The sequence below is a fragment of the Saccopteryx bilineata genome, chromosome 12 (genome assembly GCF_036850765.1).
Source record: "Saccopteryx bilineata isolate mSacBil1 chromosome 12, mSacBil1_pri_phased_curated, whole genome shotgun sequence".
NCBI lineage: Eukaryota > Metazoa > Chordata > Mammalia > Chiroptera > Emballonuridae > Saccopteryx > Saccopteryx bilineata.
The window spans coordinates 32,271,760-32,560,117 of NC_089501.1; the positions used below are offsets into that span (position 1 = coordinate 32,271,760).

Genomic DNA, 288,358 nt, shown 5'->3' on the forward strand with positions numbered 1-288,358 from the left:
CCCAGCAGGTTAGGCTCTGGTTAAGAGATTTCCCCTGAGGGCAGGCCTTGGTAAGAAGAACAGAGTACTCAGACAATCATATTTTTCAAAACGTCCCCTTGATATTTCTAGTACTTACATGGCACCATACCGAGTTGTTACAATATTATTGACTAAAATGTAATTGAAAAAATTTAAGAAAAAATGTGGCATTAGGAAGCACAGGGAGATTTTTATGATATTTACCATCAGAACTTGGTTAGCCTTCTGCAGGTAAGTCTCCCAGTGTTGTGAGGTGCCCCCTTGACTGGTCCGGCTGGACTCGTCCACACTGAGCCTCCAGCAATTGGTCAGTTAGAGTTCAGGCTTTCCTGCCCAGGCTCTGGCTACGCAGTGCTTTCCTCTAATGCAGGGGTCCCCAAACATTTTACACAGGGGGCAAGTTCACTGTCCCTCAGACCGTTGGAGGGCCGGACTATAAAAAAAAAAACTATGAATAAATCCCTATGCACACTGCACATATCTTATTTTAAAGTTAAAAAAAAAAAAAAAAAAAGACGGGAACAAATACAATATTTAAAATAAAAAACAAGTAAATTTAAATCATCAAACTGACCAGTGTTTCAATGGGAACTATGAGCCTGCTTTTGGCTAATGAGATGGTCAATGTCCGGTTCCATATTTGTCACTGCTAGCCGTAACAAGTGATATGACGCGCTTCCGGAGCCATGACGCGTGCGTCCTGCGTCACCGGAAGTAGTACTGTACGTGAGCGATGCCCTGCTTTGCAGTGCCGCCACATACAGTACTCCAGGAGCTCCTCTCACTGACCACCAATGAAATAGGTGCCCCTTCTGAAAGTGTGGCAAGGGCCGGATAAATGGCCTCAGGGGGCCGCATGCGGCCCGCGGGCCGTAGTTTGGGAACCCCTGCTCTAATGGGTCTCTGCTCTGGGAACTCAAGCCTCCCTGTATTCACCTGTCTATCTCTGTAATCCAGGGGCAGAGGTTTGCCATGTGTCCCCCTCTCAGACTGTTCAGCTTTTTATCTGGTGTTAGGACAGATTCATGACTTCAAATCTCCTTACATGCAGAATGGGAAACTGGAAGTTTGGACTTAAAAAAAACTTTTTATTAAAAAAAAAAAGTAAGCTTACAGGAAGGTTGCAAAAATTAGTTAGAAGTAGTCCTATACACCCTTCATACAGATTCCCGAATATGAACGTTTTATCACATTTGCTTTATGTGGGAATATGCTAAGAAAATATGTAGTGTTCAGATGACAATTAGAGATAGCGCGGTGCCCTACGGTGAAAACCCTGAGCAGAGGAGAGTCCAGGGGCCTCTCTGACCTGTACTGGAAACAGTGCATGCTGGAAACAGCAAAACCACAGGATAAGATTCAGTAACGGGAATGTTTAGGCTCTCAGAACGGAGATTAGGAGTTAGCATGTTCCTTGTCTTTTACTTTGTCCCCTGAAAACTTCTGCTCTCTGCTTCTTTGCGTTATTTGTACTGGCTAATAAATATCTGAGTAAAGCTGGGAACGGGGCTTCAGTCCTTTGGTCTACTGACAAAGGCTGTCTGTTGTCTTCCCTGGACCCCTTGGAAATTGTCATCTGGTCTCTGAGTAGTTCATTGTCGCCATGACAACTTCATCCATCTATGTATTTGCCTGATTTTTAAGTGCTCGAGATATAAGTATATATTTTCTAAAAACAAAAACATTGTCTTAGATAAACATAATACAATCATCAAAATCAGAAATTTAGTATAGCTACAAAGCTATTAACTATTCTATAGATGTTTTTTAACTTCTGACAATTGTCCCTAATGTCTTTTACAGCAAAATAAAAAGGTCTTTTTGGCCCAGGATCTAATTCAGGATCACATGTTACATTAGTTGCAATGTCTCTTTAAGTGTGTTTTAATGGGCAACAATTCTTCAGTTTATCTGTCTTTCATTACTTTGGCATTTTTGAAGATTACAGGCCAGTTATTTTGTAAAATGAGCTCAATTTGGGTTTGTCTGATTTTCCTTCATTATCTGAATTCCTCAGGTTATGTAGTTTGGGCAGAAGCATCACAGAAGGAAGGGAAGCTGTACTCTCCCCAATGCATCATATCAGAAGCACATGAGGTTGACTTGTGCCATTCCTCATGTTTGATCACTTGCTGAAAGTTGTGTTTGCCAGGTTTCATTGTTGTAAAGTTACTAATTTTCTATTTGTAACTAATAAGACTATTGTGGAGAGACTCTTTGAGACTATATTACTATTATGTTTGTCTTGATTCATACTGCCACTAATTTTAACATCCATTGATGATTCTTGCTTAAAACCTTTATTACTATAGTAACTGACAAATGATTATCTTATAATTTCACCCTTGCTTCTACCTTCATTAACATAAACTCTACTATATGGACAATTTTTTCTCTTATTATTTGTTTTTATCAGCATGGTCTCTTAGATTCTTATTTAATTCAGTAGGTTATGATTTATACTTATCAACATCTTAATTGGTCCAGATGTCTCCAGGAAGACCCCCTCCAGCAGCTGCCTGTGTCCTTTCCACAATCCGTCTAGTTTTTTGTGTGCACTTACTTACTGGCACAGTAAGGTATTCCAGGCTCTGCCATTATGGGTAAATAAATGAAATAAAAATGCTCCTTAAGCTTATGAGTATTTACTTAATTCTAAACTAGTGTTGAAGGTTTCATTGTTCTTTTTATTTATTTATTTATTTATTTTTCTGAAGCTGGAAATGGGGAGGCAGTCAGATAGACTCCCGCATGTGCCCGACCGGGATCCACCGGGCACGCCCACCAGGGGGCGATGCTCTGCCCATCCGGGGCGTCGCTTTGCCGCGACCAGAGCCACTCTAGCGCCTGGGGCAGAGGCCAAGGAGCCATCCCCAGCACCCGGGCCATCTTTTGCTCCAATGGAGCCTCGGCTGCGGGAAGGGAAGAGAGAGACAGAGAGGAAGGAAAGGGGGAGGGGTGGAGAAGCAGATGGGTGCCTCTCCTGTGTGCCCTGGCCGGGAATCGAACCCGGGACTTCCGCATGCCAGGCCGACGCCCTACCACTGAGCCAACCGGCCAGGGCCTCATTGTTCTTAAAACACTAAATAAAATAGTCACACTTGTTGCATCCTCCCCAAGTATCTTCATCTGTAGTGGCTACTTGTAGAAAAAAAGTTTGGGGACTGGTATATGTTTACTTTTCATTTGTAGGTGGAGACACTCATGGCCAGCTAGTTGTTGGCTCTTTGGTCTCTATTACTGTACGTTTAAAGAACATTAGGGCTCCCACTCTGTGTTTATTTGATTAGGTTAATGTAGTTGAAGTGGGAATTTAAGTTATCTGTGACTAAAAAACAAGAGGGACTGCAGCCTTTATGTTGATACCCCATTAAAGTTAATTGTCTAAATAAAATAAAACAACAACAACAAAAAAAGAAAATAAAGAAATGCTCTACTTCTGAAATATTTGGATCTGTGCTAGCAAATTCTTGTTATAATAGTAATAGTTGTCATATGTTTTGCATGCCTACTATGGGCCAAGTCCTGTAATAGACACATTATCTTATTTTTGATACTCTTAACTTTTCTGTCTTTTTCCCAAAATAGAACCCACTCTCAATCTGTCCATCCAAATATGTATCAAAAGGTAACAAGCAAATTCTCCCAAGTTGAGCTGAATTCTTGAACAGCTTAATTAATTAAACTTTCTAAATATGCATCAAAGGGTAATGTGCAAATTCTCTCAACTTGAGCTGTATTCTTGAACAGATTAATAGGATCTATCTTGTGTCTTCCCCCAATCTCTCTCTAATGCCTCTTCCTCTACCAAGTCTTGCATCTAGTGTTTCCCCAAAGGTTCTGTCTTCGGCCCTTTTTTCTTTTCATACTACTCTCTTCCTTAATGAGGGCAATCTTTTCCACAGCTTGCATATTTTTATTTAATCTTTTTTTTTTTTTTAAGTGAGAGGCAGGGAGGTAGAGAGACAGATTCCCACATGTACCCTAACTGGGATCCACCCAGCAAGCCCCCTATGGAGGGGTGCTCTGCCTATCTGGGGCTGTTGCTCTGTTGCTCAGCAACCAAGCTATTTTAGTGCCTGAGGCAAGGCCACGATGCCATCCTTAGCACCCAAGATCAACTTGCTCGAATGAGCCATGGCTGTAGGAAAGGAAGAGAGAGAGAGAGAGAGAGAGAGAGAGAGAGAGAGGAGGGTTGGGGGATGGGTGGAGAAGCAGATGGTCGCTTCTACTGTGTGCCCTGACTGGGAATTGAACCAGGGACTTCTACATGCTGGGCTGATACTCTACCTCTGAGCCAACTGGTCAGGGCTGCATATATTTTTATTTTTTCCTTTTTTGTACTTTTCTGAAGCTGGAAACAGGGAGAGACAGTCAGACAGACTCCCGCATGCGCCGAACCGGGATCCACCCGGCACGCCCACCAGGGGTGACGCTCTGCCCACCAGGGGGCGATGCTCTGCCCCTCCGAGGCGTCGCTCTGCCGGGACCAGAGCCACTCTAGCGCCTGGGGCAGAGGCCAAGGAGCCATCCCCAGCGCCCGGGCCATCTTTGCTCCAATGGAGCCTTGGCTGCGGGAGGGGAAGAGAGAGACAGAGAGGAAGGAGGGGGTGGGGGTGGAGAAGCAAATGGGCGCTTCTCCTATGTGCCCTGGCCGGGAATCGAACCCGGGTCCCCGCACGCCAGGCTGACGCTCTACCGCTGAGCCAACCGGCCAGGGCCTATTTTTAAACATGTAAATAAGAACGCCCCTAGCTCCTGACTGGTATGTTCAAAATAAAATTCACATTCAACATGTTAATACTGGAGCTCATTTTCTTCCCAGACTGACTCCTCCTTCTATAGTTCTAATTTTATTGATCAGTCACTACATCTATCCAGGCACATAAGTCAGAAATCTGGGAGTCATTTTGACTCCTCCTTGTTCCTAACATATCAGATATTATGAGTTATTGCCTTAAAATCTCATCTGGCTCTTACTTTCCATTCCTATTACCATAATCTTTGTTCAAAATCTTATCTTTTGTTTGAACTACTGCTAAAGTCTTTTAACCACCCTCCCATTTCTAATCACTGCCCTCCAGATTAGTGTTGCCCAGATCTTTTAGAATGAAAACTCAGTAATTTAATTTCTCACGTTAGAAAACTCCAATGGTTCCATATTGTTTTAGTTAGAGTAGAAATCCAATCCCCTTGGTACCACAAACAAAGTCTTCATGATCCAGCCCCCAATACAGCACTCTGATCCCTCCACCCAATTCTCATCACCATCCCCCTTCCATTTAGGATTTTTCTTCTGGTGAAAAATCAGAGGAAATTTCTGGTGAAACCAGAAAAAAATTCCGTTGTTTGTGCTGCCTCTCACCATTCAGCTAAATAAGAAAAGATAAGGATTGCCTGACCAGGTGGTGGTGCAGTGGATAGAGCATCGGACTGGGACGCGGAGGACCCGGGTTTGAAACCCCCAAGGTCGCCAGCTTGAGTGCAGGCTCATCCGGTTTGAGCAAGGCTCACCAGCTTGAACCCAAGGTCGCTGGCTCGAGCAAGGGGTCACTCGGTCTGCTGTAGCCCCCTGGTCAAGGCACATATGAGAAATCAATCAATGGACAACTAAGGAACTGCAACGAAGAATTGATGTTTCTCATCTCTCTCCCTTCCTGTCTGTCTCTTCCTATCTGTCCCTCTCTCTGACTTTCTCTGTCTCTGCCACAAAAGGAAAGAAAAGATAAGAATTGAATATTTATGGGTGCTTTATTCAGATGGCTGGTGATCTGAGAAGGTGGGGGTTCTGTACCCAAAACCCATCCTAACACCTCATCTTAGCTAACCTTCTTTATAAGGAGAAGAAAGGGATAGGTAAGGGGTTTGGAATTCAGGGAAAAGTTAATTAACTGCTCACAAAAATTAGGGGATATTTTGTAGCTTCATATTCATTTTTGAAAAATCCCCTAATGTTTGTGAGCTGTATAGATAAAAGTTGCAGTACAAGGAGTCTTCTAGCATTTCTTCATCTACTGACCAGGTAATTGTTTATCTGCATCCTTGTCATCAGGCATTCTGTCCATGGAGCACAGGGGCTTAGATACCATCTTGCTTGTGGATATCCTGGGCCTGGGGCACAAAGGTAGATTACATGCAACCTTATCAAGTCACATAGTCCCATTCATCTATCCAACTTATGGAATAAAGCTTTTTACTTGCATTAAACATTAAGCCTATTGATTATAAATAAAAGCAACTACAATATTACTAAAGCTAAATTTCTAACTCTTGAGTTCCCCTATCACTGGCAGCCACAAACATGCTATTTTAGGTTTCTTGGGTTGTTCATGTTATTCCTGCTCCTGCAATGACTTCCATCTCCTTGTCTAGTTAAAGAAAACATCATCATCACTTACCGCAAGTATTACCTTCTTTCAGGCGCTTTCCCTCCCATCCCCCATCCTCCAGCACTGACAAGTTCCTTTTTTAAAATACCCTGTATATATTTCTCCTAGCACCTACATTATTTTGATTACACTTCCCTAATGACATGTCTACTAGACTAATCTCTTGAGGCCATAGAGTATATATTATTGCTTTCGGATCCGAAGAGCCCAGCATTGTACTTGGTGTATAATTAAGGTGACCATATAACTAGGTGTGAGCCTGTTCACCTGGCTTATTTACTAACTGCACCCTTTTTCACTCTCAAAAGTGTCTTGTTTGGCAGATAAATTATATATGGTCACCCTCCACGTAGTGTATGGTTAGTAAATGTTTGAACAAGGGAATGAATGAATAAGTCTTTGTTTTTCTTAATTAGCCCGGTATCTGAGCACTTGTGTAGTGGGACTTTTTTTTTAAGTTAGTTGCTTATTATATAGTTTTCCTTAGCTTCATTCCTGCCTGACTTCATGTTGTTTCAAGTTATCTTGGGCAACACAGCACTCAATCGCCTTCTGGACTCGCCGCATGATTTGAGTTTGCTGCAGTTTTGTAATCATTAGATATAGTTCCTGATGCCAGTCTTTCAAAAGTTCAATGAATTAATATAATATGCAAAAATAAAAGTTGTCAGAATTCCCACCTAACCCACACTGCCCTGTTATATAGCTACATAGTTCATTATGTGTGGCCCAAACCAGTTTGTTTTGCCCAAAACAAAAATGAACTCCGCTGGAGTCAATGCCCTTTCATTTGCGGACCAATAGAAAGCCAGAATTCAGGGCACCGGGTGTCCTTTCTTCCGCCTCGTCTTCTGGGTCTCTAACTTCTCCGGGCTAGTCCGCACCGACTCCCAGCGGGTCGGGCCCGGGGGCGGCGAGGTGCGGAGGCGGCAGGCGGGATGAGCGCGGCGCAGGGCGGCTCGGTACGGACGCTGCGGGTGCCGGGCCGCCACGGCTACGCCGCCGAGTTCTCCCCGTACCTGCCCGGCCGCCTGGCCTGCGCCGCCGCGCAGCACTACGGAATCGCGGGTGAGGCCGGGCCGGGCCGCGCCGTCGGGTCGGGGGCGGGTTCCAGCCAAGTTCAAGGCCGGCTTCCCCCGGGGGGGGGGGGGGGGGGGGGGCGGAAAGCGCTTCCGACAGTAGACAGCGCCGCAGCTGAACGCCAGGGGGAGCAGAGGAACCGATCGGTCCCGCTCCCTCCTTTGTCCAGCGTGGGGACTTGGTCTGCAGACAGTGTCAGTTTCTTTCTGCGTTTCACCGTATGCAGAAGTAGCATGTGGAAGACGCCTAGGGGCCCGTGTCCTTAAGAGCGTACCGATTCCACTGCCCTCTGACCCCCTACCCCCTTCCTTTTGTCCCCCCAAAGTAAACACCGCCCTAGAGAGAGTTTAACCTGTTTGGCCCCTCCGACCGGTCCGACACGTCCACAGCACTTGTAAGACCTTCCTCAGGTCACACCGGAACCTGTTAGCTCGTTCACGTTCCCCACAGTCAGCATTTGGGCTGTCAGTGGAAATCGAGTGCCCCTGAACTGACGCTTGGAGTCTCCTCGCAATCGCCATAATGAGATGTATCGAGTTCTGCCCTCACTGTGTTGTCCTAGGAGAAATACATATAGTATAACTGCAAGCACTTGTTTGGGGTTTAAGATCATTGTTTGTCCTGGACTAGGTTGAGAAGGAAGGTTCCATTCTAATCTTTCTTCTTTTCATTCATATCCTAACTATTATTTACACACTGAAGATCTCTGAAACAAGTCACTACATAATGCCAGCTTTCAGTAGTAGTTTTTGTTTGGTCCTACAGCTGGAAAAATAACGTGATTTCTAAAACTCAGAGGGAGAGAAATATTTGCTTTTTTATATTTTCATCATTACTTCGTGTTGCTGTCACATTGAGATATACAATAATTGCCCACCAGTTATGTTGAAGACCCATGAGTTTGTGATATTTTGAATTAAAACCTCTACAAAAACTTTAAAGGAGTTGGTATTAAAAAACAAACAAACAAACACATGTTGATTATAAAAGAGCTCCCCCACCCCCAATTCCTGTAGCAAATATAAATTAAAATATGCTGATTCCTTAGTAAAATAATTCATCTTTGATAGATAACTGATACATTGTGTTCAACACTTTACCACCAAGTATGTGGTAAATTTGACCAAGAATTTTGTTTTTAAATCCCATGTTGAACTCATTTTAGATTTCTTGGCAAGGCAATGTGATGTAGTAGGAGCAGAGTCCCAGGGGTCTGTAACCTTGAGGTTTGTAACCTGTAAATGAGGATGATAACAGCTATCTGGGAAGTTTGTGTGCCTGGCACCTGCCTGGCCACAGAATATGAACTTAAATATCTTCTCTGTTCGGGCTGTCTGGATTTCACGTAGAGGAGAGATGGTAAGTTCAGTGTTGAATGATTGAAACACAATATGGGAAGAGATGGAGAACACAATCTGATCATTTTGTATACATGGCCTCAACAAATATAGGGAGAAATTCGTGGTAGTAAAATTAGGTACTCAGGGCTTGATCCCTCGTCCTTGACCTTAGATGGTCCCCTGACAGGTTCAACAGCATGACCTCAATTTTTTTTTCTCCTTAGGCTGTGGAACCCTGCTAATATTGGATCAAAATGAGTCTGGGCTTAGGCTTTTTAGAAGGTAAAGTGGTTCTCTAGGTATTAACTTATATGTATTCTCTTTTGCTATAGAAGCCTTAATAGAATTAGATTTTGAATCTTTTTTAGGTATAGTTTTTTACTTTTTAAATTTGCCATAATTCAGCATTTGCATAGTACAGAACTTATTTTTGCAATTAAATTTGATTGTGATTTTTTTTCTAAAGCTCTGGTTTCTTAGTTTCCATTTAGAAATTATAAAACTTAAACATAAAAAAGATAAACTCGGTATTGTGCTGTGTGGCATTTTTATCTTTGTTGTTTTCGTACCGTAGTTTAGCTTTACTCGTTCAGGAGCTAATTTCCATTTCGTCGATTAGCTAGTGCCTCTTTCGCTTGCTCTCCATGCATGTCTTGTCTGGATGACTGACTCAACACCTCCATCCGAGCAGTCAAAGGTAGACAAGGGAAAGGAAGTGCTGTCAGAAAATAGCTACCTGCTCATAGCTCCGGTGAAAGATTTATGGGAAAAGTTGAAATGATTGCTCTAAATTAGTATTTTAAAATGCTTGCTGGGCCCACCCCTGAACCACAAAAAACAGCGAGCACCCAAGAATGGCAGCATGCCCTCTTGTAAATAGTGCTGGATTTCTAGTGGGGAGGCCTATTTTAATCCAGCTTTGCAGTCTTCTAGCTGTGTGAGTTGGGCTATTCTTTTAACTTCTCTGAACCTGCTTCTGCATATGACAAGCGCCTGTTCTACTTATTTCTCATAGTTATGAAAACCAGGTGAGATACTATGTGTTAAAATGTGATTATCTTAAAAAAAAACTAACGTTATTCTTTTATGTCCAACTGCCTATGTAACTAGATTTTTTTTCTTTAATTTTTCCTGGTGTAGTTTTGACTGGAACGATGGTTTGTTTGACGTGACCTGGAGCGAGAACAATGAGCATATCCTGGTCACCTGTAGTGGGGACGGCTCGCTGCAGCTCTGGGACACCGCCAAAGCCGCGGGGCCACTGCAGGTCTACAAGGAACACACTCAGGAGGTACTCTTTCTGGGATTGTGGGTTTTCTATGGATGAAACGCACTTGGATGCAAACATGGGGAAATGCCCTCAGGGAACAGGAAGTTTAAGCCTTAGTGTTTGTTGTACATGGGAGACGGCATTTTTTGTTTGATTATTCAAACATACACTACCTCTTAGCCTGAAGTGCTGGAAAAGAAGAAAAGGTCAGGCTTCTCATTAGTCAGTAAAAGTGCCGCCAGGAGTAGCACATGTGGGTGCACCACTCCCTCTGGTGAGGCCATAGCTCTCCTTGTGCTGTAGGAATAGGGCGGCCATACTCTGTCTCCAGGTTGAGGTAGGGGGAGTTTTCAGAGACATCATGGCATTGCTGTTAGGTCTTCGGTAGGATTCCTAGGGATTTTCACTTAGACCACCCTTTCAGACGTTAAGTAGGAATAAACTATAACTTAGGTATTTGAAATGAACAAGAGTCAACAAATGATTGCCTTAACTGAGTGGTTCCCAAACTGTGTTATATATTAGAATCACCTAATGAGCTTCTAAAAATCTTCATGCCCAGGTCATAGTGTCTGGAGTTGGAGCCAGTCATTAGTATGATATTATATAAAGAATTCCAGATGATTCCAGTGTGCAATAGTGGCATTCAATTCTAATGACCTTGATATGTGTATTGTCTAGTATTTTGGGGGTTGTAGATTGAAAAGGTAGATTTTAAAAAATATTTAATAAAAGGAGTGATTTGATTTACCTTGCAGAGTGGTAACTCACAGTCCCTTTAACCTCAAAGCTTTAAAGCTTTTTTTGTAAAGAAGAGAAAACAATAGTTTTAAATAGATGGAAACTGTAATGGAATATGTTCGAGTAGAGAATGACTTTCATGCATGACAACTGCTACTGTATTTGTGGTCTTTTGTCATATGGTCAGTGCAGCTCTCACTGTCTCAAAAGACACTTGCTCTACGCCTGTCTCTAAAGCAAGTTGATGAGTTAATCATACCTAGGAATCAGAACCCTAGATCCCCTATTTTAGAATCTATTAGGAAACATATGTAGGAGAATTATGTAATCTTATTTCATAATTTTCAATCATATGAAACTAGAAATACTTTTTAGTTTAAGTACAAGCTGATATCCTATGAAGGAATTACTGGCATAGCTAATTAAATATATATGGAATTTACATTTTATTTAAGACCAGGAAGAATATAAGCATATGTATTTAAATATATTTATAGAATACATGTTATAAGTGTATACTTTATATATTTAACAAAAAATAAGCAATGGAAAGACAGTTTGAAAGCTAATAACAATGATTACCTTTGAAAGGGGTTGGGGAAGGAGGCAGGGGAGAGGGAACTAGGATGGAAACAAGATTTCTCCCAATGCAGCTTGCATTATAGTTTTGACATCGGAGCAATTGAAATATGTAAATAAAAAGAAAGAAGTTATTGCTAAAATTTGCAAACAAACAAATGAATCTAGTAATATATCAAATTGGAGCCATAACTGAGGTTGATATAATTATTTCAAGTGAATTTAAAAGCATACTATTTAATTGTACATACCTAATAGGATATTTCTGATAAACAGAAAGAATTACAAAAAAGTTTCTAACTGAATTCAGAAAAATTAGTATTGTCATTTTGAAACTCTCACACATATATTATAGGATAAAGCACAACAATAATTAGGTCATTAGAAAAAAGTTTCAATGTAAGAGAAAAGTGATATGAGAATAAAAAGTTGAATAAGACATTTAATCTTAAAATTGAATAGGAAATAACCATATAGACTCATTTATTTTTCTCTGCCTAAAAATGTATACATTTCTTAGTTCTTTAGACACTAAAGACCTATATGCAGTGACAACTAGTGCCAGTGAATATTCTTAGTGCCCAAATTATGGCCTCTAAATACTCTTTCCCACTAAAAGGAAAAGGGATCTTTGGAGAAATAATTGATTCCAGGACGAGAGGGGAAGCATACAAGATGAATCTAAGACATCTTGTGTCAGAAAGTTGTGGAAGGCCCCTGGGATCATGTCAAAAGTTTAGAAGAGACCATCTGAAGGAGCTCTCGCTGACCAGTGTTGGGACAATGGAAACATCAGAAGAAATGACAGCGATGGATTGAAACACTATACACAGAGAGACACCCTTGTGTGTGTATTTTCACTCCTTGTTAAAATAACCCCAACTGGTCACCATTGAAGATTAATAGGATAACTAACTTATTCTGAATATTGATGAATCAAGGAAAAGAATCAAAGCATTTACCCTGCCTTTCCTGTATGAATTTTATTGTGGAGTAATTAAACAGCTGATGTGGAAAATTTCTTATAACAGAATTCTAGCTAATAAATGCAGTAGGAATAACAGTTAGAAAAGTCACCATTTAGTAGCCTTTAATGAAATAAGGACTCTAGGTAAGGTTATACATGGATACTAAAACCATTAATTTAAGACAGATATATCTTCTGAACAATTTTAGTATCACTAAAAGTAGATCATCCAGAAATTATACCACTTCCAATGTAATAGGAAGCTAAAAAAATAAAAAGATTGAACTGAATCTAATCAAGCCTCTAGATCTAACTTCAATTTAAAGGAATTAAGAAGTATAAAAGAAAAAGTTAAACACCACCATGTGGAAACAATTAGCCAAATCCAGAATGTAGAATATTCTACAAGACCATTCACTTTGTTTCTTCAAGAAAGAAATGTCTTTACTGTATTTGTATATTGTCCCTAATAAATAGTTTTTTTGGTGGAGTCTTTGAAGTTTTCTACATACAGAATCATGTCATCTGCAAAAAGTGATAGTATTACAAATCCTTCTTTCCCAATATGGGTGCCTTTTATTTCTTTCTCTTACTTGATTGCTCTGGCTAGGACTTTCACAACTGTTGAATAAAAGTGGTGAAAGTGGGCATCCTTGTCATAGACATAGTATGGTGGTTACTAGAGGGAAGAGGCTGAGGGGGGGGGGTAAAGGAAGGTAAAGGGGGCCAATACATGGTGACGGAAGATGGTTTGACTTTGGGTGATGGGCACACAATGCAGTACACTGATCATGTACCGTAGAGATACCCTGAAACCCATACAATCCTATTAACCAATGTTACCCCATTGAATTTAGTAATAAAAAATAATTTAATAAATGTCATGGGGAGAGGGGGACAGGAGAAGCAAGGTGGGGCGGGAGGGCTTTCCTAGATTAGAAGAGACTTCAGAGACATAACACCTAAGTGTAAAATATGGATTTTATTTGGATCCTGGTTCAAATTAACTTTAAAAAGACATTTTTGGGACATTTGGGGAAATATGAATATGGACTTAGTATTAGATGATATGGAACTTTTCTTCATTGTGATAGGTGGAAAAATGGCCCTGTGCTTATGTAGAAAAGAAAACCCTTCTTATCTACTGAAGTATTTATGAGTGAAATTGTCTACTGTTCAAATACTCCAGCAATTAGTCAGTAATGGGATAAAACAAGACAGGCAAGGGCCTGGCCAGTTGGCTCAGTGGTAGAGCATCGGCCCGGTGTGTGGATGTCCTGGGTTGGAATCCTGGTCAAGGCACGAGAAGTGACCATCTGCTTCTTTACCCCTCTCTCTCTGCCTTCTTTCTGTCTCTGTCTCTCTCTCTTTTCCTCTCCTGCAGCCTGGCTCGATTGATTTGAGCACGTCGGCCCTGGGGCATTGAGGATGGCTCTCTGCAGCCTCTACCTCAGGTGCTAAAAATAGCTCAATTGTGAGCATGGCCCCAGATGGGCAGAGCATTGTTCTCAGATTGGGGTTGTTGGGTGGATGCTTTTTGGGGCTCACGTGGGAGTCTGTTTCTCTATCTCCCCTCTTCTCACTTGGATAAGAAGAAGAAGAAAAAAACCAACAAGACAGATATATGATGGATACCTAGGGATTTATTATGCTGCTTTCTGTACTTTTATGACATTAAAGTTTTTCTGTCGTGAAAAATTAAAAAATTCATTTTGCGTTAAAAGAAATATGTAGCTTTTTCTAATCGCTCAATAATTAAAAGTCAGTGTTTCTTTCCTTTGTACTGATACAGAAAAGTATGAACAGTTCAGACATAGTTTTTCTTTGATGATTTTTAATTAAATAGGCCAACTTAAAAAGGGCAATACTGTACAGTAGATTAAAAATGAGCTCTTTGGGAATTGGTTTCAGCAATAAAACTTGTCCTCTCAAACTGTGGTTTTGATGAGGTTTCGATTTCATAAAGCAGCATAAAATATTTGTCCAGTGGGTTTTTTTTTTCTTTTTGCAGTTTTTCAGTTAATTTTCTTCAACACTGCCAAGAGTAATTTCATAAGATAAGCCTTTTGAGAACTGGGCTTTTAAAGCATAACTATGTATTTTTCTTCTTTTTTATAGTTAATTTGTCCATTTGCCATGTCCACTGTTGGAGTGGTGCAGGAGGGGAAATTGGGAACAGGGGAGACATGGGAGAGTGGACCAGTGCGAGCTGTACTTTCCATTCAGATTTGTTTCTCTGCTCCTTCATTCATTCCAAAAACTTGGATTGACTCTACTGTCTACAGAGGACTCTACGAGGCCTTGGTGGGGAGGATTAACAAGTCAGGTGGGGTCCTTGCCCTTCTAGAGTCCTTGTCCCTCTGGAGTCCTTGCCCCTCTGTGGGAGAGAGGGTTAGGCTGCTGTTGTTTAGTTATAATATGCTCAGTGCAGTGAATGTACAGAGTGCTACGAGAAGGACGGATCGTGTCTGGGGAAGGGACCCGAAGGGCATGCTTGAGTCTGACAGGAGAGGAGGAATCGATTATTTAGGTGCAGAGGTCAGAGAACAGCGTTAGGGGCAAAGGAAAGTGCGTGCTCACAGGGGAAGTATTAAGCCTGTGTGCTCAGAGCAGTTAACCATAAAATTCAATAAAAAAAAAGAGCCAATGCCATCCTCAAAAAAGAAATTAAATAAAAAAAAAAGAAATGACCAGTGAGTGGAAAGACATTGACAAGTTAAAATAATTTACTGTGAAATATTTCATGCATATAAAAATACATATAAGCCTGACCAGGCGGTGGCGCAGTGGATAGAGCATCGGACTGGGAAGTGGAGGTCCCGGGTTCGAGACCCCGACGTTGCCAGCTTGAGCGCAGGCTCATCGGGTTTAAAAGCAAGACTCACCAGCTTGAGCCCAAGGTCGCTGGCTTGAGCAAGGGGTCACTCTGCCTGCTGTAGCCCCCCCAGTCAAGGCACATATGAGAAAGCAGTCAATGAACAACTAAGGAGCCCCAACAAAGAATTGATGTTTCTCTTCTCTTTCCCTTCCTGTCTGTCCCTCTTTCTGACTCTCTCTGTCTCTGTCACAACCTCCCCCCCCCAAAAAAAACCATATGAAATGTAAAAAAATATAATGAACACATATATTAATCATCTAGCTGAAAAAATAAAACCTCATTGATACCATGGAGCCCCTTGTTACTGACTCTGTCCTTCTATTTCCTGATTTCTGGTCCTGTTTTTTTCCTCCTTCCTTCTTCCTTGGGGCAACCGCTATTCTGAATTTTCGACTTACATATGTATTTCCTTTTAGTTTTACTACGTATGTACGCATCCCTAAGTCATGCGTAGTTTTACATGATTTTGATCTTTGGGTAGTAAGCAACAGCATGGATGACTCTCAGTGTCCAGTAAGGACTGTAAATTGCAGGGGCCACATAGTATGAAGCGACCTAATGGCTTTCTGCAGGGAGCAACATTCATTTGTGTCTCAAAGGTTGTTTCTTATACAGTGTAGATAATGGATGGGAGGTGATCAAGAATGGATGGGGAGAGCAGTTAGAAGGGTGCTAGTCTAGCTGGTAGTTTATGGCTGATGGTTTTAGTCTCTTAAGAGAAATTACATCTAAACTGATAACTGTGGCTCTTTGAGATCTTGTCCTTCCTGTTTGACACACTTGTTTCCTGCTTCCAGGTCTTCTGTTCTTCTAAGGAAAGCTGCTCTTCTCAAATCTGCAGAGTTCTTTTACTTCATAGACTTCTTTGTTCAGAGAGGTCTTTTCTGACCACTATTGAGTGAGAAGTGACCTCCTGCTCTTGTCATTGTGCTCTAGTGTCCTTATTTGCTGTATTTTGCTTTGTAATTTTTAGAAATCACAACCTGAAATTATATACTTATTTATTTACTGCCTGTTTTTCTCTGCTAAAATATAAGATGCATGAGGGCTGGGACTTTGTCTTGTCTGTGCCTTGTATATAGTAGATGTTTGATAAATTTTAAATAGATTAGTGAATTAACTTAAGGTTGGGGTAATGGAATCCTACCATCCCTTTTTGGCTGTCTCTCAAACATCCTTAAAGTTATAAACTTTTCCAGAGCTCGAGTTTAATGCAGAAACCCCATTCTTATTAGACATTTCCCCTTGACCATCTTGCTGTCCCCTCAAACCCAGCGTATCTAAAGTTAAACCTTATCTTCCTTCCTCCGTCTTCCAGTTTGTTAGCGCCCCATTGCTGACGGTGCCCAGGCACAGAACCTTGGTGTTATCGCACAGCGTTCACTAGTCCTAATCTCTTGGTGCTTTCCGTGCCCACATGTGTCTTTGGTGGAGTTTCTGGTCAGCGTGTGCACCTCTGCTTCCTGCTGTTAACATTGCAGCCGGCCCCAAAGCCCTGCTTGAAGCCTGCTCTCTGGGCAGCAAGCTGAAGCTTCCACCCCATCGCCCCTTTTGTACGTATGTCTAGAGTTTGTTTTCTTTTTTTAAACACAATATTCTGATTTGTACTGTTAGTTATTTCCTGTGTCCTAATATTTTAAACATAGTAAGACAAATAAAGTATTTGTTGATTGAGTCATCTTTGCTTCCTTCTTTCTTATTCCATTTTTCGCCTCATCATGTGTGTCCTAGCCTCAGTTTTGTCCTAGAGCCCTAATGCTTGCCATGCTATTGAGTGTCACATAGGACAGCTGGCAGGACACTACGGTCAGCATAGTTTTCCTACCTCCTGTCTTTTGTCCTCATTAGGGCTGGGTCTCGCTGAGCCTGTGGAGGCTCCTGTACTTTTAAGAGGCGAGGAGTCATGAGGTTTCAGGTCCTGCATCACACTGGAAATGTGTGGAGGGAGTGGAACGTGAGCTCATGATGTCAGCTTTTAGTTTTATTCGGTTACCTGTTACAATGAAAGCAATAGCTCTTTGTAACTAGCAGAGTTACGGGTTGTGGAAGAAAAATTTAGCTGATTTAATTTTTTTAATTCACATTGAGTCATACTGCAGTGAGCATAGATGTACAAGATGGAATCATATGATTTTGCTTGGGGGGAGTCTTCCATCGAACAGGCATGGCAGTTATTTAACATCAATATTAGTAAAATGTGGTAGATGCTGAGTCCAAAGTAGGTACAAGATGCTGTTGGAATGCATAGAAGGAAGCGTCTAAGTCACTGAGGACCTTGTCCAGGGAGACTGACTTCATGAGGGACTTACTGGGGCTAAGACTTGACATGTGAGCAGGAGTTCACCAGGTGGACTGGGACTTTAAGTTCTTGGATATGTATAATTCATGAAAACAAAATGAAATAAGTATGGGCCCAAATGTAGCTGCAATGAAGGGTGATACCAACAAGGGCAGCACTTTATGCAGCTCCGGGTCACCAAAAAGTTCCAGTTCAGCAGTGCTCTTGAGCAGTGTGCTGTAGGGACCGCCTGGCGAGGGGCCCGAGGCTGGGCTGTGCAATGTGCTGTAGGGACCGCCCGTCGAGGGGTCTGAGGGTGGGCTGTGCAGTTGGGCCCTGAGCAGTGTGCTGTAGGGACCGCCCGGCGAGGGGACTGAGGCTGGGCTGTGCAGTTGGGCCTTGTGCAGTGTGCTGTAGGGACCGCCCGGCGAGGGGTCTGAGGGTGGGCTGTGCAGTTGGGCCCTGAGCAGTGTGCTGTAGGGACCGCCCGGCGAGGGGTCTGAGGGTGGGCTGTGCAGTTGGGCCCTGAGCAGTGTGCTGTAGGGACCGCCCGGCGAGGGGTCTGAGGGTGGGCTGTGCAGTTGGGCCCTGAGCAGTGTGCTGTAGGGACCGCCCGGCGAGGGGACTGAGGGTGGGCTGTGCAGTTGGGCTGTGCAGTGTGCTGTAGGGACCGCCCGGCGAGGGGTCTGAGGTTGGGCTGTGCAGTTGGGCCCTGAGCAGTGTGCTGTAGGGACCGCCCGGCGAGGGGTCTGAGGGTGGGCTGTGCAGTTGGGCCCTGAGCAGTGTGCTGTAGGGACCGCCCGGCGAGGGGTCTGAGACTGGGCTGTGCAGTTGGGCCCTGAGCAGTGTACTGTAGGGACCGCCCGGCGAGGGGTCTGAGGGTGGGCTGTGCAGTTGGGCCCTGAGCAGTGTGCTGTAGGGACCGCCCGGTGAGAGGTCTGAGGCTGGGCTGTGCAGTTGGGCCCTGAGCAGTGTGCTGTAGGGACCGCCCGGCGAGGGGTCTGAGGGTGGGCTGTGCAGTTGGGCCCTGAGCAGTGTGCTGTAGGGACCGCCCGGCGAGGGGTCTGAGGGTGGGCTGTGCAGTTGGGCCCTGAGCAGTGTGCTGTAGGGACCGCCCGGCGAGGGGTCTGAGGGTGGGCTGTGCAGTTGGGCTGTGAGCAGTGTGCTGTAGGGACCGCCCGGCGAGGGGTCTGAGGGTGGGCTGTGCAGTTGGGCTGTGAGCAGTGTGCTGTAGGGACCGCCCGGCGAGGGGTCTGAGGGTGGGCTGTGCAGTTGGGCTGTGAGCAGTGTGCTGTAGGGACCGCCCGGCGAGGGGACTCAGGCTGGGCTGTGCAGTTGGGCCCTGAGCAGTGTGCTGTAGGGACCGCCCGGCGAGGGGTCTGAGGGTGGGCTGTGCAGTTGGGCCCTGAGCAGTGTGCTGTAGGGACCGCCCGGCGAGGGGACTGAGGGTGGGCTGTGCAGTTGGGCCCTGAGCAGGGTGCTGTAGGGACCGCCCGGCGAGGGGTCTGAGGGTGGGCTGTGCAGTTGGGCCGTGAGCAGTGTGCTGTAGGGACCGCCCGGCGAGGGGTCTGAGGGTGGGTTGTGCAGTTGGGCCGTGAGCAGTGTGCTGTAGGGACCGCCCGGCGAGGGGACTGAGGCTGGGCTGTGCAGTTGGGCCCTGAGCAGTGTGCTGTAGGGACCGCCCGGCGAGGGGTCTGAGGCTGGGCTGTGCAGTTGGGCCCTGAGCAGTGTGCTGTAGGGACCGCCCGGCGAGGGGACTGAGGGTGGGCTGTGCAGTTGGGCCCTGAGCAGTGTGCTGTAGGGACCGCCCTGTGAGGGGTCTGAGGGTGGGCTGTGCAGTTGGGCCCTGAGCAGTGTGCTGTAGGGACCGCCCGGAGAGAGGTCTGAGGGTGGGCTGTGCAGTTGGGCCCTGAGCAGTGTGCTGTAGGGACCGCCCGGCGAGGGGTCTGAGGGTGGGCTGTGCAGTTGGGCTGTGAGCAGTGTGCTGTAGGGACCGCCCGGCGAGGGGTCTGAGGGTGGGCTGTGCAGTTGGGCCGTGAGCAGTGTGCTGTAGGGACCGCCCGGCGAGGGGACTCAGGCTGGGCTGTGCAGTTGGGCCCTGAGCAGTGTGCTGTAGGGACCGCCCGGCGAGGGGACTGAGGGTGGGCTGTGCAGTTGGGCCCTGAGCAGTGTGCTGTAGGGACCGCCCGGCGAGGGGACAGAGGGTGGGCTGTGCAGTTGGGCCCTGAGCAGTGTGCTGTAGGGACCGCCCGGCGAGGGGTCTGAGGGTGGGCTGTGCAGTTGGGCCGTGAGCAGTGTGCTGTAGGGACCGCCCGGCGAGGGGTCTGAGGGTGGGCTGTGCAGTTCGGCTGTGAGCAGTGTGCTGTAGGGACCGCCCGGTGAGGGGTCTGAGGGTGGGTTGTGCAGTTGGGCCGTGAGCAGTGTGCTGTAGGGACCGCCCGGCGAGGGGACTTAGGCTGGGCTGTGCAGTTGGGCCCTGAGCAGTGTGCTGTAGGGACCGCCCGGCGAGGGGTCTGAGGGTGGGCTGTGCAGTTGGGCCCTGAGCAGTGTGCTGTAGGGACCGCCCGGTGAGAGGTCTGAGGCTGGGCTGTGCAGTTGGGCCCTGAGCAGTGTGCTGTAGGGACTGCCCGGTAAGGGGTCTGAGGGTGGTCTGTGCACTTGGGCTGTGAGCAGTGTGCTGTAGGGACCGCCCGGCGAGGGGACTGAGGGTGGGTTGTGCAGTTGGGCCCTGAGCAGTGTGCTGTAGGGACCGCCCGGCGAGGGGTCTGAGGGTGGGCTGTGCAGTTGGGCCGTGAGCAGTGTGCTGTAGGGACCGCCTGGCGAGGGGTCTGAGGCTGGGCTGTGCAGTTAGGCCCTGAGCAGTGTGCTGTAGGGACCGCCCGGCGAGGGGTCTGAGGGTGGGCTGTGCAGTTGGGCCGTGAGCAGTGTGCTGTAGGGACCGCCCGGCGAGGGGTCTGAGGGTGGGCTGTGCAGTTGGGCCCTGAGCAGTGTGCTGTAGGGACCGCCCGGCGAGGGGTCTGAGACTGGGCTGTGCAGTTGGGCCCTGAGCAGTGTGCTGTAGGGACCGCCCGGCGAGGGGTCTGAGGGTGGGCTGTGCAGTTGGGCCCTGAGCAGTGTGCTGTAGGGACCGCCCGGTGAGAGGTCTGAGGCTGGGCTGTGCAGTTGGGCCCTGAGCAGTGTGCTGTAGGGACTGCCCAGTGAGGGGTCTGAGGGTGGGCTGTGCAGTTGGGCTGTGAGCAGTGTGCTGTAGGGACCGCCCGGCGAGGGGTCTGAGGCCGGGCTGTGCAGTTGGGCCCTGAGCAGTGTGCTGTAGGGACTGCCCAGTGAGGGGTCTGAGGGTGGGCTGTGCAGTTGGGCTGTGAGCAGTGTGCTGTAGGGACTGCCCAGTGAGGGGTCTGAGGGTGGGCTGTGCAGTTGGGCTGTGAGCAGTGTGCTGTAGGGATCGCCCGGCGAGGGGACTGAGGGTGGGCTGTGCAGTTGGGCCCTGAGCAGTGTGCTGTAGGGACCGCCCGGCGAGGGGTCTGAGGGTGGGCTGTGCAGTTGGGCCGTGAGCAGTGTGCTGTAGGGACCGCCCGGCGAGGGGTCTAAGGGTGGGCTGTGCAGTTGGGCTCTGAGCAGTGTGCTGTAGGGACCGCCCGGCGAGGGGTCTGAGGTTGGGCTGTGCAGTTGGGCCCTGAGCAGTGTGCTGTAGGGACCGCCCGGCGAGGGGTCTGAGGGTGGGCTGTGCAGTTGGGCCGTGAGCAGTGTGCTGTAGGGACCGCCCGGCGAGGGGTCTGAGGCTGGGCTGTGCAGTTGGGCCCTGAGCAGTGTGCTGTAGGGACCGCCCGGCGAGGGGTCTGAGGGTGGGCTGTGCAGTTGGGCTGTGAGCAGTGTGCTGTAGGGACCGCCCAGTGAGGGGTCTGAGGGTGGGCTGTGCAGTTGGGCTGTGAGCAGTGTGCTGTAGGGACTGCCCAGTGAGGGGTCTGAGGGTGGGCTGTGCAGTTGGGCCGTGAGCAGTGTGCTGTAGGGACCGCCCGGCGAGGGGACTGAGGCTGGGCTGGGCAGTTGGGCCCTGAGCAGTGTGCTGTAGGGACCGCCCGGCGAGGGGTCTGAGGCTGGGCTGGGCAGTTGGGCCCTGAGCAGTGTGCTGTAGGGACCGTCCGGCGAGGGGTCTGAGGCTGGGCTGTGCAGTTGGGCCCTGAGCAGTGTGCTGTAGGGACCGCCCGGCGAGGGGACTGAGGGTGGGCTGTGCAGTTGGGCCCTGAGCAGTGTCCTGTAGGGACCGCCCGGTGAGGGGTCTGAGGGTGGGCTGTGCAGTTGGGCCCTGAGCAGTGTGCTGTAGGGACCGCCCGGAGAGAGGTCTGAGGGTGGGCTGTGCAGTTGGGCCCTGAGCAGTGTGCTGTAGGGACCGCCCGGCGAGGGGTCTGAGGGTGGGCTGTGCAGTTGGGCTGTGAGCAGTGTGCTGTAGGGACCGCCCGGCGAGGGGTCTGAGGGTGGGCTGTGCAGTTGGGCTGTGAGCAGTGTGCTGTAGGGACCGCCCGGCGAGGGGTCTGAGGGTGGGCTGTGCAGTTGGGCTGTGAGCAGTGTGCTGTAGGGACCGCCTGGCGAGGGGACTCAGGCTGGGCTGTGCAGTTGGGCCCTGAGCAGTGTGCTGTAGGGACCGCCCGGCGAGGGGTCTGAGGGTGGGCTGTGCAGTTGGGCCCTGAGCAGTGTGCTGTAGGGACCGCCCGGCGAGGGGACTGAGGGTGGGCTGTGCAGTTGGGCCCTGAGCAGTGTGCTGTAGGGACCGCCCGGCGAGGGGTCTGAGGGTGGGCTGTGCAGTTGGGCCGTGAGCAGTGTGCTGTAGGGACCGCCCGGCGAGGGGTCTGAGGGTGGGCTGTGCAGTTCGGCTGTGAGCAGTGTGCTGTAGGGACCACCCGGTGAGGGGTCTGAGGGTGGGTTGTGCAGTTGGGGCCGTGAGCAGTGTGCTGTAGGGACCGCCCGGCGAGGGGACTTAGGCTGGGCTGTGCAGTTGGGCCCTGAGCAGTGTGCTGTAGGGACCGCCCGGCGAGGGGTCTGAGACTGGGCTGTGCAGTTGGGCCCTGAGAAGTGTGCTGTAGGGACCGCCCGGCGAGGGGTCTGAGGGTGGGCTGTGCAGTTGGGCCCTGAGCAGTGTGCTGTAGGGACCGCCCGGTGAGAGGTCTGAGGCTGGGCTGTGCAGTTGGGCCCTGAGTAGTGTGCTGTAGGGACTGCCCGGTGAGGGGTCTGAGGGTGGGCTGTGCAGTTGGGCCGTGAGCAGTGTGCTGTAGGGACCGCCCGGCAAGGGGTCTGAGGCTGGGCTGTGCAGTTGGGCCCTGTGCAGTGTGCTGTAGGGACGGCCCGGCGAGGGGTCTGAGGGTGGGCTGTGCAGTTGGGCTGTGAGCAGTGTGCTGTAGGGACCGCCCGGCGAGGGGACTGAGGGTGGGCTGTGCAGTTGGGCCCTGAGCAGTGTGCTGTAGGGACCGCCCGGCGAGGGGTCTGAGGGTGGGCTGTGCAGTTGGGCCGTGAGCAGTGTGCTGTAGGGACCGCCCGGCGAGGGGTCTGAGGCTGGGCTGTGCAGTTGGGCCCTGAGCAGTGTGCTGTAGGGACCGCCCGGCGAGGGGTCTGAGGGTGGGCTGTGCAGTTGGGCCGTGAGCAGTGTGCTGTAGGGACCGCCCGGCGAGGGGTCTGAGGGTGGGCTGTGCAGTTGGGCCCTGAGCAGTGTGCTGTATGGACCGCCCGGCGAGGGGTCTGAGACTGGGCTGTGCAGTTGGGCCCTGAGCAGTGTACTGTAGGGACCGCCCGGCGAGGGGTCTGAGGGTGGGCTGTGCAGTTGGGCCCTGAGCAGTGTGCTGTAGGGACCGCCCGGTGAGAGGTCTGAGGCTGGGCTGTGCAGTTGGGCCCTGAGCAGTGTGCTGTAGGGACTGCCCAGTGAGGGGTCTGAGGGTGGGCTGTGCAGTTGGGCTGTGAGCAGTGTGCTGTAGGGACTGCCCAGTGAGGGGTCTGAGGGTGGGCTGTGCAGTTGGGCTGTGAGCAGTGTGCTGTAGGGACCGCCCGGCGAGGGGACTGAGGGTGGGCTGTGCAGTTGGGCCCTGAGCAGTGTGCTGTAGGGACCGCCCGGCGAGGGGTCTGAGGGTGGGCTGTGCAGTTGGGCCGTGAGCAGTGTGCTGTAGGGACCGCCCGGCGAGGGGTCTGAGGGTGGGCTGTGCAGTTGGGCTCTGAGCAGTGTGCTGTAGGGACCGCCCGGCGAGGGGTCTGAGGGTGGGCTGTGCAGTTGGGCCCTGAGCAGTGTGCTGTAGGGACCGCCCGGCGAGGGGTCTGAGGGTGGGCTGTGCAGTTGGGCCGTGAGCAGTGTGCTGTAGGGACCGCCCGGCGAGGGGTCTGAGACTGGGCTGTGCAGTTGGGCCCTGAGCAGTGTGCTGTAGGGACAGCCCGGCGAGGGGTCTGAGGGTGGGCTGTGCAGTTGGGCGCTGAGCAGTGTGCTGTAGGGACCGCCCGGTGAGAGGTCTGAGGCTGGGCTGTGCAGTTGGGCCCTGAGCAGTGTGCTGTAGGGACTGCCCAGTGAGGGGTCTGAGGGTGGGCTGTGCAGTTGGGCTGTGAGCAGTGTGCTGTAGGGACCGCCCGGCGAGGGGTCTGAGGCCGGGCTGTGCAGTTGGGCCCTGAGCAGTGTGCTGTAGGGACTGCCCAGTGAGGGGTCTGAGGGTGGGCTGTGCAGTTGGGCTGTGAGCAGTGTGCTGTAGGGACTGCCCAGTGAGGGGTCTGAGGGTGGGCTGTGCAGTTGGGCTGTGAGCAGTGTGCTGTAGGGACCGCCCGGCGAGGGGACTGAGGGTGGGCTGTGCAGTTGGGCCCTGAGCAGTGTGCTGTAGGGACCGCCCGGCGAGGGGTCTGAGGGTGGGCTGTGCAGTTCGGCTGTGAGCAGTGTGCTGTAGGGACCACCCGGTGAGGGGTCTGAGGGTGGGTTGTGCAGTTGGGCCGTGAGCAGTGTGCTGTAGGGACCGCCCGGCGAGGGGACTTAGGCTGGGCTGTGCAGTTGGGCCCTGAGCAGTGTGCTGTAGGGACCGCCCGGCGAGGGGTCTGAGACTGGGCTGTGCAGTTGGGCCCTGAGAAGTGTACTGTAGGGACCGCCCGGCGAGGGGTCTGAGGGTGGGCTGTGCAGTTGGGCCCTGAGCAGTGTGCTGTAGGGACCGCCCGGTGAGAGGTCTGAGGCTGGGCTGTGCAGTTGGGCCCTGAGCAGTGTGCTGTAGGGACTGCCCGGTGAGGGGTCTGAGGGTGGGCTGTGCAGTTGGGCCGTGAGCAGTGTGCTGTAGGGACCGCCCGGCGAGGGGTCTGAGGCTGGGCTGTGCAGTTGGGCCCTGTGCAGTGTGCTGTAGGGACTGCCCGGCGAGGGGTCTGAGGGTGGGCTGTGCAGTTGGGCTGTGAGCAGTGTGCTGTAGGGACTGCCCAGTGAGGGGTCTGAGGGTGGTCTGTGCAGTTGGGCTGTGAGCAGTGTGCTGTAGGGACCGCCCGGCGAGGGGACTGAGGGTGGGCTGTGCAGTTGGGCCCTGAGCAGTGTGCTGTAGGGACCGCCCGGCGAGGGGTCTGAGGGTGGGCTGTGCAGTTGGGCCGTGAGCAGTGTGCTGTAGGGACCGCCCGGCGAGGGGTCTGAGGCTGGGCTGTGCAGTTGGGCCCTGAGCAGTGTGCTGTAGGGACCGCCCGGCGAGGGGTCTGAGGGTGGGCTGTGCAGTTGGGCCCTGAGCAGTGTGCTGTAGGGACCGCCCGGTGAGAGGTCTGAGGCTGGGCTGTGCAGTTGGGCCCTGAGCAGTGTGCTGTAGGGACAGCCCAGTGAGGGGTCTGAGGGTGGGCTGTGCAGTTGGGCTGTGAGCAGTGTGCTGTAGGGACTGCCCAGTGAGGGGTCTGAGGGTGGGCTGTGCAGTTGGGCTGTGAGCAGTGTGCTGTAGGGACCGCCCGGCGAGGGGACTGAGGGTGGGCTGTGCAGTTGGGCCCTGAGCAGTGTGCTGTAGGGACCGCCCGGCGAGGGGTCTGAGGGTGGGCTGTGCAGTTGGGCCGTGAGCAGTGTGCTGTAGGGACCGCCCGGCGAGGGGTCTAAGGGTGGGCTGTGCAGTTGGGCTCTGAGCAGTGTGCTGTAGGGACCGCCCGGCGAGGGGTCTGAGGGTGGGCTGTGCAGTTGGGCCGTGAGCAGTGTGCTGTAGGGACCGCCCGGCGAGGGGTCTGAGGGTGGGCTGTGCAGTTGGGCCGTGAGCAGTGTGCTGTAGGGACCGCCCGGCGAGGGGTCTGAGACTGGGCTGTGCAGTTGGGCCCTGAGCAGTGTGCTGTAGGGACCGCCCGGCGAGGGGTCTGAGGGTGGGCTGTGCAGTTGGGCCCTGAGCAGTGTGCTGTAGGGACCGCCCGGTGAGAGGTCTGAGGCTGGGCTGTGCAGTTGGGCCCTGAGCAGTGTGCTGTAGGGACTGCCCAGTGAGGGGTCTGAGGGTGGGCTGTGCAGTTGGGCTGTGAGCAGTGTGCTGTAGGGACCGCCCGGCGAGGGGTCTGAGGCCGGGCTGTGCAGTTGGGCCCTGAGCAGTGTGCTGTAGGGACTGCCCAGTGAGGGGTCTGAGGGTGGGCTGTGCAGTTGGGCTGTGAGCAGTGTGCTGTAGGGACTGCCCAGTGAGGGGTCTGAGGGTGGGCTGTGCAGTTGGGCCGTGAGCAGTGTGCTGTAGGGACCGCCCGGCGAGGGGACTGAGGGTGGGCTGTGCAGTTGGGCCCTGAGCAGTGTGCTGTAGGGACCGCCCGGCGAGGGGTCTGAGGGTGGGCTGTGCAGTTGGGCCGTGAGCAGTGTGCTGTAGGGACCGCCCGGCGAGGGGTCTAAGGGTGGGCTGTGCAGTTGGGCTCTGAGCAGTGTGCTGTAGGGACCGCCCGGCGAGGGGTCTGAGGGTGGGCTGTGCAGTTGGGCCCTGAGCAGTGTGCTGTAGGGACCGCCCGGCGAGGGGTCTGAGGGTGGGCTGTGCAGTTGGGCCCTGAGCAGTGTGCTGTAGGGACCGCCCGGCGAGGGGTCTGAGGCTGGGCTGTGCAGTTGGGCCCTGAGCAGTGTGCTGTAGGGACCGCCCGGCGAGGGGTCTGAGGGTGGGCTGTGCAGTTGGGCCCTGAGCAGTGTGCTGTAGGGACCGCCCGGTGAGAGGTCTGAGGCTGGGCTGTGCAGTTGGGCCCTGAGCAGTGTGCTGTAGGGACTGCCCAGTGAGGGGTCTGAGGGTGGGCTGTGCAGTTGGGCTGTGAGCAGTGTGCTGTAGGGACCCGCCCGGCGAGGGGTCTGAGGCCGGGCTGTGCAGTTGGGCCCTGAGCAGTGTGCTGTAGGGACTGCCCAGTGAGGGGTCTGAGGGTGGGCTGTGCAGTTGGGCTGTGAGCAGTGTGCTGTAGGGACTGCCCAGTGAGGGGTCTGAGGGTGGGCTGTGCAGTTGGGCTGTGAGCAGTGTGCTGTAGGGACCGCCCGGCGAGGGGTCTGAGGGTGGGCTGTGCAGTTGGGCCCTGAGCAGTGTGCTGTAGGGACCGCCCGGCGAGGGGTCTGAGGGTGGGCTGTGCAGTTCGGCTGTGAGCAGTGTGCTGTAGGGACCACCCGGTGAGGGGTCTGAGGGTGGGTTGTGCAGTTGGGCCGTGAGCAGTGTGCTGTAGGGACCGCCCGGCGAGGGGACTTAGGCTGGGCTGTGCAGTTGGGCCCTGAGCAGTGTGCTGTAGGGACCGCCCGGCGAGGGGTCTGAGACTGGGCTGTGCAGTTGGGCCCTGAGAAGTGTACTGTAGGGACCGCCCGGCGAGGGGTCTGAGGGTGGGCTGTGCAGTTGGGCCCTGAGCAGTGTGCTGTAGGGACCGCCCGGTGAGAGGTCTGAGGCTGGGCTGTGCAGTTGGGCCCTGAGTAGTGTGCTGTAGGGACTGCCCGGTGAGGGGTCTGAGGGTGGGCTGTGCAGTTGGGCCGTGAGCAGTGTGCTGTAGGGACCGCCCGGCAAGGGGTCTGAGGCTGGGCTGTGCAGTTGGGCCCTGTGCAGTGTGCTGTAGGGACTGCCCGGCGAGGGGTCTGAGGGTGGGCTGTGCAGTTGGGCTGTGAGCAGTGTGCTGTAGGGACTGCCCAGTGAGGGGTCTGAGGGTGGTCTGTGCAGTTGGGCGGTGAGCAGTGTGCTGTAGGGACCGCCCGGCGAGGGGACTGAGGGTGGGCTGTGCAGTTGGGCCCTGAGCAGTGTGCTGTAGGGACCGCCCGGCGAGGGGTCTGAGGGTGGGCTGTGCAGTTGGGCCCTGAGCAGTGTGCTGTAGGGACCGCCCGGCGAGGGGTCTGAGGCTGGGCTGTGCAGTTGGGCCCTGAGCAGTGTGCTGTAGGGACCGCCCGGCGAGGGGTCTGAGGGTGGGCTGTGCAGTTGGGCCGTGAGCAGTGTGCTGTAGGGACCGCCCGGCGAGGGGTCTGAGGGTGGGCTGTGCAGTTGGGCCCTGAGCAGTGTGCTGTAGGGACCGCCCGGCGAGGGGTCTGAGACTGGGCTGTGCAGTTGGGCCCTGAGCAGTGTACTGTAGGGACCGCCCGGCGAGGGGTCTGAGGGTGGGCTGTGCAGTTGGGCCCTGAGCAGTGTGCTGTAGGGACCGCCCGGTGAGAGGTCTGAGGCTGGGCTGTGCAGTTGGGCCCTGAGCAGTGTGCTGTAGGGACTGCCCAGTGAGGGGTCTGAGGGTGGGCTGTGCAGTTGGGCTGTGAGCAGTGTGCTGTAGGGACTGCCCAGTGAGGGGTCTGAGGGTGGGCTGTGCAGTTGGGCTGTGAGCAGTGTGCTGTAGGGACCGCCCGGCGAGGGGTCTGAGGGTGGGCTGTGCAGTTGGGCCCTGAGCAGTGTGCTGTAGGGACCGCCCGGCGAGGGGTCTGAGGGTGGGCTGTGCAGTTGGGCCGTGAGCAGTGTGCTGTAGGGACCGCCCGGCGAGGGGTCTGAGGGTGGGCTGTGCAGTTGGGCTCTGAGCAGTGTGCTGTAGGGACCGCCCGGCGAGGGGTCTGAGGGTGGGCTGTGCAGTTGGGCCCTGAGCAGTGTGCTGTAGGGACCGCCCGGCGAGGGGTCTGAGGGTGGGCTGTGCAGTTGGGCCGTGAGCAGTGTGCTGTAGGGACCGCCCGGCGAGGGGTCTGAGACTGGGCTGTGCAGTTGGGCCCTGAGCAGTGTGCTGTAGGGACCGCCCGGCGAGGGGTCTGAGGGTGGGCTGTGCAGTTGGGCCCTGAGCAGTGTGCTGTAGGGACCGCCCGGCGAGAGGTCTGAGGCTGGGCTGTGCAGTTGGGCCCTGAGCAGTGTGCTGTAGGGACTGCCCAGTGAGGGGTCTGAGGGTGGGCTGTGCAGTTGGGCTGTGAGCAGTGTGCTGTAGGGACCGCCCGGCGAGGGGTCTGAGGCCGGGCTGTGCAGTTGGGCCCTGAGCAGTGTGCTGTAGGGACTGCCCAGTGAGGGGTCTGAGGGTGGGCTGTGCAGTTGGGCTGTGAGCAGTGTGCTGTAGGGACTGCCCAGTGAGGGGTCTGAGGGTGGGCTGTGCAGTTGGGCTGTGAGCAGTGTGCTGTAGGGACCGCCCGGCGAGGGGACTGAGGCTGGGCTGTGCAGTTGGGCCCTGAGCAGTGTGCTGTAGGGACCGCCCGGCGAGGGGTCTGAGGGTGGGCTGTGCAGTTGGGCCGTGAGCAGTGTGCTGTAGGGACCGCCCGGCGAGGGGTCTAAGGGTGGGCTGTGCAGTTGGGCTCTGAGCAGTGTGCTGTAGGGACCGCCCGGCGAGGGGTCTGAGGGTGGGCTGTGCAGTTGGGCCCTGAGCAGTGTGCTGTAGGGACCGCCCGGCGAGGGGTCTGAGGGTGGGCTGTGCAGTTGGGCCGTGAGCAGTGTGCTGTAGGGACCGCCCGGCGAGGGGTCTGAGGCTGGGCTGTGCAGTTGGGCCCTGAGCAGTGTGCTGTAGGGACCGCCCGGCGAGGGGTCTGAGGGTGGGCTGTGCAGTTGGGCCGTGAGCAGTGTGCTGTAGGGACTGCCCAGTGAGGGGTCTGAGGGTGGGCTGTGCAGTTGGGCCGTGAGCAGTGTGCTGTAGGGACCGCCCGGCGAGGGGTCTGAGGGTGGGCTGTGCAGTTGGGCCGTGAGCAGTGTGCTGTAGGGACCGCCCGGCGAGGGGACTGAGGCTGGGCTGTGCAGTTGGGCCCTGAGCAGTGTGCTGTAGGGACCACCCGGCGAGGGGTCTGAGGCTGGGCTGTGCAGTTGGGCCCTGAGCAGTGTGCTGTAGGGACCGCCCGGCGAGGGGACTGAGGGTGGGCTGTGCAGTTGGGCCCTGAGCAGTGTCCTGTAGGGACCGCCCGGTGAGGGGTCTGAGGGTGGGCTGTGCAGTTGGGCCCTGAGCAGTGTGCTGTAGGGACCGCCCGGAGAGGGGTCTGAGGGTGGGCTGTGCAGTTGGGCCCTGAGCAGTGTGCTGTAGGGACCGCCCGGCGAGGGGTCTGAGGGTGGGCTGTGCAGTTGGGCTGTGAGCAGTGTGCTGTAGGGACCGCCCGGCGAGGGGTCTGAGGGTGGGCTGTGCAGTTGGGCTGTGAGCAGTGTGCTGTAGGGACCGCCCGGCGAGGGGTCTGAAGGTGGGCTGTGCAGTTGGGCCCTGAGCAGTGTGCTGTAGGGACCGCCCGGCGAGGGGACTCAGGCTGGGCTGTGCAGTTGGGCCCTGAGCAGTGTGCTGTAGGGACCGCCCGGCGAGGGGACTGAGGGTGGGCTGTGCAGTTGGGCCCTGAGCAGTGTGCTGTAGGGACCGCCCGGCGAGGGGACTGAGGGTGGGCTGTGCAGTTGGGCCCTGAGCAGTGTGCTGTAGGGACCGCCCGGCGAGGGGTCTGAGGGTGGGCTGTGCAGTTGGGCCGTGAGCAGTGTGCTGTAGGGACCGCCCGGCGAGGGGTCTGAGGGTGGGCTGTGCAGTTCGGCTGTGAGCAGTGTGCTGTAGGGACCGCCCGGTGAGGGGTCTGAGGGTGGGTTGTGCAGTTGGGCCGTGAGCAGTGTGCTGTAGGGACCGCCCGGCGAGGGGACTTAGGCTGGGCTGTGCAGTTGGGCCCTGAGCAGTGTGCTGTAGGGACCGCCCGGCGAGGGGTCTGAGACTGGGCTGTGCAGTTGGGCCCTGAGAAGTGTACTGTAGGGACCGCCCGGCGAGGGGTCTGAGGGTGGGCTGTGCATTTGGGCCCTGAGCAGTGTGCTGTAGGGACCGCCCGGTGAGAGGTCTGAGGCTGGGCTGTGCAGTTGGGCCCTGAGTAGTGTGCTGTAGGGACTGCCCGGTGAGGGGTCTGAGGGTGGGCTGTGCAGTTGGGCCGTGAGCAGTGTGCTGTAGGGACCGCCCGGCAAGGGGTCTGAGGCTGGGCTGTGCAGTTGGGCCCTGTGCAGTGTGCTGTAGGGACTGCCCGGCGAGGGGTCTGAGGGTGGGCTGTGCAGTTGGGCTGTGAGCAGTGTGCTGTAGGGACTGCCCAGTGAGGGGTCTGAGGGTGGTCTGTGCAGTTGGGCTGTGAGCAGTGTGCTGTAGGGACCGCCCGGCGAGGGGACTGAGGGTGGGCTGTGCAGTTGGGCCCTGAGCAGTGTGCTGTAGGGACCGCCCGGCGAGGGGTCTGAGGGTGGGCTGTGCAGTTGGGCCGTGAGCAGTGTGCTGTAGGGACCGCCCGGCGAGGGGTCTGAGGCTGGGCTGTGCAGTTGGGCCCTGAGCAGTGTGCTGTAGGGACCGCCCGGCGAGGGGTCTGAGGGTGGGCTGTGCAGTTGGGCCGTGAGCAGTGTGCTGTAGGGACCGCCCGGCGAGGGGTCTGAGGGTGGGCTGTGCAGTTGGGCCCTGAGCAGTGTGCTGTAGGGACCGCCCGGCGAGGGGTCTGAGACTGGGCTGTGCAGTTGGGCCCTGAGCAGTGTACTGTAGGGACCGCCCGGCGAGGGGTCTGAGGGTGGGCTGTGCAGTTGGGCCCTGAGCAGTGTGCTGTAGGGACCGCCCGGTGAGAGGTCTGAGGCTGGGCTGTGCAGTTGGGCCCTGAGCAGTGTGCTGTAGGGACTGCCCAGTGAGGGGTCTGAGGGTGGGCTGTGCAGTTGGGCTGTGAGCAGTGTGCTGGAGGGACTGCCCAGTGAGGGGTCTGAGGGTGGGCTGTGCAGTTGGGCTGTGAGCAGTGTGCTGTAGGGACCGCCCGGCGAGGGGACTGAGGGTGGGCTGTGCAGTTGGGCCCTGAGCAGTGTGCTGTAGAGACCGCCCGGCGAGGGGTCTGAGGGTGGGCTGTGCAGTTGGGCCGTGAGCAGTGTGCTGTAGGGACCGCCCGGCGAGGGGTCTAAGGGTGGGCTGTGCAGTTGGGCTCTGAGCAGTGTGCTGTAGGGACCGCCCGGCGAGGGGTCTGAGGGTGGGCTGTGCAGTTGGGCCCTGAGCAGTGTGCTGTAGGGACCGCCCGGCGAGGGGTCTGAGGGTGGGCTGTGCAGTTGGGCCGTGAGCAGTGTGCTGTAGGGACCGCCCGGCGAGGGGTCTGAGGCTGGGCTGTGCAGTTGGGCCCTGAGCAGTGTGCTGTAGGGACCGCCCGGCGAGGGGTCTGAGGGTGGGCTGTGCAGTTGGGCTGTGAGCAGTGTGCTGTAGGGACTGCCCAGTGAGGGGTCTGAGGGTGGGCTGTGCAGTTGGGCTGTGAGCAGTGTGCTGTAGGGACCGCCCGGCGAGGGGACTGAGGGTGGGCTGTGCAGTTGGGCCCTGAGCAGTGTGCTGTAGGGACCGCCCGTCGAGGGGTCTGAGGGTGGGCTGTGCAGTTGGGCCGTGAGCAGTGTGCTGTAGGGACCGCCCGGCGAGGGGTCTGAGGCTGGGCTGTGCAGTTGGGCCCTGAGCAGTGTGCTGTAGGGACTGCCCGGTGAGGGGTCTGAGGGTGGGCTGTGCAGTTCGGCTGTGAGCAGTGTGCTGTAGGGACCGCCCGGCGAGGGGTCTGAGGGTGGGTTGTGCAGTTGTGCCGTGAGCAGTGTGCTGTAGGGACCGCCCGGCGAGGGGACTGAGGCTGGGCTGTGCAGTTGGGCCCTGAGCAGTGTGCTGTAGGGACCGCCCGGCGAGGGGTCTGAGACTGGGCTGTGCAGTTGGGCCCTGAGCAGTGTGCTGTAGGGACCGCCCGGCGAGGGGTCTGAGGCTGGGCTGTGCAGTTGGGCCCTGAGCAGTGTGCTGTAGGGACCGCCCGGCGAGGGGACTGAGGGTGGGCTGTGCAGTTGGGCCCTGAGCAGTGTGCTGTAGGGATCGCCCGGCGAGAGGTCTGAGGGTGGGCTGTGCAGTTGGGCCCTGAGCATTGTGCTGTAGGGACCGCCCGGCGAGGGGTCTGAGGGTGGGCTGTGCAGTTGGGCCCTGAGCAGTGTGCTGTAGGGACCGCCCGGCGAGGGGTCTGAGGGTGGGCTGTGCAGTTGGGCCCTGAGCAGTGTGCTGTAGGGACCGCCCGGCGAGGGGTCTGAGGGTGGGCTGTGCAGTTGGGCCGTGAGCAGTGTGCTGTAGGGACCGCCCGGCGAGGGGTCTGAGGGTGGGCTGTGCAGTTGGGCTGTGAGCAGTGTGCTGTAGGGACCGCCCGGCGAGGGGTCTGAGGGTGGGCTGTGCAGTTGGGCTGTGAGCAGTGTGCTGTAGGGACCGCCCGGCGAGGGGACTCAGGCTGGGCTGTGCAGTTGGGCCCTGAGCAGTGTGCTGTAGGGACCGCCCGGCGAGGGGTCTGAGGGTGGGCTGTGCAGTTGGGCCCTGAGCAGTGTGCTGTAGGGACCGCCCGGCGAGGGGACTGAGGGTGGGCTGTGCAGTTGGGCCCTGAGCAGTGTGCTGTAGGGACCGCCCGGCGAGGGGTCTGAGGGTGGGCTGTCCAGTTGGGCCGTGAGCAGTGTGCTGTAGGGACCGCCCGGCGAGGGGTCTGAGGGTGGGTTGTGCAGTTGGGCTGTGAGCAGTGTGCTGTAGGGACCGCCCGGCGAGGGGACTGAGGCTGGGCTGTGCAGTTGGGCCCTGAGCAGTGTGCTGTAGGGACCGCCCGGCGAGGGGTCTGAGGCTGGGCTGTGCAGTTGGGCCCTGAGCAGTGTGCTGTAGGGACCGCCCGGCGAGGGGACTGAGGGTGGGCTGTGCAGTTGGGCCCTGAGCAGTGTGCTGTAGGGACCGCCCGGTGAGGGGTCTGAGGGTGGGCTGTGCAGTTGGGCCCTGAGCAGTGTGCTGTAGGGACCGCCCGGAGAGAGGTCTGAGGGTGGGCTGTGCAGTTGGGCCCTGAGCAGTGTGCTGTAGGGACCGCCCGGCGAGGGGTCTGAGGGTGGGCTGTGCAGTTGGGCTGTGAGCAGTGTGCTGTAGGGACCGCCCGGCGAGGGGTCTGAGGGTGGGCTGTGCAGTTGGGCTGTGAGCCGTGTGCTGTAGGGACCGCCCGGCGAGGGGTCTGAGGGTGGGCTGTGCAGTTGGGTTGTGAGCAGTGTGCTGTAGGGACCGCCCGGCGAGGGGACTCAGGCTGGGCTGTGCAGTTGGGCCCTGAGCAGTGTGCTGTAGGGACCGCCCGGCGAGGGGACTGAGGGTGGGCTGTGCAGTTGGGCCCTGAGCAGTGTGCTGTAGGGACCGCCCGGCGAGGGGACTGAGGGTGGGCTGTGCAGTTGGGCCGTGAGCAGTGTGCTGTAGGGACCGCCCGGTGAGGGGTCTGAGGGTGGGCTGTGCAGTTGGGCCGTGAGCAGTGTGCTGTAGGGACCCGCCCGGCGAGGGGTCTGAGGGTGGGCTGTGCAGTTCGGCTGTGAGCAGTGTGCTGTAGGGACCGCCCGGTGAGGGGTCTGAGGGTGGGTTGTGCAGTTAGGCCGTGAGCAGTGTGCTGTAGGGACCGCCCGGCGAGGGGACTTAGGCTGGGCTGTGCTGTTGGGCCCTGAGCAGTGTGCTGTAGGGACCGCCCGGCGAGGGGTCTGAGACTGGGCTGTGCAGTTGGGCCCTGAGCAGTGTACTGTAGGGACCGCCCGGTGAGAGGTCTGAGGCTGGGCTGTGCAGTTGGGCCCTGAGCAGTGTGCTGTAGGGACTGCCCGGTGAGGGGTCTGAGGGTGGGCTGTGCAGTTGGGCCCTGAGCAGTGTGCTGTAGGGACCGCCCGGTGAGAGGTCTGAGGCTGGGCTGTGCAGTTGGGCCCTGAGCAGTGTGCTGTAGGGACTGCCCGGTGAGGGGTCTGAGGGTGGGCTGTGCAGTTGGGCCGTGAGCAGTGTGCTGTAGGGACCGACCGGCAAGGGGTCTGAGGCTGGGCTGTGCAGTTGGGCCCTGAGCAGTGTGCTGTAGGGACTGCCCGGCGAGGGGTCTGAGGGTGGGCTGTGCAGTTGGGCTGTGAGCAGTGTGCTGTAGGGACCGCCCGGCGAGGGGACTGAGGGTGGGCTGTGCAGTTGGGCCCTGAGCAGTGTGCTGTAGGGACCGCCCGGCGAGGGGTCTGAGGGTGGGCTGTGCAGTTGGGCCGTGAGCAGTGTGCTGTAGGGACCGCCCGGCGAGGGGTCTTAGGGTGGGCTGTGCAGTTGGGCTCTGAGCAGTGTGCTGTAGGGACCGCCCGGCGAGGGGTCTGAGGGTGGGCTGTGCAGTTGGGCCCTGAGCAGTGTGCTGTAGGGACCGCCCGGCGAGGGGACTGAGGGTGGGCTGTGCAGTTGGGCCCTGAGCAGTGTGCTGTAGGGACCGCCCGGCGAGGGGTCTGAGGCTGGGCTGTGCAGTTGGGCCCTGAGCAGTGTGCTGTAGGGACCGCCCGGCGAGGCGTCTGAGGGTGGGCTGTGCAGTTGGGCCCTGAGCAGTGTGCTGTAGGGACCGCCCGGCGAGGGGTCTGAGGGTGGGCTGTGCAGTTGGGCCCTGAGCAGTGTGCTGTAGGGACCGCCCGGCGAGGGGTCTGAGGGTGGGCTGTGCAGTTGGGCCCTGAGCAGTGTGCTGTAGGGACCGCCCGGCGAGGGGTCTGAGGGTGGGCTGTGCAGTTGGGCCGTGAGCATTGTGCTGTAGGGACCGCCCGGCGAGGGGTCTGAGGCTGGGCTGTGCAGTTGGGCCCTGAGCAGTGTGCTGTAGGGACCGCCCGGCGAGGGGTCTGAGGGTGGGCTGTGCAGTTGGGCCGTGAGCAGTGTGCTGTAGGGACCGCCCGGCGAGGGGTCTGAGGGTGGGCTGTGCAGTTCGGCCGTGAGCAGTGTGGTGTAGGGACCGCCCGGCGAGGGGTCTGAGGGTGGGTTGTGCAGTTGGGCCGTGAGCAGTGTGCTGTAGGGACCGCCAGGCGAGGGGTCTGAGGGTGGGCTGTGCAGTTGGGCCGTGAGCAGTGTGCTGTAGGGACCGCCCGGCGAGGGGTCTGAGACTGGGCTGTGCAGTTGGGCCCTGAGCAGTGTGCTGTAGGGACCGCCCGGCGAGGGGTCTGAGGCTGGGCTGTGCAGTTGGGCCCTTAGCAGTGTGCTGTAGGGACCGCCCGGCGAGGGGACTGAGGGTGGGCTGTGCAGTTGGGCCCTGAGCAGTGTGCTGTAGGGACCGCCCGGCGAGGGGTCTGAGACTGGGCTGTGCAGTTGGGCCCTGAGCAGTGTGCTGTAGGGACCGCCCGGCGAGGAGTCTGAGGGTGGGCTGTGCAGTTGGGCTGTGAGCAGTGTGCTGTAGGGACCGCCCGGCGAGGGGTCTGAGGGTGGGCTGTGCAGTTGGGCTGTGAGCAGTGTGCTGTAGGGACCGCCCGGCGAGGGGTCTGAGGGTGGGCTGTGCAGTTGGGCCCTGAGCAGTGTGCTGTAGGGACCGCCCGGCGAGGGGTCTGAGGGTGGGCTGTGCAGTTGAGCCCTGAGCAGTGTGCTGTAGGGACCGCCCGGCGAGGGGTCTGAGGGTGGGCTGTGCAGTTGGGCCCTGAGCAGTGTGCTGTAGGGACCGCCCGGCGAGGGGTCTGAGGGTGGGCTGTGCAGTTGGGCCCTGAGCAGTGTGCTGTAGGGACCGCCCGGCGAGGGGTCTGAGGGTGGGCTGTGCAGTTGGGCCCTGAGCAGTGTGCTGTAGGGACCGCCCGGCGAGGGGTCTGAGGATGGGCTGTGTAGTTGGGCCCTGAGCAGTGTGCTGTAGGGACCGCCCGGCGAGGGGTCTGAGGGTGGGCTGTGCAGTTCGGCTGTGAGCAGTGTGGTGTAGGGACCGCCCGGCGAGGGGTCTGAGGGTGGGCTGTGCAGTTGGGCTGTGAGCAGTGTGCTGCTGTAGGGACCGCCCGGCGAGGGGTCTGAGGGTGGGCTGTGCAGTTGGGCTGTGAGCAGTGTGCTGTAGGGACCGCCCGGCGAGGGGACTCAGGCTGGGCTGTGCAGTTGGGCCCTGAGCAGTGTGCTGTAGGGACCGCCCGGCGAGGGGTCTGAGGGTGGGCTGTGCAGTTGGGCCCTGAGCAGTGTGCTGTAGGGACCGCCCGGCGAGGGGACTGAGGGTGGGCTGTGCAGTTGGGCCCTGAGCAGTGTGCTGTAGGGACCGCCCGGCGAGGGGACTGAGGGTGGGCTGTGCAGTTGGGCCCTGAGCAGTGTGCTGTAGGGACCGCCCGGCGAGGGGTCTGAGGGTGGGCTGTGTAGTTGGGCCCTGAGCAGTGTGCTGTAGGGACCGCCCGGCCAGGGGACTGAGGGTGGGCTGTGAGCAGTGTGCTGTAGGGACTACCCAGTGAGGGGTCTGAGACTGGGCTGTGCAGTTGGGCCCTGAGCAGTGTGCTGTAGGGACCGCCCGGCGAGGGGACTGAGGCTGGCCTGTGCAGTTGGGCCCTGAGCAGTGTGCTGTAGGGACCGCCTGGTGAGGGGTCTGAGGGTGGGCTGTGCAGTTGGGCCCTGAGCAGTGTGCTGTAGGGACTGCCCAGTGAGGGGTCTGAGACTGGGGTGTGCAGTTGGGCCCTGAGCAGTGTGCTGTAGGGACCGCCTGGTGAGGGGTCTGAGGGTGGGCTGTGTAGTTGGGCCCTGAGCAGTGTGCTGTAGGGACCGCCCGGCCAGGGGACTGAGGGTGTGCTGTGAGCAGTGTGCTGTAAGGACTGCCCAGTGAGGGGTCTGAGACTGGGCTGTGCAGTTGGGCCCTGAGCAGTGTGCTGTAGGGACTGCCCAGTGAGGGGTCTGAGACTGGGCTGTGCAGTTGGGCCCTGAGCAGTGTGCTGTAGGGACCGCCTGGCGAGGGGTCTGAGGGTGGGCTGTGCAGTTGGGCCCTGAGCAGTGTGCTGTAGGGACTGCCAGGCGAGGGGACTGAGGCTGGGCTGTGCAGTTGGGCCCTGAGCAGTGTGCTGTAGGGACCGCCCGGCGAGGGGTCTGAGGGTGGGCTGTGCAGTTGGGCCCTGAGCAGTGTGCTGTAGGGACTGCCCGGCGAGGGGTCTGAGACTGGGCTGTGCAGTTGGGCCCTGAGCAGTGTGCTGTAGGGACCGCCCGGCGAGGGGTCTGAGACTGGGCTGTGCAGTTGGGCCCTGAGCAGTGTGCTGTAGGGACTGCCCAGTGAGGGGTCTGAGACTGGGCTGTGCAGTTGGGCCCTGAGCAGTGTGCTGTAGGGACCGCCCGGCGAGGGGTCTGAGACTGGGCTGTGCAGTTGGGCCCTGAGCAGTGTGCTGTAGGGACTGCCCGGCGAGGGGTCTGAGACTGGGCTGTGCAGTTGGGCCGTCCATACTGAGATTTCAGCTCTGCTACTTACCAGCTTTGGGAATTTGAACCTCTCTGGGCCGTGGCATAGTATCTACTTCATAGAAGTAAAGATTAAATGAAATAAAATACACAAAGTGTTTATGACAACATCCTGCATGCAGTAGGTGCTCAATAAAGGTTTGCTTCTGTGGTTATTCTGAATGGACACAGCCCAGAGCAAGGATTGGCAACCTACTATGCCCGGGCCAAGGCCAAACCCAACCCTGTCTGGTTTGATGTAGAGTTTTATTGGAACACATCCAGGTCCATTCATTAAGTATCATCTATGGCTACTCTTGTGCTCTACATGACTGAGTTTAGTAGTTGCGACAGAGATCAAATGGTCCAGAAAGCATAAAATATTTATTTGGCCCTTGACAGGAGAAACTTGCTGAGCCCTGGCCTAGAGGGTAAAATCAAACTCCTCAGCTCTCAACATCTTCAGTGATTGCTGCCAAACCTGTCTTTTCCACCCATACTAGCAGATGGCTATAGAGTCTTCAGCTTTTGCCCCCCCTTTTGTTTACTGTGTGAGCTGCTCTCTGTTACCGGATTGCTGTGTCTGTAGTATTCCGACTGCTCTTCCCTCTTTCGCATGGATGTGGGCAGCTGCGGGGCCAGGACTAGGGCAGCTCGGTGAGGCACTCACCTTGAGTACGTGATTGAAGGGAGCACCCCAAAAACTTGGAAGTCAAAAGAAATAATCTCTTAAGGCAGTAAGAAAAATCAAAATTAATGCAAAAATCTGGTTAACATAGTGTTAGTTTTAGGAAAAGACAGCAATACTTTACTGATTTTTTTGTTTTTAATCAGGCTCCAACGTGACTCAGCTTAGCAGTAGGCGGCTGAGAACAGATAACCCAGACTTAAACCTCTACAAGCCCCAGACACTCGTGCTTCTTACACAGATGTGGTAGTTCGAGTTTTTAGATTCACAGTAACCTGCTGATCACATTTTGTGATGTAGACTCAGATCCATGTCAGGACTGCTTTCATTAAGTATCATTGTGCACATATTTTGTTGAACTTAGCTTATAGTAGTGATCTGTATATAATCTGTTGTATAAAATGACAGAATGAAAAATATTTCCCTAAGTTTCCGAATAGTTCATTTGAAATGGTTCACCAAGAACCAAGAGCCAGCGGCAACGCACAGATTAGAGCAGCAGCACTGGGTCTCTAAGGCTGTTTACCCAGAGGTCTGAAAGGATCACCTTGTTCCTATGCGCTTTCCTAAGAAAGGCCAGATAGTGAGGAGTGGAATTTTAATGCTTTCTGATAAATGTTTGACCCAGCAAGCTTTTTTAGATGACTCTTTAATCTGCTCTGACATTTCTTCAGGGTGTTGCAAACAATGATTTTTTTGGTAGGTTTAAAAATATGTCTGATTTATTTTAGTGAAGAAGATTTGGAAATATTCTGCAGAATCTGTTAAAGTAGGATCGGTAAGGAATAAGGATGGAGAAGTGGACGCAGTGACGTACCACTTAGCAGACACATGTTAAGATTTGTAGCACTTCATGTTTCCACAAAGTAAATTAGTTCTAATTGGCTATTTCTGTTATAAGAAGATGCAGTATAATATTGAACTTGGTGCTTTCTAAATGACCTTTTTAAATGTTCTTAGGTATACAGTGTTGATTGGAGCCAAACCAGAGGCGAACAACTTATGGTGTCTGGTTCATGGGATAAGACTGTCAAACTGGTATGTCAGTGTCACGGTATTTAAAAACAAACATTCCCATAACCAAAGCTTCCACTGACTTTTTCATTTTCTAGAATATTTTCTGCAGCTTTTAAATTGTATAGCTAATTTTATTTCCAAAAAATATATTAAAGCATGTAATAGAATTTAAAGTTTTCTAATCTTTAAGCTGTACACCAATGATTGGCTCAGCATTGATTATTTTGGTCCCTTAAATGCCATCTTGCTTTATGCAAAAATAGACATTAAAAAAATTTCTTGAGAAATGTATGTATATCATATGTGTATATATAAATATATACCTATGTTTTTATATATTGTACATATAGAAGCATACCTTTGAATTTTCTTCTGTTAATAACTATCTTTTCATTTATTTGTAGTGGGACCCAACTGTTGGAAAGTCTTTGTGCACCTTTAGAGGCCATGAGAGTTTCATTTATAGCACAATCTGGTCTCCCCATATCCCTGGTTGCTTTGCTTCAGCCTCAGGTAAATAATTTGGTATTTACCAAAAGTCTCACTTGTAGTGAATGGTAGTCTTACTTTCCCCAGTAGGTGGCGCTGTGTACCATCTATTCTGAGAAAAACAAAACAACCCCAGAACAGAATTCTTTGCGCTCTGTAGACTGTTTCATTCTATACCAAGCTCTAGACATGAATTAGGCCTGAATTACTTTTTAATGATTCTAACCATTTGCTATAACATACTCCTTTTTGGTGAGGTAAGAGGTGCAGGACAAAGAGCAAGTGAGGGCTTTGGCATCAGTCTCTCCTTTTGTGGATGTTTACCTTCCTTTTAGGGATAGCCTCTGTAAGTCATTGCTGTTTAGCCATAGCAGGGATGTGTTCTGGTATAATGTTTCTGATGTTACTTCTGATTTATGTCAGCAGTTCTATGGTAAAGTAGATACTTTTGTCTCTATTTGAGAAAAATCATTTTATCAAATCTAATAATTACACTTTGTACTGTTTGCATAAAGATTTACAAATTTGTTTTGTAGGCTAATTCCTAAAGCATATAAAACCTGGACAGTCTAACTTATATGTCAGTTGCAGAGACACACTGACTGCTGGGCCACTCTGCAGTGCCATGTAAAGTGGCATTCTCACCTCCAGGTGGCTGTTGCTATTGGTCCTCAGTCGTTTCTAGCTGCCCAGGGCTCCTTTTCCCTGGCCAAGAGCCTTATTCTTCCCACACGCCTTCACCTCTGCCCTCACAGCTCTTGTACGTTCATCCTTTACCTTGTTTTCCCTCCAGTCTAGCCTGTCTCTCTTCTGCTGTCTTGATTTTACCTGCGCAAGTTCAGTGGCAGGGTCCTCCCAGACGGTGACCGAGGAAGAAGCTGCCACAGAGAGTGCAGTGCCCCCTCCACACATGGCCAAGAGGAGAGAGTTGTTCTCCACAGTGAGGGAGCCTCAGGGAAAGGCATTGAAGGAACCAGTCTAGCTGTTTCCTCTGAGCTGCTTTGCTTAAGTGCTTTCGTCTTTGGTTTGTTTATCAGAACAAAGGTTGCTAAGTCAGAGTAACACTTATAAGAATGTGTAGCAAATTAATCATAAATATATATATTTTTAATATATATATTTTTTAATTTTCAATTTTTTTTTATTTATTCATTTTAGAGAGGAGAGGGAGAGACAGAGAGAGAGAGGGAGGAGAGACAGAGAGAGAGAGAAGGGGGGAGGAGCTGGAAGCATCAACTCCCATATGTGCCTTGACCAGGCAAGTCCAGGGTTTCGAACCGGCAACCTCAGCATTTCTAGGTTGACGCTTTATCCACTGTGCCACCACAGGTCAGGCCAATCATAAATATTTTTAATTTTTATAACTTTCAAAAAATAAATTTATAAAGAAAAAACAAAAATGGTGTCCCAGATATAATCCTATTCTAATCATGAACATAGTAAGAAAATTCAGACAACACAGAAACATGCCAAATAAAAAGTAAAAGCCTCCCTCCCCCCATTGTTAACATTTTCTTGTATTCCTTCATAAAAATTCTTTTGCTTATCCTAGAATATTTGATACAATTTTTTAAAAATATAAATGGGGAATATTCTTGAGGAAGAATTCAGATACTTTCAAAGGCTAACTTTGCTTAATGATGATAGGTTTTATATGCTTATAACTATAAAATCTTTGTTGTTGTTGAAATTGTATAGGAAAATAATTTTGTAACTGTGAGTCAGGAAATCTCCTGTCCCAGATTCCCAAATTATTTTTCCCCATTGAAAACATTGTTTTAATAAAAACACTTTTTGATTGTGGAAATTACTTAGTAACCTTATTCCAATATTATATAGCAAATTGGGTAAATTACACCACCATTCAGAAAGAGTTAGACAATAGTTTTGAATAAACTTGATAGAAAAGAATATCCATCAAATATAAATTATGAATTATATATGCATTTATATTATATATTTAAATTTATTAAATTAAAAAATTTAAAAAGAAAAAGAGGTGCAACATATTTCTTTTGATCTACTACCAGTATACATTTGGCTAAAAAGGTTTTCTAAATATATTTCCTTCCTAAAAGCTCTGACACTTTAATATATATTGCTTTATTTTTCTTTTAGATAATTTGTGTCATGTATTGAGTGCCATTAAAGCTGTAAAAAAATGTAGAAATCAAACCAAAGTGAGCAGCACTTAGCATAGGCAAGGGTGGAGTCGCTCTTGTAGGCTGCCCCCTGAGCCTCTTTCCCGGCCTCATCAGATGCGTAACGGGATGGGTAAGCTCCTGTCTGCTCCTCGTATTCCAGTATGAAGAATTAGATGATTGTGGAGTTCAGTGTTATATTGTACACATAAATATCATTTGTATGACACTAATCATCTTTAAATGTGTTTATTTCAAAGCAGAAGATAAGCAGATGCACCTTCTCAATCTTTTAAATGTTTGTCAGTTTGATGCATGAAAAATATGTAATTGTGGTTTTGATTTGCATATTTGATTACTAAGGAAGTGAGGACCTTTCATATGTCAGTTAGTCGGGATGGTTGCGTGTTCATGTCTTTGGCTCATTTCTGCTGAGGGATGTTTGTTGTTTTTCTGTCTTGATGTATGAGCTCTGTAGATCCTCTGTTTTGTGGCCTATCTTTTAACCTATTTAGTTTATTTCTTATTGTAAAAACGCTTCATTTTTGTTAGTATTTGAAACTATCAACTTTTTGCTTTGTAGGTGTCTGGCTTTCATTAGGATGACTAGGAGCTGGCTCAGGGAAAAGCGGGAGGCCTTGCCTGGTACAGAGAGAACTCCGCAGGCGTGGAGAACAGGATGCTCAATTTGAATGACTGAGAGAAAGCCAGGCAGGCTCTTGCTCAAGGGGGAAGGGTAGTAAAAGTGAGGCCAGGATAGCAGACAGGGACCAGATCATGCCTTGTGGGCCGAGTTCAACATTTTGGATTTTGTCCTATGGACAGTGAGAAAGTATTGAAGAGGTGTAAGCAAGGGAGTGGTATGGTTAGGCTTGCACTAAAAACTCTCACTCTGGCTGTCACTTTGAAAATAGTTTGGAGGTGAGCAAGAGTCAGTGCAGGGAGAATAATTGGGAGAGACAGGAAAGCATGTGCAAGGACTATGGCAGAAGGGATGGAACAAAGCAGGCGATTTAAGTGGTATGTATTTAAGACGATTTTGTAAGGTGTGGAAGAGGTGAGAGAGAAGAGTAAATAATAAGTCTTAGATTCCTGGCAAGAACAAATTTGTGGATGGTAATGTCAATCGAGATAAGAAATGTGCTTGGCAGAGATCTTGAGTTTTGTATTAGAACACGTCGAGCCTGTGGGTCACACATGTGGGGCTGTCAGTGAGCAGATTCAGTTTGGAGTTGAGAAGTTTGGCCTTGTGAATAAAAATTGTGTCATTGGCTCATAAACAATGAAAGCCATTGCAGTAAATCAGAGCACATAGGAGAGACTAATTAAAAGAAAACTGAGTGGAGCACAGGCTGGCAAACAAGTATTTTCGATTTGCAATTGGGAATCCGCAAATGCAGAGGTTGACTGTGTGCATTGTTCTACGCCATTTTATATAAAGGACTTGAGCTTCCAAGGAGTTTGGTGTTCTGGGGAGTGGGGGTTCTGCAACGGACACCCCCCCCCCCCCCGCGGATACTGTAAGACAACTATGATTAGCTTTTCAGGAGAAGTTATAAGCTGTACATAGAGTATCAACTGCAGAATGGTGGGCACCTCTAATTCCTGAGTTTGTTGTTCAAGGGTCAGATGTACTGCACTCAGATTAAAATGACCCACTGACAGTTTTTAGTAAATAAAATTTTATTGGAACACAGCCATGCCCATTCACTCACATCATATTTTGGCTGCTTTCACACTGTAGTGGCAGAGTTGAGTAGTGATGACAACAAATAGTCCTGGAAGCCAAAAATACAGATGAGCCCTTCATAGGAAATGTTTGCTGGTATAGAGCCTTGCGGGAAGATAAAGAAATGGAAACTCTTAGGCCCTGGCCGGTTGGCTCAGTGGTAGAGCGTTGGCCTGGTGTGCAGGAGTCCCAGGTTCGATTCCCGGCCAGGGCACACAGGAGAAGCGCTCATCTGCTTCTCCACCCCTCCCCCTCTCCTTCCTCTCTGTCTCTTTCTTCCCCTCCCGCAGCCAGGGCTCCATTGGAGCAAAGTTGGCCCGGGCATTGAGGATGGCTCTGTAGCCTCTGCCTCAGGCGCTAGAATGGCTCTGGTTGCAACAGAGTGACGCCCCAGATGGGCAGAGCATCGCCCCCTGGTAGGCGTGCCGGGTGGATCCCGGTCGGGCGCATGCGGGAGTCTGTCTTGACTGCCTCCCTGTTTCCAACTTCAGAAAAATACACACACACACAAAAAGGAAACTCTTTTGGTTGTCTAAGGGAGGGCAGAAGACAATAGCTGCAGGAACAGGTAGAGTGCTTCTGGTATTGTCTCCTGGTTTAATTATCCAGCATCCAAAGATAGACAATTGGTAGGATAATTGTTCCTTTCTTGCTAATAAACTACATGTCAATGCCTTAAGTTGTCAAATTATGTTAAGTGGCTTTCATAAGAAATATAATGTCACAGAAATCCTTTTCATTTGTTTTAGTATTGAGATATAATTGACATATAATTTTATACAATGTGGGGCAAAAGAAGGTTTATGTTTGTTTGTATGGAAACTAATACAATAATTAATAAATAATATAAGAATAAACTCTGTGTTTCACATACTCACAACTGTAAACCTAGTTTTGCCCCACCCTGTATTAATTTCAGGTGTGCCACAATATTATTCAATATTTGGATATACATATTGAAATGATCACCATGCTAAATCTATAAATTTTTCTTCTTATGAAAATTTTAAGATCTACTTTCAGCAATTTTCAAATAAATAATACAGTATTAACCATAGTTACCACGCTATACATTATATTCACAGGATTTACTTGTTTTATAACAGGAACTTTGTACTTTGTGATCTCCTTCCCCCACAAAAGCCTACTTACCTCACCCCCACCTCTCACAGCCACCAATCTGTTCTTTGCATTTATATATTTTTATTAATTCCACATGTAAATGAGATCATACGGTATTTGTCTTTTGTTTATTAGTTTTAATTCTAAAAATTCAAAATGACTCAATGTCCCTGAATTCTATAAGCATTATTAGAATGAGGACACTCAGGAGTGAAAACCTTCTGGTAAATTGTGTACAGACAAGTATGTCCATTTAGATTAAGCAATTTTTTTGAATCTCAGGTAATAGTGAATAATAGTAACTTCTGTGTATAGAGGTGCAGTTAATTAAAAAATTTTTTTTGTTTGCTGATTAAAATGAATAGCATTGTTTTCTAGAATAAAGATGGTACACTCTGTCAACTTACAAAATTATCACTAGTATTTTTTTAGACTTATAAATTGTCATAGTTTTTATTTATAATCTGACATGAATCTTTTAAAAACTACCAAGGCTTTTGGGATGGGACGAATAATATATTTTTTCTTGTCACATTTTTTTTTTCTAAGCCTAAATTTCCTCTTTGATCTTTTACCTTTCTGTTATGCAGCTAACCATATGGCCAGGTGTATATTATATAAATGATAGCAATGTTGATGCATTTAATTTGAATTAACTCTTTAACCTGCATGTATAACTTGAGTTCATCATCTTTTATGCTTTCTAATTTGGTATAAATGCTAATGAGTTTCATGTTTATAGTGAATCACATCTGTAAGATGACCAAAGGTCAGTGTAATGGTTATAATTTTTAAAATTTTATTCTCAGTGAAAAGCCCTAACACGGAGAGTTTTAGTACAATTAAATTAAAATTCTCATGAAGATGTGACCAGGTTGACATTAGCCTCATTTTCTTCTAGTAGGCATGCCCGTTGGCCTTGCATCCTACGGTTTCAAAGGAGGCATTTCAAACCCTGGATGGAGTTAGGGGTATAGAATAGATTCACCTTCAGTGAACTGAAACATGCTTCCCTTCTGGTGCAACAGGGAAGCCATGTCCACGGGGACCTCTGGTTGGCATCATTCATAATAAACTGGAATTAATCGTGAGTTGTATCTTACATATTTGGAAAAGTATCAGTAAAACTCTTGGAACTACTGATAGATTTTTAAAAATTCCTTTACTTTATATTCATATATAATTTTATTCACTTATATTTTAAGTTCTAAAATTGTCTTAATTTGATTTTAATCAGTATTCTTATATGCCCACGACCAAATGTAAAAGCTGACATTGACAAAATCATGAACTGATACAGCTGCGTTTATTTAAGGATGAGGTAGAATTGTGTATACTAGCCTGTTATTTGGGCTGAGTCACACACACCTCGTCTTTCATTGGCCTTTTGTGTAGCATGGTATACATAATATTGACTCTGGATATCACACAGAGAGCGTTCAGTGTGAGACTGAAGAACAGAAAAGGATTAGTTGTGTGTAGAGAATTAGCAATATAATCATAAAGCTTAACTTTTAAAAATACTTGTTTGTTGTAAATAAATAGTATATAAAAACAGTCTTTTATCAACAGAGTGATCATTTGCTTTAATAGAAAAAGAGACCATCTGTTCAATGACATGACTTTCATGTATTATATTAGAAATGAAAATAAATAATGGTCATTTCAACCAGGACTTAGTTGAAATTGAAAGAAATTCTGACTCAAACCGCTTTAAGGGAGAAGATAATTTATTTGCTCCCATAGTTTAAAAGTACAGAATTAGAACTGGCTTTGTAGAGACGTGGCTAGTTATAGGGGCCAAAGGATGTTCTTGCCCTTGTGTTTTCTGTTGAATTGGTTTCAGTATCAGGTACCACGTGATAGCAAGATGGCAGTAGCTTTAACCCCTCAATCCTTTCTGGTTTTTGTGTGTAGGAAAAAGTGAGAAGTTCTTCAGACATTTAAGAAAGTTCCCTTTTCTTTCATTGGCTTTGAAGGGTCTTCTGTGGATGTTCCACAACTAAGCACCATGCCTGGAGAGGGGTGTGTGATGTGTTGGTTGGCTTGGGTCAGGCTTAGCTCCTGCAGTTGGGAATGGGAAATGGGAGAGTGGTACCCAAACTATGTACATCGAGAATGGAAAGAGTGACTCCTGGTTAGGTGGAGTAAATGGATACATGCTAGGGGGCCAGTATTCACTCAAATGGCTGCTCATTCAGGGATGAGTATAACTATGAGGGGCTTTGATGGAAATCAAACAGTGGACCTGTGTACTATACAGTAAGTTCATTTAAAAAGATTACTTCAAAAATTTGGTAACTTTCAAAGTGGTGTGGTATATGCAAATCTAGAACTAAATTTATCATTGGCTAAGTTATGACAGGCCAGAGAGGGGAGTTCTTAGAGAGTTAGATCTAGATTGATCCTCCATAGCAGTGTTCTCTAAGGACATTGCATTTTGTCTAATTCATAGTAGTTGTATTAGTACAGAATTCATATTTCTAAATTATATGAGCTAGAAGGGAGAAATATTTGAGCTCTTTACAGAAAGAGGATTAATGTGAAATAAACTTTCTTGTGAACCACGAAAACTAAGTTACTATTATTACAGACCCTGTATAATTACATAAATGATAGCCATGTGTGTATGTTTTGGGTCCAGTAGTTTAAAAAAAAACCTCATTCTACTCTAAGAAAAAGTCATATGACATCTGATAGGCATCTGGTATTTCAATGAAATTAAATTATTTGGGCCCAATAAGCATCCTTTTGCTACTCAGGTCACTTCACAGTTTCAGACTCATGGTTTACACTCATTCTTTTTACCCAGCTTCCTCTTACTTGCTACAACTTGAAATTAGAAATAGTAGCAGCCAGTACTTCCTATTCAGCATTGTGCATTTAAATTCATTGGTTCTGCTGCCAGTGGCAGGTCTGCAACTGATCAGGAAGCTGGTAATTCAGGTGAGTCTATAGCACTGTCACATGGCCCCGACGAACAATCAGGCTCACAGTGAAAGGCCAGATGTCTGGAAAATACGATTTAAAAAACCACAAATACAGATGTCCTGGTGGATCAAAGAGTTGAGAGAGTCATTGTGCCATTTGGCCAGAAGGTCCCTCTCCTACCTGGAAATCAGAATGATGAGGATGAAATGCCAAATGGGTGCATCAGGAGTGACTGTCAAGGAAGTGGACTTCTTAACTCCTGCCGAGCAATTCTCACTCTTTGTGCCCCTTGAATTAACTGAAAGAGGGGACAGGCCATGTTGCTTGAGCAAGGTAGCAACCAAAATATTGTTCCAGTGAAGTTTAGAATAACCAACCACCCAGCCTTGGTTGTAGTTTTGTTTGGTCTTTTATTGGAGTATAATGCCCATACATGCAGAACAGTGCATAATCTTCAGTGTGTAAGGCGTTGAAGTTTTACAGTGAACACATCTGTGTGCCAGCAACCAGATCAAGAAACAGAATGCTTCCAGAGGCCCTCCTCACATCCTTCCAGTCATTACCGCCCCCCATGCCCTGGGGTGACCCCTGTGCTGCCTTCTAATAGAATAGATTAATGTTGCCTGTTTTTATATTTTTGTGTCTGGTTTCTTTTGCTCAACATTATTTGTGGAAGTCATTCATATTGTTGCTAGAATAACATTACTACTTAATCTCCTACTCAATATTCTTTTTTTTTTTTTTTTTTTTTTAGAAAATTAACTTTTAACAAGGTGACATTGATCAGTAGTAGTACATAGGTTTCAGGTAAACATTTCTCTAGCATTTCAGCTGCTGATTATGTTGTATACCCATCACCTAGAGTCCAGTCAACAACTACCAAACGAGTGAGCTGGATTAGAACCATGCTCTGGAACTCCAGTTTCCTTCCATACTTGACCCCTACATTTCATTACCATCAGCAATTTAATGCTGTCTTTCTTAAGCAACATCGAAGGAAATCAGAAAAACATTATACAAAATAGCTAAATTACCTGATTTAGAATTTGAAATAGTCTGACCTGTGGTGGTGCAATGGATAAAACGTCGACCTGGAAAGCTGAGGTTTCTGGTTCGAAACTCTAGGCTTGCCTGGTCAAGGCACATACGGAAGTTGATGCTTCTTGCTCCTCCCCCCTTGTTTCTCTCTCTCTCTCACTCTCCCCCCACCCCACCTCTCTAGATTGAATAAATAAAATAAAATAAAAAGAATTTGAAATAAAGGGAAATATATGTAGGTAATTAAAGAATAATTATAAAATGTAGCACTTTTATTTACCATATGTTAAAACATCGACTTTGTGCTAGGAGGCATGATGCTAGGTGCTTTACAGAAACTTTATTACACTAATTTCTTGTACAACTCTGTATGTAGGCATTCTGTTTTCTTTTTAGCAGTGAGGAATTATTCTTAGATGTTATATAACTTGTGCGGCGTCACACAACCACTGATGACATTCAAGACCATGACTGCCACCATGCCATAGACCACATTCCAGTCATCAAAATGAACTAGCTTTTTCCCATGATCAGTAATTGTAATTTACTTTTGAGGTATATTTACTGGGTCTTATTCATCTGATCATTTTGCTGTTTCTTCATAGTTTACAAAAATTCAAGGCAAACAACATATAAGACATTTAATCAGGGGTGACTTTGTGCAGCTAAGCAATGTAAACCAATTTTGTAATAATACAAAGTATAATTCTTAAATTTTTTCAACTTGTTTCTTTCCAAGGAGGAAAAATATAATCTCTCTGACTGGCCAATGAAAATGCGCTAAACGTAAAAGTTAAGCTTAAAAATTTTTCTGTTTTGGCTTGGTAATCTTTGCCTCCATTTAATAGTAAAATTATTATTGTTTTGTTTCTTGTAGAATATACTAGTACAAGGGACTAACTATTAGAAGCGAGGATTTTCAGGGTCTTTAGTACCTAAAGAAAAACACACCAGATGTGGGTTTAGTCACCATGGTGCTTTTCTCAGTGTGAGAATCAGATTTTCCCCATTTGAGTTAGATCTAAAAAACATTGTCATGGTGTGCTATTTTTTGTAGTCCATCACTTTGAGAAGAGTTGAAAACAATGTGTATGTGTGTATGAGCTACAGATGGCAGTATCCTGTCAGTGAAGGCTGTGTGTTTCCTGTGTTTTATCATCATGGTACCTGTCACTGAGCACCTTGGTGCTGTGATAGAAAGTGATCAAGTCTTTCTCTTTCACCAGGTGATCAGACGCTGAGAATTTGGGACGTGAAGACAGCAGGAGTCAGAATTGTGGTTCCAGCACATCAGGCGGAAATTTTGAGTTGTGACTGGTGTAAATACAATGAGGTATTCTCTGTCCTGACCTGCCGCACCCTCCCCCATGTTGTAATGTTCTAGATTTTGTTTTGTCTTTGTTTGTGTGGACTTGGGTAGTGTTTATGGACCATTAAGTTGAATTCAGCCACTTTCATCTGTAATGGATGATTGTGAGTGACCTGCACCAGTGTTAATTGGGTTTAAGTGCACAAAACAGGCAGAATAAGAAACAGAAATTCTCCAAGTTCAACAGTGCAGTCTTACTTGTATGTTTGGGAAACTGCCTTGTAATTTATGTGATTTTTTTTCTTTGATGCTCTTAACCCTGCCAATTTGTGTCATTGTTTTTTTTTATTTTTTTTATTCTTGTTCACTTTGCTAATCAGGCTGAACTATTTGTAGATTTATTTTTAAAAAAATTTTTCTTTATTAATGAGAGAGAGAGAGAGGTGGGGGGAACAGACAGGGATAGACAGACAGGAAGGGAGAGAAATGAAAAGCATGAACTCATAGTTGTGGCATCTTAGTTGTTCACTGATTGCTTTCTCATGTGCCTTGACAGGGGGTGGGGAGTTACAGCAGAATGAGTGACCCCTTGCTCAAGCCAGCAACCTTGGGCTCAAGCCAGCATCCATGGGATCATGTCTACAATCCCAAGCTCAAGCCAGTGACCTCAGGGTTTCTAACGTGGGTCCTCGGCATCCTAGGCTGATGCTTTATAACACTGTGCCACTGCCTGGTCAGGCTAGATTTATTTTTGATTTAACAGTCTATCAGTTTTTAAAATCTTCTGTGTTAGCTTCCCTTATACGCCTAACCAAGCTTCATGCTTCTAGAAGGTAGCAGTAGCCCTAGCTGGTTGGCTCAGTGGTAGAGCGTCGACCTGGCATGCAGGAGTCCTGGGTTCGATTCCTGGCCAGGGTACACAGGAGAAGCGCCCATCTGCTTCTTCCCCCCTCCCCCCTCTCCTTCCTCTCTGTCTCTCTCTTCCCCTCCCGCAGCCAAGGCTCCATTGGAGCAAAGTTGGCCCTGGGCACTGAGGATGGCTCTGTGGCCTCTGCCTCAGGTGCTAGAATGGCTCTGGTTGCAACAGAGCAATGCTCCAGATGGGCAGAGCATCGCCCCCTGGTGGGCGTGCTGGGTGGATCCTGGTTGGGCGCATGCAGGAGTCTGACTGCCTCCCTGTTTCCAACTTCAGAAAAAGACAAAAAAAAAAAAAAAAAAAAAAAAAAGAAGGTAGCAGTGTCCATTTGTAACTTTTTGCAAAGCTTCAATTAACCACAGAAGCATATGAGTTAGAAATATCAATGAATCAAAAATATATTGATTGATATACTGTATATAGATATTTATGTATCTGAAATGGCCTATTGACTGTGACAAAGAAGTAAAATATATGCTTTATTTTTTCCCAGTTTTAAATTAATGAATGAAAATTAAAAGAACATTATATTAGTAAAGTATTTTAAGTAAAAAGAAATAAAATAGATTAAAAGAAAATATAGTACCTATTTAATAATCATACTTGATTGAAATAAAAATTTTAATGCTGATAGCTGTAGTTCATCTTCTCTCATCATAATGCATTTTCCATATAGGAAATATAATTGTGGACTATATATTTGGGAATTCTCAAAAAGATGCCAGTATATATTTAGAGTGATTTAAAACATTTTTTTAAATCACTGAAACTCATCTTTAACCGAGCCTGTACTGAAGCCCAACCAATTCTGCTGCTCTGGTTGGTGTGGAATGGGGCTGAGTGTGAACCCAGAACGTGGCCTATTCAGCCGGAAACCCTGGATACACTTGGGCTGTAGAGAACAGAGGCTGTAAACCTGACTGGATAAGGAGACTCACTGTTATTTGCATAGATTTTCAGTTATGATTAGATATTACATTAAAACATGGCCTTTGGGAGTTGGGAACAGTGACAGATTTATATTTAGAAAAATATATAACATAAAGATTTAATTTACCCATTGCTCTTTCAAATGTTCCTAAATTAACAGGCTTTTTGCTTTTTAATGCCTGGTAAAACCTCAGAGCATGCTTAAGAGAAAGGTTGCCTCATTTGTCAGATACAATTTTTAATCCATTCTTTATTTGTTAATATTACTAAAGGGCCTGACCTATGGTGGTGCAGTGGATAAAGCGTCAACCTGGAAACGCTGAGGTTGCTGGTTCAAAACCCTGGGCTTGCCTGGTCAAGGCACATATGGGAGTTGATGCTTCCTGCTCCTCCCCCCTGTCTCTCTCTCTCTCTCTCCTCTCTATAATGAATAAATAAAATCTTAAAAAAAATAAATATTACTAAAGGGGGATTGGGAAACCTACAGTGCTATTTGGGAGTATGCCTTTTTTCTGTGGTGTGTAGTATTCCATCGCATACATAAAGCATATGGAGTTCCTTTTCTCTCAAGTCATACTAATTTTTGCTTTTATGATGTATATTTTGATTCCTTTCTATACTTGTTATATAATTCTCAAGAATGACTCCTGGGTTCAGATTAAATAATTTTCAAGAAATAGGTATTTTTTCTAGTAAGAAAGCCTGGGCACTGCCTAATTGGAAAGATGTCACATTTTACTTTTCTCTGCATTGTTTTCAGAATTTGCTGGTGACGGGGGCAGTTGATTGTAGCTTGAGAGGCTGGGACCTGAGGAATGTTCGACAACCAGCGTTTGAACTTCTTGGTCATAGCTATGCTATCAGGAGAGTGAAAGTTAGTTTCATCTTTTTTTCTTAATACATAGAATAAAATATGAATATCATCAGTGAAATATATATATAAAAGATGCTTATAGATTGAGGTTATTGATTCCTTTTTATGCGTGTTTTTGTTATCCAGTTAATGAACATTAAAAGCTAAAATTGGGTAAAATATTTGAGTTATTGAATGAATTGGGACAATGTAGCTAATTTATTCTTACAGTTAAATAAAAATGTTTTATTTTCATTCTGTCATCCCCAGTCTACTATTTCTTTTAATGTTTTTTCTTAACTATAGTAATTACTTTTAGTATTATATTCTTCATAATTTTCCATTCGGAGGGAAGGACTCTTTACTTTGTTGAAACTCATTGGAGAAATGGTTCATTTTTTATTTTCCCTAACATGAAAATATATATGAATGTTCACAAACATTTGGGGTATAGAAAATTTTCCATTCTGTAAACAGCAGAGGATGAGATAACTTTTTTCTGCTGCTCCTAGGAAATCTGTCTGCTTATAAGAACTGTAATTTAGTTTTCCAGCTGTTATTTAGGTAGGTTTTGCTAAGTCACTGTGGAAAACATCTTATTAAGTCACATCTCTGAATTTCATTCTTTTTTGCTTTAAGGGTAAAAAGTACCTTATTGATCTTTTCAATAAGATACTTATGTTATTTCTATTTCAAAAAATTTTAATTTCAATTAAACTAGTATTTTAAATTTTATTGCTTGCAACTTAATGTATGAGACACAGTGCTCTTTTTTTTTATAGCACACAGGTTTAGTAGTTGAAAATATTTTCAATTTTTTTTTTCCACAATGCTTTTGAGAATGAAATAGGGTACTGTAGTGAAAGTGTTTTGCAAACTAAAAAGTTTGCAAATATAGTTATTATGTGTATATAACTATTAAAGTACTGGTAAGAAAAACACTAAAGAAATGTAATGTAATTGCAAAGGGCAGCTTATGAAAATATGTTGTATATTACTTATTTAAAAGATGCTGTCTTAAATTTTCAGGTTTTGTCCTTCATAACATTTCTCATTCGCTGTGATATTTAAGATATTTTACTTAACATTTAAATATTTATTCGACACTTGTGCTTGTAGCTATCATAGCATGTATTTATAAAATTGGCAAGATATAATACGTTTATGTTTGTACCATCACATACTTAAATCCCCTATATTTATTTTTAGGAGTAATTTTTGATAGCCAACATGAAATTGTATTTAATTTTTCCAAAATAGCCACACTTTGGGAATATTTTATTCTAAATAAGTTCTCAAACGCTTGATTTTCTTTGGAGAATGTAAAAAAAAGAAATCTAAAATATTTTTGCCTTGAATTAAAGCATGTAGGGTTCAGGAAAGCATAATTTTAAGCAACAACCTTGCCTATAATTTATTTAATGTTCACGGGAATGACCACGTTATAATTATAGCTAACTTCAAAAATTGTTTTTGTTTTGTTTTGTAGTTTTCACCGTTTCATTCTTCTGTACTGGCCTCTTGCTCCTATGACTTTACTGTAAGGTACAGTAGTTTTTGATAAGTTTCATTTTGAAATATCAAGTAGCATTTTCATTTTTGCTACTTTTAAGAAAAATAATATATTTGTCTACTAATATGAAAAAATGTGAGCTAGCACATTTGCAAGTTTGTCACTGGTTTGTGAGTTTTGAATGGTATTTATTTTAACTTCTATCGATTGCATATATAACCAGTGCATTTACTTGAGTTTCTTTTGTTCCTCTCCTCCGTCACATTTTGAGTTGTTTTATTTCTATTGTACTTTGTCAGAACATGCAGCATATAACATATAACACTGTCCTATGATAGAATAATAGAAATAAGTCTACTCTTATTCTACCTTTGTTTTGCTTTTAGATACATAACTAAACATGTTAAATGCTCATCATCAATATTTTTGCTGACATTTCCCCATCTTCTCTGGGTTTGGTGAAGTTTTTCTGCTAGTAGATTCGAGAAGGGCTGATGATTAGGAGCCCTTGCACGTTTAAAACTGTTTCTCTATAACCTTGATACTCAAAGGATAGCTTAACTGAATATAAACTCCTAAATATACATTTCTTTCCTGCAGTTTTTCAAAATGCTTCCTCGTTTTTGTTTCGTTTTATGTTGTTTTTGAGAATTCGGTAGCAGTTAGTGCTCTTGTTCTTGTAAATTATTTGATCATTTTTCCTGGCAACTCTGATTGTTACAGTTCCATTTGCCTGCTGCAGGTTAATACAGCCTGTTCTTTAAGTGATGTAGCCTCAGGTCTTCTTTTATTTCCAGAAAGACTTTTTGGATTATAATTTGAAATATTAGTTCTTATCCATTGCTTTATCTTTTTTTATTTTTGCGACAGAAACAGAGAGACAGAGAGAGGGACAGATAGGGACAGATAGACAGGAAGGAAGAGAGATGGGAAGTATCAAGTCTTTGTTGCAGCATCTTAGTTGTTCATTGATTGCTTTCTCATATGTGCCTTGACTAGGGGGCTACAGCAGAGTAAGTGACCCCTTGCTCAAGCTAGTGACCTTGGGCTGCAAGCCAGTGACCTTGGGCTCAAGTCAGTGACCATGGGGTTATGTCTATGATCCCATGCTCAAGTCAGCAACACCGTGCTCAAGCTCATGAGCCCATGCTAAGCTGGATGAGCCCACACTCAAGCCGGCAACCTTGGGGTTTCGAACTTGGGTACTTCGAGTCCCAGTCCAATGCTCTACCCACTACACCACCGTCTAGTCAGGCCATTGTTTTATCTTTTATAGGGGCTCTTACATAAACTGAATCTCTTTTACCTATCTTCTATATCAAATGCTTTCTCTCTGATACTTTTTACTTTTATTTTTAATTTCACTTTCAGTCTCTTGGTTGTTTTTCTGCTGTCTTCAGTGGCCTTATTATGCTTTCCTATAAAGGTATTTTTAGGCACCATATCATTTTGTCTTCATTTCTGGTATGATTTTGCCTTTTTTCTTTTATTTCTTTGTTGTGTTCATTCAGCTCTATCTCACTTCTTTTCTTTGTTTCTGAATTCCTGATTGTAAGGGGGAAACTATTTTTGTCCTCTACTGTCAATATTCTGAGACCAGATGTTTGTGGCGTTTTCCCACCAAACAGTCTTCCAGTTCTCTGTCGACACAACTGGGTATTTTGCAAATTTAACTCAGCCCTGATAACATCTATCTGGAGATGTTACATCTGTTACATCAGATCCTACAGGTTAAGGGCTCAGTTCCACAAGACTGCCCCACTGTAGATGCCAATCACAAGCTGTCACTTCTGACCTACCACCTATAGACTGTAGGTCCCCATGAACCCCTCCTCAAATGTGATCATTTTTAGGATGGCTTTTACATTTACCAGTTTACTTTGAAAGATGTTCTGAAGGATAAGGATAGACAGATAAAGCAGCACATAGGGAGAGGTCGGGAAAGGTCCCAAATGCGGAGCTGCTGTCCCATGGAACTGGGTGAGCCACCCTCCCAGCATGTGGCTGTGTTCACGAACCTTGAAGCTCATCTAATCTTATTATTCAAGAGCTTTAACAGAGCTTAATTTTCAGCTCCCCGCCCTTCTCTGGAGGGTAGAGGTTGGAATTGAAAGTTTCAGCCCTCTAAACCCTTGGTCTTTCTGGGGACCAGCCCCTCCTGCGAAATCTGTTCTTATACCACACTGATGAAGTGAAGGTGGTTTTTTTGTTTGTTTGTTTGTTTTTGTTTTTCTGTTTCCAAATGCTTGTTTAAAGGTATTCAAGTTGGTTTAGAATGTTACATTCTAGTTTTCTTCTACTTTGCTGTTTGTTTTCTGGAGGCAAATCTTTTGTCAGGTAAATTGTTTGAATTATCTTATCCAATTTAATTTTATAGTAGTGTTTTATTTTTTTAATAGGTGAAGAATTTATGTGTCTCTGTTCCTCTCTTCTCTGTTCAGTTGGGTTTTTCCTCAACTGCCCTCACTGATCAGAGAGTCTTGTTGCTGGGAGGTGGAAGATAGCTCATTGGTATTCCAGTTTTCTTTTCCTTTTTCCATGTAATTATAAGTTGGATGTGTTGAAGGCCTGAGTTTTGTATAATTTGAATTTTTTTTTTTTGTTGATCTCATTGCCTCAACTACTCAGAATTCCTCTCTTCTTTACTTCTGAGCCAGTATTTGATATGGGAGAAGCTATATAACCTTGTTTATGTAGACTGTATTTCTAATAGAATAAATTACAGTATCTTGAGAGAAATTACATGCCCTAATTTTTTTTTTTCTTTTTGTCTGATCTAATAGAAGCAGGGAGACAAACTGGAAACAATCATACTGAGGCTTCTAGGTCACAAATAAAACAATATCACAACAGGTTTTTTGTTTTTCTTTTAATAGTCTATATAAAATAGTAAAGAGTGGTCATAGAACTTTTAGCTTGGGAGTTAAACATTGCAGAAAAGTTATCAGTTGTTCACCATTCACCCCAAATGTTTCTACACTAAAACTGTGGACCTAGATTATTGGTTGGAGGTTAGGGCTCTACATGTGGACTTGAAGGTGAAAAGCCAGTAGCCAGGGCTGCCATCACAGCGGCCAGCTGGCCCATGCAGGTTCGCATTGGATTCGGACAGTTGGTAAAGAAACGACGGAACCAAGAACTGGTGGGCCATTAGCTTTAATTCTAGCTTGCACCCGGCGGGCAAGTAAAAACACACACTGGGCTCCAAAACCCACTCACATTCAGTGCTCACAAAGCCACTGACTTATCCGAGTTTTCTAGAATCAAAGGTTTCTAGCTCACCAGACTTATTCACCTCTGTTCCCCATCTCCTTCCTTCTCTCTGCACAAACTCTGCACTAACTGGCTTCTCGCTCAACACTCTGCCATCTTGGCTGCTTCTCCTGGCCTCTTCCACGTGGCCTTTCTCTGCTCTCTAATACTAATCTCAGGAACCAAGAGCGCAAGCTCCCATTCTGCCCCTATTTTATAGTGTAGAAATCCAAACCTTTAATCCAATATACAAAATAGGGAAGTCTCTAATACAAAGTCACTTATCTGGGACATGATGGGATTGTACCACCCCACATCAAAAAGGGTGGGAAAGGCTTAATCCCAAAACCAAGCCCCAGGCTACAAGGATTCTGCCTGCCCACAGCCAGCCCCCAACACACATTAATATCACCTGGGCAATGGCCTCCACGTGGGCAGCGTCATCTTTAACCAAGTGAGCATAATACATTTTATCTGCCCAACAGAAGGCCATTAAATTACTGATAATTCAGTCTGTAAGAGTAAATAAATCAAAGGTAGATAAGTTTAGTGAAAGAAGAGCAAAATGATAATATGTTCAGGAAAGAATGTTGAAAGGAAGACAATAGCCCAGCTAAAACAGGAGGAGACCCCAGCAGGGGTCGTCAAACTTTTTATAAAAACTGCCCACTTTTGCAGTGCTGGTCAACCTGGTCCCTACCGCCCACTAGTGGGCAGTCCAGCTTTCATGGTGGGCCAATCGCAGCGCTGTTTGGTTGCGTGTTAGGGACCAGGTTGACCAGCACTGCAAAAGTGGGCGGTTTTTATAAAAAGTTTGAAGACCCCTGCCCCAGAGTGTGCAGTATGTCACAGGAACTGGTGCAAAGGGATTAACCACGTGTAGATGGCCGTTAATAGTATCTGCTCCAGGTAGGCTGAGCAGGAGGGACAGGGACCTTTCGATATTCTCTCTTATAGAGCATCACTTGTGTGCTCCAAAGGGGTTTCTGGATATAGAATCTAGTGTTTGCATTTCAAGGACCTTCTGGTGATCAGCAGAGACTTGCCCAACTGAGATGGGCCATTGAGCTTTTCATGATCTCCTTTTTCATATCCTTGAACATTTTAATTGGGTCTTTCTGATTTTTGAAGCCCATTAATTAAGGGACATGTTAAACCATTTCGCTGTTCTGTTTCTGATTAAATGAGGAGACCTAGTGACTACTTATCCTTTCTTTGCAGGATTATCATTATTATCTTAATCCCACTGCCTACTCCCTGTTTTATTTATATATTTTAATATCCTTGAACTGAGTTAGGAAAAATGCCTTACTTTTCTTTTTACATTTTATTTATTTCTTTTAGAGAGGGGAGAGAAAGAGGGAGGGAGGGAGGGAGAGAGAGAGAGAGAGAGAGAGAGAGAGAGAGAGAGAGAGAAAGAAGGGGGAGGAGCAGGAAGCATCAACTCTCATATGTGCCTGGACAAGGCAAGCCTGGGGCCTCGAACCAGTGACCTCAGCATTCTAGGTGGATGCTTTCTTCCCTGCGCCACCATAGGTCAGGCAAAACAAACAAACAAAAAGAAAAAGCCTTTCTTTTTAAAATGTAGATTTGTCTCAGGAAAGTTTTTTAAGACTGGGCTTTGAATCTGGACTACCCTACTATAAAATCCTATAGGTCCCTAACCATGCTCGGATGATTTCAGTTTGTGGTTCATAGTCTTATTTTTCTCTCCACTTTTAAGTATTAGTCTTTGCTTCTTTCCTGACTCCTGAACAAGACGGCAGAATGGGGGTCGATGTTTATGCTTCTGTAGAGAGGAATGACTTAGGTCATGGATCTGTTACATGCTACAAGACCAAAGTGAATTTGCGAAGATTTGGAAAAATAAATTATAATGAAATAGTATGAAATATTCAACATATAGCTGAAAAAGACATTCTAATAAGCAATTTTCCTGTATAATTTAGAGTGCAGGGTTTTTTATATGTAAAATGGGATTAGTATATTTGTCCTCACAAGCTCATGAGGTAATTATAGGAATTATGTAAGAGGACATACTTGAAATACTGTGCTAATTCTTCACTGTTCCCAACCTTTGCTTCTCTTCTCAACCCTATTCCCTGCACTTTAAGTAAAAGGACCTTATTTTTCTCTTAAAAAAAAAAGTGCGGCTCAAGCTCAAATGATCTCAATTTCTGCTGCAGGCCTGCAAATTTATCTTTAATTTTTTTTTTATCATTTTAAGAGAAAAGAGAGAGAGAGAGAGAGAGAGAGAGAGAGAGAAATGGGGGGGGCAGGAAGCATCAACTCCTATATGTGCCTTGACTAGGCAAGCCCAGGGTTTCGAACCGGCAACCTCAGCATTCCAGGTTGATACTTTATCTATTGCGCCACCAAAGGTCAGTTTATCTAAATCTGTACATTTGTATCTGCATCCGTTTCTCCTTTGTTACCTTCGACATAAATGCTCTTCATCTCATGCATTCCTGTTTCCTCTTCTCAACAGAATTACCTCTTCTACCTTCTGTGCTGTCTCCGACTCTGTTGACTTCCAGCCTGTAACTTCTTCCTTCATCGTGTGTTTTCCTTTAACCACCCTGTTACCTATCTCTTTCCTTCCTGGCCTAGCTTGTAGTATCCCGTAATCTTCATTCTCCAGGGCCATTTTAGGGCCATTGCGGTCCTAGGGTGCTCACCCTGGGAGGTCGCATCCCATACCATTTGAATCTATAAAATGGACCCACAGTCCTGATTAAGTGGGGCTAATGATGTTGACAGGATTGTTATACTTTTGCTTTTGAAACGATCTGGCAATGAATGACTCACTCATCACTGATTATGTTTTCTTGGCAATCATTATGCTCACTTAGGAATTTTTGCAAAATTGAAATCTCTAACCTAGACTTTGTTTTCAGATGGAATGAAATACTTAATATGAACTTTGTCAATTAATACTGTTAATTCATATATATTTAATTAAAATTAATTTTTGTTTTCAGCTCTGCAGTGTTTTGTAGGTCCTAAAGACTTCCAGCCCTCAGTACTTAAGGCTCATGTCCATTTACCCCTAAACGCACAGCTGGCGCCAGGCTCCGTCTTTACTGAAACTGCTCTGGCAAAGCCACAGGGACTGCAGTGATAGCAGCTCCAGCCCACCATCAGCACTTGTGCTGGTCCTTGTCGCTGCTGTGTTTATACTGTAGGTCAGTCCTTCCTTCCTGAAATTCCCTTTCCCAGGGATTTCATCCTTGTCTTCTTCGTTTGTCTCATTCTCTCCTGACTTTATGCTTCACCATGGAAGCCCCCGCTCTTCCCCTTAAACCTGGTAGTTTTTGGCTTAGTGCTCTTTGACACACGTATTCCAAGTGATGATTCCCAACCTTCTTCTTCTGGCTCTGACCCGTCCTGAGAACTTCAGGCCTGCATATTCAGCTGTGTGCGGGCCGTAGGCACCGGAGTGTCTAACCAGGCTTCTCCCACTGAATTCCTTGACATCCCTTTCTTCCCACTGCTGGACTTGCCTATTTATCTGCATTATTTGTCTCATTAATTAGAATATTGTCCCTAGTCAAGCCTGAAACCTGGAATATTTTTTTCTGCAAAATTGGTAAACATTTTCCCAATATGAAGTGAAAAACTTAAATCAAATTGCTTCATGGGCAAAATAATTGTGTATTTCAATATAGGATGAAAAAGACTTTCTTATCAAAAATAAATGGAAAAGGAAAACAAAACTATTTAAAGTTTTTTAAATATGTATTTTTGAATATATGTATTATATGTATGCGTATTTCTAACTCTCAAAACATATTCAGAATGACTTGAATTGTTCTAATGTCTTGTGTGAGTTTAAGTCTCCCGTTATCTGTGTGTGGTGACCACTCATTGGAAAGGTCAGAAAAGGTGCGTTTTTGGCAGATTTTTAACCCATGTGATGTGGGTTAGATTAATCCTCTGAAGAAATTAAAATCTCATTGGACTGATGATAGTTTGAGTGCCAGCAAAGCCATTTTAACAAAAAGAAAAAGATTTAAAACATGAGACAGCAGTAAACTGTTTAATTTTTAGTATTGGTAATTATACAGCTATCACCTCTAGATTTTGGATGGCTAGTTTTTGTTATATAGCTCTTCAGATATATTTTCACTTACTTTCCCCATTTTTAATTTTGTTTAGTCTCTTAAGATCTTATAATTTGATTTTAATATACTTTATATGGTAGTAATTATTTAAACTGATGATATGATGGATATTTTAGTATTATGAAATGTCAGGTTCATATTTTTTATGTGGATATATATTCATATCTAATAGAGAAAAGGCTTTATGTTCTTAACCTGTATGTAGCTCATTATGTTTCATTGAATAATTAATCAGATCTTAAAAGTAATATGCAACATAACATTTGAAATTATTTAGAATGGTTTCAATTAAATAAAAACTTCACTCTTTATAAAATAAATATAGAACTCTTTACAGCTGATAGACAAAATATTTTATAAGACTACACATTGATTCTTTCTGAACTTTACTCAGAAAGACTAAATCTAAAATATTTCATAGTGAATTATTTCTATTCTTCTACAGATATTTCACCATAGATTTTAGCATATGCTCCTGATAAACTCCCCACTCAGTTTCTTCTTTTTCTGCTGAGGCACTTTTGCCCTGCCAACCATGCATAAGCATTATTTCAGTTCTCAGTGTGTGTTTTTGGTTTCCTACCAAGTAGATCATTTAATAAACACAGCCAGAAATCAGAAAACCAGGTAGGTATGACAGCCAAAAGAAAGTATTATAAAAGCTGCTGTAATTATGTTTTTTCATTAGGAAGAGCAACATTTGGTCTCTTCCACATTGTAGCAAATACTTCTCAGATATCTGAAGCTCTAATTTTCATAAATTGATAAAGATAAAATGGTTGTGGGAGGGGAAAAGAGAGAGAGAGAAAGATAGGGGTGTGGGAGAATGGAGAAGCAGATGGGTGCTTCTCCTGTGTTCCCTGGCTGGGAATTGAACCTGGGACTTCCACACACTGGACTGACACTCTACCTCTGAGCCAACCGGCCAGAGCTGCAATTTATTTACAATAATTTTATTTTGTATGTGTATGTGTAGAGAGAGAAAGTTAAAGGAAATTGGCAAAGTTTTAACAATTGATAAAATCTAGATAAAGAGTATATGGGTGTTCATTATATTCTTTGAATTTTTTTGTGGGTTAGTAATTTTCAAAATAAAAACCGTAAGCTATATTTGCTCTATAAAATAAGACACTGAAAATATTTTTTACTAATACTTTCTAATAAGTTTGCTAATAATATATTGTTTAATTGTAAAACAAGAGAAATAGCTTTATTAAATTGCATAAGCAGGAAAATGGTTTTGAATTGGATTGTAGTCGACATGGAATCTTAACCAAGCAGCAGATACAGAAGTACCTCTTATCTTTGTCACATTTACTCTCGTGGGATTTGTCTTTATATAGTAAGTGTCTTAACTTAGGTATGGTTGATGGACTCGATCCTTATGTTTATTAACAGAGATTTCCATGAGCACATAGTTCTCTTTCTTCCCCTTCCCCATAAAAAAAGGTCAGGCAAAGTAAACAGAGAGTATAGCTGAATATGTACTCTGTCTCAACCCTTTCATTTCAACTCTACCTGCTTCCCCTTCCCCACAAAGAAAGGCCAGTCAAAGTAAATAGATAAGAAATGTGGCCGAAGGTGTGCTTATATGCAGCTTCAAATGATCATTTTACCTCACCTTTTAAGATAGTGTTTTTAATTCCCTTACATTTGTTCATGAAATCACAAGAAATTATGTGAGTAATGATATGATACTAACATTTGCAGGAACTATGAATTCTTAAAATGATCAAAGAGCAATTTAATATTCTGTGCCTTTCAGATATCTTAGATATATATGTGTTGGTAGCTCTTATCACATTTTTTGCTTTGTGGCCAAGGGTCACCAGACTTCACCACGGATATTAGGAAAGCATCTTTTTCTTTTATTATTATTATTATTATTATTATTATTATTTTCTCTTCTTCATTTTTCTGAAGCTGGAAACAGGGAGAGACAGTCAGACAGACTCCCGCATGCGCCCGACCGGGATCCACCCGGCACGCTCACCATGGGGTGACGCTCTGCCCACCAGGGGGCGATGCTCTGCCCATCCTGGGCGTCGCCATGTTGCGACCAGAGCCACTCTAGCGCCTGAGGCAGAGGCCACAGAGCCATCCCCAGCGCCCGGGCCATCTTTGCTCCAATGGAGCCTCGGCTGCGGGAGGGGAAGAGAGAGACAGAGAGGAAGAAGGGTGGGGGGTGGAGAAGCAAATGGGTGCTTCTCCTGTGTGCCCTGGCCGGGAATCGAACCCGGGTCCTCCGCACGCTAGGCCGACGCTCTACCGCTGAGCCAACCGGCCAGGGCCAGGAAAGCATCTTAATGTAGTTGTCTTTAGTTTTCTTTTAAGAATGAGAATATTTGCATTCACATATTAATTTAATTTTTATAAGAATATTTTATTACTGAATGTTTTGTGTTAATAAAACACATTGCCTGATTACATGGTAGGATTTGTCTGTCTCATTGTTTTGTCCCTAGCATCTGGGACATGGATATACTAAACATACTTGTTTATAAGTGTAAGTGAATTTAAATTATATGAAAAATTATGATACCCTTTGGTCACTGACTATAAAAGCTTCCAAACAGTTATATTTTAATATGGCTTTCACTTTAATTGTGTTTAAAGTAGTCATTAATAAAACTAAATTTGAAGTGGAAAGTTCTGTTGGGGTAAGAAACTGGTATTTTTCAAGAAGAAAACTTGCTGTTTGATTATTGAAGTCAGTACTGCCTAGATTGCAACATTTTCCTATTTAACACATTTGGAACCATTGTATCAATATCCTGATTAAGTAAAGTTATAGATAGATATTCTTTTATTTCTACAACTAATTATAACATGTGATTTACTGATAAATCTCTATGAGCTTCATATACCTAATTTTCAAGATATTTGTATGTATGAAGTAGCAATTCCTGACTTTGTTGATATGCTGGATTTTTTTCATATGTTCCAAAAGAGTTTTTCCATTTGACTTGTTTAAATTAGAAAATTCTTGTGATAATTATTGTCATACTGGAAAGATCTTTTGATGAAGTGAAGCATAATTTTGCAAGTTAAATGCCAGGTGAAAATGAAAATAATTTCCTAGAAAATGAGACAACATACATTCATTATAAAGAAATCTATAAGACTTTTGATTTGAAGTATCTTGATTTATTATTGCAGAACATTTTCAGACTTATTCAGTACTAACAGTGTTCTTTAAGAATCAAACCAAATCTGTCTGATTCACAGCCTAAGGCAAGCACGTGAAGAAATAGATCTAAAAGGAGAGAGGAATGTTAAGCCTTAGGTTAATGCAGTTTAAGTCACTGCTTTGAACTTTGAATTGTGCTGATTAGTCCCAACAGAACATTTATGGAGTCTGTCAGTTTATTTGCATCATAATTTTTTAAAAAATTCTGTTGTACAGCTTTGGTAAGGCAACTGTGGATTTTGTTGTATATATTTTCTAATGCAGATATTGCTTTGACTCATCTTCCACAGTAGGAAGTAGAAGTTAATATCTGAAAATGAACATATGCAATGAGTTCTCTGAGTATATTATTTAGAAATATAGAGTCAAAAATCAGGAAAATGGCTAAAGCATTTAAAGTGATTGCCTCCAGGGTGAAGGACGGGTGTGGTGCGAAGCTGCGTCCTTGGTTACACGTCTTGTAGCAGTGGTGGACACAGACCTGTGCACTTGTAGTTCCTAAGAAGGTAATCGAGCAGAACCTCAGAGTTTCCCTCTCCTAGATATTTGCATGCATAGGGAGCCTAGATTTACAGGATACTACCTGGCAGTTGTTAGTAGTCTGCTCTGTCCCCTATGAACTCAGGGACAAATCATTCACCTTGGAGGTCTGTCCTGAAACTGCAGCCTAGGTAATGTGGCAACACTAAGTAAATATTGTAACACTGAATTCTTCAAGATTTGACCTAACGGAATGAACCATACAGAGAATAAAAACAATAATTATTCACCTATTTTATCTTAATAATATTCAGCAGGGTCCCTTATCTTTCTCCACTGTATCTTTTAGGAAGTGTGTGTGCATGCACGTGTATGTGCACATGTGTGCACACGCACATTTGAAACAAGCTGTCTTAAATGAGAAAGGGAAGATGTTTCTCGGGCTGTGGGCTCCCTACAAGTTCCAGGGCAGTCGTGCAGCAGGGCCCAGGAACGTACTGAAACCGCTTTACTGGAAGTTCCTGCTTCATCATTCCTCGTCTTTCTGCAGACTGACTGTCTTCTCCCCCTCCCCCCAGGCTTTCCCATCCAGTCCTCAGGAAAAAAGCGGCTTATTTAGTCTTCTCTCTGTCTCTTTTTCTCTCTCCACCTTTGTCAATGTCTGTCCTCTTCCCCCCTGCACCCCTACCACTGTGTCCATCCTCTGATGAGCAGAGTTGTTAATAAGAGGTCCTTGTCCAGTGTACCCACATTCCACACCCTGACATCCTGAGTGGGTGTATTCATAAATGCTCAGCTGCAGAGATGAGGACATTACGTATTTCATGGTGACATCGCTAATAAAGACCAAAGCATGGCAGGCGGCTGCTATAAGTGTAATGTTCTTCTACATTTAGGTGGCGAACGAGGTTCTACTGCAACCTCGTCTGATCCCATCACCGCCTGGACTTCTGTGGAATGATCTTTTGCTCTACGTAGCCACGTTTGGATGTCAGTTATAGCTCAGGTGTACATAGACTATTCTTATCCCTGAGATAATGATACAATTTTATGAGTCAAGTTCTTACCGTTTTGTTTTCTAATCATATATTTCTTGGGAACTGGATTGCAAAATCATTTCATTGTTCTTCATTTTGTGCCAGTGAGCAGCAAACCACACTATGGGTTTTTTTCTTTTTTCTTTTCTTTTTGTTGCGATGTGACATCCCTCAAAGTATGACATCCTGTGTCCCTGTGGGTCCCAGCCATCCATCCCCCCAGAACACGGATTGGCAAACTCATCAGTCAAGAGAGCCAAATATCAACAGTACAATGATTAAAATTTCTTTTGAGAGCCAAATTTTTTAAACTTAAATTATATAGGTAGGTACATTGTTATTAACTTAATTAGGGTACTCCTAAGCTGGCCTTTGAGCCACACTCAAGGGGACAAAGAGCCGCATGTGGCTCGCGAGCCACAGTTTGCTGACCACTGCCCCAGAATAAGCCTTCTATCAGCTAATGGTTTTCTTTAATTTGTCAGAGTCCTCTAGGCTTTGTGGAATGTGCTTCCCAGACTTAATGTTTATTGTGATGAATAGAGTCATCCCTTCTACAACACTGACTTAATTAACATTTTAATTGAAATATTATAAATAATTCATTTTGCTAGAGAAGCTTAAGTATAGAATTGTATCATAGTTAACCTTGAAAGTTTGTAAATATGGCATAGTTGTGGATATTTGTGGCCGAGTGTTCTAAAAGTCATCTTTGAAAGTTGTTCAATAATTCTTCAAAATTAATCCTGTATTCTTCATTTATCAGGCAGTTAGTGTTTATGTTTTAAATTGTGTTTGTTATTTCCAGTTCCAGAAACAAAAACCAAACAACTCTCTAACCCAATCATGCATATAAATGAGTCTTAGTTCTCAATAAATATTTTTGAGTTAATGAGTGAAAGTTTAGCTCTTTACAAAATTTTGCTTGTCTACAATGTTTATTTTTAGTCCCCTCCAAAAGCATACAGTTGATAAAGTAATAAGCCCATGATCTCATATGTTTTACTCAGAGAGGATTCACTTTTAAAGGGTGGGAATCTCTGAGGTTATAAAAAGAGCCTATCAGTTGAGCAGGACCTAAGTTAGAAGGAGATAAGAAAGTGGATGAGACAATGCAGTAAGTGCATATAAAAAATATATTAGAAGAGAGAAAGAATGATTTCTGAACTCCTTGCCACAGGAGTGCAGACTTATTCTATTCATAAGTTCCTTAGGGGATTGGTTTTGAATGTAAGTTAGCACACTAATGCAATGTTGGCATGGACTTTAGCTTATGGAATTTTCTATGTAGTTTGAGGAGTATGGGGGGGGAAGCCTGACTTGGTTCAGGTCCATTTGAACTTTCAAGTTGTTAATCAAAACTATCTGAAGAATCCCAGATCCTGCCTGTCCAGATTCCAGATTCCCTGGCTTGGCCCAGATCTAGAGAAAAGGTGAATGGCAGCATCTTTCAGTAGAAAAGGAACCGGACATGATGCCAGTGGAGTCTATGCTTTCGGGCTGCCATTTATTAGCTATGTCGCATGGGTTGTGTATTCATTCCATTGAGTATATTCTCCTCATTTCTGAAATGAGACAAATTACAGGACTCCCTTCCTTAACCATTGGGAATACATTCCAAGACCCCAGTGGATGCCTGAAACCACAGATAGTACTGAACCTTGTATATAACTATATTTTTTTCCTATGCATAGGTATCTTTTTACTTAAAGAAAGCACTTTATGGCTTCTTTTTTGGTATATCCAAATTGCCATCATTATACTCTTGCACTTTGGGGCTATTATTAAGTAAAATAAGGGTCACTTGAATACAAGCAACTATGATACAGCGACAGTCAGTCTGATAACCCAGAGGGCTACTAAATGACTAATGGGTGGCGAGGGTATTCTGTGTAGATACATTGGACAAAGGGATGGTTCACATCCCAAGTGGGGTAGAGTGGGGAAGGTGTGAGAATTCATCACTCAGAAGGGCACACAATTTAAAATGTATGGGTTGTTTATTTCTGGAATTTTCCATGTAATATTTTCTGACCACAGTTGACGGCGGGTAACTAAATCTGTTGAAAGTGAAGCTGAAGAGAAGTGTGGGATACTGTGTACCCTTTGTATCTACCTTGAAAGTTATTGTGCTGAGCAAAAGCAGTATAAGGCAACGGGAAAGACCATGCAAACTGTCAAAGTCTGTCTTGCCGAGGATGGATTGGGTACAGTGAACACCTCAGATTTGGCTCATTTTGTTCTTCATTATTGGGGAGCTGGAGCTAACACCAATATTGTCCTGTTGTTTGTTTAGCAGCCTTTTATCCTAGTCTGTTAAGTTCATCAAATTATATGAAATAATAGAGTTACTGTTCCTGTGAAAATATTTGCCTATCTCTTTTGCTTCTAATTTGGTCTTGTCCCAAAATTTGGCCTTCACTAGTGGTTAGAGCCACAGGGTAGTAATAAGTTCTTAACAGTAGCAACTGTCTGGTTCAGTGGTTCTGAAAGTGTGGCCCTAGGACTAGCAACATGAGCAGCCCCTGGGAACTTATTTCTAAAATAAGTTCTTGTGCCGTGTTCCAGATGTCTGTATTCATTTTTAGCAATCTCTTCAGGTGATTCTGATGCAAACAGAAGTTTGAAACTGCTGGTCTAGATCAGTGATGGGGAATGCCCTCCACCCAGATCAGAGGTTCTCAACCTTGGCTGCAGATTACGGTCACCGTAGAATGTTGGTACTTCCCAATACCCATGACATACTCCAGGCTGATTAGAATTTCTTAAGAGCACTCACACATCAGTATTTTTTATTTATTTATTTATTTATTTTTAATTTTTCTGAAGTGTGAAGCAGAGAGGCAGAGAGACAGGCTCCCACATGCACCCAACTGGGATCCACCCAGCAAGCTCACTAGGGGGCGATGCTCTGCCCATCTGGGGCGTTGCTCTGTTGCAACCAGAGCCATTCTAGCACTTGGGGCAGAAGACATGGAGCCATCCTCAGTGCCCAGGCTAACTTTGCTCCAATGGAGCCTTGGCTAAGGGAGGGAAAGAGAGAGATAGAGAGAAAGGAGAGAAGGAAGGGTGGAGAAGCAGATGGGAGCTTCTCCTGTGTGCCCTGGTGGGAATCGAACCCAGGACATCCACACGCTGGGCTGATGCTCTACTGTTGAGCCAGCTGGCCAGGGCCACATATCAGTATTTTTGAAAGTTTCTCAGTTGATTTCAGTGTAGTCAAGGTTGAGAGCCATTGCCCCTTTCCTTCCTCTCCCCTTCATGACATCACAATTGTTTCTAATGGGAATTCATCTAATCTGTATGTATGTTGATGTAAGGTTGAGAAGTACTATTTTAGATGGTATTCCCAAATCTAGATGGTTGAGCACCAACATTTCCTGAAAGGAGATTTCTGGATTCCATACTGATCTACTCAATCAGAACTTTTTTTTTTTTTTTTTTTTTTAAATTTTGTTTGTTTATTATTATTAAATATATTGGAGTGACACTGGTATACAATTCTAGAACACGTCATCTGTAATGACTCATACAGATTTTGCTGAAAAGACATATGTTTACAGATTTAGAGTGTAAACAAAAAAGGAAACTGAAACTGTAATGGGTTTAACAAAATTGTGTCAAATTAAGCACATGCCTGACAGAATAGTTACAGATGTCTTACAATTATTTCAGTGGTTTAACAAATAAATTTGTAATTTCAAAACCACTTCCATCAAGACTATCTTCTTAATGCAATTTAATATAAATTTATTGACCACTATTATAGATTGAAGCTGTGCTAGGCACAGAGAATGCTATAAAAGGGACATTTATTTGTTTGTTGAATAAATATTTATTGAGAACTTACCATGGGCTTGGCACTGTGTTTGGCGCTGAGGAAATAATGGTGAGTAAAATGAAAATGGTCCCTGATCTCCTGGAGCTTCTGGTCTAGTGACAGACACTGATTAAAAACAGACACACACAAATATATAGTTTGTTGATTGCAGGTTTATTCTAATGGCAAGCAGAGAAAGTAAATAGAGCAACTAAAATTGCATTAATAAATTAGGTTTTAACATCTCCGTTTAAGGTTGATTTGAGTGTTAAAAATGGTATGTGTGCAATCTCCACCTTGGGGTTAGGTGGATATATAAAGTATGGGAGCTTCTTTTAGATACTTATTAGTTGAACTCTTTTAAGAGTAAGATCAAATCAGTGTTAAAACAAATTTCTTGAGTGATCATTCCAGTGCCAAGTCACTGTGGACAGTCAAATTGTTAATCGACATGAACATTGATTTCCAGTATTGGTTTGTACTGAGGGTTTGTCTATGTATGAAATATCAGAAGACATTGTATTTTCCCATTAAATTGAAAACATTTGACAACTTGCTTTTTATTTCATTTCCAAATGCTTTTCAACCTTCACACTGAGAACCTGTGCTCATAACTCAGGATAGAACACGTTGCAAAATCCTGGCAAGACTTTCTCAGAGGAAAAGGTGTATTTAGTTACATATTGTAGAAAGAAAGAGTGAATATCACAGACTTTGGAAATGGAGAAAAATTTGAAAGAAGTGAGCATTTTGCAAAGAAAAATAAACAAGTTAGTTTATTCTGAGGTGTAAATGAAAAATATATATAATTTCTAAAATTAATTTTTTTCCTTAGAAACTGTTGAGATGGGCAACCTTTTTTCACTAAAACACATTTAAAATGTAAAATTTTTGTTTATGTTACATGATGTGGGTAAGACAAAAGAAACCATAAATGTCAAAAAAGTCCATGGCAGAATAGTATCAGAAAGAGGGGTTCATTAGGCGGCAAATATAGAATAGAAAAAGAAAACATTTTTTCTGATAATATATTTAGTTAATATCTCTGGCTAGAATGTAGTTCTTCTGCCACCTTATTGACCAGAGCTGTAGGATAACTTTTTGTAAGAAGCAAATTTCTTGCAGTACTAGAGGATAGTAAAAACAATAGCCCCAAACTAAACTCTTCTTCCCAAAATTATATAGGTAATAAAAATTTTGATGACATTTCACATGTTTTATAATTTATTTCACCATTGGCTATCTCACCTAGGCTGAAGGTTCAAGGATGAAGAAATGGATAGTTTTCTTTTTTTTTTTTTTTAATAAATTTTTATTAATGGTAATGGGATGACATTAATAAATCAGGGTACATATATTCAAAGAAAACATGTCTAGGTTATTTTGTCATCAAATTATGTTGCAAACCCCTCGCCCAAAGTCAGATTGTCCTCCGTCACCCTCCATCTAGTTCTCTGTGCCCCTCCCCCTCCCCCTAACTCTCTCCCTCCCTCCCTCCCATGTCCTCCCTCCCCCCCCACCCTTGGTAACCACCACACTCTTGTCCATGTCTCTTAGTCTCATTTTTATGTTCCACCAATGTATGGAATCATGTAGTTCTTGTTTTTTTCTGATTTACTTATTTCACTCCTTATAATGTTATCAAGATCCCACCATTTTGCTGTAAATGATCTGATGTCATCATTTCTTATGGCTGAGTAGTATTCCATAGTGTATATGTGCCACATCTTCTTTATCCAGTCTTCTATTGAAGGGCTTTTTGGTTGTTTCCATGTCTTGGCCACTGTGAACAGTGCTGCAATGAACATGGGGCTACATGTGTCTTCACGTATCAATGTTTCTGAGGTTTTGGGGTATATACCCAGTAGAGGGATTGCTGGGTCATAAGGTAGTTCTATTTGCAGTTTTTTGAGGAACCACCATACTTTCCTCCATAATGGTTGTACTACTTTACAGTCCCACCAACAGTGAATGAGGGTTCCTTTTTCTCCACAGCCTCTCCAACATTTACTATTACCCGTCTTGTTGATAATAGCTAATCTAACAGGAGTGAGGTGGTATCTCATTGTAGTTTTGATTTGCATTTCTCTAATAACTAATGAAGCTGAGCATCTTTTCATATATCTGTTGGCCATTTGTATCTCTTCCTGGGAGAAGTGTCTGTTCATGTCCTCTTCCCATTTTTTTATTGGATTGCTTGTTTGTTTGTTGTTGAGTTTTATGAGTTCTTTGTAAATTTTGGATATTAGGCCCTTATCTGAGCTGTCGTTTGAAAATATCAGTTCCCATATAGTTGGCTGTCTGTTTATTTTGATATCAGTTTCTCTTGCTGAGCAAAAACTTTTAATTCTGATGTAGTCCCATTCATTTATCTTTGCCTTCACTTCTCTTGCCATTGGAGTCAAGTTCATAAAATGTTCTTTAAAACCCAGGTCCATGATTTTAGTACCTATGTCTTCTTCTATGTACTTTATTGTTTCAGGTCTTATATTTAGGTCTTTGATCCATTTTGAATTAATTTTAGTACACGGGGACAGGCTGTAGTCGAGTTTCATTCTTTTGCATGTGGCTTTCCAGTTTTCCCAACACCATTTGTTGAAGAGGCTTTCTTTTCTCCATTGTGTGTTCTTGGCCCCTTTATCAAAGATTATTTGACCATATATATGTGGTTTTATTTCTAGGCTTTCTATTCTGTTCCATTGGTCTGAGTGTCTATTTTTTTTGCCAATACCATGCTGTTTTGATTATCGTGGCCCTATAATATAGTTTAAAGTCAGGTATTGTAATGCCCCCAGCTTCATTCTTTTTCCTTAGGATTGTTTTGGCTATTCGGGGTTTTTTATAGTTCCATATAAATCTGATGATTTTTTGTTCCATTTCTTTAAAATATCTCATAGGGATTTTGATGGGAATTGCATTAAATTTGTATATTGCTTTGGGTAATATGGCCATTTTGATTATATTTATTCTTCCTATCCAAGAACAAGGAATATTTTTCCATCTCATTGTATCTTTTTCGATTTCCCTTAACAATGCTTTGTAATTTTCATTATATAGGTCCTTTACGTTCTTTGTTATGTTTATTCCTAGGTATTTTATTTTTTTTGTTGCAATCGTGAAGGGGATTATTTTTTTGAGTTCGTTTTCTAATATTTCATTGTTGGCATATAGAAAGGCTATGGACTTTTGTATGTTAATTTTGTATCCTGCGACCTTACTGTATTGGTTTATTGTTTCTAATAATCTTTTTGTGGAGTCCTTCGGGTTTTCGATGTATAGGATCATATCATCAGCAAAAAGTGATAGCTTTACTTCTTCTTTTCCGATATGGATGCCTTTTATTTCTTTGTCTTGTCTGATTGCTCTGGCCAGAACTTCTAGCACCACGTTGAATAAGAGTGGAGAGAGTGGACAACCCTGTCTTGTTCCTGATTTAAGGTAGAAAGTCCTCAGTTTTATGCCATTTAATAGGATGTTGGCTGATGGTTTATCATATATGGCCTTTATCATGTTGAGATATTTTCCTTCTATACCCATTTTGTTGAGAGTCTTAAACATAAAATTGTGTTGTATTTTATCAAAAGCCTTTTCTGCATCTTCAATCAGAACTTTTTAGGAAAAAAATTTTAGCAAAGCTGAGGAATGTGTATTTTCTGAATATCTGATATAATAAGTCTTTGTCCATCATTTGGGAACCATATCTAAAGGTGATTAAAAGTGACCTTACTTGTGAGGTTGGCCTTTATTATTTATTTATCTTGTCCTTAATATACTTAACTTTTTTGATCACTCATTCATGGAACATTCTTGTAATGTTCATGTGTCAGATAGTTTTTTTAAATTTTTTTTTAATTTATTCATTTTAGAGAGGAGAGGAGAGACAGAGGGAGAGAGAGAGAGGAGAGACAGAGAGAGAGAGAAGGGGGGAGGAGCTGGAAGCATCAGCTCCCATATGTGCCTTGACTAGGCAAGCCCAGGGTTTCGAACTGGTGACTTCAGCATTTCCAGGTCGACGCTTTATCCACTGCGCCACCACAGGTCAGGCTATCTGTCAGATAGTTTTTTACATACAAGAAATACAAAGAAGAATAGAATACGGTCCCTGAATTTAAGGAACTTAGTGGCTTTTAGAGGAAAATAGATAAATGAATAAACAGTGAATAAAGAAATGCATGGATGTATTACAAGTACTATGATAGAAGCCAGGAACATGGGAATAATTCTTGGCATTTTCTCTTCCATTAATAATCTTGATTTTGTTTGTCCTCTTAAGTTTTCTGCCTAAATGTATCTCTAATCCATCACCCTGTCCTGATCACCACTGTTACTACCTTAAACCCACACTACTGTCATCCCTGTCAGACTACTGGGCTCACGCCCAGTGCTGAGTCTGCAAGTCCATTCTTCTCTCGGGGGCCAGAGATGTTGTAAAGGCAGAGCTGACCATACTACATGGGATCGTACTATAGGGGAATTCTCTATACTATCTTCACTGTTTTTCTACAAATTTGAAACTATTCTAAAATTTAAATATGTGTATTTAAAAATGTTTTTAAGGAGGCAAACTAAGTATATAAACCTCTTGCTTAAAACTCTATGTTGTGTGTATGTGTGTGTGTTCCCTCTTAAGAGAAAAATCCCAAATTCTTCACTCCTATAATACCTGTGTGATCAATCCTGTTGGCCTTGTGTAGTACTGTCCCCACCCCCTGCCCAAGTCTCACAGACCCTCTCAGTCACATGCCATTCAGGCTCCTTGCTGACAGGGGACACGACACACTGCTGGCAAGCTCCTTAACCTTCAGATTTCAACTCAGTGTCACTTCCTCAGGAAGGAATTCCTACATCATCCTGGGTTGTCTTTTGGTGCACTTGTCAATTGCAATTACACTTGTTTTTGTGGGTTAAAAATATTTTAATTGACTTTAGGGAGAGAGGAAGTAGAGGAGAGAGAGAGAGAGAGAGAGGGGGACAGGAACATGAATCTGTTCCTGTATGTGTCCTGACTGGGGATCGAACCGGCAACTTCTGTGCTTCTGGGCGAAGCTCCAACTAACCCAGCATCCAGCCAGGACTGTGGAGTATTTTTTTGTTTGTTTTTTGTTTTTTTAAATGTCTGTTTATTCCACTGAACTGGGAGCTGCAGGCGGGCTGGCCATGTGTCTCTTGCTTCTGGTGCCTTGCACAATACCTGGCATGCTTTAGGATTCATATTGTTGAGTGGATGAGTAATTAAATGAGATAATAAGCTGTCATGACATTTTTTGCTCATCACTAGAGAATGCTGCACCCCCGAACAATGCAAATAGAGGGAATTGTAATGTCGCAATTTGCTTAAAAATTTAAAAAAACAACTAAAATTAATGCACCTGTAAGCTATTGAAAAGTAGTCAGACTTTCCCCCCATCTCTTGTAGTTAGGAAAGCCTCATGAAGAATTACTGACTGTTCAGTTGAGAACAGGAGAGAAAAAGGGAGACCTTTGAGAAATATTTTAAACCTTACAGTGAATTCATCTGTTAGCTAAATTTTAAAAGTGTTAATGTAGAAATTTAAAATTACATTTTAGTAAAATAAAAAAGTAACCTTAACTTTGTTCTTGAAATAGTTTTGATGTTTTATCTGACACAGTGCTACACACCTGTTTTGCTAAAGGCATGTGGAGTCAGAATGCAAAAAGGGATTCAACTAAGACATTGCACTGTGATGAATTTTTTTCTCTCTCCCTCTCCAATTTACATGAAAAATGTTCCTACAGTCTATAATATTTTTAATCATGGAAAGTTTATTTACTTCCCATAATAGAGCTTAAATAGTCAGTGATTTCATCAGCAAAGAGACAAAAAGGCACCACATAGTATATATGCTGGACCAGAAAACCATCTCACTTAAAAATAATGTGCCTTATTTGTCTACATAATGATATATGTAGCCTGACTTCTCCCAATAAAAAGGCACTCATTTTACTTGTGTGATAAGCGCACAAAGGCCCTCAGGTATATAGACCTTACTGGACCCTTGAGTCCAGAAGAAGATTGCAAAGAGAGACCTTGCCAATTCCCTAATTGCAAACGGGAGAAAACCTCGTGAAACACCCACTTCCTTCCTGTTACTTCCTCCTTGTAGCTCAACCCTCCTGGTGGAACTGGAATGGTGATCCATAGAAAAATCTGGAACTAGATACATCACACTGTTAATAGCGGTTGCCATTAAGGAGTGCAAATGAAGAAATACATTTCTTTTGTTATTAAGAAACCATTAGCAATTTAAAAGTATAGTTTATAGACACGTTACTTAACTTTCGGTTTTCTCAGCTACTTAGCTTGTGCAATTTACTGTATTGAACTTGATATTTTTGATAAGCTATTTTAGTTCACAGAAAGGTGTTTTAAAGTTATTAATATTAATTTTTTCTTATTTTACTGGTTCCTGATCCCCTTGAGATTAAGAAAATTGAAGCTTAGATTCTCCTTCTTTTGCAAATCCTCCAGTGCAAAAGCCATCCTCCTTGACCCACGTACTGCCCTGGGTTCGAGGCATCGCTAGTTTTTACATGAGTGTTCCTCATGGATGCTTTTATGAAGTTTTGTGGCAGTTGTTTGTTTTTGTAGTTTATCTGGCAAGTTTAACTGTTTTCAGGAAGACTGTTGGTACCCAGTCAGCTATTGTGCTGCAAATTAACCTCATAATTTTTGCACCAGAATATATACTTTGTATATTGCATGTCCGAGCTGTGAAATGGAACAATAGCCAATAGTGCTTGTGTGCCAGTCACTGGATTACCCTTTCCTTCACCAAGTAGTATTTGTAGGATTTTAGCATATATTTTATTTGATAGATTCTTTGCAAAATCCAAATAAATATTCATAGTTTTTCCCAGGTTAAAATTATGACTGTGTGACTATGGTGTTGAACTGCATGGGGCCATGAGTGCCCAGTAATCATGTATCAGAGCAAATTCAAATTGACTTTTTGAATTTGCTCTCTGCTCTCCTGCATGTGTGACTTCCCTTATTACAATTTCCAGCTAAAATTGGATGGTTTCACATGTGCCCTTATTAAGCATCTTAATTCTCATAAGGCCTGCCTGTCTTGTCCTGAGTGCAACCTTATCCTTACCTGGCTCAAATAAGAAAATAACAACAAAAGGAGCATTCCAGGAACTGGACGGGAATGTGAACGAATCCTTGTTGCTTTTCATTGTCCTTAAACAGTGCTGAAGGAAACCGGTTTTTATGGTTTGTCTAAAGAGCATTTAGCCAATCCATTTTACCAAAAGAAAATCTAAATCCCAAGTGAAGTCAGAGAGCTGAATCCCTGGATTAAATTGACCTTCCCATAGAGTGAGTCTACCAGCCTGCACTTTGGGGTGATGCCCGTGGCTCATGGGTGATGCTCTTGAGACAGCATCTCTGTTTCCGTAAGAAACGTTCAGGATACTCTCCATATGGAAGCATTGGGCTTCTCCATGGCCTCCTGGGGTTGGATTTCCTTCCGAGAGTTCCAAGGGCAGTTTGATTGTAGACACTGAATTTAGGGCCCGACTGTGTCCCCTTTGCCCTTTGGCCACTGGAAAGCTTAGCATCTTGAGAGGTCCTCCCCTGTCAAGTGTATACAACTTTATAAGTATTTATAAGTATTGCCGGTTTGAATCGACTCTCCTACCTTTACTTTTCCTCTTACTTGTTTTTTCCCCATATTTCCATATGTTTTTAAAAACAGGTATTTTAAAAAACCATTTTGAATTTTTTTTTTTTGAATATAGTGGGCATATACAAAATCATTTGATTGTTGCTTCAGATATTTCAAATCATTGTATAACCATGTTTTAGAAATGAAATTATACAATTACATATTTACTTTTGCTTATATAAACATTATTAAGATCTAGAAAATTAGATTGCAGTAAAATTCACTGTCTCTAGACCCAAAGGCACAAACATGCAGAGACAGTGGAGACCACTGTTACGATTTCTGAGAAGGACCTGTTCCTTCACTTGTTTGAACAGGCACATTTTCAAAAGTCAAATTATCTCCCTTAAATATTTTAGAGATTTCAGTAATCTGATAAATGAGCTGTTTATTCATTATCTCTCTGGTACCACAAGGTAGATTATCCATAGCAACAGTCCTTTTCAAACTTAATAAGGCCAACTCGGTATTTATTAGGAAAATAATACCACCAGGTTAAACAAACTGTTGGTTTTGTGTATTTACTCTCTTTCAAAGAGATCTGCTAACCCTTCACTGTGTTCCATGATAAGCAGGTAAAGCTTTATAAATAAAGTACTATCGTATATTTTGTGGGTTGAAAATAAGGCTCAAGTCCCCAACAGTAGAAATCAGATATATAATGGTAAATATTACCATTCATTGTCTACAGAGGATAAATAGGATACTTAATATTGGCCCAGGAAAACACATTTCAGTTTTTCTTGACTCTAGAAATTACATTGAATGTATCAATATAAGAAAGACTGTGTCTCAAAAGCAAACAAAAAAAAGAAAGAAAAGAAAGGAAGTTTCAGAATTATAGAGATATTTTCTTAAGAGAACAGATTCTTTTTAAAGAATTTGAATTGCTATTGAAATGTAAATTAAACCCAAGGTCTTCTCACGTCAGTCATTGAAAAATGAAATAGTATTTAAAATCATAAAATATTAGAGTGCATTTATTCTAATATCCTCATGTTACAGCAACAAGTGCTTCTAGAAATAGCTACAAAAGCTTAGTGTCTCTCATCCAAATGTCTTTGTGTAATATAAAAAAAAATTCACTACAACTTGCTAAGTTTCACACTTGAAGGTATACTAATGGGAATATAATGATTGTTTACAAGAGTAGCTTGATTAATAATTTCATTTTTTAATGTAATAGAATAGAGTACATTTTTTCTAAGATTTAAAAAAATGTAGATCAGTAAGGAGGCCATGCATCTATGAATTGGTTAAACCTATTTTGATAAAAATCTTTGCTATGTTACATATCTGTTTTTCTTAGTTAAAATTTTTGGTAGTTTTAGCACTTAAATTACTTTTTTAAAATTTATATTCACAGATTCTGGAACTTTTCGAGGCCTGACCCTCTTCTTGAAATAGTAGATCATCATACGGAGTTTACTTGTGGTTTAGATTTCAGTCTTCAGAGTCCTACTCAGGTATGGCTTGCGATCTCCTGATGTTTTTTCTTCCCATTCAGTTCACAGATGTCTCTGTGTGTGTCATGTGTTATTTTCATGAACAAAAGTGTTGCCTTTAGGGAAGAGCAAAGTACATTTACTTAATCATTCTTATCTCTTTTGCTGTATTTGAAATATTAAGATTGTCCGACCAGTGGTGGCGCAGTGGATAAAGCGTTGACCTGGAATGCTGAGGTCACCGGTTCAAAACCCTGGGCTTGCCTAGTCAAGGCACATAAAGGAGTTGATGCTTCCTGCTCCTCCCCCCTTCTCTCTCTCTCCCCACTTTATAAAATGAATAAATAAAAATCTAAAAAAAAAAAACCAATACTAAGATACTAAGGCATTAGAAATACTAGGGAAGGAAAGGTATCTAGAAACCTGACACACCTCTCTCCTCTTGGAAGACTGACTTCCCTGGGAGGAAAGAGTCATCCCCCAATGTACTGTGCCTTAAACGGTGAAGGCTCTGGGTAGACCCCTCCCAGTGGAAAGGGTGACAAGAGAAGAATGGAATGGGAAAGGGTTGTCCCCAGACTTTGGTGGGACTCCAGAGTGTGTGGTCCTTGATTCAGCTGTCCCACAAGGAGTGAGATGAAGGGCAAGTCATTTTCCCCTCAGGACTGTCCCCCTCATCTCCACATCCCATGTTGAAAGAGTGGCTTCAGAACAGGGACAAAGAAAAGGAGAATGGCTACTGTTTTAATTAATGAACTTTATATGTCCCACTTTTTGTTCTCTGAGGACTTGAGGGTTTAAATATTTAGGTTTCTTCTTTTTAACTATTTTGGTTTTGGAAACTCAGCTCCGAAATGCTAGAATATGTTGAATGATAAGGCACTTTATAACAGATTATGTGAAAACACTAACATATCAATGAAACAATGTAATATGTGGAAATTCTAGAGAGTGACTTAGAAATTATGCTTTTATGACAATTTCTTATGACAAATTTTAGAAGTCAGAAAAAAAAACAGATCCCATTTTTCATTACTGTGTTCTTAATTAAAAAAAATTTTTTTTGGCCCTGGCTGGATGGCTCAGTGGTAGAGCATTGGCCTGGCGTGCAGGAGTCTCGGGTTCGATTCCCGGCCAGGGCACACAGGAGAAGCGCCCATCTGCTTCTCCACCCCTCCCCCTCTCCTTCCTCTCTGTCTCTCTCTTCCCCTCCCGCAGCCAAGGCTCCATTGGAGCAAAGTTGGCCCAGGCGCTGAGGATGGCTCTATGGCCTCTGCCTCAGGTGCTAGAATGGCTCTGGTTGCAACAGAGCAACACCCCAGATGGGCAGAGCATCGCCCTTTGGTGGGCAGAGCATTGCCCCCTGATGGGCATGCCAGGTGGATCCTGGTTGGGCGAATGTGGGAGTCTGTCTGACTGCCTCCCCGTTTCCAACTTCAGAAAGTACAAAAAAAAAATTTTTTTTTAGCGAGAGAGAGAGACACACAGACAGAGGCATAAAGACCGGAAAGGAGAGAGATGAAAAATATTAACCCGTAGTTGCAGCACTTGTGTTGTTCATTGATTGCTTTCTCATGTGTCTTAACTGGGGGCTCCAGCCAAGCCAGTGACCTTGGGCTTAAGCCAGCAACCATGGGGTCATGTCTTTGATCCCACGGTCAAACTGGAGCTGGTGACCCTGTGTTCAAGCTGGTGAGCTTGTGCTCAAGCTGGTGACCTCGGGGTTTTTTGTTTGTTTGTTTGTTTTGTTTTTTGTGGCAGAGACAGACAGAGTCATAGAGAGGGACAGACAGACAGGAAGGGAGAGAGATGAGAAACATCATTTCTTTGTTGCAGCTCCTTAGTTGTTCATTGATTGATTTCTCATATGTGCCTTGACCAAGGGGTTACAGCAGACCAAGTGACCCCTTGCTCGAGCCAGCGACCTTGAGCTCAAGCTGGTGAGCCTTGCTCAAACCAGATGAGCCCACCTCAAGCTGGTGACCTCGGTATCTGGAACCTGGGTCCTCCACATCCCTGTCTGACACGCTATCCACTGTGCCACCTCCTGGCCAGGCACGACCTCAGAGTTTTGAACCTGCATCCTCAGCATTCCAGGTCCACTCTATCCACGGTGCCACCACCTGGTCAGACTCTGTTCTTAAATTTAAATGAAGACATAGTTTTTCTGTTTAATATTTTAGGAGTTAAGACAAAATTCTGAGTTTAAAATATTCTCATTAGACATTGAAATAGTCTCATTGACATTAAAATAATCGTTTAAAAATGACTAAATAGCAGCTGAGAAGAAACTGAAAGAGTGATGGGTGAAATGGCATTATTCTGAATGTAAATACAATGCAGTGTGCTTCAAATGAGCTAGTTTTTTCCCCTGACAAATCTATTATAGATGGTTTTAAATAAAATATTCATACCTGTTTGCTCTCCTAGTTAAAAGAAATTTTTTTAAGCTGTACCTATTGAAACATGGCAATACCAAACAAAGAACCCTAGGTAAACGTTTCACTCATATGTTCCTGTTAACCTGTATTCCACGAGCCCAGACTGTGGCCTGAGGCAGCACATGTGCCACCTTGCTGTCCTCACCCAGGTCTAAGAGGGGCCAAATGCTTTCTAAATCCTCTACACATACACCACCTTTTTAAAAACAACCTGTTTGCAGGGGATTAGTAATTAGATTTTATGCATCCTTAAATAATAAGGTAATTTATTACAAGGTCAAGAAGTTGTGTGTAGTCTGGTGATGGTCATCCATCTCTTTCAGTTCTACAACCAAATTCCATGTGTCCTAAGAAAATAGTTGCTATTGAGAGCGAATAGGAGTGGAGAAGCAGGGGTTTCAAGCTCTAAGTAAGCAGCAGGTTCAATGGCATAATGTACAGTTCAACTGTGCAGGAAGTCTCCACTGAGTTACTTCAGGTGGGACAGAATCTCGGGATTAGGAGGGACCTTAGAAATAGGATCACTCCCTCTCCTTCATTTATTCTTTCCACAGACATTATCATAGGCCATAACTTGTATTAGGCCCTGGGGATTCAGTGGAGAATGAAAATTACCATGGGCTCTACCTTCATAAAGTATTCAGTCTACTATTATATCAAATATACTGCTCATAAAAATTAGGGGATATTTTAAAATGAATATGAAGATATAAAATATCCCCTAATTTTTGTGAACAGTATAATTTCACGAATGAATATAAATGATGGTTGTGACAAGCCTCTGAGGGAGAAGTATGTTGTTCCTCAAGAGTTTGTAATCAGAATAGATAGTTGACCTATTAAGAAATTTGTAAGAAAGTGAGGATCGTCTGAGATCTGTAGGTGTTAACTGTATGAAGAGACAGAAGGAAGATAGAGCATAAACAGGTAAAAGTAACAGTATGTTATAGACCCTGTGATGGGAGGGTGCGTGGATAGTGCTTGAAAATGAAAGAAATTATTTCATCCTCATTTATGGTATATTATTCAACATTTGAATAAGAAAATATATTTGTTGTCATATTTTTAAAAATGGAGTGCTGAGACTATTGACTAAATTTTGTTTGTTTCAGTGTTAGTTTTCTATGTATAATTTTTTGCTATGTGGAGTAGGTCATACAAATGACATTTTGGAGAGTTATTATTATTTAGTGAATTTTTTACTATGAATGTATTTTTAAATCTTTTCAAAGTATTATTACATAGTTACTATTTTACTATTCTTGATACTCATTGATTCATTCATTCTGTTGTATTTATTGAATATATATTATAGCTGTGTGGGGCAAGATATTACAGTGTAGTGTGATAGATGTTAAAACAGAGGAAAGCAAATGATGCTTTGGGGAAATCTGGATTCACTCATTTATTTATGATGTGTATCATATTATTTATAAATACATATTTTTCAGGTGCCTACTAAGTGCTGGGCATTGTTTTAACTACTAAGAAAAATGCAGTGAGCAAAACAGACTATATTCTTTATCTCACAGAGCTTACTATTGTGGGAGAAATCAAATAATAAACAAGTAAAAAATAAGATGATTTCATAAAGTAGTAAATGCTGTTTGGAACTGGAGCAATTTTATAGAGAAGATGGGGGAAGGGGTGTTTCTGCTTGAATGGTCTGGGAAGGCTCTCTGAGGAAGGAAAATTTGAGATGCAAAACTGAATAGTGATAGGGAGCCAGCCATCTAAACATCTAAGGGAAGAATATTTTTCACAAGGGAAGCAACAAATGTCAGGTTTTTGAAATTGTAATGGGTTTGGTTTGATTAAGTGACAGAGAGAAGGCCAGTGTTCTTAGAGGCTGGTGAATGAGGGGAAGAGTGAGAGCAGGTAGGTAGGGGTCAGATGGTAGGGCCTTGTAGACCCTACTGTGTTTGATTTTCTTATAATTGCATTATGAAGCTATTGGAGATTTAAAAGCAGAATGACAGAAATAGATTTTTATTGTAGTATAATTGGCAAATTAGTTTCAGTTGTGCAAGATAATGGTTCAATATTTGTAATGTGAAATGATCACAGTAAGTCTAGTTAACATCCATCATTAGACATAGCTACAAAAAAGTTTTCTTTTTTCTTGTGAGGACTTTTAAGATACACTCTATTAGCAACTTTCAAAAAAGCAATACAGTATTATTAATTATAATCAGCATGCTATATATTACATCCTTATGACATGTATTTTATTAACTGGATGTTTATTTTATTAACTGAAAGTTTATTTTATTAGCTGGAAGTTTCTACCTTTGAACCCTCTCCACTCATTTTGCCTACCCCCAGCCCTCCATGTCTGGGAACCATCAATTCCTTCTCTGTTTCTGTGGGCTTGTTTTGTTCCTTTGTTTTTGATTCCACATGTAGGTGAGATCATATAGTATTTGTCTTTCTTTCTCTGACTTATTTTACTTAGTATAATGTCCTCAAGGTCCACCCATGTTATCACAAATGGCAATATTTTCTTCCTATATGGCTGAATAATGTTTTAATTTACACACACACACCACACACATATATCACATTTTCTTTATCCATTCATCCATTGAAGGACTCTTAGTTGTTACCATATCTTGGCTATTGTAAATAATGCTGCAGTGAACATGGGGTTAGACGTATATTTTCAAATTAGTATTTTTGGTTTCTTCAAATAAATACCCAAAAGTAGAACTGCTGGATCATATGGTAGTCTATTTTTAATTTTTTGAGGAAGCTCCATACTATTTTCCATAGTGGCTGTTACTTCTTTACATTCTCACCAACAGTACACAAGAGTTCCCTTTTCTCTACATCCTTGCCAACACTTGTTATTTCTTTGTTTTTGTTTTTTTTTTGCTGGTAGCCATTCTAACAGGTATTAGATGATATCTTATTGTGGTTTTGATTTGCATTTCCCTTATGATTAATGATATCAAGCATCTTTTCATGTACCTATTGACTATATGTGTGTATTCTTTGGAAATATGACTTCAGATCTTTTGCCTATTTTTTTTTAAAGATTTTATTTATTCATTATAGAGAGGGGAGGGGGGGGAGGAGCAGGAAGCATCAACTCCCATATGTGCCTTGACCAGGCAGGCCCAGGGTTTTGAACCGGCAACCTCAGCGTTTCCAGGTTGACGCTTTATCCACTGCACCACCACAGGTCAGGCTTGCCTATTTTTAATCGGATTTTGTTTGGTTTTTTGTTTTGGGGTGTTTGTTTATTTGCTGAGTTAGACTAGTTCTTTATAGATTTTGGATGTTATCCTCTCATCAGATATGTAACTTGCAAATATTTTCTCTCATTCACACTAATAGTAAAGGGCATGTAAAAAAAAACCCCACAGCTCAAATTATACTCAATGATGAAAGACTGAAAGATTTTTTTCTAAGATCAGGAATAAGACAAGGAAGTTTGCTTTCACCACTTCTATTCCACATAGTATTGGAAGTCCTGGCCAGAGCAATTAGTCAAGAAAAAGAAATAAAAGGTATTTTGGAAATGAAGAAGTAAAATTATCTCTATTCTCAGATGATATAATTTTATATGTGGAAACCTTTAAATTGAACCATTTCAACAATTATAGTAAATGTAAGTGGTCTAAACATCCAAATTAAAAGACAGTAAAATCATAAATATATGAGACTTTGACAAAGTCACCAAGTCAAGATTTTGTGACCTACAAAATCTCAAATACTCAAGATTGAGTATTTGAAAAAGAACATTTTTGGTATTTTTTCTTAAATCCTAGGATTTGGTTACTTTGTGTATAATATTTTCAGTGATGAGTTGATACTATGCTTCTCCCTGTAATTTGTCATTAAAAGTTTATTATTTTTCTTCTTTTTATTTATATTCTGTTTTGGACTTTATAAACTTTCCTTTCTAACTAAGATGATTAATTCAAACAATTGTTTTTCACATACCTAACATTAACATATTTTAACACAAACAGTTGTATTGTTTATATTAATAATTTATATTTTTACCAAGAAACATTAATCTTTTTTCTAAGGGAGATAAGAGTCAATTCTTGGTTCATCTTCCTAATTTTCTCTCACCTTACTTTATTTCAATTATCTATTGCTATACAATAAACTTCCCCACAAGTTAGTGACTTAACAATTTCTTTTACCCACAATTCTGTGGGTCAGTAATTTGAGCTGGGCTAAGCCGAGTAGTTCTTTTGTTCTCACCTGAGGTCACTCATGTGGCTCGAGTCACCTGGTGGCTTAACGAGTTGGATGTTCTAGGATGGCCTCACTCACATGTCTAGGGGATAGCGCTGGTTGTCTTCTGAACCAGGTGTCTTCAGGTGAGCCCAGGCTGCTTCACTTAGAGTTGTAGATTTCCAAGGGGGGGAGAGTAGAAGCTGCAAGGTGTCTTCAGGCCAAGCCTTGGAAGCCACACAATATCCCTTTTGTTACAAAGCAAGTCACAGGCCTGTCAGATTCAAAGAGTGAGAAAGAAACTCCACATCTTGATGGAGTAGCCACAAAGAATTTGTAGCCATTTAAAATTTTACCATATTAACTTTTTGTCGGTATAGTTAGTAGTTTAATTTATTTTTGACATATTTATCCTTTATTTTTACAGTTTGTGGCCAAGTTTACTGATTGCATGTTAATTTATTTCACCTTTTGTTCATAGTTTACTCCCTGAAAAGATATCTTTCTCTCATACCTTTTAGAAAGTAAGTATTGAATATCTTTCAATCTGGTTTCAAACTGTGTTGTCTCTTGTGCTGATATGAACAGCTGTACAACTTTAATGATGTTACTTTAGGGCTTCTTAATATATTATCTGTCTTATAAGGAAATTTATCTGAGTTCTTATATGTATAATTTTTTTCTTGTTAGCTTCTCCCTTCTTAGAGATCTGAAAGATGAGATCCAAAGGATTCTTCTATTATACCTCTTTTCTTCTTGACAGAATGTAAGATCTTGCCTTTAAAGGTTTAAACTTGATGAATAAGTGTCCGGGGTCGTTCTTTAAGAATAATTGCTGAGAAATTCTCTATGCCCTCTTGTTAACAAGGTGGAAGTTATCTTTCACTTCAAAAATGTTTTCTTTGATTTTTTCCCACCTTTGATCATGATTTGTACAGTCCTGGCATTTTCCCTTTTCTCTCTTATCCTTGTTATTTCTAAATTAGATACCGTTTTTCTGTTTTTTAGGTCTATGATTCTAGGCCTATAATATACCCAGTTTGTATAGTTGGGGTTTCCTGTGCTAATGTATTTTTAGAATTCTTGCCTTTGTGCTCTGCAGTGTCAAGCCTGCTCTCTCAACTGCTCACTGATATTAAGCCTAGTATTTGTGAGCTGGGTCTGGGTCTACATATTGTTACACATTCCTTTTGGGACGTAGTTACTTCTCTTTTAAAATAGAAATTATTAGTTCATTCCAAGATATTACTTCTCTATGTTTAATAAAATTTATCTTTTTTCCCATGACGAAATGGGTAATTACATATAAAAGAAAGAAAAAAGATTCCCAGCACTTCATAAAGAATCTCTGTTATACCATATTAGTATTTCTTTTCAGTCCCTCTTAAAGAGTCTTTTTAATTAACATGTAATACTCATATTGAAAAATGTACTACATGTTTTAAGTGTAGAGCTCAATGAATTATCAAGAAGTGCCCATGCCCATGTACCCACCACTCAGTTAAGATACAGACATACTGCCGGCATCCCAGGGGCCCTCTCATGCTTCCTCCCAAATCTTACTCCTCGCTTCTCCCTAAAGGTAACTACTCTGTTTGTGTGCCTGTTTTTCATAGTTGTAGTTACACTACACATAAGGATTTTTCTTCTGGGATTCCTCAAGTACTTGGTAAACATAATCTTTTATGAATGGTCCTAGTCTGTCCATCCTTAAAGGGAGTAGAAGAAATTTTGTATATTTTCATTTTGTTTGGTAGAAGTTGCATAGATTTGATTCTGCTTTAAACTAGTTCTTTAGATGTTTTTGTTTTTAGGGGGGACAGACAGACAGAAAGGGAGAGAGATGAGAAGCATCAACTCATAGTTGTGGCACCTTAATTGTTCATTGATTGCTTTCTCATATGTGTCTTGACCGGGGAGCTCCAGCCGAGCCAGTGACCCCTTGCTCAAATCAGTGACCTTGGGCTCGAGCCGGCGACCTTGGGCTTCAAGCCAGCAACCATGGGGTCATGTCTATGATCCCTGCACTGAAGCTGGTGACCTCAGAGTTTCGAACCTGGATTCTCAGCATCTCAGGCCAGTGTTTTATCTACTGCACCACCGCCTGGTCAGGCTTTAGAAATGTTTTTTAAAATATCTTTGGCTTGCCCTGGCCTGATAGCTCAGTTAGTTGGAGCATTGTCCTGAAGCACAGAGGTTGCCTATTTAATCCCCAGTCAGGGCACATACAGGAACAGATTGATGTTCCTGTCTCTCTCTTTCTCCCTTCTTCTATCTCTAAAATCAATAAAATAAACACGAGAAAGGGGTATCTTTAGCTTCGTTGGTGTTTTAGTAAAAATATTCATCATTTAAAATTCAGCTTATGTTTTGATTCAACTCCCTATTCTCACAATCTTAGATAACAGGTTAGAGGTTGACAATGGATAAAATACTTTCAATTTCTCAGTGTATGGTTGGAAAGTGAGATTTTAGAAGAGGACTAGCATTATTGGGGGGTCGTTTGGATATCTGTGTCCTGGGCACTTTTTACCTGACGTGGCATTTTCTGTACCCGTCACACAGGGCTGGAAAGAACACATGCCAGAAGCTTCCACTGTCCTCAGGCAGGAGTCTGTTGTTTCCTCTCTGATGCTCTCATAATTGTATAATATTTAGCTTAAAATTATATCACAAGTGCTTGTCTTCCCCGAGCCATGAGACGTTCCCCAGGCCCGGCCCTGCAGGGTCAGGGTGTGTCCTAGGATGGATGTGCGGAGCCCGTGTCTGCTGCCCTGGGCAGTGCCTGGACAGCCCTTGCAGTGAGAGCTTCCAGAGCGATCGGCCCCGAGCCTCTGGGGCCTTTAGCTCTGAGCTCGCATTCCCGAATCACCCACTGCTCCTCATTTCTCTTCTAGACTATGGAGAATTGCTTCTAAAACCCAAGCAAAACTGTTGACTTGGCACACTATGAACTACTTTTCAAAAAAAACAATATTTGGGCTCTTGATCCTACTCAACTCACCTTTAAAGTCTTTTTGATTTTCTAGTCCATTCTCCACAGTATTTTTTCTCAACCTTCTACAGTATCATTAACGCTCTGGACATTTGACTTTGCCTTGTGCTTTACTTTAAAAATAGCGGAGGATGACTGTCTTCCATTTCTGTTCCCTCAAAATATTTATGCTCTATCTCTGTTTCTCCCCCTTCCCAGTGGGTTCCTAATTTTATCACTGGCTTCCACATCCAGGTCTTTGTTTCCACAATTATTCACCGCTTTTCTGATCTTCAGTTAGTTCTTTCCTCTACTTTCAAAGCTCATTTGAAGCCACTACCAATTTCCTGGCCAGTAACTTCTGTTTCTCTTTTATTATTAGACATCTAGAACTTTCCTTGAGGTTCTTTTGTCTTCTATTATTAGATACTGCAACTTCCCCTTGAATCTGTCATTTGATAATGTGCTAACGATGCTTGACCCATTTATCAAATTGTCTTTACTGTGTGATCTGAATGGGTGTCTTGTTTTTCTTTCAATATTTCTAACTTGGTCAGTTAATTGTATACTTAGGTCTGATCAGAGACCTCCTGGGAAGTCATTTTAGTTTCTTTGTCTTTCTGCATCCCTGAAGTCACTGGACATTAAGTTGTTTATAAATTCTTTCTTACCAGTACCTCTGAAATCTAGACCTTATTCTTCTGGCTCTGAGACTTTAGATAAGCATTTATTTAGTACTTCTGCCAGGGATCACTGCACTGATCTCTAAGCTCTTTCCATCATTCCACTGATTTTCAACACTACTTCATGGGAGAGCTTTTCATAATGCACATCTAATTTTGTTAGTCATTGGCCCTGTTAAAGACATCAGGAACAAGAATTAATATTAGTACCACTGTTAATCAATATGGTTCTAAAAATTATAGACAATTAGTAATAGGAGAAAACAAAATAGAATATAAATATTTTAAATATAGGAAATTTTGGTTATTTATACTTATATGATTGTCAAATGTTTTAATTCAAAAATACCAACTTTAAACCTATTAAAAATAATAAAAGAGCTCAATATGATTAGTAAAAATAAATATACAAAAATGAATACTATGTAGATACCAGCAGTCATCATAAAATCAAATGGGAATAGTTACCTTTACATGGCAACAACCTTGTGTGGTGTTGTCTGTGTTTGTATGTGTGTGTGTGTAGGACACATAGAGGAATAAAAATTTTTTAAATGTGCAGGTACAAATAAAGAAATTATATGTTTACAAAGGAACCTTTAAAAAAGAGTAGAGTAAATTAACAGACATGTTCAGCTATAGAATACATATTTTTCTTCTCATTGCTACCATTTTTTAGGTCTTTCTCATCTAATACGAATATTACAAACTCATGGTCAGCCACTCTTATGATGCTCTTTACCAACTGTGACCATTAACCATACTAGTTACATAAAAGTTTTAATTTACAAATATATACAATCAAATTGTTGTTCTTGTGTCATCTCAGAAACCTTAAAGGGGCAGCCATTACCTTTAGGGTAGAGTCTGGACTCTTAATTTTGCTTTCCAGTTTCAGTATAATCTGCATTGTTTTCTAATTATATTTTGCACCATCCTATGCAATCCTATTACACACTAGTTATATTTTATTATTTGTCATCTCCATGTTTTTGCCACTGTTTTTCTTGCTCTCCCTCACTTCTGCCTATGATGTTTCCTTTTCCAGAATTTACATTTCTAGGACCATTATTGTTGAGGTTGTTAGACAATTCTTATCTGATCCACTAAAGATAAAGTTTTATTATAAACAACTTATTGATTGGATTTGTTTCTTTAATATCCTTGTGTCTACTGTAGGATCTAGTCTGATACTTTTGCACATAGGAAATGCTGAAATATTTGTTTAATACATTTGCTCTCAAGCATATCACATGTGACAATGTCATGATGTATATGCTGTAACTCTATTTAGAAATTGATAGACAGTTTTGATATATAATAAATTTTTATTCACTTTTTCAAGAATGCTTTATTATATAATTTAAAGAAATTGTCATATTAGGACAGTAGCAGAAAAATTAGTGTGCTTATTCTGAAACTTAGAAATATCTCTTTTGCTGTTAAAAGTGAAAATGAAATAACTAAAAATAGAACTTATATGAAATCTTACCCTATTAGTTTAATTTTCTCTACCCTAGAAGATAGAAGCTTTTAAAAATATAATGAAGATTAATTCTATCTTCAACTTTTAATTCAGTAAAGGAATACAACATGTGACAAAAAATTTTTCCTATAATGTCGATAATTTTGATTGAGTTTTAAAGAGAAGATTTTCATTTTGATCTCAGATTAAAGGAAATTTAAAAGGCATAAGGATGAAATGTGCTGCAGTGGGGGCTTGCAGGTTAAGAAAGAAAATCACTGGAAAATCCTTGGGCAGAAGAGGCAGAGCCCGGAGGCTCCCACTGCGGTGTCCCCGTGCACACTCAGGGTGAGGGAAGTGGGTCAAACATGACAGGGTTTGGCAGCCAGCCTTCAAGAAACCTGAGATGGGAGTCAGACAGGAGTTCGAAGAAGGCCTCTCTCAAAAGATGAAGAATTTTATCAGAGGAGGTATAATGCAATTTAGTTGCCTTAAAGATAGAAATTTTAGTTCTTCCTTTATCCTTATTTTTCACTGCCTAGAATACTTTCCTTCTCTCCATCATGCCCCCACCCCACTAACAGTAACAACAACAAACACCCTCTGGCTAAGGCATACTCCTCCTTTAAGCCACAGTTTAGGTAATAGTTTCTCTTAGAAGCATGCACTTTCCTCCGTGTTTGGTTATTCATTGGCTGGACCCCATGGTTCCCCAATCATTGTCCATATCACTCTACATGGTAGGTGTCTGTTATTTACCTATCTTTCTGCTGGCCTTCAGATCTGTGGGGACAGAAATCTGGGCCATCCTGTTTACTGTAGTATCCTCAGCATACTTCTGACAGAGAGGAGGTGCTCAATAAATATTTGTTGAATAAATGGATGAATATAAGTATGTATATATGTGAATTATGTTTTAGGTAGCTTTGCAATATAAAGAAATATTTGACTAACAGCTCCTGGGACATAAAAGAAAGCTACCTGTGAAACTTCTCCACATAATATTCATGACACTCAAAAATCTCCCAAATCCTATGAAACTTGTCTTTACCCAGATTTCTGACCTTACACCTGGCTAAGTTCTCTTTACCACCTGTGAGGCTCTACTCAACAAAAGCTTTGGAAGAGGGAAACCATTGCTTATATATGGGATCATTAATTTATTAATTCATTCAATAAGCATTTACTAAAAGTTTGCTATATACAAAACAACAAATACAGATTTGATCAAGATATATAATCACTGATTCTCAAAAAGGTCCTATTCAGGTTTTGTTGTACAAAAACATTTATATCCATTATGTGTGTGTTGGTAGAAAACAGAAACTGTATTACCAGCATGCTCTCCTTTTCTTCTTTGTTTTCATACAGCACAGAGCCTGATTTATTGGGCAAATGCTAGAATGTGCTCAGCTCTGATGCCTGAGAGCTTTTGCTCCATTTGGATCAGATTTTTTTTTCAAATCTGTATTTTCTTTGTTTGGCTCTCTGGATTAATCTATAGACCATTTCACCCCGTTTAAACCTCAACAAGGTTAAAATAAAAATATTGCTATTAACCGTAATTCAAGTGAATAACAGAAATTTTTCAGGTGTTTAATCAGAAATTCTGATATTGGCATATGAAGAATAGGATCAGGAAGCTGCATACATTTTTGCTTTAGGAATGTTTTAGGCAGAGCTAGTGTTTTTCTTTCAGTCCAGTCACATTTCTTCTTTTTTCTAATCCTCCTCCCAATTTGCTATCTTCCTACCACATTTTTTTTTTCTTTCTTTTTTTGTATTTTTCTGAAGCTGGAAACGGGGAGAGACAGACAGACTCCCGCATGTGCCCGACCGGTACTCACCCAGCACGCCCACCAGGGGCTACGCTTTGCCCACCAGGGGGCGATGCTCTGCCCCTCCGGGGCGTCGCTCTGCCGAGACCAGAGCCACTCCAGCGCCATCCCCAGCGCCCGGGCCATCCCCACTCCAATGGAGCCTCGGCTGCGGGAGGGGAAGAGAGAGACAGAGAGGAAGGAGGGGATGGGGGGTGGAGAAGCAAATGGGCGCTTCTCCCATGTGCCCTGGCCAGGAATCGCACGCCAGGCCGACGCTCTACCGCTGAGCCAACCGGCCAGGGCCTTCCTACCACATTTTAATAGTGGCAAATTAATCTTGTTTTTCTCCTCAGGAAAGGAAGAGAATCCTTCCTTCCTTAAGAAGAACACTTGAATCCTCTTAAATTTTGAATTTCTTTTTGGTCAACAACAAAAATTGTTACACATAACATACTCCCAAAGAACTCCAAGACAATGCACATGACAAAAGCCCAATTAAGAAAATTGATAAACACCAGAGGGTCTCAGTTCTGGCTGCATATTAGAATGTCCCCTAGGTGCTTATAATGCTCGGCAGAGAAAGCCCTGGATTAACTTTTTGGGTCAAGGATTGAGAATCCAAAGGAAATGATTGATTCTCTCCCCTCCTCCAACAATGATAAATACACACAAAATGTTGCATTCATGGACTTTCTGAAGCCCACCTGTGAACCCTGGTTTACAGACCCCAGGCTGTGATGTCCATGAAGCGGATCCGAGGACCCTGCTTTGAGAACAGTGGGGACCAGTCATCTGTGTCTTAAGCCCATCTGTGTCTAAAGGTGACTCTAATGCACGATAAAGCTTGAGAATCTCTGCCCTATAGAAGTGCCACCAGGGAGCTACGGTTTAATTCTATGCTTTTGGTTTATTTGAGGGTTGAGCTGTTTATTTCCAAATTAGTCATCTGATGAATGACTTCATTTCTCTTGTAAAACCATTCTTTTTGCATTGAATGATTTTCGTAATGGAGAAATACTATATATTTCTCTCATAGTCAAGTACTGGGAAAAACTTGATCTCTGCTGATGAAACGGCAGATTGATTATGACATCTACATATCTTATATCATTGTTTGTTTGCCTTTTTACCTGCTGCCCATAGGTGTAAAGCTCAATTTCATGTCAAATTTTAGCCATTATTCTTAGTCTCTTTCCAGTATAATTACTTGTCCCTTCCCCACATGTTATGTTTGTTCTTTTAGTGAAATGGCTTTTCTGTTACTGTGCTATCTCCTATGAGAAAGCAAGGGTTATTATGTTGCAGAAAAATAATTGTTACCCTGTCGAAGCAAATAAGCTATATTCCTGTATGTGGCCATGTTAAAGGATAATTTTCAAAATGGCAATCATGACTCATACAAATATAGCATGAACATGTGTCAAAAACTTTATGCAACTCATGAAAGATTTTACAACTAGCTCAAAGGAACCAAGAACAGGTAGTCACTGAGTGCTGAAATGAATTCAGTACTATGTACAAAACTGGTGAATATCCATGGGGCAATAAAATGTAATGTTCGGAATCATCTCTTGGGCAGCAAGGGAGACATCAGCTGCATCTTCATAGGACAACACTCATTTGCAACTTTAATGGATGAGAATCATTTGATTACTATCAGTTTTCTATAGCTTTCAGAGTTGTAAAATAATCCAGTCAAAGACAGTGAAAGGCATAGACCCCTAGAATCAGGTAACCCTGTGGGGCCCTAGGACAAAGCCCGCATTCCACTGAAAGAGCACCCCTGCAATTTTTTTTGCTGATTGCAATCTTTTACAGTTTTTCCTGACAGCAAGGTAATGGACAAAGAAGTGAGTCCTCCTGGAGGAGACTGAAACTGAGAAAGAGGATCTTCGGTAGATGAGAAGGGAGATATCCTATTATCGCTATCCCGAGTCTGGCCTTGAAGCAGTCTTCGTGGCCAGGAGTGTATTCCTGGGCATGGGAGGGAAAGATGGCTTTTGTCCTGAAGAAGCAGGGTGGGAGCTAAGCGAGGGTCCTTTCTGTATTTGACAAGCTAAGGAATGAGTGGGTCTCATCCTGTAAGGCAGATTGTTTTCATGTCATTCACTTTACATATATTTTTTCAGTGTGTGTGGTCTTTTTGTTAAGCCTTATTCTTTTTTTATATGTTTTTATTTATTTTTTATTTTTAAATTAAAATTTTTAAAAAAAATTTGTTGTCGTTAACCCTTATTTTTAACAAAGTCTTTTTCCCAGTGCCTTTTAGGCTGTTCTCAGGTGTGTAAAGGGGGACATGGAAAAAGAGCCCTGTGTTTGCTCTTAGTCACAGAATGAAGTAGGAAGCAGTGTCTCCAGACACCGCCGGGGTGACAGGGTGGCGATGGTCGTTGGTGAGAGTCCTGCCCCACCCCCAGGCCCCCTGGGGACCACGGTCATCTTTGCTTCCCAGGCCGTCTCCACGGTGCCTACCTTGGAGAAGCTGAGCCTCTTCATTAGTTTTAGTAAAGAGCTTTTTTCTTACTTTATTATTATTTTTATTGTAAACTTTTAAAAACTTTTAGAAGTAGATGGAGTTTAACTAATTAGTAAACAGAGAAATATTATTTGCATTCATTTGACTCTCCATTCACAGTTCTGTATCATTGCAGTTTTAGTTCTTTCTTGTATTACCAATTAAGTGTAGGTTTATGAACATTTACTCACTCAGTGTCCTTGACATTTGTTAGTTATCAGTTCTGATTAAATAAGAAGCTGGATTGAACAGTGCTGAATAAGGATCTGAAACATAATTTATGGATATTTTATATTAGAAACCTAAGTCTTCTCTGATTCTCTTCTCTATAACAGATGACAATGACAATATAGAAAGGCCCAGCCCTTGAAAAAATACACATATGAAACAGGGATAGCTTAATATAATGATCTTCGTGCCCCAAGGTAGAAAACCTTAGAACCTCAGGATATAATCCTAACTGCAGGATTAGACCAGTAACAGATGTTAGTTTGCTGTCTATGAGGCACTATTTCTAGAGGATAGAGCCAACAGATTTAGCTTCTGGTTCCAATGCTGCTACTCTAGTGTAAACATGAGAAAAAGTTAATCTCTGAGGTCTTCATCTATAAAATATGTTCTGTGAGCTAATCTATTGAGACAGTGTTATGTTATAGGAATACATAGTCCAGGCCCTCAAAGAGCTGAGACACACATGCCAGTAAATAAGTGCAGCTGAGCATTATGGGTACTGTGAATGACTTCTTGGAGGAAGGGAAGTTTAGGCTGATTCTTTAAAAGGAAGGCATCATCTCTAGGCAGGACAAGGACTAGAAGCAGAGGGAGAGGAGCTCAGAGGGAGCAGAGAGGTTATTCAGGGAGGGCCTCAGTAGAAGGATAAGAGTTCAGAGGCATGAATAGGGTGCCTGGATTTGAGTGTGAGCCTGATGCAGTGAGAAATAAAGACATAGATAGCAACCAACTATTGAAGCGTCTGGTTTTTAATGCTTAAATTACCAGAGAAGATGGGGCAGCAGGGGAGGGCAAAATACATAAAGGGGGTCAAGTATATGGTAATGAAAGGAAACTAGACTCTGGGTGGGGGGCACATGAAAGGATATGCATATGTTATACACTTGAAATTTATAAAATATTATTAACCAATGTAACCTCAATACATTTAATTAAAATTTTTTTGACTAAATGGTCTCTACTGTTTTATCTAGCTTAGATTCTGGTCTAAAATATTATTGATAGATCATAAGAGCTAATATATTCTGATTTATTCTTGTATTCACAGTCAGTGACAGGCAGATATTAGACTGACTGATATGACAGGTTTCCTTGTATAACTTTCGGCCTTTGTAACCATGAAGAGGTGGGAAATAGAGTGCAAATGACTTTGGCCAAAATTACTCTCTTGCTGCTTCATGTTACTGTTTACATTTTTCCTTCTTTTTTATGGTGGATTATTTGAAATGTGTTAAAGTAAGCATAATAGGGTTGCGGATGTCAATTATTCAGCTTCAATAATGACAACACTCTTGTTATATTTATTCCTCTACTTCCTTCCCACCCCTCGTTCAATTATTTTTATTGTCATTATTGTTCTTACTATTTTAAGGTAAAGTTTACAAACTTTGAAATGTACAAATCTTAGATAGATGTTTTGACAGATACACCTGTGTGATCTATATCCCATCGCAGTAGAAGACATTTGCGTCTCCCTCCAAAATTCCTTTTCTCTTTTCCGGTCCCTCCCCATTCCCACCTAACCTCCAGCTGGAAACACACACTCTCTCTCTCTCTCTCTCCTATTTTTTTTAACCCGAGATTAGTTTTGTCTGTTTTAGAACTTACATAATGGAATCTCTTGTATGTACTCTTGTTTTTGGCTTCTTGCACTTCAGCTCATCTGTATTGTTGAGCTTATCAGAAGTTCCCTTTGTTGTATTGCTGAGCAGCATTCTGTCATACGAATTTATTACAATTTGTTACCCATTTTGTCAAGGGACATTTTGGTTGTGTTTTGTGCCAGTCGCAGCCTCAGAGCAGCAATGTGATCAGTGTGATCGGCTAGAAACGCCTGGGGGCACCCACCTGGGCTTGTGGGAGCTTCCCACAGAGGTCTTCCCTTTCTAAACCAGTGTGTGACCTGACCGACCTAGTGGTTTTTAATTATGGTTGCAGTATGCGCTTCAGCAATAAGTGAAAGAGCTTATTACTTATAGGACCTAAAATAGACAAGGCACTTCAGGGGTTACACATATCTAGCTGTGTGGCTGGCAGTGTCTTTATTTGAGATAGCCTTTGTAGAAGCAGATCCCTCTTTGAAATGGAAGCTTTCTCATCAAAGCTTGTCAGGCACTTGACATTACCAGTAGAAAAGCCAGCTGTCAGGGCTTACACTATAGGTTGTTTCTAATTTTGTGCTATTGTGAATGAAGTTACTGTGAACTTTCTTGTATATACTGTTTCATAAACATGCTTTCATGTTTGTTGGGTCTAAGGATTGGTATATATTTAACCTTAAAAGAAATGGCCAGTTTTCCAAAGTGGTTGTACCAGCAGTGTATGAGCAATATAGCTGATCTCCCTGCTCGCATTTGACATTGTCTATCTTTAAGTTCAGCCATTCTCATGAGAATGTAGTAGTATCTCATTGTGGTTTTTATTTGCATTTCCCTGATGCCTGATGATGTTGAACATTTTTCATGTGCTTATTGGTCATTTGTGTATCTTGGTTTGTCTGGTAATAAAGTCTTTTGCCCATTTATAATTGTGTTGTCTTTTGATTATTGAATTATAGTAATTCTTCCTATAGTGTAGATACAAGTTCTTTGTCAGATGTATTTTTTGTAAATATTTTCTCCTAATCTGTGGTTTGCCTGTTCATCTTTTCAATAATGGATTTTGATGAGGAAGAGTTTTATTGATTTTAATTTACTGTGTTTACATAGATTCTAGTGTCACCCCGAATGCTTCCCCCCGTATTCCCCTCAACATCTCCCTTGCCCCCGTTCCCATAGCGCCCTCCCCCCTTCCCTTCAGGCTTATCCCATCCTATCATCATCCCCTTTCCCTCTGTCCTCTTTTCCTCTGGTCCCTTTGATCTCTCCTCTGTCTCAAATCCGTTCCTCAGTTCACCTTGTTCATTGGATTCCTCAAATGAGTGAGGTCATATGATATTTTTCTTTTTCTGCCTGGCTTATTTCACTTATCATAATAATTTCCATATCCATCCATGTTTTCGCAAAAGGTAAGATTTCCTTCTCTTTCATGGCCCCATAGAATTCCATTGTGTAATATATATGTACCACTGCTTTTTAATCCACTCATTCACTGACGGGCACTTGGGCTGTTCCCAGATCTTCGCTATTGTGAACAATGCTGCTATAAACATGGGGTGCATTTCTCCTTTTGAAACAGTGCTATGGTGTTCTTGGGGTATATTCCTCAAAGTGGGATAGCTGGATCAAAAGGCAGTTCCATTTTTAATTTTTTGAGGAATCTCCATACTGTTTTCCACAGTGGCTGCACCAGTCTGCATTCTCACCAGCAGTGCAGGAGGGTTCCCTTTTCTCCACATCATCGCCAGCACTTATTCTGTATTGTTTTGTTGATGAGCACCATTCTGACTGGTGTGAGGTGACATCTCACTGTGGTTTTAATTTGCATTTCTCTAATGATTAGTGATGTTGAGCATTTTTTCATATGCCTAATGGCCATATGTATGTCCTCTTTGGAGAAGTGTCTATTCATTTCTTTTGCCCATTTTTTGATTGGATTGTTTGTCTTCCTGGTGTTGAGTTTTACAAGTTCTTTATAAATTTTGGTTATTAACCCCTTATCAGACGTATTGTCGAATATGTTCTCCCATTGTGTGGGTTGCCTTTTTATTCTGTCCTTATTGTTTTTGCTGTGCAAAAGCTTTTTAGTTTGATATAGTCCCATTTGTTCATCCTGTCCTTTATTTCCCTTGAGCATGAAGATAAATCAGCAAATATATTGCTGTAAGAGATGGCGGAGAGCTTACTGCCTATGTTTTCTTCTAAGATGCTTATAAGAGTTTTATTTTTGATTGAATCTGAGTTATCATAATTTTTGGTTGTACCTTTCTGTGTCCTGTGTAAGAAAATTTTATATGCCTTCATATTGAGAATATATTCTCTTAAGTTTTCTTCTAAAAGCTTTGTACCTTTAGCTTATATATATATATTTAGGACTATGGCCCATCCACCTCAAATTAACTTTTGTTTAGGTGTGAAGTTGGAGTTGAGGTTCATTTTCTTCCATACAGATATCTAATTCTAGAACCTTTTTTCGAAAAGACTTTTTTTCCTTTTGACTTGTTTTGGTACATTTGTTGAAAAGCAGTTAAGTGTGGGGTTTATTCCTGAATTGCATTCTGTTCCTTTGATTTACTTGTGTGTCCTTATATCAATTTGCACTGTCTTGATTACTACAGTTAGTCTTGAGATGGGTAGTGTAGCTAGTATAATTTTCTTGTTATTGCCCAGGATTCTTCTGGCTATTTTAGGTCCTCTGCATTCTACATAAACTTTAAAATCACCCCCTTCATTTTTATTAAAAAGCCTACTATGATTATGCATTTTAAATGATCTGGGGGAGAATTAATTTCATAATATTGAAACCACAGATATATATATATTTCCCCATATTTATTCTTTAATTTCTATCCACAATGTTTTAGTTTTTAATGTGGACAATTTGCATATCTTTTGTTAAATGTATTTTACTAAGTATTTTGTTATTTGGTGCTATTGTACATGGATTTGAAAATTTATTAAAAACTTTTTTCCTGCTAGTGTATAGAAATATAATTAATTTTATTTATCAAACTTATACCCTGACACAATGCTATACCCACTAAGCTTTTAACATACAGTTCTGAGTACCATAGACTTTGTTTCCTCATGGGCTTTTTAACTTGAATGTCCTTGTCTCTGATGTCTGCCCCAAAGAGAGCCAGTAAGAATGCCATAGCATTTGTGAAGGCTTCTGACTTCACACTTGGATTTATATATTTCTCCCTAGAAAAGTCTCTATTAGAGCATTTTTCACTTTAAGTCTTGAATGGGCTACTCTTTGATGTCAGGAGCTGTACTTGATCTCTGTTTCGTCCTCACACTACCTCGCATGGTGCCTTTATTCACCAGGGAGTAGTACATCTTTCCAACAGTTATCTCAGAAGGCGCAGAGAATTAGGTAGCTCTGGAGTGGGGTAGAGCAGGGGAGGGGAAAATTCTTATAGGCAATGTTAGTCAATTGGAAACAAGCCCTGAAGTATGTCTTAGGGAAAATGGACCTTTATCAAAGACATCCTCTGTGTTCTTCCTATTTAAGGATAGGTTTACTAGCAATGGTCTGTTACACTCCAAGCGACTCAGACTTTGGTACTCAGATTTGAATTTCTATAAATTATGTTTTCTCTTTTTGTTTTCTAGGTGGCTGACTGTGCTTGGGACGAAACGATAAAGATCTATGATCCTGTTTGTCTTACTGTGCCTACTTGAGACATAACTCTGGTCAGAAGCAAAGAATATTGGCTAAAGAACTACTTAACAGGAAATAAATTAACTATTGATAACATAGTCATTATGCCTTTATATGCTATTTAGATTTCAAATTTTAACAATTTACCTTGAATCAGGTTTGAGACAGCTGATGAAGACTTTGGATCATCATTTAAGCCTGATACCTAAGCCATATTTTTTTAAATTTTAAGGAATATTGATATTATGGTGTATCTTATATTATCTATTAAAATGTAACCTCTGTATTATAAAATGGATGAAAATATGAGAGATCCATACATTATATAGATAGTGATATATTTCATTTTTGTAATTTTTGATGTAAAATATAATCACTGCTATTGATAAAAATCAAAATAAACTGCATCTCTTGATCACTTACTGTTTTATGACAACCCCAGCAGGATCGCGTTTTTCTAACGTAGTATGTGTATATATATATATATAAATACATACTATATATAATGCAGGTATATCTTTGATTTAGTAACAGGGCTCTAGTACAGATTAAATTTATTTAACAGTTATTTATTGTATGTCTACTATGTGCTTGGCACATAGACTGAATGGTTCTCTTGAGGACTGTCACCATGCTTGAAGCCATGCACTGCTACGAATTGAGCTTACTTTTTTTAAGAGTTATTCAAATATTTTTAGATATTGTATGCATGACCGACCCTATATTTTTCTCTTCCTACTTCCCTACTCTCAAATGTTAAACAACAACAACAACAGAAACAGAAACAAACAAACAAAACTGGTTACTGAGCAAAAAGTCTTAGGTCCTACTATGGTTTCAAGCAGTTATCCTTGAAATGAGCCCTAAATAATGCTATAAACCTTCCTCACTACCTCCCTAAGTCTCCTCAAAAAATTTCCAGGTGTTGATGAGCTGTAAAAATGTAGGTTAAAAGGGAAAAATTAATAAAGCAAACAACTTTGCATAACCTTTATATAACATTAAAATAAAATGTGTCATAACTGCCAAAAACTGTCATTAAATTTTGAACAAGTTTTTGAGAATTTTTACAGAGCAAAATATAGTATTCAAAACAAAAATACATAATTTAAAATACATGTATACTGTCTAATTTATATATTTCTTTGTTTACTTGTTCCAGGAAACAATTAAGACAGCTTATAAAATTAAAAAAACACACACACAAAGAAAACCAAAAAAACCCAAGATCACATAAAAGATAAAACAAAGACAAAAAGGCCCGGGAGTAGAACTTGAAGATCTATGTCTCAGAGTGCTAGACGGTTGCTCCTGGCAGCATGAATGGGAAGCCTGGTCAAGGTCGCAACTAACTATCGAAGGCCTGAGGGCAAGAACTCTGTCCCAGGCCTGGGCTTGGCCTTAGCATCATGCCTAGCACATAGAAGATGCTGGATAAATATTGGTTAAATGAATGACTGGAGTCAGGGAAAGTACAACTCTTTTTAGTGCTTAGACAAATCAATGCTAATTGTTTTCGAGAAGCCCCATAAAGAGGACACCGCTTATCATGAATATATTGTAAGGAAGAAGGAGCTCAAACATATCCTTAGAGCTGTCACGGCGATGAGATTCATAGAGCTGTTTCTTGTTGCTTCCCTCCACAAGAACTAATGGCATCACACCAAGTGCAGTTCAATAAAAGCAGGTTCACAGTGGGTGTTCTCTGTATCAGCAGAATTTATAATAGACCTGCAAAAATACCTAACCCAGATCATACTTATAATTAATTGAAATTACTTATTTTCCTTTTAGCATGCAAGAGATTTTATTAAAATAACCTACCATGTATCTTTTGAGACAAATATTTGTGATTTAGAAGCTGATGCCTTTTCTTGATTAATTTTTTCCCTCTATTTTGGGGATATAATAGATATTTAGAATACTGACTTCATCATACTTAACTCAGGTTCTTGGAGTCTCTTAGTATAAATGAGCATGGGAGAACATTTATCCAGTGGGTTCCTTAGAGATAAGATTGGAAAACTAGAAGAAAAGGAGCTAGATTCTCTCCAAAAAAGAGAATGGGCAAGGTTTTGGAGTTCTTGGCAGTTCACAAGCCGAGATGCCTCTGATTTTTAAGAGGGCAAGAGTTATTGCCTCCAAACTGGGAAAGTGCATTTGTCTCCTGGCCACTGAGCTCTTAGCTTTCACCCTGTCTGCCTCCCCGGGTTCCTTCTGCGCCTGCAGGGATAGCACAGCACTGAAGAGTCAGTGCAGGAAAAGGGGACACAGGTCACAGAGCATCTTTTGTGGCCTGTGTGCTTTGTGAGATGCCCTTTTACTCTTTATAACCTCCCTGCAAGGAAGCCCTCCCGGTTCTCCAGACAAGGAAGCGAAGGCTCTCAGGAGTCGTAATGCTCAGAAGTGTGGAGCTGGAATTTGAAATCTGCTATGACTGAATCCAAGCCCGTGGGCCTGCCACATGGCCTCAGGATAGCAGAAATGGGCCCACTGGGAAATACATAGTAAAGACATGGAACTCCCTGGTGGCTAGATCCTGATCATTTTTGAGAGAACTGACAAAATTGAGTTTCCTAGTCTGGAGTGACTCTCACGAAGTCTGTCACCTCCTTTGGCACTTTCTATCTGCACATCTTAGATATGATTTGGCTCCTCCAAAAAGGGACTCATTAGTTTCTTATTTAACGGGTCACTTCCTGTCTTCTCCACCTGGGTCTCCCACAAGCCTTTGCGCTCATGTTTTTCTAACCAAACTCATCTTACTCACTAAATGTGCTTTTGCACATGCTTTTTCTTTTATTGCCAATACTGTCCACCGGGGCCCTCAAGGTCTAAGAGCCATCTGTGTTCCTACCCCTTTTCGCACTTCTCCGAGGCACATCAGATGGGCCACTAAGTCCAGTCCTGTCCCTTTTGTTTCATTCTGCCTCCCACCCTCCGTCCCACCACCACTGCCCCAGTTCAAGCCGTCATTAGTTTTTCTCATTGCAGCTTCCTACGTGACACATCTGTTTCTCGTTCTGTCCCCTCTGAGCCATCCTCTTTAACACAGCTGCTGGAAACAGATCTAAAATGCAATCTGATTACGCCAATTTCAGTGTCAAACCTTTGTCTGCTTATAGGCTTGCCTATAAGAAAAAGTTGAAGCTCATTAAGCAGACGGCCAAGGTCCTTTGGGGTGAGCTCCTGCCCTTCTCTGCAGGATTGCTTCTGTCCACATTGTCCCACGCCAGTGTGCTCCCAAACTCCCCATGTCCATAATGCACGTTTCGTTTCTCTCTTTGCTCAAGCTGGTCCATGTGCCTAAAAATAGCATATTAAGAGACATATATGTACTGTAATTTTATTTTTATTTTTATTTATTTATTTTTTTGTATTTTTCTGAAGCTGGAAACGGGGAGAGACAGACAGACTCCCGCATGCGCCCAACCGGGATCCACCAGGCACGCCCACCAGGGGGCGATGCTCTGCCCCTCCGGGACGTCGCTCTGCCATGACCAGAGCCACTCCAGCGCCTGGGGCAGAGGCCAAGGAGCCATCCCCAGCACCCAGGCCATCCCTGCTCCAATGGAGCCTCGGCTGCGGGAGGGGAAGAGAAAGACAGAGAGGAAGGAGGGAGGGGGGGTGGAGAAGCAAATGGGCACTTCTCCTATGTGCCCTGGCCGGGAATCGAACCTGGGTCCCCCGCACGCCAGGCCGACGCTCTACCGCTGAGCCAACCGGCAAGGGCTGTAATTTTATTTTTTTAAAGGGGATGTGTGTGTGTGTGTGCGCATGTGTGTGTAGTATGCAAAACTGAAGGGCTCACACCAAATGGCTCTTGGTTTGGCAAATTATTACCCATTATTTGAAAGTCGTGTGAAATAACTAAAGAAAAAGATTGATAATGTATAAAAATTAAAATAGTAAAATATGCCATTAGCAAAGCTAAAAGAAGACATATTGGAAGGATAGATTTGCAGCATATATAATAAATGGTCATCCAGAATTAATACAGAGCTCTTCAAAATCACTAAGAAGATCAGCAAACATAAAAGTTTGTCCACTTTTATCAACAGACGAATCACAGATGTAGAAGTGCAAATGTTTAATATACTTTAAAGAGATATTCAGACTTTGTCTTATTGATGACAAAGAAAGGCAAGTTAAAATGAAATCCCATTTTTGCTTATCAGTTTGGCAAACATAAAATAGTAATAATATCCAATTGTGGTTTAAGTAAAAGCACTGGCATATACTTTTCTGCAAGACAATTTGATATACTGTATGAGGTTTAAAATTCTCTGTTGACCCAACAGTTCCATTTTTAGGGTTCCCTGCCCACGCTGCCTTCTCCTGCCCTTCCTCTCTCCCCCCTCACCCCCACAAGTAATTACAGAAGTAGTAAGTCCAAATGTCCAAGGATATTCACTACATCATTGTTTGGTAAAATCTAGCATCTGTCTATAGAAGAAAGGTTATACTATAGAGCAGTCACTTAAAAGAATAAAGTAGAACTATGTGGCCTAACATGGAAAGATAACATTGCTATTGATATGTGTATTATCTACTTCTCTGTAACAAATCACTCCGAAATTTAGCAGCTTAAAACAAAGCTATCTTTGCAGTTTCTACAGGTCAGGAATTCAGTAGTGGCATAGCTGAGTTGTTCTGGCTAAAGTTTCTTTGTGACATTGCAGATAAGCTGTCACCTGGGTCTACAGACATCTGAAGCTCTACTGGGGTAAAGGATCAGCTTCCAAAGTCACTCACTTGGTTGGCAGCAGGCCTCAGGCCTCAGATACCCGCTGTGTGGGAACCTCAATAGGCTGAGTGCCCCTACAACGTGGCATCTGGCTTCTCCCAGACTGAGTGATACAAGAAAAAAAGAAAAATCCAAGCTGGAAGCCTCAGTCTTTCATTACCCAATCTCAGGAGTGACACCATCTCTTCTGGTGTTGGTTACACAGACTGACCCTGTACAATGGGCAAGGGGTTACCCAAGGCTGTGAATATCCAGAAGTGGGGGAGATCTTCAGAGACTAACTTGAAGAATGGTCACCACAATATGCTTTTAAAAATAGCATATTAACAGACACATGTCTATTATATTTTAATTTTATTTTTTTCAACAGGAAAACTGAATGGTTCACACCAAACTGAACAGTAGCCAGCTCCGCGTAGCAGGGGTATGGAGTTGGGAGTGGGGAATATTGAAAATAGCACGTTCACTTACTTATAAAATTTGTTTTTCTTTTGTATAATGTATGAGTTGTTATTTTTATAAGTAAACCTAATGAAGTAAGACCGTATTTCCTTCTGCAGGAAGCCTTCCGTGGTTCTGGGATACCGTCAAGCTGACTTGATTGCCTTCCTTGTGCTCTCCTGTTCCTGCCACAAGCCCCTGTGTCGCAGGAGCATTGCCGTGTGGCCTCTGCTCCACCCGTGGATCCTGAGGACTGAGCGGAGTGCTCATCTTGGGATCTTCTGCGGCTACCAGACTGCACAGCACAAAATACTGGCTCTGTATGTTTATCGAATGAATGAATTTATCTAAAGCCATCAATATTTATTGAGTAGCTCCAAAGATAATCAAACTGGAATCTAGACCCTTGATGCCTTGATACCAGTCGACCAAATAGCTTTTTGACCTTCATTTCAGATCTACATTCTTGTTCAATTATCCTTGCCAAACACAGTATTCTTATATCTCATTTTTCTTTGGGAGTTTATCTAGCAACTGGTGTGGGAGATGGTATTAATTTATTTTTAAAGAAAATGAAAGCCCTAATGGAAAAGAATTATATGCAATAAAGTAGAGAAAATGTACTCTGTTTCATGTCAATGTAGGTTTCAAATATTAAGCTAAATATTCTTGCCTAAATGAGAAAGGTAAGATAGCTGAATCAGCCCCAAATCTTTTACCTAATGTTCATGTCACAAATGGAAGCAATTATAATTGCTGGCAGAAATGAATCATTCCAAAACTGGGTCTGTGCAGACAATTCTTTATTATATTCACTTAGTATGGCTTAAAGTAACCATCCTTTAATTGCAGTGGTCCCCGGAAGCAGAGATGTTATTTGCTGATGGCTTTAAAAAGTTAATTTCCAGAGAGCTTTTTTTTTTTTTTTATCTGAGTGTACTTTGAATGTGTGCTTATAACACACACACACACACACACTTTGAACTGTTGCTTCAGACTTCATTATTTCCTAAAGAAAGAATATCAACACTGGAAAAACACAGAGTCCTTGAAACAGCGAATGGGTAACCAGAACTTTTAGCAACAAAAATCAAAAGTTCCACAGGGCACCAGAAGTATGGGTTTTGGTATAATGCTTTGCAGTCTTTTCCTGGAAAGTTGGCTTAGTGGACCATTGGCAAACATTTTCTTGAATGCCCACCTGTGGGGGGGGGGGTTCCCTACTGGGCACTCAGCACAGGCGCTGGAGGAGGTTTGGTTGAGATCAAGCTTTCTGTCACCAAAGTGAGCTTTTCATTTTTCTGCTGCGGTAATAATCGCAGCTTCCATCTGGGCTGGAAGTGCCGCGTTCCGCATAGAGGTGGAAATATGGAGGAGAAAGCAAAAGAACCACTAGAGAAATGGCTCGTGTGTATTAGGGCAATGTGGTGCAGCATTTAAAGGTTAGGAGGTTGGTATGCCGGTGGGGGCGTGTGGAGGAGAGAAGTGAACGAAAGGAGAGGTGGAGCGCAGCGATCTCGGAGCTTTCTGCCTCAAACCCAATCTCCGACCAAGTCCATCATTTTTAACCAGCGTGAAAACAAAACTGTGTCTGGCTCTTAAGTGATGTCGGCTGAGCGAACTTGGTTAGTGCTGAGTTTAGGGATCTGAGCATTACTTTCTAGGGAACAAAATTCTAGAATAAAAGGATCATAAAAGTTTTGCACTGTAGAAAAGAATTTTTTTTTTTTTTCGTAGCCAAATGAGAAGTAAGCAGTTCACAAGTCTTGCGGGGCACAGAGGTGCCCGGGCCCGGAAGGTAGGAGGTAGGGGTTGTCCTGCTCGCCAAAGCGTCTCACCACGGGCCACAGGTGGAGGTACGCTCCGGGGACCCAGAGAAAGCTACACCTAAGTCTCAGCTCGGTCTCGGTACCAGTTCCTGTCCCTACCACACACACGCCCTCTCTCCCCTCCCCCAAACAGACGCGACCGGCCTCTCCCCGCCCACCCCCGGGGCACGGGCGCTCTGGCGCTCCTCTGGAACCCAGAGACTGCTCGCTGTAGAGACGAGCTCTTTCGCTCATTTCACATCTTTGCCTCCCTGGGAACACGTGCCCCCGCCCTCGCCCCCGGGCTCCACAGCCACTCGAGGCCACTGCGCGCCCGGAAGATACTCCAGAGCCGCGCGCGTAATTCCAGCCCCCGCCCCCACGAAAAGCGCGTGGACGGGGTGCGCGGGGCCCCGGACAGGATCCCGCCAGCCTTCGCGCCCTATGGCACGCGGGGACAGTGTCCTGGTGCCGTGGGTTTCCTTCCGTGTCTGGGCGTCAGCGCCCGAATCTAGAGCATCAGGGAGCTCCGCAGTCTGCTGACACCCACGTTTCCCGCTCCCCGACCCGCACCTGGACTAGGACCCGCGGTTGTGCGGAGCGTGGTTAAAGCCCAGGCAGCGCAGGAGGGGAGGTGGGGAGCCTGGGCGCAGTCACTTGTTGCAGCTAATAAACGGTGCTCGACCCTTGGGCGCTGTTTCTAACACCTCCTTTAGTTGCGCCCGGGATCTCCCAACCTGGTTCTCTGAGCTTGGAGCCGGGAGGAAGGGGCAGCCGGAGTAGCTGGCAGCGAGGGAGCAGAGGGGGGCCGCGCGCCTCGAGAGCCCGCTCGGGGGGGCGCCGGGGCTGGAGGGCACTGGTCTGGTCCCGCCGGCAGCAGCTGCCTGGGCTGCCCGCTCCAGCGCTCTTCCAGACGGTGAGACCGCGCAGGACACAGCCCATCGCAGCTCGTCACCTACTTACAAATCGCTGTCGCTAGGATTCCCGCCACTCCTCTCAGACCGGCCCCCCCAGCCCTGCCACTTTTCGGAGTCTTCCGCCCCCGCCACTGCTTCCCCGGAGCTGCGGGGCAGTCGGACGCGGAGCCGCCGAGCCGCGCGGAAGCCCGGCTGGAGCCGCCCTCCGCCGCTGAGCCGGCGCCCCCTGCCCTTCGCCCGCGGCGTGGGGCGGGCACCCCCGCCGCCCTCGCCCCGCTCCTCGCGGCTCTCCTCCTCGCTCTCCTCCCGCAGGTCCCGGAGCTCCTCCGCCGCCGGGTGTGGCGGGGCCGGCGCGATGCGGCAGCTGTGCCGGGGCCGCTTGCTGGGCATCTCGGTGGCCATCGCGCACGGGGTCTTCTCGGGCTCCCTCAACATCCTGCTCAAGTTCCTCATCAGCCGCTACCAGTTCTCCTTCCTGACGCTGGTGCAGTGCCTGACCAGCTCCACGGCGGCGCTGAGCCTGGAGCTGCTGCGCCGCCTGGGGCTCATCGCCGTGCCGCCCTTCGGCCTGAGCCTGGCGCGCTCCTTCGCGGGGGTCGCCGTGCTCTCCACGCTGCAGTCCAGCCTCACGCTCTGGTCTCTGCGCGGCCTCAGCCTGCCCATGTACGTGGTCTTCAAGCGCTGCCTGCCCCTGGTCACCATGCTCATCGGCGTCCTGGTGCTCAAGAACGGCGCGCCTTCGCCCGGAGTGCTCGCGGCCGTGCTCATCACCACCTGCGGCGCCGCCCTGGCAGGTGAGCGGGACCCCCGCCGACCCCAGCCCACCCCAGCCCACGGGCAGAGATGGTGGCTAGTGCAACGTCCTCACTTCCAGATGGGGAGACTGAGACAGACAGAAGGAGAGCTTTGAATGTGGTCGCTCGGCTCGAAAACGCGACTTCTGAGACCCAGAGGAGGCTCCCCCAGCTCTCCGGCCTCCTCCTGCGGGCCCCCCCACCCCACCCCATCCCGGCTTTCGACCCCCTCCCCCGCCGCGCCCTGTGTTGTTCTTCCCGCCAGCCCCGTCCCCCCTCTCCCCTTCCTTCCTCGGGAGGAGTGGGAGAGCCGCCAGAGCCGGGGGGGGGGGGGCTGGAATCCCCAGACCACGCCGGAAGGAGGCAGCCTTAACTTCTGTGGGTCACGCGGGGCTGGAGTTGGGGGAGGGGGCGATGGGAGTGAAGCTTGGGCCGCTAGGGCTAGGTTTAGGTCTCCCGCGCCGTGCGGAGGCTGCGGGTCAGAGGCAGAAGGGGCTGGTTTGAGACACGTGGATTTGGTCAATTGAGTGAGATGGGAGCCAGTGGGAATGGGAAACATTTGGGGGGTAAGGGGAGTCGGTTTTCGCCCCTCGCCTAGCTTGCCGGGGTTAGTAGCTACTAGTTAGGGACCCCTTCCCCCTCTGGCACCCCACGGAGGGGGCAAGGATACCAGGCCCCTGGGTGATCTCCATGCCAGCTCCAGAAGCCACGGTGCCCGCCCTGAGGGCACCTGCGCTCTGCCGGGCCTCTGTCCTGGACAGAGGTAGACAGGGTGCCCCGGTGACGTGGCTGGGAAGGCGCCTGTCCTGCCTCGCAGTGGGCACTGACTGACCGTTTTATACCGGTGGGCAGAGCTGGGGTAGGAACCCCGTCTACTGTCCAACCCGAGGCGTCTCCCCAGTGGGCCGCTACCCACGCCAAACTGGTATCTTCTCTTTTTCTTTCCTGTCCTGGTTTTGCGGTCCTTGTGCGCAACAGGAGCCGGAGACCTGACTGGCGACCCCATGGGCTACGTAACCGGGGTGCTGGCGGTGCTGGTGCATGCCGCCTACCTGGTGCTCATCCAGAAGGCGAGCGCGGACACAGAGCACGGGCCGCTCACCGCGCAGTACGTCATCGCCGTCTCCGCCACCCCGCTGCTAGTCGTCCTCTCCTTCGCCACCACCGACTCTATCCAAGCCTGGGCCTTCCCGGGCTGGAAGGACCCGACGATGGTCTGCATTTTCATGGCCTGCGTCCTGATCGGCTGCGCCATGAACTTCACCACTCTGCACTGCACCTACATCAACTCCGCGGTGACCACCAGCTTCGTGGGCGTGGTGAAGAGCATCGCCACCATCACGGTGGGCATGGTGGCCTTCAGCGACGTGGAGCCCACCTCTCTGTTCATTGCCGGCGTCGTGGTGAACACTCTGGGTTCCATCATTTACTGTGTGGCCAAATTTTTGGAGACCAGAAAGCAAAGCAACTATGAGGACCTGGAGACACAGCCCCGGGGAGAGGAGGAGCAGCCAGGTGGAAACCAGCTGCCCTTTGTCATGGAGGAGCTGCCTGAGGAGGGTGGAAATGGCGGGTCAGAAGGTGGGAAGGCGGCAAGTGGCTCGGCTCAGCAAAGAGGAGAAGATGCAAGGGGCAGCTCCAGAGGAGTCTCACTGGGGGCTGGTAGCTGGCAGATCTCAGACAATCCTGAAGAAGCGAGCAAGAGGTCCTTAAAGGATGCTTACCTGGTAGTGTGGAGGTTAGTCAGAGGAACCAAGTATATGAAGAAGGATTATCTGATAGAAAATGAGGAGTTACCCAGTCCTTGAAAAGGAAGCACATGTATGTATATATGTACATATATACTTATTTTGTATGTTAGAGATAACATATTTTAATGAGAGGCCACTCAGTTTTATTCTTTGAGAAGTGGGGGCGGGAAGCAAAGAAAGAATCTGAAATGGACAGCAACAAAATTAGCACCAGTGTGAATTATTAAACATCCATTTACCCGAGGCATCACAAAGACAAAAGAACGTGAAGGTGCTTAACAAAGCAAGACAGCGGTTTCAGCTGCAGACTCCTAGCACATTGTTTTTTTGACATTATAACCATGACCAAACATCTGCATGCACTGAGTCTCTCAACCACCCCTTCCAAAGATGGAGTGTAGAAGTAATGGCAGCATGTCATAAGCTCAAGGATTACACCCAGGGGCACATTTTTGATGATTGAACTACAGTTTTTTATGGACAGCTGGACAAAGAGTATATTATTGAGAAGACATATAAATACATTGAATGGATGTTTACTGTGTATAGTCTGAAATACGTGTCCTCTAATTTTTCTTCACTTGTTTTTTTAAAAAAGTGCTCTACTATTCTATTATATATTGGTAAGAAATTTCAAAGCTATTTTGAAATATGAGTTCTTAGTTTTAATCATGAAGTTTAACTTTGGCTTTTAGTAATTACTATAAAAATATTTTAAAAGTTGTTTTGGTTCGCCGCTTTATAATATTTATTACTGAATGCCATGACCTTTTTAAAAACCAGTTTTCCTGTGTCCAATATTCTTTCAAGCAAATGTAATGGCTGAAACAGAATTCAGTATTAGAAACCCAAATACAAGTGAAACCTTCCTGTTAAGCTAGTCCTTGCAAATCACATTGCACATCCCAAACCATGTTACAAAAAGAGCAACTGCTTACTTCACTTGATATTTTTCTATCTTAAATTTGTCAAAATAAAGTATGAGTCTATCTGCAAAAAGACATATTGTTAGCTATTTAAGACACATCTATGTTCTATCGCTTCTGGGTGGCTCCTCTTTGCCTTCACTGTGTATCTGGTATGTAGGGGCCACCCCCTTGGGAACTTCCTAAATTAGCATGGTGGTTTAATTTAATACAACAGAAAACATTCCTTTTTCAGCCAAGGAAACTGTCAGTCATAAGATGAAATGAAACATGGCCTCGTGTTGCAGGATGAGAGCCATCCACAGCTGTCTTCAGTTAGTGTGGAGCCTGAGACACAGTAGAGCCTTCTTGTCAGCCCCATCCAGGAGAGGTATCTTGACAATAAAAGCACTCTTATTATTTGCCAGTATGTTCCTGAGACTCTAAGGTGGTAACATCCTATATTTTTCTTTATTTTCCAAAAATCAAAACAAACAAACAAAAAAGCAGACACAAAAATGAAGTTGCAGCTCCATCAGTTTGACTCTATAAGCCGGTGAGCAAGTGTAGTTGGGGTGCGGTGTGATTGGTCCGGTTTACTGGTTTTCAGGAGCAGTTGATCGTTTCTATAGGTACCTCTACAAGCCATTTATGATGTAGAAACCCTCCCTCATATGACTCCAGTTAGAACTGGCTGAATAGGGTTACAATGACTTCTTTTAGAATAAGCATTATATTAATTAATGAAATTAATGAGAATTAATGAGAAGCAGCAAAGTTGAAGTATATCTATATATATTTTTGTTAATAACATTATCAGGAATATGAATAGAATAATTGTTCTTCACTGAAAAATATCTCTTTTGGTTAAAACTGTGGGTTTGTATTTGTTGAGAGAAGATTAACTCCTTCCTGTCAACAAACGTGTACAGGCACTGGATCAGCTAGAGTTTTCCAGAGAAGTAGAACCAAGAAGATTGGGCTTCTTTAAGAACTCTTGTCCCTGGCCAGTTGGCTCAATGGACAGAGCGTTGACCTGGTGTGCAGGCGGATGTCCCGAGTTCGATCTTTGGTCAGGGCACACGTGAGAAGTGACCATCTGTTTTTCTTCCTCCCTCTCCCCCTTCTCTCCCTCTTCCACTCCCACAGCCAGTGGCTCAATTGTTGATTGGTTAGAGCAGGGGTCCCCAAACTTTTTACACAGGGGGCCAGTTCACTGTCCCTTAGACCATTGGAGGCTGGACTATAAAAAAAGCTATGAACAAATCACTATGCACACTGCACATATCTTATTTTAAAGTAAAAAAAATAAAATAAAATAACAGGAACAAATACAATATTTAAAATAAAGAACAAGTAAATTTAAATCAACAAACTGACCAGTATTTCAATGGGAACTATAGGCCTGCTTTTGGCTAATGAGATGGTCAATGTGCTCCTCTCACTGACGACCGATGAAAGAGGTGCCCCTTCCGGAAGTGCGGTGTGTGTGTGTGGGCAGATAAATGGCCTCAGGGGGCTGCACGCGCCCCGCTGGCCACCGTAGTTTGGGAACCCCTGGGTTAGAGACTCAGGCCTAGACAGGTTGCTGGGTGAATCCCAGTTGGGCTGTATGATGGAGTCAGGCTCTCTAATCTCCCTTCCTCTACTTAAAAAATAAAAGGAACTACTGCTTAGATAGAGTTTGACACACTGCATCTCTTTCAGCTGTGATCTACTCGTTATATCGGAGCTTTTAGTTTCCTGGGGAATAGGAGAGGAAAGGGTTCTATAATCTCACTACTTCCCAGGCTTTTAGTGGCCTGTGTCCCTGAGCTGTGACTTTCTCAAGTGTTTCTTAGCTTTCTTTTTTCTCCCCTCCGATGGGACAGGAAGACCAGAGGAGCCTAGAGTGGTAGAAATGCCCCTCCCTTGTGCTCGGGAAAGGCCCTGGGAAGGCAGTGCCCCTGGAGAGTAGGTCTTCGTTAAGGAGAACCCTCTACATACATCTCACAATGATGACCCTTTCCCAGAGCGCCAAGGTTTCCTGGAAGTAAACTTGTGGAAATGTGGGTGCCCCCAGGAGTTTCTCACTCTCATTACAGTCCCTAGTCAGCCTTCAGAAATGTATCAGATTTTCCATCTGAGTGTTTATACCAATGAATGGCTCCAGTGGCTTCTGTTTGGATAAGAAGGTCTTTGCTGTAAGTTTCTGGATTCGCCTGCTTACCGGATTTGGTGGTGCATATGTTGCCTTTTAATCTCAATTCTCTTATGAGTCTTAGAAGAGTTAGTTGCTTATTTTCAGTTAATTTATCTTTTTCTTCTTGTAAGAATAGGAATAACAATTTCCAAGCTGAAGCTGGAACTAGAGGTCCTGGCTGAAGACTTTTGAAGAGCCAGCTCGATTTCTATAAAAAAAGTTGTGAAGGGAAGCTAGACATTCCTAAGAAAGTTTCCAAAAGAAAATACAAGCACCGAAAGCTACTTGACCTTCTTGTAACTCCTGCCTGCCCACACCTCATGTCAGGTGTTGGCGGCGCCAGCACTCAAGTGCGGTGATAGACACGGGTAAGTGTAGGCAACTTTTGAATTCAAGTGCATTGTGAGCAAGAGTCAACGCACACTGAGACTGGTGTGCCATGGTGGATGTCATTAGTATCAATCTTCCTTTCTCTGTCTTGGGCACTTCACTCCTGCATAACAGAAATCTTTTCTACTTGTGGATATTCTTTTGCCATGTTCCAACTTGACACTTTTTTTTTTTTTTTCTGAAGCCGGAAACGGAGAGAGACAGTCAGACAGACTCCCGCATGCGCCTGACCGGGATCCACCCGGCACGCCCACCAGGGGGCTACGCTCTGCCCACCAGGGGGCGACGCTCTGCCCATCCTGGGCGTCGCTATGCCGCGACCAGAGCCATTCTAGCGCCCGAGGCAGAGGCCACAGAGCCATCCCCAGCGCATGGGCCATCCCTGCTCCAATGGAGCCTCGGCTGAGGGAGGGGAAGAGAGAGACAGAGAGGAAGGAGAGGGGGAGGGGTGGAGAAGCAGATGGGCGCCTCTCCTGTGTGCCCTGGCAGGGAATCGAACCCGGGACTTCTGCACGCCAGGCCGACGCTCCACCACTGAGCCAACCGGCCAGGGCTAAACAATTTAAAAATACGGAACGCTTCACGAATTTGCGTGTCATCCTTGCGCAGGGGCCATGCTAATCTTCTCTGTATCGTTCCAATTTTAGTATATGTGCTGCCGAAGCGAGCACCTTCTATGACACTTCTAAATTTTATGTTACCTTCCAATGATGACTTCTGACCTGACTCACCTGTTGCCTCCATCGCTTGTTACCTTTACAGGTCAGCCAGGCTGGACTTCATCACAGCACCTGCTGAAGCTGTACCCTCCCCCTGGGCATTCTCTGCCCATGAGCCCCCGACCCTTACACACATAACAAGCATGTCTGATATACTCTTCTTTGCATCTGCTTTGTCCTGCTCCTAAGATAAAACCGCAGGGTTCAGAAGAGAGCCAGTGAACAGAATAGAGTAGAACATAAAATAGCAGGATGCACAACTAGTAAAATGCAATCCCAGATCCTCCTTGGGGAACCATCCCCTCCCCATTTCTGAGTCTTTGTGTTCAAATGGTATTGACTCTATCCTTGTTCCCTCAGTGTTTGACTTTATTCAGTCCAACCAAAGCATTTCTTCCACTTAGTAACTTGATTAGTGCAGGCATGACCATTGGACCTGGTTATAGTTAACGAGGTGCTAGGATACTTTGGCAAGACTTAAGTTGCGTGTTATTTTCTTACTGGACTTGAACCTAGGAGGATGAGGTGGAGTGGGACAGATGTGCCGTTGCCATATGGCACCGGGGGAAAATGTATTAGAAAGGAAACAACACAGACAGGTGGACCAGTGAGGGAGGGAGGGAGGGAGAGAGAAATTGAGCCCTGGTGACCTCACATGGCCCTAGTATTAAGCTGACTTTCACTCAGCATTCTCCCTTAGACTGCCAATTACAGGGAACAAAATCTTTTGTTGTTGTTATTTACTTGAGGCATTTTGAGTTGGGATGTCTGCTGATTGCAACCCAAGGAGTCCCAAGTGACACAAACATAAGTAATGTTTTCAGCCAGCGGTATGGGGTGAAGGACTAAATGAGGGGTTTTGTTTGTTTTTTATTTTTTACACACAAGCTGTTTTTCCCTGCACCCAAGTAGGGATTAGATATGCCCCTCCCCGGTCTCTGCAAATTACCATCTAGTGTGTATCATCCATGGTCTTAAACAACCCAAAGTTTCACCTATTATCTTTCTCTTCAGTTTACAACTCAGTTGATTCCTTCATTCGTGCTTCAGAAATTCACTAGCTGTTGAAGGAATGTCATGTATTGCACACTACTGTAAATAATAATACCCAGAGCTTGTTATTATAGTGCTTGCTATGTGCAGTTCTCAGGGTTTTCTATGTATACTAATTCACGTAATTTAAAAAAAAATTCATGTATTTATTCGCAGAACATACAAACTCATATTTTTAGAGACTAGAAAACAGAAAATTCACTCCGTGACTTCAAGATGGATACAGCCAGCTCACGTTGTCCCGCATCTATTTAAAAAATACCCTGGATGATGGATGTGTATCAGAACATTCCTATAGGTTGGCATGAACATTATCCCAATCCTACAAGTGGTAAACTGAGGTCTGAAGAGGCTACGTAACTTGCCCTGGTCTCAGAGCTGGTAACCTGCAGATCTGGGATCTGACGTGCTGCGAGTCTGCTTCCTGGAGGAAGCACTCAGTCGGACACCACAGGTGGGAGGTGATGAAGTCATAGGCAGCTCTGGTTCTTGTTCATTCTGCAGCTCAGTGAGGACCCAGGCTGCAGCCGTCATTCCTTTCTGCTGTTCTCAAAGAGGAAAAGGATACAGCTTTATTTCTAGAAACAACCTATACATGTGTGTACGTTTGAATAGTTTTCTGTTTGTGAGCCCTCAGGGACCCGGAAAACAGTTGAGGCGGCTTGAACAAGCGCAGTAGAAAAAGTATCCCCACACTATCCAGTCTTTTGGGTCAGTATCTTTTAGTATTCAAAGAAAATAATTTACTTCTTCACCTTATATAACTTGAGAAAGTAGGGAACTTTACTAGTGTTTCTGAGGATTCACTGAGCATGCTCAGTGTTGCTGATTACTTCTTGCTCCCAGCGGCTGTGTTGATCTGATTTAATAAACAGCTTTATTGAAATATAATTTACATGCCACAACATTTACTCATTTCAGGTGCATAGTAATCTTTAATATATTTCATATAGTTATAGGATTGTGCACCCATTACCATTGTCTAAACTTAAAATGTTTCCATCATTTCAAAAGGAAATCTTGCATGATCTGTGGTGGTGCAGTAGATAAAGCATTGATCTGGAACACTGAGGTCGCCAGTTGGAGACCTTGGGCTTGCTTGGTCAAGGCACATACGAGAAGCTACTACTACTAAATGTTGATGCTTCTCATTCTTCTCACTTTCATTTCTCTCTCTAGCTTTTTCCTCTCCCTAAAGTCAATAAGTAAAATCTTTAAAAAATAAAATTAAAAGTTTGAAAGGAAATCTTGTATGAACGAGAAGTCACTATCCGTTTCTCCCCAATCCCAGCCCTGATCATCACTAACCTGTTTTCAGCCTCTTTGGATTTGCTGGTTCTGGCCAGATGCTTCTTGCTGTCCTAAAATTGCTTTGTCAGACTGCTCTTCCTAACTTGTTCCTGCACTCTCTTTGAAATGCAAGTATTGCATATGTCACATATAGTTGACATTGGGGTGCCGTTGACAAGATTTACTGGGTGCTTGATGCTCCCTATTATAAGGGCATATTAATGTAGAAGAGGAACACCTGAATGTCTGCATCAGATGTCCGGGCTCTTGGAGTCTCTGAGTGTGCCCCTTTCTCCTCGGGCCCTGGCTGCTGCTATGTGGCAGGGCCTTCTCCTATTCAGAACAGTCCCCTTTTTTTGTAGTCACCTTTACTGTAGATGTAAACCCAACTCCATCCCCCGGTTCCTTATTTTTTCAATATTTTACTCAAAGAGTAACTGGAAGGGGTATAACACTGTTCTCTAAAACAAAAGGGCAGTCATCTTCGCGACTGCCTAGAATATTTCTGTCCCTTTTAAATTCATATGTGGAAATCCTAACCCCCAATGCAATGGTATTTGGAGATGGTGCCTTTGAGAGACAATTAGGTCATCAGGATGAAGACTCCATAAATAGGATAAGTGCCTTCATATGTTGAGACCCGTAAGCTAGCCTCTTCTTTCTGCTCTCCGCCACGTGAGGATACAAAAAGAACACAGTCATCTGAAAACCAGGAAGAGGCCCTCACTGGCCCTGGGCTCCACTGGCACCTTGATCTTGGATTTTCAGCCTCCAGAATTGTGAGACATAAATAATTGTTATTTTTAAGCTACACAGTCTGGGACATTTTGTTATAGATGCCCAATAGGAGTAAGAAAGGGTTTTTAGATACATATCTTTGGTGGGAACTGCAGTCTTCCTAGGCATTCCTTCTCCCTTCATCCTTTTAGTACAGGAGTGCCTGTCCCGCCGCTGGGCACCTGGCTGCCAGCCTCGGCTCCACTCCCAGGTCCCCTGTAGGTGGCTGCGGCCCGTGGAAGGTGAATGGGACAGATGTGGACAATGCCCATACCACTTATTTAAAAGAATCTAATTTGTTGATGAAAACATTTTAGAAATGGTAGTGATGGTTACCCCACATTGTGAATGTAATTAATGCTATTGAATCGTACACTTAAAATGGTTAAAATGGCAAATTTTATGTTGTAGTATATATATTTTAGTCTGCTCAGGCTTCTATAACAACATGCTGTAAAGGTGGCTTATATAGGCCTGGACCCAGGAAGTCCAAGATGAGGGTGGCAGCTTGGCTGGGTTCTGGTGAGGACCCACTTCCTGTCTTAGAGACAGTCACCTTCTAGCTGTGTCCTTGCATGGCCTAGAGAGAGCTCTGGTCTCTTCCTGCCCTTATATGGGCACCAATCCCATATGGGCCTCCACCACCATGACCTTATCCAAATTCAATTCCCTCCCAAAAGCCCAATGGGGTTTAGGCCTCAACATAAGAAATTTAGGGGTACACATTCAGTTCATAGCAATATATTTTACCCCAATTAAAAAACCCCTGATAATGTAATGTACCAAAGCTCATTGAATTGTACACTTTAAATGGGTGAATTGTGCAGTGTATAAATTATAGCTCAATAACACCGTTTTAAAGAAAGTAAAAGGAACCTGTTATCCTTTCTTCCCTCTCTCCCCAGTCCCAGGGTTCCACTGTGGACGTGGCACTGACCAGCTAGGACTACACTGAGGACTGTCAGAGCACATACAGAAGAGTTCTGTGAATCGGGCTTTCTGCCCTTCCAGCCCCACCCCTGCTTCCCGGCTATCGTGAGACAGAATGCGCTTGGTGTGTTCAGCTTTTGTACTCAGGGCTCTCTGTATTTTAGTCGCTTAGCCAGTATTCAGACCAAAACACTCATCTGAGGAAGAGTGATTTTGAAAAACATGCAACAGGGACTACGGGCTTCTTCCTGCCTTCTTTTTTCTACTCTTCTTCTTCCTTATCCAGACTGGCACTCAGCCTGTGACCAGTGATACCCAGGACTCCATACTCCCTGTACGGCTGCATAATTTTGCCTTTAATTTACAGAACTGCTGAAAGCACCATATACTCTATATAAGAGTAAGCTATGGCCATTCAATTTTTTCACTGATTTCATTAACAGCTGGTAGAATTTCAGTGAGTTACAATATTCTATACTAGAACTCAAAAATCAGTTTGTGGTTTATTCTGAGAGTCAATTTAATATATCAACTGTATTCAAAAGAGCAAAATCAATATATTCCCAAGCCATCTGAATGATGCCTATTTGTCATTTGCTTCTTTTATTTCACTACAGAAAAGATTAAAAAATATTTTTTATTGATTTTAGAAAGAGAGAGAGGAACAGGGAGAGAGAGAAATATTGATTTGTTGTTCCATTTATTTATGCATTTATTGGCTGATTCTTGTATGTACCCTGACTAGGGATCAAACTCAAAACCTTGGTATATCAGGACAATGATCTGACCCAGTGGTAGTCAACCTGGTCCCTACTGCCCACTCACGGGTGTTCCAGCTTTCATGATGGGCGGTAGCGTAGCAACCAAAGTATAAATAAAAAGATAGATTTAACTATAGTAAGTTGTTTTATAAAGATTTATTCTGCCAAACTTAGCGAAAATCTGACATAAAGTACTTGGTAAGTAATTATTATTATATGCTTTAACTTGCTGTAACTCTGCTTTGTAAATTTTATAAAGTAAAGTTACTTCCCTACTTTATAAATCACCATTACTGTGGAACCGGTGGGCGGTTAGAAAATGTTACTACTAACAGAGATACAAAAGTGGGCAGTGGGTATAAAAAGATTGACTACCTGTGATCTGACCAATTGTAGTACCCAGTCAGGGCACTACAGAAAAGATTTTAGAACATGAGAACAAAGGGATAGAAACCATCATTTTTCTCAAATCCCCCCATATTATAAACTAGTTTGGTAGATCTTTGAAGCTTGCAAGAATGTACCAATAGATTCACCTCAGTGATATATTCTTAATAAGCTTGATGCAACAGAATAAGGTAATAATTACTTATTAGCAAAAGGCCTTTGATTGTGTCCCTCCCTGCATGTGACGTAATTCCAAATGTATTTGTTTCATTTCTGCCTCTGGAGCAACCTTTTCCTTTGATGTGATAGAAAAGAGAAACTTTGATTGTAAACATTTTGTGCCAAAACACCTGGTTGAAAAATTTAGAAAGCCCAATCATCTTTGATGGTTTTGTACCTCAATTTGGAGTTCCAAATTTAGAGATATCTGGACAGTGAACTAAACTTCTTGCTTTAAGTTTGGCTAATGGGCTTCATATAGACTCTATGTGTGTGTTATTGTGTGTGTGTGTGTGTGTGCGTGCACAGGTGTGTGTATTTCCTTGTATCAAGATCTCTTAATAAATGAGAGGTGCTGTTGGTCTTAGCTTTCCATACAATTATGATGAGTATAGGGTGTTCATCTATTGTATGATTTAATAAAACACCAACAATTATAAATCTCTGGTGGATGGCACCCTTGCCTTGGATGAGTGGGAGTTAACACAGGTCATGACTGAAATTCAAAATTTCTGGCTGGGTGCGGAGTGCTTTCACACTGATTGCCCAATTCTCTGGAGGGCTACCATTCTTTCTCATCAATAATCTCCGTGCCAAGTTACCCTTAAAGCAGCCCATAATAAGCAACCCAGTTCAAATTGTTAAGGAATAATGTTCAATTTTCAGATGAATTGGGTAGGCAAATAGGGAAAAGTTTTACATTTTGCAATTCACTTAGTGGCTGTCTTCCAAAATCTGCAGTGTATTTTATAAATGTTATTACTGACTTGGTGAGCGGCCATTTCTGTAGGCACTTAACTGTCACTGCAATGGTACAAAGGGAAATTCACTTTGCCTAGTATTACTTAAGCCTTCCAGAGCACTGCTGTAATCATAGGATGGCACTACCTTTTACATTTATGAATGACTTTGTAAACAAATACCATCCCCTTTAATTCCATAACCATATGGAAGGATGATTGCAGAAAGGGAGACAGGAGGCTGGACAGTTCACCATACGAAAGCAAGCATTCCTCTGTCTTATCTGCTCTCCTACTTTCCCTTGCCCAGCACTGTGCCTTGAATGTGGTCTAGCACTCAATAAATGTTTGCTGATTGACTGACCGAAGAAATTCAAGTCCTGCAATCAAAGCACAACTTCAGTTTTCTCATTCAACTGGAAATACATTGGATTATAAACTCCTTTTAAGATGGTCTGATAGGTTAGCCTGATTTCCCTATAGTGCCATTCTTGGAATATAAAATGCCATAAATTGAATTTGCTGGTTAAGGGATGGGGCTGTGTAGTCTCTGCGAAGGCAGAGAGGCAGGATGCTTGGTGTGGGCTGCTGGGATGTCTCCTCAGCGAGCAGAGCTTGGCCCAGCAACCCGGGCACCCCGAGGCTCTGCGCAGTCAGATTTCAGGAGACTTGCTCTGCCTAAATCCAATAAAAATGTTCATAAGAAACTTTTTTGTTTTTTGGCTAAGATGCTTGTCTTGAAAAATAACATAGAACATTTTTTAACAATCTAGACAGGGAAGGAGAAAATAGGTCAGACAAAGAAATAAAGGGTGAAGTTGTCCTGGCCCTTTCTTTAATCTTCTGAACAGCATTTGAAAGAGCTCCTGGCAGATGAACAAATTTGTTCTGTATTGTGGGAGTTAATATCTGAGCCAGGATTTCTGTCATCCCTCTGGGGGTGGTAATCGATATAACTAATAAATAGGAAATGACTAGACTGAGGCCAGTGGCAGCCAGCCCTCTCCCTAATGGGGCCCTGTAGGAGGACATCCTGTGTTGCCCGTTATGCAGAGTTTGGAGAAACATGGGTCTGGACAGAAGTTAGCAGCTACTAGGTTAGCACTGAGTTCTCTTAGAGAAGCCAGTCAATATCCACAGATAACACTAAGTGAAAGAAAGGCACAGCCAGAAAGTGAACAAGAGAACAAGGGAAGAAGGAGCCATAGCAGAGGGTGAATGAGCAGAGAACAGAGAAGTGTCCCCTCTTTGTAAAACAGAACTATATTTTAGGGCAGTTTTAGGTTCACAGCAAAACAGAGAGGAAGGTACAGAGATTTTTTTGTCTTCTCCCTGCCCCCACACAGCCATAGCCACCCCTCACTGTCATTATCCCTCACCAAGCTGGTCCATTTATTCCAGTTGCTGAACCGATACTGACATGTCATCATCACCCAAAGTCCGTAGATTAGATTAGGGTTCATTTTTGGCATTATACGTTCTGAGTGTGAACAAATGTCTAGTGATATATATCCGTCACTATGGTATCATACAGAGTATTTTCATTGCCCCAATTATCCTCTGTGCTCTTATTATTTATTCCTTTCCCTCCCACCCCCGCTCCAACCCCTGGCAACTACTGATCATTTCACTGTCTTCATAGTTTGCCATTTCCAGAACGTCATATACTATAGTTGAAATCATACAGTATGTAATTTTTAGATTGGCTTCTTTTACTTAGTAATGTGCATTTAAATTTCCATGTCTTTTCATGGTTTGATAGCTCATTTTTTTTTAGTTTTGAATAGTATCCCATTGCCTGGATGTAACACAATTTATCCATTCACCTACTTAAGGATATTTTGATTGCTTCCAAGTCTTGGCAATTATGAATACAAGGTGATAATAATCTATGTGTAGGTTTTTGTGTGAACACAAGTTTTCAACTTCTCTGGGTAAATACCAATTGCTGGATTGTGTGCTAAGAGTATGTTTAGTTTGGTAATAAACTGCTGAATTGTCTTCCAAAGGGACTGTACATTGTTGCATTTTGACCAGCAACATTTGAAAGTTCCTGTTGCTCCACATTCTTGTCAGCATTTGGTGTTGTCCGTGTTCCAGATTTTATCCATTCTAGTAGGTATCTCATTGTTGTTTTAATTTGCATTTCTGTTTTGACATATGATGTGGAGCATCTTTTCATGTGCTTATTTTCCATTTGTTTATCTTCTTTCGTGAGGTATCTCTTAAGGTCTTTGGCCCATTTTTTTTTTCATTTTTCTGAAGTTAGACGCAGGGAGACAGTCAGACAGACTCCAGCATGCGCCCCTCAGGATCCACCCAGCATGCCCAGCAGGGGGTGATGCTCAGCCCATCTGGGGCATTGCTCTATTGCGGCTGGAGCCATGCTAGTGCCTGAGGCAAAGGCCATGGAGCCATCCTCAGTGCCCGGGCCAACTTTGCTCCAATGGAGCCTTGGCTGCGGAAGGGGAAGAGAGAGTTAGAGAGAAAGGAGAGGGAGAAGGGTGGAGAAGCAGATGGGCGCCTCTCCTGTGTGCCTTGACCAGGAATCAAACCTGAGACTTCCACACACTGGGCCGATGCTCTACTGCTGAGCCAACTGGCCAGGGCCCATTTTTTAATTCCTTCCATTATGGTCTTTATTTCTGATATTGTATTTGTCATCTCCGACTGATTCTTTTTTATACTTGCTATTTCTTTATTTAGGTGTTCATAATGACCATCCATTGTTGTTCTAAGATCCCTAAGCATCCTTACAATCATTATTTTAAGCTCCACATCTGGAAGTTTGATTATTTCCATATCACTCAGTTCATCTCCTGAAGGTTTCATTTGGATTGCACTTTTTTGTCTTCTCATTGTCTGTGTTTTGTTTGTAGAGTTGGTTGAGTCTAGGCTTGGTATTGTCTGCCTCCAGTTTTCAGTTGTGTTATTTCTAGGTCTTCTTGGGTTGGTATCAGCTATTATTTGTAATCCACTTTCGGATTTGGGCAGCTTTGAAGTTTTGATTTGTTTGTTTTCTTAACAGGTGATAATCTTGTTTACTGATCTCAGCAGGGGGCTTCCTTGAAACTGTATCCAGGAATGTGGTGGGTGTAACCTGAGACTCTGAAGGCTTCTTCCACCAACTAATCTCTCTGGGGGCAGGGTGTTTTCTCAGCTTCAGTAGGGGAAGGTGTATCTCAGATCTCCATGGAGACCTGAGTTACTACCCCTCCTCCCCGCTTCTTGTTTTCACCTGTGTCTTGTTGCGCTGATTGGAGCTAGAGAGATGTCTGGAGATCACTGATCCGGAAGCAATTCAGTACTGTTTTGTGGGGAAGGATCAGTCCCTCCCCCAGCTATGGACACCTCCAGCACGGATGAGTCAGCTTTTTTTAGATCGTCTCTTGCATTCCTTAGCCCCTCACAGTCTGTCCCTCTCTTTTTCCTTTCCACTTGAGAGATAAGCTGGTCTTTTCAACACACCTCGCTCCCTGGTTGCCAGGCAAGTGGCTGTGAGCAGTATTTTCTGCTCTTTTCCCGGGGGTGAGATCCCCTCTGGGCTCTCAGCCTCACTCCCCCTCTCCGTTCCTGTAAGCAGGGGAGATTCAGGTGCTCTCTACCAGGTTTGTTGTGGCTTCTTCTTTGCTCCTTGGTTTTTGAGAGCTGTTCATGTAGTCCAGAGTTGGTTTTTCATGCTGATTTTTCCTAAATTGATTTGTATTCCAGTTTGGTGGTGATAGCTGGGTGTCTGTGCATCCGCCTAGTCTGCTGCCATCTTCAGGTCTCGCCAGGGCCCATTTTTTAATGGTGTTGTTTGTTTTTTTTATTGTTAAGAAAGGAGTTCTTTTTAAGGACAACAAAAGAGTTTTCTGGCATTGGAAGTGAACCAGTGCCTGTGAAGACGTCTAAGATGCACTGAAGGGGCAACAGAGCTACAGGGTATATATGTAGTGCTAAGTCAAACCCAAGGGAACCTCCAATTAAAACACAGTGATAAAGAGAAAATATGTAGTCACCCACTCAAAGGCAAGGGGAAGAGCACATAAGATTAAAGGAATTAAGATCCAATAGAAGTCCTGGGACTAGGAGCATTTTTAAGTTTAATGTTTCAATAAGAAAAATTAAGGACGTCTTTTGCTTTAGAAGACAGTTGACTAATTGCTGAAATAGAAACCAGATTCAATTAGCAAGTCCTCCAGTTATGTTAGCAGGAAGATAAACAGCTGTATGAAGAACAGTAAGCTGTGAACATACATTTTGCAGCAGGTCCCCATTATTATGCAGGGTGACCTCAGTTTTTCTCTTTAAAAATTGGAATGATCAAAGAGCTTCAGGAATAAGGGTTTTTTTGTTTGTTTGTTTTGTTTTATTTTAGGAATGATGAGTACACCCCAGGTAATTTTTTAAAGCTGAATATATGAAAATGAAACTAACAAAAAAATAAATGATTTGCTCTACAAAAATATTCAAAACAGTTTATTTAGGTAGGAAGTTACCATAGGTGAGGAGCCTGTCCCACTTCCTCAAGCTTACCCTAGAAGGGTCTGCTTCAACACCTGTTAAAGCACTTTGCTCCATGTTGTAGTTTTATTTGTTTGTGTGCTTGTGTCTTCGCCAGACAGAGCTTACTTGGAATAGGGCTTGGATTTGTTCATCTTTTGTGTTCCTTATAACTGATTTCTAGTGCCTAGTAGGCATTTAGTCAGTGCTTGCTTAATTCATGAATCTCTTCCGGTGCACTGAAATTAGGTTTTGGCGTATTGAAACTGTTTTTTAAAAATAAACTAAATTCCAAACATGCATTTACATGCAAATCAGAGAAATGCTCATAATGGAGGGATTCACTGGCCCTTTAATGGCAGGCCTTGAGAAAGAGATGACCCACTGAAAATCCTCCCTAAATTTCCTGCTATTGTGTTGCTGTCAAAATACGAAAACCAAGTTATACTGTGGACATTCAGTGAATTCTGCTTCTCTCTCTCTCTCTCTCTTTTTTATGTTGGCCATTCATCTCTTACTTGCAAATTATGTTATCCTCAAACCTGGGCAAATTATTATTATGTGAGCTAGACAGTTAGAGACAAAAAAAACTTTATTTTGTTTTTAGGTTCAAGAATGGAAAAAGATCCTTGGAGAGATGTTGGCAAATAAGTTTGTAAAATTTGTGTTATTTGATTTTGCTCACTTTTATTGTTAAAAATGGTCACTGCCCAGATATGTGATCTGTGAAACCGCTAATTACCTTCCTGCTTGGGAAGGACCGTTGTTATGCTAATGTTGCTGGAGGAGGGGTTTTGCGCCAAAATGTTTTAAGAAGAGAAGAAGAAGGAGGAAGAAGGAGGCCATGTTTTTGCAGAGTGAGAGCAGGGAGGAAGAGTGCTGAAGAAGAAGCAGCCAAGATGGCAGGGTGCTGAAGGAGAAGCCAGTTTGCGCAGAGATGAGGAGGGAGAAGATGTGCAGATGGGGAACCAGAGGTGACTGAGACTAGTGGGGCCTTTGATTCTAGGAAAAACTGGAAAAGATTCTCCTGGTTGTGGAACCGGAGAATGTGCGAGTGGGTTTTGGAGCCCTCTGTGTGTTTCTGTTTACTTGACAGCCGGTTGCGAGGCTAGAATAAAGGCATGGCCCACCAGTTTTTGGCTCCGCTGTTTCTTTACTGTCTGTCTGAATCAAATCTTTACCTGTACCTGCCTGGCAGCGACAGCAGTGGCGATGGCCGCAACTACTGGGCATATAGGAGACTAGCAAAACTGGACAAGCGGGAAGAGTCCAGCTATGCAAGGACAGTAAAGATGAATTTCTGAAAGTAGCTTGTTTGATCGCATTACTTCGTTCAAATGCCTGCTAGAACATGTTATTAGTTCTGGATGAACAATAGGAGCTGTAATTTTTATTGGCTTTACTTTGAGGATTTTCCCAAAGCTGGAGGTACTCCATTTAAATCTCCAAATCTTTTAATTAACCAACATTCCTAAGCAGGCTAAAATTGCTCTTGATTGAACACCCTTAATATACAACACAGAAGTGCAATATACCCTACTAGATAATTATTTAATGAGGTGCCAAATACTTATGTTAAAAAGACATCTTAATTAGCAAAACAGATATATTCACATTTTGCATTTGAAATACTTAATTATACCACTGTTCAAGTGGAATAAAGACTGTCTTCTCTGAGAAGGTCAATGGAATCCCTACATTGTTCAATTACTATCATCCCAAAGTAACTTTTTAATTTCCTTCTATTCATGCCATTCTTATGGATTTGCTTAAGAGGGGTGTTGCATTTTGCTGAGAGAATAATTTTCATTGTCAGATAAGTAAAATGATGATTTTCTGAGACGATACAAATTGGTAAAGCTAAGAATATGAATATAATTTGAAACATTTTGTATGGGAGCTTTTAGCTCATTGTGATGGTTTTGTTAGCTGCTTATGGGGAGAAAGTCTTACCTTTTCTAAGATGGGTTATGATCAGTCCTCATCTGAAGCTATTTTTAGAATTATCAAAGAAAAGGTGTTAATATCTCTGAGTGATACTCTACCTTACCATATGGCTAATTTGTCTGCAACATTTTAAAGGAAAGATTTTTTTGAATTTTTAAAACTATTATGACAAATAAAAATTAGGTGGTATATTCTTAAATTTAAATATGGTCTGTTAAACTTTTTCTTTTTCCTTGACAAACCATCCAAATAACATGTATAATGTAAGCCACTTTGGGCATACAAAGAAATATAAGACTTAGTTTTTGCTCTCAAGGAGTTAACATTCTCCTTGGAAAGATAAGACATGTGTACATGGCATGTGTCCTAATAATCTAAGATAATAATAAACAACCAACAAAACAAAAACCAAAAAACAGATCTTTAATTTGCAAGCTGTACACATTTGCTCCAAGGCAGAATAAAGTTGGTAACTACCAAAAATGGGCTAAATTCTACTTCCTTGGTGAGTCTCTAAGCTTAAAAGAATATAATTTGGGAATGAGAACTATCTGTCTACATACAGCTAGTACAAATGTAGATTGTGAGCCAAATCTTTCAGATAGATAACAAGTAGAAAAAAAACTCATTTCCCAGAGATGACATAAATGACTGGGTTTATTGAAATAATTATTGGAAAGGAGACCAATGATTCCAGCAATTCCCAGTCATGCTGGAATGACTGGACATAAAGCATGAATAAATGCAAGTAATATTAAGGAGATCTCTTTTCACAAGTTACAAGAAACATTATTATTCTTTGGATTGTGTCATTGTGGAATGACATAGAGACTTTCTGGGACCAAAATATTGTGCATTTTAGTCAACCTTTTTTCTTTTCTTTTTTACAGGGACAGATAGAAAGTCAGAGAGAGGGATAGATAGGGATAGACAGACAGGAACGGAGAGAGATGAGAAGCATCAATTATCAGTTTTTCGTTGCGACACCTTAGTTGTTCATTGATTGCTTTCTCATATGTGCCTTGACCGCGGGCCTTCAGCAGACTGAGTAACCCCTTGCTCGAGCCAGCAACCTTGGGTCCAAGCTGGTGAGCTTTGCTCAAACCAGATGAGCCTGCGCTCAAGTTGGCGACCTCGGGGTCTCAAACCTGGGTCCTCTGCATCCCAGTCCGACACTATCCACTGCGCCACTGCCTGGTCAGGCTCAACCTTTTTTCTTGCTACTCATTCTGGGATTCTTTAGATTTCACCATCATTCTAGATTATCACATAGAGAGTTCTACCTTCCTGCTTCCTCTCACATAAGTCCTCAAAAGAGACCAGTAGCTTGCCTGCTTACTCCTCCCACACTGAGATAAGTCCACTCGAACCATTTCAAACCATGCCCCTCCAGATTAAAAATGACTTAGAATAAGATGAGACTCTGAAATGTGGCCTGTGCGAAGCATCATGAACAATGCTTGAAAACCAGGAACTGAGGCTGAGAAACAGTGACAGCCAATCATATGACCAACTTGTAATGCATGCAGGTGTGGTGACGATTACTTTCAAACACGAAATTTCCCATTGCTACAAGAAAAAAGAATTAGAAAGAGTTATGGAGAAAGAAGGAGGCTGACTTGGAGAGCTGAGACAGGAATATTTCAGGTTGCAATCTGCCAATAGTTTAAAAAATTCACAAATCTCCATTCAATTAAATTTCAAACACATCTCTCTCATGATCTGTTAATGAGGACAGTTTGACATTCTCTCAGGTGAAAATAATTTAAGTAGCAACCATGTGACAGTATAATCAATTTAAGCAGCTCTCTAACTACTTTGAGTTTGTCAAAGTGTTTTACAGTTAAATCTATAATTAGCTAGCCCTTCTAAATTCAGTGTGAGGTAGAGTTGAATAACCAAAACATAGAGACTTTAGTCAGCAACGTGAAGTAAGCTTTATAACTGTGAAAACAAAGAACAAATAATTTTAAAAAGATTCAGCCATCTGGGTGCCAGTTGCATGGATGTTAATCTTGTAAAATACAAAATACGTAGGGTGTGTGCACTACAGTGAATGTATATTAAATAGCAGTTAAAAGTTCACATTAAAAATATATAAAGAACGATTTAAAAATATATAAAGAACGACCGCCTTATCAGACTAGCTCTTCTGAAATTACCCAGGAAGGACATTTGTGTTTAGTGTAATGGGCCTTCATTATGCTGAGCCAGCCATTAAGATGCTAAAACTAACCCAACTCCTTCTATACTTAAACTAGAGCTTGAAAATAATAGAATTGTGTGCTCAGGTGTGTTGATGGGAGTTAAGGTGGCGAGAAGGTAAATAGCTGAGTTTTCACATGGCTTGCTTACTGAATGGTTTGCTTCCTCAATGGAACACTTAGGTTCAGACGCCATGGTGCACCAGAGAGAGTAAGCACATTGTGATTGGCACCTCGCAGTCCAAAGGTTTCATTTCACAGAGAGTGCAGCAGTCTCCCAGAGGTAAAATTACTAGAGCACTGCCTCTCTTACTCCCGGGACCTCAGTGCTTTAGATTCAGATAGACCTGGAATCAAACTCCAACTCTACTGTTTATATACAATGGGCTGAGGTAAACCAGTCAACCTTTCTGACTCAGTTTCCTCAACAGTTGAAAGGGAGACAGCTAATAATGTTTGTGTTGTAAAACTGCTAAACAGCTATGGTGAGGAAAGAGAAAAAAAACAAAGCTTCTGACACGAAGTAAGTGTTTTACAAAATTTCTGCACCGTGCACACCATCTTTTTTTTTTTTTTTTTTTTTAATTTCAAACCTGAGAATTGAATTAGATTAGTCCCAGAGTTCTCACCAGGCAGAAAATAAAAGATGGCACATTCTTAAAGCAAAGCTTGAGGTTTTCTCTCTCTCTCTCTCTCTCTCTTACACACACACACACACACACACACACACGCTCACACACTCACACACTCACACACACACACACTCCTTTGACTTTCTGTTTTCAGTCTCTTCTTCATACTTGCTTTTAAAGCCAAGCTACTTGAAATTTGAGTCTGGACTGCCGTTTCTGCTCCCCTCCTCCCAATTAGCCTGTCTCTGGGATCTGGGTTCTACCCAGGCCACTCCAATAAACCTGGGATGTCATGCTTTCAAACCCAAGTCCCTCCTTCAGCTTGATGTTATTCCTTTCCTGTGGCATTTGATCACTCTGTCTCCAAAACATCCCTCTCCTTGGTTTTTACGTGGCTTGTATGGTTTTCACTCTGCTCAACTGCATATTCCTTCTCAGTCTCTTTCAGGGGCCCTTCAATGCAGCTGTTCACCGGGATCCTTGTCTCTCTTTGACCATCTCATCCTCACCTGTGACTTCTTCTACCTTCTGAATGGTACTCCAATGTCTCTTTCTACCTTGCCCTGTTTCCTGAGCTCTAGATCTCTATAGCAATTGCCCATGAGCTATTTCCACTGATTAAATTCAGCTCAATGAACGATTCCCACCTTTGCTGCTGCCCCCACTTCCTCCTCCTGTGGAGGTCCCTTATTCCTGAGCCCTGAACTGTACTATGATCTGTACTATGTACTATATACTATGTACTGTGCTATGATCTGTACTATGTACTATATACTATGTACTGTGCTATGATCTGTACTATGTACCATATACTATGTACTGTGCTATGATCTGTACTATGTACTATGTACTATATACTATGTACTGTGCTATGATCTGCACTATGTACTATATACTATGTACTGTACTATGATCTGCACTATGTACTATATACTACGAACTGTACTATGATCTGTACTATGTACTATATACTATGTACTGTACTATGATCTGTACTATGTACTATATACTATGTACTGTATTATGTACTATATACTATGTACTGTGCTATGATCTATACACTATGTACTGTGCTATGATCTGTACTATGTACTATATACTATGTACTGTGCTATGATCTGTACTATGTACTATATACTATGTACTGTGCTATGATCTGTACTATGTACTATGTACTATATACTATGTACTGTGCTATGATCTGCACTATGTACCATATACTATGTACTGTGCTATGATCTGTACTATGTACTATGTACTATATACTATGTACTGTGCTATGATCTGCACTATGTACCATATACTATGTACTGTGCTATGATCTGTACTATGTACTATGTACTATATACTACGTACTGTGCTATGATCTGTACTATGTACTATGTACTATATACTATGTACTGTGCTATGATCTGTACTATGTACTATGTACTATATACTATGTACTGTGCTATGATCTGCACTATGTACTATATACTATGTACTGTGCTATGATCTGTACTATGTACTATATACTATGTACTGTGCTATGATCTGTACTATGTACTATGTACTATATACTATGTACTGTGCTATGATCTGTACTATGTACCATATACTATGTACTGTGCTATGATCTGTACTATGTACTATATACTATGTACTGTGCTATGATCTGTACTATGTACTATGTACTATATACTATGTACTGTGCTATGATCTGTACTATGTACTATGTACTATATACTATGTACTGTGCTATGATCTGTACTATGTACTATGTACTATATACTATGTACTGTGCTATGATCTGTACTATGTACTATGTACTATATACTATGTACTGTGCTATGATCTGCACTATGTACTATATACTATGTACTGTGCTATGATCTGTACTATGTACTATGTACTATATACTACGTACTGTGCTATGATCTGTGCAGTTGCCTTAGCTCTCTCTCTGTAGGTGTTCCGTCCATCAACACATTCGGCATGTCTCTTTCTTACAAATACTCTTGAATCACATGTATTTTTTTTGCCCTCCTGGCTCATTGTTCTTGCCCTGCTTTTTATCCTTATTGGCTTTCCTGATTTGAGTTATTAAGAGAGGAGGTGACACCCTAAGTACAATACTGATGCTGTGAATGTGGATCTGATTATTTCCTTCTTAAAAATCCTAGTCACCCCATACTTCAGAATGAAGTTCAAACTCTTAGTATAGCCTTACAAACCTTTTGTGATTGTCCCTGCTTTCTTTTTCAAACTTAACTTTTCCATTCCATGTCTTATATCCTGGTACAACGCTGCTAGAATTGTTTAAAAAGTCCCTCCCCTTTTCTGAAAAAATTTGACTCTTTTTCAAAACACAGTCAACTGTCACATGTTCTGGAAGGCTTCCCCCTCCACACCCCATCCCCAGCTGGGCTGGGTACCCGACTCATAGCATCCTGCTCACAGCGGTAGTATGAGCACGTCCCACTCCGGGTTGTGGTTGTTTGTCTACTGGTCTGACATTTGCATTAGAGGCAGGAAATATGTTCTTTCATCTGTTTTCCCAGGGCACAGCGCAATGCCCACATGGACCAGTTTCTCCATCAATGCAATTTGAGTGAATGAGCTGGCCAGAGCGAGTCTGTGGAAAAGTTTGGTGTGACTGTGGAGGAGTGGGGAGGGTGGCACTGTGTGGCTTAGCAACTCCTCCACGGTCTAGAACTAGCTCAGAAGTCATTTAAATGAAAAATGAGTTCATTTTCCCCCTTGATCCACCCACATTATCATTTCACCGCTACCTGAAGACTAAAAACCATATAGCTTTCTGTTGCTTGCATGACCGTGTCAAACAATCTGAAACACGTCAGGCGGGAGCAGTTTCTCTCATGGGTCTGACACTCACAGGATCAGATTCCTCCCAAACTTGGCTTTTTCCTCCTCGATTCCTCTGAAACACATTAGATATTCCTGTGAGCTTTTTCATCCTGGAACAATTTTCCTCTGATGAAAACATCTCCTTTATCTTGTTCTAACCTCCCCCTCCTCGAATAAACCTCCGTGGATAGAACAAAGGTGATGACTTTAAAATTTTAATGAGGCGGCTAGAGGAGTGGTATATAAATGAGATTTTAATATTATACTTAAAAGGGAAAAGAAGGCAATCTGCATGAAGCTTTCTTTGGAAATGCATCAAAGCAAAATATTTGGAATTCATATGTAAATTGTAAAACAGAAAACGGAGTGTCCATTAGAATGAACTTGATGCGGAGCAGGGACCCAACAATTTCACAGAAACAAAAATTTTGTTCCTTTGAAGGAGAGTCAGTGCCAGTTATGTTTTTGACCTCCTCTGTTTCCCTTCAGAAATACAAGCAGAGAATAGAAGATTAAAATCCAAAGGCAAATGGTGAAACTTAATCTTATCTTTATTAAGAAGCCTCTTCATTGTTATTTCACATCAAAGGCTCGAGCAACTTAACTTAAAAGGAAAGGAATATATATTCCCTGGCCTTGTGGTGAAGGGAAATCACAGAGTTAAAACACAGTTATTGAGCTGGGGGTTGGGGGGGGCATGCAACACTGAGGAGTTTTGTACTTTCGTGGAAATCAACATCTCTAAGCAGCTACCTTACAATTACGGAGATTTGTTTTGTCCTAGTGAAAGCAAGACTCTTCGAGTACTATTTACTGTTGTTTCATATTTAGTGAGTGTTTTACTTATAAAATGGGAATGAAAGAGTGATTATGCAAGCAAACTGCTGCTCATCCCTGCTCACCAAAAGCCTCATTTTCTCTACAGGGTTAAGATTTCCTGAGCCCCCCCCCGCCCTCCCCCCCCACTTTTCCCCCAGTAAACACAGCCATCAGTGCCTCAGCGGCTGTGGTCAGTCACCTGCTGCTGTGGCCGCTGATATAGACATCATTTACCAGGGGGAAGATAATGGAGAGGGGAGATACTGGGAGGAGGCAAGGTGGTCGCAGAGGTCCTCGTAGGAAACCGGCCGTCCCTGCCCGTTCTTTTTTTTTTTTTTTTTTTTTAATATTAATATTTTTTTATTAAATTTAATGCAGTGACATTGATAAATCAGGGTACATATGTTGAGAGAAAATATCTCTAGATTATTTTGACATTTGATTGTGCTGTATACCCCTCCCGCAAAGTTAAATTGTCTTCTGTCACCTTCTATCTGGTTTTCTTTATGCCCCTCCCCTCCCCTAACCCCTCTCTCCTTCTTCACCCCCTCCCCCCTCCCCCAACCCCCCCGCCCCTGTTGCCATCACATTCTTTTTTTTTTTTTTTTTTTATTTATTCATTTTTGGAGAGGAGAGGGAGAGACAGAGGGAGAGAGAGAGAGGAGAGACAGAGAGAGAGAAGGGGGGAGGAGCTGGAAGCATCAACTCCCATATGTGCCTTGACCAGGCAAGCCCAGGGTTTTGAACCGGCGACCTCAGAGTTCCAGGTCGATGCTTTATCCACTGCGCCACCACAGGTCAGGCACCATCACATTCTTGTTCATGTCTCTGAGTCTTATTTTTATGTCCCTTCTATGTATGGATTCATCTCAGTTTTTTTTCTGATTTACTTATTTCACTCCGTATAATGTTATCAAGGTCCATCCATGTTATTGTAAATGATCCGATGTCATCATTTCTTATGGCTGAGTAGTATTCCATAGTATATATGTACCAAAGTTTTTTAATCCACTCGTCCTCTGACGGACACTTGGGCTGTTTCCAGATCTTCGCTATTGTGAACAATGCTGCCACAAACATGCGGGTGCATTTCTCCTTTTCGAGCCGTTCTATGGTGTCCTTGGGGTATATTCCTAAAAGTGGGATAGCTGGGTCAAAAGGCAGTTCGATTTTCATCCCATGTTCCCCCAAGCCCCACTCCTTAGACGAGCCGTCCCTGCCGCTCCCTCCTGCTCCTCGGACCACGCTTCGCTTCCAGACCTCTCAGCAGCTACGTTCATACCTAGGCTTAGTTATGGACTTTTCTCATATTGTTCTCAAATTACTTTCTATCGGTTGGTGTGCTTTCCTCAGGTAATTTATACATTCTCCAGGAGAATGTGTACAGAACCATCTGTAAACAAAAATAATAACGGAGCGCAAGGTGCCGCTGGCTGAGGGCAGAAGCTGGCCCTCCCTGGCTCCCTAACCCTTGAGGGTTTGGATTCTAATTTATTATGAGTGACACTTCCTTTATCCCACTTCTCTCAAAAAAAACCCCAAAATCTTGAGAACAGAGATTTCTTTCTAATACTCTGTTTCCACTGTACCCTCTGCACCCACACTGTTGCCGACATACACCTGGCATTTCAAAATATTTGTTAATGAATAAATATTTGAGTGAATAACATTATCTTACACAGAAGGGTTGAATGAACATTAGTGTCTCTGGGACCCTGGGCGTGACTCAATATATTATTGTTTGTGAACAGACAAAAATATCAGTTTTGGTGTTGTGAGGTTAGAAAATAATCAGAAAAGAGGAGAAATCAAATACATCCTTTCGATTTTAAGCTGATAAACAGTGAGCATTATGTGTGCTCATCTCTGCGTTTAGTGCAGCCCTGGGACTTGCCTCACGTGACCCACACTGAGTGTTGGTAACTGGATGTTGGAGGAGCCAGGCCCGATAGGTAGACCCTAACAGTGGGCAGTGCTCTGATTGGAAAGTTGGTATCCCCTCAGAATTTATATGTTGAAACCTGATGTTTAATGTGATGGTATTAGGAGGTAGGAACTTTGGGAGGTGTTTAAGCCATTAGGGTACAGCCCTCATAAATGGAATACTGCCCTTAGAAAAGACACCCCAGAGAGCTTCCTTTTCTCCCTTCTACCATGTGAGGTGACAGCCAGAAGATTCAGTCTGTGGACGAGGAAACAGGCTTTCACCAGACACTGAATCTGCTGGTGTTTTGATCTCGGACTTCCCAGCCTCCGGAGCTGTGAGAAGTCAATGTCCTGTCTATAAAAAAGCTGCCCAGTCTGCGGCACTTTGGTTCAGGCACCCTGAGGGGACCAAGGCAGGGCATGAAAAGAAGACTTATCAAGTCTTCACTAGGCTTCTCACAAAATTACTCATTGCGCCCAACCCTCCCTGCACATTTTTAATATTTTCTCTAAAAATGACTTTTTGGATACTAGGCTATTAGATTATATTGTCTTATGTTGAAAGTATTATGCAGGTTTAGGCCCTGGTCGGTTGTCTCAGTGGTAGAACATCGGCCTGGCGAGTGGATGTCCTGGGTTCAATTTCCCACCAGGGCACACAGAAGCGCCCATCTGCTTCTCCACCCCTCCCCCTCTCCTTTTTCTCTGTCTCTCTCATCCCCTCCTGCAGCCAAGGTTCCACTGGAGCAAAGTTGGCCCGGGTCCCTGAGGATGTTTCCATGGCCTTCGCCTCAGGCACTAGAATGACTCCAGTTGAGCAATGCCTCAGATGGGTAGAGCATCGCCCCCTGGTGGGCATGCTGGGTGGATCCCGGTAGCACACATGTGGGATTCTGTCTCCCTGCCTCCTGGCTTCTCACTTCAGAAAAATACGAAAAAAAAAAAAAAAAAAAAGGTATTATGCAGGCTATTGGTAAGTGCTTATATCTATGCCTATTGTTAAGAGAAGCTAAGATCTAAGTCCTTTTCAGGATTATTTTGAAAAACAGAGACAGTCCTGACCACAGAGAGAACACATGTCATTTCAGGCAGAGGGAGAGGGCAGTGAGAGAGGACAGAAGGGAGCAGAGCGGGAAGCTAGCACTCAGTGGCTGTACGGTTGTGTGTGTGTGTGTGCACACACACACGTTTGAAAATATTGCTTCACCAAGGGCCTTCTAAAATCAGTCCATCTGGGAATGATAATCCTTTTAGTCTTCCAGTGATTATTGCCTCATTATGAAATTGGCTTGTAAGTGTCAGAAAATAGCAGAGATACTTATTGATTGGTGACAACAGGCAGTACTCTCCCTATTCTCTACTTTAATCGTCGGGCGCAACTCTGCAAAACAGTATTATTTTCCCAGTTATTATTGAGAACACGGAGGCTGAGAGAAGCAGAATAATTTACTGAGAGCCCTCCGTAATAAGTGGAAAATACTAGGGTGAGGCAAGAGAGGCTCCCAGAGGGCAAAATTTAGGGAAGCAAGCTCTCAGGTTTGTGCCAGAGCAGGTTGGTGCTTGCGTGAACCTGGGAACGTCTCAAGTCTTGCACCTGAGCGCCTTGCCTGCCTCACGTTAGCCCCAGTAATTATGCATAGTTCCTCCCGGCGCCAAAGCATATCCTCTTGACCACTGTACCAGAGCTGAAAGCAGAACATTCTGGATGGTAATGCAGGGGAGGTAAGAAGTGTAGAGCAGAATGTGGTAGACCAGTAGTCTTCAAACTTTTTTTTCGCTTATATCTCCTCAAAGAGAATTTTCAAAAGCTACGTATTTTTTGCACATGTTTAGGTTGATATCTAACATCTTTCAACATAAGTTTATGTTCTTATAAAGGATGGAATTTCTACTTTTATTGTATTTAAAATAAATTTGATAAATAATTGTGAATGTATTCAACAGAGCCTAAGTCCTAGAGTGATAAAAAAAAGTGCATGGGCACACATGAGGGGGAAATTTTATATAATCTTCTTTCTTCCTTAATATCTTTAAAATCATATTTATATTCTATTCCCCAATAGAAATTTTATCCTAGTGTTTTCTATGCTTGAAAGTTTAAAAAATTTTTCTGAACCAATATATGCTTATAAATTTAAATTAATATTTTGACCACAGGACCCTAAATATTTTTAAAATTTCTTCTAGAATTAAGTTATTATTACAATTATTAGTAATAGTCAATAGGTCCTCAACATCATTATGCAGCATATGCTACCAAATATAAAAATAACATAGTAGAACTGCATTTCTTAATAAGATAGATGAAATATTTAAAAGTTATTTCATGTATTCATGAGGGAATATTATTTATGGCTAGGAAAAACAAGTTTCAAATCCAATTCTCATTATACTTGTCTTTTTTTTTTCTTACAGAGACAGAGAGAGTCAGAGAGAGGGATAGATAAGGACAGACAGACAGGAACGGAGAGAGATGAGAAGCATCAATCATCAGTTTTTCGTTGCAACACCTTAGTTGTTCATTGATTGCTTTCTTATATGTGCCTTTACCATGGGGCTACAGCAGACTGAGTAACCCCTTGCTTAAGTCAGCAACCTTGGGTGCTAGCTAGTGAGCTTTTGCTCAAACCAGATGAGCCCGTGCTCAAGCTGGCGACCTCGAGGTCTGGAAGCTGAGTCTTCCGCATCCCAGTCCGTCGCTCTATCCACTGCGCCACCACCTGGTTAGGCTATACTTGTCTTTTTTATAGATGTGTTGAGAAATTTTGTTCACAAAGTGAGTGGATAGTAAGTAATGGAAAGCGTTTTGGTGTAGGAAAGCCATTCACTTCTCCAAGATATAGCCTAACAAAGTTACATAGTAATCTATCATTAAAAATTATTTTTAATGTTGTATCAGCTCTTAAAAAAAATGAATCAGAAGCTACCTGGCTTGCAGAAAGATTTGTTAGCCAGTCATTAGAGTCTATCATGGTCTCAGTACCAACACCCAACCCCACTATTTTAAATTTATTTTATCTTGGTTGCCTCGGAGGATTTTAAGCCCTCAGGCAATGTATTGCGGTGAGTCCTGACAGATCTGCTTTCATTCTTTAGGTGACAGAAGGGTACCTGTGTAAGGGGGATGGAAACAGACCACCAGCAGAACACCTGGATCACAGGCTCTTTTCTCTGATTAAATGGTTTTGATAAAAAAAACCAACAACCCAACCCATATGGATGCTGAGGATCTGGGAACTGATTTTCATAAAACCACCTGAGCCCGTTTTGAGGACCATTTGAATAGGTTCTGAAAATGAAAAGGTTGGTACAAACTCTTTTTAAAGTTTGGGGTGGACAAGGGTGGGAAGAAGGGGGTAGAGAGGGCAGAGGGGAGGAAGAAGCCAGCCCCAGTCCAGTAGGACAACAGGGACGAAGTGGAAGAGCACAAAGGAGTTAATGCCCTTTTGACAGTGGCTGGCCCCACTGTTATAAATCGGACATTGATTCATCCTCAGGAGCACAAGGTTGTAGAACCCAGGGTTTTTGTCTTGTGCGTGTTGGATGAGTTGATTTTTATTCAAGGTTTCAGGTAAGAAAGGAATTACGATTAGAACGTGAGGTTTATAAAACAGGTCCAGATGAGAAGATAGAAAGGACACAATTTGGTAGAAGAGATGATTTGAGATAAATAGCGGGCAGTCTGGTTCCGTGTCCCTGGTTTCTGTCATTAGCACTGTTCTAGCAGCAGATGTTGCTTACTCTTCTTAAATTAAATAAAAATGTCCTCAGAGCTTGAATAATACAGTTCAGTTATCTTTCAGATATAGTATACCATCTCTCAACACTTTCAAAACTACTAAGGGTCTTCATTTTGTGTGTAATAAATATGAACATTTTGAGTGTCATTCAGAAACAGGCCATATCTCTGATCAACCTATTAATCCACAAACTGACAGGTCTGTAAAAACTAGGGATTGTCTGCTATCGGGCTTACTTACATGGTTATCAACATAATTCAAAATCAGCCATGTAAGATTAGGTTGTTTAGGTGGGAAAGGGATTAAACCATTTATTAAAAAAAAGTTATTGAATAAACACATGAAAAGAAATTAATTTTAAAATCTTTGCTTAAATTCAAAGTTCATAAAACTTTTAACTAATTTTGAATAACTTTAAAATGGAAGAAAATATGTGAAAATTAGTTTCATATTTTTTTAGCATTGCTTTTAACTATATTCCCTGAAATTACCAAACTCACCTGCCTGTTTGTAGAAATTTTCTTTTCTAAACATGACTCTTAGGCATATGTAATGATCTCATCGTTAACATATATCTTAATGAAAGAAAAAGCAAATGGTATATTCACACAATTAGAAAAGTATCTTGGGTATATGATTTCTACTTAGTGAAGTAAAAAAAGTCCCGAGACAGAGCCTCCCCTTGTTAAATGCTATAACCTGACGTCAATTAGATCATTTTCCAAACAATTAATTCAGTTGATAATTCATAAAATAAATTAGATGGGAAGAAGGTTTCTATTTTGGTGTTGACTTTCATTATTTTAACAACTTTTTTTCTTTGTCTCTCAAAATTCAACTTATTAGCAAAATGCCACCTAAATGGTACTTCCTTTGTGACTTTGCAGCTGTCATTGTTATGCATTCATCAGGCCCTGAAGTGCTCTTCTGTGTATTTCTGGAAAGCTATTCATCTGTTTAAACTAAACAAACGGAGCTGTTGAAGCTGTTAAAATACAGTACCACAGTTATTTGTTTTTGCATCTTCATGTTGCATCCAAATGAAAGGTTCTGGCTAATTGGTTCTGGGAATAGTATCAAAAGCCATCCTAGAGAATTCCTCGTGGTAATTAAGTGGCATGCACTTCTGGTGTTCGCGCGGAACTCACGCAGAAGTGCATCTTGTCTTTCCTTGTGGCTGCTTGTGCTTATCTCCACCAGCTTAGGGGGAGTGGGCTGGGTGGTGAGGAGAGGAGGAAGAAAGATAAAAGCGGCACAGAGCGCACAGACCAAAGCTGGGGAGGCGGGAGGCGCTCCAATTGAGAAAGAGCCTGGGCGAGCGACAGTGCTGTCACCCTGGACCGCGCCCAGGAGGGGACCTCACATTCTAGTTTCTTTGGACATCCTCTTGCAATTCTGATCTATCTTTAAAGCTGTGTGTTTTAAGCGAAGTCCGATGGGACAGTGGAGCATGGGCTGGAAGCTTGGAGCCTGCCGCGACCTCCCTGCCTCTCTGGGCTGTGGGGTTCCTGTTCCCCAGCCCTAGGCACCCACCGCAGCCGCCCTCCTCCCTCACGTCTGCCCGCCCAGGGCGCAGAGTCGTGTGCGCATGCTCTGTGTGCGCTCACCTGGCAGGGTCCGGAGTGCTTTGGGGTATCCGCAATCGCCCTGTGAGTATCCCTGTGCTCCTGGGAGTGTTGCATGATGTAGCAAACAAAACAAAACGTAAAAACAAACAAAACCCCCCACAAAACAACAAGAGAAAACCTGGGGGAAGAAAGGTAAAAGATTTTGGTTGTTTGTTTTGTTTTGTAAATCAAGGGGCCCTGTATGGTGCTGGGCAAATTGGGTTGGTGGCCCTGAGTCAGAGAATTGAGAGGTGACTCAGGACTGAGAGGTTATCAAAGCAACCGCGCACCGTAAGCCCAAAGTAAAACAGTCTAACCAACAACCAGAACACTCACTCTGACTTGCACAGGTGAATCGTAAGTTTCTCTGGCCAGAGTAAGGGACAATGAGGAAATCACCTAGATGTTAAGCCAAAGTGATACACTGAGTGAGGACAAGAACCATGGGGGTGCAGGGATGGAGGAGGTGCCTTACTTTTTCAGGGAGATTCAGTTGTCGAACCTGAACTTTGAAGCCAAGTTCAGGGTTCCAATTCCTGTCATCGTACTGTGACTCGCACCAATGACTGGCCAATGACTCTCACTCAATGACTACCGAACCTCCCTCCTGCTCCTCATCTGTGAAATCATTTCTCTGTTGGCATGAGAGCTTGCCTTCCCCTTTCTCTAAAACTATGATAAAACCGGGTTTTTAGCTTAGTAGTATTTTTTTTCCGGTTTGGTTAAGGAATGCCTTCTTTCTTTATTGGTATCAGCTATTCTTAGCTGCATCTATGGCAGTTGCATGAAAATCTAAATTTTTAAAAGGAAATGTAAGTGCATATATATATGTATAATCTTGGCATTGAGAAGGCCGTCTCTCTATATCTATCTGTATCTACATCATCTATATCTATATATCTATATCTATATCTATCTATATCTATACTTATATGGTCTATAGGGAAGTTCTGTTCGTTTTTGGAATAAAACAAAATACAAATTTTTCTTATCATCAATAAACTTTATTAAATAATATATTTCCACAACAATCCTATCTTCCGAATATGGTCCGAAATGGTTTGCTGAGCTGAATTAAGCCTTTCTGCCATCTCTGATGTTGTCAGAAAAGGATCTTGCTCCAACATGGTCTTAACAACATCGTCATCAATCAAAGATGGTCGCCCAGAACGTGGCTTATCAGAAAGGTCAAAATCACCTGTTTTGAATTTTTTGAACCATCTTCTGCATGTCCTATCAGAAACTGTACCTGCACCAAACACTTTCAATAAATTTCTACATGCTTCTGTAGCATTTCTTCCTTGTTGAAATTCATATACAATACAGTGGCATAAATGAACTTTATCAGTAGCCATGGATGGGTACACTATCGCTTCACACATAAGACTAACGTGAATCAACTTTGTTTTAGTTAATTTGCTATGTCAGTATGTATACATTAAGTGATAAAAATAGAGAGGGGCACATGCGCCAAATAAACATGTGTTTACGTGTCAAAACTTGTGATAGAAACGGACAGAACTTTCCGGTAGACCTTATATATCTATATCTATTTCTATATAGCTATAGCTATATCTATCTACCTATATCTATCTATCTGTCTATCTATCAATGTAATCTATGTTACTTTTATGGAACAAATAAAATCCCCTCCTTTGCCAAGTTTATTAAATATTAAGGGAAATATTCAACATCTAGTATCAGACAAAAAGGTTAATGTTAATACACAAATCAAAATTATAACCAATAAGAAAAAATTAAAAACTCCATTAGAAAAAAGCAGGATAAGGCAATTCTTAAAAGTATTATAAGTGATAATTAATAAAGAAATATTTAACTATTAACTGAAGAAATAGAAATTTGAAAAAACAATAATATTTTCACTTCTCAGACTGACAAAAATTTTATTAGTGTTTGCAAAACTGTAGGGAAGCACTTCTATACCCCAATTTCTGGAGGGCAACTGTGCATCAAATATATAAAGTCTTCAAGGGTGAATACTCTGATGTGGCATTTTGCTTATAGTATTTACTTATGTGGCTTGGGGCTCTTCTACTGTAAAATAAGATTCTATTGGTTGCTTATCTCACAAGGCTGTTGTAAAATAAGTTAGTACAAGTATAATAACACTTAGAATAGTGTCTGGCACAAGGTACGTTCTCACCTTTAACTTGTATCTTTACAATTTTATTAAATATATGTGCTTAAAAATTCATGGAGGAATATATATGAAAATGTTCCCAGTTATTTCAGTTGAGGTTTTTTTTTTGTTTTTTTTTTGTATTTTTCTGAAGCTGGAAACGGGGAGAGACAGTCAGACAGACACCTGCATGCGCCCGACCGGGATCCACCCCGCACGCCCACCATGGGGCAACGCTCTGCCCACCAGGGGGCGATGCTCTGCTGCAACCAGAGCCACTCTAGTGCCTGGGGCAGAGGCCAAGGAGCCATCCCCCGCGCCTAGGCCATCTTTGCTCCAATGGAGCCTTGGCTGCGGGAGGGGAAGAGAGAGACAGAGAGGAAGGAGGGGGGGGGTGGAGAAGCAAATGGGCGCTTCTTCCATGCGCCCAGCTGGAACCAGAACCGAACCCGGGTCCCCCGCACGCCAGGCCGACGTTCTACTGCTGAGCCAACTGGCCAGGGCCTATTTCAGTTGAGATTTTAAGTGATTATTAATTTACATTTCTGGCTATACTTTACTATATTTTCTGTAAGTTTTTTTAATGAACATGATTAAACATTATAGTCAGAGGGAGCAATGAAGATAATTACATTTTTAAAGAAAATACAAACTTCCTGTTCTCTAAAAAAAGGCAAAATGAAGTTGCATGGATATCCCCAAATGTATGCTAATAAGTACCCACATCTAGGGACTCTGAAAACCTTCCCCTAACACAAGGGGTAGTACATGTGTAAAGAAACTTCTCTATTCATTAAAAATGAATCTGAACTCTAATTAGTGTGTTTCAGCTACGTTCTGACATTGATTGACAGTTCCAATGTTACCTTTCTGATCTCAGTTATAATTGTTTATGAAGATGAAAGGCAAGATGATGCCATTGTTGACAGCACAGGAGAAAATGATGTATTATTAGTAATAGCAAACATGTCTTATCAACACCTTCCAAGCACCTCTACAAAGTAAGAGCTATCATTTCCCCTGCTTTGCAGATATGGAGACTGAGACCCAGAGATATTAAGTAACTTGTCTAAGTCACACACTAATAAAAAGTAGAATTGGTATTTCAATCTAGTGTGGGCTCAGAGGTGGCACTCTGAATCCCTGGGCTATATTGATGAAATATTTTAAAAGAAGAAAGGAAGAAAGGAGAAAGAAAAAGAAAATATGGGGCAGTAGGGAAGGAGTATCAAATTGACTTTTAAATACTTTTGGGCCAAGATTTTATCTTATTTGTCTTGAATTCCCAAAATTTAACTCCATATCTGGAGCATAATAGATACAAATGAATGACTGAATAGCTCATAGGCCCAATGTACAGTGAAAATTCTTAGGTTCTTAACAATGGGGTCATGGTTGAACACTCAAATGTGTAATTAAAACCAACAATAAGGCATAGAGGGCCCTAATGTAGAGTGTGGAATATGGCACATGGAGGAATGAACTTCTCCTAGACCTATACCCACTTCCCTTTAAGGCTGTTTGAACTATTTATCAGTGGTTCCTGGGTCTCTCATTAGAGTCTGAAGCATTTCCTTCTGTTTCCCAAAGGGTTGGAGTAATGCCCTTGGGTGCTTGTCACCACAGGTCTTCAGGCCTTCTAATCAGCCACATGGCAGCTGCAGGAAGTGGCCACTAAAGCAACAATTGCAGGGTTGTGTTGACAGTGGAGATCTTCAGCTGAATGGGAACAGGAGGAAGCACATGCCCCGGAGTTTCCCAGCCTGGGTATTAGAATTTCCTTTTGTCAGCTGGGCTTTATATATTAGTTGGGAATACTTAAATAATAAACCAGCCGCTATTTGATGATATTAATTTATTAGGGCAAAAATAGAAAACTGCTTTTAAAAAAGTCTTTCTAGATTGAAAATTTCCTCTTAAACACTGACAATTCATGCCTTAAAATGTTTACTGATTCATAGGTGGTTCAAGGTGTGTGTGGTATTTGCGCTTCTGGATTTATTGTTTATTTATTTGGTGGATATTGTAAAACAAACAAAACAAAAAAGCAAAAACACACTCTGACTCTTTAGTAGCCACCTGTAAATATCATATTCCTTAAGGGAAAAGGGGCCAAGGAAATGTATCTACCACCAGGGAGACTGTTTTGTCATTACAGACTTCAGCGTGGTCAGTGACCCCTTCAGCAGGGGCACCCTGTTGTTCAGCTGTGTCAATAGAGAGAGAGCCAAGAGTCTGATGACCTGCTGTGAGCCCGTGGGGAAGCTGGCAGACAGCATGTGCTGCGAATGTGAGCACAAGCTGCAGCCCTGTCCATAGGCCTGTTATTAGCATAGGGACAATGTCCAGCATCCTTAATTGCTGAAAGATGTACACCTGCCACTTAATTTCCTTGGTGTCACCTGTGAATTATACCTAATATGAGATAGCAAGAACACTTATTCATTTCGTTGTCTATTTGTCTTTCCTTCCTTCCTTCCTTCCTTCCTTCCTTCCTTCCTTCCTTCCTTCCTTCCTCCCTTCCTTCCATCCATCTACCCACCCCCCACCCAGCCATCCAAAAGATGGGGTGTGATTGTTTAAAACTGTTTCTAACAGGCTTCTTCTGTTGATACAAATATTCCCCTTGGAAATCATATGTCATGGTGTATGGTTAAATGAATAATAATTTCCTATCAAAACAACATTATAAAAAGAAACCTCAGCATTATAATTGAGAGCTTGCTTCTGTTTAAAATGTCAGAAAAATAATAAACAAGATCCAAGATATTTAACAAAAGCAATGATATAAGTAAAATCCCACCAACCTCTATAATCTATAAAATGGCAGAAATATGTTCCAAGACATGGATTCTTCAGGATGGGAGAACTTCCGCATCTTTTCTCTCTTCCCCATCATATTCTCATACAGCAGCAATGTTCTGGCCACCCAGAAGGAGAAAAGAAGGACAGAAGGACAGCCAGGGACGGTGAGGGGTGCAGGGGAGGAGGCTTCGAGCCTCAAGCCTCAGCATTGTTGGCAGATCACCCTATTTTCCACCATATCTATGAAGAGCTTCTCCCATCCTCCTTTTTTGTCTTCTTTGCCACCATCCTCATATAAGCCTGCACTATCTCTGGTTTGAGCAATACTCTATTTTCTCAATTATTAATTTAGGACCAACTGAATTTCAAGTGTGTCCTATTAACAGTCCCAGTCAACACAACAACCCTGTGAGTTAGGTATGAACGCTTCCATTTTACAGACAAGGAAACTGAGGCTCAAGCATTTTAGTGACTTACCCAAAACTCGACACTAATGAGATATAAAGTTGACACCTAAACCCAGGTGTGCAACTTATGTCCATACTCCTTCTACTGGATTTTTGTAACATATTTTAATGTGTTTTTTTAAATTATACATGTGATAAATGAATACATTCTTTTTTTTTTTCTTTGTATTTTTCTGAAGTGAGAAACAGAGAGGCAGAGAGACAGATACCCGCATGCGCCCGACAGGGATCCACCCGGCAAGCCCACCAGGGGGCGATGCTCTGCCCATCTAGGCTGCTGCTCCATTGCAACTGGAGCCATTCTAGTGCCTAAGATGGAGGCCATGAAACTATCCTCAGCACCTGGGCCAACTTTGCTCCAGTGGAGCCTTGGCTGCGGGAGGGGGGGGGGAGAGAGAGAGAGAGAGAGAGAGAGAGAGAGAGAGAAAGGAGAGGGTGAAGGGTGGAGAGGGTGAAGGGTGGAGAAACACATGGGTGCTTCTCTTGTGTGCTCTGGCTGGGAATCAAACCCAGGACATACACACACTGGGCTGACACTCTACCACTGAGTCAACTGGCCAGGGCTTGAATACATTCTTTCTGCAAAAGAAATAAAAGTATTATAGGTTAATGTTCCTGCTGATCACCTATCTCTATTCCTGCTCTTCCCACCCACTCTCCCAAAGGTAACCACAGTCACAGGTCAGTATGGCTCTCTCCATATCTTATCATAGATAGTTCATAGAACTATTTGTGTTCCACTGCATTGGAGGGACCAACAGTATTTTTAGGCATGGGCCCCTCTGCATGGACGATCTCTGTGACATCAGCTCCTTGCATGTGGCCAAGGAGCTCTACTTGGTAACTGGTTGATCTGCAAATCCTTCTCCTCATAAACTACCAGTTTAGATCTGCAGGTCGCTCTACCTTCTACTCCAGACCAGGCAGTGAAGACTCAGCATCTTCCATTTGCTTTATGTTTCTAGTCCGCTCCCTACATGATTTCTCCTCATTGCCTTATAACCAGAACACCTGAGTCCTTTTCTCTCTTTCTCTTTCTCATTCTTCTTTGCATGTTTTTCTTCAGTTCATAGCACTTGTGAGGTATTGATGGGGAAAATAAGATAGTTTAAGGTTAACATCCTTCTTGAAGTCAACATCTGGGATTGTCACTAGACTAGCTAGACACAGTCACCCCTACTCCTGGACGTTGCTTCTCTACCCCCTCCATGGCCTTGCAATAGGACAGTTGGGAAGAAAGGGGACACATTTATGAGGGGGAGAAGCTGGTATTGAAGGGGACAGGCACATAGAGCTTGAAATCCAGAAGGATCAACCATTGAATTGGTGACTGTGTACGCCAGAGTCCCTATGCACCCTGGAGCCCTGGCCACACCCCCCCAGAGCCACCATCAAACGTGCAGATGTCTAGGTAAAGTTCTGGGTGAAGACCATATGCAACACCAATCACATGGCCGGAATACCAAAAGGGGAGGTAGCTCATCTTCCCTGCAGAGATGAAAGTCAGACCTCAGGGGTTCCCGTGCACACCCAGTAGACTGTGGACAAAGACATTTACTCTGCACTGGTGTTATTTGGAGTACCAGACCAGGGGGTTGAACTAGCTGGAAGGGATGCGGACAATGATGGAGAACTCTGCCACTGCTTACATCTCTTTCAGGTCGGGGCAAGGAGATGGTTCAGGAGTTGCCTGACACTCTGGGACACAGAGCTGGGTGGCCGCAGATGCTGCCACCTCCACCACAGGAGTGAACACCACACTGCTGCGGCTGGTCAAGCAGGTTCGGTTCCTGATGTGAAGGAGGAACCTGGGAGAGAGGTCAGTGGTCTGAGAGATGAGAAAAATGAGCAGAGGGGAATGAACCTAGGTTGAGCATTGGTCAAGTTTGCCATCTCCATTTATTTTTTTCTGGGGACTTTTAATATGAAAACCAGCCAAATACGTTTTTTACTCAGTGATTCATTATATTAGGCCTGTTGATGGACAGTTGCTATATAACAACCGTCGCCACGAGGTGGCAGCAGTTTCTTCTTAGCTGCATTTAGTGGCCTAGTGAGTGCTTTTTTCTGTAACTTCAGAAGAAGAAATAGTTACTCTCCCTGCTAGAACTTTCAGAATTAAGTTACTGTTTGAGAAAGGACTAAGGAATATCACAGTACTTCTTAAAAGAGTTTTATTAGTGTTTATATTTTCTTATTGTATTAGAAAACATGAAGTTATGCATCAGCAGGTACCTTTCTTTCTGTCTTTTCCTAATAGCCATTATTATAAATCTAACCCCACGTATCCGTGAAGCCAGAGGTTTTGCAATAGGATTAGGGGGACAAGGGAACGTGACCAGATGTTCTAATTGAGGCAGACAGTCTCGGTTCTGGAAATGAGCAGGTGCTCTGGAAGAAGTCCCAGGCAATCTCTGCTGTGCCCCTTATCTGAACAAAGCTGATGAGCTGGCCCCCTTCCAGGGGAGGGTGACCAGAGCAGAGAGGGATCTGGAAACCAGGCGTGACAGGGACATATGGAAAAGAAGGAGACTGTTTGCTGAGGAAAAGATGACACAAACACCACAGTGAAATATTCGAAGGACAGCCATGAAGAAGAGAGATGGCTGGAGTCAGATTGGTTGCATGCTAGTTATTAAGAAAGGGTTCTTGGAAATTCCATCAAAAAACACTCCTCAGCCTGACCAGGCAGTGGCGCAGTGGATAGAGCATTGGACTGGGATGCGGAGGACCCAAGTTTGAGACCCCGAGGTTGCCAGCTTGAGCGCGGGCTCATCTGGTTCGAGCAAGACTCACCAGCTTGAGCCCAAGGTCGCTGGGTCGAGCAAGGAGTCACTTGATCTGCGGTAGTCCCCTGGTCAAGGCACATATGAAAAAGCAATCAATGAACATCTAAGGAGCCGCAACGAAGAATTGATACTTCTCTCTCCGTTCCTGTCTGTCTGTCCCTATCTATCCCTCTCTCTGACTCTCTCTGTCTCTGTCAAAAAAGAAAAACCAAAAAACAAAAACAAAACAAAACACTCCTCAGTTTACAAAAGGAGAAAATAAGACCGAGAGGGGTGACACTTGCTCAATGTCACACAAATGGGTGGTATCAGACCAAGCTGGGACTAGACCACAGGTCTTGGACTATACCTAAATATGGTCATCAATTGGGTTGCAAGCTATACCAGGGGGCTGGTGGCGGCGGCCTCTGTTTAGGGTTGCAGCAGAACCTGGATGTTCACAAAGAGAGTTCCTCAATTACATAGAGTTCTGGCTGTGGCCCAGGCACCCGAAAACTTCTGCATTCACTGCTGAGATGTGCTGCCTTGGTGTGGTTGCCACAGAACTCTTCTAATGACTGGCAGGGAGCACATGGTAATAGAAAATTCATGTGTGGTTGGACACAGTGCGGTTTGGCAATGCAGGCCCTAGAAAGAGTCTGGTTTTTAGAAAAGGCTGCTTTTATGTGGTGATATCATAGAAAGTTAAGGTCCCTGGCCTGGGGTTCCCTAGTGACCTGGCCCTTGCAGGGTCCAGGCTCTTTCTCTGGGGCAATGGAGAGAGGAGAAGGGGACACTACAGGCTTCTCACAGGGGACAGCTCTAGGGTGTGGTGGGGGAATGGGGCTACAGGAAGATGGCGAACATGTCAGCTGACCAGGGAGCTCCCATTGCCAACCCCACGCTCAGGACTCTGCTCCTGTCTCTGGCTTTGAAAAGTCCTTCGTCAGCAGCATATGATAGAAGCGTCTCATTACCTTTCCATGTATTTGGCTCATTGTCTCTACAAGGTGCCTGCATGACCTGGCATGTGGTTTCATCACACATTTGTGTGGCTTTGATCATTATCGGGATGATGAAGAAAGGGCTCAGGCTGTTTTCTAGACAGGAAGTATGCAATTATTAAGCACCTAATGACTGTTTTCTTAAGATGGATAGGAGTGAGAACTGTCCACACAGAAAAATGAGGTCCTTCTGATGCATTCAACCAGAGCATGGGCTGGTCCTACTAGAAAGAAGGAGGGCAACTGGTCTCCCAAGTGTGCCACACCTACCTCAGGGAAGCTGAGCTGACTTTTGGTGTGAAGAGCATTCTAAAATGGAATTGTCTGTATATATCATTAAGTGTGTTAGAAATACATAATTAGTGTATTAAATTTATTTGCTTAGAATGAAGCTAAAGAAATTATTTAAGTTAAAAAATGAGTAGATTAAATAATCACCAGCTGTTATTATTAAGTGCTGTGTGCCTAGTGTTATAAAGTGCTTTGTATGCAGTTCCTTATTTAATCTTCACAACCATCCTATGAGTTGAATTAAATTTCATTTTGTAGGAAACCAGACTGAAGCAAAGGAAAGTTGTGTAACTTGCCCAGATCCACACTGTTATAAGGGACAGAACTATCTGGGTCCATACAAACCACTGTGAATTCAGAGTTTGGACTCCTAACACCATGAGAAACAGCTCTCTAGAATGTCATCTGTTCTCTACCCCCAACCAAGGGGCTCTGTTTTTGTTGAGTTTCCAGCCAGAATAGGGCCTCAATAAATCTTTGTTGATTGGAGGAATGAATGAATAAATAGCACATAGCAAATAGAATAGATGCTGATTCTGGCAAAAATCATAAGTTAGTATATGGATGCCTAAAGCTTAGAAAACCCTGACCTAGTTTAATGGTTTCAAAGTGCATTCTCAGGAACTACCCTGGGATTCAAGCCACAGAAGAGCCTCCCTGACTGCTATGGGCAGATGGAGGGGGGAGGTCAAGAGGCGGGCTTCCAGCCCTTTCTCCCAGCTTCTACCAGGGAAGCTTCTACCAGGCAAGTTATCTATTATTGCCCCTCTCTCCATTTTAATTTTTAAAGAAGTCTTTAATGCTGTTGCAATGAAAGCAAAACAAAAATGAACCAAAGCAAAGAAAAAACAAAACAACAAAGTCCTGCGTGTGATCTAGTGCAATAACATCATTATGCAGATGAAGAAACGGGCCCAGAGAAGTGACAGATTAGAACAAAGCCAGAACTTGAATCCAGTCTTGCTGAATGAACCTTTTTGCCCAGTGCTTATTGCGTCACACTAAGAAAGTTATGTTTGCAGCACGTTGGAAAAAGCACTGTGGTACTGATGACTGGAGCTGGTATGCAGAGCAATAGCTGTAGGGACCAACCTTCACCTACACAAAGATGCACTTCAAGTGCTGGGCGTTCCCCTTTACAAACCTGTCTTAGGTGAGGCCAGCTCTACATAAAGAACAGCTAATTTGGAAGCACAAATTTAGGAGGAGTCGGTGGAATTCGCCAATCTGATATTAAAAAGTGTTTTAGTACGCAATGTAACATAAGATATTACTCAAACAAATGTGACTTAATAAATCATAGTTCAAACCCTAAACATAGATAAGATACCATTATTACACAATATATGATGTACAAGATGAATAGACAAGTTCAGCAGGGGCAACACATGATTTCTAACTAGGGTGCCTTGAAAGCTTTAAGGTATCAGCAACTCTTGAAGAGGCTTTGAAGGATTGGTGGGGTCCAAACACCGATGATGTAGAAATAGAAAGACTTTGGGGAAGGTGGGGAAGAATTTTGGAAAAACATTTCTGAAGCTGGGACATTGGGCTGGTTGGGTGGTGAATGGAAACATCCTTGAGGTAGAATGTCTGCTACACAATTTACTTGAAATAAATGATGGGAAAGAATTTTTAAACATTTAAATAATGTGGAAATAGAAGAAATATGCATTATTATAAATAATACAATATTAGTTCAAACTATAGTTTCCTTCAACTATATATGCAATACAAAGTTTTCTAGTTCTTTAAGATCTATAATTGTCTTAAAAGCACAGATTTCTGTAGTACCTTTAAATTCTTAAAGGCAAATCAATTGTCAAAATCCAAATCATATTTTAAAGGAACTGGAGCATTTTTTTTTTTACTTAATGTAACTATATTGTGAAGTTTTCTTGTTAAATAATAAATCACTGTGTGTATAGAAATGACTAGGCTTGTGTTTTAGAGGAAATAGGACTTATAGTCAATCTAAAATCAAAAAACTGTAGAGAATAATTTTTGAGATTACTAAAAAAATTCAGAAAAAGTAAGTAATAAGAGAAAACACTGAATATTAAAATGAATTGTAAAATTTTAATAAAATAGTATAATACTCATATGATAATAGACATGTAGCAATAACACTAAGAAACAGATAATAGTTAATATGAGGATATTATAGATAATATATTATAAAGAGGACATATTCATTTCCTAGGGCTACTGTAAGGAAGTAGCACAAAATACGTGGCCTAAAACAACAGAAGTTTTTTTTTCCTCACAATTCTGAAGCCAAGAAGTCCAAATCAAGAGGTCAGCAGGACAGTGCTACCCTCTGAGGAGTTAAAGGAAGAAGCCTTCCTCACCTCTTCTTAGCTTCCAGTGGTTGCTGACAGTCCTTGCTGTTCCTTGGCTTGTGGCAACATAACTTCAATCTCTGCCTCCACCTGCACGTGACCTTCTTTTCCTGTGTGTCTCAGTCTTCATGTGGCATTCTCCTCGGTGTGTCTCTTTTCGTCTTATAAGGATGAAAGTCAGATTGAATGAAGGACTCATCCTACTCCATCCAGCATGACCTCATCTTAGCTGATGACATCTGCCATGACCGTGTTTCCTAATGTCATTCTGAAGTAGTAGGGCTTAGGACTTCAACATATCCTTCCGGGGGACACATTCCAGTGCACAGCAGATAGTAGATAAAATAGCAGGAAAAGAAATAGTTGTTCAATAAATGACAATTTTTTTTAACTTTTTGGGGAAAAAAATAAAGTTGAATGAACTACTTATATGTTAGCCCAAAATAAATTTCAAAAGGATTAAAGTTAAATATAAAATATGAAAAAGTAAAAGAGAAAAACAGGAGAAAAATTCCTGCCTTTTAGAAGTTCAAAGACTCTATAAAAGCAGTAGTTGCTGCTTGTAAACATCTAAACTTGTCAAAAAACCCATAAAAACAAATTAAAAAATGCTAAACCAGGAAAAACGTTTACAATAAATATGATGAACATATACAAAAAATTTTCAAACTCATCAAGAAAAACCACTAACACATCAGTGGAATAAAAAGGGACCAAGTGACAACAGTTAATATACTCTCCTCAGACTTCTGTCCCCAGCTCTCCCCTGAAACTGGTCTTGCAAGGCAGCCAGTGCCCTCACCTGCTTAAGCCAATCCTCAGCCCTCCCTGTCGTCATCTCTCTTCAGCAGCTGGTGGCAATCCATTCTCTCTGAAGAACTTTCCTCACCTGGCTTCTGGAATACTGTGCCCTCTTGATTTGTATCCACACCACCCTCATCTTTCTCAAGTCTTTCCTCGCTCTGTAAATGGCATCATCACTGCTGATTTCTCTACTTTGTGCAGGATCACATCCATTCTGTCGGCAAGTTCTCGCCCTTAAAATATACCTGAATCCAATCCCTTCTCCATCTTTTTGCCTGGGCTGCCGTAACAGCCTCTTGTCTGACCTTCCTGCTTCTTCTGGTCCTGTTTCCAGATAGGTCTTTACAAAGCAGTCAGAGTTGTTTCTTTCCAATAGGGAAAACAAATGCATGGTACAAAAATCTTCACAGATTTGAAAGTTCTAAAATTAAAATTAAATAAAAATTTAAAATGGAAAAAATTTTAATCCTCAAAAGAGAATAAAATCTGTAAACAGAGCCTCTCTTGATCCTGTCTCCTACCCACACAGTTCCTTTTCCCAAAGGTGACCAGTTTCTTACATTCCTTCCAGAGTCAGCCTATGAATTCATCAACATATTTATTTCCATGCCGATTGCAGAAAACTGTATCCAATGTTCTTCATCTTGTTTTCTTAGAATGATCATCTAAAGACTGAAATCAGATCAGATTGCTCCACTGCTTAAAGCTCTCTAACGGCTTCCCATTGTATTATATTTATACTTAGAATAAACCCCCCCACAGTCTGCGAGGCACCATGTGCTCTGGCTCTGGTCCACCCCAACTCTTCACATCGATGACCTTACACCAGCCCCTTGGCCTACTCGGTGCCTTTGACCACAACTGGCTGGTTCTGTCCTCTGGGTCTCTACACACCCTGTTCCCATACACTTGGAATGTTCGCTCCCATTTTCTTCTCCTTTCTTTCAAGGTTCCTACTCAGGTGTGACCTTCTCAAAGAGGCTCTCTTATCCTCTATTTAAAATAGCACCTTGCCTACGTTTCTGGGCACCCTTCTTCCTTACTTTGCGTTATTTTTCTTCACAGCTCTTCTTCCTTCCTGAGATTATATTTACTTGTTTGTTATTTGTTTCTCCACCTAGGATGTAAGCTCCATGCTCACTATTGTATGTCCTGGTGAATAGTGGCAATCATATATAGTAACTGAACTGAATAATGAAAAAGAAATGTTTTTGCATATGAAACTGGCAAAATTTGAAGTTAAAAAAATTGACAATACTCAGTGCTGATAGGAGCTGCTGATAGGATTATGAATTGATATAGTGTTTTTTTTTTTTAACCTGAAGAATGTGTTAAGAACACTCCTAGGTGTATATCCTTTGGGCTCATGTCCAGGAATATATCACAAGAAAACATTCTGAGTGAGATGGGGACAGAAGTTGTACAGAAGAACTATCACTTCCCACTAGGGTTTAATTCATAAATTATTATAAATGCATAAAATTAAATAGTATGCAATTTATTAAAATTTTATTTGGAAAGAATATATCATATAATGACAAAGAAAAATTGAAAGCTATAATAATAGGAAATAATAAAAGATATAAAATGTTTGAAATTAGCAAAAACATTCATTAATAGGAGACAGATTAAATAACATGCAATATCCAAACAATGCAATATTATACAGTCTTTTAAAATAATAAAAAATCTTTATGTAATGAAATGGCTTCTCAAGGATATTACTATAATTGATGATCAAAATGCACAGATCAGTACATATTATATGCTATAGTTTGTACTAAAATTATGTACTTATATGCTTATATGTGTATTATTCTCTGAAAGAATTTAAAAATAATTTATTTTTAACTTAAAAATAAATTCTTATTTTTATTTTAAAAATGAATTTTTTGTTTCTATTTTAATTTTTATTTTAAAAATAAATTTAAAGATAAACTGCAAATTAGTTGCCTCTAGAAAATGCAATTTGTAGCTTGAATCTTCTTTTCATTATATGGCCTTTTGAATTTAATGCCAGATGTATGTTTTATCTATTAAAATAATTTTAAATATAAAACCTGCCTATAACATAAGATAATAATAAAACATATTTGTACATATATAAACAGAAGTGACTTGAGGAGAAATACTTCAAATGTTAACAGGGGTTTTCCTTTGATGCCTGAATTACTGCTGATTTTTATTTTCTTCCTTATATTTTTTTAATTACCCAATACACATGTATTATTTTTATAAATAAGAAAACAAATTAAAGCCTATTCATTTCAATTAATTTTTTTCAAATATAGATGGCTAAAACTGAATTTGCTTAATGTAGACTTATACCACTAGTATGCTAAATTAATTTTCAAAACTGATGTAATAGAAGTCCAAAAATGCATAAAGGTAGCTCACGAGACTGTTAACCTGTTGGAGATGTGTGTGTAATACCATATTTTTGACTTTACTGCATAACTGAATGTTCTGAGTTTCCTTTCCAGAACAAATGGTACCTATCAGCATTTGCTCTGATGCCTTAAATGGGCCTTTGAGTGGCTCAGCTCCCCAGGAGAGGTTCCCGTTGAGATTCCCAGGCCGTGGAATGAGGGCCAGGAAGGTGCCAACAGGGATACCAGGCACATTGTGAACTAGGCCTTTCCCACTTCCACTTCTCCATTGGATGACTTCCCCCAATTTGAGTGCTCTTTTCTGTACTCTGAGGTGCTCCTCTCCTCTCTTTAAACAATTTCCAGTGCATCTGGCTGGATTATAAATGCCAAGCAATTAGTCACCTAATCACTGGGAGGCTCACTGATAGTATCTTATGTGCGTGCCTAAGGAAATCTGTTGCCTTGTGAAGCTGTGTGAGCCTAGTGTGTATAGAGGGTGGAGAGAGGGTTTTTTTCCTTTGAGGTTAAAAAATTTTTTTTCTTGGCCCTGGCCAGTTGGCTCAGTGGTAGAGCGTCGGCCTGGCGTGCAGGAGTCCCAGGTTCGACTACCGGCCAGGCACACAGGAGAAGCGCCCATCTGCTTCTCCACCCCTCCCCCTCTCCTTCCTCTCTGTCTCTCTCTTCCCCTCCCGCAGCCGAGGCTCTATTAGAGCAAAGTTGGCCCAGTCACTGAGGATGGCTTTATGGCCTCTGCCTCAGGCGCTAGAATGGCCCTGGTTGCAACAGAGCAACACCCCAGATGGGCAGAGCATCACCCCCTGGTGGGCATGTCAGGTGGATCCAGGTCAGGCGCATGCGGGAGTCTGTCTGACTGCCTACCCATTTCCAACTTCAGAAAAATACAAAAAAAAAATTTTTTTTCTTGGTAATCTTCGTTACCATTGTTCTAAGTTGTCTTTAATTCTAAAAAAAAAAAAAAGTAAATTATTCTTTGAACAAAGTTGCCTCAGTTCACCATGCCCAACACTTAGGGAATGACCCAGGGTAGCCAGTGATCTATGCCTGTGCACTGCAGGTGACAAGTTTGGAGTAACTTTGCCACCATAGCTTCTATCATTTAAAATTAAATACCCTCTGGGTTTCAATGTCTTATCTGCAGTCTCTGACTTGTGATTGAATTGAGGTAGACCTTAATTTAGTTTGCAAACAGTCTACTTTATATTTGTCTCATGCATTTGATAGTTCTTGCCTTGATGGAATATAATTAATACAGTCACATGGCATCACCAGGCTTGTTGACCATGTGTAAAAGGTTAGATATAAACTGTTAAACAGAGGCTCATGTTTCCCAATTGACTCGCCTGATGCAGCAAGAGTAATTAAACTGCCCGAAGCTAAACCTGTGTTCTAGAATCAAGTAAATATTATGGGGTGAAAAAACTGACACAGAAGCGCACAGTCCAGGTGCACCCCAGGCTAATGGGGTGTGCGGACACGTTAAATTGCCTTAAGTTCCCTGAAGTGATAGGACTCTAGGAGGCTGAAAACAAACAAACAAAAAGAAAACGTAGGAAAATACTGAGTCAAAATATACTGGCATCTCCATTTGTGGAGATTTTACACCAGTGCCCTTCCCATGCCAGGGCTTTCATAGCCACATTGCTCTATCAGCATTTCTGGCAACATGATCTTCTTGGTTGCCCGGCCTATAGACGAGAAGAAATGACTCATCCAGTCCTAGCATTTGTTTTTCTGCAAAACGAGTGAAACTGCATAAAAATCATATAAAAGTCCTTTTTAAAACCCTGAAAGGGGATGATTTTCTTCTAAACCAGACAGTCTAGCTGTTGATACCCTCTCCTCTGTGTCTGTCTGATTAGTTAACCTGGGCATGAAATTCTAGATTGCTTTCTCCTTTCATTCTCTCCCTGTACCTCCCATTTGGCTTCTCTTCTCTTCTCTCTTTCTCAGAAGCAAACCAAATTCTTCAACTTGTCCCTTGAATGTCAAGTTAGTACATATTTTTGTCACCTGAAGCATGATTTTGAGGTCTTAGCCTCAAACCCAATCTGTTTATTAAAATATTTCTTCAGCCTGACCTGTGGTGGTGCAGTGGATAAAGCGTCGACCTGGAAATGCTGAGGTTGCTGGTTCGAAACCCTGGGCTAGCCTGGTCAAGGCACATATGGGAGTTGATGCTTCCAGCTCCTCCCCCCTTCTCTCTCTCTGTCTCTCTCTCCTCTCTAAAATGAATAAATAAAATAAAAATTTAAAATATTTCTTCCAAATAAATACACAATACTTCCTTAGAGGTATCCCAGAGAATAAAAGTTTATCTCATTCCATTTATAACAGTGATGTTATAAAATTTGCAAAGTAAAATTTGCAAAATATGTTAAAAACAACATATTTTTTACTTAAAAATACAAAACACCATTTATGATGCTTATATTATGTATTATGCACTTTCCAAGTGCTTGTCTTACTAACCTTTCTGGAAACCCTATAAAATAAGTGTTTTACTCCTTATTAGTCAGATGAAGAAAATGAATCACAAAAAGGTTAAGCAATCTGTTGGAAATTGCACAGCTAGTAAGTGGTGAAGCTAGCATTCAAACCGAGTGGTTTGGCTTTTACTATGACATACACATACATCTAAGGGTGCATGAAAGACATTGAGTTTTGAACTAGATATTGATGGAGGAGCAAGAGAGAGTATTAGGTAGGTAAAATACATTTAGGACTAGCCATTTAGAAACTGTTTTACTAATTTACTAATTATTCTCTATTTTAAATACTTTTTATTTGGTATATGAACTAGTTCAAGCACAAAAGAGTTCTTGACTTCAGGTTTGAATTTTGTCTTCCAACCAATTCAGAACCCAAGGAGGAAGTTCGAGTGGGAATGGGGGTAGGGTTTAGGAGTGACTCCTATATACTGTCCAACTCATTTCCTAGCTCCTAAATGAGATTTGGGCCTTCAGTCTCAGCCCTGAGGGCTAGAGCCCACCCTACTCTCCTGGACACCCCTTTCTATTTAGACACGCCTCTCCTTGAGCCCTCTGCAGCCTCCTTGTTAAGTCTTCTAGCCCCAGCTGACCTCTGCTGCCTCTAGAGAAGAATGTCACTCATCCGTTCTGGATGGGGGTGGGTTAGAAATGACCTTGAATATTGCACCTTAGGCACTTGTAAGACAATTAGAGCACATCTACCCTGGGTGTAGGTGCAGTTCTTATGCCCTCTCTGGATCTATGCTCCCTAATGTCTTCTCTTCATATTTTGGCTTTTGTAGGTCCCAAGCCCCAAAAAGCATAGACTGTGAGAGCCAGTGGTAAAAACCACTCTTCTGCTATAAACCATTGCATTTACATCTTTTCTTCTGGATATCAATAGTACTCACTAATATTATAAAACATATACCGTATGTTGGCAAGTGGGAAGTAGTGATTATTGCATGGCAAGGATCACATCATTATGTATATTTTTTATTTTTAACAACACATTTATACAATTATTTTTACTACAATTATTTTTTTTATTTGAGAGGTCTTTTACATCAATTATTTTAATTAATCTTCACAAAAATGAGTGGGTTTTTTTTGTATTTTTCTGAAGCTGGAAACAGGGAGGCAGTCAGACAGACTCCGCATGCGCCTGACGGGGATCCACCCGGCACGCCTACCAGGGGGCGATGCTCTGCCCATCCGGGGCGTCGCTCTGTCGGGACCAGAGCCACTCTAGCGCCTGGGGCAGAGGCCAAGGAGCCATCCCCAGCGCCCGGGCCATCTTTTTGCTCCAATGGAGCCTTGGCTGCGGGAGGGGAAGAGAGAGACAGAGAGGAAGGAGAGGGGGAGGGGTGGAGAAGCAGATGGGCACCTCTCCTGTGTGCCCTGGCCAGGAATCGAACCCGGGACTTCTGCACACCAGGCTGACGCTCTACCACTGTGCCAACCAGCCAGGGCCAATCTTCACAATAATTTTAAGAAAGTAAGATAGATATGATTATTTTTTGTGAGTCACAAGTTTGTGTATTTTTATTATTACTATTTTACAGTTTTTGGCCTATGATTTATATTCTAAAAGGCTATTTTCTATATCTGGTTAGTATTTCTAAACTGTTTTTTATGGGTTGACCCTGTATTCTTCTTCTTTATGTCTTGGGTTTACAGGCTATAAAAATATTATGTAGTAGTTTTACATTTGACATTTTTTATTGGTACTGATTTTAAAGAGAGTGGCTTAAATATTTACTTATTTTTTCCTATTTTGAAATTTTATTTTTCTTTTATATTTTTGTGAATGCTTACTTTTTTATTCTCAATAACAAAATCAATAATCATTAAAAATTTTTGGAAAATATAAAAGAGCGCAAAGAAGAAAATAAAAATCACAGCTAATATAAGGGATATCATCATAAACATCTACCTAGTAAATAACAAGAATACATCTAATAAATTCCTAGTAAAATTGCATAATCAGTTTTAAGGCTTTTGAGCAATAATGCCAGAAACTTATCCAGAAAGTTTTGCCAATATATGCTTCCAAAAACATCACAGGAGACTGTATATTTTACCACACCTAACAGCCTCAGGTATAATCATTATTTTAATCTCTGCCTACTTGCTGAGTTACTGTAATATTTTAGTATTGCGCTATTTTGCATTTAATTTCTCATGAAGCTGAGTATTTTTGTGTGCATAAATTACCTTTTCAAATTCTTTGCCCATTATTTATTTATTTATTTATTTATTTATTTATTTAATTATGTGACAGAGACAGATAGAGACAGAGAGAGGAACAGATAGGGACAGACAGACAGGAAGGGAGAGAGAGATGGGAAGCATCAATTCTTTGTTGTGGTACCTTAGTTGTTCATTGATTGCTTTCTCATATGTGCCTGACCAGGGGGTTTGGGGGGCTACCGCAGACCAATGACCCCCTTGCTCAAGCCAGTGACCTTGGGTCCAAGCTGGTGAGCCTTGCTCAAACCAGATGAGCCCGCGCTCAAGCTGGTGACCTTGGGGCCTCGAACCTGGGTCCTCCACATCCCAGTCTGATGCTCTATCCACTGTGCCACCGCCTGGTCAGGCTCTTTGCCCATTTTTAAATTGAGGAGGTGATTTTTTAAAAAATTTCTTTCTTGTAAGAACTCTTTCTATCCTGAAGGTATTAACTTCCTGTCTATTACATATTATCATTTGCCTTTCTAATGGTGCTTTAATAAGTTTTTTGAATTTAAAAATTATGAATGGTTATTGAATTTTACCAAATGTTTTATTGCTGCCTATTATTATTTTTTTATTATTTTTAAATCTATCGATATGATTTATGGCAGCAAGGAAAATAAACCATATGTTGAACTATCTGTATATTCCATAAACTCTGCTTGGCTATGATATAATTTTGTTTGAATTTGACAGTACTTCTCAGGAGAACAAATCATTTCATGTTATTAGAGATGCCAATTGTTTCCTGCCTTGGGGATTCTTCCACAGCTGAGCAAGTGACCCTACCTTTCAGCTGCAGGCATCAGGAGGCTGCACTAGAATTGGACACCTGGCCAGGGGGTTTCCTCAGTAGACTCATCAGTGACCAGTCTGACATGACTGTGAATGGTGTCAACTAAGTTTCCTGCTTGGGGACTTGACACATCCAGTCAGTCAGTGATGGACACCTGAGCTGCAGGTGATCTGGGCCACGTGTAAGATGCATGAGCAGATATGCAGGAAAACCTGTGGTTTCTGAGAGGAGGAAGGGTCAGGGTGGGTTTCTGAGAACTGGAGTTTCTCCAGTTCGCAGTGAGTCTCAGCTGCATCTTCTGCCTCGGTTCTGCGAGAACTTCCAGGGTTCCTTCAGTCACATTTCTTCTCCTTTATTAAGGCAGTTGAAAGTTTCCGATTTTATGTTACCCAAAGTTGACATGCACGAGCCGTCTTGCTGAGTAAAGTGCATGAGTATGTGCTACCAGAGTGCCAGGAGGTCACCAGTCACCTGAAAAACGCAAAGGTTGAACTCAGCACTAAATGATCTGGAAGTTTCCTTCTAGCCCGATAGTTCTAGGAGTCTCTGAAATCAATGGTGCTTTTTAAAATTGGGACATTTCCTAAACTCAGCTTGGTAGAACTCCAAGATGATGACAAAGATTCAGTGAAATCTACGAGCCAGAAAGGAACGTGTTTAGACAGACTTCTTTTTTTTTTATAAATAATTTAATTTTTTTAATGGGGCGACATCAATAAATCAGGATACATATATTCAACTATAACAAGTCCAGGTTATCTTGTCGTTCAATTATGTTGCATACCCATCACCCAAAGTCAGATTGTCCTCTGTCATCTTCTATCTAGTTTTCTTTGTGCCCTTCCCCCTCCCCCTTTCCCCCCTCCCCCCGTAACCACCACACTCTTATCAATGTCTCTTAGTTTCACTTTTATGTCCCACCTACGTATGGAATAATGCAGTTCCTGGTTTTTTCTGATTTACTTATTTCACTTCGTATAATGTTATCAAGATCCCACCATTTTGCTGTAAATGATCCGATGTCATCATTTCTTATGGCTGAGTATTGATAGTATTCCATAGTGTATATATGCCACATCTTCTTTATCCATAAACCTCTTAAGACAGAAAGACATTTCCCAATTTCAAAAACATTGTGTTTCCTAAAATCTTAAGGAGCATTTTGCTTTTTAGCCATTGTATTGAAAGAGCAGCTGTTTCCTAACCTCTGTAGCTACAGCTGTGTGTCTGTGCTTCCCTTCACGTACCTCAGACTGGCATCTGGCGGTGACAGGTAATCAAATCATATCAAGGAACAGTGAGCCATCTGTCCTGGTCTCAGCCCTCAAAAGTGAGCTGTTGGAAAGGGTTTCAGCTTTTCATCTTGAGCTTACAAACCAGCATGATCCAATTTTCTCAACGGAAGTACTGATTTAAGCTCTTAAAAATAATTTCCAGCCCTGCCAACATCAAAGAGACGACTCATAGCATCAAGATAAAAGATAATCGTGTTGTGAATAAAGTTGTTAAATTTTCTTTTATATATACACACAGGCACACAACTCTGAAATGCATGTCTTATGTGGCCAACAGGAAAAAAAATAGCAAAATAATGAGGACTTATAGGATTAAGAAAGTACAGTGTTGGGAGGTGATGAGGAAGTCGAGAGGGTCAACCTGTGGTCTGTGGAGCCAGTGCTATACTGGAGTCCTTCTCCCACTAAAGTTGCTCTGAGCTGTGAAAGCCCTAAATCAGGGGTCCCCAAAGTATGGCCTGCGGGCCGCATGCGGCCCCCCTGAGGCCATTTATCCGGCCCCCCGCCGCACTTCTGGAAGGGGCACCTCTTTCATTGGTGGTCAGTGAGAGGAGCATAGTTCCCATTGAAATACTAGTCAGTTTGTTGATTTAAATTTACTTGTTCTTTATTTTAAATATTGTATTTGTTCCCGTTTTGTTTTTTTACTTTAAAATAAGATATGTGCAGTGTGCATAGGGATTTGTTCATAGTTTCTTTTTATAGTCCGGCCCTCCAATGGTCTGAGGGACAGTGAACTGGCCCCCTGTGTAAAAAGTTTGGGGACACCTGCCCTAAATCAACACCTTGGCTGACATATTTGTACTTTGTTCATCTTTTTGGTATCAAGATAGTGGCACTCTCTTCTTGTGGTTATATTTGTGTTATTTTTTAAATATATATTTAAGTACCACATATTTCAACAATCAAAAAATTCCTGGGTTGACCCTGGCTGGGTGGTTCAGTGGATAGAGTGTTGTCCCTATGCACCAAGGTCCTGGGTTCAATCCCAAGTCAGGCACAGAAGAGAACAAAAAACTATAAATGTGTGTACAACTAAATAGAAAATTAGGTGGAACAGCGAGTTGATGCTTCTTTCTCCCCCCCACCTCCTCATTTCTTGTCTTCTTACTCTCTCTTTCTTTCCAATCAACAATTATAAAAAAAAAAATTTCCCGGGCTGTTATCATATGGGATGTGGGATAAGTGATGGGAATTTCTTTCAGAGTGTATATGTGATGTAAAGAAGGATGCTATCATTTCTATTGAAGTCTTGAATATACAACAAATGTCAAAACGAATTGGCTTTTAGGTTACTTTTAAATCCCTAGTATCTTGTCAGTTGGGCTGATATAACAAATTACCACAAAGTGGGTGACTTAAACCACAAGCATTTATTTCTCATGATCTGGAAGCAAAGATTCTGAGATCAGGGTGTCAGAATGCTCAGGTTCTTAAAGAGGGTCCCTCTTCCTGGTGAGGTCCTCACATAGCTTTTTCTTGGCAAATGCACAGAGAAGAGGTTTTGTCTCACTTCCTCTTTTTCTAAGGGTGCTAATCTCATCATGGTAGTCCACCCTTATTATCTAATTGCCTCTCAAAGACCCCACCTCCAAATACTGTCAAATTGAAGATTAGGGTTTCAACAAAAAAGTTATGAAGGGACATAAGTAGTCAGTCTATAACACCTGGTAATAACTATTCTGTTCTGGGAATTTTGGACTGCCTTTCAGGTTGGGTTTCCCAGAAGTGAACCCTGAGATTAAAATTAATGCGAAAGTAGTTTATTAGGAAATGTTTCCAGAAGAAACCAGTGGGTGAGTGCAGATGTGTGAGTGTTAAAGTGATGTCCCACAAGGTGTAACTCTTACTCAGTCCTGCAGTGAGACCATCCCAGTAAAGGAAAGGTTACAGATAGCTACTAGGCTACCTTAGTTCCCATGCACTTACACAGTGGTAGTCAACCTGGTCCCTACCGCCCACTAGTAGACGTTTCAGCTTTCATGGTGGGCGGTAGCGGAGCAACCAAAGTATAAATAAAAAGATAGATTTAACTATAGTAAGTTGTTTTATAAAGATTTATTCTGCCAAACTTACCGAAAATCTGACATAAAGTACTTGATAAGTAATTATTATTATATGCTTTAACTTGTAACTCTGCTTTATAAATTTTATCAAGTAAAGTTACTTCCCTACTTTATAAATCACCATTACTGTGGAACCGGTGGGTGGTTAGAAAATTTTACTACTAACAGAGATACAAGAGTGGGCGGTAGGTATAAAAAGGTTGACTACCCCTGCACTTACAGTTCTTAAGACCAACAGGCCTATGGCAGCCCTCTAATAAAGAAAGAGCTCAGGTACTGTTTGGTAGGAGTGAAAATACCTTAAAGGAAGGTCTTTGTGCATAAAACAGATCCCATAGGATGTGGTTGGAGCACAAAGAGCAAGTTACAAGACACAAAAATCTACCCAAGCTAACTTCAGTAAAAGGGTGTCTCGATGAAGATTGCATTGGGCTGCGTGTAAGAGAAACCAGACGCAGTGCCTAACCAGGAGGTTCAGAGGTTGGCACTGTGGGATGGTGTAGCTGCTTCCTGACATTATCAGAGAACAGTGTGCCAACTCTGTCTTCTTGCATGTTGCTTCATGATTGCGAGAAGGCTCTTTTGCCTTCAGCTTTATGTCTACATTCTTGGCTCCAGGAAGAGAAAGGCCGGATGTTATCAAGAAAGCAAACATTTCCCAAAAATCTCTAACAGACTTCTGATTATTTTTCATTGACTCTGAGTTACCTAATTACTTTAGATGTAAAGAGTTCTGGGAAGGTGGCACCTGGCTCTCCTGAAAAGAATAACTTTTCTTTTGGTAAAGAAGAGCGAATGGGCAATGACTGGTATCCAGCAGCGCCTACCCGATGGGGAAATTTTTGGTGAAAATACCAAGGGCTATTGAATGGGCATCCAAGAACATGATGCAAGCTCAGCTTGGATTCCTGAGGGATGGTCCCAGAACTGGCCAACGAGGAGCCTATGTGCTGTAAGTTAAGTCTGGTTGGAACATGCCGGGAGCAGAGGTGATATGTGAAGTGAAAGCACAGACATGCACATTGGCTCAGTCCTGTGGGATGGGGAGCAGCGGGCAATGTGCACACAGCAGTCAGCCCGGCTGCCCATCCAAAGCTGAGACCCGGGCCAGGTTGGTGGTGATGATGCTGACGGAGGCAGTGGCAGCAGCAGCCATAGCCCCGGGAGAGAGGAGGGCACCACGTGAGGACAGTGACCCATGGCGGGAGGCCAGTTTGCTAGTCTGTCTCTGGAGTCCTTCTCTGGGGTATCAGCACAGATCTTACATCTTTGGCTAGGAGCTGCTGGCTGCTAGGTGGTAAATCTTTGTCAGCAAATTATTATAAAATAAAAATGTACACGTGGACATGGCAAATAAAGCCTACCAGGGAGTTAGTAGAATTCTTCATAGTTTAAATTTCCTGGTTTTGAAAACTGCCGCAACATTGCTAAACAAATATCCACAAGCTTCGAAATAGAAATTAAATTTAAAGAGCATCACATTTTATGGAAAAGAACACTATTTTCATATGAAGCATCAGATAAACCAAATATTAATGAAGATAATTTAAAAATTAATTTTCTCTTGCAGTTGAAGATACAGTTATAGAATGTGTGAACAGGTGTTTGAATTATATGTAAATCATAAAGACAGTATAACCTCCATAAGGAACAGGGAATGTAAGAGGAAATATTAAAATGCCATTGTACAAATTTATATTTAAAATTAAACTTAGACTTATATAAAACTGATTTGTATAAAAGGTTAAATATATTTTTAGAAAAATTATTTTTCAAGAATCATGAATCCTAGATATACTAATATTTGTATTTCAAAATAATTAATCAGATTTTTATCCCAATGATTTCATAGCCTATAAAATGCTCGTAACAGGTCCAGCAACAATGGCATCAGCAGATGGCTCCTTCTCAAAATTAAAAATGATAAAAAATTATTTGTAATCTTGAATATTCTAGTAGCAATTCATCTCGCTTTCAATGATACCATTCAGAAATGAAGTTGCTAAAAATATAAGGTCAATGATCTAATATATTATATTAGCAGAAGTGAGCCAATAATGTCTTATAATCAATCTAGCACACTAATAAAGTATTTACTACATTGTATAAGATTATAACACTCAAAATATTATTTCTTTTAATTTGTATATTTATGTTGTTACTTATGTACCACTCTTGCCCCTTGTCATGGACTGAATTGTGTCCACCTGACTCCAAATTCATATACTGAGGTCCTACCCTTCTGTGTGACTGTGCTTGGAGGTAGAACCATTAAAGGTTAAATAAAGTCATTAAGGGTTGGGCTCTAATCCCACAGGACTATTGTCCTTATAAGAAGAGGAAGGTTTTCTAGACATCTCTCTCTCTCTCTCTCTGCCCAGAGTGAAGTTATGTGAGATACAGCAAGAAGGCAGATGGATGCAAGCCAGGAAGAGAAGTCTTAACAGAAACCCCGACAGAACCTTAACCTTAGAATTCTAGCCTCCAAAACTGTGACCTTTTGTTATGGTAGCCTGAGCTGGCTAATGTATGCCTATTCGTTTTATAAATCATAAAATATCTTTAAAAGAAAAATCTTTATATTTTAGTACTTTTAATGGCATTTTCCCATTGATTATGAACAAGGGGCTCCACATTTTTGTTTGTTGTTGGCCGCGCAGATCATATGGATGGCATTCTCTGAATTGATGTCATACTCTGGGCTGCTCTTAGGACCTCAGCATGGTTCTTCTCTATGCTCCCCTCCCCTCACTATCTGCTTTTTCTATTGCATATAGCTCAGCAAGTCCACTTCCATCTTGACTGTGCATGACCTTTCAGGTCAAGGGCTCCACATCAACTCATTAATTTTGTCTCAGAGCCCTTGCTCTACATTTCCAGAAGAAAGAATCTAATTGGCTTAGTCTAGGCTTTGGATTTGTTGATCCAGTGGCAGGTGTCCATCCACTCCAGTGAGCTGGGGCCAGCCTTGTGTACCTGGCTGTTCAGGCCTATGTTTGCAAGGGCTTAGGTGGAAGGTGATTTCAGAGGAGATGGTGTGGGCTCGGCTTTGCTCTCAATTGAGGCAACTGCTATGCTTTTGTGAGGATAAGTTGGCTTCAATTCCAAGATCAACCACGTTTTTCAAGGGTTTCCAACATCTCCACTTTAAAATATAAGCAACCACAGTTTAAAAAAGAAATGCATCTCTGCGCTGAGAAGTATTTCAGAGCTGTGTTGCTCAACTCTTCATTGACAAAGAACCCATTGAGAATTAGGATTAGGTGGAGGTTTTCAACAGAATAATGCAATGTCTGTGCATTTACAGTTTAGGGTACTTTAAAGTAATTTAAACATGGATTTTTGATATACGGTCTCATTCCATATTAAACTGTGATTGAGTTAAACAGCAAAGATATAAATAAAAATAGCAACATTAATATTTTCCAGTGAGATAAATTTTAATAGCATTTTAAGGCTCATAATTATCATTTAAAAATGTAGTAAAATCAAGAGTCTTGCTCTACAATTTCCAAAGCAAACTTGAATGATTCCCATTGAAATAAAAGTAAAAATTAAACTAATCGATTAGCAAACAATGTAACTGACTTGTTGACAGCTTCTACAGTCTGTAACCCAGCAACTTAATCCAGTTCCCCGAGGGGCTGAAACGGCTCTCACAAAACCAGTGCCCCGAAGCTTGTTTGCTTTAATTGTAGAAGGGGGACCCAGTTAGAGCCTAGTCGCCCTTACTTGACACACTCTTTAGAAACTTTGACTGTTTGGTTTGTCAGCCCACAGTAGACAGAAACCAACAATGTATTAATTAGGGTAGTGAAAGTAAATGAATAAGGAGCAGTACTGCTGCTAAAACATATGAAGTGATGATTGACATTGGAGAGGAAACTGAAGAGAAGGAACTGTAAAATCACAGTACTTTGGAGACATACAATGCACGTAGGTCGCTTTCTATCTCTCTTGCATACCTTGAATAAACATTGGCTGAATGCCTGCTGTTAGCCTTTCCCTGTGCTAGGTGCCCAGGATACAGAGGTTAAAAGCTCAGTGGCTGCCTTCAAGGGTTTATCATCTAGCATAAAGGTTGACATATAAAAAGGCAGTTATGATCTAGTATGGAGAATATTAAGAGTGAGGTAAGGTTGAAATCAGAGTATCAAGCCAGAACACATTCAAAATTTTCCAGTTAAGATGTGATGAAGCCCTAATTAAGACAGCGATGGTGGAAATGGAGAAATGGAGAAACGTGTAGGGCTCATTCACCATGGCTGATTGGATGTGAAGGGTGATGAGGAGGAAAAGTCACAGACATCTCTCAGATTTCCAGCTGGTTTGAAGAAAGAGTTGGAGGCTCCCACCTCTCCAGGGGGCATTGCCTTTCTACAGCTGACATTTGAAATGAAGACTTGGAATTACTGACAAAAGGGCAGAGAAATGTGAAATCCACTTAGTAGTGATTTTCTCTGTCGGGGAATCAAACATCTCATTCTAAGTGAATGTTGTTCAGAGAAGTCTTTGGAAGTTCCTTGAGGGCAGGACACACATTGTTTGTCCTTGTGTTCCCAGTGCCCAAATATGGTGGATCCTTAAGAATAATTTATTTATTTGACTTATAGAAACCAATTAAAATCACTTTGACCTTTTCTAGTCATCTCCCTCTGGGGGTAAGATAAGACTGGAGAAATTTATGGCTGTCCTTTGTCCTTGAGCAGATAGCTGTTGGCTCATAGATGTTTCTCTTTCAAAGAGATTTCTTCTTAAGGCCATTGAAAAGTCCATGTTGCCTTATTGGATCAGATCATCTAAAGATCCTGACAAGCAACCTCTCCATCTCCTTAGGTTTCTGGAAGTCACAGACACCAATGCATTCCCTGGATCTGTGGGGCATGGAGGGTGGTCAGCAGTGATACCTCAGGACACAGAGTGGCCCTGGGTCCTCACTGGCACTCTGCTAACTTCCAGGTCTGGGAAGGTGTGAGACAGCAGACGTCCATCATTCCGTACAGGGAAGGCGGCCTCGTTAGTCAACCTCAGGGGACAAAATGTCTCCTTAAACCTTCCTGACTCTTAGAAGCTTCCCCAGAGTGTCTATTCAGAAACAAAGCTCATCTTTGACATGCAGCTTGTAAACAATTAATTAAATCAAGATGCACTTAAAAGGGAAGCTCCAAATTAGGTCAGAGTTGGACAAAGGGAAGAAACAGTCTAAATGCATTATGAGGCTTCTGTGAAAAGAACTATTTTCATATTTTAATCCCTGATTGCTACTGGTGCAATATCATTTTTTTTTCTTTTCTTTCTTTCTTTTTTTTTTTTTTTTTTTTTTTTTTGTATTTTTCTGAAGTTGGAAATGGGGAGGCAGTCAGACAGACTCCCACATGTGCCCAACTGGGGTCCACCTGGCATGCCCACCACGGGGCGATGCTCTGCCCATCTGGGGCATCGCTCTGTTGCAACCAGAGCCATTCTAGCACCTGAGGTAGAGGCCACAGAGCCATCCTCAGTGCCCAGGCCAACTTTGCTCCAATGGAGCCTTGGCTGCGGGAGGGGAAGAGAGAGACAGAGAGGAAGGAGAGGGAGAGGGGTGGAGAAGCAGATGGGTGCTTCTCCTGTGTGCCCTGGCTGGGAATTGAACCCGGGACTCCTGCACACCAGGCCGATGCTCTACCACTGAGCCAACTGGCCAGGGCCTCATTTTTTTTTCATTTGAATGCTGAATTTTGAAAGCTAAGCCTGAGAAATAGAAGTATTTTATCCTTTATCAAATTGCGGTGAGTCATGGTTGACACATCTGAAAAAATCAGCTAGAACATCTCAGTTGGCTTTGAAGCAAGAACAAAAGCAAAATAAAACAAGACTCAAATCATACAAGGAAAACCAATTTCCAAAAACACTCCCAAGAATGTTCATCCTCACGTGTGAAACATAACTTATTGAATCAGATTGCCAAATCTGTGAGTCCAAGTAACAGAAATTGTCATTACAAAAATCTCTGGTTTCGTGAACATGGTGCGGCAAGGGTATGAACGTTGGCAAAGAAACCATCCTGGGTGTTCTTGGTCTACGTTTATGTCTCTAGGTTGGAGGAGTGATGTTTTCTTTTTCTTCTGAATCCTCCTGAAGCATCTGTAGTTTTGGCAACCTGAACGTTGTTCAGGAAGCGTTGCTGGCCTAGAGAACTACCTCAAAGGTGAATGCTTCCTAATTCAGCCACCTCTTGGTGGGGAGATCATTCTGGAAGCATGTAGCTGGGAGGGGGCCACCAAAGAAAGGGTGCACAGACTAGCTTCTGGGGGCAGAGGGAGGCCATGGAGGCATGGGGCACCCATCACTGTTCCCTGGTCTTGCTGGCCTCACCCACGTGCCATGAAACCATGAGAAGACTGGGTCAGCCCAAAGCTGACCCTGGGAGCAGGTGTGCGCAGGAGATAGGCAGCAAAGGAAGCATTTGGGGGGGGGGGCAGCAGGACTCGGGTGGGCAGTGCCAGGGGCAGTGACTAACCCCATTCTATTTCTGAATGCAAGGTAGGCCCCTGATAATCCTTTTAAGGATCTCCTTTTAAGAACAGATATTTTCCTTTAGTGGAAGGTGAGGAAGGCATGACAGACTTTCTTCTGGGATGAGAATGAGCCATTTTTGGATAGAAATGTCAGTAGCTTTGCTTGCAGCAATTCAAAGAAGACATAATTGCTGTGTGCTGCCTCCCTTCACTCCTTCCCCTGCTCTGAACCACCCACCTCCGCTGAAGCAGTTCCACAGAGTTGAGTTGAGGGTGGAGGAGGCAGCAGAGGCTGCACCTGCTCGTGATTCTGCTCTGTTCTCAGCGGGCATCTCTGACTTCTCAGGATTCTGACCCTGAGAGCAGAGTGGAACTCCAGCAGGCAGAGAAGGGACCATCTACCGTGCATGTGAATTCTTGGGTGGCTCTGGAATTGAGGGCAATGTATGAACTAAACCCAGGAGCCTTCGCTGTCAAAGACATGCTGAGTTTATGCATTCTCAAAGAAATTTTGGGCTTTCCTGATTTTTTTTTTTTGCTGGGTATCTCAGACTTTAATTCTTAGGCACTGCCTTCTGTACTTTCTCTGGAAATACAGATGTGACATAGAAGTATTTATGTTCACCAACTATCCCTATCAGACATGTAGGGTCTTTACTCAATCCTTGGAAACTTGGAAACTTCAATCATTCTTTTCTATCATACCTACCACCCAGCCTCAAATAGTATTTAAAAGGCAGACTGGTTGAAGGTTAGGACACTTGTTTTTACAATTATATTTTTGTATTTCAGATTCAAACCAAACACTGCCCCGGTAAGGGAACATCCATACCTAACCGTATTAAAAAAACTCAGAAAATTCATTCAGTTACAACTGCAGAATTTAGTATGGTTCTTTTAAACATTTAAAATGAAAGTGTAAAGTGTTCACAAGGTTGATGTGTTCCTTTTCCTGTGACTGAGTTGAAAAGCTATTATTATTCTTACGGTCTCAGATTCTACCGTTCCCGAATTTTAGCCACAGAGACATCTCGTGGGACTATTCATCTTCAGCGGTACTTACCTGCTTTTGCTCCCTTATTTCAAATACATTTTTGAATGTTCCTGTCTGAGCTAATCCACTGTGCCTGTCCTTATGACTTTATTGGAAAGATATTATTCATTTAATTCTCACCATTCCTTCCTAACTAGTTTTTCTGTGAGGCTTTGGTCTCTACAAATGTGATTGCCTAGAGGCCTGTCTGTTCCTGAGGGCGGTACTGATAACAGGGAGAGTGAATGTGCTCCTAATAGAATTTCCACATTTTTCTTTATAAAATGTCATAAGTAACATATATCTATGATACAAATAAGAAACCATGTAAGCAGAAAGCAAAACTATGCATGTATATGAATATATTTATAAATATGTACATGTATCTTTGTGGGTTGTTTTAGCAAGAGAGAGACAGACAGAGGGACAGGCAGGGACAGACAGACAGACAGGAAGGGAGAGCGATGAGAAAGGTACATGTGTATTTGTAAACATGGAATACATTTTACCGCTTTTTAACATTTTCTGCTTAACATACGTGCACATGTTTCCTTACCCTAATGGCTGTCAAATTTGGCCTTGCAGGGGTATAACAGAATTAATTTAATTAAGCTTTTATTGTTAGAGATTCAAATTATTGTAAAATCTTTGCTGCGGTAGATATAGCAATGCACATCTTGTATTCTTGGTCATTTATTTGCTCAAATATTTTTGTAACATACATTTTCTGGAACCCAATTTCTTTTTGACCATAGCTCTGCCTTTGGCTCCTTCAGTGGGGCCTGATTTTGTCAACACAGAAGACGCAGAATTACATCTTTATCTCTAAGACTCTCTCACTTTGGGTTTTCTATTCCTTTGCTAGAGGTTATCTGGGGCGTGGCCAAAGTGATCATCTCCCCATTCCCTCCTCTCTCTCCACATTGTTCCTTTGCCCTCTAACTACCTGCATTCCCCATGGCTCTGTCTCTGGCTTCCCCTCTTTGTAGTCTGTTCTTCCCATCAGCTACTTCTCCCTCTGATTCTTTCTAACTTAGGAGAATGATGAATTCTTGAGTCCTAGCCTTTCCCCCAGTCTTTGGGCACAGATTTTCAACCACCACCTTGACATCTCCACATGCACAGGTCTCTCAAAGTTAGTATTCCTTAGAATAAACTTGTGCTTTACTCCTAGGAAAGTAAAACAAAATTTTTAAAGAGCACCTTTTCCTCAAAAAACCAAACAACTCATTTTCTCCTTCTGTGCACTCTTTTTTAAAGTGAAGGTGCCCACTCTCTACCATCAAAAATCATTCAGATTTAGAGTTATCTGACAGTTGACTGCATCAAATCATATCAGTTACCTGCATAAAACTCTACTAGTGTCCTATTGTCATTACAGTGCAACCCAAATGCTTTATAGCTGCCACAAGGCTCCTGGTCTTTACCTGCCCCCTGCCCCCCACCCTCTCTTTTCAGGCTCCTCCGCCCCAGCTGCCTTCTTTCTGCCTTCGCTTCAAAATACAAGTCCTGGTACATCTCCGAAGCTTAGCATTAGCCCTTCCTCAGCCCCAAACCCCTTCTGCATTGTGCTTTTTGGTGTTGTAGCTAAAAGCTCATTGCCAAACACAAGATCATCTATTCTAATATGATTTCTTCTGCAAGTTTTATAGTTTTGCATTTTAAATTTATGTCTGTGATCTGTTTTGCTTAAATGTTTATAAAAGGAGGAAGGTCTTTGCTTAGAATCATTTTCTTTTTTTTTTTTTTTGCTTACAAATATCCAGTTGTTCCAACACCATTTATTGACTATACTATCCTTTTTCCATTGGATTGCCTTTGTGCCTTGATCGAAGATCAGGTAAATATATTTGTGTGGATTTATTTCTGGGCACTCATTTATGTAATTTTTAAGATTCATTTATTCATGTGTGCCATCAGCAGATATTTATTGAGCAACTACTATATGATAGACACTGTTTTAGAGTCTATGAGCATACCAGTGGGAGGAAAGAGGATAAAAATCTCTGCATGGAAATATTATAGTTATTCACGTTCTTATCCCAACTAACTATAGAGTGCACTTAAATGCCTAAGTCTTTGCTCATGCTTTACAATGCATTTGTTTGTTCATCACAAATGCGAGCCGAGTGCTGCACAGTGCAAGGTGCTGGGGATATGCAGATATCCCCCTCCCTCCCCACTCCTGGCATGCCATTTTCACTTTTTCTACTTGTTGGAAAAGCACAATAAGATGATTTTTAGATTTAGGCCTACCTGAGACATTGAATGCAGTAAGAAAGGAGATACTAGCTAAGGTATATTTAACAGCTTACTCTGATATATCAGGCAAAGAAGGCTTCTTTCCAGTGCTGGCTGCCTTAGGATTTTCTGGATACCTGGGATGAGAACAAACACTATTTATTTAGATTAAAGGGTGATATGGGCAATGTTTTCAAATGTAAACTGCTCTTAATCTATCATTTATTTGTAATTCTCTGATACACAGTTGTTCTGGTAAATACCTAGTTCTGTTCTAAGAGTCAGAAGGGATTTATGGAAATAAGACAGCTTTTGAGCCTTATTTATGTGCAGTATTCCCTTTTCTGACAACCCAGAAATGTCATTAAGGAAAAAGACAATGAGAGGGACTTACTTAAGCAAGAGAGCAATGGCAAATGGGAGGGAAGATGATGCTCCTAGGCTTCCAGTGATGTTTGGTGAGGGCGAGAGCTCAGAGCTATCTGTCTCGTGCGGATGCTTCAGGGACGGTTCCTAAGCTCCCGTGGATCAGATTCAAGGGAGAGCACTAGTTGGCTCCCCTTAGCTCTCAGGGTAGGTCTATAGCAATTTATTAAAAAAACACAGAGCGGCCCTGGCCGGTTGGCTCAGCAGTAGGGCGTCAGCCTGGCGTGCGGGGGACCTGGGTTCGATTCCCGGCCAGAGCACATGGGAGAGGCGCCCATTTGCTTCTCCACCCCCCCCCTTCTTCCTCTCTGTCTTTCTCTTCCCCTCCCGCAGCCGAGGCTCCATTGGAGCAGGGATGGCCCGGGCGCTGGGGATGGCTCCTTGGCCTCTGTCCCAGGCGTTGGAGTGGCTCTGGTCACGGCGGAGCGACGCCCCAGAGGGGCAGAGTGTCGCCCCCTGGTGGGCAGAGCGTCGCCCCTGGTGGATGTGCCGGGTGGATCCCGGTCGGGCGCATGTGGGAGTCTGACTGTCTCTCCCCGTTTCCAGCTTCAGAAAAATACAAAAAAAAAAAAAAGATTAAAAAAAAACCCCAAAAAACACAGAGCACTAGTTACTAGCTAGTGAACTGCCTGAAAGAAAAAGGAGGAAAAACAAGGGAAATAAAGATGATTTTAACAATTGCTTTTCTCTTGGTAGTCATTTAGAGGTGTAAGAGATCTTAAAGACCGTGTATTCCCACCCCAACCCCAAAGAGGAGGAATCCTCTCCGTAAAAACCTCAGCAGAAACCAGCCTGTGCTTGAACCCTTCCCAGAGCAGGGAACTTGGCATCTTATATGGGTAAGAATCGAGCTACCACTTAATTAGAGAAGGCCCTTCCTTCTTTGGAACTGAACTCCGCTTTGTAGCAACTCCCACATGCGTGTCCTAATTTCGGTCTCTGAAGCAACAAACACATGTCTAACGTCCTCATTCCTGGGAAGGTCCCTTGCGTGTGGCAGCTCTCAGGGCTTTACTAAACCCTGGACACCCTCCACACTTGCCATTATGTCCTGGCTACAGATCCTAATTGACGTTTTTTCTGGTTGGTTAAACACTTTGTTAAAATGTGATGCTCCGGCCTGACCAGGCAGTGGCGCAGTGGATAGAGCATTAGAATGGGATGTGGAAGACCCAGGTTCGAGACCCCAAGGTCGCCAGCTTGAGTGTGGGCTCATCTGGTTTGAGCAAGGCTCACCAGCTTGAGCCCAAGGTCTCTGGCTTGAGCAATGGGTCACTCGGTCTGCTGTAGCCCCCAGGTCAAGGCACATATGTGAAATCAATCAATGAACAACCAAGGTACTGCAATGAAGAACTGATGCTTCTCCTCTCTCTCTTCCATCTGTCTGTCCCTATCTGTCCCTCTCTCTGACTCTCTCTGTCTCTGCCACAAAAAAAAAAAAAAAAAGGGATGCTCTGAATGAACATCTACGCTCCAGATTTTTGAGACTAGGATGTAGATAAGGTGGGCTGCTAAAAAGAAATACTAGCAAATGTCTTAATTATATTTCTGCTTATATTTCTTTTGGTAAAGCTAAATGTTTAAAGTTCATCATTGTGCCCAGATTAAAGGTGTTTTGACCTGAAAGTGTTTTTATCTGCAGTTTCACAAACCTTTAATTCTGGAAGCTGGTGTCAACAAGCTGGCAGGAAATATGGAACTCAGGGAAAGCAAGCAACGTTCTATTTCCTGGTGGTCACTAACCATTTGTAACCAAGGCAAGGTGATGGTTAGCTGAAGTGTAAAGGCCGGGTATTTAAAAATGCTAATCCTTCTTCCTTGCATACAAAAATCAGTTATTCGTGCCTTCATAAGGAAGGGAGTTGTTTACACTGCGTAGTTTTTGTCCGTGGGGCTACCAGCCTGCAGGCTTGTGGTCTTATTATTTATTAACTCACGCTGCCTGTGCACAGGAGACAGGGCTTGTGTTTCTGAGGTCTGTGTGAATCAGTGTCCTCCTCACTCCCCGCCAGGCCTCCGCCCTTCCCCCTTTGAATACTGACCATTCCCTGCAAAGCCAAGGTGTTCCGCACGTGCCCTTCACCCTGGAAACCCAGTGAACCGATTTGCCAACAGTTTTGTCCCATTCAGAATTTTAGACAAAAAAGTTTGGGTATTAGGATGTTTTGTAAACAGAACATAACCATAAATAGACTTGTTTCTGACTTCTAAGGGAAGATGTCTAACAGCTTTCATCATTCTAAATGCCACGGTTCAAAGCTGACACTGATTATGGAACCTGTGAGAATGACACAAAATTCATGGGCGTTGAGGTTCAACGATTGTTTTTCTTGATTAAATATACATACATGAGGGCATGTATAATGTCAGTGTGAAGAAGAATAATCACAGCGATACCCCTTTCTATGTCTAAGGAGGCTGTTACCAATTCCACCGAAGCCCCCGTGAACTGTGTGTTTCCATTTCCTTCAAGTCCACGGGGGAGCCATGATCCTGAACTTCACCTTAGCCACTTCCTTGCCTTTCTTTAGAGTTTTACCACATGTGTATGAATCGTGTTTAATTTTGTATGTTTGCGTGTTTTGAAACGTTATATAAATGAAATTGCTCTTCCAGGCATCTCTCTTTTTGCTCGACATGCTTGTGAGATTCCTTTGTGTTGCCCTGTGTATTCGTTCATTTTCACAGCTTCCTCCCGCTGATAAAGATTAGTGTTTTTTTTTCAAGGCTTTTAAAAATAAATAATGCATCTGTGAAAATTCTTCTGTGTGCGTCCTGGTGCTTTCCTTTATTGCCGACTTTGATTGAGCACTTATTTTGAGCCAGGCACTCTTCTCAGCACTTTAAATGTATTGATTCATTTAAATCTCCTGTAACTCTTTGAGGTAGGTACAACTATTACCCCCATTTCATAGATGAGTGAGTTTAGTCCCAAGAGGTTAAGTACATTGCCTAAGGTGACAAGCCTAAGAAGCGACTGAACTGGACTTTGGTCTGAGCTTTCTAGCTTCAGAGCCTGTATTTTCAGTCAAATGGAAGGATACTAATTATTCTGCTAACCAATCACTCGATCAATTTGGAAATTTCTAAGGTTTGTGTTCATTTGTCCACATACAGTTTTGTAAAGTCAAATCCTGTCAAATTTTTTTTTCAATTTTTAAAAATTTAATTTATTGGGATTATATTGAACCAAATTCTTTTAAAATCACAAATCAACACATTTAATGAAGATCCAATATCCCAAGCCTCCTTTTTGGGAGTTGGGATTAAAATTCCCATTATTCCTCTCTGCCCCCATCAAATATTCTGAAGTGTCTGCACTGAAAATCACTTTCAGATTGGGGGAAAATTTACTTTATTAGAAGACAGAATAGTATGTAAACTATCTAAACTATATGAGACCTTTAAAAGCAGTGACTAATTCACATGTCCCACAGAGGGCAGTTTCATGGACAGGCAAATGGAGGGGTGATGTTTATTCCTGTCAGTATTTGTCTCAATGGCCAGTGAGTGAAAACATAAACATGAGCCATATGTCTGTCTTCTGAGTTGGTGAGAAGCCTCCAAGTACAACCTAGTCAAGAGAATGACAGATTGAGAAATTTTATATATATATATATATATATATATATATATATATATATATATATGAGGTAAGGAGGAATATATCTCATCTGCGTCCAAGTTTACCAAAGTACCAGAGATGGAGTTTTAAGGAGACACATGAACAGGCAGCCTTTCCTGAGGTCTGAAGGAGCCTCCCTCAGCCAGCACAAATACAGAATAACACTACAGAATAACACACCAGCCCTCACCCTTCCTTGGGGAGCCTTGGATGGAGCAATGCCTTCAGAACCTTAGCTCAGCATAAATACCAACTGGATACTTTGTTAAAGGCTAAAACTAGCAAAGTATGAAAGAAATCTTGCAGGTGCCACAGACAAAGAAGTCTGGAAGATTATCAGTGATAAACATAGATGTCTATCAAAGAACTATAGTGAAAGCCAAGGTTACCTTCACCTGTCACGGAAGATCCTGAAGACTAAGGAAAGAGGGAGTGGGGCCTAAGCATGCAGAGTCCAGCACCTCAGAGGGAGATCAGCGACCACCTGACAGTCAGCCAGCCCCTCTGCGGAGGTAGTGATTTTCAGGGAAGGCCGTTCTGGAGAAGTTCCGTTATCTCTAAAGGACTCATGGTACTTTGCTCTTAATAACTCCAACTTCTGGTTGGTGTTTGACTAAAACAATTTTAAAGTATTGAGTTTAGAAAAATAAAGACTCTTCCATTTCAATAGTTTTAGTTAATTAGGTTGATACTTCATGAAGTCAACCTAAGTATAGTTAAGATAGTTTGTTATATATTTTTGAGTGAAAGAACCAGTTATAAAAGAGTTCAGTATGATCCATTTTTGGGGGGGGCATATATACATACATATATGCATTGAAGTGTTTGAAATATTCTATACCAGGGTTTATCAACCTAGACTATACCATTGACATTTCGGGCTGGATAACACTTTGTTGGGGGGGGTGCCCTGTGCACCGTAGGGTTTTTAGCAGCAGTCCTGGCTTCTTCCCCTTAGATGCCAGGAGCACCCTCCCTGAGTCCTGACAATTAAAAATGTTGCTAGACATTGCCAATGTCCCATGGGAGGCAAAATCTCCCCCAGTTCCGAATAACCCCTCTACCCTAATATGTTTATAATGGTTAAATCTACATGGGAATATAACAGATAATTCTCCCCTGACTCCTTTATTTCTGGTTATTCCACAATAAAAATGTATAAATTCATATTCTATGGTTAAAAAAATAAAGGCTACTATTAAAATGCCCACAGTCATAGCACTATTTATTAAAAAAAAATTACAGGCACATACTTTTGACCAAGGTCTTTGGAAAAACTGTAGATAGAAACTTTATGGAAGATATAATGTGAGGAACCACAAGTCAAGTCATTCTAGAGAAAAATAGTTCTTCCAAGATAATTTAGCAGAAATTCATCTCAGGACGTGGGAGTGGTTATGTGAGGGCCAGAAAGAATTTGATTTATTTGATTTATGACCCAGGTGTGTCGATCCATGCTGACGGAGCCCTCTATTTAATGTTCTCATTATACTTACCACGCTGGACAGCCCTGCGCTCTGGGCTGTACAAACAGTTTTTCTCTGCACTGATTTCATTTGAGTTGAGCTCCGCCTGGGGGCACCAGATCTTTCCTGTGTTGTAGGCCAAGGGGACAAGTGTCCCTCTTCACGTGCTCTTTTTCCTTGTGCAAAACCAGGCACCAGGTTTCACTCACTTTGTAGTGGGGTATTTTCATTCACTCAGTTGTTTATAGAGTTTATGGGATGCAGAAAAGGAGTCAATCACGGACGTTTTCATGAGGGAAACTTACCTAATATGGAACAGATACGGAAATCCTCGAGCTGACAGAAAAGCCAATGAGAGGATGGAGAGTACTTGTCAAAGATGCTGAAACCGCATCTTCCCAGCTCCACTTGGACCTCAGGCACAGGGGTGGAATCCAGTGAGGTCTGAGAAGATGACTTCTTAGAGCTGCTGAGGCCCTGGCCACAGAGGTGACAGGATGCCTGGTGGCACCCACCCACACAGATACGCTGCATCTAAGACCGTCTTGCCTTCCCCCATAAAAAATACCTATGGTATACTCAGGTTTCAATATGTGTGTACATATATTGCAAAGTACTGAAGCAACAATTTTAAAGCCTGCACTACTTCTGACATGCTTAGACTGACAAGATATATAAAAGCAACTCAGATTAGATTCCCTTTCACAAAACCGCTGACAGATTTCAATCTGAAGGCATAATGTGGGAAGCTAATTACTATTGTACTTTTAGGTAAGAAAAACACAGGGAGGCAAGCTCTGCGTTTGAATCAAAACAGTCATATGTCTAAATGGCTTCTCTTTCTGGTGCTAAGCACATGGTCTGTCTGTTGATAATGACAGTAACAAACACAGGCATGGCACTCCTTATGTGCCAGGCACCGTTCCAAATGCCTTCCACAGTCTAGCTCTTTTATCCTCAAAACAACCCGAAGGGAGTTATTGTCCCTATTTTATAGATGAGGACACTGTAAGACATAGTAGGTGCTCACTAAATATTTTATGAATGACATGAATAAGCCAAACTATTATCAATCACTTTATTTTCTTTTTGCTCTTACTAACAACTCCTTCTTTCCCACTCCTGATCTTCTTCTACTGGTAATATTATAAATCTGTTCTTCAAAACCGGCAAAATCATTTTTACAAAGATTGAGAAGAACAGAACACTCAGCTTAATATAATTATGCTGTAAATTAAACCATTAGATCAGAAACTGTTTGGATTTGCAGACAACCTCAAAGGACTGTGACTCCAGAACCCATCTCTCCGGCCAGGGTTGTCTGCCAGCAATAGAAGTAAGGCAATACGGGTATCTGTGATCCTGAAAGAGCCTCAGTGGATTACAGGTTTGTGCTGAAAACAAATGAATATTGAGGTAAATCATATAAGATTGCTGTTCCTGTAGGTCAAAAACAGTCAAATATCAATCATTCTATATGGTTCCACTTAATTCTGTCATATTTTAATGAGGTGTGATTATAGAATTTAATTTTCTAAGAATAGTGAAGGGGGTTGGAATAATTACTGGAATTTAGCAAAAATGATGTTTTTTGATGGTACATTTTAGTTTCCACAGTAAATTATGGCACATTTTTAATACACTTAACCTTACACGTTAATTTAACTTCCTTTGTATGTCCTTGTGTAGAATAATATAATGTCACCCATTGCTTCAGCTGTTAAATACATTCTGTACGTAAATTTTTTAAAAACACATTTCCATGTATTTTGGATATTAACCCCTTGTTGGAGCTGCTGTTTGCACATATCGTCTTCCATTTGGTTGGCTGCCTTTTTGTTTTGTTGGTGGTTTCTTTTGATGTGTAGAAGTTTTTTAGATTGATATAGTCCCATTCATTTATTTTTGCCTTTACTTTTCCTGCCTTTGGGGTCAAATTCATAATATGTAAACATTACTATTACCTATGTTTTCTTCTATGTAATTTTTTGTTTCAGATCTTATATTTAGGCCTTTTATGTATTTCAAATTAACTTTTGTACATGGGGACAAACTGTAATCTAGTTTCATTCTTTCGTATGTGGCTTTCCAGTTTTCCCAGCACCATTTATTTAAAAGGCTTTCTTTGCTCCATTGTGTTTTTTCTCCCTTGTCAAAAATGATTTGACCATATACATGTGGTTTTATTTCTGGGCTCTCAATTCTGTTCCATTGGTCTGTGTGTCTGTTTTTCTGCCAATACCATGTTGTTTTGATTATGATAGCTCAACATTAATTAAAAAATGGGCAGAGGACCTGAACAGACACTTCTCCCAAGAAGACATACAGATGGCCAACAGATATATGAAAGGATGTTCCACTTCACTAGCTATTAGGGAAACACAAATCAAAACTATAATGAGATACCACCTCACACCTATTAGAATGGCTATTATCAATAAGACAGGAAATGACAAGTGTTGGAGAGGCTGTAGGGAAAAGAATCCCTCATTTACTGTTGGTGAGAATGTAAACTGGAATAGCCACTACGGTGGTACCTCAAAAACTAAGCATAGAATTACCATATGACTCAGCAATCCCTCTTCGGGGTATCACAAAGGTATATGCACCCCTATGTTTACTGCAGCATCATTCATGGTGCCCAAGACATGGAGGAAACCAAAGTGTCCCTCAATAGAGGATTGGATAAAGAAGATGTGGTACATACAATGGACTAATACTCAGCCATAAGAAAAGAATGAAATACTGCTATTAGCGACAACATGGATGGACCTTGAGAATATTATGCTAAGCTAAATAAGCAGTCAGAAAAGCTAAGAATCATATGATTTCACTCATATGTGGTGTATAAAACTGAAACTCATAGACCGACAACAGTGTGGTGATTACCAGAGGAAATGGGTAAAGAGGGCCAAATATATGATGACGGATGACTTGACTTTGGGATGGTGGGCACACAATGCAATACATTGATCATGTATCATAGAAATGTACACCTGAAATCTGTGTTTACACCAATAAATTTGATTTTAAAAAATTTCCAGAAATAAGTGTAATATTCTATTATAAAATGTGGCAAATCCTTACAGGTTTGTTCCTACTTAAAAGCTCCTACTAAGTTATTGAGAGGACATTTTCTGACTATAAAATAATAATAACGGTTTCTGTTTAAACTTCAGAACTTCTTATAGAGCATTAATATGACGACGTAAAGTAGCCAAAAGTGGGTGATATAAAGAATATCTGTGCCTGATTTGTTTATTTTGAACATATATTATTATGATTCAATGATGGGTTAGGGTCCTTAGTGTGACCAACTTACCACCCATTTAGTGATATTTGTACGTTTGAAAGTATCTCATTCTTTTAACAATAAACCAATTCTAAAAACATAGTATTTGTAACATGATTTATTTTACAGTGTTATACATATAAGTGCCCAGAAAATATTTTATAATTGTAGAAGTGTGCTGTTAGAAAATAACAAAGGGGGCGTAGTACACCCACCTGAGTATATTCTGTGTTCACTGTGGCAAACATTTTTGAACAGTTACTGGGCACAAAGCAGTGGGGCAGCCACTGCAGTCCAGGTGCCTGCCATCACTAAAAGGCCCACAGGCATGAACCACCCACCCACACGAGGCAGAATGAAACAAGCACTATGAGAAGGGAGAGAAGAAATAAGTAGCTCCCACCGATGCAGAAAATCTGGGTCAACTTTTATCTCAGGTACTTCATTGTTTGGTCACTCAGATGTGCCCACTCACGTGCCTTGCGACAGTGGGGGTCAGGCAGAGAGGGAAGTCTGGGCCTTAGTCTTCCATTTGTACATATAATCCCCAATCCTCCAAAAATTGCACCAGATAGGTTTCATGTTCTTCCAGGGGCTTGTCTGAAGCCTGCTCCTCGTAAAATCTAGACAAAAGGCCCTCATCTGTGAGCTCCTTGTACTCAGGATGCTCACACTCTTCTGTGTCATGTTCAAAGCTAGATAAAGAAGGTATATACAGTCGACCAGTCCGAGGGTCCCAATCGACCAGCGTGGTCGCTGGCTCTTCTTCCAGCTCCTCAGGTCTGTCCGCGTGCTCCTTTGGCTGGTGGTCCAAGTCTCTGAGCTGAGGGGTGTATGAATACAGTAGTGTCCGTGGGCCTGCGTCTGCCAGAGCTGCCTGTCGCTCAGACGATTTTCCTTGTAGGAACAGCTCCTGCAGACTGAGCTCTTGACCTCCCGGCCCCACAGGAATGTCAGTGGATCTTACATCATATTCATATTCAACGATTATTTTATCTGTGGGTATTGTTCTGCTGAGGGACTCTTGCGGGGTCAGGGAAGTCCCTTTGGAGCTTTCCTCAGAATCACAGAAAATATCCATCAAATGTGAAGTATACCCTAAGTGTTTCACCTCTGTTCCCTCCTGAGGGGCCTCCTCATCCATGCTGGGCTCAGTTAGGTCCCACACATCGTTGCTTTTATCCATTACGCTTATATCCTTATGAGAAATTTTAGAATCCTCCAAAATATTGAGGGTGATAAAGTTAATCACAATTTTTTCCGCAGGTACAAAGAATCTTTTGTCAAGTTCATTTCCATAAATCAAAATCTATAAAGAGAGAAGAGAATGGTTTTCACCTTTTCACTTTAGGGAGACAAGAAAAACAGCTGTTAAGTAGAACTTATACCTGTCATCAGATATTTTTAAAGATCTATTCTTACCAACTCATGGAAGTCAAAGTGATGCTTGGAATATGCAGAAAGCCTCATTCACACGGAGGCAGGAGACCCAGGACATCCGAAATACATAGGGAAGTGAAGAGTGGTCCCCTGGGTGAGTATCTGTCCAGGTTAGAGGTAAGGGGGAGACTGTCCCCTCCTCTAACTGGCGGAGGAAATTCAGGAACTTACTTAATTTCTCAAGCTTTGATTTTTAATTCTGCAAAATCAGAATTTCTGCCACATAGGGAGTGATGAGAACTGAGTGAGATAAAGGTTTTAAAATTGCTTTGTTAATTATAATTTATGCATTTGTTAATAACCTGGTTACCTGGGCTTCCAGCCCTGTTTTTGGATGCTGTCTGGACAGGAGATGTAGATGGGCATGAAAACTGGATGTTAAAGCGAAGATAAGAACATGAGAAGGGATGGTTTTACTTAACTTTCCCCATCCACCAATCTAATCATGAGATAATACAGTCAAAAAGGGGAACCCTTTTGCCAGTTTATTTGGCAGATAGAGAAACTCTAAATGACATCAGGAAAACTTGTTTCAGATTGAAATTTTGCGTGGGCTATGTGGGAGGTACCTGTTTAGAATGCCAAGGATGAGTTAGGTCGCAATGCTCATCGTCTAATCCAGTGCTAGTCAATCTGGTCCCTACTGCCTACTAGTGGGCGTTCCAGCTTTCATGGTGGGTGGTAGCGAAGCAACCAAAGTATAAATAAAAAGATAGATTTAACTATAGTAAGTTGTTTTATAAAGATTTATTCTGCCAAACTTACCGAAAATCTGGCATAAAATATTTGGTAAATTATTATTATTATATGCTTTAACTTGCTGTAACTCTGCTTTATAAATTTTATAAAGTAAAGTTACTTCCCTACTTTATAAATCACCATTACTGTGGAACTGGTGGGCGGTTAGAAAATTTTACTACTAACAGAGGTACAAAAGTGGGCAGTAGGTATAAAAAGGTTGACTACTTCTGGATCCATGGTGTGGTTTCAGTGAACATTATGAAACAGGTCCTTCGACTTCGTTCTTTTACAAATCTTTTGGTTTCAAAAAGTCACTTGTGGCCAATTCTGTGAATTTTCCTTCCAGGAAAGGTATCCCTATGTCATTAAAAATCTAGCTCAGTAACCTAAATGCAGGCAGATTCATAGTTCAGTTTTAAACTGAACTAACAGGGATACATGTATGTTTCGTCTACATGTGAATGTAACATATTTTATTAACTCCAATGAAATCATTTTTATTGTTAAAATATGCTCAGCCTTTCAAAACCCTCAGTGCCTGGTCCCGAAGCAGAAGGGGTGCTCCTCTGGCTTTCCTGTTCTCCCCACTGGGCACGAGGAGGCCCTGCCATCTTCCTCCCGAAGGTGCTGCCACTCCAGGTCTGTGTCTTCCACTCTTCTCTTTTTATTTTTTATTTTATTTTTGTATTTTTCTGAAGTTGGAAACGGGGAGGCAGTCAGACTCCCACATGTGCCCGACCGGGATCCACCTGGCACGCCCACCAGGGGGCGATGCTCTGCCCCTCTGGGGCATTGCTCTGTTGCAACCAGAGCCATTCTAGCGCCTGAGGCAGAGGCCACAGAGCCATCCCCAGTGCCCGGGCCATCTTTGCTCCAATGGAGCCTTGGCTGCGGGAGGGGAAGAGAGAGACAGAGAGGAAGGAGAGGGGGAGGGGTGGAGAAGCAGATGGGCGCTTCTCCTGTGTGCCCTGGCCGGGAATCGAACCCGGGACTCTTGCACGCCAGGCTGATGCTCTACCACTGAGCCAACTGGCCAGGGCCACTCTCCTCTTTTCAATTCTCATCTTCTGTCGTCTGGAAAACTGCCAGTGTCCTAGCTGCTCTACTTGTTTCTTTCAGTCTCACTCCCCCAATGCTGTTTTAGGCCCACTATTCAGTTGGATCCAAAACACAATAGTGACCACGACATTCCCAACCAAAACCCTACAGAGATTTCTTTCCCTAAAGAATAAAGCCCGGGCTCCTTAGAACAACAGCCCAATTCTCTCATTACCTGGCCTTACAACCCACTCTCCCGTCTCATCTTTCATGGGTCCTTATCAGGACCTTATGCTCTAGCAATGCTGTGCGGTTTCCCAAACAGCTCCGCGCCGCCTCTCCCCTGCTGTTTCTTCTGCCTGCCATAGGTCCCTGACTCTTGCTCACTTTTGTAACCAAGCCCAGGCATGGCACATCTCCTGATCCACCCTGTAGGGTATCAGTACTCTCCCTATACTCTTAGTAGCATCGCAGTGCCTGCTTTCGTCTGAGCCATAACATAACATTTTAAAATACTTGTTCCCAACGGACTTGAATCTCTAGAAAGCCATGGACCATGACTAAATTTATCCCATACCTCGTGACTTAGTCTAATCTGGTCATGACACTAAAACTCTTGGTCAAAGCTAAGGAATCGATCTTTCTCTTTGGTTATGTTACTGAGTTAATCTAGTAGAGAAAGTGGTTTTTAATCCATCAGTTCTTTAACCCGAAACTCACTCTGCCCATGAAAGGAATGGTGTCTGTTCTAGAGCCCCCTTCTCTACCTTCCTGGAGGTACATTTAACAAGTCCGGCCGCCACTAAGCACTCACCAAATTTGCTGGGTGTTTCTCTTTGCCAACATGGATATATCTGTACACGAAGAAGCCCATCACAGAAATGATAAACACGGTGACAGATATGGGTAAAACATACGAGAGGATGATTTTAACCTTCAATGCTGTTGTTTGATCTGTTCAAAAAAAAGAGAAGGGGGTAGAGAGTTATAATTTGGAGTGGTGGGAAAACACTGGTAATGTCGAGAGGCTTTGGGCAGATCACTGACATTTAGGAATTCAGTTTTCTCATTTATAAATAATATTATTAGGGAACCCCCCCCCCCTTCTGACAGGAAGACAAAATTCTTCCTGTCTCTGACAATAGATGGCTGTAAGGAATCATCTGTCTCATATCTCTGTAGCCGAGGATGTGGTAACAACCTAAGTCAGCATATGTTCTAAGATTCTATGTCTGGCTCTGAGATTCATGCTGGTTTTTATACTTGGGGGTAAATGTGTCTGAAATTCAGGCAACTCACAGCATTCCAAACCAAATGATGAAATTCTCTTGTAAGGATCCCACTACACAGCTCCACTTTTCCATGCCACTCAGTCGACTCAATCTTTTTCATACATTCAGGAGAGGACAGAAATATATGCTGTCACCTTCTATATGACCAAGAGAACTACCCTCACACTGGTTGTCTTCCTCAGTACTTATGGAGCTTAGTGTGTTAGGGAGGTCATAGCTGCTGGGTGCTGAGAATGGCAGTAACTCCCTTCCAGGTTTTGATGTGCTCTGGGTTCATGATGAGTAAAAGTCCATAGGGGATGAAAAGACCCGGTGAATACTTAGAAAAAAAGTAGTCTTGGCCGACCATTGTTGAAAGTATACAGTTAATGAACAGGGATCACTCTAACATGTATTTGTTAAGTTCCTATGGGGTACTTGGAAGCTGCGACAGTTAATTTTATGTGTCTATTTAGCTAAACTATGGTACCCAGATATTTGGTCAAACGTTATTCTAGATACTTCTGTGAAGGCATTTTTTTAGATGAGATTAGCATTTGAATTAGTAAACCTGAGTAAAGCAGACTGCCAGGTACAGGGGTCCAGGTACAGGTAGGTTCTTCTATCCTGAACAATTCTCGAAGAGCACGTCTGTCATCAGGCCCCCCCCAGAAAGGTGCCAGCACCACACTGCAGATGTCGCAGGTGGCACAGTACCACCTGCTCCTACTTTAGGCTACAACTCAGCCCAGTCCTCTGAATACAATGCCTGGTTTCTGGGAGAAACTTGCCTTAATTAAAAGGAGCAGGACAGCAGTGGCTGGTGGCACATGGTGTATAGTAGCACATGTTGGCTACAATAAACTTAAGAACATGTCCCTGCTTTGTAGGGACTGGGGAACTATGGAGAGCAGGCATATTTTTCAAAGAATAGTCCCAAAAGAGAGAATACTGATTTTTTTTTAAAGTAGGTTGTTAGAGCAGTGTCTTGGAAAGGTATTGAGGGTGATTTAACAGCTGGGATATCATGGAAAAGGTAAGGACTTGAAATGGTGTCTCCTTGTTCTTTTGTTACCTTTCCTAAACTACATAGTTAGAAAGTCGCTCCATCCGCTTACCGAGAAATATTTAATCTGTACTTCGGTTGCTTAACTCTGCCAACTGCTTAAGTGACTTCCACTGGAAATGCATTCCTACCATTTGGCCACCGATCAAGCTACGTATTAGTAAACAGAGCACTTTATCCAAATACAGAAATGATTTCTTCAACCTCCTTTGTTTTGGGTTTTGCTTGCTTAGCATTTTAGTTTTATTTGACACGTGGTAGTGAACCCCTCTTTTTTAAAGGAAAGGGTATGAGAAGGATAGAGATTCAAAACAAAGCTTTTCACTTTTTATCCGTACTCACAAAATTCCCTTTTTATGCCTTGGGACATTTTCACCATACAATGTGGGGGGTGCGAGGGAGGAGGAGAGCTGGGGTTCTGTCAGTTCCTATCCCTTAGCTGGTGACGGAACTGACGCTTGGAGGAAAAGGTTGTGACATTTATCTTAGGCCAGCACGTTCAGAAGAGAGAAAGAGAAGACCATTGGCTGGATAAATGGCTGGATGAAGAGCCATTTAATGAATTTATTTTCAATTTTCAGGTTTTGAGTATAAGGTCCTGTCACCCTGGGAGAAGAATGATTCAATAAATGCCAAGCTCCTAACTCTCTGTCTCCTAATGGGGAGGAGACTCCCCACTCACTTTGGTGGCCAAGTTCAGGAAACAGGAGAAGGAGACAAATAAGAGGAAGGAGAGAGAGAGAGGCAACTGAAGTTAGGCAGTAATTCCCAGCCTGTCAGCTTACCTTTCAAAGTACTGACACACTGCTTCTCGGAAGGCTGAGCGCGGCGAGGAGGCCCTGGGACGAAGGACTCCACATGGACGCAGTACAGGGTGTCCGGCTCCAGCCAGCTGAGCAGCAGCGTGTGGTTGGTCACACACTGAGACCACTAAGTTAGGGAATTGCAAACGTCAGTCACAGGCAAAGATTTCCAGTACGACCCAAATAACTCTACAAGGAATAAAAGACCGAGCTACCATGGAATCCTTTACTATGACCACAAGCTTCCTTTCCAGCAAACAGCTTTCAAAGACCCCTTCCTCTAGCTCGGCAGAGCCTGGTCAGGAACGGGAAGAACCCTGGGAACAACGCTAAGTAATAACACAGGATGGATTTCTTATTCAGCTCTGTCCTGTGTTCTTGCTGACATTTTTTGGTTTCTTGGATAATGACCGACAAATACTATGCAAGTAAAAGCTCTCTTCCAAATTGAGGTGGACAGCTACTCCACTAGCAACATCATACCCCATTAACAGAGTTTCTGTAAAGGAAATCTGAAGAAAGTTCTTTAAGTTTCTACATAGCTTCAATGCAGGATGGCATCTCTTTTGAGCTTCACATATTCTCATTTTCACATGCAGAGAATTTAAGCATCGGGGCTGCTTGCTCCAGCCTTGACTGCAAAAAGTGACACAGATCATGTGCCCCCATTCCATTCCAGGCTTACCGTTCTGTTTGATTTCACATTATATATGGACACATTATACTTCAGATTAGAGTATATTTGTTGCATAGAAATGGAACTCTCTTCTGGATTTTTCTTCCACTTCTCTGGAGCCGTCAGAACAACAGAAATGGATTTCTCATCAGAAGTCAAAGCAACCTCTGGCGGGCCAATCTGAGCTTAAAGTGAAGAGGAGAGGGAATTATGTTCAGATGTAGAAATCATCTTGGATGCAACTACAGTCTAGTCCAGGGGTCCCCAAACTGCGGACCCCTGAGGCCATTTATCCGGCCCCCGCCACACTTCCGGAAGGGGCACCTCTTTCATTGGTGGTCAGTGAGAGGAGTATAGTTCCCATTGAAATATTGGTCAGTTTGTTGATTTAAATTTACTTGTTCTTTATTTTAAATATTGTATTTGTTCCCATTTTGTTTTTTTACTTTAAAATAAGATATGTGCAGTGTGCATAGGGATTTGTTCATAGTTCTTTTTATAGTCCGGCCCTCCAACGGTCTAAGGGACAGTGAACTGGCCCCCTGTGTAAAAAGTTTGGGGACCCCTGGTCTAGTCCTTCTGGGATCAAAGCTCTGAAGCCCACTCTCTGATTTGAGATGCCCCGAAATGGTCCTACGTGGGCCCAAGTCATGCCAACTCTTGAAGCAAGCATTCCTCGTACCCTGACACAATGTTAAAACAGTAAGTTGAGGGTTGCATTTGCTTCGTTCCTAGTCAAATGGATAAACAGTACTTGATGATGCTAAATACAATAAAAACTGTTTATAACACTGCTGTGACTTGGGATTGGTGATAAATAACATTCATATGATTTGATACATGGCAAAAATCAGACATGGAGAAATGAAGCACTGCTGTAAAAACCTTTGGAGATGTGCTTGGAATGATCTAGAAAAGGGGTTAGCATAAAGGTCCAGACGCGATCTCTGCTGCGGCTATTATCTCTATAAATGTAAAGCCCATCCTGGGCTCTTGGCCTGTAGAAAAACAGAAAAGGGTGGTGGTGCTGCAGTGGGCAGAGGGCAGTGTGCTCCTGTCGGATGTAGCAGGGATCCGGGGGAAGGGCTCCACCCCGGGGACCCCAGAACTTGTACATTTCATCAGGGCCGCTCTGAGCGAGTCCTCTGTCTGAGTCAGCTACAGATCAAGGGATGGAATGATTACAAAGCCAATACCAACCAGGACAGTGTCTTAACAGGTGTAATTCCAGATGAGTTACACCTAGAAATTATGCTATCACACCATCAAGTTTATAATAAGAAATGACTTAGTTTGTGATCAGAATAATCTTTAATCAATCTTGTGGACACATTCAACGGTTTATAAGCCCACAGCATTAAAAAAAATCTGTGAGTTCCTCAAATTACATAGTCTCCCCATCAAATAATAACATAAAATCAAAATTGATAATATTGGCATCTAGCATCAGTTTGGGATCTGGGAGAGATCTTTGAGGTCACTTGGCCAAAGCTTTCATTCTAAAGATGAGATTCTGGGATCCAGTGGGTCACTCCACCAGCTAATGGCCAGAGTGCAGGACAGAGCCAGGCAGGGCACTGACTTTGTGGAAAAACTGTCTCTGAGGCCGAAACTGTTGACATCAGGAGGTCAGATGAACGTGATATTTGTATATGTTTAACAGACAACTGCGTTACTTACTCTCTAAGAAAGGATAGAATCGTCCAGTCTCTGCCCAGCTGGAGCAATTAGTTCCCCAAATGGCCTTAACTTTGGCATAATATTGATGTTCATAGTCAGAAGTTTCAGCAGAGAGATCACAGTAGGTCCTATTGATGTCTCTGCATTCGGATTTATTCAGCCATTTCTTTTGCCCATATCTGCCGAGAAGGAAACTGTGAATTAATAATGAGGTGCCCTCTTTGCTTTACAATAGGAAAAAAACAGTTGTTATATAAAGCTGAATGGACCTTAAGACCTTCTCTTCAGAAGAACAGAAGTGCCTGTCAATGAGATAAAAAAGAATCTGCTTTTGCTGCTGGCAATTTTTTTTTTCATTAGTTGTCAGGAACATGAGTCAGAGTTTCTGTGATCACCTTTCTTTTCTGCGAATTGTAATGTGGACAGTACATTCTGCAAGCATGATTTCATTATTCTTGGGCTACAGTAAAAACTGTACGTATCGTGTAATCAATTCTTCTAGTAATTATATCTATATAAGCTTTTAGTCCACAATGCACAGTCTAAGGTCAGCTTGATGGGTTGTTCTTAGAAAAGTAACTTTTTTTCTTGGAAGAAAAATTACCTTGACATTCTCATAAAATTTAAAAATCTATTTGCCATCAAGGGTAGGGGGAATTCACTCAGTTGAAGTACATGCCCAAACTTGCATTTTCAATAAATTATAGTGATAATGATGATATTAACTAGGTTGTTCACATTGATTTTTTTCCCTTTACATTATTAGAAAGATAACACCCCCAGTAAATAGAAGCAGGGTATTTTAGGTGGGAAAGATTGAGGTATAGCGAGCTGAAGTGACAGGAGATAAGCCAGGGAGAGAGACAGGGTTGCTACTGAACGGTGTGAGGGTTTTAGAAAGATAACTCTGGTGGCAGCATGGAGAATGTCATGGGTTAGGAGTGGCAGTCCAGAGACGAGTTGAGAGGATACTGCAGTAGTCCAGGCGGAAGATGCAGGTGGCATAGACGAGGATGGTGGCAGTGAAACAAATGCTAGGACAAAAGGAAGCAATATCAGGAGACAGAACTTGGTGACTGAATGATATAAGAGATGAGTTAAGAATGATGTCTCCTTCTGCCTGGGACAAAAAGGGTGAAATGGTGGTAACATTTACCAAGATAAGGAAGGCCGAAGAAGAGCGGGTTTCAGAAATGGGGAGTAAGGAGAAAGAAGGAAAGTAAGGAGTTCAGTTGACATGCTGAGCTTGAGGTATGTCAAAGATATCCAAATACAGACACCCAGAGACCCTGGGGCTCGGGAGAGAGGTGTGACTAGGAGGTAGTGATTTTGAAGTCAATGGCATAAAACTGCTCCTTGAAAGCGTAGGTGTGAATGAGATTATCCATGGAAACACAACAAAACCTAGGATAAAATTTCAGGAGCATCAAGATTTAAAGGTTGGATACAGATTACACGTATAAACAGACAACAGCTTGGTGATGACCAGAGGGAAAGGGGGTGGGGGGGGGAGGTCGAAGAGGGTAAAGGGGGTTAAATGGTAGCAGAAGGAGACTTGACTTTGGGTGGTGAGCACACGATACAGTATGCAGATGATGTGTTATAGAATTGTACACTGGAAACCTATTTTTTAAAAAAATAGCAGCTAAAGAGAAAGGAGGAAAAATAGGCATCACAAAAGCAAGAGAAAGAACATGTCTTGAGAAGGAGGAAATGTCAATTTTGTTAAGTGTTGACAAAGATTAAGGGTATCTTCCCTTTACAGAATATGGCAACAGATTCTTGAAAGTAAATGTCTCCTATTCCATAGCTATCAGAAGACATTAGAAATGCTATCGTCAGATCTTGTTGACCAACTTTTCCATCCAAGTGATCAATCACCATTACCTAGGTGTTTCCCAACGTTTTTTGACTATGGATGAGCCACATGAAGCAATATATTTTACATTGTGACCCAGCTCAAAAAACATACATATATCTAACATACTAAAACAAAGGTTTTATAAGATAATAGCTAAATTTTACTGCATGTCATGCATTCAGCTTTTTTCCATTCCAATCCACTCCATATCATTCCAATTGTTTCCAGTAAAAACGTTAGTAATATCCCTCAAAATTGATTTCATGACCCACTAAGAGGTCTTGACTTGTGTTTTCAGAAATATTGCCATTGCCTATTTGAACCCTCCCTTCGTCAAAGGCAGGACAGCTTCCCATGACAGATGCTGAGGAATGAGAAAATGCTCTTTCCTGGGTTCTGGACAAGATACTTTGTAAGTCTGACAAGCCGATAGACATGAATATTCACTCAATACTCCAGTAATGATGTCTGTGCAAGGCAGAAAGTCATGAGGGGCCCTCTGTGGTCTCTGATTGCTTTCTGGTAATGGCAGGAAACACCAAGTGATTGTGTGCCAGATGGTGTTTAGATTTGCAATTTGCATGCTTTATCTCACTTAATTAGCATAATATCCCTAGGAATCAGATGCCATGATTTTTATCCTGTTTTACTGATGAGGAAACTGAGGCTTAGCAAGATTAAAGGAACCAACTAAAGTTCATGTTACTAGTAAAAGATATATCTGGGATTTGAACCCACTTTCCCGATGCCAACGCTTGAGCTTTTAGTGTCACACTTCATTTGTTGCATAAATTCTTTTGGCAGATATAATTTAAACTTTTGTTCAAATTTCATCTTTTACTTGGAAACAAACTTCACTGAAAAGCATAATATGGAACCTGCCCGAGGTTACCCAGCTAGGTCCGTAGCCTGGCTCTGTACCCAGGACCCGAGCTGAGCTTGGAGCCCTGTCAGAGAAATGCACCACCCTGTATTCCTACCCACCTCCCAAATTTGTGTTTAAATTTCCTTTATCAGAAGTTGCACCGTCTAAATTATCTTCTGTCAGAGAGCAGCAATGAATCTGCCCATTTTAAAAAATCCTTTTCTGAATCACAGAGACCTATAAAAGACAGAGCAGGCTCTTTGCTCCACCTAACGGAAAGGGAAGCAAGAGCACACTGTGGGCCGGCTCCCTTCCACAGTAAGGTCTTCTTCCCGGAGCCCCGGCTCCTTCCCGGAAACTCCTCCGCCAGGAGAGGGAGGGTTTAGATAAATGACGTCATTATGAACAGCAGTCAAAGCTTTCCACTGCCTTTGGTGGTCGGAATTTTTTTTTTCTAAGACAAAAATATGGTACATTTTTTAAAAACTCAAAACAATCAGAAAAGTAGAATCAAGAGAGAAATAATTCACCCTGAAACCCTTGAATATTTGGTAGACATAATTCTGGCCATCTCATTATGCTTACACATAACCAGAAGGCTAATTAGCTGAATATATAAATAAAAACTAGATTATATGACACCTATGGTTTTAATAAAAATAGTAAATTTAACTTAACTTAAACTTTAATTTTAAAAGAGAAAGTGAAGTGAAATTAAAGGAATTTCTTTAGTTCAACTGTTTCATCACCACAGGAGATATCAGTTCTTAAACAATCTTTTAAATTAAGAAAAAGTCTTTTGGAAAATATTGAGCTTAGTTATTAAAATGAAGTATTTTCATTTTAGATTACATTTAATAGTTTCACGCTATGAAAATCAGTACACTCATAGTTTTTCTCCACCTTCGATTTGTTCTATTATTGTTTACGTTCAAACATTTACAAGAAATTTCAACCACCGTATCCCCCATCACTATTCAGTCTTTCTGTATTTAGATTTTTATAAGGCACGCTACTGGTCTTGATGCCATCACCCTGTCATCACTAAGTTCTTTGTTTAGGGTCATCTTTATTTTCTGTATCAGGTGGCTATTAGCGTTAATTAATGGTGCCCCACCACCACCACCAAAGAAAAAGGTCTCAGTAGAGTGCAATCCTGAATTCCCACCTGCTTGAAAATACATCTGTTGACCTTGATTAGAGGCTTAGCCAGCCCTTTTTTCCTCAGAAGATGCACTACTGTTTTCTGCTGAAGTGCTGCTGGACAGAAATCATCACATCCTCCCAGCCGACGTGGGTCACTATTACTACCACTTAGCTATTTAGACAGAGACTTAGTTTTTACAGTCCATTTAGCATTTTTATTTTCCATCATTTTCCTAAGCTCTTCCCACTTGCTTTAAATTTTTTCCCTGTGGTCTCAGGCTTTATCATTAGCAACACATTCTTTACGGACTCAAATTATGGACAGTTATTTGGCTGAATTTTTTTCCTCCTTCCATGAGAAAATTTTTTGGGGACTCTTAACTTGTATTCTTTTTTTCCTCTTTCTGTCTTCCAGCAATGATGGATAGGTACTATGTTGGCTTCTTTGTGACTACTGCTCTTTGAATGGGGCCAGCTATTTTTATATAGAATATTGGGTGAATGGGTACAGGAAGAGGGTCCGTTTACACACCTGATCACAGAATCGTTATCATTCCCTCTGACAGGGAGCCTGGCACCCTCAGTAGACTGCTGTGGCTGATGGCGCTTCCCCGGGCTGCGTCCTCACCCTCTCACCCCCACTCTGGGTTTCTCCCTGGGCTGCTACTCACCTTCTCCAATGGCTATTTCACTTGAACCTGATTTCTCTTTTAGCTCCTCCTTCTCTGACATTATGTGGCACCAACCTGGGGCTCCCTGGGGACATTTCCTCAATTTCTGGTGGTGGAAATCCTTAGATTCCACATCCTTAGATTATTAGGTAAGCCTCTGTGACATTTATTCTTGTGAAATTATTTTCTACTGTTGCAGTTTGAGAAGGTATAGGTTTACTTCCAGATTCCATGGTTGTTTTCTTTCCGATTAATAGTATTCGGCTTGTACGCCCTGTGGTTGGTGGCTTGGGGACCGTGGCCATTTACTTGGTTGCTCTGAAGATGGGCTTTGTCAATCTGGTTTACATTCCTTCTTGCTTACAATGAATTTGAGGGGGAGTGAAAGTAAAAAGATCCACTCCTTACTGTCTTTAATAGGAACGGCTAGTTGCACATAATTCTGTGCTTAGTTTCCCTGAAAAATGTCTATATTTCCAATGTTTAGACGTTTCAGAGATGGTGGGTGTCCTTGTTTGCTCAGCCACAGGACAGGCTTTTGACCAACTTCTTTCCTCCATTTCCAGAGCCGCCCCTCGCCTCAGCCCCAACGCTCCTGTCTCCATGAAGACATTGTTTTTAGTTTAACCCTACAAAATCTAACATGGAACATCTAAAATTTACTCTTTCAAACATTAATACAAAAGATGATTTATCTTCATGCAATTACTAGGAGTCTGGATCTTATGTTTACGAATTAGCCAAAAGGAAAAGAACCAACTTACATGAAATACTGCACAGTGTAAGTGACTTCTACTCCCTGTAGGCCCTCCGGTGGACTCCACTGTAGGACATTCTTCATGTTCATGGATAAGAAGGTGACATTGGTAGGCTTAGGCAAACCACCAGGGACACAGGGAACTGGAACAGGAGTAGAGAGACATCAAGGTCTTAAGAGGAGAAAAAAAAAAAAACATCACTGCCTTTCAGGGCAGCGAGTCTCCAGATACGGCCGCCAGTCCAGTGCTCTGTGTACTTCCTCCCAAAGGGAACCTGCACTGACACCGTGACGCACGTCAACCGACGGAATGGGGCAGGAGTGACTCTGGGACTAAGCCTTCAGGTCTGGCGGCTTCCACTTCCACTTTTGCCTGTTGGAAGCCCTGAGCTGCCACATAAAAGCCAGACTACCCTGCTGGAAACACCATGTTTAGAGGCCATGTGATGAGGAAGAATAATTTTTTCATCATGCCATTCCATATTTTGAAAAGAAAACATACTTCATTATAGATGTGAAATGTGTATACCTCTCCTCTGCCAAGTCCACATTATGGGGAAATCATATGTATCACTGCAATTTTGACAGCCAGTCTCCAAGATGCCCTCAGTTATCCCCTCCACCTGGCACTCACAGCCCGTATAGTACCCTCCCCAACACACACTCTGTTTCTGGGCTGGTTCTAGGTGACCAACAGTGCATGGTAGAAGTGATGATACATCACTTCCTAGATTAGGTTATAAAAGACACTGTGGCCTCTCTCTTGCTTTCTTCTCTTGGATTAATGCCTCCTTCCAAAAGGCACGCTGGTGAGCTCCAAGTGGATCCTTTAGATGATCACAGCCCCAGCCCATCACCTGATTATACTCTCATAGGAGACCCTGAGCCAGAACCACCTGCAAAGTCATTGCTGGACTCCCGGCCCTCAGAAACTCTGTGAGATAATATATGTTGTATCAAGCCGCTAAATTTTGAGGTAATTGGTTACACAGACATAGATAGCTAATACAACAGAGATTCTAAAAATGAGAGAAACTAAGAGAGATTAATCACTAAAAAAAACCCCAAATTAAATGAGAAGAAAACAATATGGCCCCCTCCATTCCCAATAATGTTATAAATGACTCTTGTTTTAACAATCATGAGTATTCTTTTTAATAGGTCAATTTTATCAGTTTCAGATCATCCCTTTGTCAATAAATCAAAGTAATATCCATTTATCTATCATTAAAAAAGAGAAAAGTGGTCAGGCCCTGGCCGGTTGGCTGAGTGGTAGAGCGTCAGCCTGGCATGTGGAAGTCCTGGGTTCAATTCCCAGTCAGGGCACACAGGAGAAGCACCCATGTGCTTCTCCACCCTTCCCCCTCTCCTTTCTCTCTATCTTTCTCTTCCCCTCCCGCAGCCAAGGCTCCATTGGAGCAAAGTTGGCCTGGGTGCTGAGAATGGCTCCATGGCCTCCACCTCAGGTGCTAGAATGGCTCCGATTGCAGCAGAGCAACACCCCAGAGGGGCTAAGCATCGCCCCCTAGTGGGCATGCCGGGTGGATCCTGGTCAGGCGCATGCAGGAGTCTGTCTCTCTGTCTCCTTGCTTCTCACTTCCTAGGGGAAAAAAAAATAAGAAGAGTGATCAAGATGAAATTGAAGAAGTACAAAGAGGGCTAGATCCCCTTCTTTGTGAGCCCTGGGAAGGAATCTGGATTATTTTTGAAATTCAGTGGGAAAGTATGGAAGCCTTGTCATCAGCAGAAGCCACGAGCTGATTCCTATTTTAAGTGAAAAGATTGGATAGGGGCAATAGAACTGGAGAGACCAGTAGCACTCTAATTACAGCTGCCCTAGGAGGAAGGCTGAGCTGGTATCCAATGCTGGCTGTGCCTATGGAGCTGGTGGGCAGCTTGGAGCTCTGTTTTCAAAGTAGAAATGACAGGACCTCCCGATGAAGAAAAGCTTTAAGAGTCTCATGAGTAAGAGAGCTGTTCTGTTGTGAGAGCTAAATTAACAGATGAGGATATATCAAGAAACACTTGCCCTTCTAACAGTTTGGCTGATGCAGAAAGTGACAAAAAAGAGTCAGCACTTTGTTTTCAGAGGTGAGAAATAGCACATTTAAGAAAGAAAATGAATTAGTAACTAGTATGTTCTTGTGGTTTTTAAACCTTTGCAGTTTTAGGCACACCGTTTATTTCAAGTTTGGACAACACAGAGAAAGAATGAATAAACATTTCAGTTGAGGTAAATCATTTTTCTAACCTGCCTATACAGATATGATAATTTAATTAACATCAAAGTGAAATATATGTCACACCCATGTTGATATCAGCAGTCAAGTGCCAATTTATGGGTAACAAAAGCACTTTTCTTCACATAGTCGGGGCCTGAAAGTAGAGTTTTGATCCACTGATAGTCCATTGATTGTACATCCCAAATCATAAAGCTGTTGGACTGAAACTCATGGTTGTTTGAGATTGCTGTCCCAGTACAACTCTGGTTTGAAACGCAAGATTCTTCATGGTCTGTTTTGCTGTCTCCTTTTGCAATTCTGCCAAATGCACCATGTTCACCAGCCACACCAAATTACCTGTACTAGCCCAACTTGCTCTGTTGCTGTGTGCCTTTATAATTTTGGTGTCCTTCTACAGTATCTTTTGGAACTAAAGACCCCTTGTTCCTTTATGTGTGCATCCACTGGATGAACACTAGCTTGCAATATTATAGCAACTGAAATATGATGATGCTGTGATGTTATGTAGGCAAGCCCCATCTCCAATAAAGAAAGCAGGCATTTCTGATGACAGTCGTCTGGGTAAGAGGCTGGTCTTTGAAGAGAAAAACTGAACTTAGAAGACCTTAGAAAGGGGCAGGACTTCTGGGTTCCCTTTGAGCTTTTCTGACCAGAGCGTGGGCTTTGAGCAATAGAGGGATACTTGAGGGAATTGTGGGTACTTAAGATGGCCTCTACCATAACAAAGCTCTGATGGGTCTGCAGAAAGCTGTCCATTTAATGAACTTCTAAGGAAGGATTGGTTAGCTATATCTTGTACATCATACCATGTCGAGTTGTGTCCCTTCTCAGTGTTCGCTTTCCTTTTGTTTATAGCTTAGCCTTTGAGGAAAGCCTTCTAGCCTATCTTCATCTATGTCATAGTACCATAGGAAACACATTCTGTGTCTACTCTTGGGTCCTTCTAGTAGGAAGAGAACAAATAAAGAGCCTTTAAAGTGGGTAAATCTATGACAACTTCATTAGCAGAATTTCAGAAAATATGGCTGTTACATTGGCTCCAAGAGGTACCCTGTAGATAGGTACAGTGAAATGGTATGTGACATTTTCCTAATGGCCTCAAAACAAGTATTAAGGTCATTGTCTAAGTATGTTGCAGTTTTAATTATATGCTTGCTAGAAAAGTGTATTTCCAGTTCATCTTACTGTGGGAAAACCCTAAATGCTTTTAATAAATCAGTGCCTGATGAACACCAATGAAAAGTGGTGAGTTCTCAGAATGGACTCACCAAGAGCCAGGCGGTCAGTCTGTGGTTACCCGAGCCGCTCTGTCTGGGGCTGAGGCATTCCAACTCTTCCGTTATGAATAGCATGTTCATCCACCAGTGAGGAAAACAACCATACTTGTGGGACTTCCCCTTTGGGGCTATTTAGAGGCATCTCAAGCTCATTCGAGAAGCCTCAGCATTGAGGAAGCCCTGCCCAGCCTTGTCCAAATCCAGCCTGCCAGCCCCTGCTGTCCTTCTGAAGCCAGAACAGAGTGAACGAATCGCTAGGCTGTGAACTGTGCATTGTTGGGGACCATGTCTTACAGAGTCTGTGTATCCCCGATGCCTGGCAAACATGGGGCTCACATAAATCACGGCATTGGGGTAGGACCCAGATTCACATGAGCACCTGAATGAGGGTGGAATGGCCTGAACTTGGAATCGCCTTAGTAAACTTATGTTATATACAGGGGACTGACACAATAGATGTTTTTAATAAAGAAATAGTAGCCCATAGCAAGTGGTTGTTACATATTTCAAGTGTCTTTTGAAACAGGAAAATACCTTAGTATGGTGTAAAACTCCCTCAAAAAAATCATCTCCTGAATGAGTTTTTTTATTGTGGAGCATGAGATTAAATGAAGTTGATGTACAAAAAACACTATAGGATGATTAACCAATCTCAGGAAGTAAAAGTTTCAAATAATTCATCCTAACTGCCACCAAAAAAGAGCCAAACAGCATGACTGCCTTCAAACAGATGATCTTAAGTCTTGTTCTAACTTCATCATGTTGACAGGAAAGGTGTTTTCTTTTGTCTCAAATTATAAACCATTTCTCTTGAAAATATTAACTCTACTCTCCTCCTCTCCCTCCCTAATTATATAGCAAGTGCCCTCAAACTGTGTATCTTCTAAGCAGCATTCAAAATATAAGTCAGTAGGTATAGACCTGAGAAAAAATACTTGTCTCCTTGGAAGGACAGAGCACTAACATTAGCTCCTTTCTATTCAATTATCTCCTCGGAACCACTATTCCCACTATTATTTCTCTGCCCACTCACCGCTATATGTGTATGCTGCCTCAGTTTCTCTGTAATACATATGTACGTTTGCATATAAATACATAAATAATACATTTATACACGGCACTGCCACCGACCCTATCTCATTGTTTTTTAAGAACTGTTTATATGTATGGGCCAGAGAGAAGTTCTAACAATGAGAGTTCTAGGGGGACACTGGGGCCTACTCTGCTTTACCACTTGCCAGCTGTGTGCCTCTGAGTATTTTATTTAATCTCTGTGCCTCAATATTTGCTCATTTGTAAAATGATACAATAATACCATCTGCTTCATAGGCTTTTTGGGATGATTAAATAGGATTCCTAAAACAGTGCCTGGCATAAAGAAAGGGCTCATTAACTACTAGCTCAGTTTTGTCCTCCAAAGTCACTGTTCTCATTTTAGGGCTGAAAGATAGAGGCCCAGAGAGGTTGAGCAACTTGCCTGAGGTTATTCAGCCATCTGGCAGATGCCTGAGCACATGTTCTGACTAGGACAGGGCTGCCTCTACCAAGATACTCACCTACTGCCTTCAGGAAATGCTTCAGAAGACAGTGGTTGAGGGAAGAAGGGATTGTATGGTCATTATAAAATGTGCATGTTGTAGACCAGGGGTCTCCAAACTTTTTACACAGGGGGCCAGTTCACTGTCCCTCAGACCATTGGAGGGCCAGACTATTAAAAAAACTATGAACAAATCCCTATGCACACTGCACAGATCTTATTTTAAAGTAAAAAAACCAAAACGGGAACAAATACAATATTTAAAATAAAGAACAAGTAAATTTAAATCAACCAAATGACCAGTATTTCAATGGGAACTATGCTCCTCTCACTGACCACCAATGAAAGAGGTGCCCCTTCCGGAAGTGCGACGGGGGCGGATAAATGGCCTCAGGGGGCCGCATGTGGCCCACGGGCCGTAGTTTGGAGACCCCTGTTGTAGACGATTGCTTCTAAGCAGAGATAAAAGAAATTCAGTGGAGAAAACCCAAGTATTTCTTCTTCAATTGAAGCTCTACTTGGTGGAGCTGTACATATCCTTATCATTCATTCAACAGATGATTCTGGGCACCAACTCTGTGCTAGAACAGAACTGAAAGGCAGTAGGGTAGGAGAGTAGAGGGCAGAAACACACAGAAGGCCCTGCTCTCGTGGAGCTGATACTTTCTAATGTATGCCTATGTACTGCATGCTTTTCTTTTATTGAATTAATTAAAGGTGGCATTGATTAATAAAATTACGTAGGTTTCAGGCATACAATTCATATATGGATGAGTGATGCATAAGTCATACAGAAAAAGCAGTGTTATTTCTTTCTAGCCACACCTTAATAAATAAATCTATGTCCTTAAACATGTTTTTGAATATTGTTATTGGTGTTTGATAGTAAGTAGGGCTTTAAAGTAGGGACTGCTTTTTAAAAACAAATGTACTGGAGTTTACCCATCAAAGAGAGTGTACTTCCCAATTCCCTTAGGATTGTTCATGATTATCTCCATGGTACTGCTCAGCGCATGGAACTTGAGGCCGGCTTCCTCTCAGCTGTAATTACCTTCAGAGTAACTTACAAACATGCCAAAAATTCCATCTCATTGTTTTATAGTCACACCTTGTTTTGCCCAACACAGAATTTCCCAGCTTGATTACCCACGTTTGTTGGAAGTGCCTTTGAATGTTTTTGAAATTAAATCCACATATCAAAGATGAAGGTTTGCCACTTAATGAGTTATTCTGACCAAAGGTGTGCTTGGCTCTATCTGGAACTTTGAAAAAAAGGAGTTTAAGAAATATATTGTTGTGAGATTTTTGTGCACAGCCTCCTAAAATACCTATTTTGAAGATGCCATTAATTTGCATGTGTCAGACCCATTGTTTGTTAGAAAACCAGTCTTACTAGCTTGTCATCTCTGGTATGATTGTCTTCCCTTCCCTTCTCATTTGGAAATTAGCTTTTGGGAGGCAGGAACTTGATTTTCTCCACATTTTGCTATCTCCAAAGTGTCTTGATTGATAGTAATGTATATCATAGTAACTGTGGAAAAGTAATTGGAATATAGATTGGAGCCTTTACTTCCTGATAACTTGCTTCAGAAGGAGAAAGATAAAAGAACAGAGTCAAAGACAAACCATTTGGGCCCACTAACGTATTGGAAAGAATAGCTGTTGGGAACTCCAAGTTCAACCAGTAAGTATTTATTAAATACCAACACACATCATCCAGTTTTTTTCAAATCATTTTCACAACTAGTACTTCTTTTTATCCTCATAGAAATGATTAATTCTTTCATTAATATCACGTTCACTTGAAATTTTCAAAGATAAAATCAATAAGATAAAATTGTGAGAAAAAATAATAGAAAAAGTAAGATGTTTAAAAATAATTATTTATATTTAGTAGAGATTTGGAAGAAATTATCTAGTGGATACTAGAAATAATTAATAGTACTGACTTCTGTTAATTTTTTGAACATTTCATTGATTGATTGATTTTAGAAAGGAGGAGAGAGAGAAACATCTATTTGTTTTCCACTTATTTATACATTCATTGGTTGATTCTTGTATGTGCTCTGACCAAGGATTGAACCTTTAACCATGGCGTACTGGGACCATGCTCCCAACTCAGCTAATTGGCCAGGGCTCGCTGTTCATTGCTGATTGGGATTTTGAGGCAAATGAGGTTGACAGTATGATCCTAGACCCGTGATGGCAAATCTTTTTATAAAAACCGCCCACTTTTGCAGAGCTGGTCAACCTGGCCCCTCCCACTAAGTGGGCGATCCAGCTTTCATGGTGGGCCAATTGCGGTGCCCTTTGGTTGCTCCGCTGCCGCCCACCATGAAAGCTGGAACACCCACTAGTGGGCGGGAGGCACCAGGTTGACCAGCACTGCAAAAGTGGGCGGTTTTTATAAAAAAGGTTCGCCATCACAGTCCTACACTTTCCCATTGACAAGATAAAGATGGAAGTGTACAGTAGCCATCAAAAAACAGTGTCAGAAAGGTGAAATCTTTTTCATCAGGCTGTCTTCTGTAGTGACAAGTACATGTTTTGATGTTTTGATGGTGACCAGAATTAGAATCAGACCTCTTCAGGGCTGAATTATGCCCTGATAAAGCTGTGTAACTAAATGCAATGAAATAAACAGGGCTTCCAATAGGCCTTGCTGAACAACAGCTCTTGCAGTACTTTCTTGCCACAAAGATGTAAACAAACAAAACAAAAAAAATAAACAAAACCAAACACTGGCCATGTTAAAAACAGAGCAACAAATAATAGGCCACCCATGAAGAAGAGACAGAGTGCTGACAACAGTGGAATTTATCCAGGAACAACTAGGAGAATGAATCAATTAAGATATTCCCTTTGCTCACGCTCATTAAAGCGAACAGAGCTTGCAAAGGACTGTGTTGATTCAGGAAGTGGGAAATAACACATAGGACACCAGCTCTATTTTAGAAAACCACAGCTGTAGCATTTGTGCTTTTTGATAATTATTTGTGGTTTGATTCAGTATAGCGAAGAGCCGCAGACCACTGTGAATTGTTGAAGCGGCCAATGACCCTGAGGTCAGGCTGCCTACAGCTACATAGCTCCTTACTCCTACCTACTTGATAATACCACCTTCAGAAATATAGTCCTTTCTATGGTATTTTACTATTTGATTTTTGGCCTTGTTCGCCAATCTGTAGTTTTATAAAAAAGAAATGTTCATGCAAAAAAGGAATATTACCTGGTAATTAATGGATGGAATATGCTTAAAGCAGAATTTAACTTAATTTTCTTGCTAATATTTTAAATGAAAAGACATAAATTTATACTGAATTATAATTATTTCACATAATATGGGTAGATGGCAGCCTACCTGTGACTATTTATTTATATTTTCCTAAAAACCTTTGAAGTATTTATTCATAGTAAGACATTTACTTGAAAATAACATTTCTTTTCTAATGCATGTTTTCTCAAGTAGGGTGAATGAATGTGATGTGATATATGTGCACACCCAGACCAGCAACTCTTGTCTCAGTTTAAAGGACCCTTTTTATAGGAAGCCCTGCCTAACCATTATATTAGGTCAGGGCCTTATTCTGTGCTTCTAAATAAGCTTGGTTTCCTCAATTCTGGCATTTATACTTAAATGTAATAACCTGTCTAAGACTAAAGCCTCCATGAAGAAAGAGACCTTTCCTTCTTGTTCACCTCCATGCCTAGAACAGTTCCTGAAATGTACATATGAATGCTGCTGTGTTTATATCAAAGAGGAGACACTTCAATAAATATCTTCTTTGTGTTTATTATAGTATATGTGTTCTAATCAACATAAACATAATAGTAATATTTAGATTGTATTCTAAAGCTACAAAACTAAAGTTAGGTTCAATAGTTCATAGACATAATAATTTCTATATTTATCCTTTTTGAGGGGATTTTGGAAAGATTTGGGGAATTTTGTTCAAGAATGAACTGTATTTATACACCTAACATAGAAGCACCTAAATATAAAAAGCAAATATTAAGAGACATATAAGGAGAAATTAATAGTAATATCCCACTTACATCAATGGATTTATCATTCAGACAGAAAATCAGTAAGGAATCAGCAGCCTCAAACAACAAAATAGACTGCATAGATTTAACCACTGTGTACAGGACAACCCATCCAAAAGTGGCAGAATGAGAATTTTCTCAAGTGCACATGGAACATTCTCTAGGATAGGTTATATGTTAGACCATAAAACAAGTCCCAATAAATTTAAGAAGGCTGAAATAATTTCAAGTATCTTTCCCAACTATAATGGTATGAAGTTAGAAGTCAATTACAAGAAGAAAACTGGACAAATAAAAAAATATGTGGAAATTAACATGCTACTAAAAACTAGTGGAGTCAATGAATGAGTCAAGAAAAAGTAGGCCATATATGAGAAGTCCCCAGCTAATATCACACTCAATGGTGAAAAACTGAAAGCTTTTCCTATAAGATCAGGAACAAGACAAGTATGCCTACACTCAAGACTTTTTATTCAACATAGTATTAAAAATCCTAACCAGAGTAATTTGACAGAAAAAGAAATAACAGGCATCCAAACTGGAAAGGAAGAAGTAATACTATTTGTAGAAAACATGATTTTATATGTAGAAAACCCTAGAGACTCTACCCAAAAACTGTTAGAACCAAAAAAATAATAATATTGCAGGGTACAAAATTAATATTTAAAATCTGTTGTGGTTTATACACTAATAATAAACTAGCAGAAAGAGAAATTAGGAAAACAATGCAACTACAATTGGACCAAAAAGAATAAAATACCTAGAAATAATTTAATCAAGGAGGTGAAAGACTTGTACCCTGAGAATTATAAGACATTGATAAAATTAAAGAGGACACAAATAAATAGAAAGATATTCCATGCTCATGGATTTGAAGAATTAATATTGTTCCAATGTCCATATTATCCAAAGCAATCTACAGATTGAATGCAATCCCTATCAAAATCACAATGGCATTTTTCAAAGAAATAGAACAAACAATCCTAAAATTTGTATGGAACCACTAAAGGTCCCAAATAGCCAAAGAATCTTGAGAAAGAAAAACAAAGCTGAAGGTATCATATGTCCTGATTGCAAATATTACAAAGTTATAGTAATCAAAACAATATGGTTTTGACATAAACTAGACATATAAAGCAATGGAAGAGAATTGAGAGCCCAGAAATAAACCCACATATATGTATATGGTGAATTAATTTATGACAAAAGAGCCAACAACATATAGTGGGGAAAGGATAGTTTATTTTTTTCTCAATAAATGATGTTAAGAATACTGGACAGCCACATGGAAAAGAATGAAACTGGGTCACCACCTCATGCCATACACAAAATTTAACTCAAAATGGATTAAAAACTTGAAGATGATTTTTTGGACCTGACACTAATGGCAAGGGAAACAAAAGCAAAAGTAAACAAGTGGAACTACATTAAACTGAAAAATTTTGCACAACAAAGGAAACTATAAACAAAGTGAAAAGGCAACCCAAATGGGTGAAAATATTTGCAGATCAAGTATCTGATAAGGGATTAATATAAAAATATATAAAGACCTAACTCATACAATGCAATAACAACAAACAAGTAATCCCATTAAAAAATGGGCAGCGGATCTGAATAGACATTTTTCCAAAGAAGACATACAATTGGCCAGCAAGACCAAAAAAATGCTCAACATCACCAATCATTATGGAAATGAAAATCAAACCCACAATGAAATATCACCTCATATTGGTCAGAATGGTTATTATAAAAAAGCCAAGAAATAACCAGTGCTAGTGAGAATGTACAGAAAACTCTCATGTACTGTTGGAGGAAATGTAAATTAGTGTAGCCACTATGGAAAGTAGTACAAAAGTTCTTCAAATAATTAAAACTAGTACCATATGATCTAGCAATTCCACTTCTGGGTATTTATTAAAAAGAACAAAACACCAATTAGAAAAGATACATATGCCACTATGTTCATTGCAGACTTATTTACAATAGCCAAGATATAGAAACAACCTAAGTGTCCATTGATGGATGAATGGATCAAGAAGATGTAAGTGTGTGTGTGTGTGTGTGTGTGTGTGTGTGTGTGTAATGGAATACTACTCAGCAGAAGAATAAAATCTTGCCATTTGAGGGTATTATGCTAAGTGAAAGACAAGTATCATATGATTTCACTTATATGTGGAATCTTAAAAAGTGAAACTAAACAAAAAACAAAACTAGATTCATAGATATAGAGAACAGATTGGTGGTTGCCAAAGGGAGGAGGGTGGGGGAGGGGTGGGCGAAATGGATGAAGAAGATGGAGGCACAAACTTCTAGTTATAAGGACTAGAATCAAGAATACTGTATTAACTATATGGTGACAGATGATAATAGATTTATGGTGGTGATCACTTTGCAAGGTATAAAAATGTAGAATCATCATGCTGTACACTGAAATCTATGTCAATAAAAAAGGGACGTCCCAGAAAAAGATCTTTCTCTCTATACCAGAATACAGAAGAAAAAAAGAAATCAAGTTAATGAATCATTCTGATTACTGGATTCCAGCTGGTACACAGTTTAAACTTAAAAACAAAACCAAAAACAGTTCAGTTCCCTTCTGTCATGGATCAGTTCCAAGTTCTATTTCCGGACAAAGAGCAAAACATACCTGTACAGGGTCGTACCTGCAAAAGAAAAAATGACTCGCCCAGGAGGGGGGATCTTACTTTAAAAAGACTGCTTCTTTCTAGATCCCGTTCCTTGGGATCTGACCCTTAGGGAGTTCGGTTTTTTAAAGCGCAGACATCAGCCTCCAGCCCTGGAGAGTCGTCTGTTTAAGTGCAACACGTCCCGGCGACCGAGCGCGCGATCCGCCGGGGCTTTACGCGCGTCCGCGGCGGTGGTGGCGGGAGCCTGCGCCGCGCGGCCAGGAGCGCTGCGCGCGGTCGCTGTCGCCGAGTGCACATTACGAACTGTAGGTGACTACAGTCAAACTTCCTGCACCCGACTGCAAACCCCGCAAGGGAAAGTGTGAAACGCCGCGTCGTGCTAACTTGACTCAGAAGCAAGTGGGCGAGTGGCGGAAGTGAATGTGTTCCCGGGGCTCCCCGCGCAGACCCCGCGCCTTCCGCTCCGCTCGTGGTGAAGCAGAGCCCGCGTGCGGGACTGAGTCACGGGCGGCACCAAGCGGCGCCGGGGCGACCCACCTACCTGCGCGCCCCGACGGTGCGGCGGCGATCAGCAGCGGCGGCGGCGGCAGCAGCAGCAGCAGCAGCAGCGGCAGCAGCGGCGGCAGCGGCAGGGCCAGGCGGCCGGGCTCCGGCACCCTTCTGGCCGCCGCCCTCGCTGGGGGTCGGGCGCCCCCCATGGGCGGCGGGGCCGCGTCACATTCCTGCGGCCGGCTGGCGGAGTCCGACGCCCCCTCGGGCCGCGGGCGGCGGCGCGGCCTCCCCTGTGCGCCCTGGTTCCGCAGCTCCAGCTGCGCGCGGCGCTCCCGGAGGCCCCGCGCCCGGGGAGGCGGTGCCGGGCCCGCGACCCGCCCGCGGTCCGCCCGAGCCCGGGCTGGATGCCAGGGCGAGGGCAGAGTCCAGGCCATTTCTAGTCGCCGGCCGTTCACTGTTTCAGTCTTGGGAGTGAGAAAGTTTCTATAGCCCCAACCAGGGAGGCCACTACCACAGGAAAACCTCACTCCAGTGAAGAAAGAGGCAAGAGAAGAGTGATTCTGGAAATCGGGCTTCATGGTTACCTCCCTAAAACTTTTGAAATGTCAGAGTTCAGTGCTGGAAGAAGAGTGAAATAGATTTCTCAACATATGTCAGGCACTCTGCCATACATTGTTTTGATTTCATTTAATCCTCACCACCTGCAATTAGGTATGGTCCCATTTTACAGACGAGGAAAGAGAGACTCAGAAAGTGAGGTGACAGCATGAATGAAGTCTTCCAAGCTCATGAACAGTGGCATGGGGACTTCCAAAGAGGCCTGATTCTGTAGGTCCATGCTCTTTATAAAGGGAGGGCAGGGGTTGTAATTAAGAAATGTGTTAAAATAGTGTAAGGAAAATCTAAGAGGCAGTCTCAGCTCTAGTCCTTGAAAAAGTCATAAAAATTGGGCACAGCTTGAAAACAGAATAAACGATTTCTTTTAGATGTGTTACCTTTCTTTCCCTCACAAAACCTGTTTAAAATGTACAAATAAAGAGAAAGGACCCTACAATTCTATCAACTACCTTTACCTTAGCAAAGAAGAATCTTCAGTAATTGAAAAAGATTTTATTTATGTATTTACTTTTTTGGTGGGAGGGAGGGAGAGAATGGTCAGGATTTTCAGTCCCCTAAATATGCTACCTGTCCCTCCCCAGAAAGACTTGGAAACAGGATGAATCCAGGTCAGGTTGTGCCTCTGGCTCAAACTTGGTTTTGTGTCATAGAACCTAGGCTGCAAACTACATTTCTTGTCAGGGGGCTCCTTTAGGTTCCACCAGTAAGGGGCGCTGGGGGAACACTGGAAGCCCGAGAAGGAGCTCAGGGACTTGGAGCTTCTTACTTGCTGCTCTTGCCAGCACTGGCCCACCAGGTCTGTATCCTGGCAGGAGCAGCTGCTGCTTTCCGCTTCTTCCTGTACGCCCTGCATCAGCCTTGTTGCGCTGCCTCAGAGATACCAGCAGTGGGCTGGCTGGCCATGCCTCATTCCTAGAGGTCTGAATTCCAGTTTCCTGGCTTCCTCTTCCAGGATGTAACCTCCTTTGTTCCTTCAGCTCTAGAACTGCTTCCTGTAGTTACTCTCCATCTTGGTTTCAGAATTCCCTGTTTACTCTTTTATTTTTCCAGCATCTGTTTAACCAATTCCTCATAGCAAATTCTTTCTGTTAAAATAACTGGTATGGTTTCTGTTTCCCTAGCTGGACTCTTGCTTTAGTATGAACTGAAAATTTTAGGAAAAACTCTAGGTCAGGGGTCCCCAAACTACAGCCCATGGGCCACATGCGGCTCCCTGAGGCCATTTATCCGGCCCGCTGCACTTCCGGAAGGGGCACCTCTTTCATTGGTGGTCAGTGAGAGGAGCACATTGACCATCTCATTAGCCAAAGCAGGCCCATAGTTCCCATTAAAATACTGGTCAGTTTGTTGATTTAAATTTATTTGTTCTTTACTTTAAATATTGTATTTGTTCTTGTTTTGTTTTTTTACTTTAAAATAAGATATGTGCAGTGTGCATAGGGATTTGTTCATAGTTTTTTATATAGTCCAGCCCTCCAACGGTCTGAGGGACAATGAACTGGCCCCATGTGTAAAAAATTTGGGTACCCCTGCTCTAGGTTATTAGTACATTATCAGCATGATCTTAAGTTGCTGTTCTTATTAACTGTGAATTATGTTAGTTTAGCTCCATTATTATCATTTTTTCCACCTTATTTTATTTTATTCTTTTATTTAGAAAATTAAATTTAAGGGGTAACATTGATTGATAAGAGTCTATAAGTTTCAGGTAAACATTTCTATAGCATTTGAACTGTTGATTGTGTTGTGTGCCCATCACCCAAAGTTAAATCATTTTCTGTCACTATATTTGTCCTTCTTTACTCTCCTGCCCCCCACGATCCTCCCCCTGGTAACCACTTCACTTTTATCTATGTTCACGAGTCTCAATTTTATATCCCACTTATGTATGAAATCATATAGTTCTTAACCTTTTCTATTTACCTGATTCACTTAATATGTATATATTAAATATGATATGATGCATACTTGCTACAAAAGTATTTCTTTTGATATGTAAGGACTTGTATGCATTGCTGTTCATACATGAATGGTTCATGGTACTAAAGGGACTAAAACAGGCATTTCTGTGGTTCCCCTGTCCCCTCTCCCCTGACCCGTCTTAACTAGAGCAGTAAGTTACTTGTTTCCTCCTACTAGGAAGTGGAAATGGCTGGGGCACCGGGGCCTGGAGTCCTTCCCTCATCAGTGGGCTACCCCTTGTTTGTGAGCCAGTAGTATTCGGTATGCCCCTCCTTCCCTCTGTCCCTTCCTCCTCAGGTTCCCTTTCCACTTGTCAGACAGCAAGTCAGAATTCCACAGGTCAGACACCTGCTAACAGACTCACCACTCTGCACTCAGTATGCCTGTGGTTTTTGTCAGGTAAGTGTGACGTGAGCAACTGCTAGGTGTGCAGTTGGTGTTTCCCATGCATTAAATTAAAGAATGCAGTTATGGCTTTTCTTTCTTTTTTTTTTTTTTTAGCTGTGACCCAGAACTCACCTTAAGGAGTTTCCTTTGAACCTTTATATTCTTACCCACCCCTGTGAACTTCAGGAAGAAGCTGTTCAAGTCCTCCCAGTCTAAACCTTCCTAGTCAAAATAAATCCTAGTATATCCTTCGGATTTTTGAAATGACTCACACAAATTAATGGATATTTTCTTCTACTCATAGATTATGATGCTTCCTTTTGTGATTTACCATGCTGGGATATTAATTTTTGGAGCCTGATGTATGGGTTTGAGCTTTCTGATCAGAAAGGTCATATACCAATGCCTCTTACCCCCCAACCCTAGCACTAATACCACAAACAAAAAATACAAACTTTCCCTATAGTAGTTGAGCTCTAAATAGTTTCCAATAATAATAATAATAATAATAATAATATTGTCATCTTCTCTTCCTCTTCTTCCTGCTCATTCATTATGATCATCATATGAGGTTACTCTCCTACTTTGAGCCAGGTATTATGCTAAGAATTTTACATTTACTGCCTTCTTAGATCCATACAACAGTTCTGTGACTTAGTCATGTTACCCTGAGTTACAAAATGAGAAAACATGCTTAGACAGGTCGTTCACTTAATAAGCAACAGAACTGGAATCCAAATCCTGATTAATCTAATTCCAAAGTCTGTATTTTAATGACTTCCTTATATGCTTCTTGCACTTAAGAAAATAAAGCAAATACTCTTGAGGGGTAAACTGTAAAATAACATAGATATTGAGATGTATACTTACTATTTTTTTTTATTTTTTTAGTGAGAGAAACACACACAGACTGGGAGAGAAAGGAACAGACAGGAAGGGAAAGAGATGAGAAACATCATTGTTGTGGCACCTTAGTCGTTCATTGACTGCTTTCTCATATGTACCTTAACGGAGGGTGGGGGGGGGAGGAAGCAGAGTCAGTGACCCCTTGCTCAAGCCAGTGACCTTGGACTCAAGCCAGCGACCCTGGGCTTCAAGCCAGTGTCCTTGGGGTCATGGCTATGATCCTACGCTCAAGCTGGTGACCTCGGGGTTTCGAACCTGGGTCCTCATCATTCCAGGGTAATGCTCTATCCACTGTGCCACCACCTAGTCAGGCGTAGATTAATTAACTTAAGAAAAACGCAGCATTGGTATGATTTTCATGTGGCAAACTCGGTTGTGAATGGGAACAGATACCAATTCCTGGATGCTCAAGTATTCAAGGGCAAGTTCAGAATGTACTAAGGTGACTGGTCCAAAAGGAAATCTGAAAATTAAGGGACAGGTGGCAGTTAGAGGGAGAGAGCTGGCAAGATAAAGTTCTCTGCAAAGAGTTGGGTGGTGGGACAAATTTGAGAAAAGGAGAGAGCCCTGAGAAATAATAGGCATCCATTACTGGGATTTCTAAAATCCTTTTATTCTACTCTGCCCTTCTCGGTGGATATTTGAGACCACTAGCAATTTTGTATTATGCCATCTGCTTAAAATCAGGTAATATATAATATTTAAAATCCTATAGAATGTTTTCTCATCATGTTTCTCAGCTTTCTTCAATTTTTTTGAGAAGTGGTTTGTGCACTTTATAAGATTTTGTAATTGTGAAGTGTAATACATGTACAAAACCGCACAAAGATAAATGTTACAGCTCAGTGAGTTATCACAAAGTGTAAGCATTTATAAGAAAAGTTCAGAAATGGAACAGTGATAACCCCCAGAGGCCCTCACCAGTGGTGATATTCAAATAACTTAATCGGTTCTCTGCTCTAATGACTGTTTTAAGTATAAAAAAACGATATACCCAAAGGTAGTTTATTATTTCATGTATTTAATATGTGAGAACAATAAAAGAGGTGCACAAAATTAAATTATGTTATGAGTTTAAAAATATTAATGGAAAAATATTAAATAATACCTGACCAAAAAAACCAATAAAACTATTATTTAAGATATTTCCATATTGTGTAACCCAAAGCTGAAACAAATAACAGCTTGTCACCCCCTGGTTGTTTGGCACTTTTTCTCTTTATGTTATATGTTTATTTACCTTTCATCAAAGGTACAATGCATTTTATGAAATGAATAAATAAATATTACAAGCATAGTTCCATCAAATTTTTTTCATCTATGACAGAATGAACATTAGTATGGGCACTTAGGATATACACTGTTGCACAGATGAACGTTAAAAAGAATAAGGAATGTAAATTTGTGATTTCTGAATTGGGCAGCTGTTCAGGTGCCCAGCTTAGAGAGAACCCTGATTACAAGTGCCATTTTAACAACCAGTTTGCCAAACTCAACAAAAAATTAGCTATTGGCTCTGCTGAACTGGCGCGAACTGGCTGAATCCCACCAGAACCCCCCACCCGCCCCTTCCTGTCTTCCTCAGGTCAGTGTGTATTCCATTGTATCTGGCTTCTCTCACTCCACATTATGCTGTGAAAATCATCCATGTTGTTGCTTATAGTTGTAGTGTAATGCTGTGAAGGTGTGACTGTGTCACAGCTTTGTTACTCAATCTGTTTTTGATGAGTTTGGATTGTTTCTGGTTTGGAGCTATGAACAATAGCGCTGCTTTGAACCTGCTCATGGTGTCTCTTGTTACATGTTTCTGCCAGTTCCATACCCAGAAGTCTGATTGCTGGATCATAGCACAGACATCATTTCACCTTAGGTAAATAATGCGGAACCTGTATGCCAAAGTAGTTATAACAATGTATATATCCATCAGTGTAATTAAAGTCTGTCTTCCATGTTCCTGCTAACATTTGGCATTTTCAAGCTCATAACTCTAGCCATCATCAAGGGTATGTAGTGGTATCTCATTGTGGCTTTCATTTTTATTTTTCTGACAAATAATGATATTTAGAACTTTTCCGTAAAGTTATTAGCCATTTGTGTTGTGCTCTGATTAAATTTCTTGCCTATTTTTAAATTAGATGGTCTATTTTATTTTTAATTTGTTTGAAGGAATTTGTTACACAGGCTTCATGTGAGGCCTATGGTAGTTACATATGTTGCAAATACTTTTCTTGTGACTTGCCTTTCTACTCTTTTACTAAAAAAAAATAGAAGTTTTAAAATATGATATAGTCTAACTTACCAATGATTTCTTTATGGGCACAATATTTTGTGTCCTGTTTAAAAAATGTTATCCTACCCTATGGTCATGGAGTCTTCTAATTTATCTCCTGAACGCTTTACTGTCTTATTTTTCACATTTCAAATTATGATATACCTAAATTTGATTTTTTATATATGATGTAAAAAAGTAGGGGTTCAAGTTTTATTTTTTATGTGAGTCCAATTGACCCAGCACTATTTACTGAAAAGGCATCTTTTCTCTATAGCTCTTTGGTTCCAGCTTCTTCATAAACTGAATGTCGTACATGAATGGGTCTGGGTATATACCATACTCTGTTCCATTAGTCTGTTATTCCAGTACCACACTGTTTTCATTACTTTATTTCATGCTGGTAGAGGAAGTCCCTTTATTTTGTTCTTATGCAAATATCTTGCCTATTTTTTTTTCCCTTTGCTTTTCCATATAAATTTTAGAATCACTTGCCAATTCCCGGAAAACAAGTGGCTGAAGGTCTTCTTAAAGTTTTTTAATAAGGCATAGCATACATAAAATAAAGTACATACAGCACATGAGTAAGTTTTTTATATACACACACACAACCTTGTTACCAACTTCAGATTGAAATATACTCTACCCAGCACTGCGGAAGATTCCCTCACGCCAGTGGTCCCCAACCTTTTTTGGGCCACGGACCGATTTAATGTCAGAAAATATTTTCACGGACTGGCCTTTAGGATGGGATGGATAAATGCACAAAAGAAAATTATGCCACTGGCATAAAAACTGTGGTATTTTTAAATATAATTGTCGAACTTACGAGACAAGCGTCAAGAGTGAATCTTAGACGGATATAACAGAGGGAATCTGGTCATTTTTAAAAAATAAAACATCATTCAGACTTAAATATAAGTAAAACAAAAATAATGTAAGTTATTTATTCTTTCTCTGTGGACCGGTACCAAATGGCCCACGGACCGGTACCCGTCTGCGGCCCCGGGGTTGGGGACCACTGCCTCACGCTCCTTCTGAGCCCCCTCAAACATGGGAGCTCACTGTTTCCACTTCCATTACCACTGGATTCGTTTTGACTCCTCTGTACCTCCCAAGTAAGGGAATCAATCATACAGTATGTGCTCTTTTGTGTCTGGCTTCTTTTGTTCAATAGAATGCCTCAGCTTCATTCATGTTGTTACACGTGTCAGTAGTCTTTGTCCCTTTTTTTGTTATTGCTGGGAGCGTTCTGTGATAAGTTTTACTGTCTACCTTTGTTCATTTTTATGCCGAAAGCAAACATGAGGTTTCTAGGACAGAGATCATAGTTATTGTTATTACATATAGCAGCGATTTTCAAACTTTTTTCATCTCACAGCATAATTTACATCAACTAATTACTAAAATTATCTGGCGCACCAAAATATATATTTTTGCCAATCTGACAAAAAAAATAGATATAAGTTTGATTAATTTGATTCACACCAGATGGGTTTTGTGTTGGCTGTTTTTTGGGAAGGGTGTTGACAATCTAAGGAGAAAGAGGTCTGTGCCCCCAACTAAACAGTCAGGTATTATATGTTTTAAAAATCCCCGTGGTGCACCTGTTGAAAACCGCTGACACATACAATAACTCTAGTTCTCCACGCCGCAGTCTTCTCTCTCCGGTGATGTGATGAGAGCCAGGTGGGTGCTGTGTGTGCCCCACAGACGAGGAAGCCCCACATCAGGAATCCAGACGTTTGTACAAGCTGCATACTGCTTAGCTGCCACACCGACTTTCTGGGAGAGGGAGAGAAACCCTGTGTCCCTAATGTCAGCAAGGGCTTCTACAAGTAAATGAATTCTCATCTCAGGAAGGCAAAGGGGAAAGTTCCTACCCTGAATTGCAAACATTTGGCTTTGGAGGAGGTAAGTTTTTATTGTCCTTTGAATGGGAACATATGGCTCTAGGTCTAACACCCTTGCAGTGTGAGAAGCAAATGAGTCAGGGGAAGACCTACTGTAAACTTCCAGTAAGACAATGTGGTAGGCTAAAACAGTGGTCCCCAACCTTTCTTGGGCCATGGACCGGTTTAATGTCAGAAAATATTTTCACAGATTGGCCTTTAAGGTGGGACAGATAAATGTATCGCGTGACCGAGACAAGCGTCAAGAGTGAGTCTTAGACGGATGTAACAGAGGGAATCTGGTCATTTTTTAAAAATAAAACATTGTTCTGACTTAAATATAAATAAAACGGAAATAATGTAAGTTATTTATTCTTTCTGTGTGGACTGGCACCAAATGGCCCACGGACCGGTACCGGTCCGCAGCCCCGGGGGTTGGGGACCACTGGGCTACAAGATTAATGAAACTGTATACTATACAGAGGCCAACATTTATGGACATTAGGTAAATGACAAAGGGGATATTTTATTTTAGAGGGGGAAGAATGGGATTTGTGAATTAGGGGAAATTTGGATATTTACCTTATTTCACACCACAAAAATAATTTGAGGTGCATTAAAGAGCTGTTATGGGTTAAATGATATCCCTTCTCCCTCAAGTTCCTATTAGAGGTCCTAACTTCCAGTTCTTCAGAAAGTGACCTTTTTTGGAAATAGAATTTTTTTTTTTTTATTTTCTAATTTCAGCTTTATTATTGTTATCATTATTTAATTTTTTTTTTATAATTTTATTTTTTTAATGGGGTGACATCAATAAATCAGGATACATATATTCAAAGATAACAAGTCCAGGTTATCTTGTCGTTCAATTATGTTGCATACCCACCACCCAAAGTCAGATTGTCCTCTGTCACCTTCTATCTTGTTTTCTTTGTGCCCCTCCCCACCCCCTATCCCTCTCCCATTCCCCCCTCCCCCCCGTAACCACCACACTCTTGTCAATGTCTCTTAGTTTCAGTATTATGTCCCACCTACGTATGGAATAATACAGTTCCTGGTTTTTTCTGATTACTTATTTCGCTTCGTATCATGTTATCAAGATCCCACCATTTTGCTGTAAATGTTCCGATGTCATCATTTCTTATGGCTGAGTAGTATTCCATAGTGTATATGTGCCACATCTTCTTTATCCAGTCATCTATTGATGGGCTTTTTGGTTGTTTCCATGTCCTGGCCACTGTGAACAATGCTGCAATAAACATGGGGCTGCATGTGTCTTTACGTATCAATGTTTCTGAGTTTTGGGGATATATACCCAGTAGAGGGATTGCTGGGTCATAAGGTAGTTCTATTTGCAGTTTTTTGAGGAACCACCATACTTTCTTCCATAATGGTTGTACTACTTTACATTCCCACCAACAGTGTATGAGGGTTCCTTTTTCTCCACAGCCTCTCCAACATTTGCTATTACCTGACTTGCTAATAACAGCTAATCGAACAGGTGTGAGGTGGTATCTCATTGCCGTTTTGATTTGCAGGAAATAGAATTTTTGAAGATGTAATTACTTAAGGTAGGATGAGGTCATCCTGGAGTAGTGTGGGCCTATACCCATATGACTTGTGTCCTTATAAAAGGGAAACATTTGGATACAAGCATGCAAACAGGAGAAGATCATGTGAACAGAAAGGCAGAGGTTGGGCTTACGTGTCAATGGGCCCGGGAACACCAAATATTGCCAGCAAACCACCAGATGCTGGGGAGAGGCATGGCACAGATCTCCCGTACAGCCCTCGCGATGAACCAACCCTGCCAACACTTGATTTCAGACTTCCAGCCTCCAGAACAGTAAGTCTCTGTCATTTAAGCCACCTTTGTTATGGCAGCCCTAACCAATTCAGGAACTGAATGTGAAGGCAAAACTAGAACAATTTCAGAAGACTATATATATACATTGTGGGTACTAGGCAGTTTTCACTTAATTTTAAGAACATTTTTGACTGAGGGATTTATGATATTGTTTTGGTCATTTCTTTTATATTTCGAGGTTGAGAACTACTATGGAATGTGGAAATAGCACTCCTAAGAGAAACAATGGCTTCTGGAAGGGTTTATAAATAGCCACGGAAGTTCCTTCAGTACCATAATAAAGAAGAGGGAAATCCTTGCAAATGTTGAATGGCCTTGGCATGCACAATCACCAAAATAGTTCTTAATGCAACAACTGTTGGTATAATAATTCAGCTGGTGGTTGCACCTGCCTGGCATGCTAATCAGCCAGAGCATGTGAAAAGAAACTGAAGAGTTCTGTTGTCTGATACGGAAAGACTAAACTACAACATTAATACTCTACCTCGGTCCACATCCAGAGGTGGTTTGGCTTCACTCTGTCATAGCAGACTTCCCTCTGTGGTGTAATTTAAGGACTTTAGATCTGGAGAGTTTTCAAAGTGGTAGGTTAGCGCATAGGTCACTTTGGAGTTTTTATTTCAAAGTGGCCTACAATAACCAGGATAATATCAAAGAAGAGCAAAGTAAGACAGTTAACATCAAGATATTAAGACTTACTACAAAGGTACAAATTGATTAATTAGAATTCATTAAAATTAGCAGCTGCTGTTCCTCAAAAAAAAAGTCTTTTAGACACTGAGAAAGTCCAGAGCAGGAGAAATTCTCAATTCTGTGGTACATTGAAAGAATGCAAAAAATATAAAAGACTCCTATAAATTGAAGAGGAAAAATAGACAATCCAGTATAAAAATAGACAAAAGTTTTAACAGGTACTTCAACAGAAAAAGATATTGAAATAGACAATGGGCCTATGAACATGATTGTTCATCAGGGAAATACAAATTAAACCCACAGTGAGATACTGTACATTCTCAGCATGGTGGTTAAACAACATCAAGTGTTGGTGAGGACCAGAGCAACTAGAACTCTCATATATTGCTGGTGTGACTGTTAACTTGATAAAGTACTTTAGAAAACTGCTAGACAGTTTTTCAAACAGGGTCAGCTTCATGATCAGGTAACCTGGGCAATCTCTTAGGGTCCCGACTCAGAAGAGCTCGATGCATTGTTAAGTGCTCTGCTGTCAATAGTTTGAATTTCTTAATGACTTGGACTTTGAACTGTGTTGTGTGTGTGTGTGTGACAAGAGACAGAGAGAGACAGAGAGATTCAGAGAGAGGGACAGATAGGGACAGACAGACAGGAAGGGAGAGAGATGAGAAGCATCAGTTCGTCGTTGCAGCACCTTAATTGTTCATCGATTGCTTTCTTATATGTACTTTAACCCGGGGGCTTACAGCAGACTGAGTGACCCCTTGCTTCAGCCAGCGACCTTGGGCTCAAGCTGGTGAGCCTTGCTCAAACTAGGTGAGCCCGTGCTCAAGCTGGCAACCTCGGGGTCTTGAACTTGGGTCCTCCGTGTCCCAGTCCGACGCTCTATCCACTGTGCCACCACCAGGACAGGCCTGAACTGTTTTTTGTAAAAAAAGTTTTGTGGGACTGTGGAGCACGCACCTAAGCAGGGAGGTAAATGCCGTTTGTGTGTCTGCCACTGTTCCTTGCCTCCCCATTCAGAGTGTATTTGCCATGCCCCTGAGCACAGAATTCTGGTGCACCCGCAACGCCTGTGAGGTCATGAGACTCACAGCGTACAGTGTAAGTGGGGGATGTTGACATCCCTGAGGAGCCTCGTGTCCACGAGAACCAGAACTTGCATTGATCTTAAAAGAAGGCAATGTTGTTTTATTAAAAACAAAGAATCCTATCATACCCCTTCTTACTCATGTTAGTTTCCTGCATTAGCCAAGCACATATTTTATTTTAATTTTTATTTAACTTATTGAAGTGACTTTGGTTAATAAAATTATATGTTTCAAGTGCAAAATTCTACAATACATGTGTATACCTGTATACTGCATTGTGTATTCACCACCCAAGTCAAGTCTCTGTCCATCACCATCTATCCCCTCTACCCTCCTCCACCTCCCCCACCCATGGAGGGAAAGGCAGAGATAGGGAAACTTACAGTTCTGTCTTCCTTTAGTCCTTCTCTCTCACCAGTAAGCAGAGAGCAGAAAGTGTTGGGATAATGTGCATGTACCAAGAAGCGAAATAAAAATACCTGGCTTAGTTCAGTGCAGCACGTTCGCTGTTCTGTTAGGAATGAAAAACACCGGCATGACCGTGTCCAAGCAATGGGATGTGCATTGCATGAGTCAGTGATGCCGCGTGCAGGTTAATGCTCTTACTTCTGCACTTAATACCGCCATTGCACAGTATGAAGGGGAAGCTCATGCTAATATATAAGCATCTTAGTTTTTCTTTAGTTGAAGTGACATTAAATAGCAAAAAGAGGAACACCAGGACAAGTTGAGAGAGATTGTGGAGAAAAGGGCAAAACTTCTACTTTATTACTTTTGGTGCCACATCCCCCAGTTTTTAAACAGGGGGCCTTGCATTTTCATTTTGCGCTGGGCCCTGCAAATTATGTCGCTGGCTCAGTCTGTGAATCAGTAATTTTAATCCTGGCTATATTCTTAACAAACATAAATGATTATTTTTGCTGAGAGACACATATAAAAATGTTAACAGGTTTAGTCATAAGAACAGGAAATAACCCAAAAGCGCTTGAACAGCAGAACATGTAAACTGTAGCATAATTGTGTAATGGAGTGCTGGGAATCAATGAAAACAAAGGACTTATTGCTACATGCAGCAACATGAGTGACTGTCACAGATGCAGTGTTGACCAAAAGAACCCAGACCCCAAGAGAGTATATATATATATATATCATGTGATTTCATTTATAGGCATTTCTAATAAAAACAGGCTAAACACAATAAATGTGTAGTGACAAAAGTCACTGATTACCTTTTCAGGTTGGGGGAGGGGACAAAAGAGAGACTTCTGAGAAACTGGGAATATTTGATATCTTGATGTAGGTCTGTTTAAACTTGACATAGGTCACACATGTAAAAATTAAACAAGCGGTACCCTCAGAGATATGTGTAAGTTTTATATCTCAAAAAGAGGAATTAAAAAAAGTTATCTTGCCCAAAATTGTATCTTTACTAAATACCGTGATGAATGAGAAACTCTTTCTCCACACTGTGTGTGTGTGTGTGTGTGTGTGTGTGAGAGAGAGAGAGAGAGAGAGAGAGAGAGAGAGAGAAAGAGAGAGAGAAAAAAAGAGAAAGAGAGAGAGAGGGAGAGATAGCCCTAGGTGACCACAGGGCAGCCTCTGTTGTATTGTTCCTGTTGAATGCACTTGAAGTAGGGGACTGAATGAAGTATGTGACTATCCACATTCCTGACTCTGTCTTTTCATTGAAATAAATTGTAAATTGTGGCATTTGTAATTATATGACACTATATACTAAATAATATGTAATTATTTTTACTTAGGGTCCCAATTCTTAAAGATTGTACTTATACACTCTCCTTTCTAAAAGTATGAAAGTTGAACTTAGGCTCATAACTTTTTTCATCTATAGAAATAGAATTAAATCACTTTTATATATAATTATTTTTATGTAACTCCTGACAATCTCACTTTGAATTTCCTCTGGAATCTTGCCTTTCTCTGTGTTTGGAATATTCTTCCCCTGGTGTATACATGACCTGACCCTTCAATTCAGGTTTTTGCTTGATGTCCTCAGATAGGTCTTGTATGGTCACCATTCAGAATAGCACCAGTCCCCTTGTCAAATTCTATGTCCTTGCCTGTTTCACTTTTCTTTTGAGCATTTACCATGACCGGGCATAATGGGATTTAGAGGAGTGTGAATATACATGTTTGTATACATCAGTATCTATCTGTCTTCTGCAGTAAGAATACAATCCCAGGAGTCAGAATTCCTCTTTCGCTCATTGCCTGGCACGTAGTAGGTGCACAATAAATGTTCATTAATGAATGACAAATATTATGAACATTAACACTTATTAACATTAAAACATTGCAGCTCTAGAGAGAGGTGATTATCCTGAAAGTAAAAACCCAGGAGAGACTATGGAAGGACAGATAGTATTGGTAGAACATGGTTGGTGTGAATTCAGAATCTTCCTGGAGTTTTGCAGGGCTCTCGAGCTTGGAAGGACAAAAGCAGAAGTCAGGATCTGGAGCCCCGTGACTCGGTCCTTCACCATTTGTGTACATACACGGCACCTTGGAAGTGCACCCGGCCAGCCACTAGATGTCACTGTTCTCTCATGCTCCTGAGTCTGTGTCCTACGGGATCTACCTAAGCATGAGTATGCAATGTCCTGTTTTACTACCATGACGAGGGTGCGGACTCACCTGTGCAGGCCTCCTCAGTATGGAATCACTTATTCTTCCGATATAATTCAGTTCTGGGCAGCACTGAAAAGTTTAGAAGGGATGAGTGATCTCAAAAGCAGCTCTTCGTCTCAGCCCAGGCACAGTACTCAGGAGCAGGGACATAGCTGCCACTGATCTTTCAGTCAAGGGGGACCCAGGCCCAGGAGCAAGGACCGGAAGTCATTGCGGTTTCACAGCTGGTTTAGTGTACATTCAAAGATAACACAAAAATCCTTACACTGAAAGTAAAAGAAAACCGAGAAATGAAGAACGAGGTGTAATGACCAATGAGTGTCAAAACATAAAAGTTGCTGTCATTCTGAAAGAACCTCTTAACCACACAAGATTACAGTTTGAATCAGAAATGTATCTTCAGCCAGCGGCATTAAGATTTTCAGCCTCAGGCATTACGTGTCCTCTCCCATACTGATAGATAGCAAGTCACCATGGCTTTCTTCCCCCTTGCTTCGCCCCTACTCCCTTTGAGCGTGTGCTCACATGTATCATTCATAGCAACGTGTGAATGATCCACGGGAACTTTCTGCACTCCCATTAGGAATATTTCCGTTAAAATTCGTTTATTCAATTATTCAACAATTATTTACTGAGTACCACCATCTAAGTACTAAGCACTCCTTTAGGGGCTGGGGGCACAGATGCACAGATAATGTTCCTTCTACTGTGGAGCCCATATTCTAGTGTTTAAATCGAAATTAAAATTATAAACTGAAGGGAAACTGCCCAGATTAGGTAGCTCAGTGAGGAAAAGAGGTTCCAGGGGGCGCCACCGGCCCACCCCCAACGCCAGCCCCTGCAGCAGCCAGGCGAGGCTGTCTTCTGCATACCCATTCTGGCTCTCTCCAATCGCTTCACAACTAGCCAAAGAGGATTTTTGAAGGCAAATCTACCTTGTAGCTTTCTTGCTACAAGAAAAGTTTATCATTGCTCTCAAGAACAACAGTCTCCATCATGGCCTGGATTTGGTCCCCCTCTGTTTCCCCAGCCTCATCCTTACCATCCTTCACCTTGTTTCTTTTCCAGTCTCAAGAGGGTGATTGGCCATTTCTCAGTTCTTCTCACTGGGAGGCGCTTCTCATCAGTAGAGTTTCGGTAAGTGCTGCTTCCTTGGGCTGAAAGGCTCTTCTGTAGTAAGCATCCCTTGGTCTCCTGCACATGCGTACTCGCCCTCTATTGCAGGGGTTGGGAACCTATGGCTCGTGAGCCAGATGTGGCTCTTTTGATGGCTGCAACTGGCTCATAGACAAATCTTTAATAAAAATAATAATAACGTTAAAAATATAAAACAGTCTCATGTATTACAATCCATTCATTTTTTACCACTCATGTTCATGGTCGTGGGTGGCTGGAGCCAATCACAGCTGTCCTCCAGGACAACACCAAATTTTTATTGGATAATGCGTAACATATATGGGTTGTTGTATGGCTCTCACGGAATTACATTTTAAAATATGTGGTGTTTATTGCTCTCTCAGCCAAAAAGGTTCCCGACTCCTGCTCTATTGTCTGCTCGAATCACTTCTACAGTGAAGCCAGCCCCCGACGCAGATTAATCAGGGTTTCCCTACTCTGTAGCTCTAATAACAGTGATGTCCCCTGTGCCTCTCAAATGCCAGAACCCGTGTGTCACCTTTCATGTTATCCTATCCCACTGCTAAACGTTTAGACAGTTGTCCACTACAACATGCCAGGATATCACTTCTCCACTTAGCACCCTTTGTTGGGTCCTTGTTCCCAGCCGGGCAGTGGACGGTCTGTCTCCAGAGTCCCTATTAGAGTCTGCTTACGAGGACCATTTGTGTAACCAACGGCCTTTGGTTGGGTCCCCTGGAAACATGTCGAAGTGGAGATTTATGGGCAGTTGTTTGTTGGTGAGTTCTTCCAGGATCAGCACTGGCAGGGACCAAGGGGAGCTGCATTGGTGGAGTGAGGTTGAACTGTGCTGAAGTTGCAACAGAAGCTTCGACCAGTCCCACGAGGGGCTCTGGAGCTGGGAGGGCCCTTCAGAGTTGTACCATTTGAGGCAAGAGGCTTTTGAGCCTTATAACCCTGCATCCATCAGTTACTGGGTGCTGGCTACTCCAGGAGAAGGGAAAACAATCTTGGGTAAGGGACTTCCCTTCAGCCCAGGGCAGGTCCCTGGGAAGCACACACCTGTGACAGCCAACACTTCTGGCAGCTTGGAAAGGAATATCCCAATCTCAAGGGATCTAGGTGGTGCATTTAGGTGTAGCATCCATTATGGCAACCCCACCAGGCTTTTCACAAAGTAGGGTTTCAAGAAATTATTGATGCGTACTTTTATCTCTGCAAAGCCTGAACCTGCTACCTTGAACTGATTCCACTTTGCTATTCTCTGTGCTCTCAGATTTAATCTTTATTGACTCATTCTTCCATTCTTTTGAACCTAAAACTCATGCATGTTCCCCTGGCAGAAAAGGAGAGCTCAGCTAGAAAGCTTACTACCAGCCACAGTGCTGAGTACTTTATGAATGCCCTCTTTTCAAATACCTTTATTTCTGTTCTCTTTCAAAATACATTGAACTCTTAATGTTACCTCTTTGCTTTACCTTTTTATTACTGAGATTTTAATAAAGTTGTTCTAAAACTTTATTTTTAAGTGAAGACTTCTAGTGATAGTGTGTATGCTAGTGGTGGTAATAAAATAAAAAATAGACCAAAAATAAAAAAGATGTTTTACCAATAGTATGTAACTATATTGTTATTTTATTATTTTTCCAAGTTGCTAAAACTGATGCATCATTACTAGTTAACATTAACCTTGGTGTGGCAAGAACTTTTTAATAACTGTCTTACATTTAGTGCCTTACGTATATTATCTGTAGATTTATGCAAACATTAATCACAAACAAGAATAAATTTTTTAAATGAATAATTTCAGAGCTGTCCACAAGCCTACTAAATTCTGTACTGTGCACTCTATAATCCTTAATGTAATATTTATTTCTAATCTCTGGTAGGCCCAGGGGTGTGGTGAAAAGTAAAAGTGGATATTATCTGGGTTGTCATAATCTATCTGACCTAATATCTTTAAAAACTTTAGATTGCTACATTTTGGTCTTCGAATCTGGTCGCTGTTTTGAGCTACTTCCTCACATAATTCAATCATCTCAATCTTCAGTTTAGCGGGATTAACACAGGACTAGAATCTAGCCCGAATTCAACAGTGAGATGGCTTTCTCATATGTGAAACAAAATTACTGTTTATGTCATATTTTGCTGTGAGATCAGTTAAGAAAAGTCTCTATGGCTATCTTCTGTGTTTACTGCAGCCTTGGCTCGTGGTCCCAAGAAGCATGTGTAGCATGTAGCAGCTCCAAAGCATTGACTGCTGAATAAACTGACCAGTGTCTTTGATCCTTGGCCAACTTCTGGTCCCCACATGCTGAGAGAATGTTTCCTTCTCATTCTTTTCCTAAAGAATGGACTTAGGTATGTCCTTACAGAAGATGAAGTAAAGAAGATCTGCATGTGATCATTTATTACAATTGATGGTGAGGTATGAACTGCTATAACCTACCCTGCTGGTTTTAAGGATTTCATCAGCATTGACAAGACTGGAGAGAATTTCCATCTGCTCTGTGACAACGAGGGTCACTTTGCTGTTCATCCCGTTATACCTGAGGAGGCCAAGTACAAGTTGTGCAGAGTGAGAAAGATCTCTGTGGGCACAAAAGGAATCCCTGATCTGGTGACCCATGATGCTTGCACCTTCCACTACCTGGTCCCCTCATCAAAGTGAACGTCATCATTCAGACGGATGTGGAGACTGGCATGATTACTGATTTCATCAAGTTTGATACTGATCACCTTTGTCTGGTGACTGGAGTAATCGTCACAGAGAGAGACGCCTTGGTTCTTTTGACATGGTTCATGTGAAAGATGCCATTGCCAACAGCTTTGCTACCTGGCTCTCCCCATATTTTTATTATTGGCAAAGGCAAAAAACCATGGACCTCTCTTTCTTTAGAAATGGTATTTGCCTAACCGTTGCTGGAGAAGGAGACAGGTGGCTGACTGACACCCAAACAGAGCAGCTGGTGAAATGAGCTCTAGGAGACATGATTGGCACAGTCTTTATACTTAATTAAAGATGATACAGCACGGAAAAGAAGATGACGACTTATGTGGAAGAGCTTTGAAAACCGATGGTTTAAAAATGAAAGTATTAATACTAAAAGTGTTGTGAATTTTCCATTTGTCCCCCCTCCTGTGTCTTACCTAGTCATCTCTGGCAGTGTCCTTTGACATATGAGGGAGGCAATGGATTGTGATGTAAAACCTCTTCCTTTTGGTAGAGCATTTTACCTTGCTTTCCATATTTGTTTTAGATAAGAAAAATCTGAACCCGAAAGTGCAAGCTATCACTGCTGGTTATGTATATTTTTTGTATCGAATTTTAATCCTTAGAAGGCAGAAATTGGCTTAAAGATGCATCTGACAGGTCAGTTCCAGAAGGTCAGGAGGTGCAAATGAGCTGAGCTGCTGATTCAGTTGGGGTAATTTTGATGAGCACATGCTTGCATGTGGGTCTATAATGTGGTGCATCTCCATAAAATCCCAAGCTTTATGGGTTTGAAAGCATTAACTCATGTCTTAGGAACATCCCACATAGATTATTATAATTCTTGTTGTGTTGCCTGCACATCTGCTTACCTACAGGAATTACAATCAGATGGAATGGCCCGGCTCAAATCCAGGCTCAGAAAAGAAATATGAGAATACTTGAGTCCTTTTCTGTTTCATTGAAGCAGCATTTTTTTTTCACTTTGTCCAGCATAATTATACAAAGGACGTTAATATGTGACTTTTCTTGCCTCAACTTGATCAGAGTAGGGAAATGAAGTTATGTTTTTTTCCCCTCTTGTTCTTTAAAATATATATATCGCTGATCTCATGGAGTGTGCCTCTAAGTTAATGATAATTTAAATGTTTGCTGCCCTTTTTCCTGTCAGGTTGTCTGTTGAGTTTCAGTGTGCATATTTAGCTAAATCACAGGGGAAAATACAGAGCAGCTCTACTGGGTCACTTAGTCATGTTTTAAAGGCAGAAAGGGAAAGTGTAAAGCAGAATGACCAGATTCCCCTTATTTTCTGTCTTCCCTGATAATCAAATTAATTTTTTAATGCACCTTGATAACTATATGATGACTAACAGGTAACGCCCAGTGCAGTCCACCAAATTGTATGACTTTAAGAATGTCATGATTTTTACAACCACAATGAGATTTCTCAGAAAATCATAATGATCAAATATTAATTTTTTAGTTACATGCGAACAATATAAAAATACCAAATTTTAACAACTCCTCTCATCCCATTCTTTTTCTCACATGACCTCATATGACCATATGACTCTGTCCATATATAAAATCCAGATGATATCCATTTAGAATAAGAACTACATTTTTTCTTCTCTGAAAATATGAGTGTACTATTTTTTTTATAAATAAGTTTTTATTTTAATGGGGTGACATCAATAAATCAGGGTACATATATTCAAAGAAAACATATCCAGGTTATCTTGTCATTTAGTTCTGTTGCATACCCATCACCCAAAGAGAGATCGTCCTCCGTCACCCTCTATCCAGTTTTCTTTGTACCCCTCCCCCTCCCCCTCTCCCTTCTCCCCTCCCCCCACCCCCCGTAACCACCCCACTCCTGTCCATGTCTCTTAGTCTTGTTTTTATGTCCCATCAATGTATGGAATCCTGCAGTTCTTGTTTTTTTCTGATTCACTTATTTCACTCCGCATAATGTTATCAAGATTCCACCATTCTGCTGTAAGTGATCCAATGTCATCATTTCTTCTAGCTGAATATTATGCCATGGTGTATATATGCCCCATCTTCTTTATCCAGTCTTCTATTTTTTTTTTTACAGTGATTAAAAGCCTTTAAGCAAACTCTTGGCCAATACAGCAAGAATCCATAAAAGAGTAGTGTCCTTAACATGTTCACCAAGTCCAAGTTGGCCCCATCACCATGCCAAATTCCTGAAAAATGCAACCCAACCACAGTTCAGTCTATTAGGAGCTGTCACAGGAAGCCGGAGTCCAGGAGAAGTCCACATCCAGGAAAAGTCCTCATGGCACTGGAATTGTTGTCACCATTCTATACTTTGCAGCTCATGTCTAAGTCCCAATGACCGCTGCTTCTAGCTGGTAATGATTCAGGTAGACTGGAAAAGCCATTTGCAGCATGCGTGGATATGGAGCTTCTGTTCTCCTCTGCCTGGAGAGATGAGACCAGGTTGCTTTTCCCTGGAGCTCTGCGACTGTGGCATGGTAAAGAGAACCTTGGGATACACTAAGCTGGGTAGCAAAGGTAGATTCATAATAGAAGTTGGCAAAAGGAGGAAAGAGAGCTCTAAATTAGGAGTAGGTCCCAGCCTGAAATATGAGTGGGGCATTGAGGTAGGAGGGATAAAGGAAACACTATATATTAAGCAAAGCAGCAGAAAATAGGACTATCAACACCCACAACAGAGATCTTTGAGGGAAGAATAAAAAACCTGACTATTCAGGCAAAACATAGTTAAGTGGCCCTTGTGCAAATGAGATCAGTTTACCTGCTTCTTGGAAGAAATACCCTAGGCTCGTCCACAGTGTCGTAGATGGGGCCAACGGCCCTGGGCACCTTCAGCCTTCAGTGGCAAACCCCAGCATTCTGGGCAAGGTTAGGTCATAGGTGGCTGGAGCAGGGCTGGAAGAGACTGAACCCTCCCTTAGAGGAGCGAGGGGGAAGCCTACCTCCCAGTGTCCCTGTTTCCTCACAGCAGAGGCATGTAAGCCTGGCAGGCTTTAGCTCAATGACCTTCCTTTCCACTATTGAAGCAGGACCCAGATGGCATCGTATGATACCCCTTTGGGGTGTTGGAGCCTTTAAGGGTGTATCCTAAAAGCTGATAGTTCCCCTGATCTCTATTGGGCTTTTTCTGCCTCTAGGTATCTTAAAAGCCATGCTCAGAAGATCTCGCTGAGGGGTTTGAGGATCCCCATCTGCCTATATAAATCTTTTCCATATATCTGGAGCTATTTGGAAAAAGCAAAACAGTGTTATTAGCTGGATCTAATAAAGAAGGTAGTAGTTTGCAGACAAAAAAGATTTGGTGTCTCCTGTTCATCAGCATTCAAAAGAACTGTACATTTTTTTTTAAGTAAGAAACATGATATGGTAGACCCGTAGGAGTTCCAGGATATGACTACCCCATTTAAAATTTTTTTTAAATTGACCTTAAAATGTTTGCTGAGTACACTTTAATAATACCTTAACTTTAAAGATTGTAAGCATGACATAATACAGTAAATGCTTTTGCTCCATATGCAGGAGCATTTTCAGTTTAGCCAGTTTAGGAAATCCAATAATAGAACAATGCATACAGACAATGAGCTATAACATGCTTAGCAGCCTCTCCTGTTCTGACAGAGGTTACTATAGATCCGGAATATGTATCCACTGTAATATGGACATACGATTGTTTGCCAAATGAAGGTATAATGAGTGTACTATTGCAAAAACATTAGAATACAGTGCCCATGAAAGTAATGTTATGATATAATGCCTATTGTGGGTTAATTGTCTCCTGGTTCATGACCAGATTACACAGTTAACCTGTGGGGCCACTGGAAGTCCAGGCAATGTGGTGTGAATCCATCATCACTCTGGAAAAACAACCAAAGCTCAGAAAGTTCTTTCTTTCTTCCCTCTCTCCCTCCTTTTCTAACTTCCACATGTATTTTATTGATGCATTCCAAGTGCTGGCACTGGACTAGTCTTGAGGATGCAGAGATGAACAGGTAGACCCAGTCCTTTCCTTAGAAAGATCACACTCTTGTGGGTGAGATAGACATTAAATAGATAATTTCCCCCAAGAACCAGAGGACTGCAATAGTGTAAGTGCTCTGTTTGAAAATTGCTGGATGCTGTTGGGGAAAAATGTGGAAGTACAATTTTTTACTAGTATTTTTAATTGAAATATAATTAACATGTAACATTATATTAGTTTCAGGTGTACAATATAATGATTCAATGTGTGTATGTTTTACAAAATGATCACTCCAGTAAATCTAGTTAACATCCATTACTACAGGCTTTCCTGAAATGAGACAATTTCCATGGCTCCTGTGTTGTCTGCAAGAAACATTCTGGGATTCAGCAGGCCATTTCTTACCACTTTTTTTTCCTATTCCTCTGTGGACTTGACCAGTTTCAACAATTTGCAGTTGACTTTTTTGAGTTAATGCAATTTTATGGAGGAAATTATTATACTTTTAATGCTTTTACTTAGTCTAAAAATTATTATACACCCTCAAAAATGACATCTTAAATAGCACTTCTTAGGCTTTTATTCTGTTTTGCTTAGACATATTTTTAATGTTGTCCTGCTGAGGTGCATGCATTTTTTTTCAAGTACTACTACTAACTAAAGACAGAGGTCTGTTTTCTTTTACTGGAGCTCAAAGAATAACTTCTAACTTAATTTATTCACTTGAGAATACCAATGGATGGCAAGGACGATGTCTCATAACCTATAGAATAGTAGAGAAAGTCTGTTAGTAAAGTGTTGCTGTAGGTAAGTTAGAAAATGGCTAATTCACATGGACTAAATCATTGAGAACTGATGGTTACTATTATTTAATTTCACAGTGGAATGGTGAAGATAAGACTAGTGTATTTTTATACGCTGCTCACAAAAATCAGGGGATATTTTATTGCTTCATATTCATTTTGAAATATCCCCTAATTTTTGTGAGCAGTATATATACCGTGAAATTTGGCAATAACAGTCAGTTGCTAGGTATTGTCGTAAGGTTAGAAGCATCTTTATTTCATTTCTTTCAATCCACCAGAGTTTAAAAATTTTTTAAATTCTAGATTCACTCATGTGGTTTAAGTATCACTGTTTTGTGGTATTTCCATCTTTCTTTTACTGGAAATGAATTTTCTGGGTAGAACATGGCTTCACTGGAGATGAATAAAAGTAAAATATAACTGAATGCTGCATGATTTTATAACTCTATAAAAACATATCGACCAGTTTAAATTGGTCTATGAAGATCCCTTTCTGTTTATTTCAACACCAGCTTTCCCAGTTAGTCTAGCTCCCATGTGCAGTGGGACTTCATGGTGTCTCTTTGGATTCTCACACATGTTGTAATTCAATGCCAAATTCCATTTCCTGCTTTATTGATAGAGGTAAAAAGCACAGTTTTTTTTTCTGGCATCAGAAAAAAAAAAGTTTGCCTTTTCTGAAATTAGGTTCTTAAATCTATTTATCTTTATCATTTTTAACTCATTGTCTATATATTAAGAAACTTGACTTCATAGAGTAGAAACACATTTCAGATAGGAAGAACTGTCCCTATTTTAAGTTAAAAAGAGGGTCCCAGCTCACACTCTAGAGTGAAAGTGGATGGCTTCTGAGGCAGTGGAATTGAGATAAATGGCTTTAGATTTAGACATCAAAATTTAAAACTCTGCTGGCCTGTGGTGGTGCAGTGGATAAAGCGTTGACCTGGAAAGCTGGGGTCACTGGTTCAAAACCCTGGGCTTGCCTGGTCAAGGCATATATGGCAGTTGATGCCTCCTGCTCCTCCCCTTCTCTCTCTTTCTCTCCTCTCTCTAAAAAAAATAATTAAAACTCTGTCAATGTGTTCAAATAGAAATCTTTTAAAAAATTGTCTAAAATTCATGGTCATCAAGTTTACCAGATGAATACATAATTGTAAAGTATTTGCAATTGTGACACATTGTCTGCACATTGAATAATAACGAAAGGGAAGTGGAGCTTAGATCACCTCTGTCCTATGATATTCTCATACCAATCCAGCGCATGGACACTCCTTATTGTCAGATTGCATTTCACAGTCAGTTCGAAAGTGAGATTTCATTTATTTATTCACTTATCTATCTATCTATCTATTTATTTATTTAAAAAACATATCTGTCTTGGCTGGTTAGCTTAGCTGGCTGGAGTGTCATCCCATATGCCAAGGTTGTGGGTTTGATCCTCAGTCAAGGCATTTAGAAAAACCAACTGATGAATGCATGAATAGGTAGAACAACAAATTGATGTCTCTTTCTAAAATAAAAAGATATTATCTATCATATAATTATGATCTATAGAATATATATAAGCATTTAGATTATAATTATGATTATAGTAACTTGACTTTGAAAATGTAAAATAGGTCAAACATTTACTCAACAGTTATGGATGGTTAGATATCTTATATACACAGTGTTCTCTTCATTTTTCTCTTATTCACTGAGTCAGGGAAGCATCTCCAATACATTGGGAGAGCATCTTCTTGGTGTTAGGACAGACAGGTGGCTGACTGAGTAGAGCCACAATGGTTTAGGATTGTGGCTTGGGAGAGCTGTGGTTCACAGAAGGTGAGGGCTCAGCTATTGGATATGGCCATTCATTCACTCATTCACTCATTCATTCATTCAGTGTAGACTGACCACTAACTATATGCCATGCAGTGTATTTGCAGTATCAGAGCCCTGAATAGTGCTAAGTCAAGCTGAGGCCAAAATTGCTATTCAATGTCAAGAATTGTGGATGTTGGCTCAGGGCTGACTTAGAACAAACAGAAGGTTTTTTATAATAAGGACCCAAACTTGTTTCAGTTCTCTTCTGTTGTTGGGGCTTCCATTTAAAGAACTGGCACTGTCTGCTCTGGGTACAGGTTCAATTAAACTAGAATTGTAGTTGCAGTGGATCATGGGCAATTTAGGATAATGTTAACTATTCCCTATGGCTATTGAAACATTATACTTTAGGAATTAATTAATTTAACCCATATAGTGCTGTAAAATAGGAGGCTGAGAGATGCCAAAATCACATATGTAGTAACGAGCGGGAATTTCTAACCACATGACCATTGTCATTTCTTTCCCTCACTTGCCTTCTCAAGGCTTAGAGAAGGGATCAGCAGACTACAGCCTGTGGACCAAATTCAGTGTCTGCGGATAATCCAGCTGTCTTTGACTAACACAAGAGCTAAGAATAGTATCAGTATTTTTAAAGAATTGTAAAAGCAAAGAAGAGTATTTGACAGAGACAGAATGTGACCTGCAAAGCCTAAAACATTTACTATCTGGCTGTTTTAGTCCATTGGAGCTGCCATAACAGAACACCACAGACTGTTGTTTTAGAAACAACAGAAATTTATTTATCACAGCTTTGGATGCTGAAAGTCCAAGATCAGGGTGCTAACACAGTCAAGCGAGGGCTGTCTTCCCAGTGGCAGATGTCTCCTTGTGTCCTCTCATGGTGGAAGGGGTGAGCTATTTTCAGAGCCTCTTTGGTATGAGCACTGACCCCATGCCAGAGGGTACCACCTTCATGACTAGTCACCTCCCAAAGGCCCCACTTCCTAATCTCTCCATGGGTGTTGGATTCACAACATATGAATGGGAGGGGATGGAGATATTCAGGTCATATAACACTGGCCCATTATGAAAATATTTGCCAAGCCTGACTTAGTGACTTATGGATGGGACTTCATGCTATCTAAAGATTATTAGTATAACTCACCCTAGAAAAACTTTTGAATAAAAGTAATAAGAATTCAAAAATTTTTCAAAATTCCTATAACACATTCTTTAAAAAATCAGTTTAGGCTTACTCAAGAATATGAAGAATCCTAGCTTAAAAATAGGTTCTACATGGCCCTGGACCATAATATGTCAGAATCAGCTTGTGAGATTTGCTTGTGCACATGTCTTCCCATCTCCAAGTTATGTGATGTCAACTTGATAGCTAGAAAGTGGCCATGCTGAAAATATTTATAATTACAGCCCAGAAATGGCAAGATCTAGAAATTCTAGTCTTTTCTTCCTAGAAAGCTAGTTTTGAGATATACTTATTCTAGTAATAAAGAGAATTAAGTTTCATAATTTCACAGAAGGTAATTGTTGACATGGTATGGATACATTTTCTTAGGCCCTGAAGCCTAGGGCATATATGGACCCATATCCTATATAGAAGGGAAACAACAGAATTAACTAAATTATTGGGTTGTTGTAAGAATTAAATGCTAATACTTATAGAATTTGAGTAAATTTTCAAAGGTAAACCATTTAAAGCAGCACCAAATGTGATAATGATTTTATCAATGGTAGTCTTTGTGTATGCACATCCAGATTCCCGCTCTGCGGAACAGCCCATTCAGGCAGAACTCATCGAAGTCCCATCTGGCCATAACTTTGGGCTTGGAGTCAGAAGAGTGGACTGTCCATCTTTGTTCTGCCCTTTACCTCTTTGCATTTTAGGCAAGTGAACCTCAGCAAGCCCTCCTTTCCTCGCTGTAGAAAAAACTTGTCACCCACTTTGCCAGTTAGTGGGAACATGAGACAAGATAATAAATGAGAAGGTACTTTGCCAATAGTAACACACCGCACAAACATAAGGTGTTATTATCTGACAAAAATACGGTCTTGAAATGTATGCGGTAAGACTGGGGCTGACATTTTGTTGAAAAGAAGAAATAAATGAGTCACGTTTACCTTTGCTTCTCACTCCCTTCTGTCAAAAGTGGTGAATCACTGCCAAATGTGTAAATGAGACTTTCATAAAGAGAGGAGAGATCAAAGGGACCAGAGGAAAAGAGCACAGAGGGAAAGGGGATGATAGGATGGGATAAACCTGAAGGGAATGGAGGGGGCCAAGGGATATCTTGAAGGGAAATGGGGGAGGGGGGTGCATCTGGGGCAACACTAGAATCCATGTAAACATAAATTAAATTTAAAAAAAAAGATTCACATGGAAGTTTGTATTCCACTTGTGGAGTGTTGATGGCCTTCTATGTTACAGCAAAGCAAAACTATTGACTAGAAACCAAAATGCTGTAGAAAATAAACACAAATTGGGCTGCAGTAGTCACCCAGACTCCAATGTTGATGTGGACTGTCTCCACCCTGCCCTGACCAAAGACAGCAGAGAGGAGCATGCTGACGGGGCTCTCTTAAGCTGTACCAGGCATGCCAAAAGGATTTATGGAATGAACATTACTAAGGGAACTTAGAATATGCTGTTGCACAGATGAACATTAAAAAAGAGTAAGGGTAAAGTCCAAACCCCTCCAGGGTGTGGGCCCTGCCCACTTTGTGGGTCCGATGACAAGCTACTCTACCCTACTCTTCATCCTCCAGCTATCTGGACAACCATCAGAAACCCAGAGGCAGACAATACCAACCCTAGACTCAACCAACTCTACAAACAACACACCCAAACACACAGACATAATGAGAAGACAAAGAAGTGCAATCCAAATGAATCAACAAGAGAAATCTCCGGAAAATGAACTGAGTGATATGGAAATAAGAAAACTTCCAGATGCAGAATTTAAAATAAGGATTATTAGAATGCTGAAGGATCTTAGAATAACAATGGATGGACACAATAAGCACATAACTAAAGAGATTACAAGCATCAAAAAGGACATTGAAATAATAAAGAAGAACCAGTTAGAAATGACAAATACAATATCATAAATGAAGACTATACTAGAAGCAATTAATAGCAGGCTGGATGAAGCAGAGGATCAAATCAGTGATTTAGAAGACAAGATAAATGAAAACACAGAAGTGGAGCAGCAAAAAGAAAAGAGGCTATAAAAATCCGAGGGAACTCTAAGAGATGTCAGATTATAGGGGTTCCTGAAGAAGAAGAGAAAGAACAGGGGATAGAGACCTTGTTCAATAAAATCATAGCTGAAAACTTTACTAAATTGATGCAGGAAAAAGTCACAAAAGTTCAAGAAGCACAGAGAACTCCATTAAAGAGAAAACCAAAAAAATATACACCAAGACACATCATAATTAAAATACAAAAGCTAAGAAATAAAGAAAAAATATTAAAAGCTGCTAGAGAAAAAAAGGTTATCACCTACAAAGGAGTCCGCATAAGGATGACATTCGACTTTTCAACAAAGACACTTGAGGCCAGAAGAGAATGGCAAAAAATATTCAAAGTAATGCAGAACAAGAGCCTACAACTAAGATTACCTTTTTTTTTTGTTTGTATTTTTTCTGAAGTTAGAAACGAGGAGGTAGTCAGACAGACTCCCACATGTGCCCGACCGGGATCCACCCAGCATGCCTACCAGGGGGCAATGCTCTGCCCATCTGGGATGTCACTCTGTTACAACCAGAGTCATTCTAGATGTTACTCTGTTACAACCAGAGTAATTCTAGCACCTGAGACAGAGGCCATAGAGCCATCCTCAGCGCCCAGGCCAACTTTTGCTCCAGTGGAGCCTGGACTGCCGGAGGGGAAGAGAGAGACAGAGAGGAAGGAGAGGGGGAGGGGTGGAGAAGCTGATGGGCACTTCTCCTGTGTGCCCTGGCCGGGAATCGAACCTGGAACTCCTACATGCCAGGTCAATGCTCTACCACTGAGCCAACCAGCCAGGACCCAACCAAGACTACTTTATCCAGCAAGGCTATCATTTAAAATTGAAGGAGAAAAAAAAAGCTTCTCAGACAAAAACAACCCACCAAAACTCAAGGAATTCACTACAACCAAACCAATGCTGCAAGAAATGTTTAGGCTTCTGTTGTAAACAGAACAAAAAGGAAAAAGAATGTAGTAAAAGAGGAATAAAGCTTTAAAGAATAAAATGACAATAAACTATATATCAATAATAACATTAATGTAAATAGATGAAATAATCCAATCAGAAGACATAGGGTAGCTGCATGGATAAGAAAACAGGACCCAAACATATATTGTCTACAAGAGACACACCCCAAAACAAAAGGTACACATAGACTGAAGGTAAAAGATTGGAAAAAATTATTTCATGCAAATAAAAATGAAAATAAGCTGCGGTAGCAATACTTATATCAGACAAAATGGACCTTAAAACAAAGACTATAGTAAGAGATAAAGAAAGTCAATACATAATGATAAAGGGAGTAATACAACAGGAAGATATAACCATTATAAATATCTATGCACCTAATATAGGAGCACCTAAATATATAAAGCAGACTTTGATGGATATAAAGGGCAAGATCAACAGCAATACTATAATAGTAGGGGATTTCAATACCCTACTAACATCACTAAATAGATCCTCAAGAAAGAAAATTAACAAAGAAACAGCAGACTTAAAAGACACACTAGATCAACTTGATTTAATAGATATCTTCAGAACATTTCACCCTAAAGCAGCAGAATATACATTCTTTTCAAGTGCTCATGGTACATTCTCTAGGATAGACCACATGTTAGGGCACAAAACCAGTCTCAACAAGTTTAAGAAGATTAAAATCACATCAAGCACTTTCTCTGATCACAATGGCATGAAACTAGAAATCAACCACAACAGAAAAACTGAAAAATTCTCAAACACATGGAAACTAAATAGCATGTTATTAAATAACGAATGGATTAACAATGAGATCAAAGAAGAAATAAAAAAATTCCTAGAAAAGAATGATAATGAGCATACAACAACTCAAAATTTATGAGACACAGCAAAAGCAGTACTTAGAAGGAAGAAGGAAGTTCATAGCACTACAGGCATAGTTTAAGAAGCTAGAAAAAACTCAAATAAACAACTTAACCCTGCATCTAAAAGAACTAGAAAAAGAACAGCAAGTAAAGTCCAGAGGTAATAGAAGGGAGGAAATAATAAAGATCAGAGAGAAAATAAATGACACAGAGGCTAAAGAAATAATACAGAGGATCAATGAAACCAAGAGCTGGTTCTTTGAAAGGGTAAACAAGATTGATGAACCCTTAACCAGACTCACCAAGAAAAAAAGAGAGAGAACTCAAATAAAATTAGAAATGAGAATGGAGAAATAACAACTGACACAACAGAAACATAAAATATTTTAAGAAAATACTATGAAGAACCATATGCCAAAAAATAAGACAACCTAGGTGAAATGGACAAATTTCTTGAAACATATAATCTTTCAAAAATCAATCTGGAAGAATCAGAAAACCTAAACAGACTGATCACACCAAATGAGATTGAAATAGTTATCAAAAAACTCCTAACAAACAAAAGCCCTGGGCCAGATGGGTTCACAGGGGAATTCTACCAAATATTCAATGAAGAATTAACTCCTATCCTTCTCAGGCTATTTCAAAAAATTCAAGAGTAAGGAAGACTTCCAAGCTCCTTTTATGTGGCGAGTATAATTTTGATTCCAAAACCAGGCAAAGACAACACAAAGAAAGATAATTATAGGCCAATATTCTTGATGAACTTAGAAGCTAAAATCCTCATCAAAATATTAGCAAACCAGATCCAGCAATATATGAAAAAAATCATACATCATGATCAAGTGGGATTTATTCTGGGGAGGCAAAGATGGTACAATATTCGTAAATCAATCAATGTGATTCATCACATAAACAAAAGGAAGAAGAAAAACCACATGATAATTTCAATGGATGCAGAAAAGCATTTGATAAATTCCAGCACCCATTTATGATCAAAACTCTCAGCAAAGTAGGAATACAGGAAACATACCTAACATGATAAAGGCCATCTATGACAAACCCATTGCTAACATTATACTCAATGGGCAAAAATTAAAAGCAATACCCTTAAGATCAGGGACAAGGCAGAGGTGCCCCCTTTAACCACTCTTATTCAACATAGTTCTGGAAGTCCTAGCCACAGCAATCAGACAAGAAGAAGAAATAAAAGGCATCCAAATTGGAAAAGAAGTAAAACTATCATTATTTGCAGATGATATGATACTGCATATAGAAAACCCTAAAGTCTCAATCAAAAAACTACTCGACCTGATAAATGAATTTAGCAAAGTGGCAGGGTATAAAGTTAATACACAGAAATCAGAGGCATTTTTATACACCAACAATGAACTGTCAGAAAGAGAAATTAAGGAAACAATCCCCTTCACTACTGCAACCAAAAAGGTAAAGTACCTAGGAGTAAATTTAACCAAGGAGGTTAGAAACCTATACTCCAAACATTATAAAACATTGATAAAAGAAATCAAGGAAGATACAAACAAGTGGAAGCATATACCGTGCTCATGGTTAGGAAGAATAAACATCATTAAAATGTCTATATTACCCAAAGCAATTTATAAATTTAATGCAATACCAATTAAAATACCAATGACATACTTCAAAGATATAGAACACATATTCCAAAAATTTATATGGAACCAAAAAAGAACATGAATAGCCTCAGCAATCTTGAAAAGGAAGAATAAAGTGGGAGGTATCACACTTCCTGATATCAAGTTATACTACAAGGCCGTTGTACTCAAAACAGCTTGGTACTGGCATAAGAACAGGTATATATAGATAAATGGAACAGAACAGAGAACCCAGAAATAAACCCACACCTTTATGGACAGTTGATATTTGACAAAGGAGGTAAGAGCATACATTGGAGTTAAGACAGTCTCTTTAACAAATGGTGTTGGGAAAATTGGACAACTACCTGCAAAAAAATGAAACTAGACCACCAACTTACACCATTCACAAAAATAAACTGAAAATGGATAAAAGACTTAAATGTAAGTTGTGAAACCATAAGCATCTTAGAAGAAAACGTAGGCAGTAAGCTCACTGACATCTCTCACAGCAATATATTTGCTGATTTATCTCCAAGGGCAAGTGAAATAAAGGACAGGATAAACAAATGGGACTATATTAAACTAAAAAGTTTTGTACAGCTAGAGACAATATGAACATAATAAAAAGACAAACCACACAATGGGAGAACATATTCGACAATACATCTGATAAGGGGTTAATAACTGAAATTTATAAAGAACTTGCGAAACTCAATACCAGGAAGAGAAATAATTTAATCAAAAAATGGGCAAAAGAGATGAATAGACACTTTTCCAAAGAGGACATACAGATGGCCATTAGGTATATGAAAAAATGCTCAACATCACTAAACATTAGAGAAATGCAAATTAAAATCACAATGAGATACCATCTTATACCAGTCAGAATATCGCTCATTAACAAAACAACACACGATAGGTAGGTGCTGGCAAGGATGTGGAGAAAGGGGAACCCTTCTGCACTGCTGGTGGGAATGCAGACTGGTGCAGCCACTGTGGAAAACAATATGGAGATTCCTCAAAAAATTAAAAATGGATCGCCTTTTCACCCAGCCATCCCACTTTTAGGAATATATCCCATGAACACCATATCACTGACTGAAAAAAAGAAATGCACCCTCATGTTTATGGCAGCATTGTTCACAATACTGAAGATCTGGAAACAGCCCAAGTGTCCATCAGTGGACAAGTGTATTAAAAAGCAGTGGTACATATATACTATGGAATACTATGGGGCCATGAAAAATAAGGAAATACTACCTTTTGCAACTACATGGATGGACCTGGAAACTATTATGTTAAGTGAAATAAGCCAGGCAGAGAAAGAAAAATATCATATGACCTCACTCATTTGAGGAACCCAAGGAACAATGAGAACTGAGGAATGGAATTGAGACAGAGGAGAGATCAAAGGGACCAGAGGAAAAGAGGGCAGAGGTAAAGGGGATGATAGGATGGGATAAACCTGAAGGGAAGGGGGGAGGGCGCTATGAGGAGGGGGGCAAGGGAGATGTTGAGGGGAATACGGGGGAGGGGAAGATGCATTCGGGGCAAACCTAGAATCTATGTAAACACAATTAATTAAATAAAGAATTAAATTAAATTTAAAAAGAAAATAAACACAAATCTGTTTAATATATTCATTTAATTTTCTATATGTAAAATATTCTACCCTCCTTTTAAAATGCAAGTTGTGCTATACACTTATAAAAATGGTTTTATATTTATACAATTTCATTACTATTGCAAAAGTTTGTGAAGAAATTTTTGTAAGTATCCTAAACATAATGCATAAGTTATTTGCAATGATTTTGGAAAGAATAAAATAACTACAAATTTAATTTACAATGTAAGATTGAATTGGCAGAAGGCAATGCTTACTCTTGTTAATATTTGTTACTAGCTTTCTAGAGACTTGCTATTCATATTGTAATGATACCAATCACCTCTGGATCCTATTAAAGTGCAGATCCCATTGTAGTAAGTGTGGGTTGGAGCCCACTATGATGCATTTCCCATAAGCACCCAGGTAGCAGGCACACTGCAGACCATATTTTGACTAGTGGTACAGGCCATGTGGTATTTAGCAGGAGGGGAAAAGTTCTTTGAGCCTTTGCTGATTGGCTGCAGGTTCTATTCAGGCTGCCAATTGTTGAGGTCCACAAGAGACAAAGCCCTTTTTTTTGCCTACGTTCTAAACTAGTTGGGGGAAAATACTGCTGTTTAAACTTCAATTTCTCATCTATAAAATGGAGATGACACAATTATTGCAATGATTAAATAAGACAATTCAGGTTAAATACCTGTCAGCTATCCCAAAGATAGTAGGTGCTCAATGAATATAAACAATGAAACAAAATACAGAAGTTGTGCTCTGGACCCAGGCTTTCTCAGATCACTAAAGACAATTCAGGTTAAATACCTGTCAGCTATCCCAAAGATAGTAGGTGCTCAATGAATATAAACAATGAAACAAAATACAGAAGTTGTGCTCTGGACCCAGGCTTTCTCAGATCACTAAGATGTGAACTGTGGCTTTTAAGCAGAGAAAAGGTGGACTCTTTTAGCTCAGTAATTCCACATTCAAGTACAATGACAACCAGCTTCCTGATAATGACACAGGAGCACAGGGACCGTACCTCTCAGGGACCTCTCCTGAAGTTCCTGTTCAGCCTTAAAAAAAGCTGGTTCGAAGACTGCATCTTGAAATATAGCCACAGGAGGTCAGTAGCATGCTGTGTGTCTACAAATAGGCAAACAAAACAAAACTGAGCCCCCTCTGTTATCTTTAAACCATAAATCCCTTATTCTAAACGAAGAGAACCTTACTAATCCATACATTCAGATACTTCCTAAAAATTCATGTACCATGATATGATTGTGTTTGAAAATCTGGTGTTTTTATTAAACCCTTGTTTTGGTTAACTCCCTTGTGTTACCACATATTTCATATTTAGATCACAACTTTTCAAAGAAAATACACTCCAACACATCTATCAGCAGAATTATATTTATAGTAAGCATGATTTCATATTTCTTTGCTATTTGGAATGTTAAATAAATCAGTCTCTTGGATCTTGTTGTTATGGACAAATTGCTTATCTTTTTGAGCCTTGATTTCTAATCATTAAAAGGGGGATTATACAGTTATTGTCATAATTAAATGAAACAATGTAGGTAAAGTGCCTAATATAAAGCTGCAAACATTTTGTGGTCCTGAATGCTCAGTGTTCTTCCTGGTGGGGGAGAATCTAAAGGTGAACAAGCCTTTGCTTCTCTGTGGGTGAGCCCTGGCTGCTAGAGCATGGACGTGTAACCAAAGGGCGTCTGGACAGGTGTTTCCATTGGGACTGGGCATGGCAAAGGCTTGGGGCCACTTAGATATTATTTGTGAAGGTGATTGTGAGGCTGTGGCCGACCAGTGAGGACGCAGAATCAGCCGAGTCCAGCGGAACGCTGGCTGGGCTTTGCTGAACTACCTTTCTGCCTAACACAGTTCTCCCAACAATTTCGGGAACTAATTTACATCCTTCAGATAAGTCGGGATTTCCTTTAAATGAGCAAGGAAATCTGCTCTAGTCCGCAACCAAAAACACTGAAGAGTACAAACTGCAATTTCAATGTTATCGCAAATGTGCAAAATTGTTGGTTAAAAGATTCTGGGCGGATGGTTGAGTTTCACCTGAATTTTATTCCACAATACAATCAATGATTGTGACAGATAACCTGGATCATTCAAAAGAAAACTGGTTTTTTGATATTACTGTATAAATAACATTTCCTAGGGACAGAAAGCAGAGTTTCAGCCATACTGTAGTTGTTAGCCAAGAAGATGGTCTGAGAAGGTCTACGGGTGATCACCCTGGGCTGCCTGGATGAGTTAGCGGGGCCCCAGGTGGCTTCTCTCTTTTCCAGCTCGAGAGGCTGCACCCAAGCTCAGTTTCACATGGGGCCAGTGACTTCCTCTCTCAGTCCCCAACCCACCAGACCTCAAATAAAACTAAATGGAAATTCCACTGAAATCCACTGGTAAGAGAACAGCGGAAACATTGTATATGTTTGTACATATGTACATGTGCATGAGTACATGTTTGTGTAGACACGCTTCAGCATTAATCACAGAGTCCTGTGTGTAAATCACATGACAGTAGCATATGGCCACTAGCCATTGTATCAGAATGTAGTATTTTCTCTTCAGATGATATTAGAAGAAATATTTGTTCAGTTTTTAAATTTAAATATCATCTATTTTTTTAAAATGTTCATTGTGACTTAAGATGAGTAACTAAAAACAAACCAACAAAACAAAATAAACCTCGAATCACTGCCATTGGTCTTTTCAGACTGTTCTTACTGCCTGACATCACAGTTGCCAGGATAATTTTCTTGAAAGGAGAACTTCCATTTTTTTCCCTCCCTCTTTCTTCTCTCTGTCTCTCCCTTTCTCTCTCTTCCTCTCTTTTTGTGGCAACTGTATAATATTAGATTTAAAAGCACTTTGCATTTGGAAAGGTGATTTTTTTTTCTCTTTGTATTCCCTGCCTCCACTCCTCACCACCTCACACCTCTTTGCCTCGGGAATGAAGAAATCCTAGAAAATGATCTCATACATGTCTGATGAAAATGGGTTTGCCACCCTGATCAGACGACATTTGTATTGTCTGTATTCTAGGTTGATGATAAAGTCATCTTTTAAAACTGGTTATTTAGCTGGGAATTATCCATTTATTATGTTGGAAAACAGTTTGGGGGAAGTATGAGGTGAAGAAATTGATGTTATGGGCAGACTCAATTTGTAGCTTTTACTAGCAGTAAAATCTGAAGCCTTGCAAAATCTCGGCAGCACCCAATTATGCAAAACCAAGTTCATGGGTTTTGCAGCATCGGTATTTAAAAACCACGTGGTGGGCCAGGTAGGGACATCTATGTTTGGAAGAATGTGAAGAAGCAGCTGTGATCACATTTATAGTAGTCCATTGAATAATATGCTTCAAGTTCAAGATGTGTAATTTCAGATTTGTCATGTTAATAATGTCTTTGCATGCAGAGTACCTAAATAAAGTTAAAATAAGATAAAATCATGGGGAAAATGAGGCAGCTCATTTCTCTTACCTCCTTTGTATTTTAAAAAACCCATTCTCTGAACTTAATGTCTTTACATACGTTTTTTTTTCTTCTAATTCTTAAATATTTTCCAAATCACTTGAAAGTCCTAAAGATTCCTTCCCGGGCCAGGCAGAAACGCACCGGGCGGAGACACACAGGGCAGAGACGCAAGGGGAAGAGACGCACCGGGCAGAGACATACAGGGCAGAGACACACGAGGCAGAGACGCCCTGGGCAGGGACACAAGGGGCAGAGACACACGGGGCAGAGACACACCGGGCAGAGACACACCGGGCAGAGATGCACTGAGCAGCAGCCCCTTTGTTTACCAACCCTGATGCATAAACCTCCATAGTGACACGTCTGGAGTATGGTCGAAGCGATGATGTTACTTTTCAGAAATAAAGGAAAAATGGAGGTAACAAAGTCTAATAAAGAGAACGCATTTATCAGCACGGTGTAGTAGAAACGAACAAGTTACTTTTTCTCATATTGCGGATGTTTGTAAGTCATCAGGTGAGCGATTCTGAGACATCTCTCTGTTCGTAGCATGTGGGCTTAACAGCCGGGTCAGGTTTACAACATTCCACTCAGTATCATGCTTGGGCATCCAGGTTTAGATTTTCAGATTTGCAATTTATAGGCATACTTGCCTCTAGATATCGGAAGACTTTTTAGTTAGGTAAAATCATAGGAAGGAAGGCATATTATTCTACTGCAAATATTTTGGTCTTTTCAAGATCTCTCTTTTTACAAGTAAAGCATTACTATTAGCATGATCATTCTTTCTTATATTGCTTTATTTCAAATAATTTGAAGATCTTAAACTAGCATATTTATCAGAGTCATACTTAGTTTCCATATCTACCCTGAGTCTAAAATGTAATCCTTCAAACAATTGAAAACAACTTTTTAATGTGGAACATTGTTTAATTTTATGATGAGTCATGTTGAATTCTCCTGTATTTGGAGCCTAATGTTTTGGGAAGAACATGATCCATGGAGCCTGACCAATCTGTGTTCAAACAGCAGCTCAATTAGACATCCGGGGCTTGAGTGACCTCCCTGAGTCTTGCTTCATTCTTTGATGAAATGGATAAAACAATGCCAACTCCACTGAGTGGTTTAAGGATTAAATGAGAAAGATGACAATACCTAACACACATGAAAGAATTTCTATGTACCAGAAACTGTTGAGGAGGAAAACTTTTCCTCTACCCTCTTATCTTCAGTGCCTGGGGGCCTGTGAACGTATCTGATAAAAGACAGATTAACCAGAGTGAAGGGCCACAAGTGTATTCATATTTTTTACGTGCCCAGGAGTTCATAGAAAAGAAGTGAAATTCAAAAGAATGGTTGGATTTGGGAACTTACATAACATTTTACCAAAAGAAAGAGGGTTTGGGCTTCAAGTCCTGGTGAGGCAGTAACTGGGAAACACATGTGAGGACTGGTGGAAGATAGAGGTCACAGAGTACGGTTTGTCTGTGCACTTCTTTTGGCGCTGTTGGTGGTGACGAGGGTCACTTTCTTTACCCTGGTACAAGAGCGCGGGGGAAACTTACATCACCTTCACAAAGGGACATTTATGCCCACATGGAGGCAGAAAAAGAGCAGAGAACTCTTCCTGTATCTGTCAATTCTTAATTGCCTTTAGCTCAAAATAATCTTTATGCTTAAGTGGCATATTTTGGAGTGGCCTACCCTGATTCCTTTAGTACTGTGTTGAAAGTTTTATGTAGACAAGACACTTCACGCACATCTATAGTCTACGGAAAAGGTGCCACATTAATTAGGCCAGAGAACCGTGAATTTATCCCACTCTCCTATGCCATTACAAATTCTGGTAAGAATGACTTTTAATGAAAACCTAATAGCCTATGAACACATCCTAATATACTTTACCATTTCCCTATGGTTAAAGAGCATTTACATTGTTTTCACTCTTTCTTTTGCAAGTACTAAAGTGAATATCACTGTGCCTGAACTTATATTTGTGTTTTGAAATTTTCACACAGTACAGAGACTGGGAAAAACAATTACTGATTCAAAAAATACAAACACTTTAAACCCACTTTGCTTTCCAAATCGGTTGTCCTAATTTATTGATCTCATCTCCTCTTTGGTACTACAATTTAATCTTTTTCTAGTGGATGTGTGTAGAATGGTGTTGGGCAGATAAAATATATTATGCTCACTTTGTTAAAGATGGCACTGCCCACATGGAAGCTGCCGCCCAGGTGATATTAATGTGTGTTGGGGGGTGGGCTGTGAGCAGGCAGGACCCTTGTAGCCTGGGGCTTGGTTTTAGAACTAAGCCTTTCCCACCCTTTTTGATGTGGGGTGGTACAATCCCATCATGCCCCAGATAAGTGACTTTGTATTAGAGACTTCCCTATTTTGTATATTGGATTAAAGGTTTGGATTTCTACACTATAAAATGGGAGCAGAATGGGAGCTTGCGTGCTTGGTTCCAGAGATTAGCATTAGAGGAGACAGCAGAGAGGAGAGCAGAGAAAGGCCACGTGGAGGAGGCCAGGAGAAGCAGCCAAGATGGCGGAGTGTTGAGTGAGAAGCCAGTTTGTGCAGAGTTTGTGCAGGGAGAAGGAAGGGGATGGGGAACAGAGGTGAATAAGTCTGGTGAGCTAGAAACCTTTGATTCTAGGAAACTTGGATAAGTCAGTAACTTTGTGAGCACTGAATGTGAGTGGGTTTTGGAGCCCAGTGTGTGTTTTTACTTGCCCGCCGGGTGCAAGCTAGGATTAAAGATGGCCCACCAGTTTTTGGCTCCATTGTTTCTTTACCGACTGTCCAAATCCAATGCGAACCTGCATGGGCCAGGCTGCTGTGATGGTGGCCTTGGCCACTGGCTTTACAAATGGTACTTTATTTTAAGATTACTAATGAATTGAACAGTAAAAAATATACTAATAATTTATATTTCCCCTTTTGAAAACTGTTAATTTGTGTCTTTTTTCTATTTATCTATTTCTTTGGTGTTTTCCTTGTTGATCCTTTAGAGTACTTCAGCTATTTAGGTTATTAACTCTGTTCATTATTTGTTGCAAAAAAAAAAAAAAAAAAAAGAAGAAGAAGAAGAATTACACCTTGCTGTCTGTCTTTTAATTCCATTTAAGCTAAATTTTAAGATTTAGAAAATCTAGTTTTATGGGGTAAAATCTATCAATATTTTTCTGTTACAACTTCTTCCATTGTTTTTATAATATAAAACTTTTCATCTTCCAGAGATCCGAAGAAAATTGGTAAAGCATTTTCTTCCAAGCTTCTTTCTGATTTGAGTGTTTCAGTTTAATTCTTCGGTCAGCCTAAATGTGTTCTGATGTGTGGGGTGCGAGCAAGATCAGAGTGCTCTTTCGACTGTGCCACAAAGATGAGCCCATAGAACTGGGGCCCCATTAAAAAGAAGCAAATAAAGACATCTAAAGCAGAACACCCAAAGGCAAGAAATCAATTAATGGATTTTCTTCTTGGAAAAGAATGTCTTTACAAAGGAAAGAACTTAGGAAACTTTTATGTAACATCAGAAGCCCAAGATTTTTACCTCAATTATTCAAGGCATACAAAACATAACTTTTACCTTATTCTAGAGTACCTATATCTGTTTCTCTTGTTATGTAGAGACTGAGAATTCTCTCTCTCTCTCTCTCTCTCTCTCTCTTTCTCTCTCTCTCTGCCTCTGTGTGTGTGTGTGTGTGTGTGTGTGTGTGTGTATGTATTCCTCATTTGGCCACTACTCATCTCCTATGTCTTGTAAAAATAAAATGATCCTCCAGGGGAATGAGGAACTTATAGTTATGACACTGTTGGGCAGATAAAATGTATTATGCTCACTTTGTTAAAGGTGGTGCTGCCGACGTGAGGCCGTCGCCCAGGTGATATTAATGTGTGTTGGGGATTCTTGTAGCCTGGGGCTTGGTTTTGGGATTAAGCCTTTCCTACCCTTTTTGATGTAGGGTGGTACAATCCAATCATGCCTCAGGTGACTTTGTATTAGAGACTTCCCTACTTTGTATATTGGATTAGAGGTTGTGAAGCTACAGTATAAAGTGGGGGCAAAACGGGAGTTTGGGCTCTTGGTTCCTGAGATTATCATTAGAAGAGAGAGCAGAGGAGAGCAGAGAAAGGCCACGTGGAGGAGGCCAGGAGAAGCAGCCAAGATGGCGGAGTGCTGAGTGAGATGCCAGTTTGTACAGAGTTTGTATCTGGGATAAGGAAGGAGATGGGGAACAGAGGTGAATAAGTCTGGTGAGCTAGAAACCTTTGATTCTAGGAAACTCGGATAAGTCAGTGGCTTTGTGAGCACTGAATGTGAGTGGGTTTTGGAGCCCAGTGTGTGTTTTTACTTGCCCGCCGGGTGCAAGCTAGAATTAAAGACTATGGCCCATCAGTTTTTGGCTCCGCTGTTTCTTTACCGACTGTCCGAATCCAATGCGAACCTGCATGAGCCAGGCTGCTTTGATGGTGGCCCTGGCCGTGGCTCCTGGCTTTACAGACACAAAGGACTTGCTGGGTTAAATTCTATGCCATGTTGCAAGGTAAACCCTCAGGAGGGTATTCTGATTGAAATTGAATCGCATATATAAAGAAATCCCCAGCCAGTGCTTGATTTGAATAGATATATGGTAGTTGGGGACAGAATTGACCAGATGCTGGACCATATGATAAACACAGTGGGTCATGGTGTGGTATAAAAGCTGGGCATTTATATGGTGCAGCTGGCCATGCATAATCTTCTACTAATTTATAAGGCAGGAGCATCTGCTCTCTAGCTGCCACTCTTTCCGATTTCCTAGCGCCTTCTCCTTGACTTTCCTGTAAACCAGCAGACCCCGCCCCATGCTGTGGGAAAGAAAGTGAGTCACCACCAGGGGAAAATAGCACCGCCCAGAATCCTGCCTTACCGAGAAGAAAGATAATACCTCCAGGAAGATTCTTGGCCTCATGCTGAATAAGACTTCTTTATTGGATGATGGCATTTTAAAAATGCTCTTCTAAATCGAGCATCTTGGGTTACCATCACTGGATTGAGTCTTTTTCTAAAAGGAAAAGTTTCTCTCTGCCCCTTCATCTATAAGAGGAGAATTTAAGCCAAAATGAAAGCCTCACTTTGCTTTCAGTCAGAGTTAACATTAGTGTGTGTGTGTGGTGTGTGTGTGTGTGTGTTTAATCAACTAGGATAACTGGGACCACACAGGCAAAACTGAGACGCGGAACTAGGATGCCCTCCCTGCTCTACAATGCCCCTCAATAAAAGATCTTTGTGAGGGCCCATTTCCCTACTCAGTGACCTTCCTTCTGTTACCATTTTTCTGTCTACTTCCTGCTGGGACAGGAAGCTATGGATAATGGTGGTGGCATGCCCTTCATTACCTACTAGACTAGGCCCTGTTTTCTGCTACTCTTTTGTTTAATTCCACTGATGTATAAGTTGATAGAAGCTTAGAATATTTTTAATTTAAAAGGAACTTCTACCACTAGCATTAAAATATTCAAAGGAATGAACATTTTAATGACAAAATTTTGCTTTCTGAGACACATAGGTAATATAGTTTAAAGAGAAAGGCCACTTTACCTTCAAATAGTACAATTTTGGAAGCAACCCATTGCGCTGTAGCTTAGAAGAGGCTTCAGTTCTTATTCTGCTTCTAGTAGCTTTGTGATACTGGTCATGTCATCGAGCTTCTCTCAGCCTGTGTTTCCACAACTTCACAGTGGGGACAGTAATCTCCAACTTATTTGACAAAAGTACCTTTTAAGATATAAGTTATTAGACAAATATAAGTGACTGGGATTATATCCATGGGCATGTGAAATATTAGAACTGTAAGTAATTTATCTAATTAAAATATCCAAACTAGGATACTTTTGAGAAAAGAATGGGGATAAGGACTGCACAGGAAGCTGAGATAATAGTGAATTGTTCTAGGAAAACCTGGACATGTGGTCTCCTTGACCATGAGAGGCTTCTAGAAGCTATTAGCTAGAATTCCTCATAAGACTAGCTTTGCCCCTGATTACTATAACATGGAAGAGAGGATGTATAAATAAATAAATAAATAAATAAATAAATAAATAAATGCCTTTCCACTGATACATGTTTTGAGTAACCAAGCATATTCAAAACAGTCAATGAATAATAAATTTGATTACTTTCCAGTCTTGCCCTTTGACCCAGTTTCACCGTAGCCATCTGTACTTCCTGGAGCCTCATGCTCTCGCCATCCAGTAGTATTGATAATGTATAAAGAAGTTTGCCAGGTGTTTAAGATGATTTCTGCAGTGCTTTGCACACAGTGAGCAAGGGTCAAGACAAGATGGTGACCCTGCTGATCCCTTCTCACTCCCTCCTCCAGCTTTGCCCAGAGCTCCTGAGGCTTCCGTGCTGGTCATCAATGCCCATGATTGCCTCACCATGTCTTGCTCCAACCTGAGACCAGATTTACTGATGGTGCCTGAGATTTGATGTAATAAAGTTTCCCAAACTCCTCTGATCATAAAAATAAGTGCTTTTTTGGTGATTCTGAGTCAGAGGAGCCCAATTCTTGGAGGAGGGGGGGGGGAACCTGCTAATATGTAAATTTAACCGAGTTCCCAGATAATTCTTATGATCACATGAGTCTGAGTTACATGGATTTAATAAGTATGAAACTAAAAAGATGCCCTAGAGATAATTTAAACTTGTGGTTTTCAAAGTGTGGCTCTCCAACCAGCAACAGCAATGTTATTTGGGGACTTGTTCCAGACCACTGATTTAGATCAAACTTTTCTTGTCTTTCATTTATAAATGAGGAATGTTGGCATCCCTTTCTCCCACTTTAGGATGTGGGGTGTTGAATTTAGGGAGGGACAAGTGCTGTAATCCCTAGATGACCGTGAACAAGCTGGGAAGATAAACAGTAGGGAACTATTGAGGTTGGGGCATCAGTGGGTGTGGTCCTCTATTTCTTCTTCCTATTCTGAGAGTGAGGGGTCATGTCTCTGTAGATAAAAACTCGAGTTTGCCATGAGGACTGTTAAAAGACACAGACTTTTGAAGAGTCACAGCCCCGTGGTAAACCAGAGCCTGGTTGTTAATAGTGACTCCCCACCTAAGAAATCCCCTGAGAACCCAGACACCAAGAAACTCCAGTTCCTTCTAGAGAAAGATATGTTTCACCCTTGAAGTCTAGTTTCAGCTCTGCTTTTGGTGGTTAGTCTCTGCTTATTCTCAGGGTGGTTGGTGAAAAATTCTTCTAATTAATGCTGCATAAGGGTCATCTGAAGTTGTAACCTAAGGGTGGATATTGCTGTGGTTTGTTCACATGTCTTCCCCTGTCGCACTGGAGGGAAACAATGAGTGCTCAGCAGGTAGTTCAGACATTCCTCATTTTGCTCAAAACCAATGTTCCCAAACTTCAGTCATTGACTACAGTTTTCACATGTTTTCAGTATTACCACAACAAGTACTATCATTTATTTAATATTTTTCATTTATTCAACTTTAAAAATACTCCTTATGTTAGAATAGTTTTAAATTTACCAAAAAAAAAAAAAAAGAAAGATAGCACAGAGATTTCCCATATACCTGACACCTACTTTCTCCTATTATCATCTTACATTACTAGAGTATACTTGTTACAGTTAATGAACCAAAACTGATACATTATTAACTGAAGTCTATACTTTATTCAGATTTCTCCAGTTTTACCTAATGTCCTGTGTTCTGTTTCTGGATCTCGTTCAGGATACCATGTTACATTTAATCATTACACTATGTTTGGTTTCTAACCAATGAACCAATGCAGAATGATGATACTCTGGCTGCTGCTATTACTGTGAGTATTAAAGCCCTTTGTCTTTAATCCAGGAGTCTCATGTCTTCTGCTAGGGTCTAAGAAACTATGATAGGCAAACTTGTTAGCTTCCAACTAGGGTAAAATATTAGCCTTCTACAGCTCTTGATAACTTGATTGTTGTACAATAGAGATATTCAAAGATGATATGGAATATATTAAATTCATAAATATTTAAAATAATTCAAGGAAGTTATTAAAGCCCTCTTAAAAGTGATTGTTAGAAGTTTTCAGATTTATATATGCAGTAATAAGGCTTATGAGTTGAATTAAAAAAACACACAACAAATATGAATTTGTACCTTTCATAAATCAAGTATCAATTGAAAAAATGACATTATTCCCTGAATATTTTCTGGCACATAAACCATTGTTAAGGATGTTGTACTTTTTTGAGCAGAACTCACGAGTTCTTGGGTTGCACAGTTCAAGACAATTCAAATCTAAGTTTTGGTCATTAGCCTGAGACCACTTTGTAACCATTTTCACCTGTTTCATCATGGGACTCTCAGATCCCTTCCTCTTATGCAGATTCTCAGTTTCTGAGACATTCTTTAAATGTTGTAGCCTTCGAGTTTGGTGACATTAGCTGTTCATTTTGGTATATAGAAGTTGACTACTGACATTTTTTAAAAAATGTTTTTATCATTAGTATTTTATTAAAATGAAAAACTGTAATTAGTAGTTTTGCCTTCCTAGAAAATGAGAGATTGACTTTGCCTGGGTAGCTTTCCTCTGTTGAACACTTGGTGAATTTATCCTTTTGGGAGCCTCTCTCCAACCTTCTTCTTCCTGGGTAACCCCTGGTGCCGATGACTGCTGGGCCCTTCATCACCCTGACTGTTCTGTGAATCCAGCAGAGCTCATTAGACCTTCCTACTTTTGATGCAGTTCCTGCTTCTCTGGGACTGTTTGGCTCACTTGCATGTTTTTGTTCACCTTTTCCTGTTTGTGTAGATAGAAACAAATACATATGTATACTTTGAAATATATATATATATATATTTATTTATTTATAGGAGAAAATACTCCATGAATATCAACATTTGCCTGTATTTAAGAGGCAATAAAAATTAAAATAACCCATTCTTTTTTATTTTTCTTTAGTATTACAATTTCTTTTTGTGTGTTTTTTATACTAGCTTCTCTCTTTTGAGTTTTGCTTTGAAATTATTCTCAAATAGGCATAAGCTGGCTGTTGGGAACCCTGCCCTTCCCCTTAAGCTGCCTTCCCCTTCATTCTTCTGTCTCTGATCCTGATGTTTTATGACAAAAATAGGATGTTTCAGACCCATCTTAATATTTTGGGGGGAGTATCTACTTGATATTCCAAAAGAGATATCAAATAGACTCTTAGCTATATTTACTTTACTCCTTTCCTTACAAAAAGAGTTCTTTTGTCAGAGTAGTGTTGTATGGTAAAGCGTGGTGGTGAGTAAGACACGTAGTAAGTCCACAGGGGCTGGGCCAGACAGAAGTGTGATGGGTGAGGAGAGAAAACCTAAATATGGCCCTGGCCGGTTGGCTCAGCGGTAGAGCGTCGGCCTGGCGTGTTTGGGACTGGGTTCGATTCCCGGCCAGGGCACATAGGAGAAGCGCCCATTTGCTTCTCCACCCCCCCCCCCTTCCTCTCTGTCTCTCTCTTCCCCTCCCGCAGCCAAGGCTCCATTGGAGCAAAGATGGCCCGGGCGCTGGGGATGGCTCCTTGGCCTCTGCCCCAGGCGCTAGAGTGGCTCTGGTCGCGGCAGAGCGACACCCTGGAGGGGCAGAGCATCGCCCCCTGGTGGGCAGAGCGTCGCCCCTGGTGGGCGTGCTGGGTGGATCCTGGTCTGGCGCATGCGGGAGTCTGTCTGACTGTCTCTCCCTGTTTCCAGCTTCAGAAAAATACAAAAAGAAAGAAAGAAAGAAAGAAAGAAAGAAAGAAAGAAAGAAAGAAAGAAAGAAAGAAAGAAAGAAAGAAAGAAAGAAAAAACCTAAATATATATGTGGAGGGCGGAGGGAGACCAGGAACTCCACTGGGGACAGATCACTGCCTCTTGTGCCAGCACACAGTGTGTTCCCAGGTGGACTGCTGCTGTGGCCGGTGGGCACTCAGACTGGCAGTGGCCATGGGGGCTTCAGGCGGGCAGCTTGTGCTTTCAAGCCGCGTGTTATGCTCTTGGTCCCTGTTGAATGGATGGCTGCTCATGAGCACATTGAGCAAAACAGCTGTGTCTGGGAGAGGAGCTGAGTCGGTCACGTGTTCTCAGAGTGGGTCCTCTTGTCTGTTGATTCTAGAGGTCCTGCAGCTTATTCATGCTGCAAGAATAGGTCTGGGCCCAATCTCAATCATGACCTTCCTGCCTCATGGCTTGACGGCCCAAGAGAACATGCATCTGTGACTGGGAGCTCATGTCCTAGAGTCACCTAGCATCCCGAGGTCAGCCTGTCAGCCGCCCTCTGAGTCTGGAAACAAGTCGATAACTGTTTTCCAGAACAAGACTAGTTATTTGCTGAACAGAGTAGGATTTTGCTACCAAACCCAAGACTGTGGGCTGTGTTCTGCTATTAAGGTCTGTCGCGGACTTCCCTCTTGGTCTCCTCGCAAGGGCTGCCTCCTCCCATTTGTTGGTCATGTGATAACCAGAGTGATCTTTCTAAAGCTAAAATCTGATTATAGCTTTTGCTTTTAAAAAATCAGGCCCTGGCCGGTTGGCTCAGCGGTAGAGCGTCGGCCTGGCGTGCGGGGGACCCGGGTTCGATTCCCGGCCAGGGCACATAGGAGAAGCGCCCATTTGCTTCTCCACACCCCCCTCCCTTCCTCTCTGTCTCTCTCTTCCCCTCCCGCAGCCAAGGCTCCATTGGAGCAAAGATGGCCCGGGCACTGGGGATGGCTCCTTGGCCTCTGCCCCAGGTGCTAGAGTGGCTCTGGTCACGGCAGAGCGACCCCCCCCCCTCCTGGAGGGGCAGAGCATCCCCCCTGGTGGGCAGAGCGTCGCCCCTGGTGGGCGTGCTGGGTGGATCCTGGTCGGGCGCATGCGGGAGTCTGTCTGACTGTCTCTCCCCGTTTCCAGCTTCAGATAAATACAAAAAATAAAAATAAAAATCACTAATTAGTCCAATCACAATGCTTTAACTCATGTTTAATAAGCAGCAATGATGTTTCCGTTGTAGGTCATGATGAATCAACAGACACCAGAAGACTTGAGAATAATGTAAACAAAACAAAGTAGTCAAAAACTGTAATAATTTCCAGGGGAAATACACAAAGTCTTGTGATATGTAATAGCATAGGGGTGGGGAGACTTATTCTAAGTGGGATAATGAGGAGGCAACATTGGGCTGAAAGCTGCAGGATAAGGAGCCAGTGAAAAGGGAGGAAGGACATTCCCGGGAGAGGGAACAGGATGCCTCCCCATCCTTCATTCTGCAGGCCTGGGACATCAAGTCCAGCAGATTCTGAAACCAGCAAGGACTTCACAGTCTTGCACTTGTTTTATTAGCTGGGGATTATGTTCAGCTGTGAGGAACAGGGACCCAACTCCAATGGCTTAACCAGAGTAGAAGCTGAAACGGCTCTCTAGAAATTTAGGTTTTTAATGATAGAGTGTGAACCTCAAGTAACTTATTCTGGCCTTCAAGAATAAATATAGCCTGACCAGGTAGTGGCGCAGTGGATAGAGTGTCGAACTGGGATGCAGAGGACCCAGGTTTGAGACACCAAGGTCGCCAGCATGACCACGGGCTCATCTGGTTTAAGCAAGGCTCACCAGCTCGAACCCAAGGTCGCTGGGTTGAGCAAGGGGCCACTCAGTCTGCTATAGCCCCTGGTCAAGACACATATGAGAAAGCAATTAATGATCAACTAAGGTGCCACAACAAAGAATTGATGCTTCTCATATCTCTCCCTTCCTGTCTGTCTGAATAAATATAATTGTTCTTTCCAATGCAGTCCTGGAAAAATATATCCGGCATCCAAGACCTTCTCTGGGGTTTCTCCCAGTTCTTCCATGTCCAGTGGTAAATGTTCAAAAACAGCTACTGGGACTAAACTCACGTGGGGCTCAGAAGCCCTGGGAGTGAAGGTCTGGGTCAATCACCTGTTATACATCCCTGACAATTTCAGGACATGCAGACAAAGAGAACATGGAATGGGTATTAGCGGAGGGAAATTGTGGAGACCCACTGCAAGTCTCACCTCCACTTTCAGAACGGTGATTGTGTAATTTTTCCCTGGGTTTTGCCTCTTTCGTCATCAAAGTTGCACAAAGTCGATAAAGTTGAAAAGTTACACTTGCCAATGCACGCTATAAAATGATGAGGAAAGGAACGGAAAAGAAAATTTTAAAAATATACATGCATATGTATTTATACATAAATATACATATACACCCGTATATTTATTTTAAAATTTTATTTTTTCTTCTATACCTTTCCTCACTGCTTTTTCATAGTCTGTGTTGGCAGTTGTTAGTTTTCAGCTTTGTCCTCAAAAATACAATAAATTGGTTGTTCTGGGTCATAATGACCAGTTGGCTGAGCTGCTGTCCTGCAGCCTGGGTTGGCTAGAAAGCCATCTCCTGTTCTGGATCACACTCAAAGTTGGCAGGTTTTCAATTTATCTAGTAAATGCTTAGAGCCGTAAAGCAAAAGTCTCTTTATTGTCAAACAGGCTCATCCTCGACACACTAATTACTATTTATTAGGGTATTTTACAACTCCAGAGAGGTGTTAACTTTTAGAAAATTGAATGACATGTGAATTATTCTCTCTAGAATAAGGCAAGTGATGTTTTCCCCCTGTGGAGATAAAAATGATTTCCAATAGAAAAGATAACTCTAAAGGCTATAGTTTTATTGACCTGTGTGACATTAATCATATTTGTATCTAAATTAGCATTCTTTCTTCCAATGACTGTAAATACTTCTCCCACTCCTGTAATCTTGAATAAGTTTTACCATTCTTCTGGTTCCCTTATTCATGAGTGAAATCTTTAATATGTGCGCGCACGCATGCGTGCGCGCACACACACGCCCATAATGAAATATGACTAAATACCTATCAGTTTGGCTAAAATTGAACATAATAAAAATACCAAATATTTACAAGGATGTAGAGTGACTAGAATTCTCTTATGTTGCTGGTAGAAATGTAAATTGAAACAATTTGAAAATATGGGTTTGGCCCTGGCCAATGGTTCAGTGAATAGAGCGTCGGCCTGGCGTGTGGATGTCCTGGGTCTGATTCCTGGTCTAGGCACAAAGGAAAAGCCACCATTTGCTTCTCCCCCCTCCCTATCCCCTTCCACATTTTCCCCTCCTGCAGCCAGTGGCTCGATTGGTTTGAGCATGGCCCTGGGTACTGAGGATAGCTCAGTACTGGTGCATTGGCCCCAGAGGAGGGTTGCCAGGTGGATCCTGGTCAGGGCTCACGCCCGAGTCTGCCTCACTCTCTCCCCTCTTCCCACCTTAAAAATAAAAAAAAAGAATAGAAAAGAAAAGAAAAGAAAAAATGGGTTTGTTAGTACCCAGTAAAGCTCAACATACTTAAACCCAGTGATCTACTTCTAGGTATATATATCCAACAGAAATCCATGAGAATTTCTACCAAAAACATACATTAAAAAGTTTGCAGAAACTTTATTTGTGATGGCTCCAAACTGGAAGCAACTAGTATCCATGAATGGAATAGATAAATTTTTTTTATAAATGTACAACAGAAGTATACACATTAATTTTACAAAATGAACAATTCATACATGCTACCTAACATACATAGACCTAACAGTAAAGAAGCGAGGTGCAGAAAATTACACACTGTATGATTTCAGATTTATGAAGTTCTAAAACTGGAAAAACTCATCTCTGGGATAGGAACCAAGATCGTGGTTACCCCAGGGGGATAATGAAAGGGAGGACTCTATGAAGAAACCTTCAACATGTTGGAACTATTCTGTAACTTGATCTGGAAGATATACAGAATACACATGTAAAAAAAAGAAAACGTATTGACCTATATCCTTAAGACTTGTGCACTTTTTTGTATATGTTATAACATTTTTAAAAGAAAAAAAATAAATGAATTTTGGGTTACCCCCAGACTCTCCAGGGGGCTGGAGGTGGGGCAGGGAAGAGAGACAGATTTGGAGGATGTAAAGCCAGGAACAATGTCCCAGTCAAGTCACAGGTTGATCCATTAAAGACTCTTGTGTTGTCACTGGGCACAGCCACTACAGCTTATAGCTCTTAGAGCTCTAACGCTAGCTAGACATTGGATACTGTCACCAAAACGCAGCCACAGCTGTCTTTGTGCCACCTTGCCACAGCCCTAGCCAGAATGGATTAGGTATAAGACTGCTCCTTTGTGACCGAGCTTGCAATTCTAAGTTGGGGGCAGGGATATCAGATAGGCACTTGCCCCATGAGCCTCGGTACTTGCCCCTTTGTCGCAAGGGAGGTTAAGAGAAAGAGCACCTGCTACTATTTCATAAATGGGGGAGTCTCAAACATAAGATGAGGATTCCAATATGAAGTGTCCTGAACACATAATAAGTGTCTGGACAAGGTAGGTAATTCAGTTTGTCAACAGACCTCCAGTGCGTCCACGTGTCCTAGCCATTGCGCTACTGAAGGAAATTCTTGGGCTGCTTCTCTATCAGTGTTGTTTTTTCTCACCTACTTGCAGGAAGGGAAGAGATTTGTGTCCATTCATGTTGAAGTTGCTGAGAGATTAGGTTCAGAGCTTATGTAATAGATTCGTTTTCTTTTCTTTCCAGATCAATGTGAGTTCACTTTTCCTTTTCTAGGTTTATGAAAAACAAGTGTAATAATCTCAACTCTCTATTTCTTAAAAGAAAAGGGTTTATTACTTTTAATAATGAACTAGAACTATTAGAATGCTTATTAATGGCAGTAGGCTCCAGTTCGTGGAGGTCTTGACAGACTGTCCGTGTCTTGCCTCTACAGCTCCATTCTTGCCGCTGTTGCAAAACTATTGACGGCCCAGGTCCATGCCCTGGGATAGAGCTGCAATGTCAAAAACAAGAATTAAAATGACCTTGGAGGTTGTTGTGCTTATAAGGAGTTGATAGGCAATTGTTTCTGGAAACATTCCTCTTTTGAGAAAACAACAAAAAAATGACATTAATTTTTTTAATGCAAAATATTGTTTTTCATGCAAAGATGGAGGATACTAGTGAAGTTAGGTAATGGCTGAAATTTTGACAGAATTACAAAGCCCTATTTTCAAAATAGTGAAGGTGACGTGCCAAGAGCCTATAATGACAGATGGTGTCTGTGTATGTGTGAACGACAGAGAGAGAGAAAGACAGAGAGAGAGAGAGAGAGAGAGAGAGAGAGAAGAGAGACAAAAGAGTTGTAAGCATTTGAAACAAGTTCTGTGGACATTGTAGATACAGTATGCGAAACAGAGCCCCAGTACTGCCCTGGGTGTATAGTAAGGTGTCAGTAAATATTGTGGCCTGAAGTTGGACCATTCTGAAATGACCTTTTTATTTTTTGTATTTTTCTGAAGGGAGAAGCAGGGATGCAGAGAGAGAAAGAGAGAGAGAGAGAGAGAGAGAGAGAGAGACTCCCGCGTGATACTCTGTCCTTCTGGGGCATTGCTCTGTTGCAACAGGAGCCATTCCAGCGCCTGAGCAGAGGCCATGGAGCCATCCTCAGTGCCTGGGCCAATTTTGCTCCAATAGAGCCTTGGCTGTGAGAGGGGAAGAGAGAGATAGAGAGAAAGGAGAGGTGGAGGGGTGGAGAAGCAGATGGGCACTTCTCCTGTGTGCCCTGGCCAGGAATCAAACCCAGGACATCTACACACCAGGCCAGTGCTCTACCACTGAACCAACTGGCCAGAGCTAAAATAACTTTCTTACCTTGAATGTTATGTTAATAGAACAAGAGGAAGATACCGGCTCTTTGGTTATAGTATTCATATAGCCTTATGATTTCTGAGGAATATCAAATGGGATCTTGATATGCTGTTATAAAAATGAGTACAAAAAAAAAATTCCACATGTATTTAGTACCAAAAGAGCTGTGAACTGAACCAAGGGATATAATCAAGATGAGAATTTGCTGAACACAGAAGACCTTGGCTGCAACATCTCTGATCAAGCCCTGAGCGGAGCCTCACATTTCTGTCGGGCTTTCCTGAGCTCTAACTGCATTAATTGTACCATCTGTAGAAATACAGACTTTCTGGCAATGTTCCTGTTAATAATTAGAAGTTATAGGAGACATTAGATGGTTTATTTTTAACTCAGCATACAATACCTGCCACACACACTTGTTATTTTATCCTGTTTGTCAAGGCTCTTTGGGTTGACAGTGATAGAAATTCTAGTCAAAGTAAAATGAGGAGGAAAGTTCATTATTTTGCTCATTTAAAGTCAAAGTTCAAAAGCGAGGCTAATTTTCAGCACAGCTGGATTCACTTAAATCCTAGCAGAAATCTGTCTTTTTCCATCTCCACGGTCTCTCCCTTTGTGTAGAACTCCTTATCTGATGGGCTTCCTCTGTCTGGTTGAGATGTTGGCCAGTGCAGCTGCAAGCTTCATTGACCCTTATGACATGTAATCCCGAAAGAGAGAGTGGACTTCTTTCTTTCAGTCTGGGTATCAATATTTGAAAAGAACTCTGATTGACCTGCCTGAGTCCAATCCCACCAGGCGATCATGCTGTGTGTGTGCGTTGGGGAGGTGAGAAGGATCCCTTTGATAAGGTGACAAATGGACAGGGAAGAGGGACAGTGAGCAGAGCTCTGGGGTCTCTTATGTGGGAACTCTGGGGTTGGTGGGTGAAATGGGTGAGTGTGGAGAGAGGGTCAGCTGTCCGAGGGCCACGTGAGCTGTCATACCATCCCTTCTCACCCGTCCCCCGCCTTCCTAGACTTCCTGGAGTAAATAGGCCCATCTCCCAGATCATCAGCCCCAGCTGGACACAGTATGATTTTGGGGACAGGGTGAAAGGCCTTTCTGTCTAAAATGTATGTTTCCAGTTTTACAGTGTGTCTGGAGTGACTTTCACTCAGGGCAAAGTAATTTGTTCTAGATTAATCTTTTACAGGTACCAAAAAAGCCCCAAATGCAAATATCTGGCAGATCTGTCTCCTTCGTGGCAGTGGCGCTCAAGCATAGCTGGCCGCTCTCTGTTACCCTCTGGAGGTCAGAAACAAGGATGGTCTAGAGCTCCTGGGGGGAGAAGGAAGGCCTATTGGACCAGCCCTGCCCTCATCGGGCCTAGGAGCAGGGCTGGGGGCGGGGGCGGGGGTAAAGAAAGACTACTGTTGAAGAAATGCTGAAACAAATTGAGGTCTTAGTTTAAAAGAAAAAGTCTATATCTTTGGGGCGTCAGGGTCAAGGTCCTTGGGCTACCCCGATTCTGAAGAGATCAATTTCAGTGGTTTTGTCTAGGCAAGAGCAAGCCCTTGGCTGTGTAAGGAGTTTTGTCATTACTTGGACACAGAGGCCTAATTTCTTTCCCTGGGAACATGGTCCCAACCAGCAAGGTAAAGTGAACAAAAGGAAATTTACTGAAACAGGAAACAAATTTCTACCCTCCATGTTCAATTATGTCTTTGGGTAAATGGCAGAGCAGTAAAGGGAACCGTGTAGTAAGGATTTTAAAACACTTATACTTTGAAAAAGTTTGTTTAGAGCTTCTCTTAAATCAGGTTTTAATTTGTTGTTTTGTTGCTGTTGCTGCTGCTGCTATTGTTTACCTTGAAAACATTGGAGGTTCAGTTACAAAATAAATTTCTGAATTTTTGCTTGAAAATCAAGACACCATAGAAATGATTAACACTAGCCTTCAAAGCAGCTTAGAAATGGAACTTACCAACTGATAAACATCTGCTAATAAATGCATGGCGTTAAGAGATTCTTCAGTGAATACATACCTTCCCACCGTGCAGGACAAATACATGTTGCTGGACACTGCTCCAGTTTGTCCCAGAAAGCAGGTGGCCACCCAGCAGCTGCCTAGCTGTCCTGTCAGGTCTCCCTGGTGTAATGCTCTCTTGTCTTAAGGGTCAATACTTGCCCTTCAATATCTTGAGTGACATTAAAGAAAAAAATGTTCCAAAGTTTATCAGGACACAATTGACATTTATGAAAGGAGTGTTAACTGAGGGGCTGAAAGGAAGTCCAGACACCCAGAGGCGTTTGTAGCAGGGGTCCCCAAACTACGGCCCACGGGCCGCAAGCGGCTCCCGGAGGCCATTTATCCGGCCCGCTGCACTTCCGGAAGGGGCACCTCTTTCATTGGTGGTCAGTGAGAGGAGCACATTGACCATCTCATTAGCCAAAAGCAGGCCCAGAGTTCCCATTGAAATACTGGTCAGTTTGTTGATTTAAATTTACTTGTTCTTTATTTTAAAGATTGTATTTGTTCCCATTTTGCTTTTTTACTTAAAAATATGTGCAGTGTGCATAGGGATTTATTCATAGTATTTTTTTTATAGTCCGGCCCTCCAATGGTCTGAGGGACAGTGAACTGGCCCTCTGTGTAAAAAGTTTGGGGACCCCTGGTTTGTAGGGTCTGAAAAAGTGTGCAAGCTGTGGCATCAGACAGCTGTGCTTCCCGACCTTGACAAATCACAGCCTCTCAGAGCTCATCTAATGGAGTCGGTGACTACCTCTCATAATAATCATGACTCCTTTGTGGGCAAGTCTGAGGGTTAAAGAAATAAGGTCTGTCAAGTGTAGACCTCGGACAGGCTGAAGCCTGCACCTGCTGGGGGCCGTGCCTGAAGGGAAAACCGTCACTTCGTCCGTTCTCCCGGCCTGCTCGCGGCACTGGGCTGAGCGCGTTTGCCACTCAGCGCTTTTTCCTTGTGATCGGGCAGAACTCAAGCCAGGCTTCTCAGAAGACAGGTGAGGGGGGAACCCAGGCGGCTGTCAGGTCCCCGTGAGAATGGCAAAGCAGGCCTGCTGCTGGGGAGTCCTGTTCTGAGCCGCTGGCACTAGTGACAGTCCTCCGTCTCGGGGGGTGGGGGGTGGGGGGGAACGGAAGGCTCTGGGGAGTCCATGCTATTCCGGGAACTGTGTGTTACCTTTCATTGTTTAACCATCATTCAAAATATCCTCATTGTTTTGCCATTGAAGAAGCTTTAAGCCTTGTGTATCCGTTGGGATTTTCCCTTTATTCTCATCACTAGCACACGGACAGTCCCTCCCTGTGTAAATGCCTGGCACATCTAGAAGCACAGAAGAGGGCAGTTTCTTTCTGTAGCCCGCTCTGTCACACACTTACCCAAGCCCAGATGAAGAGGGCTCTCGGGCGGAGCGGGGGGCCTCCCTCCTCACGGCTCTCTTACTTACCTCCCCCCTCGAGAGCACTCTCTAAAAGTCCTTCTGATCAGTGTGGACAGATCCTTTTCACATGCCCAACTTCAGTCCCGCTCTCCTTGTAAAGACAGTCTGGGACAGGGCCACCAGCCAAGGAGAACAAAGAATGCCTAGAAAGTGACACTCAGTTGGAGGAAGAAACAGTTATTCTAGAACAGCTGTGTCTGCCATGGTGTCGGAACTGTTAAGGACCGGCCTCGGCTTATCTCCATCGCGCCCCTCCCCATGTCCTTCCTGCGGAGGAAGAGACAGACAGACGGCAGCAGGCTGCGCAGCGTTGTAGGAAAAGGCTCGTCGGTCCTCCACCTCACCCCTCCCGTTTCCTCTCATTCATTAATGTGTACCGCGGATGCTGAGTGTCTGCTCTGTGCTGGTACTGACCTAGATCATGAAGATACACCTGTGAACAAGAGGCAGACCTGCCTTTACAGTCTAGTGGGGGAGGGGAAGAGAAACAACAAACAAGACAAGCGAGGAAGCTGTAGTGTGTCCGGTGCTATGCAGAAAAACGGAAGAGTAGAGAGAGTTGCAAGGAGTAGTTTGCAATTTTAAGTCAAATGGTGAGGGAAGCTTCACTGATAAGGCAACTTTCTAGCTAAGAGGACACTTGCTGGAGTGAGCCTACGGCTATCTGGGGACACAGCTCTCCGGGAAGCAGCTGGTACCAAGGTCCAGAGGCCAGAGCATTTCTATTGGAGAGCCAAGCAACAGGGTTAGTGGAGCAAAGCGAGCGTGACCAGAATTAGGGAATGAGGTCTGAGCGGTTACAAGAACAGGAATCAGATCATGCAGGGCCTCAGATGCCAGGATTAAGACATGGGTTTTTATCCCTATGGAATTGCAAAATTAGGAGCAGAAGAGTGTCTTGATGTGATTTCTGCTCAAAGGATTGCCGTGGCTACCGTGCTGAGACTAGATTAGAAGGAGTCAAGGGCAGGGCAGGGAGACCTGGAAGGCTGCCATTGGCATTATCCAGATGAGAAATGATGTGGGCTTAGAAGAAGGTAGTTGTGAGAAATGCCATATTTTGGAACTAGATCCAATAGAATTTATTGATGGACTGAATATATGATGTGAGGGAAAAGATAGAAACAAAGATGGCCCCAAAGCTTTCGGCCTAAGAAACTGTAACAGCAGAACTGCCGTTTAGATCCAGGACAAGATCAGTGGATGCTCAGAATCCTGCCACACGCTGCTCTTTTCCGCTGGAACTTACTGTGGGTCTAAGCAGTCTAACTGGGATTTCATCCGAGAGGTTTATAAATTTTATCCTTCTTTTAAATAACACAAATAACAAATATTTCAAATTGTGAAGCAGAGAATTAAAAGATTTATTGAAATAGGATGACAGTATATTCCTAACACAATGAAGAATGTGACAACTACTATTTTTTACAAAGTATTTCATTCTTGCCTAAGCGCGCCTAAGTGACTTGCCTAAGTATGAAAGCAAAAACAAAGCCAGGCAAACAAAATAAACTCAAAGCTTGATGCTGCCTAATAACTGTCACAGGGCAACCGTAACTGTTTTATTAAAATCAGGCTTCAGAACTGCTGAATTTCATAAACATAAATGCTGTTGGCCACATGCAATCCTTACTCCTCACCCGTCTCATGGGTCTTAATCCTCCTTGTAAAGGACAAAAGGTAAAAAAGATAGTAAGGGAGAAAAAAGCATAATTCAAAAACATAGATTAAAGTAAATTTTTATATCACTAGATCTATGCTCAAATTCATTTTTCTGACCATCGGAGAAACAATGAAACCCATCCTCTAACTCTTGCTGAGTCCCTTACCCTCTCCCTCCATTCATTCTTGAATAATTTTTAATCCATTTATTATTGTGCATTATTGTATATAACCAGAAGTGCGTACTGTATTTTGATTGCATTTTGGAGCAGTTTTCATGAGGACTTGTGTAAATGTTCTCTACTGTATACCTCCTTGCAAGAAAGACAACTTTAAACAGATATGTAAGACTAATCCCAAAGTGAAGAAGGCAGATTTCTGTTGATTACACTGGCCTTCACCACACACCTTTACTCAGCGGGGGTGGAGGTGGGGGTGGGCGCAGTGGAGCTGCTAGGAAGTTGGAGGGCTTTAACTAGCCCTCTAATCTCTGCCAACACCAGGCCCTCTCCCAAGTAAATTTATCATTCACTGCTTGGTTTCAGCTTCAAGCCAACATCTCTACCTGGTCCTTAACCATACTCCATGTCCCCAGTCAAACTGTCACTCAAGATCTTTGTACATAGAAATTATGAATGTGTAACTGGCAAGAGACCCTTTCTTGGGAGGGTAGAGGAGTGAGGGTGATACAAATTGGAATTAAGGTTTATTTTTTACTTTGTTGCTGAAAAATATTATACCTGATTTTGAGAATAAGGTTAAATTTTTCCAAAGCAATATTAAAAAACAAAACAAAAACAGAAAAGAAAACCTTAATGTGAGTATGTGCTAAAGGAGGGAAATTGTAGTGACTAGGTATAGTTTGGTAGTTAGGTGCTATTATGGATAATCTTAATCTAGATATTAATCCAGAGATCATGAAGTATTTTTTCAAACACTATTCTTATTTACACAGATAAAAAGTTAATTCATTAAGTAGAAATAATTTATAATAGAACATAAATGTATGGGAAAGTATATTCATACAAAATAGAAATATGTGGAAAAACATTCATGTAAAAATTTTATTTATATAAAAGTTGACACATCTATGTCAAATTATCTCAATAGAGAGTGAAAAAGATCCCTTCCGGATTACTTGTCTGCTATTGTCAAAACTTACCGTATTTTTTGCTCCATAAGATGCACATTTTTCTCCCCCCAAAAGTGGAGGGGAAAATGCTTTTGCATCTTATGGAGCAAAAAGTACAGTATTTTATTAAATATTTTAACATATCATTTGGTTCAAAATATTTTTTTCTTATTTTCCTCCTTAAAACCCTAGGTGTGTCTTATGGTCAGGTGTATCTTATGGAGTGAAAAATACGGTAATTCAAAACAGTGTATTAAATGCCTACTCTTCCTTGGTTCATAAACTTTTTAGAAGAATGGAGGTTTCTGTTAGGTATGTTACATTCAGAAGTAAAGCTCTATGTTTCATAGAGCTCTTATTCTCTGACTCTTATTTAAATTATAATGTGTTTTTTGCTGGGTGGATGCATGTTGCTTAAATTAATTTACAAATGAAATATAAAGGAAGAATGAATGGATAAACCAAGAATTCTCAAAAGTATAACATTGCTTTACGAAAATATAAAAACAATTTTCAATGAGATCCTTCAAATCTGAGCCATCCCATTCTCAGAGAGCATTTGGTTTCCGTGTTGCAGAGCACGTCACACCACTTCAAGGGATTTCCACACACCTTTCCTCACTTCTCTGACTTCTTCTGTCTAGTATAGGCCGATATATTTCAGCTGCCACACAGTAACCGGTGGGAAGTGTTAGAGCTTCAATTTCAACAACTCTGTGAGTTCCTTCATATACCTTTTGCTCCTATGCACGAGGGAAAATAAAAGAGGTGATCAGTGGTTTTCAGTAAGTCACTGATTTGCTATACTTTTGGTACAATTAATAAGGGGTTCCTGGTCACAGCATGAGGTAGGCTGTAGGGTTTCTTTGTGAACATCCTCCTCTCCAAAATCGGGGAACACAGCGTGATAAAAGAGGCTATGTAGGCACTACGTGAGGGCTGCTGCTTGATTGACACAGTGGTCAGTCTCTTTTTCAAGGATTTAAACTGTGCACTAAGGAGTAGATTTGGAGATATTTGTAGACATGCCACGTGTGACCACAGAGAGCAGAGTGGGGTTCTTGAAGACTCGCTCTTCCATTTCTCCTTCCCAGTCATCACGAAGCTCTTGCTTCTGGCTGCCCATAAAAATGCTCATTATTTCCTAGTTAAACTCTTCCCCTCCACTTATCTATTTCCTTTTTGAACCAGTTTGAGTGGAGTTCTGTCTCTTAGAACTTAAGGAACCTTGTCTTAGATGGCCACCCAAAGAGGAACATTCAGTTAACCACCAAATCAACATATGGGCACTGACGATGAATTAAAATATCATAGCCGAGTGGGCACAAACATATTATGCTCTGATCCAAAAGCCACTTTAAAATAAGGTATGGGAAGTCCATAAATTTTAATATTTGTTCCTGAACAGGCAATGGTGCAGTGGATAGAGCATCGGACTGGGATGTGGAGGACCCAGGTTCGAGACCCTGAGGTCTCCAGCGTGAGCGCAAGCTCATCTGGTTTGAGCAAGGCTCACTAGCTTGAGCCCAAGGTCGCTGGCTTGAGCAAGGTGTCACTCGGTCTGCTGTAGCTCCCTGGTCAAGGCACATATGAGAAAGCAATCAATGAACAACTAAAGTGTCGTAACGAAGAATTGATGTTTCTCATCTCTCTCCGTTCCTGTCTGTCTGTCCCTCTCTCTGACTCTCTCTGTCTCTTCCACACACAAAAAAAATAATAATAAATATATTTGTGGCACTCAAATGGAATTAAATATGGTTAATACCAGTCTTTACACAAGCAGGGAAGATCTGCAGCGTGGAGACGAGCGGAGTACCTGAAAAGGTGCAAACATGATCACATACACACACATTCGGAAGGTAATACCAAGCGCTAATTCCTTATCAATGGGTGTGAAAGTGAGAAGGAACTAAAAATATGTAAGGATGAATAAGAATGAATAGAATAGCAAGAGAGAAGACTTATTTCATGGCAAATATATTAGTCAAATGAACAAAAGAAATAAAAACACCAGTCTTACCTATTTATCTGAACTTACCTTTTCTAGTGAATTGTTAATTATGAAGACTTGGTATACTAGCTCATAGTAATTTTCCATTGATATTCCTTTTTGGTCTTTATATGGTATATTTGGAGCATGGAGAATCACCAACAACGATCCATTAACGTAGGTTATATTCATGACTGGAGGATCTATTTTTGCTGGAGAAAGTAATGATTAGTGATGTTAGCATTTTTTCATATGCCTATTGGCCATCTGTATGTCCTCTTTGGAGAAGTGCCTATCATTTCTTTTGCCCATTTTTTGATTAGATTGTTTGTTCAAAAAATGTAATATTTCATACAGATACATCATGAATAATAACAAATTATTATTAAATTTAGAGATCTGGCAAAAAGTCATTATGAAGAGATACAGCTGACACCTGAAATCTAAATATCTGAGAAGTTTCTTTGAAGATAATTTTTTATTTACAAAGACTAATAGATTTTGCTTCAGCTTTTCCTTTATCTTTGTTTTCACAACCTGCAGTGACTTTTTTGAAGTATGAAGTTTAAACAACTATTCAGGTGGAGATCTTAGAGTAAGGCCAATATTTTATAGGTCCTTCAATATGTAACATTTCAAAGCAGCTTTAAAGCCATTTGAAGATTTGTGGCTGTAAAATTAATTCAACAGGATTATACTATATAACATTGCATGGAGTATCAAGAGAGAGTATTTTTATAAGGACTTTTTTATTATTATTAATTTTAATGGGGTGACTTTGATAAATCAGGGTACATATGTTCAGAGAAAACATCTCCAGGTTATTTTTACATTTGATTATGCTGCATTCCCATCACCCAAAATCAAATTGTCTTCCGTCACCTTCTATCTGGTTTTCTTTGTGCCCTGCCCCTCCCCTACTCCCCCCCCCCCTGTAACCACCACCCTCTTATCTATGTCTCTGAGTCTCATTTTTATGTCCCACCTATGTATGGAATCATATAGTTCTTAGTTTTTTTATGATTTACTTATTTCACTCATTATAATGTTATCAAGGTCCATCCATGTTGTTGTAAATGATCCGATGTCATCATTTCTTATGGCTGAGTAGTATTCCATAGTATATATGTACCAAAGCTTTTTAATCCACTCATCCACTGAAGGACACTTGGGCTGTTTCCAGATCTTTGCTATTGTGAACAATGTTACCATAAACATGGGGGTGCATTTCTCCTTTTCAAACAGTGCTATGGTGTTCTTGGGGTATATTCCTAAAAGTGGGATAGCTGTGTAAGGTATTTTTTCCTGCCGAGAAGGAATGAAGGGGTCAGAGCCACCAAGTGTGGAATAACAAAAGGCTTTATTGAGTACAGTGCATCCCCCACCTGGCGAGGTACCCTGGTCCCGAGGAAAGATGCAGGCCAGATGGAGGCCAGGGAAGTCACAAGGATTAAACCACGTAGGAGATATTTAAAGGGGTCCTCTAGGGAAGTCAGGCTAATATGACATGGTGAAATCTCACTGGCTGGCAGATGGTAGCTTTTTTCCAAAGGGTTCCTGTGAAGCCTCTTTTGGCACGCTTGGTTGGTTGTGGGCGGTCCTAGCCAAAGTTCACGGGTCTGGGTTCCCCACGTGACCATCCCCCATTATCCACCAACTTTACATTCTGACCTTTTGTGTTAAATAGAAAAGGGGCACCGTTTATTCATCTGGCTACTTCCTACTGATTAGGGGCATCGTGGGGAGGGGGAGATTGGAAGGTGGTGGCTTTGAGGGGTGTCAGGAAGAACATCTGTTTTTGCCATGAGATGAGAAACTTTACGGATGTGGTCCTGTAAGGATTTAAAAATAGAGGAGTAATAGGGAGATTTGTAGGGTCCAGCCTTTTGGTGAGCTGGAGATGGATGGAATCCAGTGGTTCCAACTGCCAGAGGTCCTATAAGGAGGCAAGCTTGAGGCAAATCTGCATGTCAGGAGTGGCGTAAAAGGGGAAAGGAAGGGGTCCCAGCCATTCCCATAACCGAGACCTGTGAGGGAACTAGAGGTCCAGAGTGTGATGGCAAAACAGAGAAGGTAGCCCCTATGTCCACAAGAAATGAGATGGACTTACCCACTCGTTGCAGCATACCCTGAGTTCTCCGAGTCCAGGCATATCCTAGAAGTTCAAGCGATGCACCCACCTGGCTGGATTGGCCTCCCATTCGGGCGGCTTGTCCTCCACGTAGAGGCACCAAGAAAAACCCTGTTGCCCAAAGGGGCAATCACTTAGCCAGTGACCGGGCTGCTTGCAGTCAGGGCAGGGCTCAGTGGGCAGCCGCCAGCAGGGGCACTGCCAGGACCAGTGGTCCTGCTTGCCACACTTAAAGCAAGCTGCTGGTAGGGTTTCTCTTTGTGGCTTGGATTTGGGTCAGGCACTTCCTGTTCCTTGCCTCTGTTGTTCTACTGGCCTCAGGGTTGCCACAAGAGCTGGGGTTTGAAGTGTTACCTTCTGATGCATGAGGGCCTGGGGAACAGCCTTGGCCTGTTTCTACTAGTTGGGACCGTTAAAAACTTTAAATGCCATGTTCACAGGTCCCGGAAAAGGGATTAGGGGTTGAGAATAAGAGGAGGGGGGTTCATGGGGAGCCCAGCACCCAGATCCTGCAGGAAATGCTGGAGCCAAAGGCAGGACAGGGCCAGAACTTCCTGCAAGAAAATTGGGGTTGGATGTCCTGAAAACCGGTGTAAGAGCCAATGCCAGGCTGAGAGGAGGGGTTTAAGAACACAGTGGAGAAGGGAGGCCAGCAGGGGAGGAGAAAGAGAGATGGCAGTGGTGAATAAGAAACAGGATTTTGCAAAGGGAGGGGAGGGGGCTATCAGAGGGAAGAGACCTGAGCACAAAGGAGGTCTGCAGAGGAACCAGAGAAGTCCCAAGAGAGAGGGGCGTCCCCGGGGGTCAGACAGGAGGGAAAGAGAGTTGGGAGTCCGTGGAGAAGGAAAGATCAGGAGTGGAGGTTTCTCTGGCCAGAAAAAGGCCTGCACAGTGGAATATGTGGCACAGAGATTAAGGATGGGCATGTGAATAATTAGAAGCCATGAATGTAAGAGATCTCCAATCAGTTCCCAGCTTTTTTGGCGATAGTTAAATTGATGAGGATGTTAAAACTAAAAGTCCCTTCAGGAGGCTAATTCAGTGGGTTCTGTGGCCTGGCCATAGCGGAGAAGAAGAACAGTTTCTTCTTCTTTAGGGAGGGAGATTCATGTGCCCCCACAGCCGCCCTCAGTCCTTAGAGTGGTCAGATTTGAACATTAGCGTCCCAAAACTCAAGCTCTGACCACTGAAGGAAAAGGTAAAGTGGATGTGCTCCGGACGTCTCCACAAGCACACGCACTCAGACGGAAAGACTTCCCTGTAGCTACAGTTTCGGACAGGGAGTCTCGGAGGAAAGAACTCAAGGGTGGCCGGAGGCAGGGGACTTACCGCACCATGCGGCTAAGTGGCTGGAAGGTCGGAGATTCTGGTTCTTTCTCGGAGGGATGGGGAAGAGGAGCGGTCCTTGCAGACTTCTAACTCCTCCCGGGTTTTTGGCACCAAAATGTAAGGTATTTTTCCCCGCCGAGAAGGAAGGAAGGGGCCAGAGCCACCAAGCGTGGAATAACAAAAGGCTTTATTGAGTACAGCGCATCCCACCCGGCAAGGTTTCCTGGCCCCGAAGAAAGAAAAATGGAGGAGATGGAGGCCAGGGAAGTTGCAAGGATTAAACCATGTGGGAGATATTTAAAGGGGTCCTCTAGGGAAGTCGGGCTAATATGATGTGGTGAAATCTCACTGGCTGGCAGATGGTAGCTTTTTTCCAAAGGGTCCCTGTGAAGCCTCTTTTGGTGCGCTTGGTTGTGGGTGGTCCTAGCCAAAGTTCGCGGGTCTGGGTTCCCCACGTGACTATCCCCCATTATCTACCAACCTTACAAGCTAGGTCAAAAGGCAGTTTGACTTTTAATTTTTTGAGGAATCTCCATACAGTTTTCTACAGAGGCTACACCAGTCCGCATTCCCACTAGCAGTGCAAGAGGGTTCCCTTTTCTCCACATCCTCGCCAGCACTTATTCTGTGTTGTTTTGTTAATGAGCGCCATTCTGACTGGTGTGAGGTGATATCCCATTGTGGTTTTAATTTGCATTTCTCTAATGATTAGTGATGTTGAGCATTTTTTCATATGCCTATTGGCCATCTGTATGTTCACTTTGGAGAATTGTCTATTCATTTCTTTTGCCCAATTTTGATTGGATTGTTTGTCTTCCTGGTGTTGAGTTTTACAAGTTCTTTATAAATTTTGGTTATTAACTCCTTATCAGATATATTGTTGAATATGTTCTCCCATTTTGTGGTTTGTCTTTTTATTCTGTTCTTGTTGTCTTTAGCTGTGAAAAAGCTTTTTAGTTAGATATAGTCCTATTTGTTTATCCTGTCTTATTTCACTTGCCCATGGATATAAATAGGCAAATATATTGCTGTGAGAGATTTCGGAGAGCTTACTGCCTATGTTTTCTTCTAAGATTTTTACAGTTTTATGGCTTACATTTAAGTCTTTTACCCATTTTGAGTTTATTTTTGTGAATGGTGTAAGTTGATGGTCTAGTTTTATTTTTTGCAGGTAGATGTTCAATTTTCCCAGCATCATTTGTTAAAGAGGCTGTCTTTACTCCAATGTATGCTCTTACCTCCTTTGTCAAATATCAGTTGTCCATAATGGTGTGGGTTTATTTCTGAGTTCTCTGTTCTGTTCTATTGATCTATATGCCTATTCTTATGCCAGTTTTGAGTACAGGCTGTTTTGAGTACAATAGCCTCGTAGTATAACTTGATATCAGAAAGTGTGATGACTCCCACTTTATTCTTCTTTTTCAAGATTTCTGAGGCTATTCATGTTCTTTTTTGGTTCCATATAAATTTTTGGAATATGTGTTCTATATCTTTGAAGTATGTCATTGGTATTTTAACTGATATTGCATTGAATTTATAAATTGCTTTGGGTAATATGACATTTTAATGATGTTTATTCTTCCTAACCATGAGCACAGTATATGCTTCCACTTGTTTGTATCTTCCCTGATTTCTTTTATCAATGTTTTATAATTTTCCAAGTACAAGTCTTTAATCTCCTTGGTTAAATTTACTCCTAGGTACTTTACTTTTTTGGCTGCAATAGTGAAGGGGATTGTTTCCTTAATTTCTCTTTCTTACAGTTCATTGTTGGTATATAAAAATGCCTCTGATTTTTGAGTATTAATTTTATATCCTGCCACCTTGCTGAATTCATTTATCAGGTCCAGTAGTTTTTTTACTGAACTTTAGGGCAGGGGTCCCCAAAATTTTTACACAGGGGTCTAGTTCACTGTCCCTCAGACCATTGGAGGGCCACCACATACAGTGCTCCTCTCACTGACCACCAATGAAAGAGGTGCCCCTTCTGGAAGTGCGGCACGGGACCAGATAAATGGCCTCAGGGGGCCGCATGCAGCCTGTGGGCCATAGTTTGGGAACGCCTGCTTTAGGGTTTTCTATATACAATATCATATCATCTGCAAATAATGATAGTTTTACTTCTTCTTTTCCAATTTGGATGCCTTTTATTTCTTGTCTGATTGCTGTGGCTAGGACTTCTAGAACTCTGTTGAATAAGAGTGGTGAAAGGGGACACCCCTGACTTGTTCCTGATCTTAAGGGGATTGCTTTTAATTTTTGCCCATTGAGTATAATGTTTGTTGTAGGTTTGTCATAGATGGCCTTTATCATGTTGAGGTATGTTCCCTGTATTCCCACTTTGCTGAGAGTTTTGATAATGAATGGGTGCTGGATTTTATCAAATGCTTCATCTGAATCTATTGAAATTATCATGTGGTTTTTCTCCTATATTTTGTTTATGTCATGAATCACATTGATTGATTTGCAAATATTGTACCAGTCTTGCCTCCCCAGAATAAATCCCACTTGATCATTATGTATGATTTCTTTTTATATATTGCTGTATAAGGTTTGCTAATATATTGTTGAGGATTTTAGCATCTAAATTCATCAGGGATATTGGCTTATAATTTTCTTTCTTTGTGTTGTCTTTGCCTGGTTTTGGAATCAGAATTATGATCGCCTTATAAAAGGAGCTTGGAAGTCTTCCTTACTCTTGAATTTTTTGAAATAGCTTGAGAAGGATAGTAGTTAGTTCTTCTTTGAATATTTGGTAGAATTCACTTGTGAAGCCATCAGATCCAGAACTTTTCTTTTTTGGGAGTTTTTTGATAACTGTTTCAATCTCATTTGTTATAATCGGTCTGTTTAGGTTTTCTGATTCTTCCAGATTAATTTTTGGAAGATTATATGTTTCAAGGAATTTGTCCATTTCATCTAGGTTGTCTAATTTTTTGGCATACAGTTCTTCATAGTATTTACTTACAATATTTTATTTTTCTGTTGTGTCAGTTGTTATTTCTCCACTCTCATTTCTAAATTTATTTGTTTGAGTCCTCTTTCCTTTTTTCTTGGTGTGTCTGGTTAAAGGTTCATTGTTCTTGTTTACCCTTTCAAAGAAGCAGCTTCTGGTTTTATTGATCCTCTGTATTATTTCTTTAGCCCCTATGTCATTTATTTCTGCTCTCATCTTTATTATTTTCTTCCTTCTACTACCTCTGGGTTTTACTTGCTGTTCTTTTTTTAGTTCTTTTAGATGCAGGGTCAAGTTGTTTATTTGAGCTTTTTCTAGCTTCTTAAGGTATGCCTGTAATGCTATAAACTTCCCTCCCAGGACTGCTTTTGCTGTGTCCCATAAATTTTGAGTTGATGTATACTCATTATCATTCATTTCTAGAAAATTTTTTATTTCTTTTTTGATCTCATTGTTAACCCATTCATTATTTAATAACATGCTATTTAGTTTCCAAGTGTTTGAGTATTTTTCAGTTTTTCTGTTGTGGTTGATTTCTAGTTTCATGCCATTGTGATCAGAGAAAATGCTTGATATGATTTCAATCTTCTTAAACTTGTTGAGACCACTTTTTGTACTAACATGTGGTCTATCCTAGAGAATGTACCATGAGCACTTGAAAAGAATGTATATTCTGCTGCTGTAGGATGAAAAGTTCTGAAGATATCTATTAAATTGAGTTGATCTAGTGTGTCCTTTAAGTCTGCTGTTTCTTTGTTAATTTTCTTTCTTGAGGATCTATCTAGTGATGTTAGTGAGGTATTGAAATCCCCTACTATTATAGTATTGCTGTTGATCTCACACTTTATATCCATCAAAGTCTGCTTTATATATTTAGGTGCTTCTATATTAGGTGCATAGATATTTATTATGGTTATGTGTTCCTGTTGAATTGTTCCCTTTATCATTATGTAGTGACTTTCTTTATCCATTTTGTCTGATATAAGTATTGCTACCCCAGCTTTCTTTTTCCATTTCCATTTGCATGAAATAGTTTTTTTCCATCCTTTTACCTTCAGTCTATGTGCATCTTTTTTTTTTTAAGGTGTGTCTCTTGTAGACAGCATATGTATGAGTCCTGTTTTCTTATCCATGCAGCTACCCTATGTCTTTTATTGGATTATTTAATCCATTTACTTTTAAGGTTATTATTGATATGTAGTTGTTTATTGCCATTTTATTTTTTAAAGTTGTATTTCTTTTTTGCTATATTCTTTTTCCCCTTTGATATATTTACAACAGGCCCCTTAGCATTTCTTGCAGCATTGGTTTGGTTGTAGTGAATTCCTTGAGTTTTTTTTTTTTTTTGTCTGGGAAGCTTTTTATTTCTCCTTCAATTTTAAACGATAGCCTTGCTGGATAAAGTAGTCTTGGTTGTAGGCTCTTGTTCTGCATTACTTTGAATATTTATTGCCATTCCCTTCTGGCCTTATGTGTTTCTGTTGAGAAGTCAGACATCATCCTTATGGGGCTTCCTTTGTAGGTCATTGCCTTTTTTCTCTAGAAACTTTTAATACTTTCTCTTTATCACTTAGCTTTGGTATTTTAATTACGATATGTCTTGGTGTAGATTTCTTTGGGTTTCTCTTTAATGGAGGTCTCTATGCTTCTTAAACTTGTGAGACATTTTCCTGCATTAGTTTAGGGAAGTTTCAGTTTTGATATGGTTGAACAAATTCTCTATCCTTTGTTCTTTCTCTTCTTTTTCAGGTACCCCTATGATGCGGATGATTTTTCTCTTCATGTTGTCACCAAGCTCTCTTAGAGTTTCCTCAGAATTTTTCAGTCTCTTTTCTTTTTTCTGCCCTGCTTTCATGACTTCATTTATCTTGTCCTGTAACTCACTGATTCGATATTCACTTTCATCCATCCTGTTATTAATTCCTTCCATTGTGGTCTTCATTTCTGATATTGTATTTGTCATTTCTGACTGATTCTTTTTATTATTTCAATGTCCTCTTTTTATTTGCTATGTCTTTATTTAAGTGTTTGTAATGACCATCTATTGTTGTTCTAAGATCTTTGAGCATCCTAATAATCATTATTTTAAACTCTGCATCCAGTAATTTGGTTATATCTGATTCATTCAGGTCCTTTTCTGGGGATTTTTCTTGATTCATTTGTGTTGCATTTTTCTGCCTTCCCATTTTGTCTGTGTATAAGAAGGGTTTAGCCACTGGTGTCCAATGGGTGTGGCCTTTGTTTTCCCTAGGTGTGGTTTGTCTGCAGGCCCGCCACCCCCTCTGCCACTGCTGCCTAGGTTGTTCGAGTATGGGCATTGCCTGTCCCAGCCTGCTGGGGCTGTTGCTGTGGATTCTGCCTCTCCTCCACAGGAGGGGCTGTGATCATGTGCCTGGTCTACAAGCCTCAGCTGTCTTGGCCTTTGCCACACCCCACCCCTATGGGTGGGGTTATGCACCATGCCCAGGTCGCAAGCCTCGGCACTGCAGGCAGGGGTTAGCACCTTTGCTGAGCTGCAGGTCTCCACCTGTTTCCAGGTTGTCGCCCAGCCCCTGCAGGAAGAGCCCGCTGCCAGTGGGCTGCAAGCCTCAGCTCCGCTGGCCAGGTGGGGCTGCACACCCACACTCAGTCACAGGACTCTGTCTGTCCTGGGCTTTCGCCCCACCCCTGGGAGAAGCCAGATCATGCATCGGGCTGCAAGCCTCAGTTCTGCAGGCCAGGTGAGGCTGCGTGCCCGTGCATTCTAGCTCAGTGGTGGGTCCTTGCCCTTTCTGGGGATCTCACCCTTCCCCTTCAGACTGGATTGCAGTTGGGTTCGCAGCTGGGCCTGACCACTTTCGTGCATCCCCTCCACCCCTACTGGGCTAGACTGAGCTCCCACCGGGTCCTCAGTTGTGGCCGGCCGGCTTCTACCCTTGCGAATGGAACCGTACTTCCGTGTCCTGCTGCTGCCCGCCCTCCTGTGAGCCCTCAGCCATGTGGGTGGGGGCGCTGCAGCTCAGACCCTAACACTCCATACTGTAGTCCTGAAAGCTCCCTCCTTCTAAGCAACTCTGCTCTGAGTGCCATGTGGGAGCTTGTTTGCCTGGTGTCCTGCTTCCCTTTGCTGGTATTGCTGGTTCCAGGGGAAATATTTACTTCAGATTTGGGCAGTGACTCAGCCCAGGGGTTAGGGTGGCTGTCCCTCAAAGTATTTCTCCCCGTGCCTCCTAGATTACACTCTCTTCCTGCTACTCCAGTCCTCTCCTCTCTCCCTTTCCCCGGAGCCCTGGGTAGGTGGTTGTGAGAGAGGTTTTCTGCGCTGTCCTGTTAAGAAGAATCCTGGGTCTGAGAAATCTTTCTTTCTCATAAACAGTATCCTGACTTGTTTGCAGCTAAATACTGTCCATACACTTCTTCTAGGCTCTGGGGCTGGAGGCTTGGGCTTTGTTCCTGGGGCTCAGAACCCTCTCCTCTCTGCTAATCTCACTTCCTGCCATGCCAGTCTCTCTGGGCTGCTGTTCGCTCCCTGGAGCTGGGCAGCCCTCTCTGCATTTCTACTTTTCCTACCAGTCTCTGTATGGCTTTTTTGGTGTTTCTTGGTTAAAGAGTCCTCTTATTTTAGTCCAAAGTTGGTTTTTCCAGATGATGGTTCTTAAAATTAGTTGTAATCCACTTTGGTACTGGGAGGTGGAAGTTGGTACATCTGCCTACTCCATCACCATCTTATCGCTCCTCAAGAGGGAATTTTTGATACTTACATTTTGGTATCAATAACCAGATCATTATTAACTAGAAAAGAAATTCAGGTAAATTAATAGTCAGTTTAATTTTTCCCAGATCAACTGTAGTAATTCTAGGTTGATTTAATTCTTTAATGAATTTTGTTGTTCATTTCTTGTTGGGTATTCATGATATAATTTCAGTTCATAGATTCATATCTTTTAAAATTCTCAAAAATTAGCCATGATCAATAGATAGATAGATAGATAATTTTTCTTCTGGAATTTCAATCAACATTTCTTAAAACTTCTCATTTGATTGTCTGTGTATCTTAACTTCTCTTATATTTTGCCTTTTTTTTTTCTCAGCAGAGTATTCTAAATGGTTTCTTTGGACCTATCTTCCAGTCCACCAATTTACAATTTAGTCATGTATAAACAGATCATTTTCTAACTTTGTTCCTTGTATTGGTTTAGGAACTTGTCTTCTGTCCAGGAATGGCTGTTACCAACAAGGGTCTAGTTACCAAGTTGGGTAATGGGACTTCACTCTGGTTTCCTCTCTGGTTCCAGCTACTTTGTTTTGCCCCTGGAGATTTTCTTTATTTTCTTTCATACTTCTCTGTAGCATTAAGAGAATGTGTTATATTTTGTTCAGAATTTCTAAGCATTTTAGAAATTACCATCCTGCACCTGGCTATTTAATGAAACTAGAAGTTGTTAACTTACTTTTCAACCATATTGGAAACTTTGCCTAGTTGTTTAAAGGAGAAAGAATGCCCTTTTATTTATACTTAAATCCAAAAATGGTTGCTATGTAATACTGTTTGTGTTTTTCATACTCAAAATTCTAGTGATCATAGACCTCTTGCCTATCACTTGCAAAGTGAGAAGAATGAGTCACTGCTCACTTTTATAGTTTAGAAAGATATACAGTTAATTTTCTCCTAGATTAAAAAAACCACAATTATAACAATCTTGTCTTTCTTTTATGTGAATTAATGTGCAGACTTACTTTATATAGTGGATTTTTAAAATTCCTTTCAACAGGGAAAGGAAAAGTGACACTATAATTGATACTTTTCTAATTGGAGATTTGTTTTCCCTGCTCCGGTGCTTTGATCAGCAGTACCCCCTATTCACCCCCCACCATGGATGTAACAAATGCCTCATTCATGAATATAGTATCTTACATTACATTGCTTATGACAGAGGAACAAAGTTAACTGTGAAAAAGTGAAGCCTTACCATATATCGCATCACTTGGCAACCTGGCTTTATAGGAAAGTAAAGTGAGTAATTGAAAAATCAGTTTGGGAGACAACACCTTGGGAAGTCATATGTGAATTGGTAGATGCTCGAATCTTGTGACCTATATGTCACTATTTCTTTCATAGAATTTACTGATTTAAGATATAAGATGTGAGAGTGGGAGGGGCAATTATCATCACAAAAACTTATGAAATGGTTGTTTCCCATATACTTGATCCTTAATCCTTCTGGGTTATAACGACAATGGTTTCAAAGAATTGAAAGTTAAGGCTGCCTCCAGTTTGAAGCTCTTGGTGCCATTTAATCAACAAAGGGAAAATGAGGTCCTTGTGTTGGCTAGGTCAATTGGTTTTGATTATCAAGGGGAAATAGAATTGTCACAGACACAACGGGGTCAGGGAGAAGTATGCATGGTATCTCTGAGGTGCCTCTTAGAACTATACTGCTCACAAAAATTAGGGGATCAGAGAATGTGAAGATACTCCAGTACTTTCAGCCTTTTTTGTAGTGCGTTTTCACCAATGAAATAAAAACTGATTTTGCATCTCATTTGCATAACCAAACAACTTTCTTTGACTTGTCATTTGCTTTTCTGATGTTCTTGTTTAATAAAAAAAATCAAATGCTTTTTTTTTATCACTTCATATTCATTTTGAAATACCCCTAACTTTTGTGAGCAGTATATATTCTGCAATACAAATTAATGTAAGATCATGCTGAGCTTACACAGGAAAGACCAAAAAGACTCAAACTCCTCAAGACTGAAGAGCTAAGGTGCTGGCTGAAGAGAAAATGAACACTAAGTTAATAACGAGAGGAGAAGTTATGAATATTAATTACAACTTCATGACTAATTGCAATTATGAGGACTATAATAAATACCATACCTTCTTTCTCGTTTTGTTATGCATATCATTGTACATATACATTAAACATTTATTTTTTTTCTCTTTCTCTTTTATGTAAATTCTACTGATAATGATTTATTTTTATCATGTACATCTTACTTAGACTATAATATCATTCTGGGATTATGACTAAATTAGAAAAAGAATATACATCATGGGTATGAGAGCGAATGTTTTGTCTCCCCTTTGAGGAGGTAACTAAAAGTCTTAACTCCCTCAACAGGAAATTTTTGTAATGAGTATTTTCAGGACCTTAACCCCCGTGCTTACAAAGGGTCTAGGATGGTACAACTGCTTTCCACTGTCTAACACTCCTCGTTTTTACCTCTGAGGTGCCAGTCTGGCAGAAGGAGGGAATGTGGGCTCTGCAGTCAGGTGCAGCAAGACTGGAATCCTGATGCCGGTTATTCTGGCTCTGAGAACTGGACAGTGGCCGAAGCCTCTGTGCTCTGACTTGCTGGGCTGTGAAATAAGGACAGTAAAAACCATCCTCTGGCGCTGTTCTGACTATTAGATCCAGTGAGACGATGGTGTGGACCTCTGCAAAGCGCAGAGATTGCAACTAGCCATGCTCTCTGAGGGCTATTCGAGGGCTGGAAAAGCAAGTACAGAGAAACCGCATGGAACTCACTTTCCCACCAGGGAGTGAAGCGCTGCGTCATGGTCCAGCCCGAGGGGACCCCCGCCACAGCCGTCCTCACCCTCCCATAATAAGCCTCCTGTACGTCTGCGGTTTCATTGGTGAGGTCACAAAAGAATTCTGAAATACCCCAGCAGTCCTCTTTATTTTTCCATTGTCTCTGTCCATACCTATAGAAGGGAAAAGACAAGTATCTGAGTTTCCTTTTTTCCCACTGAAGGAGTCTGTGTTTTTTCAGACTGTTAATGTTTTAGACTGGTTGAAAATTGCCCTCCAATACCAGTACTATGGTGAAAGCCTATGGCTACTCTTAAGTATCCTTAAAAAGATTTCTTCTTGTTAACCAAAGTGCTCTTGCTAAAAGATAAATTCAAGACTGACACCTTCTATATCAGTAGCATAATAGGGTTTGTGTGTGTGTGTGTGTGTGGTTTTGTTTTGTTTTTTAACACTTAGTGAAGTTTTTTTTTTTCTGGTATATGTACCAACTTCCATTTTTGAGAACTAGCTCTCCACATCCTTACTGCTTCTGAGGTTTCAACTCTTTGTGGTTTTCTTCACTTCTCATCAGCTTACTGTTGAGTAATGCAGCTGATTCTGAGAACTTGCTATGACTTTTGATCTCAGATAATGCTTACCAACAACATATGGTCAGTTTCTTAATTGAAAATTGAGTGGGAGTTGTAGTGAGAGCTGTGTAAGGAGCTGGAAGAGAGGGAGGATTACTCAAGGGAATAAAACAGATAGTAAGGGAGAGGCAGAGGTTGATTCATTGAGACTAGGGGATGGTGTCACAGCGAACGGGAAGAGGCACGCTCACTTCCTCACCAGTCACAAATCAGAGAAAATGCAATAAGAGGATGGTGGGAACAGAGTAGGAAATAGAGGTGGGGAAAAGGCTTACAGGGTATATGCTGAAGGACTTGAAATCTATGACTTTCCAGCCATAGAATGAGGAATATTGCTGATGTCTTAACTTTGTAGACTATATGACAGCAATTTCATCATATCAGAAGATACCGTTAAAACAGAAGCAACAACATAGATTGAGCACAATTTCATGTTTTTAAAAATTGTTATTTATTTATAACAGTTGTCTTGTTAACTGAATTCAGCTATAATGACTGACTTGTGTTTTTAAATGTGATATTTTATTTTTTGTCCTATCCCAAATGGGACAGGTACTAACCATAGATCCATGTGAACTGGATAGAAACAAAGCGAAAGATTTCAAAAATAAAAATCTGCACTGTACTGTTGAAAAAACCACATCACTAAGAATGGATCCAGGTAGTCTGAATTTTATACAAGTTTGGGAGCCCTCTTTAAGAAAATATATTACAAATATAAAATTCTTCTATGCTGTCCTTAAAGTTTAACCTTCATTAGTTTCATGGTAAAACAATTTCTCATCCACTTTTTATGTTGGACCACAGATAGGCCCACTTTGGGCCTATTTATGCTGCCCAAGGAGGAAGGAGGTCAAAAGGAACACCAGTCCTGACTTTCTACATGCTGGGAGCCTCTCCAACTATACACAAATCTATTTTTAGAATGGAGAAATCTTCATTGTAAAGGTTTGCAAATTTTACCGAAAAGAAAAGCAGCAGCAGTAGCAGTTAAAAGACTGGTAAACTTCTAGAAATATTCTTTCTGAAATTAGTGAGAGGTTAATTAATGGGGAAACCTGACCCTGGACCTACTCAATGCTGGAGAGACATAATGAATTTATGGAATAATATTGTTGTTTTGGTCCATAGTTGCATCTGATTTTCTGAATTTCTATTGAAAAACCTTAACAATTAAACCTTAACATCTCTTGTCTTATGCCCAGCCAGCTTTGTGAAATACATTAAGAGAAGGAAGAGTCTCAAACAAACAAACAAAAAAAACACCCCCACCCAAAAAACTCCAGGAAATGTATGTGTGGGAAAGTCTGCCATTTGCAAATCAGGAACTTTTGTTTCCAGGCCTTGATCCAGGAAAGGAGTTGATTGTATCGGGAGTTTGGCAACGCTCCCCCAGAACTAGCTTAAAGATCGCACGGGAGGAACACGCAGCAGCACATCCCGATTTGTTTTTGTGCTTACAGGAGTCTTTAATTCTTTTAAATGAATTCTCTAAGTAGTAAACACACTCAAAAAAATGACTTTTTAAATTAAAAATGTATGTTACACACTGACCTCCAACTGTCCCACAATTTCTTTGTCAGGTATCAATAGTGTCAACTTAGTGAAATGCCTACTGTGTGTTCAGCAAGTTGTTTCCTACACTCCCTTGACAAGTATGTATCAGAGAGCACATCGTGTGCCAGGATCTGTTGTGATGCCAAAGGCTGAACCTGTAAAGTCTTGGTGTTGAGTTTTCAAGGGGTGGTATGTCCCCAACACACTGCATGTCATCTGCATTGTGTGTCACCAGGTAGCCTTCCAAGGAGCCAAAAACAATCCCATCCCTCCCTCTGCTTTCTCTCAGTCTCTCTGAAACGGAGAAAAAGCTCAGTCCCTAACATTCCACTGCGTTCTAGAACATGTTCTCCCAGTGAGCGTGTGTATCAGCCAGAGGCAGCTCAAATTACTTACATTTTATACTGCACAAAGTAGAGACAGTTGTTGCTGATGCAAGCCCTCCCAGGGTGCCAGTGCAAAATGTTGTGAAAATTTCGGGACTGAAAATGTACTCTCCTGGGCTTTGGAGACTCATGTGCTGGATGAGTTGCTAAAATAATAATAGAAGGAAAAAACTGAACATTGTTATGATCATAACACCATTTTTTATTTTATTTTTCTGCAGTGAGAACCAGGGAAGCAGAGAGACAGACTCCTGCATGTGCACAACTGGAATCCACCCATCAAACTCCGGCATTGCTCTGGTTGCAACTGGAGCCATTTCAGTGCCTGAGGTGGAGGCCCTGGAGCTATCCTCAGTTCCCGGCCAACTTTGCTCCAATGGAGCCTTGGCTGCAGGAGGGGAAGAGAGAGAGAGAGAAAGGAGAGGGGCAGGGGTGGAGAAGCAGATGGGTGCTTCTCCTGTGTGCCCTGGCCAGGAATCAAACCTGGGACTTCCACACGGTAGGCTGTAGCTCTACCATTGAGCCATCCAGCCAAGGCCAGCACCATTGTTAATTGAGTCAAGATTCCCTGAAGTTGTTGCTATCAGTGCAGGTGATGGAGCTGGAGCCCAGAAGTCAACATTTTGAAAGTGATCATTTTTATGCATGCTGAAGTTTCAGAGCAATTGTGTTTCAGGCTATAAACACATAGGGATAGCCTCCCACCCCATTTCCAAATTTTAGAGGAAGTTAATAGCAGTGAAAAAATACTGTCCTTAGTCTTTTTCCTAATGGGAAATGTAATGACTGAGATGCAAGAAAGACCCACACCAAGGCCAATTTCCACCTCCCTAGGAGCCACTAAATATATGTTACTACTCTGCTACCCAGAGGCAAAATTTTGCATGGGATCAAGTTTGGCTCCATGACCTCAGCCCAGCACTTGGTTCCTCCTTTCTCAGGTTCTTGCTCAATCTCTGGGTCCTGCCTCAGTGTCTTCCACCTCTCCCAGCTGCAACCCAGGTAGGTCAGCCTTGGCTGTACCACTCTTGCATGGCTGCACTTGTCTGCCTGCATCCTGGCTTCAGGTACCCAAATATAATTGCTCAGATAAAGTCGGGTCCATGCTGTTGAGGGAGACTGCCCAAGACCCTGCCATGGGGCCGAGTGTCCCTGAGAAGAGTCACAACAACAATCATGGCAGGAAAGAGGAAAAATTTTCACTGGCATGGTTTATGCTTTCTTCTTCAGATGGTGTGACATGGGTGGCCGAATGTTACCTGTACT

The 288,358-nt window shown here is 42.3% G+C and overlaps 4 protein-coding genes, 1 non-coding gene and 1 pseudogene across 5 annotated transcripts in view; 3 read left to right on the forward strand and 3 right to left on the reverse strand.

The window, feature by feature from the left end:
• Window positions 1–7,241: 7,241 nt before the first annotated feature.
• On the forward strand, window positions 7,242–101,736 carry PEX7 (peroxisomal biogenesis factor 7). The gene is made up of 10 exons (XM_066248375.1): window positions 7,242–7,478; window positions 9,055–9,112; window positions 9,971–10,121; window positions 39,667–39,744; window positions 40,128–40,236; window positions 50,400–50,506; window positions 53,089–53,202; window positions 54,671–54,726; window positions 79,655–79,754; window positions 101,270–101,736. Exons 1-10 carry the CDS (start codon window positions 7,349–7,351, stop codon window positions 101,336–101,338), a joined length of 972 nt encoding a protein of 323 aa, XP_066104472.1. The 5' UTR covers window positions 7,242–7,348; the 3' UTR covers window positions 101,339–101,736.
• Window positions 101,737–109,489: 7,753 nt separating this feature from the next.
• SLC35D3 (solute carrier family 35 member D3) lies at window positions 109,490–112,752 on the forward strand. Its single transcript, XM_066247971.1, has 2 exons — window positions 109,490–110,025; window positions 111,004–112,752. Exons 1-2 carry the CDS (start codon window positions 109,587–109,589, stop codon window positions 111,831–111,833), a joined length of 1,269 nt encoding a protein of 422 aa, XP_066104068.1. The 5' UTR covers window positions 109,490–109,586; the 3' UTR covers window positions 111,834–112,752.
• Window positions 112,753–115,817: 3,065 nt separating this feature from the next.
• Window positions 115,818–115,924, reverse strand: LOC136316494 (U6 spliceosomal RNA). The gene has a single exon (XR_010727726.1). It is a non-coding gene; the product is annotated as a U6 spliceosomal RNA (small nuclear RNA).
• A 68,969-nt stretch (window positions 115,925–184,893) lies between these two features.
• IL20RA (interleukin 20 receptor subunit alpha) lies at window positions 184,894–211,414 on the reverse strand. The gene is made up of 7 exons (XM_066248344.1): window positions 211,099–211,414; window positions 198,813–198,948; window positions 193,506–193,684; window positions 191,835–192,010; window positions 191,132–191,276; window positions 188,824–188,963; window positions 184,894–186,099 (listed from the first exon to the last, which is right to left on the reverse strand). Exons 1-7 carry the CDS (start codon window positions 211,253–211,255, stop codon window positions 185,311–185,313), a joined length of 1,722 nt encoding a protein of 573 aa, XP_066104441.1. The 5' UTR covers window positions 211,256–211,414; the 3' UTR covers window positions 184,894–185,310.
• A 9,380-nt stretch (window positions 211,415–220,794) lies between these two features.
• Window positions 220,795–229,498, forward strand: LOC136316055 (small ribosomal subunit protein eS4, X isoform-like; annotated as a pseudogene).
• A 40,486-nt stretch (window positions 229,499–269,984) lies between these two features.
• IL22RA2 (interleukin 22 receptor subunit alpha 2) overlaps window positions 269,985–288,358 on the reverse strand; it is a 20,982-nt gene continuing 2,608 nt past the window's right edge. The window contains exons 2-5 of the mRNA XM_066248307.1: window positions 287,103–287,238; window positions 284,512–284,690; window positions 271,632–271,795; window positions 269,985–270,336 (exon numbers count right to left, since the gene is read on the reverse strand). Of these exons, the coding sequence (XP_066104404.1) occupies window positions 270,187–270,336; window positions 271,632–271,795; window positions 284,512–284,690; window positions 287,103–287,238 (629 nt within the window). The 3' untranslated portion in view covers window positions 269,985–270,186. The remainder of the gene's footprint in view (window positions 270,337–271,631; window positions 271,796–284,511; window positions 284,691–287,102; window positions 287,239–288,358) is intronic.

Excerpts from the sequence above, each read along its gene's own strand:
- PEX7 (XM_066248375.1), top strand. The coding sequence starts at position 7,349 with ATGAGCGCGGCGCAGGGCGGCTCGGTACGGACGCTGCGGGTGCCGGGC. Across the intron at positions 10,122-39,666 it reads ACAAGGAACACACTCAGGAG|GTATACAGTGTTGATTGGAG; the intron begins GTACTCTTTCTG and ends AAATGTTCTTAG. Across the intron at positions 40,237-50,399 it reads TTGCTTTGCTTCAGCCTCAG|GTGATCAGACGCTGAGAATT; the intron begins GTAAATAATTTG and ends CTCTTTCACCAG.
- SLC35D3 (XM_066247971.1), top strand. The coding sequence starts at position 109,587 with ATGCGGCAGCTGTGCCGGGGCCGCTTGCTGGGCATCTCGGTGGCCATC. Across the intron at positions 110,026-111,003 it reads CTGCGGCGCCGCCCTGGCAG|GAGCCGGAGACCTGACTGGC; the intron begins GTGAGCGGGACC and ends TGTGCGCAACAG.
- IL20RA (XM_066248344.1), bottom strand. The coding sequence starts at position 211,255 with ATGGGGGGCGCCCGACCCCCAGCGAGGGCGGCGGCCAGAAGGGTGCCG. Across the intron at positions 193,685-198,812 it reads TACACTGTGCAGTATTTCAT|ATATGGGCAAAAGAAATGGC; the intron begins GTAAGTTGGTTC and ends CCTTCTCGGCAG. Across the intron at positions 186,100-188,823 it reads AGAAACACCCAGCAAATTTG|ATTTTGATTTATGGAAATGA; the intron begins GTGAGTGCTTAG and ends CTCTCTTTATAG.